The 288,358-nt window shown below is 33.3% G+C and overlaps 27 protein-coding genes and 2 long non-coding RNA genes across 38 annotated transcripts; 13 read left to right on the forward strand and 16 right to left on the reverse strand.

Moving 5' to 3' along the window:
- Positions 1-10,732: 10,732 nt before the first annotated feature.
- LOC122595940 (beta-galactosidase) lies at positions 10,733-16,423 on the forward strand. The gene is made up of 18 exons (XM_043768421.1): positions 10,733-11,113; positions 11,627-11,722; positions 11,822-11,934; positions 12,158-12,224; positions 12,316-12,408; positions 12,487-12,630; positions 12,899-12,987; positions 13,077-13,182; positions 13,268-13,355; positions 13,452-13,570; positions 13,834-13,998; positions 14,099-14,271; positions 14,367-14,476; positions 14,925-15,034; positions 15,182-15,292; positions 15,418-15,528; positions 15,715-15,920; positions 16,065-16,423. Exons 1-18 carry the CDS (start codon positions 10,943-10,945, stop codon positions 16,171-16,173), a joined length of 2,181 nt encoding a protein of 726 aa, XP_043624356.1. The 5' UTR covers positions 10,733-10,942; the 3' UTR covers positions 16,174-16,423.
- Positions 16,424-16,528: 105 nt separating this feature from the next.
- LOC122598655 lies at positions 16,529-18,778 on the reverse strand. The gene is made up of 4 exons (XM_043771244.1): positions 18,560-18,778; positions 18,278-18,481; positions 17,891-18,178; positions 16,529-17,447 (listed from the first exon to the last, which is right to left on the reverse strand). The coding sequence occupies exons 1-4, from the start codon at positions 18,700-18,702 to the stop codon at positions 16,562-16,564; spliced, it is 1,521 nt and encodes a 506-aa protein (XP_043627179.1). The 5' UTR covers positions 18,703-18,778; the 3' UTR covers positions 16,529-16,561.
- A 4,737-nt stretch (positions 18,779-23,515) lies between these two features.
- Positions 23,516-25,627, forward strand: LOC122598275 (probable polyamine oxidase 5). Its single transcript, XM_043770872.1, has one exon. The coding sequence runs from the start codon at positions 23,923-23,925 to the stop codon at positions 25,561-25,563; it is 1,641 nt and encodes a 546-aa protein (XP_043626807.1). The 5' UTR covers positions 23,516-23,922; the 3' UTR covers positions 25,564-25,627.
- A 23,467-nt stretch (positions 25,628-49,094) lies between these two features.
- LOC122598589 (WAT1-related protein At1g25270-like) lies at positions 49,095-50,401 on the forward strand. Its single transcript, XM_043771182.1, has 4 exons — positions 49,095-49,393; positions 49,488-49,646; positions 49,758-49,909; positions 49,989-50,401. Exons 1-4 carry the CDS (start codon positions 49,106-49,108, stop codon positions 50,248-50,250), a joined length of 861 nt encoding a protein of 286 aa, XP_043627117.1. The 5' UTR covers positions 49,095-49,105; the 3' UTR covers positions 50,251-50,401.
- Positions 50,402-54,446: 4,045 nt separating this feature from the next.
- Positions 54,447-55,503, reverse strand: LOC122597712 (F-box protein At2g21930-like). Its single transcript, XM_043770279.1, has 2 exons — positions 55,274-55,503; positions 54,447-55,155 (listed from the first exon to the last, which is right to left on the reverse strand). Exons 1-2 carry the CDS (start codon positions 55,501-55,503, stop codon positions 54,447-54,449), a joined length of 939 nt encoding a protein of 312 aa, XP_043626214.1.
- Positions 55,504-59,762: 4,259 nt separating this feature from the next.
- LOC122598341 lies at positions 59,763-60,707 on the forward strand. The gene has a single exon (XM_043770932.1). The coding sequence runs from the start codon at positions 59,900-59,902 to the stop codon at positions 60,425-60,427; it is 528 nt and encodes a 175-aa protein (XP_043626867.1). The 5' UTR covers positions 59,763-59,899; the 3' UTR covers positions 60,428-60,707.
- Positions 60,708-67,159: 6,452 nt separating this feature from the next.
- On the forward strand, positions 67,160-76,575 carry LOC122596062 (protein transport protein Sec24-like At4g32640). 2 transcript variants are annotated; one of them, XM_043768571.1, is made up of 22 exons: positions 67,160-67,240; positions 67,481-68,456; positions 68,987-69,061; positions 69,147-69,357; positions 69,834-69,961; positions 70,055-70,174; positions 70,660-70,740; positions 70,839-70,916; positions 71,034-71,126; positions 71,634-71,688; positions 71,800-71,876; positions 72,047-72,118; positions 72,239-72,322; positions 72,428-72,547; positions 73,138-73,206; positions 73,308-73,524; positions 74,015-74,179; positions 74,340-74,485; positions 74,575-74,754; positions 75,039-75,127; positions 75,221-75,252; positions 76,093-76,575. In XM_043768571.1, exons 2-22 carry the CDS (start codon positions 67,506-67,508, stop codon positions 76,197-76,199), a joined length of 3,150 nt encoding a protein of 1,049 aa, XP_043624506.1. In that variant the 5' UTR covers positions 67,160-67,240; positions 67,481-67,505; the 3' UTR covers positions 76,200-76,575. The 2 variants fall into 2 exon arrangements, with proteins under 2 accessions (XP_043624506.1, XP_043624505.1); XM_043768570.1 differs by having other exon boundaries at positions 67,162-67,240; positions 74,569-74,754.
- Positions 76,576-78,395: 1,820 nt separating this feature from the next.
- On the reverse strand, positions 78,396-89,168 carry LOC122595101 (receptor-like serine/threonine-protein kinase ALE2). 4 transcript variants are annotated; one of them, XM_043767411.1, is made up of 21 exons: positions 88,960-89,168; positions 88,327-88,413; positions 87,907-88,047; positions 87,646-87,798; positions 87,471-87,557; positions 87,275-87,391; positions 87,068-87,187; positions 86,824-86,943; positions 86,657-86,731; positions 85,784-85,870; positions 85,378-85,464; positions 84,831-84,917; positions 84,406-84,507; positions 84,080-84,298; positions 83,492-83,569; positions 83,272-83,364; positions 82,238-82,609; positions 81,598-81,885; positions 80,375-80,761; positions 79,635-79,878; positions 78,396-79,259 (listed from the first exon to the last, which is right to left on the reverse strand). In XM_043767411.1, exons 1-21 carry the CDS (start codon positions 89,039-89,041, stop codon positions 78,602-78,604), a joined length of 3,684 nt encoding a protein of 1,227 aa, XP_043623346.1. In that variant the 5' UTR covers positions 89,042-89,168; the 3' UTR covers positions 78,396-78,601. The 4 variants fall into 4 exon arrangements, with proteins under 4 accessions (XP_043623346.1, XP_043623347.1, XP_043623348.1 ...); XM_043767412.1 differs by having other exon boundaries at positions 83,272-83,358; positions 88,960-89,167; XM_043767413.1 differs by lacking the exon at positions 85,784-85,870 and having other exon boundaries at positions 88,960-89,167.
- Positions 89,169-102,094: 12,926 nt separating this feature from the next.
- On the forward strand, positions 102,095-107,374 carry LOC122595905 (translation machinery-associated protein 22). Its single transcript, XM_043768384.1, has 7 exons — positions 102,095-102,395; positions 102,484-102,561; positions 104,061-104,128; positions 104,880-104,961; positions 106,242-106,309; positions 106,388-106,471; positions 107,070-107,374. Exons 1-7 carry the CDS (start codon positions 102,248-102,250, stop codon positions 107,124-107,126), a joined length of 585 nt encoding a protein of 194 aa, XP_043624319.1. The 5' UTR covers positions 102,095-102,247; the 3' UTR covers positions 107,127-107,374.
- Positions 107,375-115,708: 8,334 nt separating this feature from the next.
- On the forward strand, positions 115,709-118,203 carry LOC122596726 (cytokinin dehydrogenase 2-like). The gene is made up of 5 exons (XM_043769351.1): positions 115,709-116,361; positions 116,523-116,650; positions 116,828-117,076; positions 117,175-117,443; positions 117,556-118,203. The coding sequence occupies exons 1-5, from the start codon at positions 115,731-115,733 to the stop codon at positions 117,860-117,862; spliced, it is 1,584 nt and encodes a 527-aa protein (XP_043625286.1). The 5' UTR covers positions 115,709-115,730; the 3' UTR covers positions 117,863-118,203.
- A 1,655-nt stretch (positions 118,204-119,858) lies between these two features.
- Positions 119,859-120,400, reverse strand: LOC122596745. Its single transcript, XR_006323371.1, has 2 exons — positions 120,276-120,400; positions 119,859-120,145 (listed from the first exon to the last, which is right to left on the reverse strand). It is a non-coding gene; the product is annotated as an uncharacterized LOC122596745 (long non-coding RNA).
- Positions 120,401-121,468: 1,068 nt separating this feature from the next.
- Positions 121,469-125,833, reverse strand: LOC122596744. The gene is made up of 6 exons (XM_043769372.1): positions 125,619-125,833; positions 124,751-124,869; positions 123,546-123,628; positions 122,953-123,074; positions 122,395-122,559; positions 121,469-121,968 (listed from the first exon to the last, which is right to left on the reverse strand). The coding sequence occupies exons 1-6, from the start codon at positions 125,824-125,826 to the stop codon at positions 121,688-121,690; spliced, it is 978 nt and encodes a 325-aa protein (XP_043625307.1). The 5' UTR covers positions 125,827-125,833; the 3' UTR covers positions 121,469-121,687.
- Positions 125,834-126,542: 709 nt separating this feature from the next.
- On the reverse strand, positions 126,543-129,772 carry LOC122595325. Its single transcript, XM_043767669.1, has 7 exons — positions 129,505-129,772; positions 129,303-129,424; positions 128,918-129,000; positions 128,105-128,226; positions 127,614-127,778; positions 126,982-127,075; positions 126,543-126,814 (listed from the first exon to the last, which is right to left on the reverse strand). Exons 1-7 carry the CDS (start codon positions 129,719-129,721, stop codon positions 126,613-126,615), a joined length of 1,005 nt encoding a protein of 334 aa, XP_043623604.1. The 5' UTR covers positions 129,722-129,772; the 3' UTR covers positions 126,543-126,612.
- A 677-nt stretch (positions 129,773-130,449) lies between these two features.
- LOC122595327 lies at positions 130,450-131,225 on the reverse strand. Of its 2 annotated transcripts, XR_006323213.1 has the most exons (4): positions 131,198-131,222; positions 131,056-131,109; positions 130,861-130,963; positions 130,450-130,790 (listed from the first exon to the last, which is right to left on the reverse strand). It is a non-coding gene; the product is annotated as an uncharacterized LOC122595327 (long non-coding RNA). The 2 variants fall into 2 exon arrangements; XR_006323212.1 differs by having other exon boundaries at positions 131,056-131,225.
- Positions 131,226-132,820: 1,595 nt separating this feature from the next.
- Positions 132,821-137,986, reverse strand: LOC122595323 (probable pre-mRNA-splicing factor ATP-dependent RNA helicase DEAH5). The gene is made up of 2 exons (XM_043767668.1): positions 134,617-137,986; positions 132,821-133,345 (listed from the first exon to the last, which is right to left on the reverse strand). The coding sequence occupies exons 1-2, from the start codon at positions 137,718-137,720 to the stop codon at positions 132,952-132,954; spliced, it is 3,498 nt and encodes a 1,165-aa protein (XP_043623603.1). The 5' UTR covers positions 137,721-137,986; the 3' UTR covers positions 132,821-132,951.
- An 868-nt stretch (positions 137,987-138,854) lies between these two features.
- On the reverse strand, positions 138,855-141,611 carry LOC122595326 (30S ribosomal protein S16-2, chloroplastic/mitochondrial). The gene is made up of 3 exons (XM_043767670.1): positions 141,325-141,611; positions 140,059-140,104; positions 138,855-139,289 (listed from the first exon to the last, which is right to left on the reverse strand). Exons 1-3 carry the CDS (start codon positions 141,455-141,457, stop codon positions 139,082-139,084), a joined length of 387 nt encoding a protein of 128 aa, XP_043623605.1. The 5' UTR covers positions 141,458-141,611; the 3' UTR covers positions 138,855-139,081.
- A 4,059-nt stretch (positions 141,612-145,670) lies between these two features.
- On the forward strand, positions 145,671-148,341 carry LOC122598469 (heat shock factor protein HSF30-like). Its single transcript, XM_043771063.1, has 2 exons — positions 145,671-146,205; positions 147,319-148,341. The coding sequence occupies exons 1-2, from the start codon at positions 145,738-145,740 to the stop codon at positions 148,099-148,101; spliced, it is 1,251 nt and encodes a 416-aa protein (XP_043626998.1). The 5' UTR covers positions 145,671-145,737; the 3' UTR covers positions 148,102-148,341.
- A 3,680-nt stretch (positions 148,342-152,021) lies between these two features.
- On the reverse strand, positions 152,022-157,067 carry LOC122598347 (BTB/POZ domain and ankyrin repeat-containing protein NPR1). The gene is made up of 4 exons (XM_043770937.1): positions 156,243-157,067; positions 154,623-155,370; positions 153,920-154,120; positions 152,022-152,527 (listed from the first exon to the last, which is right to left on the reverse strand). The coding sequence occupies exons 1-4, from the start codon at positions 156,744-156,746 to the stop codon at positions 152,277-152,279; spliced, it is 1,704 nt and encodes a 567-aa protein (XP_043626872.1). The 5' UTR covers positions 156,747-157,067; the 3' UTR covers positions 152,022-152,276.
- Positions 157,068-169,751: 12,684 nt separating this feature from the next.
- On the forward strand, positions 169,752-172,042 carry LOC122595670 (IQ domain-containing protein IQM1-like). Its single transcript, XM_043768088.1, has 7 exons — positions 169,752-170,039; positions 170,191-170,371; positions 170,525-170,613; positions 170,746-170,833; positions 170,949-171,179; positions 171,270-171,371; positions 171,498-172,042. Exons 1-7 carry the CDS (start codon positions 169,801-169,803, stop codon positions 171,933-171,935), a joined length of 1,368 nt encoding a protein of 455 aa, XP_043624023.1. The 5' UTR covers positions 169,752-169,800; the 3' UTR covers positions 171,936-172,042.
- A 3,307-nt stretch (positions 172,043-175,349) lies between these two features.
- On the reverse strand, positions 175,350-183,613 carry LOC122595669 (diacylglycerol O-acyltransferase 1). Its single transcript, XM_043768087.1, has 16 exons — positions 183,058-183,613; positions 182,244-182,324; positions 181,866-181,939; positions 181,642-181,717; positions 181,474-181,541; positions 181,176-181,299; positions 180,676-180,774; positions 178,423-178,524; positions 178,215-178,351; positions 177,237-177,318; positions 177,103-177,123; positions 176,559-176,621; positions 176,386-176,433; positions 176,221-176,283; positions 175,788-175,841; positions 175,350-175,699 (listed from the first exon to the last, which is right to left on the reverse strand). The coding sequence occupies exons 1-16, from the start codon at positions 183,334-183,336 to the stop codon at positions 175,595-175,597; spliced, it is 1,476 nt and encodes a 491-aa protein (XP_043624022.1). The 5' UTR covers positions 183,337-183,613; the 3' UTR covers positions 175,350-175,594.
- Positions 183,614-186,348: 2,735 nt separating this feature from the next.
- Positions 186,349-189,226, reverse strand: LOC122595176 (eukaryotic initiation factor 4A-8). The gene is made up of 5 exons (XM_043767505.1): positions 189,079-189,226; positions 188,406-188,474; positions 188,167-188,273; positions 187,651-188,081; positions 186,349-187,163 (listed from the first exon to the last, which is right to left on the reverse strand). The coding sequence occupies exons 2-5, from the start codon at positions 188,471-188,473 to the stop codon at positions 186,528-186,530; spliced, it is 1,242 nt and encodes a 413-aa protein (XP_043623440.1). The 5' UTR covers position 188,474; positions 189,079-189,226; the 3' UTR covers positions 186,349-186,527.
- Positions 189,227-194,742: 5,516 nt separating this feature from the next.
- On the reverse strand, positions 194,743-197,288 carry LOC122595815 (telomere repeat-binding factor 4-like). The gene is made up of 6 exons (XM_043768264.1): positions 197,042-197,288; positions 196,156-196,361; positions 195,981-196,065; positions 195,737-195,820; positions 195,262-195,538; positions 194,743-194,995 (listed from the first exon to the last, which is right to left on the reverse strand). Exons 1-6 carry the CDS (start codon positions 197,189-197,191, stop codon positions 194,964-194,966), a joined length of 834 nt encoding a protein of 277 aa, XP_043624199.1. The 5' UTR covers positions 197,192-197,288; the 3' UTR covers positions 194,743-194,963.
- Positions 197,289-202,003: 4,715 nt separating this feature from the next.
- LOC122595201 (U-box domain-containing protein 34-like) lies at positions 202,004-207,295 on the forward strand. Its single transcript, XM_043767533.1, has 9 exons — positions 202,004-202,257; positions 202,713-202,837; positions 203,012-203,127; positions 203,219-203,319; positions 203,667-203,926; positions 204,879-204,980; positions 205,135-205,563; positions 206,046-206,795; positions 206,881-207,295. Exons 1-9 carry the CDS (start codon positions 202,059-202,061, stop codon positions 207,070-207,072), a joined length of 2,274 nt encoding a protein of 757 aa, XP_043623468.1. The 5' UTR covers positions 202,004-202,058; the 3' UTR covers positions 207,073-207,295.
- LOC122595202 lies at positions 207,296-208,715 on the reverse strand. Its single transcript, XM_043767535.1, has 5 exons — positions 208,593-208,715; positions 208,221-208,401; positions 207,916-207,999; positions 207,644-207,847; positions 207,296-207,555 (listed from the first exon to the last, which is right to left on the reverse strand). Exons 1-5 carry the CDS (start codon positions 208,641-208,643, stop codon positions 207,464-207,466), a joined length of 612 nt encoding a protein of 203 aa, XP_043623470.1. The 5' UTR covers positions 208,644-208,715; the 3' UTR covers positions 207,296-207,463.
- Positions 208,716-218,968: 10,253 nt separating this feature from the next.
- LOC122596547 (protein ALP1-like) lies at positions 218,969-220,676 on the forward strand. The gene has a single exon (XM_043769149.1). It carries the CDS (start codon positions 219,119-219,121, stop codon positions 220,544-220,546), a length of 1,428 nt encoding a protein of 475 aa, XP_043625084.1. The 5' UTR covers positions 218,969-219,118; the 3' UTR covers positions 220,547-220,676.
- Positions 220,677-228,894: 8,218 nt separating this feature from the next.
- Positions 228,895-236,185, forward strand: LOC122596657. Of its 4 annotated transcripts, none has more exons than XM_043769272.1 (12): positions 228,895-229,187; positions 229,592-229,881; positions 230,695-230,838; positions 230,922-231,578; positions 231,661-231,764; positions 232,682-232,722; positions 233,350-233,820; positions 234,097-234,171; positions 234,263-234,333; positions 234,401-234,458; positions 234,759-235,008; positions 235,439-236,185. In XM_043769272.1, the coding sequence occupies exons 4-12, from the start codon at positions 231,271-231,273 to the stop codon at positions 235,741-235,743; spliced, it is 1,683 nt and encodes a 560-aa protein (XP_043625207.1). In that variant the 5' UTR covers positions 228,895-229,187; positions 229,592-229,881; positions 230,695-230,838; positions 230,922-231,270; the 3' UTR covers positions 235,744-236,185. The 4 variants fall into 4 exon arrangements, with proteins under 4 accessions (XP_043625207.1, XP_043625210.1, XP_043625209.1 ...); XM_043769275.1 differs by having other exon boundaries at positions 234,263-234,300; XM_043769274.1 differs by having other exon boundaries at positions 231,670-231,764.
- A 4,515-nt stretch (positions 236,186-240,700) lies between these two features.
- On the reverse strand, positions 240,701-242,643 carry LOC122596150 (berberine bridge enzyme-like 15). The gene has a single exon (XM_043768680.1). The coding sequence runs from the start codon at positions 242,628-242,630 to the stop codon at positions 240,957-240,959; it is 1,674 nt and encodes a 557-aa protein (XP_043624615.1). The 5' UTR covers positions 242,631-242,643; the 3' UTR covers positions 240,701-240,956.
- Positions 242,644-263,669: 21,026 nt separating this feature from the next.
- LOC122598193 lies at positions 263,670-266,746 on the forward strand. Of its 2 annotated transcripts, XM_043770795.1 has the most exons (6): positions 263,671-263,873; positions 264,088-264,169; positions 265,079-265,195; positions 265,638-265,764; positions 265,868-265,985; positions 266,342-266,746. In XM_043770795.1, exons 2-6 carry the CDS (start codon positions 264,160-264,162, stop codon positions 266,393-266,395), a joined length of 426 nt encoding a protein of 141 aa, XP_043626730.1. In that variant the 5' UTR covers positions 263,671-263,873; positions 264,088-264,159; the 3' UTR covers positions 266,396-266,746. The 2 variants fall into 2 exon arrangements, with proteins under 2 accessions (XP_043626731.1, XP_043626730.1); XM_043770796.1 differs by lacking the exon at positions 264,088-264,169 and having other exon boundaries at positions 263,670-263,873.
- A 929-nt stretch (positions 266,747-267,675) lies between these two features.
- LOC122596370 (UBP1-associated proteins 1C) lies at positions 267,676-270,692 on the reverse strand. Its single transcript, XM_043768936.1, has 6 exons — positions 270,530-270,692; positions 270,353-270,427; positions 269,118-269,248; positions 268,554-268,953; positions 268,027-268,140; positions 267,676-267,943 (listed from the first exon to the last, which is right to left on the reverse strand). The coding sequence occupies exons 1-6, from the start codon at positions 270,614-270,616 to the stop codon at positions 267,881-267,883; spliced, it is 870 nt and encodes a 289-aa protein (XP_043624871.1). The 5' UTR covers positions 270,617-270,692; the 3' UTR covers positions 267,676-267,880.
- Positions 270,693-288,358: the final 17,666 nt, after the last annotated feature.

A 288,358-nucleotide genomic window follows, 5' to 3' on the forward strand; every position in this document is an offset into this window, starting at 1 on the left:
ATGCTATTAGATGAATTCAGCATGCATCTTTTCACGTATATAGCATTTGAGTCCGGTAATACCGGCCGGTATTACCGGTATTACCGGTATCGGAGACTACATTGGTATTTTAAGTCCGGTATTTTTCTGGTATTTTCACTATTCAATATCGGCCGGTATTTCTGGTATTCCCGGTATTTTCCGGTATTACCATACCGGTATTTTCAAAAAATAAATTTTGATTTTTTTAAAAAAGGTATTTTTATGATACTTTAATGTTATTTTTTGTTACTTGTAAACTTTAAAACCTATATTTTGTTATGAAATACAAATTTGGTATTATTTTTGAGTAAATTATAATTGCATTTTGACTATTTTTGTTAAATTGTAACAAGTTTTGTAGGATTTTTACACAAAAAATATAATAAATTAAAAATAGTCGTACCGGCCGGTATTTCCGATATTACCGATAATACCGGTAATACCGGAAATTTTTTTTCACACCGGTATAACTAAAATACCGGTTTTTAAAACATTGACAATGTATACATGATAATGAATGATGTACCATACATCAATGCCCCACAACTTTCAACTTACAACTTTCATTTTCATCTCTTTTCTTAATCTCAAACACTCATTTTTTTTCTCTCTCCTTCATAAATCATTTTATTCCTCTAATTCATTCAAATTTTTTAATCTCAAAAAACGTACATCTATAAATTATAAAAATTATATGAGTGTTCTTATAATTTCATCCTTTTTCATTAAATATGTCATTCGATATACTTTTGACGGAGCCCGTACGGCTAAGGCATTTTGTTATCACACTCTATGACCTATCACCTTTTATGACCTATCACACTCTATGACCTGTCACATCTTATGAACTATCACACTCTATGACCTATCATCCCCACCATCTCACCGCCGCAACGTGCGGATACTTTCTCTCATATCTTATAAAAAAAGAACATCTGTTACTTTTATGTAGTTAATATAAATGTGAATTTTGGAATTTTTATATTTAGATTTATAACATCGCTAAATTTATCCAAGGGTTATATTTAATATATTTGAAACTCATCTAAATGTTCTAGCTTAACCAAAAAGATTTTTAAGATTCGTTTTTATCTATACTTCTATACTTTTTTATTTAAAAAAAGCCCAATGTTGAAAGTTATATAAAGGAAAATGTCTAAAATACCTTTTATGATTATATTACACTATTAGTCATTTATCTGTTAAAATATTCCCATTAACTCTTCACATCAATTACTTTTACATTAATTTTCTACACCACTCAGCCCCGCCTTAACCACCAACAGTCTTCCTCTACCATCACAACGTCACCGCCATAAACACCGTCTCATTGCACGAGTATCTTGCTAGTATATATTGATAGAGATTAGATCTAAGTTACATAAATATACATGAAAAATATAAATTATAAACTTAAGATATTTTTAAACATTATATATTTATTTTTATAAAAAAAAAAGTTCTAAAGTATTTATTTTATGATATAAATTAGATTAAATTAAACAAAGGTAAAAAAAAAAGAAAAAGAAAAAAAGTAGTCACATTATCCTTTTGGTTTACTTTTCTGACATGTCACATCAATGTCAAAAGGGGCAAATTTCGTCCCTTTTGCCCTCACAAAATTCGCCCCTTCTGAGGGGTGTCAATAGATTAAAATGGTGTCAATAACATGCCCCTTATGAATTGACATGAGCGTTTTTTTAAGGAGTGAATCATTTGTGATTATCGAGAGGCTTAACATACATTGTCTTAACTGTGACGCGTTAGAGAGTTTTATCGACAAGCAAATGCAAATCACCGTTAAATCCTTGAGAAAACTGTTATCGGACCACTTGTTATTAAAATAAGTTTTTTTACAACACATACAATCACATATATTATCAGCTTCGATGAAGGGTTGTACGGAAAGATAGTAATGTTTAGATACCCCTACAAAAATTTTTATTTATCTTTTTATAATGAACTTTTATTTTGAGTACAATATCTTCCAAATTTCTAAACATATTTAACATAGAAATCTAAAGCTGTATTAAGTGAAAAATATCACTAACCAATTTGTTGGTCTGTCATTCGGGTGGTATGGTATTATTATAATTTAGTTATCTAACTGATAACTACGTTTGAAAGGATAACAATTAAGAAGGGCATCTATGAAATGATATTGACAGTCACTAACCACAGATATCTACATTCCTAAGGATAAGTGGGAATTTTATTTTGGGGGAAGAATGAGTGTAAAAGAAATGTATATATACTTCTTTTACAAAGAGAAAACTAAAGATTCAATTTGTATATTACTTTTTGAATATAAATAAATTACAACGCTTATGTTTCTTTGAACATTTTGATAATTATTTGGTTTTCTATCATCAAGTATATTTACCTCAGAAAATGTAGCTGTTATTGCTTGATGAAAATAAACCTTGATTATTTGTTATGTAAAATACAAGAAGAAATTAATGAAAATTGACACAAGGAATGTTGGAGGTTGAAGCAAAGCAGCAACTACTTTGTGACTTTGTGTGCATCATACATAGCTGATAGCATGGGTTTGTAACCAAATAAATGGGCCTAACCACATGACAAGACGTCCCCGACCCAACCAACTAACCAACCTAAATGCGTAGGTGTCTTATTTGGTTTGTTGTATGGTTCAACCAATATCTTCTTCACCATAACTAATTTCCTTTTACCAACAAACAAATTGGAAGCAACTGTTATTTGATGATAAATCCAAAATAAAAAATATGATTAAATAGAACAAAACGACTAATTTGGTTTATATATACGAGCATAATACCCGCGCATTGCGGCGGAATTTTATTTTAAGAATGAGATAGATTCGGGGGTAGTCTAGTCCAACTGTAGAGGTGGGTATAGAAAGGTAAGGGGCATTTTAGACTTATCAGGTTCTTAATGACTTAAAGCTAATTTGCTTTATAAGGGAGTATAGATAACTCAACTGTTTCTAAAATTGTCGAAATTGTTTTGTTTTATATATTTTTTACACTATATAACCTTTTTAGGGGTAATAGGTTGTCAAACTATTTTCTAATATTCCAAAATTTGTCATTTTTTTTGTACATATAAAATAAAGAAAAGAGATTTGACTCGTAGCTGATTAACGGTTGTGTGAACAGCTTAACACATAGATACGAGTTGCTACATCTCTATGCTTTGTTCGATCATGCATTGCTAGATCGCGAGTCTTTAAATTATTGTTACAAGGATAATTAAATAACAAAAGTTATACATCTACTACTTCGAAAGCACTTGTTAGTTTAGCATTACGTTTGTTGAAACCTTACTCAAGTAGTTGAAACTACTACAAATTAAGATAGGTCACAAGTCAAATAGTTATCACTTAAAGTTGTTATATTATAAGTTTTAGGATCATGTTATTAAAGTTAGATTGCGTGTTGCCGTGTTATATCTAGAAGTAATTAAGAAACGTATTATCTCAATTTGAAAAAAAGCCTAAAAGAATTACTATATTAGACCGTCAAATATAATTTTGTATCAAAATATTTTCGAACTACACTTTTACATATCCGAATCTTACAAAACAAGATAATTTCAGTATCAAAAGTAGTCTTTGTTGTGAGTGATAAATTGATAAGCTTCCTTTAAAGTTTAAATGAGTAAACACGTCTAAGTTTCGTTTCTTTAGCATAAATATATGATAATGAAATACACGCAAAGTTGACTTAATTTCCTTTTAATATAATTCCAAAAAAAAAAAAAAACTGATAACAAAATTTTATGATTTTGATTACGATATAGTTTGACTTGTAGTCTGTAAACGTTTGATAACATTGATAATGTCATGTTGCTTCCTAACTCAATTTATAAAACTTATTGTTAGAATATAAGCACAGTTATCATATCACAAATAACGAGTGCGCAACGGAAAAAAAAACGTTTATGTAATCATATTAATTAACAAAGTAATGAATAGAAAATGTGTACCTTTGTGCAAAGTTTCCAATAATATTATCAATAATTATTATTATTGTTGTAAGGTCTAAACTAAAACCCCTCTACGATCGAACACTTGACACCCCTATATCGTATGCTAGAACCCGATCACGAACTCACAAACCCGTTGTGTTTTTCCCCTTGATGTCGAACCCCAAAACCCTTTGGGTTTTTGCCTTCGGTCGAGAGAGAGAGAGAGAGAGAGAGAGAGAGAGAGAGAGAGAGAGAGAGAGAGAGAGAGAGAGAGAGAGAGAGAGAGAGAGAGAAGAGAGAGAAAGAGAGATTTGTTTAGGGTTTTCAAAACTAATTGTCTTGGATGAATAAAAACCCTTAACCCTTAATCTCTATTTAAAGAGATTAATTAGAAGTGTTTTTCAACTTGGTGGACAAGTTAGAGTGGGATTAGGAAACCCCTTATGGATTTCGATCCCCCCCCTATCTTGTACAATTAGGAAACCTTTAATTTATAATTTAATCCTTTCTCTTTAATTAATTAAACACTATTAAATCTTTAACACAACACAATTTAATTAATTATTTAAATGATCATTTCAATTAATATATAATTTTAATATACTAATTAAATATATAGAGTTCACGTGTCATTTTGTGTAACTCCGTAGGCTTAAATGATTTCTGGACATGCATTTATTAAAACGTGATCATATTCCAACTCTTATATCAACGAAGCCTTTTTTTTTAACAACAATAAAATTTAATTAACAAAATTAAAGAATGCGAGCAAGAAAGTAGCCAATACAAGAAATAAACATTTTGATCCGAAGCACAAATCATGAATAGATCTCTAGAATAATATCAGCAAAGACTTTTATTTGCACAATTTTGTATATATGATGCACAACTTATGTTGGACAAAAAATCTAAAAGTTACACACTTACACAAGTTTGATCATATGACCAACAAGATGTTCTCTTACATAGTTACAGTTAGGGCTGTCAATGGGTTCGAGTTCGAGTTTGAGTTCGGGTTGACATGTTCGGGTTGGCGGGTTGGTGGGTTGAAAAACTCCGACCCTAACCCAACCCATTAAAAGTTTCAGGTCAGATATTTCAACCTTGACCCACAACCCGTTAACCTATGACCCAACCCATGTGACCCGAGAAGCAAATATATATAAATATAAAATGGAATAAATCAACCAATATAAAGCTTTATCATTGATGGTGTAAGCCGAAAACGAATGGTACAAAAAAGAAAGAAATACGAAGGTATTGTTAATACTTGGCACAAAGTTAACAAACTTACCGCCTCATCCTACATCACTTATCATCTCACATAATTTTGAATCCTCCTTTTATTTCATATTTGAAGTTACTTTAGGTTAGAAATATAAAAAATGAGAATATGACGTATGAATTAGTGTAATGTGGAGTATGAACTATTATATATAATTCAATTATTTTAAAGATATTGGGTTGACGGGTTGGCGGGTTGGTGGGTCGAAAATACTCAACCCTAACCTGATTTTTTTCGGGTTGGGTTCGGATTGGGTTTCGGGTTGAGTCGAAATTGACAGCCCTAGTTACAACACCTACATTATTCTTAAAGAATTCTAAATATCTTTAAGGAGTCCAACAAATTAAAGATATCTAATCAATAGAACCTTTTTCGATCTTGCTTGACAAAGTACATGAAATCTTGCACGATGAAAGAAAATGATCAAACAGTCTGTTTCCGGAAACAATTAGGGCGCGTTTGGTTCGCGGAATGTTTTTTAAAGGAATGGAATCTTTCAAAGGAATTGGAATCTGAAGGAATGGAATTTGACGGAATGTTTTTGATTTTTTGAAGATTCAAGTGAGGGACGGAATGAGATTTCTTCCCCCATGCTCAAGAAATGGAGATTCCATCAAATGAGGGAATGTTAACATTCCAACGGAATGTGATTCCTCCATCTTTAACGAACCAAACACACTAAGAAATGAAATTCAATTCCAATTCCATCAGATTCCATCAAATTCTGTGATCTTAAGTTCAAGTTGCAAAACACTTATTTAATGCTTGAAAACAAACACATTGAAGGCCAAAGAGATGTGACCACTAAAATAGTATAATTTGTCGTAACGGCCAATATCAAAGCCAGCCCATTTTCCAGTGTATCTCCACATAATAATAATACTCGGAAATTATAAATTGACTTTGTTTCATTTGTTAAAACTTTTATAATACATACATCAACGATAGCCTAACTCAGTGGTGGAGATGGCAACGGAGGTGATGACAGCGGTTGACGACGATGACAGGGTGTGATGTAGTTATTAATGTAAAAAAAAAGTAAAATAAAATATTTATTTTAGGTTAGAGAGTCTATGTTGTAAATATATTAGATAGAGATATTTAATGGAATGAATTAAGTTGGGACATATTAGTCCAAAATCACTGTTTGGATTAATTAAAGGTTTTTTTTTTAGAAATGCGAGAAAAGTTGTCCATATAGTATCTCGGGTTCCTATTAACTTCTTGTAAATCCTATTAACTTCTAATGAAAGTGATGATTTTATATAAAAATAAAAATGAAATGATAATAATAATAATAATATGAAAATGATAATAACAACTTTAAGGGTTGTTTAACAACTTATTACATTATACATTATAAAATAAAAATCACTCCATATATTTCCGAGCAACAAAATACAATTAAATTCTAATGCATCAAATTAATTTTAACCTCCAGCTTTAACAAAATTCATAATAATAGTAATAATTGTCACAATAAGTGTTAGTTATTTATCCGTTTTTTCTTTTAAAGAAAAACATGCATATCTACAAGGTCATCTATAATTTTATACTATATTATAATGAAAATAACTCCCTTGTTGAAAGATGGAGGAAATTGTCTAAAATGCCCTTAATAATTAAATTACACTATGAATCATTCATATCTTTAAAATATCTTCATTAACTCTTTACATCAATTATTTTTACATCAATTATTTACACCTCTCGACGCCGCCTCTAGCATCAACGGTTGTCCCCACCGCCACACCGTCGCCGCCATAATCACTGTCGCATTGTGCGAGTGTCGTGCTAGTTTAAAAAAATAAAAATAATAGGGGAGCATTTATATACAATTGTTCATATGCTAATGAGTAACTTTTTTCCATTTAGCCAATGGCCGGACACTTCCACTTTTGTCCTTCATTCTGCCTTAAAAAGAAAAAAGGTTTTTTATTTAATGACATAAGAAAACTTTACTGTTACATACTCATACATTATTTATAAGGTTTAGACACACAACAAAATTTGTACGATTTCCTAAATGCTGCTCATATTTTTGTTGAACTTTTGACTCCCCTGCAGTCTAGATTTAATAAATAATAACTTGGCTAAATGATACTAAAACTTTTGAATAAAGTAGGGACATATGTTTATTTTATCCATGTGGCTTTCTCATCCAAAATTTAAGGATAATGATTGAATAAAAATTGGATATAATCCTACGTTGCATGAAAGCAATTTCAAGATCATCACTTTTGAGTTCAGACCATACATGTATTCTTTATTTACATTTTCCTGTACATAATTATTATTTTTATTTAAAAAGCCTATAATAGTTGTATTTTGATCCTGCTAATGCCAACCTTATCTTAGACGTCTTATATATTTATTTGTTCTTTTTAAAGCAAAGAAACATACGCTATCATTATTATAAATTGCAAATAATTTTGCCTAGAAGACATAATAATACAGTACGCACCCTTAAATAATATATGCTTTAAAAATGCTTTAAATAGTTTGTCTATCCAACTGCAAAGCATGTCCTTTGTTTTACTTAAAAAAATAGCATGTGTGCTATAGCCTATAGCAGTATCAAACTTCTTCATGTGTGCGCTATCATTATAAATTGCAAATAATTTTGCCTGACATAATAATAATACTATACCGGCCATTAATTAAGTTTAGTTTTAGTGCTTAATCAAACTTCTTCATATGCTCATATTGTTTCAAGTAGGGGTGTTCGTGGTCTGGTTTTGACTAAATCTCAAACCAAACCGGTATTCCCGGTTTCAACATATATTAAACCAAATCAGACCAAGTATGTTGTTTAACCAGACCAAACCAAACCATGTAAACCGGTCCGGTTTACCCGGTTCCACGGTTTCAAGATATTTTTTTTTATCTCCAAATAACCTATGCATTTTTCTTATTAATAATTTTTTTCATTTTTTTTTATCACATATATAGAAATCAGTAACTCTATAATCTTAATAATAATAGAAACATTGATTAAATTACAAATACCTTGTGTTTTATACTTACAAAATATGAAATATTAAAGGTGATGGAGGGACTCAAGGCTTAATATTTTGATCTTTGAGTGAAAACATAATGAAAATGAAGCTGAAAAGATAAAAGGATAAAGTGAAAATAAGAAAGTGTGAAAGTAAAAGTAAGTTTATATAACTAAATTAGTGTGTATATATATACATATATATTTTTGGTCCGGTCCGGTTTTTGACGGTTAACTCTTTGCTCAAACCGTAACTGGACCAAGGAACCCGGTTTTTCAAAACTTAAACCGTCGTACCAGACTTTAACAACTCAATCCGACCAAACCAATCCAAATAACCCGGTTTGGTCCAGTTTTCACGGTTTGACAGTTTGATGAACATCCCTAGTTTCAAGTAGTGTCGATCACTTGTTCATACTAATCCAGTTTGAAAGAAAATCCTTTTATTAATTTTTATATTTTATTGTATTTGTATTATACATTTGTACTACGGTACCTATAGCGCGCCAACCTAACTAACCAAAAGATTTGAAGAATGTCGTAATCAGATACATACTAATCTCATGATTGATTATATATCCAGAATATATAACATGTAAATATGTAATTAAGTGAAAAGAAATTAAAGACATATCATGTTTCCATTATCCAGCTAGCTGCTTTAATTACGCAGCCATAGAATTTCGTGATGAAATATTACAAGTGAAAGTAAAGAAGAACTTCCAAGCCAAAGTTTATATATGATAGAAACACAACACCTATTCTTTTGTGTAACATCAATTGATTTGTTGTAAACCCAATTAAGAACCAATAAAAACAGGGTTAGATGTGATTGTATAATGCTTGTCTCAAACTTTGGAAATAGCACACGAAAAAAAAAAAAAAAAAAAACCTTGGTTGGATTGGAAAAAAGTCAAGAAATTGGGGTCGCATTTTAACTCAATTTAAAACAAATTAATTAAATGCTTTATGAAAACAATGTCTACTACTGTTTGTATGATTGATATAGATTGACATTGAACTTTTATATTTACGAAAAAAATACCATGTGGTTCTTATATAATGATACAAATGTAATAAAAAAAATGAATAGGCTAATTTAAAACAGAAAATTCCTCTATAATATTAAAAAAAGATTAAATTCATATCATGTAAATATATAGTTACTTCAATTCTCAAGTTTAAAATAGAAAAAAATGTCTCGTTATTTACGAGCCAAGGTATTTTTTGTAATCTTTTTGGAACTATCTTGTATGAATTATCGAATAATGCTATATGATATTTGGTAAATAAATTATAAGAGGTTACTTAGAGCTTGGGAAAGTACAAATTTGGAATTACTTTTGCCTTTAAAGCTAGTAATTACTTTGTCCTTTAATATATTGTGACTTATACTTTTAGATTTAACAATAGGCAAGAATTAACTTAAATAAGGTTATATATATAATAACAAATAAATAAACATGAAGTTTATCAAAATTACGTTCATTGAATGACATGTCTCTAATTCTAAAAGAATAATAAACTTACAAGTAATCATAGACTTGCACTAATGAACTATTAATGAAAGTTCAAACAAACGTTAACATATGAAGCCATTTGATGATATTTGGTATTCAATACATTATAGAAGATAGGTATATCCTAATTGTTTTAAAATTTACATTGACATTTTGCTATATGTATTTTCAACATCTAATAGATAAAAGTCCTTTGATTTGGTTAACTTTTAATTTATTGTGAAAATGAGATTGTTGAATGAAATGATGTAATGGGTCTTAATGAACTCTTTCTAAATGCGGAGACATCTTTATAACATATCAAAATGTAAGGGTCCAAACAGAAAGAAGGAAATAGAAGTAGTACTACTAATTTCGTTTGAAGAAGTATACTTCTTCCATTAAATGCAAAATGGACAAAGTTACTTCAACTTAGGACAAAGACAATACTCCAACTTTTCACATCAATATAACTTTTTCTTATCGTATGTATCTAAAAGAAAACGTTATAAGTTATTTCATACCAACAAATTTTTAATTAACCATGTGTTAACAAAAGATCACATAAGTACGAATTGTTGATAAACATGTATTTTTACCTTCATAACTTTCTCTAATATGATAAATATCGGTAGCATGAGTTTATTAAGAAAACAAAATAAGGGAAAAAACATAACATCAGCATCAACACTTCTAGGTAAAACAGTTTTCATTGAAGAAGAAAAACTTTGCATTGTTTAGATAGCGCAAAAGGAAAAAAGAAAGTTTATATCTGATAAATAAAATAAAGAACTTTCTTTTTTTCAAAAAGTTTAAAAATAATGTTTAAGAAATTTTTTATTGGAGAATACAAAATTTTATGTTGGTTATGGTGGAGCCACTTCTACAAACTTAAACTAAAAGAGAAAAATATGGGACCCATTTGAATCTTTAAAAGAAGTTGCTCAACTTCTTGAATTCAACACATTGCAACATATCTCTCTACCACCCCCAGCCCCCTCTCTAGAAAAAAAGAAAATATATACAAGTCTCATTTACATTTATATATACATATATACTTCAACATCAAAAGCATCAAAAACAAACGCATGAATAAAACAAAGTTTCTTTCTTTGAAACTTTATTTTTTGTAAACAAGAAAACAAAGGGAGGGAAAGTGTGGAGAACTAGAAGTGATATTCTTCGAGAATGTGGAGAATGTCAAGGATGAAAATACCATTATTATTATTTGTTGTATTTTCTTGTGTTTGTTCTTCAATTAATGCAGCTGTATCTTATGACGATAAAGCAATTATCATCAATGGCAGAAGAAGAATCCTTATGTCTGGTTCCATTCATTATCCAAGAAGCACACCTGAGGTATTTCACTCTTTCTTTCTTTCTTTTCTTTTATACCACCAAGTATTCTTCATACATTATTACATGAAAACATAAAACTGAAGTAACTTTATTTAAAAATAAACCCCAAAAGAAAAGGCAAAAAAAATAATCCAAACCAAACTCAAATCCAAAATAAAAATTAAAATTGTGGCAGTATCATATTTGGATTTTCTTGATTCTTCAATGACCACTTTAAAGGCTGATACTTTTTTCATGTTTTGATCAATGCAAGTCTATGTGAGTGAAAAGATTATGTTTTTCTTTCGTCCAGTCTCTCTGTTTTTCATTATTTGGTGGATTCTTGGTGTTTCTGTGCTTAAAAAGTTTTAAATTTTTTAATTTGGTGTTTTCCTGTTTTTCAATTTCTTAGGTGGAGTTGTCTTTAGATCTTCAATGCTCCTAAAAGTTGTTTTAAAACATTTATGATGTTTTGGTACTAAATTTTAAACATTTTCCATATTCTTCCCTGAAATTTGTTCTCTGTTTGTGCAGATGTGGCCTGACCTTATAAAAAAGGCCAAAGATGGAGGCTTAGATGTAATACAAACTTATGTATTTTGGAATGGACATGAACCATCACCTGGCAAGGTATGAAATTTCTTGCAAAACTACCTGGAATTATGTATGATGATACAAACTTGTATGTAGTTCAATCATTCATTTGATGAATGCTTATACATATTTCAGTACAATTTTGAGGGGAGGTATGATTTGGTCAAATTCATAAAGTTGATACAACAAGCAGGCCTCTATGTCAATCTACGAATAGGCCCTTATGTTTGTGCTGAATGGAATTTCGGGTAAACGCCAAATCTTTCATGTTTGGATCATAATATGCACTTTTAAAGTATCGGTTTTCCGCATCTTATACGTACACCGAACTTGAAAGAGACAAGCAATATAAAACCCGTGGTCCATAGTCGTCTAAAGTCTAATCATCTAAAATGAAAAGAAAAAAAACCTGTCATTTTTATCATTTGGAAATGCATATATCTAAGCAATCTCTGTTACTTCTGGACTCAGAGGATTTCCTGTTTGGCTTAAATATGTACCTGGAATGTCTTTCAGAACAGACAATGGACCTTTCAAGGTTAGCATTTGAAATTGTTATAAGTATATAAATAAATTAATACAGGAATCTAATTTGTTTAACTCGTTGACTGTTTTTATTATTCCTAAAGATTGCAATGCAAAGGTTCACAGAAAAAATAGTCAGCATGATGAAGTCAGAGCAACTATTTGAACCTCAAGGAGGTCCAATTATTATGTCTCAGGTTTTGACCTTACTTTATTGACAAAAGTCTTTTAACTCCGTTTTAGAATCATCTGAATCTTGGTGGTTGTGTCTACAGATAGAAAATGAGTACGGGCCGGTTGAATGGGAGATTGGTGCCCCAGGAAAAGCTTACTCTAAATGGGCAGCCAAAATGGCGGACGGTCTAAAAACCGGTGTCCCATGGATCATGTGCAAACAAGAAACTGCCCCTGATCCAATGGTAAGAAATTTCTTGAAGCTTTCTAGCATGCATATGCATAAACTTTAAAGTATTTAGAACAAGATTTTATAGGTTTAAAATTTTCAAAAAGAAATTGTTATTTTGGGCATTCCCTTAGAAAGGTTTTGTTATGGTAGTGTGTACCCTAGTCAAGATTGTAGCACTGTTAAAACCCATGAAACTTGTAGCACTGTTGTTTAGTTGTCCATACAACTTGGCCTTTAGTCCTAACTCTCAATATCTCTCTAACATGTTAATTACATGACAGATCGACACATGTAATGGTTTCTACTGTGAAAAATTCACTCCTAACAAGCCATACAAACCTAAAATGTTTACAGAGCTATGGACTGGCTGGTAAGTCATGTAAATGTTGTAACAATTATTTGTAAATATTCAAAACTACTTAAATAACTTGGAAGTTGTTCACCTTTTTGATACTGAAGGTTCACGGAATTTGGTGGTCCGATTCCTACCAGACCTGTAGAAGATATAGCATATGCAGTTGCAAGATTCATACAGAATAACGGTTCTTTTGTCAATTATTATATGGTAAATTACAAATTATTTAAAAGGTTATGCTTTTATTTTTGTAATAGTTGTATAAAATTATAGAATTATTTATATGTTGGTTCAGTACCATGGAGGAACAAATTTCGGCCGCACAGCAGGGGGTCTCTTCATCACAACAAGTTATGACTATGACGCTCCTATAGATGAGTATGGTATGTAATCAGATTCTATATATAAATGTTTATGTTTGTAGTGTAGATGGTACAATTATGACCTATTAATGATGGTTTGTTGATATAATCTTTCAGGATTACTAAATGAACCGAAATATGGGCATTTAAGAGATTTACACACAGCCATAAAACTAATTGAGCCAGCTCTAGTTTCAGCTTATCCTACTGTTACCTATCCTGGAAAGAATCAAGAGGTTAGTGTAGGAAAAATCTCAAGATGTCACATTCTACAATGACGATCTTAATTTTGAAATTAAACAATTTAGGAGGTTTTATGCTTTTTTTTTTTAATACATATTAAATGACTTCCAACCCATTTGATGAGAAAGACCAGTTCGACTCTCTATTTAAACTTTCTTCACCCACTTGATCTGTTAAGAGGCCAAGATAACCCAAGTCAACCTCTAATTACCTTCATTATCCCTAGCTTATATTTTTGTGTGTTATTTAACCACAGATACATGTATTTCAACCAAAATCTGGGGGTTGTGCTGCATTTCTCTCAAACTTTGACCCACAATTTTCAGCAAAAATGACCTTCGGAAAATCCCAATATGATCTCCCTCCTTGGTCCATTAGCATTCTCCATGACTGCAAAGATGAAGTTTTCAATACTGCAAAGGTAAGACATTACTCTAGTACCCCCTCCATATGTATTCCAACCACAGCTATTAACTGTTCAAAAAGAGAAAAAATAACAATATGGGCCGACTAATTTGCAGGTTAAGGCTCCAACCACACAAAAAAAGATGACCACTGTTGGGACCTTTCATTGGCAATCATATAATGAAGAAGCTCCATCTTCTGATGGCGGTGATACTCTTGCAATGGAGGGGTTGTACGAGCAGCTAAATGTTACCAGAGATGCCTCTGACTACTTGTGGTATCTTCAAGAGTGAGTTATTTTCCCAATTTCTTGAAATTGTTCCAAACGCTATAAATAAATATGATTAGACACAATATTGAAGTGAGCCTTTATATAAATTTCAGCGTGAATATATCGCCGAATGAGCAGTTTTTAAAAACAGGGCAGTTCCCTGTGCTCACAGTTATGTCAGCAGGTCATGCTTTGCACGTTTTTGTCAACAACCAACTTGCAGGTATGTCTCACATATCCTGAGCATCAAATGCAAATAACTTAAAGTGTTGCAAGATTGGTCGGTTGGGTAATGGTTCAAATTTCAAAAAGATAAGTTTTAGTATGGGTCAGGTATGTCCCAGATGAGATTTTGTCCTAGCTTTTTTATTTGTTCATTTAGAAATTAATAGGTATGTTAAAAATCATTAGAAATATGATGATAAAATCTCAATGACTATCTAGTCGATCTTTTTAATTTATGATCTAGGAGTTTTACACATCATAAACACACTTTGAGTGACTGTTGACCCATTTGACCTGTTTCCTTTTAAGCTAAATCTCTACTTTGTCCTGTTTAGCCCCTTAGACATAAAGCAAAACCAAAATCAACCCATTCATAGTAAATGGGTCAAAACTCTCACCTCTACAAACAACATATGCTTACTCTTATTTGCTCGTTCTTGTTATAGGAACCGTATGGGGATCCCTAAAAAATCCAAAGTTAACTTTCAGCCAAAATGTGAAGTTGAGAGCCGGTGTTAACAAGATCTCTTTGCTTAGTGTTTCTGTGGGCCTATCGGTTAGTTCTTAAATCATGTGATTCATTTTGAGTACCTCTTCTTACCCGATAACATATAAAAAGTATTTTTTTTAACACGGATTATAATCTATTTAAATAACAATAGTATTTCACCTCGGAATAATTATTGTAATCGTTTACCATTAGAATGTTGGCACACACTTTGAGACATACAACGTGGGGATTCTAGGACCAATCACCTTGAAAGGTCTAAATGAGGGTACCAGAGACTTGACAAAGCAAAAATGGTCTTACAAGGTTAGCTCATTGACTTTTATTTTTATGAATTTACATTTATATGATATAATTTGTGCTGCATAGTCATGGGGTGTTATAACTCATAACTAATGTACTAAATTAAAAAAAAATTGTGTTTATGTTAGGTTGGTTTAAAGGGTGAAACTTTGAGTCTCAATACACTTGATGGAAGTTCCTCTGTTGAGTGGCTACAAGGATCTGCTGTGGCTCAAAAGCAGCCTCTTACTTGGTACAAGGTAACTTTGTTATTCAACATTCTACTAGTTGCAAACATTCATAAGATTACCAACTAAAATGTTGTTACTTGAAAAGATTCACAACATTAACTAGAAGTTGCAACTTCAACCAATTAACTTATTATGAATGTTCAGAGAGAAACAAAGTTGCATGTATTCATAACTATGTTCAACATTTACTTCTAGGCTACCTTCAACGCTCCAGAGGGCAACGAACCACTAGCTTTAGATATGAATGGCATGGGAAAAGGTCAAATATGGCTCAACGGAGAGGCAGTTGGGAGACACTGGCCTGGCAACAAAGCTCATGGGAACTGTAATAAATGCAGTTACACTGGTATTTATAATGAGAACAAATGCAACCAATACTGTGGAGATCCATCTCAAAGATGGTGAGAAATTAATCTTTTCCTATCTTTATTATGTTACTTGTTTATTTTTAATTTGTTTTTGAGCTTATGTTATTATGTTAGCATTCATTTCTTCCATGAATCAGAGCGTCTTCCACATTCTAAAAAGGTTTCTGATTGTTTCAGGTATCACGTTCCCCGTTCTTGGTTAAGGCCGACGGGTAACTTCCTGGTTATTTTTGAGGAATGGGGAGGCAACCCAGATTGGATCTCTTTGGTCAAAAGAACAACTTAAATGCTATTTGGTTAAACCTTTCAGTGGATTTCATAGGTTTAGTAAATATACATAAAGATGATAAAAGAAGTAAAAAATAACTATTGGTTACTATCGGCAGTGGAAATGTATAGGAGTACCTCTTGCCATATTGGCCAGCTTAAGAGAAGTATAGTTGTATTTGTTTGCATGAACACAAGTTCAGTATTGTAAGAAGTGTATTTTGTATATTATATGATCCAACAGTGTATTTCTATTTTTAAAGACTGAATTATAATGTTGTTATCCCCTTATGCTAAGCCTTAACCATGTCACTTCTGAGTTCTGACACACTTGCAGTGATAGTAAAAGAAAAATGTTATACTATAAAAGAACACATAAAATGTACAATGTACAATAAGAATATATTTTAAGATAACTTACTAGCAATCACAGCAATAGCATCATTGAAGTCGTTGTAACCATGAAAAACATCATTTCCTTGATGTCTCCACCGCAACATTCTTCTGTGTAGATCCTTAATTGAGATAACAAATTTTTGATCGAATTCAAACTCGAGCAGCCTTTTGACACACTTAAGCAGATATTTAACGACCTTTTGTTTGATCTGGCAAATTAAATCAACTGCAATCTCTCGAGTCTCGAAAATTGAATCTGACATCCCTTCTGTGATATCGGTCAAATTGAACACAATACAAGCACCTGCAACAACCTCCTTTCGATTTGACTTATCAATCCCTTCAGTATTCCATCTTTTTTGCTTTAATCCAGTATGCTGATTTCCTTTTGAGTGAAGAATTTTACCAGTTGCAGCATAATGAAGAAGCAGTTCACATTCATCTTCATTTATGGAAGCAAAACATCCAATTAAAAAGCCTAATGTAATCTTTCTAAACATCACACTGTTCTTTGTAACAACTGTTTCAAACCCTTCAAGCCAAATTCGAATAGTTTGACCCGTATATTTATCATATATATGGTCTGGCTTGTCATTTGGTTTAGATTTCTTAGATTTTATCGCATAGGAACCAGTTGTTTTTCTAGGTTCATATGAGCTCGAATGCTTATTAATCAAAGTTGTTGATAACTTTTCCAACTTTTTAGCCAATAGCCCAGAGGTTGATTCGTCAATGGGATCTAGAATCCATGCAATATACCACGCTGCAGCAGCTGAACATGATGTCTGTAGTTGATTATCCTTGTTTAAGTGGCCAAAAAAGCTGTCACTGCGACTCTTTCCAGACAGTAGCAATGCAGCAAAATAAAACCAATTTGGGAAGTACATTGCCATGGCCCTGTTCAGTAAGAGAGTTAATGAATACTGATAGGCCAAAAATCCCAGAATTAGCATAAAAACTCAAAATTCATAATCGTGTTCGGTAAAGGTGGCAAAATCAACCCATGTACTTTTTAACAGACAGATTCAAGTAAATTTATATTCTCAGCAGGCCGAATGGGTGCAACAAAAAAAGAAAGCCAGTAAGTGAACAGGTCAAATGGACCATCCAACGTGTACATCATGCCTACAATACTAAATTGTTTTATTTAAGAGAAATCAGATTAAATTATGTAATCATATTAACAAGCAACAAAACCAAGTAATCAGAAATACTGAAAACAGGTACTCGTGCCAGTCTGAGCTGACCTGCATAAGTTTCACCGGGTTCCAGATGCTACCCATTTTGACCCAAACCGCCCATTTTGCCCCTTCTACCTTTCAGCATCTAGTCAAAAGTACCATGTAGATTTGTGATCCACCATGGAGCTTGTTGTTGCAAAATGTTTAAGCTTCCCCTTCGTAAGAGAAACAGACTTTTTTATTTTTTGAACCAACTCCAGAAATCCACCAAATGACAATGGTCCAGACAGTGTTCTGATTAACTGGTGCTTGAAGAGAAAGTAAGCATATGAAAATGGCAGCTGTGATCCTACTTCTGCAGTTAAACCCCACCTCATTGGCCTTGAGAGCAGATCTAGTACCATAGAAACTAGTTCAACTTGAAGCTCTAAAACAGAAGCTAGGCCCCTGTTATGAATAGTCAACCCTAAAAAGATGTGACCCACAAGTTTAACTAGGGTTAACTGAAGCAGGAACTATATATAGGGTTAAAACTGGATAACTTACGTCAATAGAAACCAGCGATGCAGTAAAGCTCGGGTTTCAGTAAACATTAGTGGAGAAAGGGCCAAGCAAATTATAATAGATCGCCATTCCATGTTTTCATATAGTTCTTCACTCAGACAAATGAAGGATCTCCCAATAGCATCCTGCAATACTTGTGACACATCTTTTACAAGATTTTGAGGGTCAAGATACCATAATAACGACCTGCAAAATGATTCAAAAGTAGAAGTAAATTATGTAAAGAAGAAAGTAAAATTTTGGTAGTATTTGAGTCATACACACCTCAACTGTAATTCTTGGATATCAAGAGAGATTCTTTTGGGGACATAATGCATCAACTTTAACACCGCATCACTTCTCCCTTCAGTTGATTGAACATCAAGAGGTGGAGCGAGTTCCACTGTATATTGGTATTGAGTTGTCATTGCTGCCCATCTTACAGCAGCATACAGTAATGTACGAGAATCAGTTCCTTCAAAATTTCATATATCCCAATCAGCTTGAAACTTACACAAGTCTTTAACTAAATATATTTGAAGCTCAAAAAACGTATTCCCAATAACGTGTTGTAATTCTTTTTTACTAACTTGAAACATGCAAGACAATAATATTTTCTATTACCTCTAGGTTTCTAGCTACTCACATGGATCATATAAACGTAAGCAATTACATTACCATAATCTCTTTTCTGTTTTTCTCAACATCCACTTCAGAATATTCCACCTCTATCATAAATCTTAGACTTCATAGGTGAACATAAGTAAAAATCAACGATGTTCCCACCATTTAAAAGATGATATTTCACCTATTAAAGTCAGAAATGATATCACCTATTAAAGTCAGAAATGATATCTATGATAATGATTCTAGCCAAGATCTAAGAAATTGCTAGTACCAATATTAACATTAGCATTAATAACCTACATTATGTCTCTCACAAGTATTAATACACGGAAGAAAATCGGGAGCATCAAGTACCAAGTGCGAAGGACTTTTTGACTTGCCGAGGAAGATAGCTGATCAGGCCTATAGGTTTGGGTACTGAACTTATTTTAGCAATACAACTTTTTATTCCATCAAAAACTGCTTTTTATTTTTTCTTCACATTTTCGGTTACCCAACATTCGATATCTTTTTATTGCCTTAAATTGAACAGAAAATTCTCCATCTTCCGACCCAAAAGAAAAGAAATTAAATACCTTTATGTGCGATTTGAAAGTAAAACTTGATCAAATTATTAAGAATATATCCTACCTTGATATTCATTTAACTTCCCCAAAATATCGCCACAACATTCCATCACTCTGACACAATCCTCACCGGAAACCGGCCCACCAACGCTCAAAACCTCCGCTTTACCAAACCGTAAAACCTTACATTCTATTGAAGACGTTAAAACCGATACTATCGTATTCACCGAACAATCAATTACCGAATCAAACACCTACAATAAGATAAAAATAAAAATTGAAAATCAACAAATACAATATAATCACGAATTATATTATTTATTTATATTGGCAAAATGATTATGAAATGATTAACCTGAGGGGCAGTGAAGCACATTAATGATAAGGCAGTATCCAAAACCCTAACCCTAGCTACTTCACTCAAATTCAATGATTTATTTAATGACATCACTAAAACTTCGTCGTTGATATTTCCGGCATTTTCGGTTTTGATTTGTAATGCGATTTTCGCAAATAGATCGGTGAGTTCCGACGAATTTGACATCGGCGCGACGGAAGAATAAGTGAACGGCGCCGATTTTTGATCATTTGGCGCCAAAACTGCTTATATACTCGTATATTTTTGTTAGATTAGATAGACCGTAGATAGTTTTGGGCTGAAGATCAGCCCAAGTTTCATATTCAATAGGCCCAAATTTGGCGACAAGGTGATGTTCTCGACGACATGTATAAATATTTTACCTTTTTACGCCTTTTACACCTTCTTGGCCGAAGCCGTCTCTCTACCCAAAGGTAGAGGTAAGACTAAGACTGTCTACAGCTCACCTCTTTCATACCCCACTCAGGGATTTGATACAGTTGTTGTTAATGTTAGAACAAATCAATTAAACGATATTAAATTTTAGTAAATAAAATTTTCAATGGCTTTTGACTTACTTTCCAAAACTATTTTCGGGCATTAAAAAAAAATGAACACGACAAAAATCATTCTCACAACATACTCGAGAAACCATACTTTAGAATGTTTTTAAATAGATACAGAAAAAAGAAATGAAATGTATGTTTTTCAAAAAGTTGAATTTTGTACAATTAGCTAGGATGGTCCAAATTATTAGTTGCCTAGCTAGGTGATTATTCAAATTTCAAATACCTATATATAATTGATCAAACCATGACCATTTGTACAAGTGATGTGTTTGTCTATGTTTGGTTGAAGCGAAAAGATGTGATTGACAACTATATACGTGAAAGACATTTTTTGTTGTCTAAAACTTAATTCAAAGACCATATATATATATGCTCAATCATAGAGCATTCATGGGTACAAATTTATTTACAATCAACCGCGTACATTGTTGTCGGTTGTTTCCATGTAAAGAATTTCATTACTATCACACATACATACATTTATGAAAAAGTAAAGATTTGTGTGCGTGTATCTACTACTATAAATCCAAGTTTAACTCATATATTTGTTATCATTGGTTTTATAAGCTTCAATTAAATTAATAACTAGTTGTGAAAAGGTGAAGGAGATAGATTTTAAAAAGTTACCCTATATAGAAATGTGTGTTATTTTTGGATGATAACGGGTTGTAAAAAAAAACGATAATAAAGACCATTGATAGTGGTGGACCATATGTCATTGGATTCACATGTGAGAGTTTGGTAGGCATCATCATCCTATTATTGACCCCAATATATACTACTATGATCATGTAACAACAACAATAGCTAACCCAACCCCCTTAATTATGATGGTTAAAGGATAACTTTTAGAGTCCAAAATTCATGTTACATTATGTTTACAATAAGATTGAGATAATTTTGAAAACTTATCCTAGTGACTTTTTATAGATATTGGATCAAAATTTAGAATTAGATTCATTTTGCGTAGTGGGTAACGACGACTATGGTGTATTATCAACTACATTATGCCTACGATTTGCACAAGTGGGAATCGAATAGTGTTATAAAGTGATTAAATAGGAATAAGTGTCATTTTGTGGCGTCTTGCCATCTTGGTTTACAATAATAAGTAGTAATTAACTAATTACTAATATATACTATTTATTAAAGAAAATACCCCCCATGTTGAAAGTTACATGGGGAAATGTCTAAAATGTCTTTCCATGTAATATTTTCATCTATCACCCTTAAAATATGTAATATTTTTACTTAGCACTAAAATATTTTTACTTATACTATACCTTAACATTAATGATTAAGTTATACTATCAATCATTTATTTTTTAAAATATTCTCATTAATAATCTACATCAATCGACGTCTCATCTACCACAAATAGTCGCATCTACCACCACATCGTCGCCGCCACGACTACCGCCGTATTGCGCGAATAACGTGCTAGTTACATACAATCAAGACCGGCCTAACTATTGTATGGAGTTAAGTAGATGTTTAGGGCCACCATACATACAAGACCCCATTTCTTTTTGTAAATTTTGCATTTCTGTATAAATAAAATATAAACAGCTAAAAACATATCCTTTCTTTTTATTTGTTATTTACTTGTTGACCAGATTCCAAAGCACAATGAAAGGTAATCAACGCCTCACATTATTAAGGCACATAACTATCCTATATATTTTTTTTATATGCTAATGAAACTAGCCTTCTAAATTAATTTTCACTTAAGGAGGCATATAATAGTGATTACCATTGACCAAATTAAATTATACGGAGTATTATAGTAAACTTCAAATTTGAATATGCATGTGCACAATAAGTAAGAAATGCTACATAATCATAGTATCAATTGAAACGCTATATATTTGTCCTATCAATTGAAACGCTATATATTTGTCCAATACAAACTCCATGTCATCAACAAATGTGTACATCTCCGACTCTAATTTGGCACCACCGTTATATTTTATATTTATTTTTTAACGATCTAACAAAATTTCAGATTACGAAAACTTAAACTCCATCGTAGATGACCCACAACTAATATTCCTGAACAAGTCAGAGGCCCAAACCTAATAGTCTAGTTGCACCGTTTTAAAAGAAACCCATAAGAATTTAGCCGAGGTTTGAAACTTGAACCCCAATCTCATGGATATTTAAGAAAAAAATGAAAGAGGCAAAACCATTCCATGATTAAAACGACTTAAAAAAGAAAACATGTTTAAGGCTATCTCCAATGGTAAGGACGCCCTTAAGCGTCTTTGAGCTGTCACATCATATCCTTACAAATCCTTATACATTCTTACAAATCCTTATATATCTTTATAAATCCTTCAAATTTTGTAATTTTATCTCCAACCATACAAACATCCTTACATATCCTTTTACCTCCACTAAAAACAAAAATATATTAAGTATGGACAAGTAAGGCATGCCCTTAGGTAAGGGCATCCTTAAAAAAATTATTAGTTTTGGACAAGCTTCAACGGCAAAGGATATCCAAAAGCAACTAAAGGCACCCCATTGGAGATAGCCTAAAACTACTTATGAGTTAAAAAGTACAGATATAATTATACTCGTAAGAAGGAAGGAATTAAGGAAGGAAGAAAAACAAAGTTTGCATCAAACCAAAGTTGATACAGTCATGCATTCCCTACATTTGTTGTATGCATATGTCAGGATCATACTGTAAATGTTGGGTGTCAATTTGGCTACACATGCTAATTTATACATTCAAACAAAAAAAATATCATTTGATTTCCATAAACAACTGATATTTAATTTTTATCACAATAAATTAGTTCTTTTTAATTTGTTCTTCTTGAATGTGGTGTCGATCTTTATATATATCTAAAAGACACTAGATTTAGATTTGATGATTGTTATCGATAATTATTAATTTTATCATATTATATAAAATAATTACAAATAATATAAAACAACGAAAGCAACAGGGTGCGTCCAAAATTTATAAGTCCATAAAGAGGCTTTACACAAAAGTATATCTTCTCCTACCTTACTTAAAACGACTCCCTCCCTCCCTCTCACTCCAAACATTTAAAAAAAATAAAAACTTCAACTTCTCATCTAATTAAGCTCAAACCAACCATAATTCTATTTCAAGCCTAGCTGCTTATTGCATTCTTAATTACTACCATCAGAAAAAAAGAAAAAAAAAATCTTTTTGAAGTAGCCTAGTGTTCTAAGCTCAAACCTTAATTTGTAGTACCAAAAAATCTTTCTTTCTTGTAAACCCATAACTTTAATTAATAATTTTGATTATTATTGTACGTGTTCTAACTTAATTCTAAGCTTATTCAATTCCAATCTATCCTGCAAAAAAAAAAAAAAATAAAAATCTTTATTTGTTGCAAGCCCATAACTATGTTTATAGTGTTCTAAGATCAAAGCAACAATCTTTTTTGAAGCCTTGCAATCTTTAGCTAGGGCGGAAAAATCGATCAAAACTTTAACAAGCTAAGAAAACTTAAAGTTGTAGTAGCAGCTAGCTTGTAGGAAAAGAAAATGGTTACAAAGAAACCAAGAATAGTGATAATAGGGGCAGGAATGGCAGGATTAACGGCTGCAAACAAGCTCTACAAATCTGGAGTGAAAAAAGGGGCTTTCGAGCTATGTATTGTAGAAGGTGGGAACAGAATTGGTGGCAGGATAAAGAGTTGTGAGTTTGGTGGAGACAGAATAGAGATGGGAGCCACTTGGATCCATGGAATTGGAGGAAGCCCGGTTTACAAGATTGCCCAAGAAATAAATTCTTTGGAATCAGAACAACCATGGGAATGCATGGATGGATTCCTTGATGATCCAATCACCATTGCTGAGAATGGGTATGTCTTGAATCCATCTCTTGTTGATCCAATTTCCAATCTTTTTAACAATCTCATGGACTTTGCTCAAGGTAAAAACAAATCGATAGTAGATGATAGTATCATTAAGAATGGGAAAGAAATATTAAGTGTTGGATCTTTCCTTAAGAAAGGGCTTGAATCTTATTGGAGTTCAAGTACTCATAATAATGAGGAGGAGAGTGGGGAATGGAAGAGGAAGTCATTAGAAGAATCAATATTTGCAATGCATGAAAATATACAGAGGACTTATACAGCTGCTAATGATTTGCATAACCTTGATTACCTGGCAGAAAGTGAGTATGTTATGTTTCCTGGTGAAGAAATCACTATAGCTAGAGGTTACTCAAGTATTATAGAATCATTAGCATCTGTGTTACCATTAGGCCTAATTCAATTAGGCAAGAAAGTGACTAGTATTGAGTGGCAGCCAGCAGCTGAATCATGTGTAATGGGGAATAAGCAATATGGTGGTGGTGGTGGTGGTTCCTGCAGACCGGTAAAGATTCATTTTCTAGATGGCACAAGTATTTCAGCAGATCATGTTATTGTCACGGTTTCATTAGGAGTTCTCAAGGCAGGGATTTCTAGTAATAATATTAATGATTCGGGCGTGTTCAAGTTTAGTCCACCACTTCCTAATTACAAGATTGAAGCGATTTCAAGACTAGGCTATGGTGTTGTAAACAAGCTTTTCATGAAACTAAGTCCTGATTTTGATCTTGAACGATTTCCGTTCTTACAAATGGTGTTTCATAAATCTGATGATCAGGCTAAGAACCCGAAAATCCCATGGTGGATCAGGAAGACGGCTTTTGTGTCACCAGTTTATGAAAGGTCGCGCGTGTTGTTGTCTTGGTTTGCAGGTGAGGAGGCACTTGAGCTAGAGGCACTTGCGGACGAAGTGATTCTTGATAAGGTTTCCTCAACAATTTCTAGCTTTTTGTCACATAAAAAACAGAATGGAGAAATAAATAAGATGAAAAATGCATCGTCGGTGAAATTTGAAAAGGTTTTGAAAAGTGGGTGGGCGAGTGATCCCCTGTTTAGGGGATCATATAGCTATATAGCGGTGGGATCAAGTATCGGGGACATAGATTCACTGTCCGAGCCATTACCAAACACAAAAGTAGTTGTCGACACAACAGCAATTGGTGGTTCACAACAACCACTACTTCTACAGATTCTTTTTGCAGGAGAAGCCACACATAGGTCTCATTACTCCACAACTCATGGGGCTTATTTCAGTGGTCTTAGAGAAGCCAACAGGCTTCTTCAACACTATCATTGGATTGATGTATGAGCTAGATATGATCGAGGTGGTATATTATATATATTATGCATGCTTAATTGCTTGTTTGGCCGGATAATATTATGATTAGATAATGAATGATCGATCACTAGCTAGTTTTTTTTTTTTTTTTTTTATCTTTTTGGAACACCCTTTTTTCTAATAATAATCTACCATAATACTCAAGATTTGGAAAATGAAAGAGATCAAGAGAGATGTGTGGGGAACATTTTCAAGAAGCTTCTTTTGATCCAGTTTTCTATATATATATTGCTGTTTGATGATCAACTCCTTGGGTTTTTTTTAATTATGTTTGAGATTGTCTTTGTCATATGACTATAATTTTTATTGATTTGCTTATGTAATTAAATGAAAGCTTTGGATTCAATATAAGTTATATTCATTTCTTTTTGTGACCCTCTTCATGACTAATTTATATATGGACGGGAAAAAAGTGTCAGTACAACTTACGCTAAATTAAATGGCAGTACTCGATCAGTAGACGTACAGTTCCTTTTAATTACCCATAACTTAATCCCATAACAAGGAGTAGATATGATTAGTAGATGATCGATAAATATATATATACTGGAAAAAATTAATGGTCTATACAAATTACACTAAAAAGTGAAATTTAAAGAACTGTTATTAATTGTTGAGACACGGTGATGTGGTGGACTGGATTACCGAATAAAGAGTGTTAGTTAGTTACTAACCTGCCGGGTGCATCAGCACAAAACCATAGCTAGCTAGCTCAAGGCCGGGTTCAAACCTAGCTAGTCAAGGCAAAAGTGTATGTGAGTTTGCAAAATCAATAAAACTGGCAAAATAAATGTCCCAAGTAATGAGACAAGTAGCTAGCCAGAGAGATTCGATAGATTCTCATGGTGATTTGATTACGTAGCTAGATAGATCTTTTTAGTGTAACTAAGAGTAGTTATTGGGTAGTAGTGTAGGACCATTTGGCGTTGATAGGTCCAATTTCATGCACATGCAGACATAACATATTGGGACATCTAGTCCTGTACAACAGAGCCATTGACATTTGGCCGGGTACGTACACACACTATACAAGTCTAGATACCTCTAAACAATGCAAAACGCAAATCCCCTCCCTTTCAATTGCCCTTTATGTATGACAGGCCATGCTTGTGCTTAAGTAGCAATGCTAGCAATAACATATACATACATATATATTATGGGAAAAAGTAAGTGTGGGTTGTCCCACACATAAGTTGGTTAAAAAACCTCTCAAATATTAATATTTTAATATTAATGAATAAATGATGGCTCCTTTGATTTTTATGGAATAAAAAATCAAGATGTTAGGGGTTTTTCACTCAAGTTGGGTGGTGTTGTCCCACACATTCACTTCCCCCATATATATATTATCTATCTATACACATTATAAAACAGTAGTTATCTTGGCCTTTTAAAGACTAGATACCTCAACTTAAAACTATTTTTAAACATTGACACGTAGGATTTTTCATACATGACATCACCATAATTTTTGTCCCACAATATGTTTATAAAATAAAATAAAATAAAATAAAATAATATAAAATCCAGTATAAATCTTACATCGAAATTAAGAATATATTCAAATCTAACAATTGATACGACAACCCACAAGTATGGATTGAAATTGTCTGCCTTAATTATATTGAATACAATAACCAAACAACTCCATCATAATCCTAAACCTAATTATATATATCTTTTGTTTTTCCCATTTAGCCTCATCCATTCAAGCCACCAAAACAAAGTTTATATTCACTGTATACGTGTTTATGTAAAGTATATTTTTCTAACTATGTTTGTATGTCCCTTTTAATTTTGTTTTATATCCCTTTGTTAAAAACATGACACCGTCTTCTCAAAGAATGGTAATTTTCACTTTCTAATTTAAAATATTTTCTTTTTTTATATGTTATTGTATTATCTAGCTATGTCATATATTCATAATCTTGAATGTTTTAACTTTTTTTTAATGATTTTTATGTGTTTAATTTGCATGTGATTTGTGCTTTTTAACAATCTTGCAATATGATGGTGATTTTTTCTCTAATACATAGTATTTTCTATGTTATTATTTTTCTATATATTATTATCGATCTTGAATGTTATAAAATCTTACAATAGTGTCACCATAGTTATAATATGTGCTTTCGCATGAGATCATCGCTTTTAAAAGTTCTTGCAAAGCGATTTTGTTTATTTTTTACAGAAAAATTTCACCTGTAATTTTAATTTGGTTTCTAATAATATTTAAAACTTCTTAAATTTTACAAATTTTGTTGTTAGATGATGTACTTTTTACTAGTATATTTTATTTGAATGAATTTGCTTAAATTCTTACTCTTCATGGAAAATAACCTGAGATGATAAACCCCATACTCGAACCTAAGACCTAAGGGAAAAACTCACCCATAGAGCTTACATAATGGATTTAAAACATAACTCTGGCTACTGGCCGGGCTATTACCCGATAATTCATTCACATTATTTGTTATTTGAAAGGTAAAATCTATTGGATATTTAATTAGATAAAAATCTTTATGTTTGAAATTTATTAAATAAAAAAAAATAAATCAAATGTCGAATATAATAAACTAGTTATTTAATCATTGTCATTTTAAATCCTAGACTAAATAATGCTTCATTTCCAACTCGACATGTCTTTGGGTTTTCACCGTGTCAATCAAAAGAGGAATGATAAGCCTCAAATTGTACATGTTTCCCTACACCGAATTGGACGTTTTGTACTAGTTTTATAGCCGTTTATACATGTTTTGTGGTGCGTTATGGTATTTGCTAGTGGTTTCAGGCCTACAGTAGATATATTGCTCCCAAATGGTAGAAAATAGCTCAGAAGTGGTCCATATGCAATAACGGAAGAAGAACGAAGCTGAAACGACAACTCCAGGCAAGAACTAGCGGCGCGAAGTAGGGTGGTCGCGGCGCGAGTGGAGGAAATTTAAGTCAGAACTTCAGCCTGAAGTAGATAGCGGCGCTATCTGGTGATCTAGCGGCGCGAGCCAGGGTAATTCAACCCAGTAGCGGCGCGAGAATGGGAGGTCGCGGCGCGGTTTCCCTGTTTTTCGGACAGAAATGCTCAAGAACACCTCTAGCGGCGCGACCCGAGTTCCTAGCGGCGCGAGATCTATCTGACATCACCATTTTTCTCTCTCCTGGGGTATAAATACCATCCACCACTCCACCCAAACCCTAGTCTTGGACACTTTAGCTCACATACTCATACTCCAGCCGATTTTCAAGGGTCTTTAAGAGTTTTTCACTACTCCAACATCATTTGAAGACTTGAAGATTAATTTTAGCTATTGTTACTCATTGTAGCTCGATTGTAACTTCGATTTGGATTCGTTCTCTATATTGGGTACATTATGTCTTCCTTTCTATTTCAATCTTTAGCTTTTAACAATATGAGTAGCTAAATCTTTATACATCTATGAAGATGAAGTGAAACAATTAGTTATGGTTGCATAGTATTTTGAATTCAAGTTAGTTTTACTTAACATTTTGTCAATATCTTAATGAAATGATTTCTTCTACTTAAATTTGTGTTCTTGGTGATATTTGTGTTCTTAAATAGTGGTACTAGTTGAATGCAAGTATTATTCTAGTTGTTTGTCTATGAACAACTTTTGCTAGGTCATGGTATGATAGTAAAGAATATAAGTTTAATAGAAATTACTTTGTTAAGTGAATTTAACGGTTGGTGGTACCACGTTTCTTTCACAAAGATAAAATTGTTATTTAGATAATCAAACGAACTAGTTAGTTCAAGGAATTGTAATAGGGTTAGTGGTACCACTTGTTGCAAGGAATTGGGTTGATTAGGTGATTGAGTAAATTTTACAAACGTTGTGCACCTGTTTGTGTTTTTGACTTGTCACGATTATTGTCACCAACATTATTGAATTTTGAGCTTAAACCATATGCAACCTAAACTTCTTGTGTAGCGGATTCGACATAGATGGCTTTTTAATTATTTGTTACAACTCAAACTATTTTCGCATACTCTCAATTGACACCGGTTGAGTATTTCATTTATTTTACTTGTCGATTAATTAGCTTTCTGAAACGCAAAGTGACAACTCGGTCACAAACCAAACTTTCTCTTGATTTACATTTTTACAACCTTAAGTACAACATTCAGTCCTTGTGTTCGATCCTGGTCTTACCAATTAACTATATTACATACGAACGGGTACACTGCCCGTAAGTGTGTGGTAGTCAGTAAGCGGTAGATCTTGTTATAAATTATTAAACTCGATTTCACACATCAAGGAAGCTATCGAAAACAACCATGTTGACGTTTGTTTTTGGCTTTTACCGTGTCAATCAAAAACATTGAAACGACCATTGATTTATATGTTTATCATGAACTAATAGTTAATCTTTATAAATTGGGTTGTTTAACTAAAATTAAGAACTATGTAACGTAGCATGTCCTTAATAAATATTTTGTATCACTAAATGTTAATTATACAATTAGTGTTTTATTTTTTATTCATGTTTCTTTAGAAAAATAAACAACATAAAGTATGCTAACTATACAAAATTTAATTGTTTACTACCAATGTTAATATTAAAAACTTAAAAAAAAATTAAATCAACAACCTCACATCATGCGGGTAAAAAACCTTGTATTTATATATATATATATAAGGAGGTTGGGGGTACACTTGGCATCCCTCTCCTTTAGCCTAACACTCTCTCCTTATTAATCCTCTATTTTTTTTAATATTTATTTAAATAAAAAAATGGTCGAACTTTAATAAAATCAATCTTACAAGCCAACACATGTTGTGCATGTATGGACTGTTTCGGAGTGGAACAACCCGAAGAAAATCAAAACGTTCGAGATGGTTTTTGTTGATGAATTGGTATGTATTTTTCAAATTATATATTGTACACTTTTTGTTTCTCTTTTTATTTAACTAAAGTTGGAAGGAAAAAAAAAAGGTAAACTAAAATCAATATTTATATGGACTTAATTTTCATATGTTTCTTGTTTAGCTATCGTATTGATTAAGTTGTGATATTGGTCATACACTTTTTATTTCTCTTTTTATTTAATTTAAGTTGAAAAAAAGGGGTAAACTGGAATCAATATTTATATGAAGTTAATTTTTATATGTTTCTTCTTTAGTTTTCGTATTCATTAAATTGTGATATTGGTCATACACTTTTTGTTTCACAATTATTATAAGATTTATATATCTTGAGACTACCCGTCTAATAGACGGGTCTGAGCACTAGTATGTATATATATGGAGGAAGGGGATATGGGGTTGTTAGGCATCTAACTTGGTGAAAAACCTCTCACATCCTAATTTTAATACATAAAATACACGGGGGCCCCAATCATTTATTCAAATAATTAAAAATTATCATGTGAGAGGTTTTCACCCAAGTTAGATACCTAACAACCTCATATTCTTTTCTCTCTCTCTCTCTCGCTATATATATATATATATATGGGATCCTTATTTTGTTCATTCACATGTGAAACGTTTTAAAATTATATATTGCCGAAGAGATTTTTTTTCAAAACCATAAATTACACCAACGTTCTCAAATATTTATTTACGAAATATAAATTCATACAAGTTTAACAAATAATAATTATATAAGTCAACGGGTCAAAAATCATAAGTCAAACTAGTCAAACATTATGAATGTTACACGTTTCTAATCAAATTATAAACCGTCTTACATCACACAATCGACCATCAAGTCTCGTCTAGCCTTTAACACGTTATTGAATCGTCAAACAAATAATAAATTATTTTGACTGACTAAATTAGTTAGTCACCAGCACGAACAAGTCAACGAGGCAAAGTAGATAAAATTTCAATAAATCGTGAAATTTAAACTGCATTTAATCACGTTTAAGCACATCAAGTTACAAGTCAATCGAGCCAAATTACGCAAATGTTACAATATTATGGTAAGGTTTATGTGAGAACTATTCACATATGAACATTGGTAATTTCAGGTATAATTTCATTTGTTCATATATTAGCAATTTTTATCATATATGTCATTCACATATAAACCTAAGTTATAATTTAAAGATTCTCATTGTTTATCCCATTTAAATGGTTCTTACATCATTTTCACACTGCCACATCATTGTTATATGATACACATCAACACATATATATACATATATATAAGACATACACACATAAAGCAAGTGGCCCCACGAAATCAGAAATTTTCACGTCTTCATGGAAATGTCATCCCCAGGACGTGTGGTTGTGACATTAGGGGTATGTTCTTGAGTTTTGTTTTGAAAGGAAAAGAAAAGATTGTGAAAGATTTTAAAAAAATTTGGGTTCTTGAGTTTTATTTAAGAGAAGAAGAGAAAAGAAGGGAAAGGATTTGGAAGGGGAATTCTATAGAATTTGTATAAGATATTTTCTTTCCATTTTTGGGATGATTTGGAAGGAAGGAAAATGCACTCATTCTCTTCCATTCATCTCTCTTCTCTTCTTTCCCCTTCCTTTACATATAAACTCGAGAACACAGGCTAGGTGTTCTCAGAATGTGGCCAGAACACGATGGTAAGACATCTCCTTATAAGAACCCACTTCTTCACCACTTCTTTCACTATTCATCAGTTTTTCTCTCTCCTAGACACCCCAAGAACACCCCCTCCTTATAACCCCCACTTCTTCCAATATTTTCTCATTTTACTTATCTTTTACAAAAAATTTAATAAAATACTTTTATTAACATAACATTACATTCATTATAAATAAAACATTAAAATAAAAACTAAAACATTATAGGGGTTAAATTGAAACATTTTAAAACTTGTAAAATGATTTTAAAAATATGTTAATACTTGAGGGGCTAAACTGTAAATAAATTATTTATATATTATAGTTTTTTTGGCCCCACTTTGTCTTCTTCAAAGTTCTTCCCCCTGTAAATATATATATATATAGATATAACATGTATATATATATGATAAACTCTTTTTTTTTTTAATTTTGCAATGATCTCAAAACGATTTGGGACCCACAAAAACCATCCGCCGCTCGTCTAAGTTTGGAACAAACCCCTCGGACGCGGGCCTTGGACGCAACAGTGCTACTAGCTTCTTTTTTTGACGGGACGTCAGACGCAGGAGGACGCTCCTATAAGGAGAGGCCTAACAATAAGGAAGCCCAAAACGCAATAATTTGCGTCCAAAACGCCTCTATTGGCTTAGGCCTAATTGCCATAAAGGAAAAACTTAGGCCTCTCCTTATATGAGTCACTTCTTCCCTACTTCTTACCCACTTCTTCCACTATTCATCAGTTTTCTCTCTCCAAGAACAGCCCAAGAACACCTCCCTCCTTATACTACCATTTCTTCCACTATTCATTCACTATTTTATTATATCATTTTTTTTACACAAAATTAAAAACAAAACACATTTTATTAGTAATTAAACACACATTACATTACTTAAAATAAAAGACAATATTGGGGGGGAAAAATAAAATACATAATAATGATACGATTACTCTTCATCGTCATCATCTTTGATTGACATTTTACCTAATCCAAGGTAAGCCGTTTCATCGGCTCACCACTTGTCGTGTTCTGAGCATTTCACTTTCCACGTTGATTTGTCTTCTCCGCAGTTGTCGTGGTACGATTCTGCCCAAATGCATTGGTCGGTCAACGTGTGACCGGCCTTAAAAACATTGTCGATCACCCTCTTCACTCTTTTGCTCTCATCCTGCAAAAAATAAGAATATGTCTCTTCGTGTTTCGAGACCCTGCGGCCTGGTGCTTCTATTTCCTGAACGTGTTGGTCGCATTGGTGTCTCTTCTTCCGTAGGAAACCCAGAACCCCAGAGAGTTCATTTTGAAGGAGGGTGTCCTCATTGATATCAGCCATGATTCGTGTTTTCATCTCATCTTCGGTGAGACAAGGTCGGTCAACGTTCTTCTTTGATGATGATGAAGCCATTTGGAATATTGAGTGAGTTAGCAGATAAAAGAAGTTTTTTGAATGGTGATGAAACTGGTAAATGCTTTGGGTTGGTATTTATAGAGTAGCATTGTAGAAGGCCGTTAAGGGACTGTAAATGTAATTTTTTTTGAAATTTTGGTTGTTTGAGGGACTGTAATTGTAAATATTTTGAATTTTGAACGTTGGAGGAGCGTTTTTGACTTCAGCTATAAATATTGTCTCCTTACCAGATATTTCATTTCAAAACTCAAACTTTTATATATCTGCAATGGCTTCTTCATCAAATGCCCCTTACCGAAAACGTCCAATGACTGTCGATCAAGTGAATGACAGTATCATGCCTGATATCCTCGACCACACCTACCCGTAATAGGGTCCGGTCTCCTCGTCACCCAACATCTCGACAAACAAAGATCTTCTGCTTTAGTCCACACACTTCTAGACATTGTGAATGGAATAGTTTATGAAAAATGGTTTATGGAATGGTTTGAGAAAGATAAAATGGTTTGGAAGTAATAGAAATAGATGGTTGTTATTTGAAATGGTAGTGTGGACGTGGTATTAATAGAAAAAGAAAATAAAAAAGATAAAAAAGGCTACTAGCCGTTAATTTTGATAAAAATATGTTTGAAAAATCTTTTTTTTTATTTGGTTCAAACGGCCACATTGGTCCCCACAAGCACTCAAGTCGCGCGTCCAAAAGTGGAGGAAACCAAACAGACGTCGGGGAAGACGAAGTCGTGCTAATAGCGGCACCGGGAGGCCGTGCGTCGGACACCGGAGGAAGTAAGTATAAGGACGGCCCTTAAAGGATAGCATCTCGGTCTTTGTCCTATTATTTTTCTTTAAGAGACAACACAAATGGATATATACGTAATGTCATGACTTTTCAATGATTTGATGCCAAACTATAGATAAAAAACCCATCAAACTAATTGTTTATGAACTTGATTTAAGTGATGCTATAAACCAAGATATATTGAAGTATGTAATGTATCGGCCACTCTTTTTTGTAGAGTTTAAAAATCCATAGAAATTATCTATGACAACAAGAATATGTCGGTCAAGGAGATTATTAAATGTTGAACATAACACAAAGTACTTAAAGTTTTGACATATATATGAGATGAAAGAAGTTTATTGACATAATGACATGTTATCTATAAATTAGCTAGTTTTTAGACCCGATGTATTCTTCATATATTTCTTTAATTACATTGGATTTTGGGTGTAGGGGGCAGAAAATGGTTAAAAGTTATATAAAAAATGTGCATCAAAAATAGCTTTTATATTATTGTAATTATTTGTGCATAAAAAGCACTTCTTTGTTGTCATCCTTCCATTGGCTAAAGTATCTTTAGAAATTCCAATTTAATGGCTAGAACTATAATACAATGTTTATGCAAAGCAAAGATGACCCACATGACCACATCACCTATCAGAGACATCATCAATATCACTTTCATCACCAATAATTGTTTTTTGCTTTAGTTTTGTATCATCATTTCACTATCTGTATATTTAAAATATTGACTTTTATAGATGATTGCATATTTGCATATACCTTTTCTTTTATGTGAAAAACCATATGCTATAACTTTTTCCTTTCACCATATTTTACCTTTTCAATGTAATGTTAGCTATTTTGACCGATAATCTTTGAATTATTGTACTCTTTTCAAATCGAATATGATGTTGTTATGCATTTAATTTGGTGAAAAACAACTCACATAATAACTTTTTAATATTTTAAATAAATGTTTGGATCCCCATATTTTTTATGGTTTTAAAAATGGCATGTGTGGAACACTCACATACTAAACAGCCTCATATACAGGGATTATTACCTGTGAATGTAGCTAACTATGATAAAATATTTATATTATGTAACGATCTTGTAAAATGTCTATGTAATGTAATGAACTTTCAAATTATGGTTATTAAATGTAACCAGGTATATGTGACAACCATATAAGCTAACACGTGTAACTTTTTTATTGGTCAGATACATCCAATAATTGAGATTTGAAAGTTGATTACATAACATAAACATTTTACAAGACTTTTACATAACATAGACATTTTGTCATAGTTAGTTACATTCACAGGTAATAATCCATATATACATATATATATGATGGTTATATAAGACTATTAGGTACCTAAGCTTAGGTGTGGAATACTCACATACTAATTTTTTAATCCATAAAATTTATGGGGACCCAAACATTTATTCACTAAACGAGCATGATACCCGCACAATGCGGCGGTGATGACGTTAGTTGTGATGTGGTGGCGTCGACGGATGGTGATGTCATCGGTGTAGGTATTTGATTCAAAAATATTTGATTTTTAGGTATATTGAATATCTTTTAAAAGATTATATAATGATTATGTAAATTAATTAATTAAGGGTAAAATGGTAATTTTGCATGTCCCAAAATTGTAAACTTTGCAACATTGGGGTATAATTTTTATATAGTAGTATAAATAAGATATATTAAAAAATTGGTATATGTGAATGGTATATGTGAAAATGTTCGTTCACATATGAACTATAAGTTATACTTAGGGTTAAGTCACTGGATGAACAATGTACTTTCCCTTATTTACATGGTTGCCCATTGAACTGAATTATTGATGTGTATCACCCATATACTTTTCAATTTTTTACATGGTTGACCAATTGCTGACCTGATGACCTACTATAATAGGTCAATCTCTATTTACATGGTTGCCCATTGAACTGGATGACTAATGTACTTCCCTCATTTACATGTTTGCCCATTGAACTGAATTATTAATATACATCACCCACATACTTTTTTTAATTTTTACATGGTTGACCAAATGTTCACATTATGACCTACATTAACTGGTTAATCTTTATTTTTTCAAAAATTTATTAATTTCTTTTTCATCCTCTTCATCAATTTTTCATAAAAAATACAATATAAAAGCAACAATTGGAATCCATTATGACCCGTACTGTAGGATTTCACTTTTTCTTTTGATCAATAATATCCCGTCTGAATATATTTTAAAGTCTAGTATCACCCAAATATGTGAACTGATGACCCAGTTTATGGACGTTTGGATCAATTTGAAACGAAAGAACATGTTACCATAAAATCCATTATTTATTTAATATATGAAAAAACTATTAAGTATTAAGCATTCAAAAAACGAAAAGTATGTAATAAAAAGTCAAATTACGTTAATATCAATTAGATAAATACTAGCACGGTACCCGCGTAATACGGCAGTGATCGTGACGGTGTGGTGGTGGGTGCGAGTGTTAGTAGTGGAGGTTGCATCGAATGGTGTAGGTAATTAATGTGAATGTAAATGATGTAAAGATTTAATGTAGATACTTCAAAAGATAAATGATTGATAATGTAATTTAATCATCAATGTTAAGAGGGTAGTGTATGTGAAATTATTTTAAAGGCGCGCTGCTAAGTGAAAATATTACATTTTTTTAAACACTTCCAAAAATAAAATGTTATTTTTTTATAATATATTATAGATGGATAGAAAAGTCGGTAGCTAAATCCATGCCTCTTAGCTTTGAAAAATGTATTTAATATCTACATCTTTTAAGAGATTATTTTGAAAAAACTAAAGATATAACTAATAAATTAGTGTACACCTCGGATGAGCATATGACCGAAAATTCGCGACTCGGCTATTGGCTAAGTACTACCGGACCCGGGACAAACCGACTTGCCCGATAGGGTAACGGGCCTGGTCACGGGTTTGATTGTGTTGCTCCGTCGGGGTTTGGTCGGGCCGGGTCGGTTTATGACAAATGAAGAGCAAAAGTCCCTTAAACTCGTGAACTGAACCGAGCCCGACTGAATCCTATCCGATCGACCTGTCCGACGGGTAAAGAGCCGGGTCACGGGTTCAATTTTGTTGCTTTGTCGGGTCACGGTCTGCACAAATCGTGCCGTCTTTTGACCCGTGCACATGCTAAATGTGCACAACAAATAAGCTTCCCCATAAATGAAGTAAATCTATACGTGATCTTTGATCGGGTTACATACAGTAGATATTATATATATATATATATATATATATATATTTAAAAGTACCTAAAACATGTTTAACTTTATATATGACATATAATATATAATGAATTAACAAAAGTGATACTACCTTATGTTTGAGTTTGAAATGTTTATGTTACGTCTTACTAATAAACGTTAGATATTTGCACTTTAATTAATTCGGTGTATCTTTATATATAGAGGTGAACATGTTTCGAGTATATATATATATATATATATATTATTGGTAACCCGATCTAGTTTAATTAAGGGATGATGTTGATTTAATTCATTAAAAGTATTTTGGTCAATTCGCATATTCCATTCTTGTAAACTTTCATTGACTTATAATTTTTATACAGTAGTATAGATATAAGGAATGTAAATATGGCCCCTTTTCTGATATGCAAATCTTGGATTGCCCTCACCACACATACACGAGGGACCATGCTATAGTTTTTCTACATTAACACACAAGTGAACAAAAGAATAACACAGTCAGGATTGTTCCAGAGATTGAATCAAGTTGAGACTAGCTTATAAATCGACCATGGGATCACTAGTTAAGATTCAATAATGATATTTTAATTCTTTTCCTATACAAGTTTAACCATGTTTTGTAAATTAACTCGATCAAAACGTTTCAACCAGAAATAATTTGCTTTTCTTGGATTCCAAGCTCACCTGAATTCTTAAGTTATGATCAATAGATCTCTAAAATGAATGACTTTTTTCAACTATTAAATTTTTTAAAAGCTTATTGTCAATAAGTATATGTCTTATTTTATTATTATAATTATTGAAAAGACTAATACTTTATTAAAAATAAGTAGGGTAATGGAAGGAATCTTAGCCCCGATATCATAATTGGATACCCATTGACCCACCACATATTAAAAAGAATAATCATGTGCTAATCTATGTAGCACCTAAACGGGTACGGGAACGATACGGGAACGGGGAACGGCAAAACTGAAAAATCAAGGATATGGTACGGCAATAAAAATATATACAAATATAAATTATATCATTTTTTTATAAAGAAATACTTGATACTTGAGAGATTATGTATAATTGTATATGTATAATTGTATAATATATGTTTGATCAGTGATCACTCATTGAATTTTAGTGTTTAATAATTGGTTTTGGAATAGAAAAAATTTAATGTTGATCAAATTGTATATAATATAACCTGTCTGGGTTTGGGGAATAGAAAAAGTCCATTAAAACCTTGAGATTAATTAGAAACCGTATGAAAACTTCAAAGAAACGTTTCAGTATATCTAGAAAAGTCAAGGGAACGTTTCATATGTGTTTCGTACGCGAAAACGTTTCCATCAAGTTTCGGAAACGGATACGGCTACCTGTTTGGAGTTTCGGTGCATCATAGGTGCTAATCAAGTGGAAATATGTTATTATGGAAGCTAATGCCATAATTGAGCCTATAGTGGATAGATTAAGAACTTTTAGGAGCTTAAATGTCGAATTAGCAAATTCAAGGCTAAAAATTTGACCCTAATCATTTATTAGCCTCCTAATTCTCAAAACACCAGCAGCCGTAATGATCCATAACCTCCTTTTCGAACTAAATATTTTCGGTGATTCTTCTTTCTTACGTTTGTTTTAGGGGTCTCAATTATGTAGGTAGCTGTGGTGAATAATTCCAATGGTTGGTGTAGTGATTTGTGTACCAAAAATTAACGTTTTGGATTCGATTGATGCACCGTCCATGTTGCAAACGCTACAATTGAGTAATGGTTGGTTTGTATCTTTAAGAACACACATTTTTTCCATCCGCGCTGCATAGACTTCTAGATAATACATAATATATTTATATATTGTGGGTTACGTTCCACCCCACTTCCAATCGAGTTTTATAGATTTCGATAGAGTTACCACTGCATTGACATATAATGTTGAAAGGAAAATAAATGGTTAAAGATGTAAGTTTTGCTATTGACACTGTATCCTATAAGTTAAGTTATGTATTAGTTCTTCTCATACTGTGTACTTTAAAAAATTTCGAGTGAGAACTCTAAAATTATGATTTAAATAACATATAATGACTCTATTCAAATGTGTAAACATACTAAAGGTCCATTTGAGTACATAAAATTTGTTAACAACACGTAAAAAAAATTATATCTTCATGTGATGTTCATATGTAAACGAATTTGTTCACACGTATCATTCATAAATAGACGTATCAAGTTATCAAGTTAAAACTTAAATGTTCTCATGGTTTTTTCAATTCAAATGGTTCTCATATGAACATTTTCTTATATATATATATATATATATATATATATATATATATATATATATAGGTTTTAGGTAAAATAAAACACGTATTAAAGTAAAACGAATAAAACAATAGGTTTCCCTTCACTGAAAATCATTGTGCATCAATTGCTTATATATATATATATAAGAGATCAAATGAGAAGGTATCTTAAGGAGAGAAGAGAAAGAAGGTCCTATGAACCAATCAGAACGTGACATGTGGCTTTTAAAAAAAATCCGGTGGCATTTTTGTAAATAAATCAAAGTTTTGTCAAGCTTGGTCAGCCTGGGTTCTGATCAGCTTGGGTCTGGGTCAGCTTGGGGTCTGATCAGCTTGGTTGGGTCAGCTTGGTCAGCCTGGGTTCTGGGTCAGCTGGGTTCTGATCAGCTTGGTCAGTTGGTTGGGTTGGTCAACCTGGGTTCTGGTTAGCTTGGTTGGTCAGCGTAGGTTATGGGTCAGCTTGGGATCTACATTTGTGTAGATTAATCTGCATTTTTGTAGATTATGTGTAGATTGTGTCAAGCTGACCCAACCCAAGCTAACCAAGTTGACCTAGACCCCAAGCTGACCCAACCCAACCCCAAGCTGACCGAAAATCCATAATCTACATTTGTGTAGATTAATCTACATTTGTGCAACAGATTGTGTCAAGCTGACCCAACCTAACCTATATCCCAAGCTGACCCAACCCCAAGCTGACCCAAAACCCATAATCTACGTTTGTGTAGATTGTGTCAAGCTGACCCAACACAAGCTAACCAAGCTGACCCAACCTGACCTAGACCCCAAGCTGACCTTACCTGGCCCTAAGTTGACCCAACCTGACCCCAAGCTAACCCAACCTAACCACAAGCTGACCCAATCTGACCAGACCCCAAGCTGACCAATTTGATCATGCTGACCAACCAAGCTGATCAGAACCCAAGCTGACCCTGAACCCAAGTTAACCAAGCTGACCCAACCAAGTTGACCAATCTGATCAAAACCCAAGCTAATTTGAACTCAGGCTGACCAGCCTTCAAAAAAGTTTGATTTATTTACCAAAATGCCACCGCACATTTTTTTCCATTTTGACACATGTAGCGTTCTGATTGGCCTATAGGATATTCTCTCTCTTCTCTACTTAAAACACCTTCTTTCAGGATCTCTACCCTATATATATATATATATATATATATAGAGAGAGAGAGAGAGAGAGAGACAGAGCAGTCCAATTAACACTTAAATTTATGTATATAACCTTCATCTCTCTATATAACTAAGAGGGGATAGAAAAAATCCTATGTGACATTTTTAATTAAATGACATTTAAGACTTTTGCTTAGTTGTAATTATTTTAAATATTTGGTATTTTTTTATAGAGATTTATCTCTTTTTTATATGGTGTGTTATCCTTAAATTTCTCTTAAAAAATTAAATGCATTTTAAATGCAAATTTAGTTTAAATTCGGATGAATAATGCTAATATTTAGGAAAGTTATTTTGAAATTTAAAATATATTTTATTTGCGTAGTTCAATTCATTTTTTCCTTTAATTATGCATTATAACTCATTAGTCAAATTGTTTTTTTCTTATCCAAACGTACTTCTCAAAAATAATTGTATGTATAGTTTGGGACAATATTAGCAGAAGGATTTAAGTGGCATATTTTGAATTTATATATCATATAACTAGTTAATTAACCCGGATTCAATCCGGGTAGTTAAAATATGTTTTCATTATAAATATAAGATAAAAATATTTGTAAAAGGTAATCCTCGATCTTAACATTATTATGCGCAAATACGAGTCAAAATACTCAAGTTACACAAAATGTAAATCCAAATTAATCAAAAATGATAAACTTATGGATATATATAAGTCATTATGATTGATAACAACACATAACTGTAAGTAAATAAAAAAAAAGAGATAAAAACGAAATAATGAAAACAATACGATCTCAAACAATTGTTAAAACTTAAATATTGATGCTTTAATAGTATATACTTTACAGCCCAACACATAACTGTAATGTATATTCTGCTATTCATATCTTTTAAACTCATAAAAAATACTGAAAAATATTGATTTATAAGAGAAATAAGTGAATTATGTCTCTAAATTTTTTCCAATGACTAACCAAGAAAAATATATACTCACTTGCTCATTTTATTGAAAAAATTGTATGTCACACAAATAGAATCTAACAAAATGACACGATTCTTAGATTTGGGTAATTGAAAATATATAAAAGAATATAATATAGTCTAAAGTTGAATAAGGAAAGAAAGGAAATTAAAAAGCAAACATATTTTAGTAATATGAATATATGATGTCATATTTTTTAAAAATATTTAGGGATTAATCACGGGAAGACCAACGTACTTTCTCATTTGTACACGGTTGCCCATTATATTTTTTTATTGATGAAGTTTACCCACATACTTTTTTTTGTACACGGTTGACCAATATTACTTACTATCACAGGTAAACCGGTCAACTTTGGGTCAACCATGTACAAAAAAAAAATTATGATGGGCAACCGTGCACAACTGGAAAACTACACTGGTCTTTTCGTGATTAATCAAAAAAAAAGTAATAAGTAGTGATGTATGGCTAAAAAAATATCTTATGGATGATCCCGCATACTTAATACATGCGAATCTTTCTTACTAAAAAGGACTAACAACCAAATATTTCATACGAAACCCAAAATATAAAATATTTGAACATTTTGACTTGTGGATGTTGCATATCATTGCAACCCAATAATAATGAATGTTGGTGACCGACCTCAAAACTTGTTTTTTCTTTGTAACGAGGTTTTAAGACCCGTGCGTTGTACGTCCGGAATGAATTATATTATTTTCATTTTTAACGTGTGGTTTAAAAATGATCTATATTAGAAAGATGTTGAGTTGTGTGTAAGAGTATAGTTATAATATGGACATAATTATGAAGATAGAATGTAAGGAAACAATTGACAATATAATATATAGTTGTGTTGATTAAAAAGTACATGTTTACGAACGTTGATTAAATTTGGATTAATCACGAGAAGACCAACGTACTTTCCCATTTGTACACGGTTGCCCATTATACTTTTTTATTGATAAGGTTTACCCACATACTTTTTTTTTGTACACGGTTGACCCAAAGTTGACCGGTTTACCTGTGATAGTTGGTAATATTGGTCAACCGTGTACAAAAAAAAAAGTATGTGGGTAAACCTCATCAATAAAAAAGTATAATGGGCAACCGTGTACAAATGGGAAAGTACGTTAGTCTTCCCGTGATTAATCCCTTATGTGTAGAATATTTTTAACTTGCCACATTAGTTTTTTTCTAAAAATAACTTTTGTAAATAATCCTCTTTTATTTATAATAGAGATAGAGATAGAAATTTGTAATGGAATGACTTATTACTTTAAAAATCTTATTCCTTTATAAGCATTTGCATTTCAATATTCATGTGGATGACTATTATTTTTCCATTCCATCTTATGGGGTAATCATGGATTCATGGGCTCAAGTCGCTCAACCCGTCTCATTTTGACATATTTACATATGTTGTGAGGTCCACATACAATCAGAAAATAGTTGAAAGCATAAAAAAATTTAATCGTTTACGGTTTAATTATAACAATTAAATCCACAAAACAAATAATTTTAATACTACATTGTAAAATATTTGTTACACTAGCTAAGTATCCCGGGTTTATACCGGGAATAGTAATAAAAGTTTTGTAATTAAAAACATATATTTGATACTTAAGTTCTCATAATCTCGTAATATTATATCTTATGTTTCAAATAAATTTAATTAGTTTATTAACCTGTATGATATACCAAAAGTTTAAAATTATGTTATTATAAAATTACTTATATGATGAAAATATAAAAGTCCCATGTATAAAATATTAGAGTTTTTAAAAGAAAATAAAAAAAAAACCATCAAAAATAACAAAAAAAAAATGAAATAAACTTTAATTAGGAAGGTGTTTTTGACAACATAAATAAATTAAATAAAAAAGAAATAGTTTTAAGAAAAAATTTAGAGGTGACAAATTAGTTATTTTTGTAAAATGTGATGTCATAACAATTTTATTTTATTTAATATAAAGATAAGTTATTAGCAATTATAGTAATTATGTATTTCGTATTCCACTCTTTTTCCTTAAGATTTTGTACATAATTGATAACTGATTAGTGAACACTCCTGACTCCTCTCATTTTGATTTACAAAACACCGTACCTTTTGATTATTGATTTTTGGTATTTGCTTTTGCTCTTCATTCGGTTATCGACTTACGAGTTGCGTACCCGCATAATGTGGCGTCGGTGGCGGCAACGGGTGACGCTAGTGGCGGTGGTGGTAACGATGTGGTTATTAATCTAAAAGTAATTGACGTAAATGGTAGTGTAGTTATTTTATGGTTAAGAGATGTATTTGTAAATAACTTTATTAAGAATATATCATACATATATTAGATTAAAATATTTAAATTAATTAATAAATGAGATGGATACTTTGGATAAATATGAGTGTAAAATATTTTAGGGATATATTGAGAAGATTAAGTGTAAGAGTTAGGAATGTATTGAAAAGTAAGGATATTTTGGGTATTTTAAAGGTCTTTAGTTAAAAAGGGGATGATAGTTTGTTTATTAATATTCTAGTTATATAGATAGATAGATTGGAATGGTTCTCTTTTATCTTAAACTTTTTCGATTTACATAGATTTATTGTAGGTGTTGGCATGTTGTTTACTTGAATACTTCACCAATTATGTTAAGTAAAACTAATGGTCAATGGTTCATGTTAAATCTTGGTTATGTTGTATTTCATTTTATTTTAGTTTCTTTATATAATTAAGAGATCGAGGATATGGTTTTTTATGTGACGTTTTTAGTTTTTCATAATTATTTTGTAACATCTCATTTGTTCACGCTAATTTTTTTGTTACCGTGGACAAATGAGGTGTTACAAAATAATTTTGAAAGTCCACACTAAAAAGTGTATACTTTTAGTTTTACACACTTTTAAGTGTGGAGAAGTTTTTACACACTTTTAATTCTATATATTTTTACACATCAAAAAACGTGACAAAATTTTTAATTTGTTCACATTCATTAAAAGTGTGAACAAATGTAATATTGTTTGTAGTGTGAGGTTGTACACTTAAATTTTGGTGTTACTTAGAGTTTATAATATTAAATTAAAATATGAATTTAAGCAAACGTGCATGTCCCTTTCGATATCAAATATGATTAAATTAAGCATTAAATATGTTATCCAAGCATAAGGTGATACAAAACCTTACTTTAAGGGGCCCTTTATGACCAAAACATATTACTTTAACTCGATACCCCAATAAGAAGTCAAGAGAAAGAAAGAAGAATCTATTAGGTCTTATCTTAGGGGCCAACATTTTACATTTTTATGTCTTATTACTCAAATTTAATTACTACTATTTTAATACAAAAATTCTTTTAAAAGACATATATGCAATTTATATATTTATAAAAGTTTATAATATTTTGTTTGTAATATTATTCATATTTTCAATATTTGAATAGTGAAAGTTATACTATAACTCCAAACGTTTTAACACTTAATAAAGACTTTTCTTAAACATGCAAGTTTTAATGTCCAAAATGTAGAATGAAATGTAATTAAATAATACATAGATCTATTGAATAAACAAACAATGATTTTAGGTAATTAACCTTAAGGTTTGATACAAGTCATGCAACTAACATTTTGGGCAAACTATATAAACTCTTCAATTTTGGCATACGTGGCACTACCCTAATCGATAAGCTTATCCACATTAAATTAAAAAAGAGATATAAATACTGGTTATAATGTGAATCATATATATCCAACCAATATATTAAATAAAAGTTAAACAAATGAGATATAAAGAGCAGTGTTGAGGTTGTACCAAAACATTGATTTTTTAATAGTAAAAAAACTTGGATATTAGTGAGTGATTATAGCTTAGATAAAGTAAAACATCATTATGTTAGCAATAATTAGATGGGATTAAGGTGAGACATCATTATCGAGCCAATAGGTCAAAATCTCGAGTCCCTCCTAATTGACTATTAAGGCCCCACCTCACTTTACGTGACCAGCCAATGTTGGTTAGAGTTTAATATACGAAGATAGATACATATATCTTTTCAGGGATATATATATATATATTTTCATAAAAACGTTATATAATATGAAGAGAATGACGATGAACGTCATTTCTAGCATTACATCATTTTATTTATTTTTTACCATAGACGCTATAGTGAAATCGTGTTAATACTCATCCTTTTCATTTAAAGACAAACTATCTTAATTATTTTTAATACTCCGGTTACTTAAGATTAAACCTAGCTAGAAGGCTGGAACTTCTAAACATATATCCAATTGCAACCTAGCTCTCCGGCCACCTCCAACGTCATAAACATGAACACTACTGAGTCTCGAACTTGAGATGCTTATCCTATATATACTAATTAAAACTTTATCAATAGATCACCAACTCTATTGGCGTGTTATTATCTATCTAAATTCTGAACAAACTCAAACAACCAGTTTAATTGTACAGGTGCATAACACACATCAAATATTTGTTTTTGATTTTCTCACTTTTTATAAATTAATACACTTTGAATTATTATGAATCAGTCAATATATAAAGCCCAAAAGATGTTTGTTTTTTTTTTAGTCAAGATATAAAATAAGTAAATTTTTGAAAATGATTAAAATATATGGTATTGAAAGTTGGTGTGACGTTGGTTTTAACATCGAATTTGGTATAAGATACACAAAAAAATTGAAATCATGGTTGAAAATAATATTTTTAGATCAAAACACCAAACAAAATATAATATATATAGTGTATGCATTAGATATGGTCAAATACAATATAACTGTGCCAAAAAGTCCAAAAGAGCAGAAACTTATACCAACTCGATCGCTTCTAAAATTTGGTTTAGATTAATGCATGTATAAAACGGGCTTCATGGGCTTAGGCCAACATTTTACAATTCAAACGGGGGTGATCCATGAGCTAGGCCCATCTTTTAATATATATTGTCACCCACTGAATTACTAGAATTAATATATGAGAATTAATGAGATGATACTTTTGTGAACGTACATTTAAACAGGTTTATTAGCCCCTTTAAAGATAGTATATTGAAAATAAGAGTTTATCGGTTCAAATGGATGGATCTCTATATATTGTGTCAGAACATCGGTCACACATGTACTAAATTAATATTAATCAATTCAAGATGGAGCATGCAAGTTACATCTCACATTTCAAACTTATTACACCTTGAAACATATGTACGTACGTAGGAATAGACGTACTACATTTGGGGAACTTATATTACGTACGCGTTTCAACCTTAATTTAGCTAGTGACTGTGATGATGTCATGGCAAACGTCATTATTCATAAAGAGTGCTAGAGTTATTGCAAATTTTAATTTACTACAAAAGTTAATAATGAACGTACGTGATTTCAAAATTAAGTTTTGTAATCTGGTCTTGATAGCTGTAATTCTACTGGCACGATTAAAAGGGATAATTATTAACAAACTCTAGCTCTATAAAGGAGGATAATCAATTAAGCTGTAGCAGCAATTCAACAAATTTTTTACATATAATATATATATAGGCATGCAGTACGCCGTGTGATCGATAATATATACTCGTATTAATCAATATATAGATATAGAAGATAGATAGATGATCGATGATGAACAACGTGGCAAAGATATGCAATATGATACACGAGTTGAAGCCGGTGTTGATGATGGTAATGGTTCAGACGGTTCTTGCAGGAGTTAATGTGTTTTATAAGTTGGCGGCTAACGATGGGATGGTTCTTCCGATCCTTATTGCCTATCGGCTTCTCTTCTCTAGTGCATTCATTGTTCCTCTAGCGCTTCTCATGGAAAGGTTAACTACTAATTGAATTGGTTTCTATATATCGTTATATAAATGATCACTTGATTTTTTTTTTTACAACTGTACGTACACATATATACGTACGTTTTGTGGTGGTGTTGTTTTTCCACAGGGGGCAAAGGCCAAAGATGACATGGATGACCCTTTTGCAAGCCTTCTTATGTGGCTTATTTGGGTATATATGTTTTACTATACCAGCTAGCTATATATTTTTCAAAAAATTTTCTTCTTGGAATTAATATATTCAAGTACCAGCTAGCTAGCTATATGTCTTGTTTTGCGATACAAAAAATTTTAATCTTGCAGAGGTTCGTTGGCACAAAATTTATATATAAAGGCATTAGTGCTTACATCAACAACATTTGTTGCGGCTAACACCAATCTAATCCCGGCAATTACCTTCATTCTAGCAATTTGTTTCAGGCCAGTATATATATATCGCTCTGTCGTAATTATACATTGTACTCAAAAATCTCTGCTGTTTACATTATAGTAAGTATTTTTTGTTGTTAGCCAATAATTAGCGTCACGATACAATTGGAGTGTATATCTCAAATATTGTAGATTGATTTGCTAGCTAGCTAGGATTGATTGGTATTTCCATGTATAGCTCCTAATTATTCTCAAGTATATTATTGTATCTCCCTTGAATGAGAAATCAAGGGACTTAATTACCCCAGGAGCATTGATTATTATACATTTAATAAACTCAAGTTTTCTTAAAATATATGAAAAATATACATTAATTTTCCATATAAAAATAAGTTAGGAAAATGTAGCCTTTAAGCTGCTTTTTTTTTTAAAGTGAATTTCGCTTTAAACTTCGTGTCGCGATTCAACAGCAGAAGGTATATCATACGTTGTCTTAACCGGATCCGCGCTAGAGAGCTCACTCGAAGTAGAAATGCCTATTTCTTTAAACTGCATTTAACGTGCATAAAAAATGTATACCCTCCATATCAAAAGCCCACTCCTTAATACATTAACTATAGTTCTTAGGGTTGCGTTTAGCATAACCCAAAAAGTAATTGTTAGATTGAATCAATGATCACTAAATGTTTTTTGATTAATTAGGAAAGATTGAGGTAACCATGTTTTGCATTCAATTAATCTAGTTATGTGACTAGTGTTTTACCTATTATCAATAATTCACACTTTGTGCATCAATGATGTACAAAGTGAGAATACTCTAATATATAAATCTATTAATTGACTAAAGGCGTATATATCTTTCTAGTGTATATATATGCAATTTTTGAGAATGGTGAATGTTTCTTTTAGGATGGAAACGTTGGGATGGAAGACAAGTTCTGGTGCATCAAAGATAATGGGGACTGTATTAGGAGTTGGCGGGGCGATGTTGTTGACCTTTTACAAGGGAATTGAGCTTCACCCATGGAAAACTAATGTTGACCTTTTGGATAGTCAACATCATGCTGCATCAAATGGCCAACATTCAAGCAAGAGTACTGTTGCTGGTTCTATATTGGCCATCAGTAGTAGCATAAGTTGTTCAGTGTGGTTAATCATTCAGGTTAATCAATTAAAACATTAATTGGTTAAGTTTGACTATATGTAATATGAAAATGTTGAAAATTTGGGTATGGATGATATTGTTTCATAAACAGGCAAACATGGTGAAACGATACCCATGTCCATATTCAGTCACGGCTCTCACGTCCCTAATGGGTGCGATTCAAGCAATTGTGTTTGGCTTATGTACTGAGAGACATTGGAATGACTGGAACTTGGGTTGGAATATTAAACTTGCAGCGGCTGCTTATTCGGTATATACTAAAAACATTGTCCTTGCACAAAAAAAATTTATATGATTTGCTATACAAGTTGCAACAATTTTGTGGATCATATAACTACGCCTCGCATTTTATTTTTGTTAGGGCATCTTGGCATCAGGATTGATGTTTACGTGTATCACATTGTGTGTGCAAATGAGAGGTCCATTATTCGTATCAGCTTTCAATCCTCTTATGCTTATTATCGTGGCTGTTGTTGGATCCTTGTGCTTTAATGAAAGCCTACATTTGGGAAGGTAAATTTGGTTTACATAATTGAAAATTTTTTTAACTTCATTTTACAAAAGCTTCAACAGGCTGGGGTTACTCTTGTAGTGTGCTAGGTGCGATATTAATAATTATCGGACTCTATGCTGTATTATGGGCCAAAGGAAAAGAGGGAAAGAAGGTGGCACAATTGTGTCCAGTTAGAGAATCAAGCGGCATAAGAGCCGCCGGAGTTGATACTATTATTGATGGTGAATCTTCAGTGCATGAAGTTATTGGTGATAGTGATTCAAAAAGCTCAAGTGTGCGAAGTAGCAATGGTGGCGAATCTCGACACATTATTGATGTTATTGTGACTCCTTACATATAACAAAGTTTATATATATAATATATGGTGTTGAAAAGCTGCAAAAGAAAGTACGGGTCTAAGAGATTTCATTCAAGATATGATTTATTTTCTTTGATTAGAATTGACGTATTCTAGGAACATATATAAATTCTGAGACATTAATGGTTAGATGAGTAGGATCTTTTTCTTTTTACAAAGATTTTGATTAGATACTTAACGAGTTATTAGTGATAGTGATTCAAAAGCTCAAGTGTGCGAAGTAGCAATGATGGTGAATCTCGACCATTGTTGATGTTATTGTGACTCCATATATATGACAAAGTTTATATGTATGGTGTTGAAAGAGCACTACTTTGAATGGAAGCCCAAGTAAACAAACGGAGGAGGCAGTAACTCTAACTATGCTTAGGTAGCGACCTAAACGAATGGTGAAATAAAGTCTGGGTCTGGGAGATTGCAAGATATGATTGTGGATTAATGTTGACCAAGTCTTAAGGTTAAACGTGGATTAAAAGACCAGTTTTATCCGATAGCTAGCATGTAACCCTGTACGTTGTCGCGGGTTATTACATCTATCACGATATGCTTATACTTTTCGTGTTACGAGAGTAAGTACCCGCGCGTTACGGCGGTAAGATGGTGGGGTGATATGTCATAAAGTGTGAGAGCTAAATGCCTTAACCGTACGGGTTCTGCCCTTGGATTTAAAAATTCGTAGAAAGTATATCGGATGACATCTCTAATAAAAGAGCATGAAATTTTAAGAACACCCATATATTTTTTTTAATTTATCGATGTACGGTTTGTGAAATAAAAGATTTTGAATGAATTGGAGGAATAAATGATTTCTGGAGGAGAAAGAGAAAAGATGATTGGTTGAGATTCGAGGAGAGAGAAAGGATGTTTGGTAATATAGAATTGATAGAAAGAGGCATTTTGGAAAGTAAATATTGAAAGTTAAAATGTTATTAGACAGAGAGAATCTGCTTTATAATATAGTATAGATACCAGTTGTATTCACATATCCGTTCATTAATTGCAATAGAAACCTTGTTGACACTGTACATCACTGAAAGATGTTATGTGATGACATGAATATATAAAGAAGCAGCAAGGTTGGATCAAGTGGTTAACACCCTTGCCTCTGGAGACAGAGGTCATGGGTTCTATCCTCATCCCTTGCAAGGCTGGAGGTCCTTTTCTATCTTTTAATAGAACTTGGAAGCAGCATCTCTACACTGTCGTGACTATGTGAGGGATCAACAGGAAAAGGCAAATAAACAGCAACACCTTTACAACAATAAGTAAAGTGGTAAATTTAGTGACCCACATTTGACCCGCTGTGCAAACCACAAAAGGCTACTACAATATTCACATATGTATTCAGGATCTCCATTATCGAAGTAATCAGATGTAGCTTAAGTTCATGGGAAACAGAATTTATTAGTAGCGACAATCTACGAAAACCACGACTACGAAAAGTTTTGCCAAAGTCCATTGCCATCTATCCTTCTGCTCCTTCATAGCAACCGACTGTAAAAATGAAATCAAAGGTTCCAGCTCCTGTTATAGACTGTAACCGTGCATCTATTTTCAAACCTACCTGAATAGCAGACCATCAGGTCCAAGTTGCACCCTTTCGGTTACAGTACAAAGTTTATTACTACTTTCTAAAGCAAACGGAAATGGAAAACGAGTACATAAAGCATCAGCCCCTAGCCAACTGTCCATTCAAAACCAAAGATTCCTTCCACCGCCTAACACATAACCGAATGTTATTGCAAAACCATAATGACCCGAGGAATGCAACACTAGTGTAATGACATGAGGTAGCCACACTTCAGCTTACGAGACAAGGCCGTTTTTATTACCATACAAACATTCCAAAGCAAGGAGATTACCAGAAGATCCAAAGTTTTTATGCTTGTGAGAAGTTCCTTATATATTTCTATTTCTCTTTTTTATTCAATTTCATTTTTCACTTTTTTTTTTCTTTCTACATAGTTTATGATGGAAAACTCATCATCACTTTACCATCTTATAACTAAAATTATTGTAAAAATAATCCAGTGTGCTTCTACCAATTAAATATCATCTCATGACAAATTTTAATGTAAGACCACAAGTGTTTCACAGAAACTGTATTATACCTGTTACATTAGATTCATCTTAATACTTTTATGCACTTCAATATTCATACTTGGAAGCCTAACAATAAGCCATGATTTAGTACCACATGTAAATAGAAGAAGTTGATCGATTAGAGGAGATCATAAAGTATATAATTAGGACTACGCCAGTTCATAAAAAAAAAGATTGTCAAATTTATTTTTACTAAACTTCATCTCATTAAATTTTGAAGTACAACAAAATTAAAGAACACCAAAGTGGTGGATTCGAATTTAAGGGTGCTGGGTGTTGGTTCTCTTCAAGTGATCGATAGCTCTGTGCTCTCGATTTCACCAGGGACTAATCCACAGGCTACTGTTTTGATGCTTAGGCGGTTAGTTTGTGTTTGATTCAAGTGTTTAGTGAGTCTGAGCTCTGATTGACCGACTGATCACTGAATGTTTGTAAATTTTTCAGGCACATGTGTTTGAAGATTTTGAGAGATAAAATGCACAAATCAAGCACCTAATTTCATTATGCTTTTAGTGTTATACCACTTGTTGTATTCATATATTCATTCATTAATACTTGTTTCAATTCAAAAATTAAATAAATAAAAAGCAGTAATACTTGTTTACATGGCTCGGAATGAAAATTTTGGCCCGAAATTAATAAAAAATTTAAAAATTTATATGCAATTGTGCATGGTGTATGTTGTCGGATATGTAAGACGGCGGTTACTCAAAAGGTTAATTGGAAATAAACTGCTTGTTAGTGCTAATGATCTGTTTGACTTGGCTATATCCTGATGAGATGCGCATATAAGGTTTAAAAAGAACTTTGGCATGCAGGTTTTTGAAATATAATGTTATGTCAGAGGTAGAAATGAAAGAGACTTGGAGGTGAAGTTTATACAGTTACGGTTAATGCAAACCTGTCCCTGCTCAGGTAAATTATGTTTATGGATAGACTATCCACTTTAACTGAGGTATAGCTTATTTCTTACATATGCTGTGTAAAACCCTCTTTTGAAAATTATACTAGGAGCTGTAAGAAAATTTACAACTCGCTATTAGACCCTGCAGCATTTGTGTTTGAGGAAGCTATCATACTTAATGCATAGACATGACCTGTGTAAAGTTGGTTGCTGAGAATCTTGGAAGACTTGCTGTTCAGTTGAATGGAGGAGGGAGGGGAATCAGGTCTGTAAACTGTACAGGTTGTTTACAACTCAGTGGATCACTTGGACTAGAGGTGGCAAAATGGATGGGTTGGGTAACACGTTTCCTGTATACATGCTTGACCCACTAGGTAAATCCCTTTTTACTGTCCTGTTTGTATCTGTTCTAATCTCAACATCAGTTTTAGCATGATCATTTAGACTTGTTCTCTACCAAGCTATTAGGTAATTCAACCTGCATAACAATTTCCATTTACCCAAACTAACCCAATATCCATACTTGGAGTCAAGTTTCACAGGTTTGGTACAAACAGTGGAAGACTACGGATCACTATGATCATAGAAGTATAGAACCAATATCAGCTTGACAGTTTCCATTGTTAACCTGGTTAATGGCTGTTTACATGGCTCGTTTGCTGCTTATCTTGTCATCTAGATGTAGGAGTGTGCAGGCAACTTAAAAAAAAAATCTACAAGTGAAACATCCATGGAAACCTGATATATGGTAAGACCTGTGATGCAGGAAGCACGGCACAATGCAAACTGGTGTTACGGGACTCAGGGAGCTAGTAAAAAAAAAACATCATGACGAGGGTGTTTTCTGTTTACTGTAACTTACAGAGCAATTTTGGGATAGGAGTGACACTTGCATAAAACATCCACAAAGAATTAAAAGAGTAAAACTACTTACCTAAAAAAGATTGTCAATTTATTTCTAACAAACTTCATCTCATTATGTTTTCCAAGTACAACAAAATTAAAGGTACGACTAAAGTGCGACAATAAGTACATGTGATAAACAAACATATCAGTGGTCAAGCAACAACAGTGTTTCCATGTATGAACCAGCAAGGTGACTATACATTCTTTCTCCAGGTTTCAAAATATATGAGAAGCTTTCAAGGTCAGGTTCATAAAAAAGAAGTTTTCATTCCCTGGGAAAGTATAGCATTAGCAATATAAGTTGGCCATATTTTGTGAATCCAAGTACTGGATTCCAGTTGACCGAATATAGTGAAAAGTTGGGTGTAATTTTAGTGTCTGGCAGCTTGACAGTGAATTTCTTTGCGAATAAGTTTTGAACACCAACATCTGGCTCCAGCATCCGTACACCGAGTTCATGTTTCTTTTTATGGTGTTTAAGCACAACAAGAGACTCCCTATGTTGTGATAACTTCAAATAAGTATCTCGTTCTGGTATTGCTAAAGTAGGGGGGAGGCATAATTCCGTAAAACGTTCACTAGTGATATCAAATGACAAAATCATATGGTTTGCTGAACAATTAAAAAATTTACTAGGCCTAGCAATCCAATAAATAAACCTATCCGTTACTTTCCGTTGTTGGATGTGAAGTGATTCACGAGGAAGAGTGCTAGAAACAGTCTTCCAAGCCCCGGCTGTTGGTGTATAGATCTGTAACCGCATGGGTTTATAATCGTCGCTAATCTTGAAAATCGTAGGCTCGGTAGCATTACAAACCACCGTGAAACAAAAATCATCATCGTCATAAGTTGGAAAGCGATGGTCAGGAGGGAAGGGTATAAAAACGGATTTGCGAATGAATGGATTCCAAATTACTAATCTATCCTTTATATTATTGAGAAATCCAAACAACCCTTGCGAGTAACCTATCAATCTACAGGAGCTTTTGAAGTCCCGAAAATCATCTGACGTGGGAAGACTAAGGTGTCGTTGAAAACCAATACAATCACCGGATGTTTTGTTTGGTTGTTTTTTTTTTAACGACTGCAAACCTTCGGCGATTACAGCATACAAAAAAGGGATCATAAGAAGAAGGCGGCAGCTGCTGAACGTATCTGTTGTGATCGGAGACGAATGTGGAGGATTTGATGATGGATTTCCATTGCTTTGAAACGGACATGAATTTAATCAATGATTTTATTGGAAGCCTTTTCAATATTTCAATTATTATATCCAATGCGAATGGCAACTCCTCATATCCCTCTTCTCCTCCTCCCGACATCATCGTATTTGATGATTTGCGTTCCAAGGCAGGCAAAAGGGATTTTCCAACTTTTTATCAGGGTTTTTGATGATGATACAAGTCATAGAACGGAAGGTGTTTAAACTTTAAATAAACAAACCTTGATGTAGTTAATACTTAATACACACTCGAGGCCCAATGGGCTCCGGTTTCACTTTTAGCCTTTTAGGCTTTTAGCCTTAATTGGTTCATCCAACAATTAATCCGTCCAACAATTATATCACACTAGTGTCCCGGCTGTAATTATTATGTCATGGCACACGTCATTATTAATCATAAAAAGATGAAAGATGATAAATGTACCATTAATTTTGATCAATTTATCATATTGTACAACTGTTACAGCAACCCGTATAAGTAAACTATGCATAAATGTGGTAGATTAATCAAAATATATGGTACTATTATCATCTCCCTTAAAAGATAGTAATTGCATACAATACTTGATTTACTACGGTAAAAATAAATAAATCATGTCATTCTAATGATTTTGTAATGAGGTCAATCTTAAACGCTTTAATCCTTCTGACACAGTTTAAAACTTAAAAGGGATAACTCTACCTAATACAAGTTGCAAGTACTTACGTAATCCTAGGAGAATTCAAGTTGTCGCAGCAAACAAATACTAATAAATAGTGTGATATAATAACAGTATTAGCACGGTACGCGCGTCATGCGACAGTGGTCATGACAACGACGATGTAGAGGTAGGTAGCCGTGTAAACGAGCCGAGTCAAGCCGATACAGTGTCAGGCTCGAGCTCGACTCGACTCAGGAACTCGAAGCTCAAAATGAAGTTTTCGGGAGATGACGATTTTTCTTTTTTTTCCTACTATGTAGGCGATATTCTAAAAATGTAGTTTTTTGTTGTATATACTATATAATAAATTAATAATGTGCTTGAATTGTTGTGATCGGTTATGATGCACCGAAACTCCAAATAGGTAGGCATATCCGTTTCGAAAACTCGTATGAAACTGCTACAAAACGTTTCCTTGAAATTTTCGTATATACCGAAACGTTTATGTGAAGTTTCCGTATATACAAAAAAGCTTTATGAAAAGTCTTTTTTAAAATAAGTCTTTGAAAGAAGGTTTTAAAAAACAATCATTGTGAATGCTCTAATAACTTGACCATTGATGATGTTCTAAGATCATGATATTCGTTTAAATCAAAAATTAAAATTAAGAGTGAGTATTAATAGGTTATACTTATCATATATTTATAACTTAAAACAAATTATTATACGGATTTTTAGAATAATTTATCTTTTTTTTTTTCATTGTGGATTCTAATAAAACACTTTTGGGTGATATGATGTGCAACCACACACATTACGCCATATGATCCACACCCTATTGTTGTCCATGTGTCATATTTTTAATGTCAGTATGTCTTTTTCTTGTTTTTCTCATTTCTTTTTCAAGTTTTGTCATCTTCTCTTTTGGATAATCCATATCAAGTTATCAACACAGTAAAACACTAAAACGTACACATTTTTCATATATATTTCTCTCTCTAATACATATTTGTTTCCATTTAAATTTCTTTTGTCCACCTAAAACAAGTTGGATGACACTGACAGTAGATAAATGGTTTAACTTTAATGTAAAACGCTTATAATTTTTTCTTGTTTCAAGTGTGAAAATATATTGTATATGCACATCTTGCTATAAGTTTTTGTATTTTTGATGGAATAACAAAAAATATCATATAACATACTAATTGAGTTATGAACAACAAATTAGAAACTATATGAAAAAAAGTTAAAAATTAAACTTTGTATGACAAAATGAACAAAACAAATATGGGAGAGGCGAAGGCCCGTTGTACTGCTAATCAAATTTAAGTTTGAAAGCAAACTAAAAAACGTATTTTAAAGTTTGGTATGAAATTTGATACTTACAAATGTCTACGCAATGTAGCGGAATGGTGGAGGTGACGAGCGGTGGTGACGGCGGTGATGATGGTGGAGGTGGTAGTGGCTGTTGTAATGTGATTATTAATGTAAAAGTGATTGATATTAAAGAATTCGTATCAACATTTTAAGAGTTGAGGAAAAGAGATGTAGGTTATAAATAATTTCATTAAGAATATTATAGATATATTAGGTGAAGATATTTTAATTGATAAATAAATGAGAAGAGTATTTTGGTTTATCAACTATTTAAAGTTGAAAAAACTGAAGAAAATACGCTATAATGTACTACAGATATGCAAGTTTTTTTTTTCAATAACCCCTCACAATTCAATCACTATAGAATTTGGTAAATTATGAAAAAAATGTCTAAACATTCAAAATAGTTCAACCGGTGCATATTAATAAATAGTAAAAATGAACCTTTTGCCATTGAAGTTACGATGAAATGGATTGAGCTTATTCCAAAATATCTATTTGATAAAAAAGCTCAAATATATAAATCAATTACAAAAATATAATACGGAGTATATTATTTAATACTTTAAACATGAAGATTAACAAATCCTATAAAATAACTTTTCTCCATAACGGGAAAAAAATTACATTCGCACACACTTTTTAAAAAAAATGGGTTGTCTAATTTATGTCATAAAGATATGTATATTAATTATCTTTTACAAAAAGTCGAAAATACATATCTAAGAAAAATGTAATACTTTTTCGTTTTATATAAAGTTTTTTTTTAAGGTATACCTAAAATTTCTAAAAAATGAAATTTTTTATAGTAAAATGTTAAATTTCATACTTTTTTAATACATATTAAACATTACTATTTGTTATTTATATAATTTTTTAATCCATTTTAATATTTTTTAAATATAGATACACGTTAGAAAATTCTTTTACACAGTACTCCCTCCGTCTCATTAAAATTGTCTTATTTTAAATATTCAAAGTCAATGTTTATAAACTTTGACCTTAAATATATTTTTTTGTGCTATATAAAACTTGATGAAAGTTATAACAGTGAAAACCCCTCTCAAACCACAATCAATTCATATAACTTTCATCAAACATTATCTAACACAAAGAAAATTATTTAAGATGAACGTTAGAAATATTAGACTTTGAAAATTCAAAACATGACACTTTTAATAGGTTGGAGGGAGTAATACACAATACTTTTATAAAAAGTTTATCATGATTTTTTCCTGACTTTTAGAGTTCAAATAACTTTGCTAACAAAATTAGGAAATACTTTAATCATTGAATAAAAATCAAAATTCAAATGTCATGATTTAAATATGACTTGTTATTTTTGACCACTAATTTTCTTTTTATTTAACTGTCAAAATCTCTACTTCATTATTCTTTCGCATTCTAGGGGTGGGGAGTGAGTGAGAGAGATGAGAGGGAGCTCGTGAGCTTGGAGTGATCTCGGCTGCCCTGCAGCGAATTAGAGCAAGCTGAAGGGAGGGCGAGTTGGAAGCTCGCTGAAGATTTGGGAGGGAGATGGGGGAAGAAAGACGGGAGCTGTAACATTTTCAAACAGTCATGTGACCATTACAGAAACTGAAGGTGTAAAGTTTCAAGCGTCAGGAGTTGAAGTTGTCAATCGGTTGAACCATTTTTTTTATAATTCAAACACAAACAATAACTTGTTTATAACCACGACGCAGTGGATGAGATACAAAATGAAAAGGCCCATCATCGTCTTTGATATGAGCTTACAGATCATGTTGGGAGACAAAATTTAAAAATTTAGCAATCTCGACAACTCGACAACTCAAGCAACACCGGTTGCAGATTTATCTATGTGGTTTTTATGTTATTTTATAATTTGTATTTTTAATTTTAATCGCTAATAAAAAGTATGTTTTATTTATATAATTGTGAAATTTTTAAAATAATTGAAAAGATATCTATATAAAGTTTATAAAGTTAAGGACAAATTATTAAAATACGAAGAAAATGTTTAAAGTTATTTGCCACTAAAATAGATAAAAAAAAAAAAAAGATTGAATGGTTAAAAGTGAAATGGAGTAATTTGATGAGAAGCCGGTGAATAATGAGTTGGTGTTTCAATGTAAATGTACTTTGTTGGTTCTAGCTTCCCGCTAGGCCTGTGAATATAAATATTTTCGTTGGCCGTTTAAAAAAAAATAAAAAATTGATGACTCTCTCTCCTGAACAATTTCTCTCCCGAGTCCCCACTCCCCATGAGACCCCACCTATACAAACATTACTCTACATATAACTGTACCTATATATATACCCAGAAAGAATAAGTATAAACATATCAATTCTACATTGTCTTTCTAAAAACTTTTTTTTTCTATCTTCACCTCTCCGTACAAAAATGATATGTCTCTATATATAATGTAGTTTGTGTTATATATATAAATAAAACACTTTACTAACTAGTAAAACAAAAAAAAACTTACCGGAGAAGAAATGGCGGATAACAACGGCGAGATATCGACGGTCACCAGCGGATACGGCGGCGACGCTGAACTTCCGACGGAGTACGAGAGCATGCTGACGTGGCTTTTCTCAACTGAAAACGACGGTGAAGACGGAGGAGCGATTGACATATCGAAGCTTCTAGAAGCTTCGCCGGAGAAGCCGCTTCCGAGGAAAGTGAAGATAATTAACGATCTGACGTGGCATCCATCGGTACATCAAACGGCGTCGTCGTCTTACATTACGATTAACGGTAACGAGGAGCTTTGTGGATCGTCGTTTTCTGATTCGGATGCTACACATATGGTGGGGATAGCTGGTTTTTATGGTTGTGGTGGTGGACTGGTGGTTGACGACGGCGCGTGGGATTCAGCGGCGGAAGAGGCGCGTGGGTGGTTTGACATGGAAATGGATGGAGATCAAATGGTGGATTGTTTGGTGAATGGGGAGGATGGTGAGTATCTTGACGATCAAATGCTGGCAAATTTTTTAGGTGAGGATTTCGATCAGTCGTGGTGATAGGGAGAGTGTAGGTCACGCGCCGGGGGATATTAGTTGTTAGGGTTCTTTTGGATATGGCAAATTATTTTTGGGGTAAGGAAATCGTACAAATTTTGATTTATATATAGGTTTTAAGAAAAAAGGAAAAGAAATGGAAATGTGAAAAGGGAAGGAGTAGTAGAATCCAAAATACTGACTGAAAAATATTAGAAATAGTACACTGCTAGCCTGCTCCATTACTTGCTTGTTTTTGGCTACATGTGAATTTTGAATTGAATCTTACGACTTTTTAATTCAATTTTACTACGTTTTGGTTGGTATATGAATATGAATATTTGGTGACTTATTAATAGGTTGTGGTCATTTTATATTTTACAAAACAAATGTGCTAGATTACTAGGCATGGTCTCCAGAAGCTACAACATTTAGTTGGTGTCTGTGAATTTGAGACCTCATGGCTCATATGACTTCTATATTTTAGGGGATAAAGTTTATAAATTATTTTCCTATTCCTGACTACGAGTATTAAATATCAAGGTTTCCTATAAAATTACGAGTATTACATATCAAGTCTTATAATGTTCAAAAAAAAAAAACAAAAAAACAAAAACATATCAAGTCTTATCGACTATTCAAGTGAGTAAAGTTTGTTTTTTATAAATTTTAGTTATCAAAGTCTAACTTAACTTTTAAACTGTCTCGATTCGTGAAAAAAAAATTGAGGGACTAGTGATGATAGTTTTTTTCTTAAAAAATGTTTTGACAACAAATATTTGTTCAAAGAATTTGCATTAAAAAACATGAAAGTGGCACTTCTGAGTTTAATAATGTTATGTTTTTGACACACAACTTTTATGTTAGCCTTTAACTTAATAGCCTCATTTAACAACTAAAACTTGTTTGTACATGGCCTTGAAATTCTTAGATACGACCATGTTAACTAGTATAAGTTTGGTGATATATAACTTAAACAAGCAGTGATATAAATTAATTTTTTTTCAAAGGTCGAATAAATAAAGCCATGGTTCGGTCATGGGATGTACCCTATCGCGTCTCATGTTCCTAGTTTAACCGTTTCCCAAACCAATGTGGTCGTGCCAATGGTTCACTTAGCTGACACCCTCGTTGAATCAACCATTGGCTCTAGGTTTAAAATTACAAAACAATAAATAATATAATAATGATGTTCATGATATCATCTTGTAATTTGTTCTGTATTTCTTAATGTTATATATAATATCTATTTACTATATCTATTAAATGACATGATTCAAAATTTAGAGTTGGTGCAATAAGCATTGTATTTTTTGATTCATTTTTTAAAAGTTTTTATAGTCTAATAGTAATTCTTGACTCTTAAGGTCCAAAACGTTATATTTAGTGAAATCGGGTTTGCTATTTAAAAGAAGGCAACGGTGTAACTTGCTACCCGACTACCTGTCATTGTAGTGTAATGACTTTCTGTGAGTAATTATATAAAATTTTATTAGTCGTTTCTTTTTAACTATGAAATGAATGATGTTTTTATATGTACAAATCATAGGTTGTTAAACATGTTTGAAGTTAATTGACGATGTACATATTTGGTCATTTCTTTTCCTCTTAATTTTCATTTTTGATATATCATTTTTTTAGACATATTTACAAGTTCAATAGACATCTAAAAAGCAATGCTAACAGGAATACTACAAAGGCTAAAAACTAAATGAGGTCGTGTTTATAAACACGAGATGGGTACGCGCGCAATGCGGCGGTAGTACCGGCAACGGGTGACGCTGGTAGGGGTGATGGTAACGATGTTGTTATTAATTTAAAAGTGATTGATGTAAATGGTAGTTTAGTTATTTTATGGTTAGGAGATATATCTTTTGTAAATAACTTTATTAAAAGTATTATAGAGATATTAAACAAAAATATCTAAATTGATGAATAAAGAAGATAGATAGTTTAGATAAATATGAGTGGAAAATATTTTAGGGATATATTAGATAGATTTAGGGTGTGAGAAATGTATTGAAAATTAAGGGTATTTTGAGTATTTTAAAAGTAGAGAGTTAAAAAGAGAGAATGGTAGTTTGTTTATTAACTAGTTAATCAACTCGGGTTTAACCCGGGCATGTTAATTAAAATTGTAAAACTATAAAATAAGTTAAAAGAAATTATGTAATATTTGTTTTTAAAACATTATAACTTGATATAAATCTAATAATTCAACTAAAACAATAATTATATAGTTAATAAATCAACTAAATAAAAAAAACATTTTATTTGTGATATTATATAAAAGAGATTTTTTATTCTTTAAACAAATGATTGATATTTTTAGGTTAATTCTATATTATTAATATATATGACATCATAATTAAATAAAAAGAATTTTTAAGTGAAATATGATTTTGCTATATCAACAACTTTCTAATAATATTTATAAAAAACAATCTTGTTTATTATATATAGAGATAGAGATATGATTGACTTTTTAGCAACAATTTAATTTGGAGTAAAAAAGAAAAAGTCGTATGTTGGAGTCTTGGAGAGAGCCATTTGCCAAAAATAAAACCGAAAAGTTTCAAGTGGGCTAATACAATCAGAGTATTATTCTTCATATTTGGTTGAATCAACAAATGCGGGTCCTCTCAAGCTTCTCTTCTTTTATGAAATGTCAAGAATTTTTAGTTAAAGAAGCATGGCAAAGTTTGTTGTGTGCGTACAAAATGCGTAAAATCAAAATTTATGTGACTATTAAACTTCTTATACACTCGAAAGTCGAACTATAAACAATTTTAGAATATTTCACCCAATATACCAACTATAGTAATAGTAGTGTATCTAATTTATAGAGGTATTTTCCATGTGTTTATCTTTGTACAAATTCTAAACTAGTCCGCATTAGACATGTATACGATATAAACTCGTCTTTAATTCGTTTTGTGGTCAAAGTTCCATTGATCTATGTGGTTTTTTTTAACAGCAGTGGTGATTGGACTCAGCGCATGCCTCTTCATCGTCTAGTAGAGATCGACCACGTCACTAGCACAGTCAATCCGAGGGCATGACTGACGGTGGAAGTCTCACTACCGTTCTGGAGAAAGCTAGTTAAATGCCAGAGAAAGCCCCAACGCCTCACCTCATTGGCAAGGACTTCCCAATATGCCTTTCAAATGTTTTGAACCCGTGACCAACATTTGATTGAAAGACATAAAGGGCATTAAAAGTCCAGTTGGGTTAAATCCCAAAGACCCATTGATCCATGTGTTAGTTTAGGGCTTTGTATAAGTTGCATCAAAAGTAGTCATGATCTTCACATGGCTCTTCTATGGATCTTTGCCGATGTTGCACACATTATATAGTTTGTTTATTACTGTTTTAAGGACCTAAAAAGAAAGTCATGTCACAAAGATCAACAAATCAACATCGTGTGAGTTGTGACACGACTTTCACTTCATAAGGCTTTTTAAGTTCTTAAAGTATTGTGCCTTTATGGATGTTGATTTGTTGTTTCGTAACCCGGTCCAAGAACTTAAAGAACTTAGTGGATTAAACATGGCTCCCTAGTTTGGATCTTGAAAGTGGTCTGGTCATCATATGCCATCATGCTTCTTCTAGTTACGAATTTGATGTTGATGGTGTCATACTATTAGAGTTTTACATAACATTTTTTTTATTATTTTATTTTACATTTTTTGACAGGTGCGAATCGAACATCACAACAAGGGGTATAGAGTATGTTGTCTTAATTAGGTTCACGCTAACTTTGCACTTAACATACAACTTTAAAAAGTTAAATACAAACTCCTAACATATCGCTATTTATCACCGTTAAAATAAGTAATCTTTCAAGTTCAAGTTAATAGATAAAATACACGAGTTTACGGGTTAACACGTTAAATAATATATCTTAGGTCAAATAAGTTATTTTTGAGTTGATGTATCAACTGAGTTGGTTTTTAACTAAATAATTATTTTGGGTAAGGTGGATTGGGGTTGGCATGTCAAATATTCAGTTTTGAGTCAAATGGGTTGGTTCCAGACTTTCAGGGCATGCAGATTGGTAGGAGGTTATTTTGTGTTAATTGGATCAATAATCGTGTATTAACCTATATGACTATATCTATACTATTGAAATAAAACTATCCTTTTAAACTTTGTTTATTAAACTAAGCAATTAACGTATACGAGAATTTCAACCACCACGCACATTCACTATTTTACTTTAATGAACATGTGTGAAAATGTACAACAAAATTATATACTTATGTTGGTTTAACCAAACCAACGACTGAGTATTAATTTTATTAATCAATGTATTTGAACACATGTGATGAAACAAGTTAGAAAGACTTTTAAAAAAATACTTTGGAAATTATTACATTGATTATGAATATTTGTAAATGGTGCTCATGTGTTTTTTTATATCTTTTTATGTATTTATAAAAGAAAAGGAGATATAAGTTAACATATTATTAGCTAAAATATAATCAAATTACAATTAAATATGAAAAATAGGTATCTACAAATGAAAATTGAAACTTTTAATCTAAAATATATCAACTTAATTATAAATAACTTTTAAAGTTTTAAGTGTATATAAATGATAATATAATAATTATAAATAAGATTATTTTAATAAAATAGTTAGCAATTTCAATATCAAAGGATAATATATAATATAATAATGTTAAGTATAATAACCATATAATAATATGATCTTAATTATATTAGGTATATCGCTTAGTAATTAAATAATAATGTTAATTATACATGATATTTAGAAAATAAGTCATAGTACTATAGACTAAAAGGTCGCTTTAATTCTAGGTCACGTATTATAATTCTGTTTTATTATATCGATAAATATTGTATTGTTAACAATTTGCAGTAGTTTACTAAATAAATTGTTCAGAAGTTTTTTTTAAGACATCAATTATGCTAGACATAATATGATCAAGGAAATGATAATAACAACAATGAGAGTTGTTATTAATGGTTTAATACTTACATAAAATTTAGTATTTTATACATAAAAATAATAGTATTTAAATTTTTGTTTAATAAAGTTTAAATTTTAATGCACCCGAAAAGTTTATAATGACAACTTTAAGAATTGCCAATAACAAATCTTATTTTTCACTGAAAAAAGGATTTTATAAATACTTGTGAGATGACTCAATGTAGATTTGCATGCATACGTCAATAAAAAAATTTATTGTAACCTAAGAAAAAAGAATGTATATAGTTATGAATGACCAACTAAATACTTTATAGCATCAACTCTGTTTGTTTTAACACGATAGTTAAAAGCTATCATCATCTGATCCAATCTAGTCGAAAAAAGCCAAAACCCGTTAATCTCAAATAGAAAAGATTCATCAACCCATACGACCTATGTTTGCTAAGACTTAGACCTAAGTTTGTCTAAAGCAAAACATTCATCGCAAAACTCCCATGCCAATTAGGGGTGAGCAAAAACCGATCCGAAAAACCAAAAAAACCACAAAAATCAAAAAATCCGAACCGAAAAAACCCGAAAACCATTGGTTTTTGTTCTAAAACCGAAAGTTATGGTTCGGTTTTGGTTTCCAATGAAAAACCGAACCGAACCAAAGATATATGTTGTTTACTTTTTTTTAATATATTTATATCATTTTATTATTAGTTTTTGGTAAATATGTTATTAGGTGTATATCATAATATCATTTATATGTTTAAGTGAAAATACACAACAAAATTAATTTGCTTTAATAAATGTATAATTAAACAACGCGTAAAAGATATAAATAGTTATATATAAATTTCGTTTGAAGTTTGTACAACTTACTTTTATGTATTTGTTGTAGTGTTATTGCTGCTAATATTGTTTTGAAAACTTGTTGAAATTAATTATGGTGTAATTAAGGGCATAAACTTATAAAATTTTCAAGCTAAATTTGACCCAAACCACAAGTGGTTAAAAACCGACTAAAACCGAAAAACAAAACCGAATAAACTCAAACCGAAAAAACCGAAACCGAAAACCAATGGTTTTAATTTTTAAAAACCAAATTATAACGGTTCGATTTCGGTTTTAGTCAAAAACCGACCCAAACCGAACCGTACACACTCTTAATTACCGATCTTTAAGGGTTAAAGAAAACGCTATATCGTGTATAGTTTTTCCTTTTATTAAATTTTAAATATATAAAATTAAATTTTGAGACACATGGTAAAACAGTTTTACCATAAACCCAACTAAGCAATTACACATTAAGAGTGCATTCTTGAGTTTTATTTTGAAGAGATAAGAAAAGAAAGGATAAAAAACTTTTAGTTTTTGTATTCTTGAGTTTTTGTTTTAAAAGAAAGGGTAGGGAAAGAAAAGGAAAAATAGGATGTTTTGATCCCAAAACTTTCTTGTCACTTTTGGCAAGATTTAGAAGGAAAAGTGGTCAAATTATTATAATACCCCTCAAACTTATATGAAGGTTTTAACTACTACAAAGTTATAAATGTAAAATTGTATCTTTTTATCCAATCTTTTCCTTCCTTTCTAACTCAAGAATACATTTAACTATCAACTTTCTTTTCTTTTCTTTCAACTCGAGAATGCCTTTTTTTATGTAATTTTCTATCCTTCCTTCCCCTATCTAATCTTCTTTTTTTTTTTTTTTAATAAAAACTCGAGAATACATGTTAGATACTTTTCACCCAATACAACAAAGCCAACTAAGCAATGACACATTAATATCATTAACTTATGTTTTCTCCTTATATATCGGCTTTTCTCTGTTGTTCGATCAACTGTTTTGATTTTAGGCGTTTTTCCCACTTCACTGACTGCAAATTCAACTCCAGGTTTATATCTATCAGTTTTCTTCTTTAAATTTCTTTCTTTTTTGTCACTTATTTTCATCTAATATTTAACGATCTTTTATAGTTTGTGTTCAAAAATTTTAACAAAGTGATGATTAACTGACATTATAATGAATTTGTGATCATGGGTTTTTGTTATTATGTAATCTTGATATGTAAAAGTTGAATCTTTTTCTATGTTTTTGTTGTGTGAATTTTGATTACGATACATTCTACATACAGTGTTTTATAGGGATTAATTGTTTGAATGGCTACTTCCGGTGGACCTAGACCAGGCAATCTCCCACCCAATTATAACCCGAATTCCATATCCGATAATATGCAGAATTTGCAAATTAATCGCCAGAATCAGCCACCCAACATTGCTAATGGACCTAGAGGCCCACCTTCCCTTTTTGGGCAACTACCACAATCACAACCTTTTTCTTCGCCGTTTACTGGGCCTAATCGTCCGGGGCCTCCACCGCCAGGTGTTGTTCCTAGAGCTGTAGTGCCTTCGTCTAGTGGACCTCCACATGGTGCATTGCCTCCTTTTATGGCGGCCAACCGTGGAGGGCCTCCTGGCGGTAATACACCTCCTGCTTCGAGCCCTATGCCACCGGGACCTTCACCTGTTTCTTCGTCAGGTCCACCTATGGGTCCTCCTGGTACTCGTCCTGGTTCTGGCCCGGTTGCTTCAACTCCTTTTACACCCGGTGCACCATCACTACGTGATGGTCTGTTGAGTAACGGGCCACCGAATTTTGGACCACCACGTGGCGTGCTAGGTGGCCCTCAATATACTTCAACCGTTGTTGGACCAAGACCGTCAACTGGACCACCACCTCCTACACAAACCATGTCGTCGTTTCTTGGAGGTCCTTCTGACAATCTACAAAGAGGGCCACCACAAGTAGCTTCACCTGCCTTTTCAGCACCAGGTGGCATGCGACCACCTACAGGATTACCACCATTTTCAGCTCATGGGCAAGGTTTACCTCAGCCATCAAGGTCTCTTTTTGGGCCTCAACCGCGGCAAATGCAAGCACCTCTTTCTAATCAACAATCTATGGCTACAATATCACCTGCCATGGGTCCTGGCGGGAACGCAGCTTCAGGACCATCAAAGATTGATCCTAACCAAATTCCACGTCCCGTTCCAAGTTCCTCAGTTCTTCAGCATGAAACTCGTCAGGATAACCAAGCCAATGCTCCACCGGTATCTGACTGAACTTTTCTTTATTGGTTTTTATTCATAGTTTCCTCGGTGTGTTTGTACTAATGGTGGCGATAATGACCAACTCACTTTTGAATGGGTTTTCAGGTCTGCTATATCTCTAATGGGCCAAACAAGCAAGTGACTAGCTTAAATGGAAATACTTATGGGTCACAAGTCTAATGGCTTGGACGTTGCCCAAAGTGTTCATTTGATTTAGAAAACTTCCTAAACACTTTCATTAAGAAGATTAATTTATAGCTGAAATAATTTTTTTTCTCATGATGATATTTTACACACTAGTTATTCAATAATATATATTTTTTTTCGACAGATAGTCTCTAGGCCACTCAAACCTGACTTTACCAAAATAAATTTAAAAAAAATAGTTTGACCCGTTACTCGATCCATTTATTTTGGCTCTCTAGTTTGTACTGTCAGTAATTCTGTGTTCTCTTATACGAGTATCCTTTTTAACATCTGTTATAGTATTTCCACCTATCTTATATCTGTTTATATGTTCTATATTGAAGCCTGCTACAAGCGAATATATAGTGAGGGATACTGGAAACTGCAGTCCTCGGTACATGAGGAGCACCATCAATATGGTAATACAAGCTCCTTATATGAGTATAGTTTTTTGTGAAATGTTGTTGCTTAACTAAAAGTTGGATTGCTCTGTTTTTCCTTCAGATTCCTTGCACTTCTGATCTTTTGAACACGTCTGGCATGCAATTGGCTCTATTAGTCCAGCCATTGGCACTTCCTCATCCATCGGAAGAGCCTATTCAGATAGTGGATTTTGGGGAAGGTGGCCCTGTTCGTTGTAAACGTTGCAAAGGCTACATCAATCCGTTCATGAAGTTTGTTGATCAGGGAAAACATTTTATTTGTAACTTCTGTGGTGAGTACTGACATCAATTATTTTCTACCCTTTTCTCAACAATTAACTAGAAATATATATATATATATATATATATATATATATATATATATGCTATAGTTAAATTTTGCTTTCGATACTAACTTTTCTATCAGTATGTTATCCTTTCGAGTCGTTTGATATTTGAAAAGCGGATTTTTGGATAACATCTCATTCTTAGAATTATAATGGTATTAAGGAACTTACAGATATTTACTTACTGATAAACTTAGAGGTTTTTGGAAAAAGTGTCATATAGGAAATCTCACTATATACATAACATAAAACCCAGGTAATTTTTGGCCTAAAAATACAGAATGATACAAGTTTTTAGCCTATAAAAAATATCTCAATGTAGATAAACGACCTGTTATGCAACCTGTCTGACCAGATCATGTTGCCACTTTGGTTTTGAACATATTGGTTGTCCTTGTTGCTTACAGTATACTGTTTTTCAGGGTTCACGGATGAAACTCCACATGACTATCAGTGCAATCTAGGTCCAGATGGCAAGCGCAGAGATGTTCATGAACGGCCCGAGTTATGTAGAGGAACAGTTGAATTTGTTGCAACAGGGGAATTTTTGGTTCGTGTGAATATAACTTTCGATTTACTATTCTCCATTGTTGTACCACCAGCTTATTATTACTCTACATTGCTGTGTTATATTATTTTCCAGGTACGTGAGCCAATGCTTGCTGTATTCTTTTTTCTCATTGATGTATCAATGAACGCCTTGCAAACTGGTGCAACCGCAGGAGCTTGTAATGCTATCAGCCGGGTTATTGCCGATCTTCCAGTAAGTTTATGTTAACTGTGCTTGATGTGGTAGTAGGATGAGTGGGTTGGGTTACTGGTCAAGACACTTCCAGGTTTGTAAAGAGTAATTACTTGATATGTTAATTATGATACCTAAACACAACCCAACTGGACCTTTTCTATACTAGTTATAAAACATTTATCTTGTCCGCCATCCATATTTCAAAACAATGAGAATTAGGGCGTGAATCCCATGCCTTGGATCGTTTCTTGAAGCAAACACACAATTACACATAGACATAAACAAACCAAACCTCTCTTATTTCTCTATATCGGCTACCGGCACTGCAATGCATGCGTACAAGGTTAGTTCTTGAGTAAATGAATAAACAATGCCACCTCTAATGTGGTAAATGGGTCCCCATAAAAGTTGGACCTTGTTAAGATCTTGATTTATGACAAGAGTTCCAAAGTTCATATGAAATTAATCGTCTATTTTCTATTTTCTCAATAACTCCATTGCAGGAGGGCCCTCGAACAATGGTGGGAATTGCTACATTTGACTCAACCATCCATTTTTACAATCTGAAGCGTGCATTACAACAGGTGACTACGATGGCAGTTAAATTTTATGATTTAACTCTTAAAGAGTTCCAAAAACATGTTCCTGTTTGTGTTCAACCTTGTACATTCTGTTTCTGTAGCCGTTGATGCTCATAGTTCCCGATGTTAAAGATGTTTACACTCCTCTCCAAACTGATGTCATTGTTCAACTTTCCGAGGTAATCATCATGCAAGATGTTCTAACCGTTATGGAGTCCCCTTCTTTCCAGATTGTGATAAATTATCACATATTTTAGGTTATCGTAATTATTGGTAACATCATCGTGACATTGCAGTGTCGTCAACATCTAGATTTGTTGCTTGAAAGCATCCCAACTATGTTCCAGAATAATAAAACAGCCGATTCAGCTTTCGGTGCAGGGATGAAGGTACTAAATTTTATGTTTGGTTGATAATAAAAGCGACAGTTTTAACCCATTTACCTATTGTTGAGTCATTTTGGATCTGTCTAATGTATCTAATGGGTTAGAATAAAAATATTAACAGAAATTTGAAAATGAGAATGGGTCATACGACTGAATGTCTGCAACGGGTTAAATTTTGCCTAAATTCTATATTAATTGCATATCACTGCGTAAACCATTTTTGTTAAACATTCAGAGTATCATTATTATTATTATATCAATAATATTGTTTTTGTAATCATAATTAACGCATTAGTTGTCTATAGATATTTTTTAACAATTGACAAGATGATTAAAGTTGACCCTTTTTTACCCCAAAACCCGTTTCGAGCTGTTACCCAACCTGCCCATCTTGCTACTAGACTCTTCTTACTCGTGTAAAATCATTGGGTTTGTTTCCATAGCAGTTCGGTTTAATGGTATGCTTTAGCAGTTCATGTGACTTTTTTTAATTGCTTTTGTATCAATCAGGCTGCTTTTCTGGCAATGAAGAGTACTGGAGGCAAACTTTTGGTATTTCAATCAGGCAAGTTAATTAGTGTTCTTAATATATCTACATATTCGAAAATTTTGGAAGAAACATAGTATCATGAGGCTGAAGGAAGAACTAACATCTGACCATTCTATATTGTTTCAGTCTTGCCTTCTGTTGGTATTGCGGCTCTTTCGGCTAGAGAGGCTGAAGGAAGAACTAACATCTCTGCCGGAGAGAAGGTATTATATTAACAAATGACTTGTTAAGATCATATAAAGGGGATCCACATGTTAAACACTAAATTTCTCTATATGAAAATTCGATATAACCTTTTAAAGGTCAAACCTAGTAAAGTTGTTGAAAATTGAGATTCGTTTCCAAATGCTTCGTTTTTGCTCTTATCTGGCAGGAACCTCATAAATTACTTCAACCAGCAGACAAGAATATGAAGGACTTGGCTACTGAATTTGCGGAGTACCAGGTAAAACTCTTTATAATTTCCAACTTTCGTAAACACTTCACTGCCTGCTAGGTCGAATTAAATCATTATAATGTCATTGTGTTCAAATTACATACATAACATCAATATTGATACTTTCAGGTCTCTGTTGATGTATTTATTACTACCCAAAGCTACATCGACATTGCTTCAATCTCTGTAATCCCCAAGACGACAGGAGGACAGGTAGTTATTATTAACTTATTATAAGTGTATCTGGGTTTATTTTGACACTTTTGGGAAACAGTAGGATTGGTTTCTTGATCTTTATGTTTTCTCCCTTTTTTCCAGGTGTACTATTATCACCCCTTCTCTGCACTTTCGGACCCTGCAAAACTCTACAATGATCTTCGATGGAATGTCACAAGGCCACAAGGTTTTGAAGCAGTGCTGCGTGTTAGGTGCAGCCAGGTGTGTGTATAGTGTTACGGTTTCTCAAACTGTCCTTGCATTTAAATTTGCCTTGTTTAGACTTTCATGCTATACTCTAGGGGTGTTCAATATCTGTTTTGTGAATAATCCAAAATTGTTATTGGTTTGCTGTTTAGAAGGATGTCAAACCGAATAACCTTGTTGCCATTCAAATTGTCACTTTTGAATCCATTTTGGTCTGTTTTGGTTTGGTTCTGCAACAATCTCAAACTGAGGAACCCGAACTGGCATAATTGAAAATGGAACCAATGAACACAGTTAGCAAAATGGATGGGCCTGATGTGTTCGGGTCATATTGGTACTTCATTGTGTGGATTTACCATTAACACGTTTTCTTTGAATTGCTTATAAGAAATTAAAGTGTATAATTACATAATACATAGTTTTAAAAAGTAATAGAATATTTATAAAATAGTTTAGGGATTTTTATGTACAAGTACACTCTAATTAGAAATATAATATTACCTGATTGATCCATTCACAAGTAAATAGGTCGAAATTGCCACCTCTGTAAATCTCAAAAAGTTGTATCAACCTCATTCTTTTGCATCTTCTTGTCGATTCAATAGGGTCTTCAAGTACAAGAATACTCTGGAAACTTCTGTAAACGCATTCCCACAGATGTTGATCTACCCGCGGTTCATACTAAACTCGACTCTATATTCCTGTTAAATTTATTAGACTGTAGCTCTTAACCTATAAGCTTATTCTTTGTTTAATTAAAACTGATATTTTACAGGTTGATTGTGACAAATCAATAATGGTAACTCTAAAACATGATGATAAATTACCTGATGGCACAGACTGTTCTTTCCAGTGTGCTCTTCTTTATACTACAGTATATGGGCAAAGAAGAATACGTGTCTCTACTTTGTCAGTACCATGCACAACCATGCTGAGCAATCTTTTCCAGTCACCTGATTTAGATACCCAATTTTCATGTCTCTTGAAACAAGGTAATTTGATTGGTTTCTCTTCTTGAGGGTATTTGCTTTGGACTTGTATTTGCATTTTGAAACTGATTATCTGGTTGCTCCACCTGGAAATCGAATTAGTCACATTAGAGTGATTATATAGGGGTTTAGTAATCAGTTTCATTCTGAATGCAACAAAAGTATTTGTATGTAGATAAAACAAATTTGAGAAATATTATTCTGATTTTACAATACTTCTCTCACTTACTCTTTTTCTCAGAAGATAGAACATGTCAAAAACTCAACTTGTGATATGTAATTACTACAAACTTCAAACAACAGAAACACATCCAAACACTACCTTCTATACAGTTTATTATACCTGATTATTTGATATTTCAATATCACATAATCGCTTTCAAAATGCACATCTTAACGTTCCGAAATGTCACTTTTACTTGACTAAACGTTCCTATATGTATATATTGGTATTATTTACTCTAAAGGCTCATCTGTCTTCTGTAAGTTGCAGCGGCCAATGAAATTCCTACATCTCCATTGATGCAAGTGAGGGATCGTGTGACAGAACTTTGCATTAACATTCTTCATTCTTATCGAAAGTTTTGTGCAACTGTGTCATCATCTGGACAGCTTATTCTTCCAGAGGCACTCAAATTGTTGCCTTTATACACTCTTGGTATGTTTTTTTCATCAAACAAATCAAATTGAATCATGAGTTACCATTTTCTTTTCAGTTGTTTAAGGATGGAAGTTATTGACCAGCAAACTACTTATCGAAGCGCAAGGTATTGTATGATATTGATAGGTACTTAACCTCATTTGTTTATCAATTTCAGCTTTGATTAAAAGTATTGGACTGAGAACCGATGGGCGTATAGATGAGCGATCATATTGGATCAGTTATGTGACCCCAATCTCTGTGCAGTTGGCAGTCCCACTTGTGTATCCCAGGATGATAAGTGTTCATGATCTTGACCCGAAGGTATACTACAATTTAAGTTTCACTCAGTATTTTAATCTTTTATGCCTATATCTTACACAAGATTTGGTCCGTTTATTCTGAAGCTACAGGAAGCAGAAGGATCTATTATTCCTCCTCCTATACCCCTCTCTGGTGAACACGTGAACGAAGATGGAATCTATCTTCTTGAAAACGGCGAAGATTGTTTAATTTATATTGGAAACTCTGTAGATCCTGATATAACACAAAAACTGTTTGGCATCTCATCTGTTGCTGAAATCCCTAGTCAGGTATATTTGATTTTTTATTTTTCAACATGTTTAAGGAACTTGCATGCATTAGGTCTACACGTCAACCAACTTTCAGCCTATTTTATTCGTTATCTTTTTTAGCGAAGTTTTTTATTTGAGCCCTTTAAAGATAAACATAACCCAAATCGACTGATGGACTTATTCATAGTAAGTAAGACAAATAAGTACTGTAAAGTGGACTAATTATTTTTGCGGAAAGACTGAAGACTGTAAACAAGGTTACACATGTGTCCTCTATGTATAACTTGTACTTTTCCATCCAGTTTGTATTGCAGCAATATGATAACCCGTTGTCCAAGAAACTAAATGAAGTTGTAAATGAGATACGAAGCAAAAGATGTAACTACCTACGGTATGTGATGTTTATCGTATATGAACTTATCATTCAGGTTCCGTTGTAATTAATTATTGGATCTAATAGAAAAGTTCATTATGTTTCTTGCAGGTTAAAATTATGCAAGAAAGGAGACCCATCAGGTCAGTTTCACTATTCTTGTAGAGTTGTAGTTCTCCCTGTGTATAAAAATCTCGATAATTGATTCCATTATTTGTAAATATGCAATATGCCCTTTAATAAGTACGAGCATGATACCCGCGCGTTGCAGCGGATATCATTGAAAGAGTTTCGATTGTTGTAATCTTAAAGTCTTTTAATATCGTTAATTACGACCTCCTCTTGATCTTTAAATCTTCGGATCTCGTTAATTACGACTTTTGCTTCATCAGGATCCATATGAATAGACGTTGTACCGTCATAATTGCCGACTCCATATGAATGTGTTGTGTGTATTTTAGGGTATAGAGAAGACAGATATTAATGTGTAATGACTTAATGTGTCTGCTTTTGATGAAGGGTATTTTTATTTATTGGGAGAGGGAAGACTAAAGGGGTGAGGAAGGGCAAAAACGTAAAATCACATGTCCCAAATTTTGTAAACATTCAACATGGGTGGATAATTTTTAATAGGGAGTATAGATTAGATAAAGAAAATCGTGTGACCCCGCAATCCATATATAGGCAAAGAAATGATATATCCTTGTAAAAATGAGAAAGACTGGACTTACAAACACATCTGCCACCCATGTGGGGTGTGATAATGAAGAGTGAGAAAAATGTAAAATAAATAACATACCTGGTCAATCTTGCGTAAATTGTTGGTAACTGGTAAGTGCAACATATCTCTGTAAAAATCATATTACTAGGTAAATACTTAAAAAAGAAAATTTTTGCAAGTCATTCTATAGATAACTTGGAGACATTACAATAAAGTTAAATGTTGCAATTTAAATTCTAACTAATATTAATTTTTATTTCAGGAATGACATTCTTCTCGTATATGGTGGAAGACAAGTCTCCTAGTGGTTTGTCATATGTCGAGTTCTTAGTACATGTCCATAGACAAATTCAAAATAAAATGACTTGATGTTCTTGTCAGAAAATTACTTCAGTTTTGGTTACGTTATTGGGTTAGTACTTATACTTGAGGGGTTTGAGCCAAAAGAAGCGAAGTTCGAAAAGTTGGACTAGTTTTCATGGTTTCATCCATTTCTGGTGAAAAATAGTGAGGGAACAAATTTGATGGTAATTTCTCTCTAAGTGTAGCTTAAAATTATAAAATATACAGCTTTGGTCCGGTTTATAGTCATTACCATCAAAGATGGTTTGAGATATTAGTTTGTATATGTATTGTTCTTTTATAGTGTGAATTTGACTTATTTTAGCGTAACAAGTTTCTTTTAGTTATATCCTTGGGATTAATTGTTTAGAAGTGCAGGATTAATGTAATTATTTGCTGATCAGTGAGTTATGAATTTTATTAATTAGAATAATTATCTTTGTATTAATTTTCATCTTCTTGACTTGACATATACAAAGATGAAATTATCAAATTAAACAACTTGATGGATATTATATATATATATAAAAGGGAAGAAGAAAAAGAACCTGACCTGGTATCACATTCCTGTCTTCTAACACATGGGCCTATGGTCCGGCCCAATGTTAATACTAGTACTCTACTACTCTAGTATTAAAGATGTGTAATCATGAATCATGATGTGAAAGTGAAACATACGGTGTACTCTCTGCTATGCCGTTCGAAAATACGGTGTACTCTCCAGGCATATAGGCATGTTAGGTTACATTCGAGTAACGAGACCCAAAAGTTTGTTTAAATCACCACGATTAAACCTAGCTCACATACTCAATCACAGGAAATCTGGACCATCTTCGAACTATAGATACGACTAATAGAGTAATATATGAGGAAAGTGAATGTGCGCCTCTATCAAAACTTAAGTATATTACTCTCCACATTAATTTTTTATTTATTTAATGTATAATGAATAAATGATTTGGTCTATATGTTTTATATAAATTAAAATATTAACATATGAAAGGTTTTATGACTCTATTTTTTTTTTACTTAATAAACTTAATAGTTAATAACTTAATCATTAAGTTAAATTTGATGTTTCCTTTTTGACTTAATAAATAAACAAAAATAACCGTCAATTACATATATTTTACTTAATACAGACAAACATTCTTTATGTATTCAACCATTTAATACACTCAGCACTTAATGACTAAAAAAAAACAAGCCCCCTCATTACTTATATTATATATGCAAACAATTTAACCAGCCAAAAATCAGCTTCAATTCCCTTTCAAAAAATAGTAACACCACCACCTACCGATAAGTGTCCATCTAACATCAACGATACCATCCGTTTAAGCTTACGAATATAAATATATACGGCCTCATCGGGCTATTCCCGTAACCGTTCCGGCCACCCCAAGATGTTCACTTTGGGCGGTTTGAAATCTAAGAACTCTTCCAAGGAAAAAACATTATGGTCACCTTAGTGGTGGTTACGAAAACCTTGATTTAGCATGTAAATATTAGAAAGAATGTTGACATGAAAATGCTTTTTAATGAATCAGTATGAAAACATTATCCATGCATAACTCATAAGTAGATGTTACTATGACCATATTTTTAAGTATATAAAAAGAATAATGTATTGTAATAATGTACTTTCAAAATATCTTAATTAATTTGTCCTGAACCTATTTTCTTAAAATAACATGTTTACATTTTTGTTTTTTTCCTGTCCATACATTTAATATTTTTCAACAGAATATAATCACATCATCATATTGACATTTCGGGATCATTTAAAAGTTGTGTTCAAACAGCCTCTAATGTGTTTTAAATGCAATTGAAAGTATATCGTTTCAACAGAATTTCTAAGATTCAAGTGTTATTTTAGAAACTTTTGTTTTTGAAAATAGAGGTTTAATCACCATTCCTTCCAAATTCCAAAATGGCGAGAGATCTTTTGGTATCAACCTCTGCACCTTTTAAGTGAAGATAAACAAAAGTCCACATCTTACTTGCTCAATATCTCGTAGAGTACGAGATTGTATCTGTTAGATTTCATTTTAGAATTTTTTTTCTGACCTGGGAAAAAAAATTTTTTTTGTTATTTTAGATAATAATATATCAAGATAAATTTATGGCTACTCCTAGAATTTTGTTTATTCTCATTGGAGTCATTTATATGATGGTGAACCAGAAAATGCGGAAAGAACATGTACACACATGATGCTAGTATTACTTCAAAAACATCTCCAACCTCTTTAAATGCTGCTTTGTGTATTTACAACTATACCTGGGAAATACATTCCCAAAACAAATGCAACATTTTTTCTGTACATTTCATGCAGCAATTTCAATTTGCCAACGTTTTAATTTTGTTGACAGGAGTGAGTCAGTGAGACGAGCATTGTCAAAGGAAACAAAAATGAACTAAAAAAAAGTCAACGTGATCGTGCCAGTAACCTCAGTACTTCTCCGTAATCACTCATGCTACCACTTGAAAACCTTTTCATCCTTTCCCATATCTGCAAACTTCTCCTTGGCCTCAAAGGACCCGAACTAGAAGTAAGCCTAAACGAATCTACATCTAGCCCATGACCCGGGAAGCCACTTTCCACATCTAACGGAGACTCGTATGTTGGATAAGTGGATCGGGATGCACCTGGGGGTGGGCCTGAGTTTGTACTGTCCCGAGGATCAAAGTCCATGGATGCTAGATCCTCTTGGCTACAGGTTCTTGAGCCCAAATCTCGTGTTTCTTCACACTCATTGCATACCAATTTCAATGCCTGAACGACCTCACCCATGAAAGGTCTGTGTGACACCTCGGGCTGCACACACATTGAAGCTATTGCTGCTACTTTAGCTATACTGTCAAATGGAACTTCGGGGCTCAGTGATGGATCAATAAGCAAGTTTAAACCTTCTGGTGTTGGCAGGAGGGGCCGGGCCCATGCCACTAAGTTTTCTTGGCCGGGTGGCATCGACATGTCAACAGGTTTCCTTCCTGATAGAAGCTCAAGGAGTACCACTCCATAACTATAAACATCACTCTTCACAAGAAGATGGCCGGTCATTGCATACTCAGGAGCCACGTATCTGATTTCACATGACAAAAAGATCAAGAAAATAAACAAACATACAAAGCCGAAACAGATTCTATTAAAAAATAAAATTGGATAGGGCCGGTTAGGTATCGGATCAAACATGAAATCTTTGGCATGGGTATGGCAGACCTGAAACACTTATTGTCCAAAAATCTATACTTTTGTTAATAATTAGCATACCAAATATGAGTTCAGAAAACAATAACAATCCTAGTTTTTTTGATAAAATTAAGCAAGTTTTATTGATAAAAAAGTATGCATTAGGCGACTTTCGACCAAATCCTTTTAAATTATTCTTCAATGACATAAAACAGAACCCAAATCTATCATTTCGTAAAGCACAAGGTTTGAAGGAAGACAATTGTACCCGAAAGTACCCATGACACGTGTCGAGATGTGTTGGTTTTCTTCATCTAAAGCAGATCGAGCCAAACCAAAATCAGAAACTTTGGGAGTGAAGTCATGTTCCAAAAGAATGTTGCTGGACTTGAAGTCTCTATGGATGACTCTTGGGCTTGAATCTTCATGCAAGTAAGCTAGCCCACGAGCCGCACCCAAAGCTATCTTCAAGCGAGCCCCCCAATCCAGTGGTGCAATCTCCTTGTCTATCCCTGAGCAACCAAGTTTCCATGCAAACATAAACCTTCTTTATAAACAAAAGTTAGAGGCCGCACTAAGAGCCACTGGTTTAACGGTTAAAACGGGTAATTTTCATATGGAGCAAACAGGTTGAACTGGGTTTGACTCTAAAACACATATTATCCAATATAAATTTGACTCTTGTAATTCAGTGAGCCTGTCAATTATGATCACAAAATTATATTATATCAGTATTTATCTAACTTTCTGAATAGAATGATGTAGTTCAAGCATTATAGATACACTTTGGGCATCTTTCGGACCGTTTGGTGCATTTTCTTCCAAGCGATATGACATAACTTGAATTGACCCATTCATGAGTAAATGGGTTCACTTTGCCACCTCTATGAAGGATATAGTACGGAAAAAAAAACAAAACAAAAAACCAACAAAAAAGGAAGGTCGAACAAACTATTCTTCGGTATAAAAGGAATTCATTGCTAGTTTAAAACACATTCTAGCACATACCATGAAGATGAGATTCAACGCTTCCATTTGGAATGAGCTCATAAACCAAGCACCGGTTTCTTTCCTCTGTGCATATACCAAGCAACCGGACCAGGTTTCTATGGTGTAGGCGGCTAAGCATCTCAACTTCAGCCAAGAATTCCCGACCCCCTTGTTGATCGTCGCGTTTAAGTACTTTGACGGCAACTTTTGTCCCATCTTCAAGTAAACCACCATAAACACGCCCAAATCCACCTTCACCAAGAACCCCCAACTCGTTGAAGTTATCCGTCGCCTTCTCCATATCACTTAAACTAAATGTCTTCGCGGATCCATTGTAAGCTATAGTAGAGCGGAATGATAATGAAGCCGACTCGGGCCCACTTCCGGTCATTGATCCACCAATCCCTGCCATAATACACATTCTTTAACCACGAAAAACTACATACTTGTAACCATATGAAATAAATTTTTAAATCGAATATACTACAAATTCTTAAGGGTTAATCGCAGAAAATGAAGCATACATTATGCCTAATTCTATTTTAAATGTGTTTGTGGGACTATGTTACTAAACTATCCAGCAACTAAATGTTATAACTTATTAGATGCAAAAAAAGACACCACACTTCCTAATGTCTCTATGTGAAGCAACATGTGTCATTATTAACCACAAATAAAACACTACACTTGTCAGTCATTTCCAGTTATAGGTAACATGAATACATGACACCTTTAACAAATCGGACCAGAAATAAATTATGATCCTTTGGAGGTTTTGACGCAAAAACAACTAAATTTAGCAGTGGCAATTTCATTTTTTACCCAGTTATTGATGAATTGGCCGATTTTGGTTATGTTCGTCTCAAATGGGTCAGATAATGATTTAGCTACAAAATGGGGAAAATGCATTGACATGGTGAAAATTACATAGAGTTTTTTTCAAAATATACAGCCTCGTAAAAGTTTTAATCAACAGTTTTAACATTAAACTTTTTGTAATTGCATGTAAAAAGTTAGTAGTTAAAAAAAATCGCCGAGAAAATTGTTAGCACGTCAACCGGACCCCCACACATTGTAATTAGAAGTTTCAACCAGAACCCATATGCACCCATTAGCAACACACCCATCTTCCCATCTCTATTAAATTCTGTATCCAGTTTTGAGTTTTGGAGATCAATACTTGGTGCATATCTGTGTTGGTTACTATTTGTAGTCTCTCAAGAAGTCACATTCATGATTACCTGACGATTTGGTGACTGAAGGTAAAGTAGTTGTTGGGGTCTGTCCTGGCCGAGATCTGTCCCTATTTTTAACCAGCAGAACCCAAACAGCAACAGACACTAGAATCACTGCTACAACTGCTGACAGAATTATTATCGAAATGACACCTCCACTTAACCTATTGCTATGCTTCTGCTTACCCACATCAACACCAAGAGGCTTTATGTCCCTTCCATTGTTGCCATGACCATACGGTTCACCATTCATACCGTTTCTAGAAGATGGCATAGGCGGTGATGGAGGAAGACCTATCAACAACCAAAAAGTTTCAATTCCAAAAAAACTGAAATTTGCCTTGACTTTACCTATATATGGGGTGGGTCTTATATCAAATGGGTAAAAGATAAGCTTTAGTAAAAGGGGGAAGATGTCAAATGGGTCGAATGGACACAAGCCGCCTAATGTCACATTGTAATACATGCATCTCCCAAGTCATTTTACTAAAAAATTTAGATTATATTGTAATTGTAATTAAAAATACTTATTTATTTATATTTTTCTCAAAGAAATGGACAAAAAGTTTTTGCTGGTTAATATTACTAGACCCTTAGTGTTCCAAAGAACAAAACATTGAGAATTGCCATCTCTTAGTATAGGTACCTGGATATTTCACGTACAAAACTTCATAATCGCCAAAAAGAGAGGACTTAATAGGCACTTGCTTCTGCCATAGTTTTTGAGCTGTTATGTACGCGGTATAGTTGTCAAACTTTTCACCGAGGGGTACTAGGTCAATGATAACAATCGTTTTTTCAGAGTCTTGGTTGTCTTCATTTGCCCCCATGATTCGAACTTGACTTGATCTCATGAAGAGCCCGGTAGCCATTTCTGTAGCCAGCTCTGATACCAAAGGAAAAAAGGTATAGAGTGAGACGCCAAGGCCAAGCTCAACTTGCATAGGCAAAACACATTTGCAGGGTGTTCCAGGAGGAGTTGTGGTCAACGGCTCCACGCATGTCATGGACAAACAATCTGCATATTAAATATTAGTTAAGTGTCGGCATTGCTAAAAGTAAATCTTTATATATATGCACATCAGCACATGATTAAAACAACGTTTGGATGTGCCCTCACTAAGCCACTTCAAGCCGCGATAATCCATTTTAGGAGGTTCTTGGATGTGCATTTTGTAGATAGTGTTTGGATATGCTTCTGTTATTTGAAGTTGTAATTATCACATAATCTGACGGTTTTAAAGTGTTTGCCTGTTTGGAAAATTCTGATTAATTAAGAGCTTAATGTATAGCATGACCAGAAGAGACAAATTTGTCAGAAAGGCAGAGGTAAAAGTGAAATAACATAAGTCTCAAATTAGGTTGAAAGAAGGCGTAATAAAATAGATTTATTTTATCCTGGTGTAATTAGTTTTTGGCAATCTATATGAAACTATAGATGGTAAGAAGCAGATCAAAATTTTGAACATCTCAAAGATGATTATTATAGCTTCAACAAATCTTGTACACAACTTTCAATTTCTGATATTCAGTATCATATAGTCATCAAAACACACATCCACATAAAGTCATAAACCCCCAAGTAGAACAGAATACGCACACATGTTTAACAAGACTAACAATAAGCAATGAAGCATAAATAAATAAATCTTCATGAGAAAATTTGGCGAGTTTATGTACCTTCATTTGGAGGTGGAGGTGGTAATGCTTGAAGGGGCCTTGGAAACCTTGGTGAGGAACGGGTAGGAGAAACTTTAGGCGGAAGAACTGGCACTTAAAATATAAAGATGATAAATAGTACGCTTTAGGAAGAAACTAACAACACAAAGACAAGTCCCAACTATCACTTAAATTTGTAAAAATATATTAAAAGGAAAGAAGCACATGAGGATTTCCTTACCTATAGTCTGTATAGATGGTGATGTTCTAGGTGGAGAGACTGAAGGCGAAACAGAGTTTTCAATTCGAGGTGCTTTTCCTGCCAATAAATCAATAGCATAGGAGATAAGAACCTTCCCTCTAGCTCAGAGTGCATAAAAGACTTATTAACATCAAAGACGAAACCTTTATAGTGAACAACGATAACATCGACTTTCACTCGAATTAATTTGATTAGAAAGACTTTAGCAATGTGTACTAAAACTAGAGTACTTTTAGAAATCAACTACTTTAGATAACTTGGATGAGAAAATGTGTCGTACTGTTGGTTTAAACTGCCATATTCCACTTTTTCTAGTGCATACCAAAGTGTATTTTGGGTCATTTTAAGCAGGAAGCCTCTAAAATTACTTTGGGGTCACGATTTTCAATATCCACAAACCAAATTAGAAATAAAGTAAATATGTCGTTATATATTGCAGATTTCCCTTCTTGTAATGTGAAATGAAATTGAAAATATGCAAAACTGGTGCATACACAAATGATCTTTCGTAATTGAAGAGCATACCGAAATTAAAACACCTAAGTTTGTATCCGAGTATTTGGATACCTGGACTTGGTGGTGAAGCAAGATGCCTTGGCTTACTCACTGGACCAGATGGTGGTGGAGAGTAATGGTGGGCTGGCTTGTTCTTCAGGCCTGCTGGTGGTGGAGGATATAATGGTGGAAATGATGGCGGAGTATGAGATATTATAGCCGGAGATTTAGAACTTGAATATGGTGGAGGGGCATGGTCATTAGAGCTTGGACCTTTATGGACAACTGGATCTACATGAAAGGAAGGACAGACTATAAATTAGTACCATAATTAACTTAAGATTAAACTCCATACATTTACCAATAATAAAAGAAAAAAGAAAAGAAAAGACAGAAACCTTTCACTTGAGACCGTTGACTTGGAGCGATATCATTGGTTTGATTTTTAGGTGAAGGAGGAATAGGTGTTGATATAGGACTAATAGGAGATACATGAGGTTCTGCAAAACCAAGGTGCATTGTTATAAAAGCATTGTTCGATAATAAGTCAAAATAATCAGTTTAGCGTGTGTGGATAGTGGAGATATTTTAAAAGATAAGGGATAGGTGAGCGGTGTAGGTATTAAGGGTAGTGGAGATATTAAGGGTAGAATGGTCATTTTGCATCTAACTCTTTCCAAAAGGAGTTTCATTAAGTGTACTTTGGTCAATTTGCAACTAACCTTTTTATAACTCTTTCCAAAAATAGGTGGTTTAGATTTTTTTATCTAGTAATATATTATAGTAATATAGATATATTGTATAGGTCAAATCTTTAGGCTACCTGGTCGATCAGATGGCGGTGTCGCAAATGTAGAGTTGGGCGGCGGTGTGTTTTTTTGGGATATCTGAGGGGGGGATGCAACAGGCCCTGTGATAGCAAATTAAACAATATAAATAAATAATAAAATGTATCATGTTGATTACAGTTGCAGCAAACAGAAAAATGACATAATAATTACGAATTTCGAAATAGATGTTTCGACATGGTGAGGTAATGGGTCAAAACATGCAGTACTTAAATGAGTTCAATCGGGACGGTTTGGACCAACCTGTCAGCAATTTTTGTCCATTTTCTAATTTTATCAAAGTTCAATGTTTTTTACAGAACTATAAAATCTATATTATAATCCAATAAAGTGATATAAGTGGTTTAAGCATTTCGACCGCGTCAAACCAGTTTAGCACTTCAGCTAAGGCTGTAAATTTAACCAGTTTGACTCGTTGGAGGTGAAAATGTAACTCAAGACGATTGATTCATAAGTAAATGGGTTGAAACTCCTCCTTCAATAATGATGAAATGAACAAGAATACAAAAAACTCTACATTACCTGGTAAATGTGGTGGAGGCATAGTCACAGTAGGGGGGCTCGGAGGTGGATCTCTTGGAAATGTGCTTGAGGGTGACGGCACAAGTACTGATCAGAAAAAAAATAAACATTGGGGAAAATCAATTTGCTATTGCGAATCTTATGGACCATACAAATCTGAAGAGTGTCTGAGAGGAAAATGCATGCCCCTAGTGTATCAATTTGCCTTGTATAGTATTCAAACTTTGCCACACGCTCAGTGCCATCTTAGGTAACTATTACAACCACTTTACTACAAACTTTACTGGTTGCAATGATTCAAGATACTTGATCACATTAAAAGCACACATCCAAACACCACCTTATTTTAGAAAAGTTTTAAATCAAAAGAACAAAGAATATAATGGTAAAGCAAGCGAAAACCCACCTGGCAAATTTGGCGGAGGGACGGACAAAGTAGATGGACTTGGAGGTGGATTTGCTGGTAATGTGCTTGGAGGTGATGCCACAGGGGCTGTTTAGCATATATTATGGAAATATCAATATAAGTAATAGAAAGTTATTTTCTAATCAATTTGCAACGTTGACTTGATTCGTAGAGTTGTAAAATAACAGATTAAAAAAAAAGGTTACGCGAGTAATTTGACACATCTTGTGCTAGCCAAAGTCTTCCCTAAATTCCTAATATACTCTCTCGGTCTCTCCAGCCTTGATTCAGTGCAGAATTTGACTCGACATATCTGGTAGTTAAAATATCTAAAATACCTCTCAACAATGGACCTATGAAAACTAATGGCAAAGAGATCATTTGCAACTGAAACTAGGCCAAAAGGAAACCGGCAGTTTTTATGCAGGGATGCCCAAAAGATGAACTGTTACTTTGATGTTAGCGGTGGAAAAAACTAAAAAGGGTGGGTAGGACAATTTGGGTAATGGAACAAACATGTACTAAATAGGTGAAAATAGTTCAGGTCAGTCGAAACCACTTGTCAGATTCCTTTACGTTTTTTTTAATGAAAAATAGGTGTTAAATATGATTACAAAAAAAATACTCGTATATTATCAAGAATAATATAACAGTTGCAAAAAGCAATTTTGACAGGTTGTTTATGCAATAAAAATACATTTTGGGCACCTTCCGGATAAAGGCCCCATTTTATGCAATAACCTTTAGCTATAGCCCAAATCCACCCACTAAAGATTAAACATAACCCGGATAAAGGGGCCAACAGTACCACCTCAAATTTATCGATTATGTCGAGACAGAGAGAGTGACATATAAAAGTGATGTGAAAGTCACCTGACAGGTTGGAAGGAGGTACAGGGGTCATAGGTGGTGAACTTGGAAATGTGCTTGGTGGTAATTCAACAGGAACTGAAGAAACAATAACATGACAAAACAAATTATAACAGAAAACACATTTGCAGTTGATGAAATACTCGTAAAAAATATATATATTTCTTTACATGGCAAGTTAGGAGGTGGTACGGGCAATGCAGGGGATGTTGGTGGTGGTGGCATTGGCAAATTGAGTGGTGGCATAGGTGGTGAACTTGGTAATGTGCTTGGTGGTAATTCAGCAGGAGCTGCATGTACAAGAAAATGGCAAACATTTTAAAAAACATAAAAAAACTAACTGATCAAAAGTAGTAAAAAAGCATGGGTAAGTTTTTGACTAAATGAAACAAAAGGCAATAGATATTTCATTACCTGGCAAGTTAGGGGGTGATAAGGGCAAGACTGGGGATGTTGGTGGTGGTGCCATTGGCAAATTGGTTGGTGGCATTGGTGGTGAACTTGGTAAAGTGGTTGGTGGTATGTCAGCAGGTACTACATAAGCAAAGAAAAAGGCAACCATGTTAAAACATGGAAAATTTTGTAATAAAAGGCAACAAGAAGCAATAAATATTTCATTACGTGGCAAGTTAGGTGGTGATACGGGCAATATGGGAGATGTTGGTGGTGGTGCCATTGGCATATTGGTTGATGGCACAGGTGGTGCGCTTGGTAATGTGCTTGGCGGTACAGCAGGCACTACATAAGCAGAAAAAAGGCATACATATTAAAACACAAAAATTTTTTGAAAAAAGAGAATAAAAGGCAGCATCATTACGTGGTAAGTTAAAAGTTGGTACTGGCACTGTAGGGGAGGATGGTGGTGATGCCATTGGCAAATTGGTTGGAGGTGATGCAACAGGCTCTGCACATCATATGTAAAGTTATCAGTATTTTAAGTAATTACTTGATTGGATTAAATAATGGTTCATAATTATATACAGTAAGTTCACCAGGCAATATAGATGGCGGTGATTGGGGCATGGATGGTGGCACTTGAGACAAGGATGGTGATGCTGCTTGAGTCACTGGTGGTGGATTTTGAGGCTCTTCTTTTGAAGGTGGTGGACTTTGAGGCTCTTCTTTTGGTGTCGGTGCTATTTGTACTGCATTAGGCCATTCAAGACAAAATGTGTTTAATGAAATCATAATTTAATTTTCTTTTTCTACTGCAACCTCCGAATATTTGAGATTACGATCAGTTTGTAAACTACCCGGGACTGTTTGCGGACTGAGAGGAAGCTCAATGGTAGGTCCCTTCTCCGGTAGAGGAATTGGTGGCATCGATACAGGGACAGTTGGCGGGATGACTGGTGGGCTTGGTGCTGACCTTTCTGGAGTTGACATAATCGGTGCTGCAAATTGGCAAAATGCCACACATCAACAACATATACTCTATATAGAGAGTCACAACTGAAGAACATCATTTTGGAAATAAATTCCACTAGATTAATTCATCGCTAAAGTTGTTACGCAACATTATACTGCATTCCCTGAATATAATTGGTTATGGATATACCCTGCATGGAAATTCTGGATCCCCATTGCCTAAACTACTAAAAGGTTCAAAAAGCATCTTCTGGTCAAACTATGAATTTGAAAGTATCACACTTGACTTCAAAAGGCAAATTTACCTGCACCATTTGGAAGAGTCTTTGGAGATGAGGGTTCAAGAGGTGTATTCCCTAGGGGTCCTGATGCAGGCTCAAGATTGGTAGAAGCTGAAAGAAAAATATTCAATAATCTTTAAGCTGCATAAATTATTAAATATTAATAAACTTTAAAACATGACACTTTGTTTAGGCACTATAAAAATTAGTAATCATCCAGATCTTTATCAGTCTGCTGTTTCAAATTTCTCAAAAGGTGATCAAGTTTGTGAATTTTTGTTTTTGACCTCCAAATCAAAACATAAAATACATACGTATAACATTGACCCATTTAACACTCTATATGCATGTTTCCACTATTAGTAATCACAATACAATAACAAAAACAACTTCCAAAATCAAGAGTTATCAATAATGTAGCTCAAACACAAACACAAATATCAAAAATCAGGAAACTACAGGATCCAAAGAAACTTCCCAAATGGGCTATAAAAAAAAATTACTCCCTCCCAAATGGGTAGAAGCAAGCAAATAGTGGCTACATCCCACATACCCGCCCATGTCAGAATCGGATACTGTTGTTGTTGGTTATCAAGAAAATGGCTAGATTTAGCATATAACATGGTAAAAATCCAAACTTTTTTACATGGGTATTACCTGAAAATCCTTGAAGAACAGCAGAACTAGCAATGGCATAAACTTGCAACACCAACAACATATATTTCACCATTAAATTCATCCCATGAATTAATTCTCCAAAACTCAACTTGGCCCAAAAAGTATCAACCAAATATACTAATATAACAAAATATAACTCATATTATATATTAAATATAATAAATACAATATATACACACTGAACATGTAAAATCTTGAAGCAACAATAAAAGAAGAGAGAGAATGAGTTGGATCAAAGAAGACCCACAAACAAACAGTAAGCAACAAGCAATGAAGAGAAAGAAAGGCAGTTCCTTTAAACACCATAGAGAGGTTTCATTTTTTATAATATAAAATAATTATTAACTGATTAATATCAATTATTATTCTTAATATTAAATTAAAAGAGTGTAACAAAATGCTCTGTTATTTGCAGCTGATTCTTAAGGATTAGTAGTAGCATGTTATTGTTACAGTTACAAAACAACTGTAGTCTTTTGAAAATGAGTGTGTAATATTATATTAGTAGTTGTATTTTGTATTATTATACAGAAAATTAAAAAATAAGAATATATGCTTGTAGTATATTACCAAGATAAAAAGAATAAGAAAAACAACACTTGAGACAATCAAGATTGATTCTTTTATATATTTGTATTAAATAATTGACCTTTTTTTTTTTTACTAAATTTAACAAATTTCAAGAATCAATAAAGAGTTGGTGGGAAGGAATGGTTGTCTATATATTTTTTTACATAGGAATTTTCTTGAGATTAGGAAAATAACAAAATACTATAGTAAAAGAATAACTATACAGACTAAAAAAATGGTTGAATAGTAGAAAAGTTTAATGAAAAGATAAGAAAAGTGTAAGATTAAAAAGTATTGGCCAAAAGATAAGAAAAGTGTAAGATCAAAAAGTATTGGCCGTTTGACTAATAGCTACAAATCATGGTTTTTAAGTTGATGATGTTGGGCTATGGGAAAGAAATAAAGAGGTGGCATGTGTCAATTTGCATTTGACAACTCACCTTCTTTTGCGTCCATCCATTTCATGACAAACCATTTTTGTGTAATTTTTAGTAGTATCTGTACTTTTATTTCATCACTTCTATTTTACATTACGTGTGTGACACAATCAACATACATTTGAATAAAAGAAGATTAAATTGGAAGTAATAATAGTTGACAAAAGATATGGTTTTAATATAAATAAAACTAAATTACTAGTTTGATTAAATTGTAAGTAATAATAGTTTGACAAAAGATATGGTTATTTTTTTCCAGACATTCAGTCAGTATGCGATATCAAGAAAAGTACACGGTATAATGGTGAAGTCTTATACGTACTCTAGACAACGAGATTCAAGTTCGAATTCGAGTCACCATGTAGTTGTCCGAATATATATTAGTAGCATATAATTAACAACTTTTATTTTACAGTTTATAATAGTAATCTATGAAGTTATATGTAAAAAACTTCTAACTTAAACATAATTATTTTCAAATATTAACATAATATTTCAACGTTTAAACTCAATTGTATAAATAACATATAAAGTTCAACAAATTTAAGATTTCATTAAAAAGGAAAAAAAATGTTTGACCCGAGTTTTGACCCAATTCGACCAATTTTTAATCGAGTCGGTCGATTTTAGACCGACTCAAACAAATTTGACCAAAGTTAACCTAATTCTTGACTCATTGATTGATTTTTAGTTCCCGTTGAATCGAATCCTCATGCCTTAGTTCCATATTAATTTGTCGATCTGGTTTATTTTTACAAACTTGGTTACAACCAAGTTGGTTGTTACTATCAAGATCCTCAAATTAAATACAAACTTTCCATAAATAAAAGCTAATAAAAACTAGCACGGTATCCACGCAATGCAACGATGGTTATAGTGTCGACGGTGTGATGGTGGGGGTGATTGTTCATGGTAAAGACGACATTGGATAGTGTAAATAATAGATTAAATAATAATTGATGTAAAGAGTTAATGAATATTTTTTAAAATAAAAAGGATTAACACTGCAATTTAAAGGATTAACATTGCAATTTAATCGCTAAAATCATTTTAAACAATTCTGTCTATGTAACTTTCAACAAGAAAAATTATCTTTTTACAATATAATATAGATAAATGATATATATATATATATATGATAGAGATCAAATGAGAGTGTACCGTAATGAAAGAAGGGTGAGAAGGTTCATTTTTGATTTTTTTTAACTTGTTTTTTAAACTTTTTTCCTTTTTTTCATTATCTCTTTAATTAAATTATTACATATAAAAATTTAAAAAAAGTTTTAAAAATATATTTTTTTTCAAATGGCGTAGTCCGTAAGCTATAGGCGAAGCCTTTCGGCTTATGGCGGAGCCATAATAGCTAAGGGCGAAGCTCGTTAGGTAGATCACCCCATCATCGAGCACCACCTATGACCTATCACCCTCTATTACCTATCACTCTTACCAGCTACCCTTATTAATATTCTTAAGAACGAAACCCGTACCGTACCCTTACATGTATAACAATCTAACTCGGGTTAGAAATTTTTATTTTTTTAAAATTTTTTTTTTATGTATTGAATTAATTAAAAAAAAGAATAAAAAAAGTGAAAAAAAAATAAAACTAAAAAAAAACAAACTAAAAAAAATAAAAAAAACGAACCTTCTCTCTCTTTAACAATCTTTTCTCTCGATTTCTACCCTATATATATATATACCCTATATATATATATATCAAAACTCTTGACCCCATATATCCAAAAGTTTTAATCCACTCTAATAGATCAATACATATAATTAAGATAAATATGTTTTAATATATGATTAAATTATTCGGTAAATAAAATATATTATTAATAATTTTACCTTTTAAGTTGAGTATTTTGTTTTATCATATCTCATACCATATGTTTTTATCTCAATTTTAAACATAGTTTTAGACCTATATTCTAAGTATATTTATCATTTAAGACAAAAAAAATGAAATAAAATTCATTCAATACAAAAAATACAATTAGGATTGGGACATATCATTTTTGTATAATCTTCAATAATCAATAGTAATATTATTGATACCGAGACTCATACAAAACAGTACAATCCCACATTTATCCTTAGTTTTATCATCTCTGTGAAGTTCCAAGCTACAACATTTTGACCAAAAGGTATCTCTATACCGAATCGATATAAATGTGTGAATGTCAGTTGTTTGTCCAGTGGCAACTATTATTTATTTATTTTTTATTTTATTATCGGAAGTAATCGATTTTTAAGTTATAAAGTAAAAGTGTTAACCTAAACGAATAAAAAGACAGGTGGTTTTGATCCACTCATATTAGTATGATGATGATATTGTGGTCATAAATTCAAAATTTTATTACACATTATCTATAATAGTTAATTTACTAAATTATAGAGCTGTGTCCAACACTGGACACGGGACTTACAACATTATTAATATTAGATATTACTACATGTAACTCATAAAAGCTTATAAGTTCAAAGTTGAAGATTTAAGTAGATACTAAGTATTCAATTCAAATGTCAATAATGTTAAACTAATATAAAGAAAACTAATAATAAAATAACATTGGAAACATATACCCTCCTTCATCATTTGAAAAAATTCTATCATAGACGAAATTTGTTGTAGTATTTTTTGTCTTCTCATCTTTATAACATATTAACACCTTAAAGCCCGTTCTCGACTTAACTCGAGATACTGCAATGTACAATTGTTCGTGTGTGAAACCGGGTTTTGTAGATAGAAACCAATTTTAAAAACATTGTAAAAATAATTATTTTAGTTATTTGTTTTGTATTAATTACATAAAATTATGTAAAAAACTAAACGATGATATCAACGAGAGCCAACTTGATAAAATCGAGCGATATGATTGGTTAATAAGTCATTAGTTCAACTGTCTTTTAGTATATATTAAAATTAAAATTAAAATTAAAATAGTACAATTACTATTAAAATCTTAATATATTTACATTAAATTTAATTTATTCTTAATTAATTAATTATATATAAGATAAAACATATTATTGGATATATATTAGCTATTATTATGTATTTATTATATTAAATTTATCGGGGTAAAAAGTGTAAATTTGTGATTAGAAATTAAAAAAAGTGTAAAGTAAAGTCAAAATTGAAAACAATAGTCAACATTATGAAATCAATAGCTATGATTGGTCGATAAGTTATTAGAGCAATTATGTTTTAGTATAATAAAAGATTCGATTACCAGTAGTATATGATCTAAAGAAAAAATGAAAGTGAATGTTGTCGCCTTTCACGTGTCAAAAACCACAACATGAAAGTTACACAAGAGATTAGATTCCCTTTTTGTGAGGTAGCTTCTTAAACATGTGATACGTACACCCAATATTTGGTGGGCTCATTTGATTATTCATCAGTCATCACTACACTTCAAAAAACGAAGGTATTACAGTATTTGTTTTGCATTAAGATCAGTTTTTAGTTAATTATTTTATGAGACATACGAAACATAATACTGTATCGTGTCAAGCTTAATTTTTTTTATAAAAAAAGAAAAAAAGAAAAAGTGGATGACCTATACGAATGTAACAGAACAAAATTTTGCGAAGACTTCTTGTAATTGTTTGACTGCAAATTCTTTATCTAATAAACAAACGAACATATAATTATTTATTAAATTGTTCGCTAAATCTTATTTGTCCATTTATAGTATGATATACGAGTACATATTTACACACATACATTAATTAATTAAGTATTCCTACACAACTCTAATAATTAACAAGTTGGGCAATCATGCATGGTGCGTATCTAAGTGGCTGCATGTTTTACCCCGAATGACATTTAATGTTGTAGATATCGTACTGTTTGGTGATTTATCCGGAGGTTTTCTCTGTGAACTACCACGATGATATCCTACCCGGTGGATTAGAGCCCGCATATAGGCTCTGACCGAACGAAAACATAAACAAAAAAGAACAATATATATCTAAAACATTATATGTTTATGTTTGTGTTACCGTGTTCATTTATTTGTTTCAAAATGACCGAAAGAAGAAGATTATTCTAATAATACATAAGTATGCATTTAATTAATGTTAGTGTTATCTTAGCTTAAATTTAAACCAGCAAACAAGAATACAAAAATTATGTTCGTTTAAATGTTTGTATTATTTGTTCGTCTAAACTTAAACGAACTCTGTTTGTATTTGTATGTTTTGTTTATAGGCCTAACTATAGGAGTAGTTTTAGTTACTCATAGAAGTATAATTTATGTCCGTCTTGGTATTAATCGAGAGTTAAAACTAAAAAGTTGCACACCTTGATAAATAATATTGTGTTGTAACATTAATTTGTAAATGCATGATATATTCTTTTATGCTTAACATTATCTTTTCACATAGACACATACTCACATATATAGCCAATCAAAGTATATCTGTCAATTCTAGTGAAATTAAATGCGCATTCAAAAACCAAATATGAAAAGCTTATGTGATGACTAGGTAGGATATGAAATGGGACAAGAGGAAGATTGATATTTGAGACCACATGAAATCTAAGGACAAAACAAATAATGTCTTCCTTCCTTGAAACTATAGTACGTTGTGTAATAAAAGTTTAACTCTTAACAAAAACGAAGACAAGAAACTATATGCAGTGTTCATCAAAAGATATATACAAAATAAACTACAAAAGTGAATATCAGATTTTCTTATATTTAAGTTTAGGTATGTAATTTTTCGTATATTAATACTACATTTTTGAGTTTTTTTTACCAAAGAAAATAAAGGGAATGATAAGAAATGTATTGCTTTTGCATTCTTGAATTTCTTTTTACATAGGAAAAGAATAGAATGGATAGGATAATTTAAGTGTTTTGGAGCCCAATTTTTTCCGGCCATATATGGTCTGATTTGGATGGAAATATTACTATTCTGTTGTTAATTACAAATCTACCCCTTAACAAACCCTTTCTTCTCTACTGTTGGCGGCAATCCTTTCTGGGTTGTTTTCTATTGTATAATGGTTTAGAATAATGAGGGGTTTTCATTCTAGAACAAGTGTACAAAATTTGATTCAATCGAAGAGAAAAACATTAGCAAGAAAGAAATATCAATGATAATTGAGGAAAGCATTATCTTTTAACCCATTTTTGAGATACTCCATGTGCCGCCTCAATATTTGGAATAGGAGAGTTTCAGATTTTTAGCTAACCTCTAAATTGAATTTGGTATTTTTTTTATACTGTTTTATAATATTTCGGTGTTCAGATCCAGTTCTGAGATTAAAGCTTTTAAGATTATATATAGAATGTACATAATTGTAAATTTGGATTTTAATTTTCATTTCTTTTATTTATTTTCTTCTCCTTTTTTTTCAACTCAAGAATGCATATTACATAACACAATTTCTAATCATTTCTTATAATTTCTATCCTTTCCCTATCTTTTCTTTCCACTTTAAACTCGAGAATGTAGTGTAAGAGTAATATTTTAATTGGACATATTACATATGTAAATGGTTTGGGTCTCATGTTATAATGGATTAAAATATTATCATGTGAGAAATTTCATACATGAATTTATATATGAGACAACCTTATAATATTCTCATCCCAGAATAAACAACGTACACATCAGAGTCGGCCCTGATGCTGGGCCAGCTGGGCTCAAACACTGAGCAACACTTTAAAAAGGGGCAGCAGTGTAGAAGTTCAGTTCATCCATTACTAGGTTCATTTAGTTGAAATTTAAAGCCCATGATAGGTATGGATTTAGTAATTACTAATTAGATTAATGAAACGGTTAATAACAAAAAAAAACTTACTTGGATAACCAAACTACTCTTAAGAATCATATGCTTCGAGTCATACTCCAAATTAATAAAAAGAACCTTTCAAATATACCGTTATGAATTAAAAAAAAAAAGCGATACATTGTTGATGATATTATACAAATATACTGGCCGCATAAATAGACAATAATAGCGGATATATATATTGATGATATTGCTGTGGATGCTTGGATCATAATGCCGCTGAAAAGGTAAAAAGAAGCGTCGCCATTGGAGTTACAGAGAAACGAGATGTAAAAGACTAGAAGATTAAGCCTTTGTGTAGCTTTGAATTTTGGATATATTATTCAACAAGATATCTCACCCGGGTGTTGCCTCGGAAGACAATACATTTGTTACGATTTAATAGAAAAAATTATTTAAATCTATTAAAATAAATATTTGATTGAAATAACAAAATGTATAGAAATAAGTATATTAGTTACGACATTTTGATACGCGTTCATATATCGAGGTTAACATACCACAAACTTTTTGAAGAAAACATGAATTATTTAAATGATTAAGAATAAAACAAAAATTGACATTTGTCAGTTAAAAAATTAACAGTAAAACTTTTGTGTGAAAGTGAAAGTAGTTCGCATAAAAGCTTAGTGCTAAAAGGGTTAGAGGCTAAAATGTTGTGGTGAAAATAAAGAAAAATCAAAAAGTATAAAAGTTTAGTGTTAAAAGTGCAAAGGGTTAAAATGTTATGGTAAAAATAAAAAAAGTAAAAAGGTTATTATTCTTTGTATGCGACTATTAAAAAACGAACAGTAAACTTTTTGTGAGAAAATGAAAATAGTTCGCATAATAGTTTAGTGCTAAAAGTGTAAGAGACTGAAATGTTGTGGTGAAATAAAAGAAAACCAAAAAGTATAAAACTTAGTGATAAAAGTGAAAAGAGTTAAAGTGGTGAAAATAAAAAGAATAAAAAGTTTGTGGTAAAAATATAATAAAATCAAAAATTATAAAAGTTTAGTGTTAAAAGTGTGAAGAGTTAAACTATTGTGGTGAAAATAAAATGAAAAGAAAGTCTATGGTGAAAATAAAAGAAAATAAAAAGGTAGAAAAGTTAAGTGGTAAAAGTGTAAACATGTAAAGTACTGTGGTAAAAATAAAAAGAAAGAAAATTAAAAAGTATGAAGTTTAGTGCTAAAAAGTGAAAAAAGCTAAAGCATTGTGGCGAAAACAAAAAGAATAAAAAATTTGTGGTGAAAATAAAAGAAAATCGAAAAATATTAGAAGTTTAGTGCTAAAAGTGTAAATAGTTAAAATATTGTGGTGAAACTAAAAAGAATAGAAAATTTGTTGTGAAAATAAAAGAAAATAAAAAGGTATAAAAGTTTAGTGTTAAAAGTGTAAAGTGTTAAAGTATTGTGGTGAAAATAAAAAGAAAATAAAGTTCACTATTCTTTACACGAAAATCCGTACTTTTCTTTTTAATATATATATTAATATTAATTTGTGTGGTTGTAGTCGATTGAATGAAAAAAAAAATCAATAATAAGAGTATAAGGAATTATAGTTTATAAAAGACTAAAGTCAAAGGGATATATACTCATATAATCAGGTAATGTTTTTCCAATATTATTCTTTTTATTGTTGTATTATTATTATTATTTTGCCCTAAAAACATATTTAATCATCTATATTATGTTTTTTTGTGTATAACCATCCTGTGCTCAAAATAAAAGATAAAAAGAGAAAAACAACAAGAATAACTTGCTCAACTTTTATAAAGATCTTTAACTTTGAAAGTAGTCTTATTTATGAAATACCATGACTCAAGAACGGTTAAATGGTTAAGCAATTTTAAGTATTGAAAGTAGTTTTTTTTAGCTAATGTTGATTATACTAATTGAAGTTCTACACGTATCAGTTTAGGTGATTCGTATGTTGAAATTTCAATTTAAAGTGTACCTCCTCAAATTCTAAACTTGCAATTATTTATTTATTTAATAAAATCAGCGTAGGGATGAGCCGCCTAACGTGACTAGGTTTCAAACTCTTAAACTTTTTGTGTTGTATTATTTAGAATTTTTAACATGGGGCAAATTTTCAACTATCAAGCCCTGAACATCAAAATCTTTAGGACTGGCGCTGGTACACATATACTTAAATTAAAAAGTTGCAAAGAAGATGACGGGATTAATGTACGAGTTTTGAACATGATAACAATGCAAAATACACACAGGATACGGTCTCCCCGCTTACATACATTATTTACCACACACATACCTAAATTAGTCACACATATATAATTGTATTGTATGTAAACACCCACAACATTACATGTACGGGGTATCTTAGCAGATCGAGTGTTGTGTTTCAAATAACCAGGTTGGCATGTCTTAATAACTTGTAGGTAATACTTGTTACATGTTACTAATTACTTTTAACTAGGTCAAATTCTCTAACATTGCGGATAATGCATGAATATGTCATGATGATGCATAGTGTATTAATTAATGTGTGAACATAATATAGTCTTTCAATATATATTTGGTTGGGGTGAGAAAAAACCGAACCGAAAAATCGAAAACTAGAAAAAAACCGAGAAAACCGAAAATTGAACCAAACGGATTGGTTTGGTTTTTGTTTTCTAAAACCGGACGGATCGGTTTGGTTTTCAGTTTCATATGAAAAAACCGATAACAAAAACCGAACCGAAAACATATACGAGTACTTATTATACTTTATCTTCACATCTAACTATATTTATATTTACTACTAGTTACTTTATTTGGCATTAGCGATGCTTCAGTTTTATACATTATGTATTTCGTAGGACTATGAACAAGGTGGCCGGTGTGCAAGTAATATAGTTTTGCTTCAGTAGTTTTTTTTATATATTGTGTGATATAATTTTATATATTATAGACTTGAAAATGTGATCATTGCATTACAATGTTAATTATACATAATTTAGAATTTAGCTTTGTCGACTAGATATACACATTTTAGTAGGGATCATTCCATTTTAGCAGGAATAATAGCTCTAATGTGTTTTTTTTTTACGTTTCAGACACACACATATATATATATATATATATTATGTAGGATGACCATCTAACGAGAACAATATAAAAATAAGAACATGTAATAACAATATATATATATATAACCATAAACTTTTTATTATCTTACAAGTTAATTTTGTTATTTGCAGTCTTGCAAGATGAATCTAAAACATAAAATTAGTCCTAACTATTAATGTGTAAATATTCTTTCCTCATACAAGAAACAATGACACTTTTATTTCAATAACCAATAACTTATTTTCATATTCCAGTTAGTAGTTGCCATTTGACTCTAAATAACCAAAGCCAAAAAGAAAAGAAAAAAAGATAAAAAAAACGAAACCGAACAAGACGAAAACTGACTCTAACGGTTTTTAGTTTTCAAAAACCGAATTGTTCGGTTTGGGTTTCGGTTTTGGGCCAAAACCGACGCAATCTCACCCCTAATATTTGGTTACTCATTGTTTTTTTTTTCTATAAAAAATGCAAATTACTTGCGAATATCAGAATGTCTAGCATATGTTGTCTTAATTGGGTCCATGTTAATTAGATAGACCTCAATACTCAATTTAAACCAGTCGATGAAAAACTGGCCCCTATCATACAAGATTTTTTTAAAAAAAAATTAATTAAGACCTATCCTATCATAAACAAAAATAAATAGACATGGGTATTTACTTTATAACGTAGCTAGTTTAAGCAACTACGAGATTTTTTTTTGAAAGGTGAATTTCGCTTGAGAACTTCGTGTCCCGATTCGACAGCGGGAAGTCTAACATACGTTGTCTTAACCGGGTCTGCGTTAAAGAGCTCTCTCGAAGTAGAAATGTCTATTTCAAATACCCGATTGGGGAAAAAACCCCTACTAACCTGCCTGAAGGCACGATGATCAATAGGGGTAAACCCTGCCTACCCAGACTTGAACCTGGGTATACCCAAGTCAAGCCTTCATAGAAAGACTTCATATGTACTTCCCAAGTCTTAAACCCAAGACCTTTTGTTTGTAAGACAAGTGCTTAACCACTTAAACTAACTAGGAAGTACTAAGCAACTACTAGATATAGATATAGAATCATTTGTATAAATTAAAATGATGTGTATTCAATATACATACATTTAAATCCAACTTTACAATGGTGCATGCATATACAATTACTAATGAAATGACCCAATTAGCATATCATTCACAATGCAGAAGTTAAATGTGATATTGTATTATAAAGGTGAAAACAAAAAAGAGAACATGTTCTCTGATACATTATTCTCCACATGGGGTTGGTTGGCTTCTTCAATTCCAAACCTGGCCTTGAAGAAAACTTTCTCATGTGATATATATTAAAGACATTGCAGATTCTGTACTCGCTAGTATCTATATATTAAGTACAACACCACCCACCACCACCATTAATTAATGCAAAGCTTAATTTAATTAATATGGTACACCGATCATTTGTAAACGAAGTTTCACCTGCTCTTATGACATGAAGTCCATTACATAAATCACTTGATATCAATATTATACTTATATATAAAACTAATTATTATGTCGAATTGTTTTTAATGTTCATGCATACAAATTGCACCTATCAAAAGTTCAAAACTAGTGGAGTAGACTGCAATATATGTTGGGCGAAAAGTTCGTTAACTACTTGGCCAAAAGTTTGTTTATGTTCATTTGTTTTGTTTTTTTGATTAGTAAAGGAAATAAAAAAATATAAAAAAAGATTTTAAGAAAAAGTCATGGGGGAATCTTAGTCCCAATGTTATAATTGGGTACCAATTGATTCACCCCCTATAAACCATATGATGCTGGTACAACACCTTCATCCTAATTACCACATGACCTGATCACCTCGAAGGATTGAACCCATGTTTTATAGCTTCACATGTGCACCTAGACTTCATTCATAAGATCTCTCACAATAACACACCTCTTCCACACTGCCATATCAACTTTTCTCTCCCCTCATCCACCTCTTTCAAACTCACTCACAATAACACTTCTTTTACCACTTTTATTTACTTTTTTTTACCTAAAAATAAATAAACTATTATTTTTAAACAAAAATATTATATAAATTATAAACATTATATTAATTTATATTAAGTTAACATAATATAGCTATATTAAAAACTTTAAACTGAATTAAAAATAGAGTAATATTTAAGGGACTTAACTGAACTTTCTTTAAATATAGAGGGACTAAAAGTGGTTAGTTTAAAAAATGCTACTTCTTATTCTTCTTTGTTTAACACATGCACACACACATATACACCATACACATATATACACACACTATATATAAACATAAAATAAACCAAAAAACAAAATTTAAAAAAATGAAAAGCTTGACCCACCTCTCCCTCTCGTCAACCTCCTTTGACCCATCGAAGCCAATCGACGACAAACCCCATCGACAGGGTGCTCACAATAGGTTCCTCATTGACGACCCCATCGATGGGGTGTTGATGAGCTTATTGTGAGAGGCCTAATGAGCATCTTAGAAGAAATTATTTTTTGTGCCTAGCAGAAATTAAATTTGGGACCTTAGAATCAAAAAGCCAACTTTTTGCTTGTACATAAAAAAGATTTTTTGGTGTTTGGTTAAACGAATTAATGAAAAAACATAAATAAGACTATTCTTTCTCTTAACAAAGAAAAACCAACTGGGTTGGATCAGTGGTTGGAGCTCATGCCTCTAGAAACAGAGGTCATGGATTCGATCCTCATGCCCAGCAAAACTGGAGGTCCTTTTTTACCTATGGTAGAACCTGGAAGCAACCTCTCTATCTTTGGTAGGGATAAGGCTGTCTACATATCAACCTCCCCCATACACCATAGAAAACCGCATTGGGAGTTACTTTACTTTACTTTTTTTCTCTTAACAAAGAAGCATTCCTTTGGTTATGTTCACTTATTAAAAAACCTAACGGAACAAATACTAACACCAAAAACCTTTTGTTTAATTGGTTAAATTACTTAAATGAAGTGACATAAAACCCCTCAATTTTACTCGTTCACTTCACATATCACCCTAATAAAAGTACTTACGAATTTCAACATTGGATTTAAATTAGAGGAGATTTAAATTAGGCTAAACCGCTAAACTAATCAAAATCATACAAGAAGACATCATCAGGGTATTTGGGCCAAGTAAGGATATCATATCAGCTGGGTTTGTAATTGGGCTAAATCGTCTAGACTGGTGTACCCTGCAGCCCTGCTCTATTTTTGTTTTTTATCCCCCAATCCCAGAATTGAACCAAAAACAAAAAGAAACACTTGTGTATGATTCCTTCATCTTTTCCACTTTCCATTTTTACATCACAAAAACCCTCTTTAAATCACAAATCCCCAACACAGATTATTTCCGAGTTAGCATAACTAATTTTGTTTTAATAATAATTAAATGGCAGAAAAACCCCAAGCAGTTGAGGTATTATATTGTGGTGTTTGCGGGTTACCCGCTGAGTATTGTGAATTCGGACCCGATTTTGAAAAATGCAAACCTTGGTTGATCCAATTTGCTCCCCAGATTTATCCTGATCTTATTAAAGGTAAAAAAAAGGAAAAAGTTTGTGTTTTTCTGACACCCTTTTTGCTGAATTCGAAAACCCTTTTGATTTTTGTTATGAAATGATTTAGATTCCAATGAAAAGGAAGTTGATGGAGTTTCCGCTCAGCTTCAGTCGTCTTCGATATCGGATGTGACTTCCGCTTCTGGTAATGTTGGTTTTGTAGGCATTGTGAATTGTTATTGTTAGTTCATAGCAATATAGCATGCTTGTATAAGTTTTTTGATAAATATTGCCATGTCGTTGACACCCATCCCATTTTCAAATATGATCTTTAGCAAGTTCAAGATATGTGGCCAAAAATAAGACGATCTTAAAGAAAAGTAAAGAAATGTAATGTGTGTTCGTTCGAAAAAACTTTGTTAAAAGATTTTTCTAATTATTATAATAATAGCAAAATTTTGAACTTTTGACCCCCACAAGACTACCGTACCTGATAAAAACCATTACTTTTGCCCCCTTTTGACAAATTTTCCAGCTCCACTCCTGAACATAAGTACTACACGGCTCATGCTTGTAAGTTGTATCTGTTACAATATATATATATATATATATATATACATGCTATGCTTAGTACATATGCTAGTATTCTATATTTTATGCATAGCTTCTAGGTATATAACTGGCCTAGGAATCCAGGATTAGCTAAGGGTGTGTTTAGTTGTTGAAAAACAAGATTTTTTTTATGAAAGAATTTCAAGGAGACCTGTTATATAAAAAGCAAGTTCGAATTTCAACCAAAAAATTCCATAAAATAGAGAAAAATCACTTTTCGGGTTTATAATAATGTTTTTGAAGCCCGCCTATATAGTTATCAACTATTTTCCTTTACTTAATACAAAAAAACTCGTTATGCTTTCCATAGTATCAAAACTTTAAAATGAAGGTGAATAAACGTGTTTACTGAAGTATTAGTGGTTTTCTAGAGATGAAAAGCACCTTTGTAAAATTTTATATTTTGTGTCTTTCACAAAAAGCTTCGTATCTTGGAAGAATGATTAGATATCATACTTATGGCTCCCCAAAAAATTGGCAGAAAGAGAGCATTGATGGAAGTGTCTATATTGTAATATTAAATGAAAATGATAGGGCGTCATGGTTTTGAATTAGAAGAGGGATGGAATACAAAATTGCAGATGTGCCATAAGCCCGTGACACACCTGTTGCAATCCAATAGGTATATGATCAGAACTTAGGACATCTAGGCTACTTTGAGTATGTTCAAACTGCCATCTCTATTTAGTTTTGTGTTTATACATGTGCATATGTAATGTTGTGTTCATACTTATGCTCACCGTATCCCTGCACTTGTATCCTTGCTCATGTTCAGCTGTAACATTTTATCTTTGTCCAAGATTACTATAGAGGATAATTTACGGTGCAAGTTTTCTTTGTTTCCTCTGTTTGACTGATCAAACCCTTAGGGTATGTTTAGATACAAAAAGTTTATCTTTATAGTTTTCCATAATCATGTTTGGAGAAAATGGAAGTTTTTCATGCAATTTTTTCTGGAGAACACACTTAGTTCTCTACTACTAAAGATGTTTTTTAGCTTTTGAATGTTCTATGCAGTTTATGGTATGTAAATAGTGCATTTCTGAAATTAGGCTTTGAGGCTCTCACATCTTTATGTTATTGAATTTGTAGCTGCAGGCTCTTCAGCACCAAAACAAGAACCAGTAAAGAGACTTCCAGGGGGCAAGGTTAAAAAGAAGGTCTGAACAGCAAGTTTTCAATATAGTTTATATACATGCATGACATATATGCAGCGCATCCCCTATATCTATTTTTTGTGCTATATTTCACCATTTCGCCACGAAAGATTGACAATTATAAAACTTGAAGAATTGCTGGTGTATGTTATAGTGGTAATTTTGTTATGGTAGTGCATAACCTGATAGGAATTCATGGATCTGCCATTGTTTGAGGCACCAACTTGCAACCTTGAGTGGCAAAACAAGAGATGTTATTAAGATACTATCATCTTATTTAGGGTTTATGGACAATTCATAGCAGCGTTTTATCTATACCTACTGTTATTTCACTAAGGAGTTGCCTGTTCTTGTTCATGCTTATAGTGCCTGACATGCTAACAATAGATATTAAGGAATCAATGTAGTATAGGTCATTAACCTAAACAGAGAAATTTATGGGTAAACTAAATTACCGTGGACAATATTTTTTCAACTTATATTGCAAGGACAATAGAGGCCTAAATTGGACGATAATGGGTTTTCATGGCGATTGGTAATTGGTATCATCTCTATATATTCTGCAGTTAATTCTATATGAACAATGAAGCTAAATTATAGCGAGTGCCATTTTTATATTGTATACTTTACCTAGTACTCTAGTAGAGAATGATAACCATCTACGAGACTATAACTGTCTGGATCTCCAGGTTGTTGCATATGTAGTTCCTGAAGTTTGTTAACAATGTGAATCGAACTTGGATGTTTTTTTTAGGAGAAACAAGAAGTAATAATTGAGAAGGTAACCCGCAACAAGCGAAAGTCTATCACCACCTTGAAAGGCCTTGATCTTTTTGGTAAGGATAACACCATTTCATCATTGTTATTATATACCAAAATTTTTGTAATTGATAATTAATCATAGAGGTGCCAAGGTGGCAATTTCCATGCATTTATCTAGGAATGGGCTAGTTTGGGTTGCTTTTGATCACAAACAGGTTAAATAAATTTGTACTTATAGGGTAATGGTCAAATAGGTCGAAAGCCTTACTACCTCTAATTTACTCCCTCTTTCTAAATTTTCATTTTCTTGGTTTCCTACACACTTGACCAAACTAGTCCCTTTGAAACTAATGGACGTCACCCCTTCCACATGAACGATACAAAGCTTAGGCATGCTGGTCCTTGGCCCTGAGGAGTTAGGGCTGGTTCTACATGCAAATCAGGTGTGTCCTTGGACCTGATTTAGAAATTATTTAGAAAGCCTATAATGTTTTCCATATTCACATGTTATGTTTATACACGGACACATGTTGTGGTGTATGGATAGATTGAAGTCCTCAATATCAATTTCTTATTGGATTCAGAATGTACTAAATCACAAAGCACTAAATGATGATATTGAATCTGAAACCACTAGATAACAAAATCAACATAAAGATTTTAATAGTTCTCAAAATTCTTGTTTAGTGATACTCCATATTCTCAAAAGTCAAAATTCTAAATTCTGATGGATGAAACAAGTTGTCACAGCCAATTTAATTTTAAAAATGACATGTACAAATATCAAACTTGATGTTATTATTTTACAATTTTATTAATTTACAAATAGACTATTTCATGAATAGAAAAACAAGTTTTTTGCTGACAAATTAATTTCATAGGAGTGTTTTGATAGCTTAATTATTAGTAAAAACTACAGTTTTTTATCCCGTTTATCTAATCATAATATTTGAGTGTTTCATGGATGATTATAAGAAGTCTGATATCCGATATATGGTAAAAGAGTTTGTACAACTCGTAGTCTCATATTACTCATTCATTTTGTCGGCTCTACCAACTCGGACACATGTGGTTTCGTGTCCTAGATCCGTCACTGCTGAGTAGTTCATAGTAACTGTTCAATTGAACCGTTCAGTGTTATGGGGGTGTTTGGGATTGCATATCTTAGAAGTGTTTTAAAAGTCAGTTGAAAATTAGCAGCCCAAAATTAAGAACTTATATTTTTTATGCAAACGTTCAGAAAGTGCTTATTGCATTTTGAAAGTGTAATAAGCTATAAGCACTTAAATATGCAATCTCAAGAACCAAGTCTTTCATTTTTGTATTTTTCTTTAATTTTCATAATGTATTGTAGGTGTCAAACTGAGTGATGCTTCAAAGAAGCTTGGAAAGAAGTTTGCAACTGGTGCTTCTGTTGTTAAGGTACATTTTCAGTGTCAGCACACCTCATAAAATATTGATAATAGAAACTCATGTGGATTATTGGAATTTCATGAACAGGGGCCAACAGAGAAAGATCAAATTGATGTACAAGGAGACATAGCATACGACATTGTGGAGTTCATCACACATACATGGCCTGATGTAATGAACCTCCTATTTTTTTTTTATACCTGAGCTTGATAATTACTTGAGCTGGAACATGGGTTGGTCGGGTAGTGAGTTAAAACGGGTACTTTTTGGTAAACATAATAGACTGCGTCAAGTTGGGTTGGCCCAAAATATCTATTGCTCTTTTTTATAAAAATTTTTTAGTTAGTATTTATGTGATTACAAAGAGTAAATTATTAGATTAGGAATCTAATTTTCCTTCTATAATCTCGTTTTCTGCGCAACTACCTTTTTAATTGAGTTGGTGCTTTTGATCCATTAGAGATAAAAATAAAAGTAACCCAGTTATACCCCCTTCATTTTTCTTGAATGGCAAACCTACACACCCGATACCTACTTTACTTCTTTGTTCCATCTGGATTTAAACCCTCAACCACTTGGCTGAGGGGAACCTTTAGGCTGAAGGCGTGTTGGTAAGTCTACCCATTTATAGGTAAATGAGCTAAAAATTGCTATGTAATTTTAGGTTGAACAAGGGTTTCATAGAGAACTACTTGTAGAAGTGGACGTGCTCCCATCTTTTTAATGGAAATGGAAACTAATATTGTCAAGCTTGTATGCAATATTGTAGGTTCCCGAAACGGCAATTTTCTTTATTGAAGATGGGAAAAAGGTCCCGGCTGTATGATTTTTCGAGTTCGTGTGTGGTATTTTCATTCGGCTATCGGATGTTAAAAGCTCAGATTGTATTCATGATAGAAACTGCTGTTTTTGTTGTTCATAAACCAATGGCTGAATACCCCTTCGAGAATTTTTCAAAGTGAAATCATCAACAGATGTGACAACGAATGCATATGATTTTCTGATTGAGTTGTGATTTATGTATACGATGGTGACTTTTATTTTACCAGAGTCAGGATCATATGATTTTCTAAATACCCCTGTTTGGATGCTCACTTTTAAACTGTTTATTGTGACTTAAATCATCAGATCATATGATTAGTTAGATTAATGTTGTGATAAGTAGATAATTGTATATTCATCTCAGAATAAGGTCTATACAACATTTTCTTGATTCTTTTTCACGTTGATTATTTTTAACGCATATATGCCCAGAGGCTTGAACTAATTCTTGCTATTTCTGGTTACTGTAATGAATTAAAACTCATATTGAAATCCCTTTTTTCAAATGATTGTAGAAATTTTATGCAAATGAAATCTTATTTACTGGATCATAATGTGGTCAATTTGGATACGCACTGCATAGCAAATCGACGACCATATCTACCCTTAGGTAATTATAGATCTTCCGGAGAGCAACAATTGAAGAGGTTGACTTGCATATGGTCAAGTCATGTGGGCTCATAACTTAGAACAATATAATTGTGCTTGTGGAACACGATGTAATAAACATGAATTGAAACACATTTGTATCTTTTTTTAGGACCACAATGTAGAGTGTAGACATATAACATCAAGGGAGACAAAAGAGAGAAAGCGAGTATAATGGTGATTAATATGACATATATCTTCTTCATGGTTCAATCTATTGTATCTTTGACTTTGACCCAAGTATCTGTCTTTTTAGTGCAAGTTGAAGAAAATCTTGGAATTTAATTTTCATAGATATGGTTAGATTTCATGTTACAACTATGATCTAACCAACTAGATTTTGTTTGAATGGCTTCGTTTAATTTGAATTTTGACAATCTGACTGACTATGGTTGAGGCTCTATTTATATACGAGTATAACGTTTTAAAACATGATTTTTGTATCAATGACTGCCTTAAACCTTAAAACGTAGCCCATAACTTAAAGACACGCTTGAGTGGTTGTTAATAAATTTTTTATCAATCACCTTACGTTGTTACATTTGATTATTTGAAGTACAAATACTACTGCATATTTATTATATAATGACACACACACACACATTATAACATTACACATATGATTAGTTTATAAAAAAATAATTTTTTAAAAGTAAAAGCTAATATTAAGCACTCAATAGTCAATATGTCCATATTGGAAATCATGATACTCTATATCATTATTTTTCATTCTTACATCATTTCAAGATGAATTTCATAAATAAAAGTTAAAAAAAATAAAATCAAATGAACATTAAATAGTATCAACAATGAATATTTAATGGTAAACAATAATGAATAACTATGGGTCTTTAAATTGATTTATATTATAAACAAGCAAAGTTTTGTAACTATACAATATACAAAACCTTTAGATATATTATTATGAAGATCTCATAAACGTCTTGCATCTTGATATTGCAAATATATATTGCAAGTGAAGAAAGTTAAAATGTAAAGTCAATCTATTTATTTCCTCGAGGTACAATAAAATAGACATATATTAGCACTGAAAATTAAAGTCTATGCATAATTATGTAATCCAAATCTTCCAAAGACGATCTGATGATGCTAGTAAACCAAGTCATGCCTTTTCTTTTTTATTACGGCGAGTCATGCCATTTTTAGTTTTTAATATTTCTTAACGGCACATCATGCCTTTAATTTAAGATGCCACCGTTTACAAAATAAGGTCGAGTTTTGAAAGTTTAGTAATATAATTAAGTGTTATCGAGCAAAATATTACTCGTATATATTAATTTGATCTAAATGTTGTTACACGAATTAATAATGTTTTCGATGAAATATGGCATCCTTTCCACAACATCTTAATTCTTCTTTTATACGAGTATAATGTATTAGTTATATAGAAACATTGAATCTTGTACTAAGGTATTGTCATTTTCACTTGTTCAACTAGAATTAGATAAATTCGCATTCATATATATATGAGATCCGATCGATCTTTTTGAACCATTAATAGTGACAAGAAATAGTCTTTTATAAAGGAACTTGTTGGATTGCTTGTACATGGAATTCAATGAGAATAAGTAAGCCAAATCTTTCATGATGATTCGTTGGCATCGACACATTGCTAAGTTTAATGTGTGTCATTGTCGCTTTCTTTTATATGATGATATATAAGTATTGTGGAAGATTTCATATTGACGTTTGGAAATATCATACTCATACAGACATATACAATCTATAAAAAAAATCTTGACTGTTTGGATTATTATATCAAACTTAATTAAATGGGCCACTCTTTACCCAACACTCCATAACTATGGGCATAAAAGGAGAAAGACACTTTGCTTAATTGTTCCCCTTTTATATGTATTTATATAGTGAAGTACAATTAAATGAAGATTTCCTCGAGTTATAGATCAATTATATAAGTTGTAAATTTTGTGAGTACAAATATATGTGAGGTTTTTTTTTTTATACCGCGAGTCTGGTTTTAAATACACATTTTCTAAGGGATGCGAGGTTTAGTATTAGCTGGTGATTAAGAGTACAAGGGTTCTTTTGGTTATTCGGTTTTGGCTTTCTTATAAGTCGTTTAACAATCAAGACTTTGTAAGGATATCCTAGTCAGCTAGAAGATCGACTTAATTAAACTTTTATTAACTCTTATAATAATTCTACATTGTTAAATTTGTAAAATATTTGATATATAATTTTTTTTTTTTAACTTGGACTCAGCGGCAAGCCTCCTTATATACCCAACTCCAATTGCAACAAAAACCCATGATGAAAAAACTCATGTCTCCATTCCCGTAAGCATTTTTACTCATACAAGGATTTGAATCTAAGACCTATCCATATTAAGCTTCAATATATATATATATATATATCAATCAATAACCTATTTGATTTATTTGTTTATGCCAATGATGACTTGTCCAACTGGTCAGAGGCATCTCAGGTTTTACCCAAGGTCTTGAGTTCGATTCTTAAGGATGACAAGTCTTGGGGTTTTTTCCTCCGAATATTTGTAACGGTCCATGGTCAACATCTCGTTGTCTAGGATACGTGCAAGGCTTCACCATTTATAAGGTGAGGTTTCCCCTGATGTCGTATACCGACTGAATGTTTGAAAAAAAAAAAAGATTTATTTGTTTCCTTTTTTAATGAACATGAATTTATGTCTTTTTTTTATAACTTAAGTTTTTGTATAGGTATGAATTTATAAAAAAACTATTTTATAGAAAACAAACACCGAAATTTTAGTCATTCTAATATATTATTGGAAAAACAAGTGATATATTACCAATTCGTCGGCTTTTTTATACGAGCACCACTAATATCTCAAATATATATTTTAATTATGATGATGTATAAATTGTTTGTTTTGTATGCAGATACTATATCATATCAAAAAAAAAAAAAAAAAAAATTTTTTTTAAGTTATTCATCTAATAATACTATGTAATCAAGTCAATGCCCAACAAAACTTTAGTAATTTTAATCACATTAAGGTGATAATCATAACAATGATATATCTGAACTTTCAAATCTTAGATTTAGTCAAGGCAAAGATCAATAAAATATTTAAAATACCAAAAAATAAATTAAATAAAAAAGAAGAAAAGAAATAGACTGACCTAGTTGATTATTGATTTTGATGTGAAACATCAACTACTTAGCATTTTTCTTTTTCTGTTAAGATACCATTGTATGTTAAGGTCATGTTTTATCGTTTCATTATCATATCGTTTTTAAGGTCAAGAATATTAAACAATAATTGTGAAAGTAAAATTAAAAATATTCATAGTTGTCAAAAGATTGGTGGAATTGGTAAAGTCTTAGATTTTGAAAAAATTTATAAGGGTTCGAATCTCACTTCCTACATTTATATAAATGGATTATTAGGGATTTTTCGAGACGCATGAGTTTCATCTGCATACTGCTGAATTAGATGTAAATGTGGTGTCTCCAATGCATGCTAACTATTAACTAGTAATTTCCATATCTATGGTGATGAGTTTATGATCGTTTCTATATCTAATAATTTCCTAAGCAATATCTGTTTAACCCATCCGTATCGTATACTTGATGATAAAAAAAAGATCATATATTATACGTTATCATTAAAAAAAATGTGATAAAAGTGACTAATTTGTTAAGGAAAATGATCAATCAACCTAACTCATATGCCTAAAAATCAATTTAAAACCTTAAGAACGTAACATGTGGATTCTACTAATTCTCTTTCCTAATCTTGCCCCCTGATTTTTTCACATGTCAACATTCTATAATTAGGTCGATTATTAGGCCTACAATTTAGGTCGATTTATCAATATTAGTTTGTTAAAGCTAATTAAGCACAAAGTTGATATATAACAAATTAAGAAACTCGCGGAATCCATGTGTCAGTATTAATTATCAGGTATTTACTTAGGTATAGAAAAATAGACGCATATTCTTATAAATATATCGATATTTTCAAATTATATTTATGACATATTTTCAAATTATATTTATGACGGGTTAATAGTCTGGTGGTAGTTTGAATTTGAAAAGACTTATGTTCGAATTTACGTGAGTAAGGTTTTTTCTTAATATGTTATCGTGCATTTGGATAACCAATTAGGGGTTTTTCTTCTTACTGATTGGTAAAATAGATTGGAAAAAGTGGTGTAAATTCGATGTAAATTAATAGTTTCCTTTTATTGTTTTTAACCCGCATGTTTATTAGGGGGGGGGGGGGGTGTGAATAAAAATTACCTTTTAAAATAAAAGATATTGGTTAAGGAGCTTTTCTAGTATTGACCCGTTTAAGACAACATAGTTTAGACCATCTGTTGTGATGTTCGAACTGCACTAATAAAAAAATAATACAACATGGCTTGCTATTGATTACTATTTACTAGAGGGGTACTCACTCAATGCGACAGAGATGACCGAAGCAGCCGGTGTTGACGGCGGCTTTGACAGTATTAGTAGTGTGGTTACAAATGTAAAAGTATGTGATGTAAAATGGGATAGTGTAATTACTTTAAAAGTAATGAATTATAATGTATTTTGTAAATAATTTCATTAAAAATATCTTGCAATAAAATAAAACAGGATTGCAGCTTTCGATGATCGACATGTGGCGCTATATTAAAATGACAAATGTCTTTTAGTCCTAAGAAACAATTTTATTATGAGAAAACGATCAATCAAATAAGGTTATAATGTGTTTTGTATCTATAAGCCAATAGTTAGAGTTTAATCTAATAAAATAAATAAATTAAATGAACACTTGTTGATGAAAATTACGCCACTTCTTGTTTCAAGAACATCTAAATCCCGTTTTAGTTTATTGGTGAATAATTAAATATATTAAAATTAATTATAAACATGATGTATAAGTAATCTCATGTTACGTACTGCTATTAGATAATTAATTTATTATTTTATCAATAAGAAAAATAAGTAAATAAATATGTAGGATTTAATTAAATGTAGTATTTATAATAAATCAAAATCTACTACAAACTTCCGTTTTCTAAGCCCTAAGGTTCCAAATTCTATTTTGTTTAAAATACCGAATATAATAATTAAAACTAGATATTATGCTTCTAATTTCCTACTTCTGATACAACTCGTCATGTTATAATTAGTTCCTATTCAAGTACATGTACCTCCAACCGTATATACACGTCTTTGTTACATCAATGGTTTAATTGATGATCCCATAAATGTTTTATTTTTAGTGTAGTTTATTCTACTCGTGGATGATCGGAATAATGCATGCTCATAAACAAAAAGGTATGTGAATTTATTCTCAAGTTTACGTTTATAATTTAGATTTTTCAAAAACATAACCATAGATATATAAGTATATAAGCCCTGTTCATTACCATCATTATTAATACAGACACGTTAATATTCTTCATATTGTTTTTTTATGTGTAGTGATATTTTAATTAGACATTTACATTTATATGAATTGTTAACTTTTCACTTCTAATTGATATGATACTTGAGAGAGATATAATTTTTTTTTTTAAAGTTATCTTCAATTTTGCTTTTATAGAAATTAATCTCACAATTTATAAATCTTTTTAGGAAGTTAAACTTTAAATAAACTGAGCCTAATAAAATTTAAAATTTTGTAGACTTTTAAGATAAAAAAAAGATTACTTTTAGGGAGATCATTTGTTAATTGAAAAAGTAAAGCCACAAATTCGTTAATTAAGTTTGAAGAGAACTATCTTTTATTAACATTATTAAGGTTTACATTTCCTTAATTAATCTATATGGTTTTTCCTTTTAAAATCTATCACTATTGGAGGGACCAGATGACACTATAATAGAGTTTGTTTAAGTTTTACACTAAATACAATTGTATCATATGTATAATCCATCCGTACTTCGTACGGGTATTGAGACTAGTTATAGGTATATATTAGGTGAAAATATTAAAATTATTGAATTAGTTTGGATACATAGATAGTGTTTGGAAAAATTTAGGGGTATTTCGGGCAAATTTAGTGTATGTGTGGGTTGTGAAATAATTGAAAGTTAACGCCATTTTGAGTTTTTTAAAGATATAAAATTTAAAAGAGAAGGAGGTAGTTTATTATATAAATGAATAATGATGATAAAGATAGCATCTAAAGAATATAAAACAAAATATATAAATGTATTGAGACTCATCATATTAATAATTCTTTTGAGTGTTTGTGTAATCATCCGTTCTGATTAAGTTACTATGAGGATTATTAAAGTTGATTTTTAAAAAAAATATATCATTCCCTATAAATGAATATAGTTATTTTCAAAACTAATAAGAATAGCACTCACATAGGCGCTTATGTAATTACACCTTATTTAAATTATTTTCGCGTGAACAGTAAAGCATCTAGGCAGATAGTTGGTTCAGCAGCCTGCCTGCCAGCTCAGATTTTTTTTTTCCGTTTTTTATTAGCGTGTTGTGTAGATATCAACTTGCTTTCTTGAGTTTTATATTATTATTTTTAGGATGATAACGTTTTAGTGTCTCACACTTTAACTACTAAATATTTTCAAACTTTTATTTTTACCATTAAAGTTTTATGTTTGATAATTCATGGTATTTCGCTTTGGTCTTTTTTGTTTGCACAATGAACGTTTTAAGCTTCTAATTTTATCTTTCAAGATACTTTATAACTTTTTACTTCGCCATCAAAGTCTTGTATTTAAAGATTTACGTATTGTTTAAGGATGTGTTTTTTTTTAATGGTAACAATTGACATGTTAAAATTAGTGGCCCGCATTTAAGTCTGTGTTCAATCGTTGTCCCCGGCCAACGGCCGGGTATAACCCTAGTTTCTATTAAATGTGTGAATTACTCGCACGAGTTTTAAAACGGCCACTGAAGGTCAGTCCAACTGGTTAAAGGTACTCCCGGTTTTACCCAAGGTCTTGAGTTCGATTCTTAGGGATGACAAAACCTTGGGTTTTTTCCCTCTAAATACTTTTAATGGCTCATGGTCAACATCTCGTTGTCTAAGGTACATACAAGAGAATTCACTATTATACGGTGAGGTTTTTCTGATGTCGATTGTATGCCGACTGAATGTTCGAAAGGGTTAATGGTGAGGAGAGAATGAAACAGGAAAGTATTTAATTAATAGTGATTATTGTAGGAGATCCAATAGAGTGAAAAGTCAATTGCTTTGTCTTTAGAATTGCATAAGATGCTGCACCGTCCTTCTGTTACATACGTTGACATTGACTAAATAAAATTAAGAATTTTCCAAATAATCTGAGACTAATCAAGTATGTAACATATATACGACTAGATATTAAACATGTTTAGATATATTCAAGGGTCAGGGAATCATATTTATGTTCTTAATTAATACATAGTATAATATTGAATTGAATGACACTCCCATGTATATATTTTAGAACATGTGATGAAATTAACGATACGATGATAAGTAGTAGTTTGTATATATATAAATTTTTAGTCAAATGACAAAATCATATCTAAAAGCTTGACCCGGCTGTTTGTGCCTAATTAATATTATGCGCTTGTGTGTGTGATTAAGAATTGAAACATACTCGATCTTGAAATTAATATGATATGATGCAGTAGTAATTTGCTAAAGAATTATTCTAAAAAGTACTACCGTAAATTCAAAATATATAAATATAGTTAACATATACATACACAAAAAGGTGTAAGTGTTATATTTGTTTTTACTCAAAGGTATGTCGATGTTTTTTTACATTGAAGTTACATTTAGACTTTTTCCCGTCCATGCAACTCCCTTCCATTTCTTCGATCTTCTATATCTATATATATATATATACCTTTCCACCTTAGTTATAACTACTACTAGTACTACTTTCCATCATATATATATATATCCAAAGGTTTTATTGAAAGTTCATCGATCTATTCAATCAAGTTTCAAATTATAACTTTTAAATTAAATATATGGCACACACTACTGATCATATTTATCATGCAAACTTTTATATAATTTTCATAATAATAAGCAGCAGTTTGGTTATTGAAATACCTGCAGTGTCATCAATTAGACCATTATTGGCAAACAGTTCTTATGAAGAGTATAATAATAATACTCTATGTACAAATGCGGGTTGCATCGCCACGGCGTCTTCTGATTATGGTAAAATGGTTCAAGAACTCCCTTTCGGGGTTCTCCAGCCTTCATCTGTTTCCGAGATTGCCCACCTTGTAAAATACTCGTACAACTCATCTTCGCCTTTCACTATTGGCACTCGTGGAAATGGGCATTCGATCAGGGGACAGGCTATGGCCAAAGATGGAGTGGTGGTCGATATGGCAGCTTTGAGACGTGCCAATAATGGGATTAAGGTTTTGGGGAATTCTTCTTCGGGATTGTTTTATACAGATGTTGGAGGGGAGCAGCTGTGGATCGATGTGCTGCGAGCCACGCTTGAGCATGGACTTGCACCGGTATCGTGGACGGATTACTTGTACCTAACAGTTGGGGGGACACTCTCTAATGCAGGAATCAGTGGACAATCAGCTTTCCATGGTCCTCAAATCAGCAATGTTCTTGAAATGGATGTCATTACTGGTATATATATATATCTTAATTAATTAGCTAGCTACCTATATATCATTTCTGTGTAAATTAATGTGCATGTATATGAATAATGATGGCTGGCCTTATGGATTTACTAATTAATAAAGCCAGCTAGCTAGCTTATTTTGGTTTGATTTAATAAATATATATAGGAAAAGGGGAGTTGATGACTTGCTCCAAGAGCATGAACCCGGATCTCTTTTATGGTGTGCTTGGAGGTCTTGGCCAGTTTGGGATCATAACCAGGGCAAGAATTGTTTTGAACAAGGCGCCTACTCGAGTATGATCATCGTTTTGAATATGTCATTTTGGACCCAAAACATTTAAACACATGTTTAACCGGCTGTGATAAAATGAAATGCATTAATTTGAATGTGGATTGATATATAGTACTCGTAACATGTTTCATGTATTAATTTGATTGCTAATGTATATTTTCTTTGTATATGGAGTGTAGGTGAAATGGTATCAAATAATTTACGACGATTTTTCCAAATTCACAAAGGATCAAGAACGTTTGATCTCAACCCAAGGGATTGATTACGTGGAAGGCTTTTTGATCACGGCGAGTACTCCTGCAAGCAGCTTTTTCTCACCGTCTGTGAATTCCTTGATAACTTCTTTAGCATCCAAAAATGGGGTGTTATACAGCTTAGAAGTAGTCAAATATATATATGATGATCAAATCATAAACACCGTTGAGGAGGTTGGTCCTAGCTAGCTTATTTATGAAATTAATATTGAAGATGTTTTATTCCTTTAGCTAGTTTAATTCATATATAGAAGTTCTTTTTTTGTTTGTAGGTACTTCAAGTGATATTAAAGGGATTGAGCTTTAGTTCTGGATTGATATTCAATAAAGACGCACCCATTATCGATTTTCTGGATCGTGTCAGAGGCGAAGAACTACTCCTTACATCATTAGGGTTGTGGGATGTCCCTCACCCATGGCTAAGTCTCTTCGTGCCAAGATCTCGGATTGTGGATTTTAATAAAGGTGTCCTTGTCGATATTATTCAGAAACAAAGCTTGAGTACAGGACCATTTATCGTCTATCCATTCAATCGAAACAAGTAATTATCAGGCCATTTTAACTTTATACTAAGCTAGCTAGCTAGCTAGCTATATAAGTTTCTAACACGTACATAAATATAATTTCTCATCGATAATCAATAATTCGATCAGGTGGGATGATGAGATGTCAGTAGTGATACCGGAAGATGAAGATGACATGTTTTACGTGGTAGACTTGTTAAACGCGGCGGGTGGCACCATTGCTCCGGCAACGATTGACAAGCAAAATGCGGAGATATTAGAGTATTGTTCAAAGAACGGGATCAAGATCAAACAATACTTACCACATTATACCAAGAAAGAAGAATGGATGAAACATTTTGGCAAGAAATGGAGTCTCTTTAAGCAGCGGAAAAATCAGTTCGATCCAAAGATGATATTGTCTCCTGGACAAAGAATTTTCACTAATTCCGACTAAAGTACTTAAATTTTTTTTTTTTTTAAATACATATACCTAGCTAGATATATGTTATCTCATGTAAAATAGTAATAAATCGCCTAAGTTGGATATATGTACAGTATATATACAAAAGCATGTTACTTTTGATATATTACCTAGCTAGCTTGTTGTTCATCACCGTCACACCACCAGATTGCGCGAGCACATGTCTAGTTCATTTTTATATCTTTACTCCTATATTACTTATATAAGCATTTGTTCCTTTTGGGTGCTCAGACCTCATCAAGGTTACAATGGGCTTGTATTCATTTTACTTGGGCTTGGCAGCCGGGCTAACTTTATAAATAAGTTTAAGTTGACATGTTCGTTCTCTAGACCACTAATCTTCTTATCTATTTCATTATTTTCCCTAGTAATTTTCAATTCCTTTTTCATTTCTTCACTCCTCATATCTCTCATCCATCTAGCAAGAAACATCATACATTCACACAAAGTCCGGATTCTATAACAAACTATTATTGACGTTGTCGTTATATGCAGTTAACATGTTAGTTATAGTTACTCTAGAATCAATGGTGGACCCAATACTAAATGTTGCCAACTACACAATTTCTGAATACTCATCGATCAAGAGGACAAATTATAAAAGAATTGAATTGAATGGCGTACGTCAAGGTTAGAAAAATACTAAATCTACTCGGTTACGTGAAATTAAAACGACTCGTCTTACTCGAGTAACTTTAAACCACTACTTATATGCATGTTTACCCGGCCAGCTGTACGTACTTTTAGTTGTTTATCTCAAATAATAATGATCAAAATGTACGCAATGTATCAGTTCTAATTCCGAATTCTTTTTGACGTCTTCTAGAAGGTTACGGTATGGACTAATATCTAGCTAGCTCGCTAGATTGCGACGTGACTTTATTAATTTGACCTTCCGGCCATTCAAAGTAAAAATAATACGTACGTAAACAGTTATAGCTGTACAATTAGATGATCGAAGAGGTTAATTAAACCGTCGTATCTGCATATGTTTTTGATTGGTCTAAAGGTAAAAGACATACTTGATACTCCATCTACCTCATTAAAAGTGTCCTATTTAAACATTCAAAGTCTTTATCTTTAAACTTCGACTTTAAATATAATTTGTTGTAATATATAAAACTTGATAAAAGTTACATCATTAAAAAAAATACATCTAAATACACAATTAATCCATATTAACTCTTATTATGTATAATCTAACACAAATAAATATATTTAAGGTCAAAGTTGCAAATGTTAGACTTTAAAAATTAGAAACATGACACTTCTAGTTAGACGGAGGGAACCAATTAATTAATCATGCAAGCGTATAAGTTCAATTTAAATGTAGAAAGTTAATGGTCAACCAAGGAGTCGATTAACTATATATTCAATCAATTAACTACAAAACCAGATTTATGTTTCAAGAGGCAAGGTTTACCCCCATTAATCGTCGTATATTCGGGTGGATTAATTAGTAGGGGGTTTTCCCCATTAGATATTTGAAATAGACACTTCTACTTCGAATGAGCTCTCTAGTGCGGATCTAATAAAGACAACGTATACTAAATCTCTCGTTGTCGAATCGTGACACGAAATTCACCTTTAAAAAAAAATTACTATACATTCTTTTTGAAAAATATATAACATCATTATGTGGTTTGGTGTACGACACAAATCAAAGCTCAATGCACAATGCATAAATGACATACGCACATAGGAGAGGTGAATTAATATACGGTTGTTTTTTTGTTTTGTTTAATTTAAGTTTAGATGAAAATCTATTACATCTTGATTTTTTTATCAATAAAATTCATGAAGCTCAAAGTATTTCTTAGATAGGGGACAACGTACCCTACATTTACTTTTGTCATACATATATAAGAAAAACTTGTGAATATATGTATATTATATAAATACATTTTTGTGTAAATATGATATTACAAAGGAAAATAAAGAAAACCAAAATATTCTTTGAGTGTGTGTGTGAATCCAAATGCATAGATAACTAAGTATATATCATATCAAAAAAAAAAATATACTTGATAATATCTATTATAGATATGTGGATTGATCGACTTATTTCATTACGTATTCAACTACCGTTTCTATATATATAATCACACCCCTAGCTAGCTTACCATGCATCCAGCTAGCTTATTTACTTCCCTAATTAATCACATCCAACCTCACAAAACCTGCTTCATATATACATGTTCGTGTTGATCATCCATTCCATCAGACTTTCTTCAGTCACACGATCCATATATCTTCCTGCATAAGGATGAAAGTAGCTGTAATTGTACTTATGGGTCAGCCTTGGTGTAACACAATAGTAAAATTTTGTAGTTGTACTTATGGGTCACCCAAACCCGCCCATAATGTAGGGGGATGTTTGACTCACTCAATGGTTGTGGCTATGCGGCTGTCTAGGCTTGAACCAGAGATCTTGCACTATCTGTGAAGATTCCCCCAGCCCTTACCAACAAAGCTACACGCCATTGGCCATAATGGTGTCGATAGACCCAGCTCGTTCTAAATAGTCTTTTCCAATCGCTCCTCCATGACACCATCCATATTATAACGACCAGACACGTTGACTACCGTCGGGATGTTGGGATATAAAGACACGTATAGGACCACCACGGTCCCACCTAAAGAACAAACATAGATTTCTGTGTTTTAGTCAAAAACATAAAGTTTGACCGACCTCAAGAAGTCAAATCATGCAGATTAAAGTTCAGGACCAGCAAGTGGCATACTTTTACTATGTGCAAGAATAGCACTGATATGATGCAGTGAAGTGCTGGATCACTGCATGTAATTAAGTCATCGATTTCCTAAGAATAGTTAGCAAATTGGAAGGCGCCTTCAGTGTCCCTAGAACATTAACAAACAATTGCTTATTAGCATATCTAAATAATATTTTTGACTAATTATGAGTTTTAAATATACATATATATATATATTACAACTCGATCAAAATGCTTTACTCCGTATAGTGTTTGGATACAAGTTGTAGCAGAGCAGCAAAACCAAATCATAAACTATATAAAATTAAATAACATCCACAAAAACCAAACCAAAAACTCAGCCTGATTACATGGTTCTTCATTACAAAGACCAACGATATCTAGGGGTATAAATGAGACGAGCTTTTAACAACCTACTCGAGTTTAAGCATACTAGTTTTGTGAATTCGAGTTGAACTTGAACACAAACTTATGACCAAATTGGTTTCACGAATCGAGCTTAATAAATTAATAATTGCCTCCCTTGTTACGAAAGTTTGTCTAGTTATCCTAGCTAAACAACCTATTCGAGCTCACACAAGCCTAGTGAGCTTACTTAAAGTGACCTCAATGAATTTTCAAGCTATAAGATTAGTTTTTTTTTTATTTATTATTGAGGAATACTCGAGCTCAACTTCAGGTAATTAGACGAGCTTATTGACTTCGAGACCTTAAGATATAGTCAACAAAATGCTATATAATCTAGTATAAAGTTTGAATAATAACAAAAAGAGCTTAAAATTTAAGAATAGTTGTAGTAGGTCAAACAATCCACTGTAGGAAATATGTCTAGCGGAAACTTTAGTAACACTGTAAATGTTTCATGCAAAGATTTATTGATGTTGGTCTTTAACATCATCGTCTTAAGCCAAATTACCTATAATTTGTCGCTCACACTCACACATGTAGCATCTGTATAGTATTCGATTGTCACTACTGTAGTCAAATATATTAATCATACATCAATAGAGATATTTGGCTGCAAATCTTGTTTGGTTATCAGAAAAACAATGTCTCCTACTGATCAAACTTTAGGCAGGTTGTCCTTTATGAAAGCCAAAACTGTGGAAACCAACTCATCTCGGTGTTTGTCGTAACCATGGTTAGCCCCTTCGATGATTCGTAAGTCATGGTTTGGTATGATCTTGGCAAACTCCAAGGCATCTTCAACAGGAATGACTTCATCTGCTGATCCATGAACGGTCAACACCCTGCAATCTTTGTTAATTCTTAGTCCTGCTTCATGCATGTTCGTGTTCAAGCGTTCCATTATACTTTCAACTGTGGCACGAAACAACACTTTTCCTGGTGTAGGAAGTAAGTTAGTTGTAGTTCTACACGTAGGTCATTAGAGGTTGCAAATTCAACCAATTTGCTGGTCTGATTGTGTTTAATTCGAACACCTAAGATGAGTACAAATGTACAATCAAAATAGTTGGCTAAAGGGCTAAACGGGTCTAACGTCGCACAAAATGTCTTCATAATGCATAAAACTTTAAATATCATTTGATTCAAAATTTAAATTATTATTTAACTAATATAGCTTCGTTGGCATATTTGACACACTAATAAATTATTTAAATTTAAGATGTTTAGAGGAAAAGTCTTCCGGCCCAACCCAATCCAGCATAGCCTCAGCTTATGCCTGACAAAGTGTTATTCAACTTGCTCATTATTCTACCTCTACAGATCACCAGCAGTGTATGATATTGATGACTGCATTTGGCTAACCTGTTTTGGACTTTATGTCGATAAAGCCATCTTTTTTTGCTCTTTCCAGATAGTCTTTTCCCAATCGCTCCCCAATACCTCTATCCATCTTATAACGACCAGACACGTTCACAACTGTCAGGATATCATGATGTAAAGATGCATATAAAACCACCACATTTCCACCTGCAAAAAGATTTAATTTTTTCGGTCAAGCTTATCAGCCCTCAAACTCAACCATTTCATGAAACGGAAAGGTTTTCCCTGTTCGGGTTACTTGGAGATGACAAATCCTTTTGATTCAGATGTACAGAACATGAATGGGGTATCCCCGTGACCGTTCCCAACCATTTCTCTAGTCACACCAGATGTTTTATCTAGGGAGGTTTCGAACCTGAGACCTATTTGAAGAAACAGGACGCCTAACCACTAGGCCACCTTGGTGGTGGTTCAAACTCAACCATTTGCTAGTCAAAAAAATTTACAGCAAATTTTAAAGTTAAAAACTTGTTGCTTGTTTGACCTCAGGAAGTCAATTCATGTAGATTAAACTTCCGGAAATACTGAAAAAAAGCATACCTTTACTATGTCCAAGAATCGCATTTACAACACGACCAGATGCAGTAAAGTATTGGGTTACTGCTCGTAAGTCATCGACCTCCTTACGATAGTTACCGAATTCGAATGTGCCTTCACTTTCCCTGAAAGACAGCAATTACTTATTAGTTACCAGTCAACTGGGAAGCGGACCATGAAAAGAATTTATAACAAAGTGTTTCGATTTATAGCATGTTTACTAAGTTAGTCTGATTAGTCAACTGTCTTGAACCTCACCTTGGAGGATTCATACAAGCTTTTATGTTATTTAATCTATTTGGCCCTCAAATTCAAAGCATATCAATATTCATTTGTTAAAGTGAGCAAGTAAAAGATGACCAAACTCAACATGCATTGTGTAACCCTATGGACTTGGAGTCGGGACCAAGGAGCATACGAGTAAGTTATTTCAATATGCAAGTGCATGTCCTGAAATGTTAGTTATTTATCTTTATTTATACATTGTAGTGTCAAAACTAAAACTGGAATTTGTCACGCATACTGAATGCCCAAATATGATAGTCGTACTGCATATCCAATTTTGCAAACTTGGGTTTGCCGCTGTATGGACCTACCCATTTCCTGAAAAATCAAAGCGAAAGGCACTGATCCCCTGAATCTCCAATGCAACTGCAAGTTCCACTTTCATACTATATTCCTAGAGACAAATTACACACTAACAATAAATTATCTCAAGAATGGATCTTTATGTTTTCAACCCAAATTTTAATACAAGGGACCAATTTGTTGTCTATTGTTCAGGGCAAGAAGTTCATTGTTTCGGGTTGAAAAATAAAACAAAAATACAATATATATATATATATATATGGGGGAAGTGAAGGTGGTGCTGTTAGGCACCTAAGTTGGGGTGAAATCCTCCTCACATGCTAATTTTTTAATCCATGAAAAGCATGGGGGCCCCTCATTTATTCATTATATATTTATAGATTAAATAATTAACATGTGAGAGGGATTTCACCCAAGTTGGGTGGTGTTGTCTCACACCTTCACTTTTCCCTATATATATATATATATGGGGGAAGTGAAGGTGGTGCTGTTAGGCACCTAAGTTAGGTGAAATCCCTCTCACATGCTAATTTTTTAATATGGGAAAAATCATGGGGGCCATTATTTATGCATGATATATTTATAGATTAAAAAACTAACATGTGAGAGGGATTTCACCCAAGTTGGGTGATGTTGTCTCACACCTTCACTTTTCCCATATATATATATCGTAAAAAATACAGCATATTTTATGGTGGTATAGTGCATGATCAGATAAAAGATCCCGGGGTCCTCCGTAAGGGCTTTACTTTTAACCTATGCTCCTTGAGTCCTTTTAGTTATAATTGTCATCATATATACCTAAATAATAGAAAACTGAGATGTTGGAGGGCCGGTCATTCACCGTTGGAGCATGGCTGTTGGTGGAGGAGGAGGGTGGTTGGTCGAATGTGAAAGGAAAGGGAAGGAGGTAGGTTGTAGAGGAACAAGAAAAGAAGCTTAGTGTGCTCCTAAAATCCTGGAGAGAGGAAGGGAAGGAAGGTTGGTCCGATTTTGAATTTGGCCAGAGGATCTATTTACTTTCAGATACCATATTAGAGTTTATCCTCGAGTCTTTCATTAGGATTAGCAACCAATAAATAGATACAAATCGTGTGCATGGCTGGGTCTACAATGAGGTCAATGGGTCGGACTCTAGTCTAGTACTCTAGTCTACATACATACACACTAACAATAAGAACAAGGGAAGCAATCAGGAGTAAAAAACCTGTACCTTTGTCCCAGTGAAGCCATGGCACAGGATTACAACCTCTTTGGACCCTGTATCGTGTAACAAACCCACAAGTTTCTCACCGCTATTATTTTGTATAACAACCTTCACCGGTTCAATCCCTGAAACAATTTAAGAGAGACAATTACAATCATCTTGGATACAAAATCTTAATCTGATCTTATAGTATAAAATATAAACTAAATAGCCCCAAAAGTGGTAGCGAAGGCTTGGGAATATCTGATTGAAACACGAGTTAAATCCCCACATACAAGGCTACAACTTTGCGAAAATGCACACGTTTTCCAGTTTGGTCGACATTTCTAAGGAGAGCGTGGAGTCGGCCAGAGCACTACCTTCCACATATTGTCCTTGGAAGGGGTGTGTAGACCGGTCAGTGATGCCAGTCCTCAACCTTTTGCGAACATTTATAATAAATAATTTCACCTTTACAAAACAAGTAGGTTCCATTCCTAATAACTCTAATTTTAGTGCATCCAGTTCTTTTATTAACATGACTTTTTACAGCAAAGATTGATAATTGTATAAAGTATATATAGCTTTATAACATAATAATGTAACTAATACTAAGTTTGAAATCAATTACTAAAAAAATGAAGTAATTCTTTATAGCTGTTAACAGTTTCTCAAACCAACATCTACACCTTTTGAGACGACATCTACAACTAAAGTAAAAGATTATAGATGTCTTTATATATATATATAGAATATTGTTGCATAGGATAACTATGAGAGAGATGGGTATTCATAAAAACTAAAAAAGCAAGTGAATTTAATATTAAATCGGAGGTCCTTATAACAAGACTATCTAGCTATATTCATAAAGATCGACTGGAAAGGGAAAACTGACCTGGGCTTTGGTCGAGGTTAGCGGTGGTGGCGGCCATAAAATGTTTGTTGGTGTGAGTGGTGGTCAGAGTGTGTGAGTTACTGGTTGCTGGTAAGTAGTGTGAGTGAAAGTGACAAACAAAGGGTTTCTTCTTCTCTGGTATTTGAAAGAGATTATTAGTATTATTACTAATTAAACAATGTTTATAGATGATGATTAGTGCCCCCATGTTTATTTTATTTTAAAAATACTGTATGTATGTATGGCTAGCTGGGTGCAATCATATATTCACCACCACTGTTTATTTTCAGAATATTACATATTTGTTGTATTTGTGTTAGGTTTATAATAATAAAAAAAAATCGTTGTACATTAATTCAAATAGTTATTCGATAACTTTGTAATGAAAATTAAAAGAGACAATATGGATAAGATATAATATCAATCACAGTGAACAACCTTACAAAGTTACAATATATTTTCTTTGTTATAGATGATAATAATTTATCAAGTTTGTTAAAGTTGGAAAATGTAGATAAACGTTTTGGTTTGGCAAATTTATACCTTTTTTGAAAATCTTTTGTCCAAACCAAATCCTGCAGTTACAACCAGTGCTAGTATTAGTTGATAATTATCAATCTGGGGCAGTGAATGCAAAAGAATATTACTATCATACTTGATATTGTCCAAACTGTAGTGCTTCTTTAGCACTCTTAACAAAATGGTGTTTTTTATTTTCTTTGCAAGGAAATCAAAAGTACCGTAGTACCTTACTACAAGGATAGTTTAACGATTTCTGGTTCAGTTAATCCAAATAAGGTCATTTCAATCTAACCGAATGATAATAAGTATTCATGTTTAAGATAGTCTATACCTGGACATAGATAAAAGTAAAAATGTATAGACGAACATGAAGCACAAGTGCTAATACATATGCACTTGAAGTTAAACACAAGTACCAATATAGATTAATTATAAGAATATAGAAAACAATCCAGCAAACAATCAGCTACCTTTATGCCTTGTTAGATTGGTTATCATTCAAAGGTTCTTTTATGAAAGATAAAACAATGGAAGTTAATTCTTCTCGATGCTCTGAGAATCTATGGTTGGCACCTTCAATGATATGTAGTTTGTGGTTCGGTATGACCTTTGCAAACCCCAACGCCTCATCCACATGGACAACTGGATCATTGGATCCATGAACTGTCAGCACCCTGCATAATAGAACACACAAAATTCTATTCAGATTGAACACCATCAGAGACAAAGAAGCATCTTTTTCGATGTGTAGAATATATATATACTACATTCAACTATAAAAAATATGACAAGAAGTTTTGACTCTCAGCAATATAAGATGGAAGTAGTTTGTTCGTCTTACTTGCAATCTTTGTCAATTTGCAGGCATGCTTCATGCATATTTGTATCCAAACGATCCATCAAGCTTTCCTCAGTCACACGATATAATATTTCACCTACACATAAAGAAAGCTTTTTCACGATCGAATAAAGTGGTGTTTGGATTTGCATTCTGGAACAGCTGCAACAGTAAAACTGATTATCTGAAGGATGATAGACTTTGACAATCATGACGAACTTACTTGAACATGGTATGTTCTACAGGCTCATACCTTTGTATTCTGGATTCCTACCAAGACTTTGACCATCATTACAATCATATATTATACACAAAAATGTCTATCAAGTCTTTGATTAACTAAATCTGCCAGATACTCATTCTATAGGTGTGGCTTTGTATTCTGGATTCCTATCAAGACTTTGACCATAATTACACAAGCATTATGTCATATTAGTATACGCAAAAATGACTATCAAGTATTTAAATAATCAAATTTGCCAGATACCGAAAGCATCTGATTATCTGATTACTACAGTTTCAAACATCATCAGCACATCCAAGAAGCACTTTCAAACACCCTGAATCCCTAGCATTTGTATATTTATTCGACGATAGGTATCACACATTTGTAACAGCAGTTTCAAGAATCATACCTGTATCAGCTTTAACATCTATAAAACCATCTTCCTTGACTCTCTGCAAAAACCCTTTTCCCAAACGCTCTTCCACACCTCCCTCAGTTTTATAACGTCCAGACACGTTGATGACACGATTTACATCATGATACTTAGATCCATATAAGAGGACCACATTCCCGCCTGCAAAATTCTTCGATTAGATGTTGCAAGATCAGAAATGGGTCAAAATGGGTAATACGTACTTCCTATCAAAATGGGTTTGGTCCGACCCGCAAAACTCTTTTTATCCTCTTTTTTCAAATTTGTAGATAACAACATACTAAATAAGGTTACAAAAGAGATACTGTCAAAACTATAATAATATATGTTAATGAAGTGGCTAAAACGTTTTAAGCACTTCCATACACTTTTTATGACTTTCCACCCATTTTAACATTGGCTATAAAAATATTACCCAGATTAAGCAATTTATAAGTAAATGGGTCAATATATCTATGCTATTATACCTTTACTATGTCCAAGGATTGTACTTGTTACACGATTAGCTTCATCAAAGTGCTGGATTACTGAACGCAAGTCATCAGCCTCTCTATGATAATTACCATACTGAAACGACCCTTCACTTTCCCTGAAATCCAATACATGCCAACTTAAAGGGAAAAGTAGTTATCCTCCCTCAGTTTCATAAATAGAGGGTGATTAGATATGCATCTTTCAAATTATTGTGGTGACTTAAAACCAAATCAGATAAAAGTGTTATCCATGAAAGTTTCAAGTTATGACATCATTCATATCTATACGCCATATCCTTGTATGAAGATGCAAAGGCAATTTCTCAAGAAATCTTTAATTTCCATTGACTGCGTGTTCTCATACTTACATATAATCACCTTTTTTTGGGCAAGGCAAGTTAACCACAAATTTACATTAAACCCACACAAAAAGTCCACCATCGGACTCTAACCGGCAACCTTTTGGTCTTTGGGTTGCAAACTAATCACTTTCTCCCCCCTCTTCAGGTCCTTTGCCAGTTTGTCATGTTATAAGAGTTTGTATATATAGGAAGGTTGTTCAAGAACTCATTTTCTTAGGAACACGAGAACCAATCCTTGCCCTTAATCTTGAAATTTCTTCACTTTTATCTCAAGAACTGCACATCAATAAATTATACTTACACTATCACGTTCATCGTTTTCTTTCATTTGAGAGGTCACTCGATATACTTTTGATGAAATTGAGGTTGTATATATATGTGTGTGTGTCTAGACATAAAAACTTCAAGTCTATTAAAGTAAACTAATCTTGGAGGCCTAATTTACCCGTTGCCGGCAAAATCAAAACGAAATGCACTTATCCCTTCTTTCTCTAGTGCAAAAGCAAGGCTCTTTATGGTACTGCTTTCCTACATACATATATTATACAAAAATCAAGATTTATGAATTAAGTAGACAAATATTAGAATGATTATTCTAAACTTTCAGCATCATTTATTTTAACTAAAACTACTTAAAAAGTTTTTTCCATTTTGGGTGGATTTGATATACACAACAATGTCATCAAAAGTATACCACTGCCCTTTACCGAACAAAATGATAAAACTAGGACTAGAAACTAACAACCTATTTATATACCATATACGTACTAGGTTTTGATAAAAGTTAACAACAACAACAAGAATCAGCAGGAGCAAGTGAAGTGACAAACCTTTGAAGATTGAAAGCCATGGCACAAAACGACAATATCTTTGGAACCACTTTCATGTAATACACCCACAAGTTTCTCTCCATGCTTATTTCTTATCACTACTATTTCCTTATCACCCATTCCTGCAGTATTCAAAAAATCCGGCCAATAGAAAACAAAAATGGAAAATTTATTCATTACTAAAGATCACCGGTAAACTGACCTGGGTTTTGCTCAGGATATCCGGAAACGTATTCGCCGGCGCCGGCCATCTTTATCGGTCTTCTTTTGCTATAGCTTATTTGGTTGTTTTTAAAGTGTAGCACTTGTTTGAGATGAAAATAATGCCATGGTAATAAACTTTGTGTCTTTGTTGTTGTAGAAACAAAGTTGGAGGGGGTTAATCGATAATTGTAGATTGTTAGTAGAAGAGTTGCCATTCCTTTGTTAATAACTAGACGTAGAACCGTGTGAAAACACGGGATATAGTTGGAAAAATATGATTAACAATTAATAAAGAAAAGTTCTTATTTATTAATTAAGTTTCGTTATTTTATAGATGTATTATTAAAATCACAAAAGGGAAAGAGGTAGAGACTTCACAGGAAGGATATAAAAAAATAAACCAAATCCAAAGAAACTTCTTTGAAAGTGTTTAAGTCATGTGTTTAATAATGCACATTCCTCCTCGAACACTTTATCACTTTGAATCTCCAACTTAATACAATCGAGTTCGAATTTAGAGGAAACAAAAATGAAAGCATCGTGAAACATAGCTTGTTTATACACAGATAAACATCTATACAAATCCGCTAAACAATAATGGCAATTAAACATTTGATCACGGATTACTACATTATAAACATTGTCTAACAAATATGCCACAATGATCAGCTAATAACGGAAAGCCTGATTCGATATCAATCCCGTGCAAAACATTTAGTAATTATGATTGTCATAGTCTAGTTGTACACTTGCAACAGTGTAATAATCAATAATTCAGTTACTTGTTCCAACTTCTTATCTACAGACTTAAGCAACAGATTATGCACGTCTTCTTGTTCTTTTAAGGCCATATGCAGTTCCTCATATGCCATGACCTGCAAGTCTTTATCCTCTTTAGGTTCCTCAACTATCGATTTGGACATTTGAATATCTTGTTGCTCTATTAACATGCTAAATATCTGTTCACTCTAATTTTGAGCTTCTTGTTCATTTTATTTAACGAAATTTCCACTAATAAACTTTTGCACTATTTGACAACATCAGTACTTATACAAAGGAATGAAATTTTGTAACAAAGTTCAAGTACCATTACAAGTACCATATTTAGGCTCAAAGCCGACATATTTTAGATATTTGATGAGGTTTCAGTACCATTTTTACAGCCGAATATTTTCCATTGTGAAGGAGCAATCACATCAGATGTCATAGCATCAACATTCATGGGATGCAGATGAGGTCCAATCCACAGAACGTTTACGAGCACCACTCTTAGAGTCATTCAGTCTGTCAACAAATTGATTCTGTTCAAGTCTACACATTCATTATAAATTCTTATACACCATAACATGAGTACCTAAATGGCTGCCATCTTCTCTTTGAATTTGTTCCCGGTTCCATTCAACATCTTGTAAAGAATGTATCCACCTTGCAGCTTCTTCTGGATTGCTTGCTCCCAACTGTAACATCAAAACCGAAACCAAATTCTTCATCTAAAATGACCTTCAATATACAAAAAAACACGAAGTTCTTCACAAGAATACTTGCATACCTTTAGACAATCACTGTGATTCGAAGTATTATAAAGGGTGAAAATGAAGAACACCTGTTAACCACAATTTGATATCAAAAACAAAATGAAACACAATTGTTTGACATTAAAAAAACCTGCATTTTTTTGTTTAAACACATACTTTTCTACTGAAGCTTTCTCTTCCATAATCAGCCTTAGATCATATAAACTTCTAATAAACTACCTATTTTATATTGTCGAAAGCTAAAGATTGTCATACAAGGACTTGTCGTAGCTCATAATTACAAACACTAACTGTAAAAAGGAACACACATTATGATGTACAAATTAAGACAACATTTTATTACAAGACTTAATAGAAGGGATTAACCATAGTAATCTTCATTAATGCTCATAGAGTCATTCATAGACTTGAAAATGAAGAACAAAGTCACAAAGGCTCAGATATGGTCAATTAAGAGTTTGATTCAACATGGCTGCATCAAAAAAGGTTGTCATGAGATAGCAAGGTCACATACACACCTCAAGTGCCAAGCCAAGGAACACATAATCTCAACTTTTTTTTCATGTAAACAACATGTAATATCATCATAGCCAATCATATTAGCAGGAACAACCATCCATTATATTAACCTATTCAATGGTCGTATAAAACATATCACCATAGCTAATGAATATATCCAATGATTATATTGGATCGTATAATTCATCATATACTCATTCGGCTCAGACATGATCAAGTATGAGCAATGGTTCAACATGGCTGCATCAAATGCCACGCCAAGGAACACATAAATTCAACTTTCTTTGAATTGTCCACACATCATCATAGTCAATAAAATGGGACATTTATAATAAATTATCATCAAATAGCAAGTAATCAAGGATCAAGAAAACACAATCGGATCCATACGAAGAGTAAACCGAATCACTAATGATACCCAACCCAGAAACCAGATCAAAGGGCTTCTGTCTGAGCCTGAAAATATACAAAGAAAATATATACTCATTATTTATTATTATTATTATTATATTATTTTGAAACGCTAATTTAAAAAATCTAAATTCATAAAAACAGCTTATTTAACATGAAATCCCAATTTCAAAAACCCTAAATCATAAAACCAAAATTCGTCTCAAAAGTAGATAAATCAAACAATGAATTCACACCAAAAGAAAGAAAGAACGAACCTTTTATCGATTATGAATAAAGAGAATAAAAATTCTTTGAGAAGCTAAGTTAAGGCTTCTCATTTGAATATATATAAAAGGCCCACCAAAATGTATGTATACTTTATATTTATACCAAAAACACATACATGACATAATCAATTATGTGTATTTTCTGATGTGTCCAGTCTTAGAAGCTGACACATCAAGCTTAAGTGAGATCATCAATTAAGCTCTTTTAGTAGGAAAGAGAGATTTGGTTTCAGCTTTGATTTCATGATTATATTTTTTTGTGTTGTAAAAAGTTGCATGCCTACTTGTACATTCTGTATCTATGGCTGTGCTTCGTCATCCACTTCTTTTACTTCTCACTTCTATATATAAATAACTGTTGTAGTTAAAATTAGGGTTGTGTTTTATGTATAAAACTTGAATGGGTTAGTATACGAACAAGTTTTTTGAACCCTTTAAATCTAAGATATGATACTGTAAACGACACCGACGTTAAGCCCTTTTAAATAAACATTAACGACACCGATGTTTGCAACTTGTTGCTAAATCTGAACAGGCAAACCCCTATGATTCTGCAATCATACATCCGGAGCAAATGCAATTTGCTAAAGCAACATTATATCTATCAATAAATAACAAGAAAAGCCTGCGATTTACAAAGTTGCGTGTCTATTTGGTACAAGAAACAAAACTGTTACACATTACAACGTAGAATCCATGATAAACCACTGATCAAGCCCGTCGCTTGCTCAAACGCCACGAATTGGGTTCATTATACCTATCATATAGAGGCTCGATCCGTTCTTGTCGTTTTCGTTTGGACATCTTCGTGGGATCAGACACCTTGAAGAACCTTGGTGCCAATTCAACTAGCCATTTTGGATCCACAACACAGGCCTCACGCATGTATTCTTTTGTTGTCATCACAAGCTCATGGTAGATGACCCAATCTGGTTGTCTTTGGAAAAGAGCGCTGCTCGGGTGTATGTAAACTGGCTGGTTCTCAACTATGGTACGGTATCCCTCTTGAGGGTCTTTCCGGGCAGCATGGAAGAAAAATCCGGCTGTAATTGCCTTCCGTATCTTGGTGAAGTTCTTTCCGGCACTCACAACATCCAATTTGTATCTGATCATATTACAGAAGAGTCAGCAATATGAAACAGAAACACACCATTCATTGTAATAGAAGAATTCACATAAACAGATTTCCAGAGCTATCTGCTATAGGTTCAAGTGTACTGGGCCACTCACTTTTTGTCAATACTCTTAGTAGTCAGTTAAAGAAACTATACCCTTAGTCAGTCAAAAATAACTAATTTTTATTAGAATATATAGACTTAGTTGGTTTCAATAATCACATTGACCAGGATTTACAGTCCTTTGTAGTAAACTAGTCTATATTAGCTATTTTTTTGCATAGAATTGCAAAGGGGAAAAGGAGTATATAACAATATGTTTCCATACGTGTTATATACTTGTATTTTAGGTAAAAGGGCAACTGTTAATCTTGCCCATGTGGTTCATACTTCATACAAACCCAAATATCCAGAAAAATTGTGCATAACTGCCCAGTTTTATACAAATAGGTTAGCATTGCCGGTTCTAATTAAAATAATATAAAAAAGCATCTTAATTTTGAAACCATTGAGTAACTAGAATACTTATATGTTAATTCAGAGATCAATACCTCCTTAAAGGTTAGCCTCATGTACTGTAACTTTATCTCTCATTAACAATTCTAAAACTTCGTGGCAACTACATAACATACTAGAATGTTATTTCCACTGATCTAATAAAAATGTGGCACAAGATACAGGGAAAAAGAGTCAAAGAGACCAATTAACATATCTGATTAACTCTGCAAGAGAAAGTAAAGGTGGCATAGGTGTTTAAGCTATAGATGGAGTGGGATCTCTTTTTATTGGAAAGCTATGCATGTATACTGATCACTCTGAAAATTATATAGGACGCTAGTCTCAAATAATAGGACGACCAAAAAAATCTAACAAGAGCAATGTTAAACCAAAAAAACTCGGTTTTACCGGTTTAATGGGTCTAGGACCAACCCGGTTCGAGGAGTAAATTTTCACAAATATAAGACTCATGAAACGGCGGGTGTATTCTTGATTTGAATCGGTTTCGGGCTATTTTCGCACCACTTTACTGGGTTTCTCGGGCTGGCTCTTATTCTGATCACCCCTAGACCCTAGTTACCGGACCCATTAGCCATAACCTGAATTGGCTTGTCTACCCATAAATTGGTCAATAAAGTCGCATGTATAGGGAACTAGCTAAACCTACTAGGGCAAGATTTACATCATTGCTTATCCCTTTTAAACATAGAATCAGTAAACAGATACGATATTAATAAATGTAAACAAAGCAAAGAGAACATACTTGTCCATAATGGATAACAGCTGCTTCCTGACATCTTGGGCCCTCCTAAGCGATCTTGACTGGACAAAATTCTCGAAACACCATGGTCCCGAAAAGTTCTTGGCTTTCCAAGCCTCATAAACAGCAAGTAAAGTAAGATGGTCACCCTCGGGTTGGAAAAACTTGGCTTTCTTTTGATCAGCTTGGGCTTGTTTTTCCCTAGGTCTGTAAAAAACGTTTCCAGTTGTAATCATGGCAATGATGGTCAATATTTCATCACTGCAACCCAAATCAACACTAGCAAGGAGCATTTTAGATAACGGAGGTTCAAGGGGGAACTCCGCCATCTTTCTACCCAGTTTGGTTAGAAGCCCTTCTTCATCAAGAGCTCCAAGAGTATATAGCTGTTCCAGTGCAGAAATCAGAGCTTGAGGGGAAGGTGGGTCCATGAAATCAAAAGACAATAGATCATTTATCCCCATTGCTTTCAAATTTAATGTAATCAATCCAAGATTTATTCTTTGAATTTCTGGAATTGATGTAGGCGACATTTCATTGTTAAATGCGCTCTCGGTGTATAATCTGTAGCACTTTCCTGGTCCTGTACGTCCTGCACGCCCAGCCCGTTGCTTAGCTGATGCCTGGGATATCGGAGTGATGACGAGTGATTCAAAACCCTGTTTCGGATTGTACACATTCTGCTTGGCAAAACCAGGGTCAATGACATAGAAGATCCCATCAATGGTCAAAGATGCTTCAGCAATATTAGTGGCAACCACCACCTTTCTCTTCCCTGGCGGTGCAGGTTCAAAAATCCTGGATTGCATTTCACTTGGAAGGGCACTATAAACCGGTAATATGATCAATTCCGGCACATTTTTACCCAAACCTTTCATCCTCTCATATAAACACTGGCAAGCATGATCGATCTCCTCCTGCCCGGTCAAAAAGACAAGTATATCGCCCTCGGGTTCGGTCAAGTGGATCTGCATTACAGTAATCAAAGCTGCATCAACGTAATCACTTTCAGGCTGTTTAGTGTAAAGTATCTCCACCGGAAATGTTCTTCCCGGAATTGTGAAAATATTGCAGTTGAAGAAATAGGCAGAAAACTTCTCAGCATCTAATGTGGCGGAAGTGACTATTAATCGGAGGTCGGGTCTTCTATTCACGAGACCTTTCAATAACCCAAAGAGGACATCGGTATGCATTGTTCTCTCATGAGCTTCATCAAGCATTACCACTGAATACTGAGACAGGTTTTCATCGACCAGAATTTCCCTCAGCAACATACCATCAGTCATGTACTTAATCACGGTTTCCGGGCAGGTACAGTCCTCAAAACGAATGGAGTATCCTACTTCCTCACCTAAACGACAGCCAAACTCTTCAGCCACCCTCTTGGCCACAGACATTGCAGCCACCCTTCGGGGTTGGGTACATCCTATTTTACCTTTGGTGGTGTAACCTGCCTCAGCTAGATATTGGGTCACCTGAGTTGTCTTCCCTGACCCCGTTTCACCAATAACAACCAAAACTTGGTTATCATTCACAGCCTGAACCAATTCCTTCTTCAGTTTGTATATAGGCAAGCTCTGCCTCTGTTCTTGAAGAGAAAGCTTTGATCTTTGACCAAATGTTAATGCTTTAGCATAAGAATCTTTCTTCCATTCGGGCATGTCATATGCTGACAACCCAACTCCCCTCAACTCCTGTGCTAAATGCCTTTCCCCTGACTCAGGCATAGGATCTTCCCACGGTCGATTCAGATCTTTCGGGATAGAATCGAGCATCGTTCTCTGCTGCTGGTCCCTCACTTCTCTCCTTTCCTTTATCAAAGCAGTCTGTAAAGCTGCTGCGCGACTCAATGAACCCTCAGGGTTTTTAAAGATCTTCACTGGGGACATATCCATTGAATAATGACTCTGTCCTTGCAGAAACGCAGGCTCGTCTTCATTTAGCTCCACCTCAAGCTCTTCATCCCCACCTTCATCCTGATAAACCATTCCATCATTAGTTTCTTCGTCAAACATCGGATATTCTTTCACACTCAAAACACCAGAAGCAATGAGCTGGTTCGCCTCCCACCTCTCTGGGGAACTCATTTTCTTCAATGGTCTCCTTGAAGGAACCCCAACATCCTCTTCAGTAATCGTTATCCCAGATAACCCCGTCCTAGACATTGAACCACCACCAGTACCCAATCCCCTAGACGGGTTCCCTCTCGACAAATCATCATCCTCACCACCACCACTCTTCTTCAACGGCAACAGGTCCCTCCCAGAAGTCTGATCAACATCCCTCATGGACAAGGACAACTTGTGGCCCGAAACTGAAATGACTTTAACATAAACCTCCTGATCACGCTTAACCACATCTTTGGCATTTGCTATTCGTCTAGTGGCCATCTGTGACACGTGAACCAAACCCTCTTTTCCCCGGACATCAAGAATCTGCACAAAACAGCCGCTGTCCATAACCCGAGTCACCCTCCCTTTATAGACCTGATAGAGCTCAATGTCGTCCGATTTCCCTCCATAAATCTTCTTCTCACCCCTGTCCCTGTCCCTGTCCCTGTCCCTATCTCGAGCGCCTCTGTCATCTCTATCATACCTGTCGCCATTGCGACCACTTCTGTAATCCCGATCTCTATCCCTGTCCCTGTCGCCATCACGGTTTCTCCTACCATCTCTATCTCTATCCCGACTCCTACCATCTCTACTAATCTCATCCCGTGGATACTCGTGGTTCCGTTTCTTCTCCTTGGCTTCCATCTCAATCTCCTTCTCCAACTCCTTGACACGGTCCTTGGTATCGGCAATATTAAGAGCTTTCCAGCCGTCCTTATCCTTATCCTTAGCAGTAGTATCTTTGGTTTTGGGGGGCAAGATGGCGTGGATGATGGTGAGTAGGGTTCGGACAAAGTAATCGGGCATCTCGGCGCCGTTTTCTTTGAGCTTAAGGTCAAACTCATCAACAGAATGGCATTTTCGACCTATCGATGTAATGAATTCGGCTAAGGTTTTGTCGGTGAAACCCAGGTGGGATTCGAGTTCCGTACAGACTTTGGATACCAGTGAATAGTACTCCAGTTTCTTTAAACTTGGCTCTTTTTTTGTTGCCATAATAATAATAATCTATCTATATCTATAATTATGATCAGAAGAAGAAGAAAAGATACCTGGGAATTTTAGGGTTTACCTCAGATTAGGGCAAAAGTTGTTTTTCGTTAAAGAGAATTGGATTGGATGGATGCATGTATTTATTTATTTATTTATTAGATAGATTACAAGGGAAAATAATATGGCTTCCTTAACTTCTTCTCGCCACAAGCCGAGATTCGACGCGATTTCGGCTTCTTGGATTGCCAGGTGATTTCCTTTTAGGTTTCCATGTGTCGTCTTAGATAAAAAATTTGCCCTTCCCATAAAAAAACAACTTCTATATATTTATACCATACCATACGATTCTATATTTCACTTAAAATCGATCCTTAGTAATAACAAATTTTAGAGTTTTTCATTTTTAATACTTGTAATAACATCTCGTTGTCTAGATACTTCATCATTATTCGGTGAAACTTTCTCGGTTAAATATTCGAAAAAAAATTATTATCATGTATGATATATTTGGTGTTCCTTTCTGTTCGTTGCATCCATTGAAAAGCAACTTTAAATCAACTTTAAAATGATCTAAATTAGTTCAAAACTTACTGGAAAATGAAAAGCAACTTTCTAAACTAAAAGATTAGATGGTTCATATACGTTCTGATTGGGTGGAAGACATAACAATTCATAGTCTTTGTCATCCATTAAATCTCAAAATCATTTTAAGATTTGTGTTTGAATGTTCCTATCAAGTTTGTATGCGAAGGCATACATGTATTTGATGATATATTTTAGACCATAATCAATTAGATAGTTAAATCAAAGTAGACATGCATGGTTATTTATGTTTCAAGTAAATGTGTCAGTCATGGTGTTCTGATTTCTGAAGGAATTGGAGCATCACATGCCCCCTATTCTCTTATAACATAAATAAATAACAAGATCTTTCTTTCGCTACTTATTGATATCTGCAGCAAGACTACATACACACTTCATGTAACCATTGCCGCATGTCTTGATAACGTATACAACTTAGCTAGAGAATGCTCAGTGTGCATAAACGTGCCTACAACTTGCAGCACGATATATCAATGGTTTGATGGATACCAAATAATTGTTTTCACAGAAATACTAAATGGTATTCAACCCATGTTCAGAAAACAACTTTCTTTTACACGCCATAAATTTATCATGCCAATCTATAGCATCAAAGATGCACCAAGTCATTACAGAAACTTGCTACATTAATAGCAGAAACAGCCAATGAGATTATAGTAACGTAGATTCTCATTATCACTGGGAAATTATGCCTAGTTCTAAACTTTACCTAAAAAGACCAGCCCCAGCACTGCAGATTCCCAAGACCAATGTTTAGTCATTCATGGTTGTTCATCTACAGATTCCTTACTAGCTTTAGTAGGTTGTTCAGGCGTCATGACTCGTCCAGTCAAGGGATCCACTGGACGTGTGTCACGAGGCCCACCTTTCCGTCCCATTGCAACCATGGGTGGTGGTGGTAGCAACCCTGCCCTGAATAGAAGACGCTGCACTGGATCCGAAGGTTGTGCACCAACTGATAGCCAATATCTGCATAATAAAATACGTTAAATGTAAGCAGTAAAAAATAACAACTCCTATCACTTCTAAAATTTGTAATCCATGTATTTTGCCACCCTATTATTACCAAATTTCTTTGTTTCTCTTAGAAATCATCTTATGCTAGTCGAATAATAAAGAGAAAATTTTACCCGTTTACCTCAAGAGTTAACCTAATAACCTGTACATGAAAGTATATTATTTTATTTTTCATCTGAAGGGCAATAACAATAAAGTAGAATATCAACTTGATTAACTGGTCATTTGCTAAGACTAAACTGTCTTACATTTTTGATCAACTATCATCCCACATTGGAGCTAGAAGCACCACTTTTGGTCTTATTAAGAAACGAAAGATAGGATCTGAAACTAGAAAATCTACAATCGTTTACTAACCAAGAAAGCATATTTGTTCGATATTACCTATATAATCTAAGGAAAGTAACACTCTCAGAAAAAAACATGATGTCGACATATGTACCACAAAAGAAGTCTATGTTCCCATTTTATGTGTGTAGTTTTTATTTTTGTTTATTTGCTAATTTCACATAGAGTTCCATCAAACAAGTATCAGCAAGCCATCCATTGAAGTTACTGTTTCATCACAAGGAAGCCATTTGTAGTGTTTTACCGAAAATGTGCTTCTGCAACTATAGTGCACAAACGAAACACTTCAAACATCTTGAATGTAGATGGTGTCAATTATAATCCAGCAAATGATAAACAAACTGCATTGGAAAACTATAAACAAAATACTTACTTCACACGATCGAAATTAAGACCCATTCGTTTGCCGCCATCTTGAGCTGCATTAACCAGTCAGTCAACCAGCAATTAGAAAGCCATGTATCAGTGACTTAATTAACAAACATAACAGGAGTAAAAGTCAGCTAGTTCCTAAGGGGGGAGTTTGGGATTTAACTATGAATGTCTATCTTTTCTTCTTCTTCTTCTTTTTTTTTTTGAATAGCTAGCTGTGTATTTGCACAAGTTACCCTGGACCTACCCACTATCCCGAGTTCTCAAGTTACAATAATCAGTTCCCAGTCAGCATCACCAAATCTAGGAGTCCTATTGTTATTTTTTATCTATCATTATCTAAAGAACCAGAATTGGTCATACATTTCAAACAACCCAAAGAGGCTATAACATAAGCACCAAACACACATCTAGACACCATCACCTAGACGATGTTTTATTATGGAATTGATATCACGCCTGCAAAACAACGTTTTCATAAGGCATGTCTCAGACTAGTTGTTCAAAAGTGTGTTCCCTTTCTACAAAAAATGAAAATAATCACTTTTTCAGATGGTTTGTGAAACACTATTTTCGGACTATTTGTGGCTTGCAAACACCATAATCAGATAACCTACCCATTGACACAATCCTAAACACCCTCTTAGTAGTAAAAAATTTCTAGCTTATAAATCATTAATAAAAAAGATAGCTTGCAAGTCGCAATAAATAATCATTTTTTTCACTCATCACCGAAAGTCAAAACCTCATCAATCATACTGGAACTATACTTATTCTCTCTTTGGCGGTCAACAAAGCATAAAACTAAAGCATGTAGCTACCAGAAAACTCATAAGATTAAGCTCAATGACCATAATACAAACAGAAATGAATGTAAAAGATCCGCATCTTTGTTATTCGCATTCTAGACAGTCACTCATGTCATCATTTCATATCCCTACACCTTTAAGCTGAGTTAATACACAAGTGGACTACGCTTTTTTTTTTCTATCAAAACATCATACCCCTATCCTATCTCACAAACGAACAGGGTAGGGCAGTGCAATACGGGATGTAGACCATTAATTAAAAATAACATATAGAACCCCAAATTTTGTAGTCCCGAAAAGCTTGAAAATTCCTCATTACAAAACATAAATTACAAACAAATTGTAAACTGAAGTCTCCAAACAGCCAGGTTTTGTAGATCTTGACATTTTGATACATAAAAAATTAATCTTGAATAAAAATAGATATATATATATATATAACAAAATAATACGAGTACCTGGTAAAGGATTATAATAACCCAAAACTTCAATATGTTTACCGTCTCTGGGGGATCTGCTATCTGCTGCCATTACTCTGTAAAAGGGTCTGTTTCGGCATCCTAACCGCGCCAATCTTAGCCTAACCACCATCTTCTCTGCTTAATTCACTCTCTATCTGTGTGCTAGGGAAGAAAAGAAGTCAAGAAATAAAGGGTTTTTGGGTTTTCTAGGATTTTGTTGATTTCAGAAAAAACTTGTGGGTTTGGACTTTTGGGTCGGACGGTTTTGTTTATTTGTTAGGAAAATTTTTTTTTTTTTTTTTAACATCCATCTTTATTAATAAAGGAAAACCAGCAAGATGCTAGTAAATACAAGGTTTGGGATTACAAAGCAAGTTACAACTAAAAATTAAAGCTATTCCATTTTTGCCATTCAATTCGGTTCGATTTCGATCTATTTGATAACCAATGGTAGCTTATCGACTTGAATTCCCTGGTGGCATAGTGGATTGAGGGAGTTTTGTTATTGAAAGCTTTTCATTTCGAATTCTCCAAATCGTCCAGATGAAAGTTTGGATGATCAGATTGAAAATCTTGGATCTTTTGGGGCCGATTATTGGTTCCTTGTGTATTTCAAGTAAAGTTCTGATCTTGGATGGTTTCATCAGCGGAATTTTGCAACAGGATAGGAGGAATTTCCATAGTTCATCTGCAAAAGGGCATTTGAGGAATAAGTGGTGTGTTGATTCTTCACTAGCATTGCACAATGGGCATTCGGGGTTCTGAATGGGTATGTTCTTTTTGATCAGCAAATCTTTCGTTGGAAGTCGATTCCTTTCCAGTTTCCAGCCGAGAATATTGGTCTTCAATGGGGCAAGTCTGTTCCATGGGAAGCACCATGGTTTCGGTCCATACTTTGCTTGGTTAAGGCAGTTTTTCATTCATTTGACAGTGAATGGTTCTGAAGGATTATAGCTCCATGTCCACGAGTCGTCTATGTCTGTCAGATGGATATCTTGGATTCTTGATAGCAACTCGATGAATAGATGGGTTTCTTCTGTTGTTGTTGGCGGTCTGACCCAATTCCATTCCCATTGTGAGAAGTGTCCATTTCCAGTGAGACGATCTTTGATAACACATCCTTTCCTTTTTTCAAGTTTGAAGAGATCGGGGAATGTGTTGCTTAAAGGCTCGTTACCTTGCCACGAGTCTATCCAGAATCGTATTGATCTACCATTTCCTACAACACCTGAAAACAATCTTTGCAAAGAAACATTAAAAGGATCGAGGTGGGAGCTTAGTTTGGCAATGTTGTACCATGCTCCCACCAAACCGGTCTTGTGAGGGATGAATGAGCAATTCTTTTGTGAAAAGTGGATGGAGGTGATAGTACGTCCCCGTAAGGAGTTTGGTTCCATACGGAAGCGCCACCACCATTTAGCAAGAAGAGACAGGTTTTTAGAAAGAAGACAACCCAACCCTAACCCACCCGAATCCAAAGGGGCAGTGACAATTTCCCAAGAGACCCAAGGTATTTTTTTTGATGTGGACGTGCCCCCCCCCCCCCCCCCCCCCCCCCAAAGAAACTTTTACGAATTTTCTCAAGTTTAGCAAGAACACTAACCGGTGCCTTATAAAGCGAAAGATAGTACGTAGGAAGGCTGTCAAGCACAGAGCGGATGAGGGTGATTCTTCCACCAATCGAGAGGGTGGCGGCTTTCCAATTTGACAATCGGTTTTCAAAGGTTTGGATAACAGTTGTCCAATTGCTTTTACGGTTCATATTAGCTCCGACAATGAGTCCAAGATGTGTAATTGGGAAGTAACCAGGTTTGCATTTGAGTATATTGTGGAGGCTTCAGTTTGTGCTTGTGAAAGTCCGATGCCATAAAAGCAAGATTTGTGAAAATTGATCTTTAGGCCGGACACGAGGTGGAAACACCGCATGATTCTGGTAATATTGGCTAAATGGGTGGTGGACCAAGAACCCAGTATGATCGCATCATCTGCATATAAGAGATGAGAGATATTTGGCCCATAGTTTGGAAGCTGAATACCTGAAATAAGACCAATTCTCACAGCCCGGTGAAGAGAAGTGGAGAATGCTTCCATAGCAATTATGAAGATGAAAGGTGAAAGAGGGTCGCCTTGTGGTACACCGCGTTCACAATTAAATTCAGCTGTGGGGCAACCATTGACAAGAACCGTTGATCGGGTAGAGAGCAGAATACCTCTTATCCAATTGAGCCATCGAGTGGGGAATTGAGTTGGACACCAAGGTCACGTTTAGTGGGTTTTAAATCAAGCCCGGTGTTAAACAAGTTCGGACGGCTCAATTGAGTTGGACACCAAGGTCACATTTTTTTTTATTTCTTAGTGTGTTTAAAGAAAAAGTAATCTCATTCTGTAAGAATGTAAACATTTCATTCTTTGATGGAATCTCTATTCTTTATGGATAGAGAAAGGAATTCATTCCTTTAGACACTTGAATTTACAAAAAATCAAAAACATTCCGTCAAATTCCATTCCTTTACATTCTAATTCTGTTGATAGATTTCATTCCTTCCAAAAACATTATATGAACCAAACTCGCCCTTACTGTTTATGGGCACCAAATTTTTAAATGACGCCTATATATTTGCTGTCAATACTAATGTGTAGTGCAAAGTCCAATAAGAATAAATTTATGCAAAATGATTGATCTTTTTAACATTAGCTTAAAAATCCTCTTAAAAGCTTAAGAATTAACAAATAGATTTAACTTTTTTTTTTTAATTTTCCCATTGAATTTCCACATATCATCATCCAATTAATAAGAATGATTATTAGACTAATGAATTAAGAGATTAATCATTCCCCTAAATTCATATAATTGCCTTATTAGAGTAGTCGACTTAACTTCTACGAGTATATTATTATTGCTATTTACTAAATTATTACTCGTATTATATTAATCATCTCATATTCCCATCTCGATAATAATAGTACGAGTATAAGTTTTTCATTTACGGAACAAGCCATGTAGAAATGATAAACCACTAAACTGGTGATGTATCCTATTGCTACAATTGTTTTCATATTTTTATAAATATTTACTTGTTTTCATATTTTTATAAATATTTACTATCTTTCAATTAGCTAATAAAATATGTTGGTGTTATGCAGGCACCATTTTATGTTATCGAGTCGGACACTTGAAATCCATGAGACGACTCTGGCTTTTATTTACAAAAAAATGCATCCAAGGTTGAGATGGCTATTGTGTTCACATATTATTTCCGTTTATCATTATTGACACAAAAAGACTTGATGTTAGAGGTTTATACATCGGATTATTTATTTTTAATGTTGCGTTTGGCAATAGGCTTGAACCATTCTCAAGAAAAAAAAAAATTTTATTCTACTCTTATTTTTAGATATTGAAAAGTTATAGACCAGTATATCATTAATGTATTAATTATTATTATTTTATTTAATACATCTTCATTAATCGTGACATCAATTTTCTTTAAATAATTCAATTATACTATTCGCTCTTGCCACCGTTAATCACTACAATGACACCGTCATTATTGTTGTCGGATCACGCGGGTATCTAGTTATATAAAAATAATTGTTGTTAAAAAGAAAGTTTATAAAAATAATCCTTCATTATGTATTTTTTTAATACACTAAGGTCGTGTTTGTTTCATAGAATTTGATGGAATTTGATTGAATTAGAATTGAATTACATTTTTAGTGCGTTTATTTGTTCAAAGAAAAGAAAAATCTCCATTCTTTGGGAATGAAGGAAGGTTCTGTCACTTACAGTTTTTAAAAAATCAAAAACATTCCGTTAAATTATATTCTTTCATATTCCAATTCCTTATAAAGATTATATTTTTTCTAAAAATATGATGTGAACCAACGCGAGGGGTCCAAAGTGCATGTTTTGAAAAAAAAAGAAAAAGTGATAGAGACGTTGATTAAGCAGGTCCACGTAGTAGACACACATGTCTCAAATATGGACTATACATATGGCGACATCTCCACAAGCCTTTCGACACCTCGTTATGTCTCTCTCATACACTTTTTTTCAAACCACCGCTATTTAGTTAAAGTCTATCTATCTTTTAACCATTTTCATTTTACCATTTTAAGTTTTATGAAAAATATGTTTTTTCTATTATTTTTAAAGGAAGTTTCATTTTCAAACCATATATATTTCATATCCCAACAATGTTTTTCACAAACTTATAAAAACATTTTTGATTTAATCTAGTTAAAAGTTCATAAGAATAAAAAATATTGGAAATAAATAATTATTGGTTCTTTCAAAAGTTTTTTTGATATAAAATAATGGATTGAAGTGATAAATCTAATTTAAAAAGAGTTTGAAAGAAGAATAACACTTAGCTAGCTAGCGGCACCAAAACACACACACAAATATATATGGCAGTAGTAAAAGAACCCACTCCAATTAAGCTTGACTACTACTACGGTGGCAATAATAATGATGGTGCCGATCAAGATTTGTTGTTGACAATCAAAGAAGAAGAAGACGAAGACGACATGATGATGATGATGGGTTGTGGTTTTGATCATAATATTAAAGAAGAACCCATATTGATTTTTGATGATCATGATCATGATGATGATTTTCTTGGGGGCGGCCGCGGCGGCTTGTCGTCGAAATGGGCACCTAAGCCGATAGAAGGGCTGAGAGACGGCGGACCTCCACCGTTTCTGAAGAAAACATTCGACATGGTGGATGACCCGAAAACAGATTCCATCATATCATGGAGTGATTCGAAGAAAAGTTTCATTCTTTGGGATCCCCATAAGTTTTCTACCCACCTTTTGCCACAAAGATTTAAGCATAATAACTTCTCTAGCTTTGTTCGTCAACTCAATACTTATGTAAGCCTAGCTACTATACTAATAATAATCTTGAATAATTGTCTTCAGTTTTTTTCTTTAAATTAGAAAATATATTTTATTATTATCAATTTGATTACTCCTCCGTTCCAATTTAAATGTCATGGTTTGACATTTTGGGTCTTTTGTGCTTAACCTTAACTTTGACCGTCAATATTTTTGCTCATGTTATATAATATTTGATATAATATATATATGATTGGATAGGGTTTTAAATGTATTTATCAAATACTATATAACACAAATAAAATTATTTACGGTCAAAGTTATGAACGAAAGACTTGACAAGTCAAAATAAGACATTTAAATTGGGATAGAGGAAGCCCTGTTAATTTGTATAAACATTTTGTGTTTGGTTCAATAAAATAAAAGGAAACTTGCATATATCTTCAAAATACAAGTTTTATAAACATAAAATCAATACCCTTAAATCCTTAAATTAAGCATGCTTTAGGATATATGGAATTATATATATATATATCTAAGTTTAATTAGGTGAGAATATATATCTATGTAAATCAAAACCAATTTAATTTATAAAATAGTTTAATGAATTTCACTTGATATGTATATATACACATTTAGGGATTGGATGTATCTATATTTATGTTATGAAAAGATCTTGTATAATGTTAGTTCATAGTGAACTTTCAAATCTTGGTTATTGGATGTGCCCAACCAATTAAAACTTACTTGTGACAACTTATATGGTTGTCATGTATACCCAGATAATTCATGTATACCCAGATAATTCAAGTTCATAGTGAACTTTCAAATCTTGGTTATTGAATGTACCCAACCAATTAAAACTTACTTGTGACAACTTATATGGTTGTCATGTATACCCGGATAATTCAAATCTGGGGAATTTGAAATTTCATTATATATACACACAACATTAGCATACATGCACTAAACATCTTAATAAATTTTTAAGCATTAATTGTTGCGTACAAATTTTAATCTGCCATACTAATTGTGTGATGGTTTTCGAGTGTGAATGTGGAATATTATTAGTGCGTTGATCATAGGTTAATTATGATAAAATAGATAAACTTTTATTGACTTGAAATATTGTTGATCATATATATGTAGAGGTTCAAGAAAATCGATCCGGATAGATGGGAATTTGCAAACGAGTTGTTTCAAAAGGGGAAGAAGCATTTGTTGAGAGACATCAAGAGGAGGACAAACCAGACACATCAATTAGTAATGCAAAAACAAGCGGAATTTAAACAATCATCAGCTAGTTGTGCTCATCATCGTCATCAAACAAACCCTACTATGGCAACCGAGCTCCAAGTACTAAAAAAAGACAGAAATGCGCTTAAACAAGAGATCTTGACAATGAAACAGCAACAAGAGAACACCGATAAGCATCTGGAAAACGTCCAGGAACGCATGCTACGAATGGAATTCAAGCAACAACAGTTGTTACTATTCATGTCTAAAGCCTTCAGAAATCCGGTTTTTGTTCAGCTTTTGCAGCATCTAGCGCAAAAACAAGAAAGGGGCAGGGTACAAATGGGCAAAAAACGTAAAACGGAGCAAATGCTGAACGAGGTTATTAATGCTGATGACGAACTCAACCATAATGTCCAACAGATTTGGAATATGGTTGAACCGGATACCACCATGTTTTCTTCTGATGAATCGGCTGTAAGCCCACTTGATCACGAGCAAATGTCTAGTGATCAGAAATCTGGATTATTGAACAGCAGCAGTCCAGATAATTATAATTCCGAAAGCTTCATCTTGTGGGAGAAACTAATGGCAGATGAACTGATAGTCGGCGGAGACAGTACTGATGAAGAAACGGGCAAGGATCAATCAGAAACCTTTCTCCAAGAATGGGAAGAACTGATTCCGAAAGTGTAGGAAGCTTATATATGATCCATTCTAATTTCATATATACAATCTTTGCCAATACATAGATGGATCTTTACGTGCCGTTGATCGAACTAACACCATTCTGTTCGGTTATCCACATCTTTTGGCATTCAGGCCGGTGTCGATAGGATGGTGACTATATGTAGTACAGTATGCAAAACATAGAAGTAGACTAATGCTGTACATATATATATATATATATATATGCTTGTACTTGTTAAGTTTGTTTTATGGTTCATCTTGTGGTAGTAGAATGATGATCTTTTTCTAGTTTCTTAATTAGGTACTCTCATCTATAGTTTATTCTATACTCTATATATATAGGAGCAACAGTAATATGATTATATGAAAATGTAGCCCTTTACGGATTTGAGCTCTGCTGTATTTGTAATCTTTATAGGTTATTGAATTAAGTTAGGAACTAAACGGATGCTCGTGCGATGTAGCAACGGTGGCACTAATAAATGAGTGGTGACAACAGCTGTGAGTAGTATAAGTTATTGATGTAAAAGAGAGTAATGTAGAAGTCAAAGTGTAAAAGTGAGGGGTTCGTTCATTATTTGAGAAAGGATTATGTTTAATTTATAGTCATATGGCCGTCAAGCGGTGGTGTAGTAGCAATGAGTAATGTAAGCGCACGGCGGTGACGGTAATTGGTGGTGGCGATGACTGTGGGTGTATCTTATTGATATAGAAAGTTTGTAAATATTGAGGATATCTATATCTATATCTATACTCCCATATAAAGCATTTGAAGTTTTATTTATGGTATGTCTTAAAAAATTAAGCATACTTTTTTTTTCTTCCAAAAAACCTCTTTCACTACATATATGGTTCTCAAAATGGTCTTCCGTACATTACAACACTGAATTACCGTATCTACCCTTATAACAAATTGTCACTACAAAAACAAAATTTCGCCGCAACGTGCGGGTATTATGCTCGTTATAACTTATAAGTATTTCAAACAATTAAGCTTAAAAATACTAATGTAATTATCTTAATAATTGAAGGTAGAATTTGTAAATATTGAGGATATTATAACTTATAAGTATTTGAAACAATAAGCTTAAAAATACTGTAATAAATAAGCTTATGCTTTTTGATAAGCCTATGGTTTGTATCTTTTATAAGTTTATTGTTATTTAAAGTTGCATTAATATAAGCTTAGAAGTAATAAATAAGCCACAAAAATAGACTTCTTTATAATCTTATATAGCAAAGTGGATTTTAAAAATTAAGCATTTTTTGACTTAATTTGTATTTTCAAACACTTTTCACATTTTCCTCTTTTCTTTAACTGTGAATCCATGTCCGTGAAGTTATGCTTAGGGAACAATGTTGTTTTTTTTTCACTAATGTAAAATTTGCGATATAACTATCGTTTTATTGAATGTCTCAAAAACTTGCAAACCAATTTTTTCATTTGTTAAAAGTTTCACTGATGTAAAATTTGCAATCCTACTTTTCTGTCGAAATTTTGCAATCCAACTTTTCCATTTGTTAATTGCTATGTTTATAGAAGTCAAAAGAATATCCTTGGTTGAAATGATATAGAACGAAACCATATATGCAAATCGTTATCATTCCTAACATGAATGTGAATACTTATCATTCCTTACACAAATAGAAAAAAAATACAATGTATCGCTAAAACACGCGGGTACTCTTTCGGTCTAAGAAAAACCAAACTCAAATTAGCTAGTACGTTTTCAAATAAGCTAAGCCAAGCAATCAAGTATTTTTTAAAATATATATCACAATTAACACTTTACATTAATTATTTTTACATCAATCATTTACACCACTGGATGTTGCCTTCACCACCACACCATCGCCGTCACAATCACCGTCGCATTGCGCCGGCACAATGCTGGTAGTTTTCAACGTACCATACTAAGTTATCATGTAACCAATGATCTACAAAACACGTAGAAAACGTCTGGTGTTACATTCAATTTATGAGAATTTAGGTTTTATACATTTTCTTTTGTGATTTTTTCTTTCTTTTCTTGTTGAGAGGAGCAAAATTCATGTGTCTTTTGTGATATGATAATATCTAACATCACAACGTAACATATTTCTCAAAGAAACACTACCCGTCATTCAGTTTTATGGTCCACAGGTTTTGTATGAATCATCATCAAGGAGTAACTAACAAAAGCCATCTCTTTAAATCATCCCTCTCGCGAGAAAATAATAGCTCTTTTTCACTAAAGACGTTAAAAAACTACTCAATATGATTTTATCTCCAAAAATATATGATTTCTGTTATTTTTTCACAAGAAAATGATTCATGCAAAAGTTGTAGACCAGGTTGACGCAATTTGTAGTTTTATTCTTCAAATATATATATATATATATATATATATATATATATATATAGCTTAGACCTATTAGAGCGATACCAAAAAAAGGACAGAAACCAATCTCTTTAAAGACAGAAAGACCGGTAACCAAGCAAGATAGAAAGAATATATATATATATATATGTCGAACTATTTAATTAAGATCGGATTATCTTACATTATTATTATATTAAAATTAATAATTAAAATTCAAATATAACTATTTAATTTTAGATCTTTGAATTTTATTCAAAGGGCTAAAATTGCTCTAATTTTACTTATATAATTGAAACAACTTTAAAAAAATATATGTACTTCCAAAACATCTTGAAAATTAGTCAAACATAAACAGTTATATCTTATTTATAATAATATTAAAGAAATTAAATATTAAATATATTTTTAAACAAGGATGTAAAAAATAAAGAAACTTCAGGAGGATTGGAGAGAAGTGAAAGACGTGGAAAATTTGGATCCATAATCTTTGTGCGGTTTGATTGGATGATTAAGATAATTAAGTCATATTATATACTTACTTTGGGTCACTTTTAAGATGCTAAACTCCATTATAGATACATCTAGATCTTGTCTCCAAATACAAAACAAAAGCACAAAACTCTCATCAATAATTATCATGCTCATTGGAACTACTAATATGGTGATATGATATATGTTTATGTAGGACCCAAACTAAAAAGAAATTGTGAAACAATGGTACGTGCATAAAATAATAGAGTTGTATTATGCTACTTATAGTAAATCGTATAACTATAAGGAGCCGGGATTTTGAGTCTAGAACTAACAAAGACATGAAATTTTAGTACATATTTTATGGGTTTGTCAATTACCTTTAAACTCAGTAAATAAATAAAAATTAATACTAAAAATCACGAGTTTTATAGATACTGTGAGGTTATCATGGTCATTTTTGACCGCCACATAACTTTGCGACTGTAATTATATGATTTTCTTGTATATTTTCAAATTTAAGGTTACTTGAAAAATGAATTTGTTGCTCACTTCTATTAAACATTATATAGTTTTAATAGTCTTAATGGACGTTCGCTCTCATCAACATTATTTGTAAAAAGAAAAAACTTCTCCCATTTCATGAGATAGAGAGACATTCACCCAAAAATTGAATTATTGCTACATGGTTAATTTATCTTCCAAATTTAAAACTGGTCATAAAATATTGCAATGCACACATCCATCCATCCATATATTACAAGAGTCCATCAATTGTCAGTGTCGACAATATGTTCAATCCTTACTGGAAAAGGTATAAAGAGAAGAGAATATTATAGACCGTTTTATTTTGTAATGATAGACGACGGGTATAGCTAGCTAGGTATAAAAAAAAGTCGCTCAAAAATTGTAAACTAGCAATAGCAATGGCTTAGGTAGTTAATGGGCCATGCCTTTAACTTTTTATATCTGGAAAGAAGTTCTAATTGGGAGAAAGTAGCATGCTATAGTATACAAGTATTTGCTACCAACTAAATGATGCTTTAAGGGTGTACCAGTAGCTCAGCTCATCAACATGGAAGATGGGGTTAATGAATCTATAATAAAATATATATATTTCTCATATTTATATAAACAAGCCCGCAACACGGCCACAAGAATAAACGAAAAAAGGTGCAGTTTGTGACAATCACAAACTATAATTTCCTATGTTATAAAGCTATCAAAAGAAGTCGATCATTTGTGATTACATTATACAATATTACAGTTGTAATGCAAAAGAAGGGTTACTATTTTTGTGGGTAAAAAGGTTGTCACCCCTGTTCATGAGGGGAAAAAAGGGGATCACTATTTTTGAAAAGTAAACTGAGGGACTTGCGGATTGACCACACCAGATGTGGATGAAGATGATGATGAGATCGCATAGCACTTGTCGAATTCTTCTTTGTCTTCGTTGAAAGCTTTGTCTAGAGCTTCTTGATACTTTTGCTTCTTTGATTCCCGCTCTTCTGGTGTGTTTTTCCATGAATATGCTTCTGGGTCAACTATTTTATTTAGCACCTCTGAACACCGAGGAAAAAAACGTTTCCCTAGTTCCACTGTTCATGTAACCAACAAATGATGAGTTAGAAATATTCGTTAACATTGGGATTAGATATACTATTAAACAGATATGCGTGATGTTCCATAATTCCTATTAATCTATAGTTATGTCAAAAAGAACATATGTCGGCTGTTAGGTGAAGAGTGTCTGATCCAGGGCTTTCGATGACTACCATAGCAAAATGAAAGGCGAATCGCGCAATAAGGTCTAAATGTAGCAACAAGATTCGTATGAGAACGACTAGACCCGTGAGAAGTTTAGTTGACGGAATATACATACATATTCCAGGCTAATCAATAATAGCGAAGGTGGAGATGTAAAACTTTTCAAGCGGGGTCAAAAAAGATATATTACTCGTCTACTTGTGTACCACTTTAGACAAATCAAAATCAACAGGCTTACAGAAAAAGCATACTCCATCTGTTCCAAAATTATTGTTCACTAGACAAAAACACATACTTCAGAAAAATGATAACTATTGCAGCCCACTTTTCCTGAAATAAATAAGTTAACCTTTTTATTCTCGATATACCCATTAAATGCTTCATTTGAGCCTTGTCATAATAATAATAATAATCATATCTAGGGGTATCATGGGAAACTTGACCAAAATTATCTAGCCATTATTAGAAGTGAACAATAAATTTGACACATTAATATAGTAAGGTCGACAATGGTTTTGGGACGGAGGAAGATCTAAAAATATACACGTAAAGAAATTCTCGGTGAACTGAACTAAATTCAATGTGGATCCGCACTTTAATATCATTCAATCAGTTTATCATGACAGCCTTACACAATAGATACCCAGAAGAAACAACTTCATAAGCCCAAGCAAGGCCCAGGAAATATGGATAAGAGAGCCCATCCTTGAAGGCACAAATGAAGTAGCGATACAAATTTAAAAGAAAGAATAGTCTTGTGTAAAATTCAAGATTTCTGAGCAGTATATAAGATGTCATAATAAGTTAGCATTTTTTAGTTAACCATGCACTGCCCTGCTTGTAACTACAACTGTCACATATCCATAAAGAGGACCTATAGAGATCTTGAGAATGTAGCCGGATCCAACTTGTAAACATTATATCCTAAAATTTAGGACCTAACTTGTTAAATCTCATATTACCAGGGTCAGGTGGCCCAAACCTTCCATATTCATTATCTTAATGCATAGTCAATGATCAGAAATGGGAGTTAGGGCTACATGTATAGCATTATAAGTCAGTGATAACTCACACAGGGATGTCAGACTAAGCACAAAGGTCTGCATACGGGTTCATTTCTTTCATAAAAACGTAAAGGTGTTTCAGAATTTTGTGTAAACTCAGTTAGCAGAAAAACACACCATTAAAATTCCAAGCCAAAGCTAAATGAGGTACATGTTTACCTGTTTTTGATAGTGCTCTTAACCTATCCAGATGCTCCTCTCTGATCAAGAAAGGCGCATCATTCAAATCCATTGTTTTCTGTGCGTTAGCCAAATTTTGAGAGTATACATTTTCTAATGTAAATTCAGAAGTGCCATCAACATGAGCAATCTCCATCGCAACCTTAGCTTCCATGGGAAACAGAAGGCTCGCCAGTGCAACTGAAATTCGTAAAATATGTATCAGCAGTCGTATCTGTGTGGTTAATAGACATGTTTAAAAAGCTTTAGTTTTGTTCTGTGGTGGCAATTTCAACCCATTTGATTATGGCCGGGTCGAGTCAGGTTACATTCTCTAAACGGTCAGATGAGTAAAAAGAGAGTCAAAAGAAACTTGGTGAAAATTATCTAAAGTATACTATTACTTCATAAAACCTCCCAAATCCTAAATCATTCTATTTGTCGAATCAGGTTTACAAATAATATTAAACTTATTTACTATAATTATAACCGAGACTAAATACTTGTACATATATATGAACCACAAGTGTTTTGGGCCAACCCATCCCGCTTTGACCAGTAGCAAAAGTTACTCATTTGACCTGCTACCCAACCCACCCATTCTGCTACCTCCAACTATCTGTTATGCATATATTAGGAATTAGGATGACAAACCCACAAGTTTACTGTTAGTACTCAAGTAGGCCACTTCTCAGTTCAATACCTCTATTTTCAAGATACAACAACTTTACACGTAAATCATCTCCCGCCATCGCAAGAGAGGCAGAAGCCTCTCCTAACAATGGGTTTCTCCTTTCAGCTTGTTCCAATATCTCAATACACAAACGACCTTTAGAACATTCTTTACTTTCCTCAGTTGATTTGTAATAGTCAACCGCTCTAGTGAGTCTCTTTGAAATCTGAAGAGCTTTTCTGCCATCCGGGGTAAGATCAGCAGGACGGGCCCCCTTTGTGAGAAGAGATACTATAATATTAGGTTCTTTTCTAATTGCAGCAACATGGAGCACAGAAAAACCCCTTGAGTTTTTATGATTCACATCAGCAAGTGCCAAATCAAGCAATTCGGTGGTTGTTTTAGCATCAGCATATGCAACAGCATAGTGAAGAGCACAAGAACCATCCAAAGTTGTATGGCCCTCTCTAAGTAACATTGTGACTAATTCAACATCGTCTGAATCGAGAGCTCTGTGGACCCGTTTTATATGCTTGTCAGGAAAACTACTGCTTCCAGGCTTGTCCAAACCAAGGTTAAAACGGGAATCCATAATTTGTTTTACTATATGTTCTGGTAAAGCTTTATCCAGAGTTACAAAGTCAACACTAGATCTGACCAAAATATCGATACATTTGGAAAGAAGTTCTTCACATGATTTCCCACAAGTGTTTGCAACTGATAGAATCACTAGAATGTCATCCGCTGAAGCCTTATCAAGAATGTCTAGTAGGCGCCTCTATATATCATCAATGAGGGAGATAGTAACCATTATTAGTAAATATAACACTGAACTTACTTTTTTTGAACAGCTAAAATAACATTGAACCTTCTAATTATAAATTATTGGGAAAACTGAGATTCACAATACTACAAAAGGGTTGGTGTCCATGTGCCATTGTGCCCTATGAAAATAATTTATTACGGGATTACAAGGATGCTTGTATGTGCTTATCGAAAGCAAGTTATCTCTATATTATGATATGAAGTCGCAATGACCAATTTAGTAACTTACTATTGCTTATCATAATCTGACTATGAATTGGTTGTATCTATAGAAATTACTACAGCTAACATAATCTGTGACTACGCTTGAGTAAAATTCTTATATCCTCATTTAATGAAGTTGTATTTATCACAACTACAGCTAACATAAGCACATTTAAATATGATCTCAACCACATACTAATCGTTGATAAACAAAATTATAGAGTAAATTTTGTATACACTTACATTACCAAAGGGCATTCGGTCAAGCAGCATTCTAGGCATCTAGGTGACCCAACAACCAGGAGGTTATGAATTCTAGTCCCATTTAGTACAAAATTTGTATGTGCCTCTGATAGAAAACCTCCTATAAGTACCTAAGGTTTCGCTTATTACAACTATAAGCAGCATGGGCACATCCAAACTCTATCTCCTTGCACTACGTTTATTATCTGATTTTGATTATTCAATATTATACATCTAAAAAATGAATCTTGAAACTAGGCACTAAAAAAAATTAACAATAAAATCGACATAGAGATTCTTAAAACAAGGTTCTAGTTTAACCAAAAATCGGATAACGCAAGTACAAAATTTACAATATGAAAGTAGTGGTTAAGCTACCTGCCAGAGATCAACCATTTCAGGAATCTGAAAAACATGAAAGGCATACATAACCTCCACCACAAAATCGATGGCAGGCCGGCAAGCTTCATGCGAACATTCTTCATCAACACAAACACAGATATCTTTAGGCAAACCTTTAATCTTACCACTATATATATACTTTAAAACACTAAACAATGACTCGAATCCAATTTCATAATCACAAGCTAACTCCTTCAATTTCAACTTCACATTATTATCACCAAACTTGCTCTTGAAAAAGGGGCTCCGACTCGATAGGATACACCGGTGGACCACGATTTCCCGGCCACTGGAAAGTATAATCTTGGCATCTGAATATGAATTAGTAGGTTCTAACAAGAGAGATTCTAGGGTTTCTGACAACTTATTCAAAGAACCAATATCAGGGGATGATTCAATAGTAGTTGTACCTAAATATGATATGCCACTACTTCCACTTATAATATCAGCTGAATCAGAAACGCCAGTTCTATTATCCATCAAGATTCAAGCCTTATGAGTCAAGATTGAAGCTTTATGATTCAAGATTCGATCTTTTGATTAAGAAAGAGTAAATGGCTTGTGGGTGTTAAATATAAGATTCACCCAGAACAGATTATGTATCAAGATTAAAGCTTTTGATCAAACTAGTGTAAAATGGTATTATCAATTATGTGGGTATAAACATGCAAGATTGTGAAAGAAAAAAAAAAGGGGCAAGATTTTTGGGGGAAAAAGGCTGATGGGTCAACTGGGGTTTGTTTGAATTTGGATACATGTGAATGAAAGAGAAGAAGAAAGATAGATAGATACATCAATATATATATGTATATAAAATAATGTACGTATATAAAATAATAATAATGATGTGGGGTGGTGATGAAGTCAGAAGGGTGAGATAGGGAGGTGATGACGAAGCTATAAAAACAGAGCAAATAAAAAAATTTCTTACATGGAAAAAACAACCTGAGTGTTGCTCTGTGCGTGTGTATCAAATTATTGTGTAATGATTTTCCCCATTGTTTGAGGAGTGCGCAAAGGTGGGTCCTTGTTTAAGAGGTCCAATTTTAAGGGCAAGTAGGGCTGGAAATGAACCGAACAGTTCATGAACCGTTCGGCGTAAAGTTCGTTCGTATTCGTTCGTTTATAAACAAACGAACATGAACACAGTTCCCGTTCATTCACTTATGCTCGTGAACGTTCGATAATATGTTCGTGAACAATGTTAGTGAACGATGTTCGTGAACATCCATTCATTTATGTTCATGAACATCCATTTGTTTATGTTCGTAAACATTGTATTTTCTATATATACTAGTATTAATATTAACATTAATATCTAATAATTTATATACTTAAAAAGAAAATTGAATACAAATTATAAAGATAAATACTTATATAATATCAGATACTTTAACTTTCTAAAGTAGGAAAGTTTTGTAAAATTTTTAGCCGCTCAATAATTTGTAACCTTGAATATGAAGTCTAATATTTCTAATTATATGTTTGTAAATATATTTAGTTATATGTTTGTTCTTTGGTGTTTGTTTGTGTTCGTTCATTAGTGTTCGTTCATTTGTGTTCGTGAACATTCGTTCATGAACACAAATGAACGAACATGAACAAACCATTATGTTCGTTTATCCGTTCGTGAACCGTTCGTTAAGCTAAACGAACGAACATGAACAAGCTCTCGTTCATGTTCGTTCGGTTCGTTTACAGCCCTAAGAGCAAGTGCAAGGTTGTAAAACTCACTAGACGAATAGTTAGAAATAAACATTTCGATTCCTCATCTTATCAAGTTCCGTTCGAGTCATGATCTGATAGGATTAAAATGATGGTCAAGCATGAATTTATTACTCATATTATGTCTTTTAAGCTTTAAAGTATTAAGTTATTGTTTTTATATAATTTAGTTTGAAGTTTCTTATATACTTCTTCCGTCTCATTTTAGTTGTCATGTTGACTAACTTTGACCGTAAATAACTTTGTTTGTACTATATGTTAATTGATGAAACTTATATGGACGAAAAGTACATTAAAAACTCAATCCATTCATATATTTTATATCAAGTGTTACATGATACAAACAAAGTTATTTACGGTCAAAGTTGGTCAACATGATAACTAGAATGAGACGGGAGAGTATTTTTTAAAAATAAATTACATGGATAGTCATATATGAATGTATATGTCCAACTTTGGGCACTTACAAAAATATTTATTCACTTTGGTCATAAATTTCTTGCTAACGTAATAGTAAGAAATAATAATATTCAATCAAAACATAACAAATGTTTTGGACTTTATCTTCTATTATTCTTTCTCATATACATTTTACTTCCAAATTAGCTTTACCTCAAAACTTCAAATCTCACCACCACCAACTTTCAACTTGTTCAGAGGCCACAATGCCCCAACCTCCATTTCCTTTAAGTTGTAATCTGTTTTTTAACAACTATGGTTATCGTTGTTATCATCTCTCTACCATCTTGGTTAATATAAATTGTTAAGATCTATTATTTGGGGTCTTCTCCTTAAAATTTTGAATTAAATTTGTGTTTTTGTGATTTTCTTTTTAATATGTAGATGTTGTAAGATGTCGATGTCTTGTTTATCTGATAGGAATTTAATTTTCCTTTCTTAAGCAAGTTGCTTCTTATTCCATTTTATTTTATTGATAAATATTTTATTTATTACAACAGTGTATCAATATTTTGGATGTGAATTGTTTCTTTTAGTTGAAACTAGTTTTTTTACCCGGGCTTTATCATGGGAGACATAACGTTGCTTATTTAAATGTTCGCCAGAAAATGTATTGTGGTGTATCAACGTAATATATAGTAATCACTTACATGATCAATGTTATGAATAGTTGATGAAATAAAAAAATACGAATGTTAATTATGTAACAACTAAAAAAAGTGAAAACACATTAAAATTATACTATAATATGTAAAATACAAAAAGAAATGGAAAGTACCATCTAGATTAATGTAGAAAATAGTAAAAACAAATGAACGCGGATATCATGCTAATTTTGTACAATAAAGTATATAAACCAAAACAACTTAAATTACGACAATATTAGGTAAAAATATTAGGCAAAATTTTTTTTTTTTTAAACTGAGAGACCGATAAACAATACTTATTTCACACAAAAACTACACTTGAACACTTGTCAAAAAAATGGATCTGATTTGTAGCAGCTTTTGTAATTCTCGTAAGACACTAAAATAGCGTCTAACGATCATTTCTACCCGTTAGAGAAAAATACCTAATTCTCTGTTAGAAAAAGGACTTGATTTGCAGTCGTTATTGTTATTTTCGTTAAACACCCAAATAAAATGTAACGGCCGTTAGCTCTTGTTGGAGTTTCTTAATGACTTTTTAACAGTAAGGACTATTGTCGCAACACATTCAATGACAGGGACTAATATTGCTTAGAAAGCATGTGGTAGGGAGTTAAATGCTAAAAAAGTTAAAAGTTACATGTATGTATACTTGTATGTTATGCTTAAGAAGTTGTAAAAAAAGTACTTGGGTTTTAGTATACGAGCATAATATCCGCACGTTGCGGCGGAATTTTGTTTTAGGAGTGACAATTTGTTATAAGGGTAGATACGGTAATTCAATGTTGTAGTGTACGGAGGACCATTTTGAGAACCATATATAGTGAAAGGAGTTTTTTGAAAGAAAAAAAAAGGTATGCTTAATTTTTTAATACATACCATAAATAAAACTTCAAAATGCTTTACAAGGAAGTATAGACAGGTATAATAGGATTATATCTAAAGCCATTGCGTTGGAAAGCTGATCATTTTAGGAAGAAAAAAATAAGATGTCCCCAATTTTTTTTTACTTAGTATTTAAAGCAGTTAAGCCCATCAAAAGACATTTGTCATATTTTTTACTGTATTGACTATTTTTATTTCTTACTAACAATATTAAGAGGTAAGGAACTTATGACCAAATGGGTAAATTTGATGGGCTAATTGCATAGAAAGTACGTCAACTTTGACACTTTTGTTTTTATAGGGCTCCAACAAAAAAAAGTTCTATTTGAGGGCATGAAACCGAATAAAATTATTATAATGGGGCTCCATACAAGTAGCCAGTCAAAAGCGTATTTGTAAATCATTTTTGTTTATTTTTAATCCTTATATTTCTTACATGGATTTTTTATGTCATTTATTTCAATAAATATATGATTTCTAATGTCACATAAGTTACCAACTAAAATACCATGTACATAGTTATCATATATTGAAAGCAACAAATCTTTCAAACACCATTTAAGCAATACGATTAGGAAAACAGATATAGATACAAACATATACATCTGAAAATGTGAGGTTGAAACACCATCACCAACCATCACAAAAACTAATTGCATATCCAACAAATATAGATACGAACATACACTTACATATATGTTATAAGTATATACAAGATACAAAATACAATATATGCATAAGTATAGATATTTCTATAGATATGAACATATAGATCTGAAAACGGGATTCGGTTCAGCACCATTACCAACCATCACCGCCTCCAAATTCGGATTCAAGTCAACATCAAAGGCTCCGATGTCACTCCTCCGCCATCACCACCTAGATCCGGCCACCTGACTACTGGTCAACCACAATCCAAACGCCCTCAACATGTTGCTTTACACCCGTCGCCGCCTAATTCTAACCAATTCTGCCATCACCGTAAGCCTGAAAGCCGCTACGTTATCATTGTCGTTAAACCCACCATCGTTGTCACCATAAAAACGAACAGGTTGTTCATTTTTGTGATTTGTTTATTAAAATAGGTTTTTCTTCTCCATTTAGATTTGTTTTCTTCATAAAATGGGCAATCTGTGTCTTTGATTTCTTCAGATACGAAAAGATGGTAATCTAAAATGAGACTTTATATGTGATGAAAGTATATCCATACATGAACTTTGTATACCAGAGATGCCAATTGATGTTTAAATATATTGGATTAAATTTACATATACTGATTAAGCTTTAGATTTATCTTTGTGATTGTGTATATATGTTGTATATATATATATATATATGTGTGTGTGTTGATGTTACTGGTCACTTTGTATCTATATATTATATTAGATGATTTGTAAAGAAAAACTGAAAGAAAAATCTACAACCGGTAAAAAAAAAAGGTTCACATCAGGTCATAATCCCACTATAGTAATTTTCTTCGGTTTCATGCCTTTAAATACAACTTTTTTTTGTTTGAGCACCACAAAGAAAAGTGTCAAAGTTGTAGTACTTTTCAAAGAATTAGCCCAAATTTATTTGTAGTTATCTAAAATTGTATATACATACTTAAATATGACCATATAAGTAATATTACTTTTTTTAAATTCTATTACATATAAATTTATAAGTAATTTTGTTTATATATAAAATCTAATCCACTCTCCGGGTCTAGTCCAAGTTTTTAAAAACTCGTGACTCCCCGATTTGAGTCCAAGTCGTGACAAATATATTGAAAATCAAAGAAGAAACAAACTTTGAAGGTTAAAATAAAACATTTTATACTAAAAACCAACTTAGGATAGTAGGAAGATAATTTTGTAAACCGTATTTTAAGTCCTTTAGGGCTTCAATTAACATGCATAAAAAGATTGTACATTTCTATATTAAAAGTTCATTCCTAATTTTATAGTAAATATACAACTATTTAATGTACCTTAATGAAAGCCCTTAAAACTTTGTTTAGAAAAAAAAAAATTTTTATTAATCGTGATACTCGTAACACTTTACAAAAAGAGTTTTGTTGACAACTTGATTCATTTAATATGAAAGCTATATGTCAATTTCTTTCGCTTACTACTCCTTATGCATTTCAATATTTGCATTTTCACTTGATCCATTTAAATTTATCATTTGGCTATTGTTACAATAATTATGAAAATTGTCGTAGTAAATATGTGTTGATTGGGCAATATTGATCCTATAATTGATTATTAGTCATGACTCATGATCATATCGACTCACACACAAATCTAACATCACTTTTTTCGACTTATAAGAAACAAACAAGGCAACAATACGAAAACTTACATATATATATATATATTGAAAAGTTATTTTGAGAAACTTTTTTTTGCGAGAACCTTTTAAACTTTTCAAATCAAGTTCAACCAATTCTTTACATGAAAATTGTTTTTTGATTGTTTTCTAGAATAACTTATGTGTAATTTTAAATTTTATAATTGTGTGGAGGCATGGATTATCATCCGTTATATAATTATGTGGAGATTTAAATTCTTGATCACATGTGCACGAATATTGCTATGATTACATGCGATCGACTTGCATACATGTGATCATATCAATATTCGTGCACATGTGATCAAGAATCCAAATCTCCACATAAATGTATAACGGATGATAATCCATGCTCCACACAATTATAAACTTCAAAATGACACATAAGTTATTCAGAAAGCCATCAAAAAATAATTTTCATGTAAAGAACAATCATCGGTTGGGATTGATTTGAAAAGTTCTCAAAAGTTCTCGCATAAAAAAGGTTCTCAAAATAATTTTACCTTATATATATATATATATATATATATTAAAAAGATAAAATGAAAACTAATTATTTGTTGAGAACTGTGATAACCAATTATCATTAATTATATTTAGGGGCAGTTTTGTACTTTATCATAGGCTATTTAAATTAATAACCACTCCGATTGTAAAGCGGGTATTAATATTGTGGGTTTATGTATTTCATTTAGAAGACCCGACGTATCTCCGATTGTAGAGCGGGTATTAATATTGTAGCTATAAGAGCTTTTATGAGAAATTGAAAACAAATTCCATATCTTTCTCACTTTCTCTTATACGGTTACAAAGCCACTTCTATTTCCTAAACAAATTTTGATTTGTACGTATTTATCTAGTAGTAATTATTTGCCTCGTCTTGAACTTTCACAAATTTTAAAATAATTTGATTATGGTTTGTCTAATCTAAATATACTAATATATATAAACAAAGAAATAAAAGTTTTTTTTTTATTTGTTATCTTTCATCAACAAATATTTATTGCATTGTGTAATCATATTCCCTTCAACTTGTGGATCTTGTCATGAACGATACACATATGAACATAGTTGATTACATGTATGCATATTTTGAATTCTAAATATGTATTTATAAAAGTAAATGTTTACGTGTGTACGTACAATCGGTACACATATTTGTAGTTCATGCAAATATAAACATCTCAAAAATATAATATGAAATCGTATTTGTCTATATGTGCACACAATTGAAATGCATGGTATGTGAAAAAAAAAGCAAATGCATGGTATGTGGAAAAAAAGCAAATGAAAGCGTCAAAGCGTATGTAGCCCAGTTTTCGTATGACTTTGAGGAAAATATTGCATTTACTGTTTTATGCAACATGTCGCACTTTTAAGGCAGGTTTTACAATTAACTAGATTTTTATACCGCGGAAAACCACGAGTAAGTTTAACAAAATCGTTTTTAATAAATTAGATAAGAATTAAGTAAGATCATTAAAGGTAAATATATAGTTAAAATTTATGCTTAACGGTCAAATCAAGGAAATGTTCCACCGAATCATATAAAATCAATTTTATTACATTTCAAATGACATATTACAATATTTTTATAAAATGACATTAAAATCCAAAGATTATAACAACTAACTTGAAAAACAAATCTCCTTAAAACATGAAAATGTCCAACAAAAAGGTACAACCCAAATGTTTGAGCCCAACTCATATATTTAAACTCTTCACACTATCAATTCCAAGCTTTTCTTTATAGCAATTTTTCAAACATATAACTCCATCTACTTGCCACACTAATGTTTTGTTATAGAATATTTATAATGAACTCTGTTGGTGCATACATGGTTTAATAAAGTTATAACATTTATAAGGCACTCCTTAGTTTTGATGATGATTAAGAACATACCACATGAAGGTTATAGAATATTTATAATGAACTCTGTTGGTGCATACATGGTTTAATAAAGTTATAACATTTATAAGGCACTCCTTAGTTTTGATGATGATTAAGAACATACCACATGAAGGTAAGTGTTAAATATAATTGATCATACGTATATTCTTACATGCTTCAACATCCTTCTAAAAAACGTTTTATAAAGACGCAAAGTAGCACTATCTATAGCGTCGATCAATGTGTGGTGTGCCATAACAATTTATAGAATGTGTAAGATGGTATTAATAAAGATTTGGGCATACATACGCTAATTCGGAACCAAAAATGATGAAAACGTCAAGTTTGAGTTAAATGTAGCAAGTTGTCGAAAAACCCAGGCACGGCCTCAGTTCAGAGCACGGCTCCAGAGGACGGCCTCATGTCCTGTAAAGGCCGTGCTCCTTCTGTCCAATTCACTAGTTTTTCACCCGGCCATCGTTACACATTTCCGTGAACCAAAACTTGCTCCATAAGCTTATATTGATATTCTAAGATGTTTGGAATTGGCAAATCTCAAAAATAACAACTTTTGTTTTTCGTCAAATTTGGTGTTGAAAATTTGTCTAAGTATAAGAGAGCACGGCTCTTGTTCAAAGCACGGCTCTTGTTGAAACAAAGGTCGTGCTCCCTCTAACCAAATCAATGAGATTTACCGAGCACTCGTTACATAAGTTCATGACCCGATACTTGTTCCTAAGTCATATATTACCATTCTAAGATCTTTGAATTTGTTAAAACTCAAATTGAAACACTTTGATTTTTCACCAAAATTTAGAGGCCAAAATTTTACTAATTATGAAAGTCAAAATTGGTCAAGATTTAGTCTAAGTCAAAATTGGGCTTATGGGTTGTGGTCAACATCTGAATATTTGGATATATATTTGAAAGATAGTGGGTGATAATTTCATTTCCATATTATATCTTGTGACTTCACCCTCTCCCTAAATATCCATTCTTGGTAAGCATCTTCCTCTCTTTCCTCTATTATCTTTTATGTAAATCTTGCAATGGGAAAGTTATTGTTGTAGTGGAGGATTCATTGGAGATATACAAGGCTTTTTGTGATGTTCCAAGTAGAGAACGGCTCTTGTTTGAAGCACGGCTCTTGTGCCATGGAGGACGGCCTCAGTTAAGAGCCGTCCGGGTCAAACGGTAATAAAGCTTGTTTTGACTATAAATTGAAGACTTGGGCATATTTGGACCTCACCTCTTGCATCTACAACTCCTGGAAACATACCTTCTTATCATACAAATCTTATATCATTGATTATTAGCAAGAGTGTCAAATTTGTAGTGAGAAGATTATTTGGTGAAATAATTGAGAGCCTACAAATTGTTTATTCAATTGCACTAGTGAGTGTGATTGTTGTGTATTCTCTTGAAGTGTCAAGAGCTTGTGTTTTCCTAGTGGTTAGGAAACTTTGTATCTTGAAGTGTCAAGATCATTTGGGTGTAATATAAACTCTAGTGGTTAGAGTTAGACAAATTCTTGAAGTGTCAAGAATTGAAGATTTCCTAGTGGTTAGGAATCATTGGTGTGTCTTGAAGTATCAAGACTTGGTTAATTCCTAGTGGTTAGGAATTGTTCAATAACGGAAAAACTAACTTATGCCTTTTAACCAAACTTTTTGAGTCATTTTGAAGAGTTACCCAACCCATTCTTTTAATCGAAAGGATTAAATCCACCGCCACCACTAAAAGGGTTAAGCCCCACTACGAAAAAACTGTTAATAGTTATCACGAAACTGAATTTCCATAGTACCTCATAAAACCAAAAAAATAAACCGAAAGTACCTGATTTTTGGGAGTGCATTAGATTCTTTTAATAACGTCTTATTATCTCCAATACCCCAAGTTCGTCATTTTGAACAAAAAACACTAACAAATGGGTAAATCAACAATCAAGATTCCAAGCTCCCCTCTGCACTCAAACATGGAAAGCTTTTAAATTAGAAGCTGAAGATGAAACAACAGTTGAGATATTACATTCAAGAGCTTCAATAGCAAGCAGTTTATTACATTCAAGATGAATAGTAACATACTTTCTTTAACAGAGAATACATTCAACTAATTAGCTAAATACTTATTAGGCTGAATCTAAAATTGAAATAAATATGAATATCCTAAAATTGAAAAAACCATATACAACTATCAATAAAGACACTAAACAAACCCACACACCCTTCACCATCACATCTATGCAAAACTTGAGCTCGATCACATAATGAAAAATACTATAACATAGGGAGAAACTTTGAAAAGAACCTGCAAACTTCAAATCTTCAACAATACAAGTCGTTTGTGCCTCTAAAATCGTCATCAACATCATCATCAGAAGCTTTGACTGGATATATATCTCTACATATATCATCATCATGATGAATCTGTTGGTTTTAATCCAATAGATATATATATATATATACATATATGAATAAAAATCAAACAAACCTTTCAAAACCACATAAACGATATGAATAAAAATCAGATTTGGGTTTGGTCTTCAACAAATTAGCTTTGAGTTTGGTCTTCAAGAAATCAGATTTGATTAATCTTGTAGAAAAAGAATGAAACAACAAGAAAGAGATGAAAAAAAGTGGTGTAATTGAAATTTTTTTGATCTGATAACAATAAAACCTTATTTAGTCTCTATCCATTATCCATTTACTACCCTTTTTCTACTTTCAAAATTTAAAAGACCCGCCCATTTATTTACACACAGCCTATACAAACACATATGCTACGGTTTCCCATACATCCCGCCCAAAACCTTTATTTGAAAAAGAAGTCACCTCCACACCCAAATACTCCCCCACACAGACTAAATACACCATAAATACCTACTACTTGACATCATACTTCCTATGTGGAAGGGGTGTTTGCTTGACAACACAGATTTATGATGTCACTCGATATCTCTCCTTTAGTATGAAAGGGGGGATTTAACTTTCTTGACTAATGATGACCAGTCTAACTGGTTAGAGACACTCTCAGGTTTTACATAAGGTCTTGAGTTCGATCCTTAGGGATGGCAAGTCATGGAGTTTTAACGGCCTATAGTCAGCATCTTGTTGTCTAAGGTACGTGCAAGGCTTCACCATTATACGGTGAGGTTTCCGTGATGTCGTGTACCGACTGAATGTTTGAATTTTTTTTTGACTTTCCTATATATATATATATATATATGGGGGAAGTGAGTATGGGGTTGTCCCCATCTAAGCTTAGATGGGGATTAGATGGAGAACCCCTCACATTTGGTTTTTATAATCATGGGGTGCCATGTATTTGTTTTAAATTCAAACAAATAATAAAATATTTGTATGTGACCCTATATATATATATATATGGGTATATATATATAGGGGTGAGTTAGTGTTAGAGCACATAAAGTGCACAATTTGTTGTCCGATGCAATAATTTTAAAAGGCTGAGAAATTCTTACAATTATGCTTACGAAGTTTAAGTTCGTAAGAACTATTAACTTCGTACATATATGCCTTACGAAGATTAAGTTCGTAAGAACTATTATGTTAGTAAGGCCCAGCCCGTTTGTACGAATTTGACAGCCCAGTCTGTTTGTACAACCTATAAATATAAGTCTTAGGTCACGAATTTAGGTTGATGATTTAGTTGCTACATAGAGTCATTCACTAGGTTCTGGAGGTAGAGATCTATACCTCGAGATACCGCCCAAACTATCACGATTCGTCTCAATGATTGTAATCCGTAATCATTGTAGATGTTTTTCATACGGATTCACCTTGTAATCATATGATTAATGATAGTATTTTCGTGTTTATCTCCTGTTCTTATTATCTTCGTGTGTGTTTATCATGATAATCATTAATTAACCCTAAAACCGATCATAGACGGATTCCGCACATCTATGATTGTTAGATCTCGTGTTAATCGATCCGGGAACGTGCTGAAACACGTTCTCACAGTTAGATTAGGAACTCCTTATTTTAGTGACTGTTAGGGACTCGATCTAGACCGTCCATTTTCATCAGATCTAATCACAACTAATCATCTCCGGCCATATTCATCTCCAGCGAGACTTACAGATGTGTAACTACAACTTACACATATGTAAGTTTAATAAAAAACTTGATTCGGAGCGGGCTTCGCCCTTAAGGATATTCATAAACCAAAGCTGGTGGGGGTGATAGGTCATTGAGGGTGATGGGTCAAAGTGTGATAGGTCATAGAGGATGATAGGTCATAGGGGTGACCGGTGATGGGTGATCTACCTAAAAAAAATTGTACTTAAAACATGTGTAAGTTACTTACACATGTGTAGGTCTCGCCGGAGGATCATGGTGGTGGTCGGAGATGATCATGGTGGTGGTGGTGGTGGTCAGAGATGATGGTGGTGGTGGTGGTGGTCAGAGATGGTGGTGGTGGTGGCCGGAGAAGGAGATAGAAAAAGTCCTTAACAGTCTCTAAACTAAGGAGTCCCTAATTTAACTTTTGCATTTATATATATATATATAAATTTCATAGATATGCGGGACATGCATTATGTATACTGTGACTTATCTTGAAGCAATCTATATTTCTTTATTATTATAATAATAGCCCACCCACCTACTTTCTTCCTTTGACCATTCTCATTCTCTCTGTCTCTAATTGTAATTCTATATGTAAACATATATACTTGGATCTCTTATGCATACAATAAACAGCACATTATTATTAGTCACAAATTAAGGTAGAAACTTTTGTGCAATAACGTATCAAAACTTTATATATATATATATAAGCGTATTCCACATTCTCAAGCTTTGAACTTATCAAAACGACTAACGTGCTTTGGGGGCTTCTTCATCTGTTCACATAACTCAAATTAATCTCAATTATTAAAAAATCAAACCTGAATTTCGAAAACTTTAATTATCTTGTGGCTAGTCAAGCATTTACACAGACGAAAACAAGTTCAAATTTTTTTTCTTTATTTTATGTTCCACAATACGTGTTAAAAAAAGTACTCACTGAATTTTCTGCTTAGACTTTGACATTATACTCGATCGTACGTAGTATATATTTTTCAAAAGGGATGGGTTGTATATATATATAGGTGAAGATTGGTAGGTCATAATCATATTCAAAATAAGTAACATACATACATAACATACATTCAAGTCTTGCATATATTGTACGTATAGCCCATGTATAATCAAATTAAGCAAGTTAACTCATCAAATACGTATATATAGTAAAAGCTATTGTCTTAATTGAAGGTTTTGAGTTTTTTCTAATCATTTTCAGTGTCAATTTTGTATGTATTTCTACTTTTTAGTGATCATGAATCATGTACTAATTAAGGTTTATGTTTGAATATGTTTTCCGGGTTTAAACAAATTCTTGGTGTATGTATAAACAAATTCGGGTTTAAACAAATTCGCGCAGTTATCGATCGTCTGAATGTTGGATTAACATCTAGCTAGCTAATCACTTGAAGAAATCTGAACCACAAAGTTATATCCAAAGAGCACCGGCCAAGATTCATTTGTTGATTCAAGTAGAAGAAATTCAGTCAATTTGAACAACTGTGATGCTTGACACTACTACTAGCCTTTCTTTCAAGAATCTTTTACAACAACTTAAAACACCAGAGCCCAGAGGTTCGGATATTAAAACGGGGGGTTTGACATCTCCTGGGTCAACAGTCTTTTTTTCGCCTCGACCCGTTAGTGAAGTCAATGCTGCTGCTACTAGAGTTCAGAAAGTATACAAAAGTTATCGAACACGAAGGAATCTAGCCGATTGTGCTGTTGTTATTGAGGAGCTCTGGTAAGTTTCAGTGTAACATTTAATCCACCATGGTATGTCGGCACAAATAAAATCGAGTCATGGGTTGACTCAAAAATGTCAAAACTATGACTCGATTTGTTGAATATATAAGCTAGCTAGTCTTAAGTTTGAATTGGATCGTGCGTTGTAGGTGGAAGGCTTTGGATTTTGCAGCCTTGGACCACAGTTCGGTTTCATTTTTCAATGTTGAAAAACCAGAAACCGCGACTTCACGGTGGGCCAGGGCTCGGACTAGAGCGGCTAAAGTGGGAAAGGGTCTATCCAAGAACGAAAAAGCTCAGAAATTGGCCTTGCAACATTGGCTTGAAGCTGTGAGTATATTCTATCTATGATTTAATTATTAGTTTCATATCATGGTACTTTGAAGACTTGTTAACATGTGTTCCTATATATATATGGCGCAATTATCAATATCTGCTAAACTATATATCTTTAAAACTCAATGTCCTTGATGCCACTTGCAGATTGACCCCCGCCATCGTTATGGCCATAATCTGAACATATACTATGATCTCTGGTTTGGAAGTGAAAGCAGTCAACCTTTCTTCTATTGGTACGTTCTGTCAACCTACAATCATAATCGAGCCAAATTTTTGGGCATGTTTATAGCTAGGCCGGTAAGCTACAAATTAATGCTGAGTTCAAATATCATAATAATAGTACTGTTGTTTACACATGAAGCTAGGTTGGATGTTGGAGATGGGAAAGAAATAAATCTTGAAAAGTGTTCGAGGGCCCGTCTACAACAACAGTGCATCAAATATTTAGGCCCCGTAAGCTTCTTTCTTGCTACCTTCTTACTTTTCATATATAATTGCGCTTCAGCTAGCTACTTTCAATCAGTGTATATTAAATGACACCCTTTCACATCAACATCTAATGAAACAGAACGAACGGGAATCATACAAAGTGATAGTTGAAAATGGGAAGCTTATTTATAGACAAAGTGGTTTGCTTTTGGAAACTCTTGAGGGTTCTAAATGGATCTTTGTTCTAGACACATCGAAAAATTTATACGTTGGCCAAAAAAAGAAAGGTTTGTTTCAACATTCAAGTTTTCTAGCCGGTGGTGCCACCACTGCTGCTGGAAGATTGGTGGCCCATGGTGGCATTCTTGAGGTAAAATTCAACAATGTATAGTATACACACTTCATCCTTTTTGTCATTAATAGATATGTTTTCTTTAACCATTTCTCATTATTTTTTCAGGCTATCTGGCCTTACAGTGGTCACTACCTCCCAACTGAAGAAAACTTTAGGGACTTCATCTACTTCTTGGAGGAAAACAATGTTGATCTCACGAATGTTAAGGTACGATAATATTTTGCAATCCAAGCATTGTTAGGTCATACACCTATGCATCATCTACTTCTTGGAGTCATATTGTAATTACCTGTGATTTTTTGTTTCCTAATAATTTGCCACTGGTTAATGCAGAGATGCTCGGTTGATGACGATGACATGGGCTTTTCATTTAAGGTCACCCAACCCGAAACGAGGCCTAAACCATTAGTCATTCCACGTACAAGACCACAAGACATTTTACGTTCGCCTACCAATGCAAAATGTGCAATCACACCCACCTTTATTCAAGGAATAAACGCAGCTCCCATTTCAGCCCGTTTCCAAGAACCTAACCACTATTCTAGCAAATGGACCTCAGGAACTGGTCCACGTATTGGCATTGTTCGGGATTACCCAACTGAGCTCCAATTCCGTGCGCTTGAACAAGTTAACTTATCTCCTCGTATTGCCCAAGGGAGCTTCGGGCCAATCCCATCACCCAGACCGTGCCCGAACGTTAGGCTCTCTCCGAGGATTTCATACATGGGTCTGCCTAGTCCCAGGACCCCAATCACTGCTAAACTAATTTAAACTTTTTTAGTTAAGTTTTGACTTTTGACTCTTTTTTATAGAGTAGGAGACTTTTACTTTACAAAGTAAAAGGCCAAACTGCATATATCAAGTTGGAGTATAAAGGAATGGACCCCTCATGTCTGTTTAAATTCACTTTATTTAGTAATATCTTATTCATTCATTTCTTTAGAAGATAATATTCTAATTGGTGTTAAATGGCAATGGTTTTGCGGTAGTTTTGATCACTGCTCGTTTTAGGACAGTTGAGTTTGTGCGTTTACCTTGTTTATTGATTATTTCATCTCATTGTAAATAAAATATATATATGTATCTTTCTCTAATGCAAGCAAACATTGATTATTTTCTTCTACTCATGTAATGCGGGTGCAACAAAAGATTCATGAGGTACATGTATTTATCTAGCGAAGTTTGTCTCATACTTCCATTCATTCCGGACGAGCATTATCTAAAAATTCGCTTTTAATAAGTAAATGGGTTGCATTTATGTTCCTTTCATTTCGCTCGTAGCTAACACGGTAATCAACCCACTTTTTCCTCATCATCATCGTCCTATTCTGTGTAATATCAACCTAGCTTCATTGGCAATAAAAATTATCAGACACAATTGTGGTACAACTGGTCTCTTTTTTGTTTAATCCGAGTTTCAGCTTTACTCATTTTTAGTTCAAGTTCACGATATCTAGGCTATATTCGATCGGTAAACATAATGTCACGCCAAAAACTCAATTCGTATTAATATGGTCAGTTTGTCAATGGTCAAATTTGTTTTCTATGTTCAAACAAGACATAACGTCCCATTAAAATTTCCTTTTCAAAGACTTCAAATGTTAACCACACCCGTCATTACCGCCGTCGTTGCATTGCGCGGACACCAATTTAGTAGATATAAAAGTATGTCAACATCTGATTAAGTTTCAAAAAATCACATCTATAAACATCCAAACACCTCAATCACACAACAAATATTATGGATCCATATCAAAAACACCATAAACACCAATAAATTAAAAAGTACGTACTCGTATTATTTATAATCCCATCTTGACACTGACTCAACAATTAAATCAAATTTGCTTTTAACCAATGATAATGTGCAAAAATCAAACTTATTAAAGATAGTCAAAGAACATGCATGGTCTTGACGACAAAACCACCAAGAATGGGTAACCTTTGTTCAAACGAGTCGAACAGGCGGGGTCATGATTTAAAACCATAAAAAACTTTAGTATAACTGTCTTTGATCCACCTAAAGCTTTTCTTGAAAGACCCTTTAACTTTTTCTTCAGCGGCATAAGCTTTATAGTTAGCAACCCTTTTTTTCCTTCGCATTTCTGGATCAGTGACACTCCACATTCTTGAAATTGACTTGCTGCTGTTGACTTTCTTGAACTCCACAACAGTTGGGCTGTTGTTGTCATTTGTACTGTAGCATCTGAAGTCTTGATAAGGCTCGATTTGCATATTGTGATCATTATAGGACTTGGATCTCATTTCTTCCATATGTACGTACGTATTTGTGTGTTTTTCTTGAATAAAGTTTGTACCTTTATATCGTGATCAAAAGTATAAAGTATATGAACATAATAAAAGTGAAAATTAGAGATGGCCCTCGTACGTATGTGTGTGGTCTGAGTTGGCGTGGCGATCTTCATATATAGGATCTATTCATGGTAAATGTATATAATATTGTTGTACATAAAATCTCTTCCAAATTAGGTATTACTTTGTATCAATTTAAATGTCTTATTTTGACTTTTGATGTCTTTTTTTTACAACTTTGACCGTAAATTAATTTAGTTATACGTTAATTTATGTAAAATATATAAATAGATTGAGTTTTAAATGTATTTTTTTTATTGATATAACTTTAATTAGGTATCATATTATACAACCAAAAATATTTACGGTCAAAGTTTGAAAAGAAAGACTTAGCAAGTCAAATTTGGACATTTAAATTAGGACGGAGGAAGTAAAAAACAAGAGATAAAATGTTATTTATGTTTTTGATCCCAATTACTATCTCATTTCTTAAATAGATTTTTGAGAATATGTATTGTGAAAATTGGTACTGATGTAATATGAGAGGTAATTCCTACATAATGAGTTTTTGTCTATACATAAGTTAGTTATACTTTACGATTATATAATGCATATATTGTTGTATGGTAAAACAATATTATGTAAGGATCAATACCCATATAATATGGGTAATGATCTGTACACCACCAACTTTTAACTGTACACCACTAAACATGCATTAAGGTGTTATACAATACAATAATGTGAAACATGTTTGGTGGTGTACGGTAAAAAATAATGGTGTCAAAACATACACGTCAAAGTTTGCATTGTTACTTTGTTGTTTCTTCTCCTTTTTTTTTAAGTAGTAATCCATTTATTTGACAACAAATAATGGTCACTCGTCCACCAAACATTTGGGGTAATAGGCGGTAGGTAGCTACGTTCTTGGCAACGAATACATTTGGACTAAGTCTGTAGAATATATATGATTTCTATGGAAATAAACTATTCTTTTGTGGATCAATTGATAAAATGCTACTAGTGTGACTGTAACGAGTCTTGTCCGATACTGCTATCAATTTTTTAACTCCAAATTATCGTTTCTACGATGTGATTGCAAGTAAGGTGGTTTTATTAATAATAGCTTGGAACATTGATGAGGCGAGTGTTGACAACTCAATGTTTGAGACGCATCTTATAAACTAGAACGGTCCTTTCAGGCTTCCGGTTGTTAATGGATAGAAGGGGCAGTTTATGTGCAATAAACAATTTACTTGCATACTAATTTATGATCACTTTTCAAACTTTCAATTGTCATTTCCCTGTTGTATTGTATGACGTGATTATAAAAAACGAAATCATTTCCCACCATACCTCCATTACCGCAGTCATTTGTAATAGCTGTCAACTGAAAAGGCTTGCAAGCATACATGAGTTTACAACAGGACAGTAAATTGTTTCTAGAAGCGAGTATGATTTTGATGCGAGAATATCAACACACATATTGCAGCTCCTCTTTTGCTTAGCTTTTTATGTAGTGAAAGCACGTTTATGTTCAGCAATCCTCATGGGCTCTTTTCAATATTTTTAGTCAATTATATTGTTTAAATCACAATGAGCAAATAATTGACAGATTGAGTAAACAAAACATGTACAACTTAACTGCAACAAGTCAAAATCTTGGATGTAATAAGCTCAAAATGTTGAATATGCCAGTCCCTGAATATGCTAAAAACTCATTTATTTACAATAATGAACCAATTAATTTGTGCAATTAATAGAGCTATATAAATACTTTCAACTCCAGGTCCAAGCAAATCCAGCACTAGAATAGTGCACACAGAAAATAATTGCATTTCGATGTTAATTGCCAATGGGAGAAGGGAGATGTGATCATGTGAAGCCAATACAAAGGGGAATTACTATTAACATGTTTGGGAAATACAAGACCTGATGAGTGATGACAGTTGATTGTTATAGCTAATATCTAATTGTTGGATATTAACACCATGAGCGTCAAAAAAACACCGAACATGATCGATGATATGCTTTTACATCATCAAACTTCCTACAAAACTGCCAATTACGCCCTAAAATCTGTTAGAACTTAAAAATGGTCTTTTCTGTGGGGGAGTTTATCTGTTATTGACCTTTTGATTCATGACATCATGGTAATAGAGTAATACACACATGGGTTGACCAAGAATGCTAAAGAAGCACCAGAAGATGATATTTCCCACCTGATTGGACCATTTATAACAAGTTAACCAACAATAAAAGCAAATTGATTTAAAAAGAATAAGATGAGTTTTAGAAATTATAGAATACCATTGAGTTTTGGAACTTGTTCTGCAAGTAACTGGTGAGTAAGACCAATGGAACCTGATCAACAGATAGGTACATATAATTTAGATGTGGCAATTTCGACTCATTATAAAACAGGTGAAATGAGTAAAATAAAATCCTGGTTAAATAGGGAATGAGTCAAAAGTCTGCGATACAACTCCTAAATCGGCTTATTAGATTTACGGTCCCAGTAACACAGTTTTCTTTTATCATAGTTCATGCAATAATTAGTTCAGAAAAATGGACGAATAAGTGTTTTATGTCAACCCAATCCAACCCAACCTGTTAGGAGTTATGACCCAAACTCATTTACCTAAATCACCCATCCATACCCATCTTCAGTAACTGGTGTAAGATGTGAAAAGCAAAAAATTAAAAAATTATAAAAAAAAAAAGAGGGAAGGAAGAACGTTACCTGAAACATGATCCCTATGAAGGCCCAAAACTTGAAGATACGACAGGGAACAGCAATGCAAAGCTTTACGTAAAGAGGACCGGAACCAAAAAAGCCAGTGTAAGTAAATCATTTGAAACTAGATGCTTTGCAAGTTGCAACTAAAGATAAGGATTAGACATATACCTCATGGAACACAGCAGACATGAAAAATGCAACCAAAATGGCAGCACCCTGAATTCAATAGTGGCAAAATCCATTATATCCCATCCACAATGAGCGCACGCGCACACGCACACACACACATATCCCAAAATCTTTTCTTTAAAAACACTACAACAGAATAGCAGCTGATTTACCTTGGGTATCCCATTACGCAAGCATGGAAAATAGAGATGCCTTACAATCCATTTATGAACCGGCTACAAAATAATATAAAAGAAATAAATTACAATCCAACGTGCAAACTAACAAAAGAGGTAGGCAACCATTGTACAGAAAAGTTTTTCTAGTTATCCAACCAATATAGTATACATCTGCAATGAGCAAGATGTCTTTGCAGCAAGAAGAAAAACAAGAGGTAGCGAACAGTGAGTGCATTGGGTAAATGGATCAAAACGGACTTGGGTCAAAAAGAGATTTCTTTTGTGTGCCAATTCAGGTTGACCAATCAGTTTTTGTCTATCGTTTGTATTGTGTAAGTAGTTGATGTTTAAGTTAATTATGATTGAAACTATATAACCAAAGTACGATAAAACTTGTATACAGAAAATGATTCAGAACATCCTAATTCCTAAGCATTTAGATAAAATTTAGAGGCTTTTTGGCCCACATTTGGTGTGCTCTGTTAAAGGTTAAAATTGTCAAAGAAAAACATATCAAGTAGAATAGCTAGAGGCTTACCATATTCCAAAGTCTCCAATACTAGAACAGCACCCATTGAGAAAATAAGCATAAGCAAAATCAGCAACCAATGTAGCAATGCAACAAAAAACAATACTAGAACAAAAAAGATAGTGATAGCAAATACATCACACCTCTTCAACGGTTTGGGCATTCCACCAATCTTTATAAAACTCGCGATCCCCGAATCGAAGAAGCTCCGCAAGTATATTTAACCTACATGGCAGTAAATGTTATATGAAAGATGTTGCTGCACAAAAACTATCTCTAAAGTCATTTATCAATTATTTCTAAAGAAGCTAAGAATATCATAATTCATGTGTCTATAAATGTTATTAATTATATATTATTTTTTTCTTATGAAAATTTGAATTATAATTTAAATTTAGAATAAAAGATAAAAAATATATTACTATAAATAGAACAACATGACAACAGTTAATTTTATACATTGATATATTTAAACGAATAATGTTTTCTTCCTGATTTGAATTCATCAATTGTTTTCCATAACTAGACTTTTGGAGTAACACTACAAAGATTTGCCCATATTGACCTGGACCCATTTTGACCGGTCCGTCTTGATCCGTTTTCAAAATTACTTGTACTGAATCTAACCCGTTTTGACACGTCACCCAACCCGATCCCCACCCATACATCTTGCCGCCTCTACTCACAAGCATTGTACAGGTTTACTAGTGGCAATATGGGTGGATCGGGGAACGGGTCACCACAGGTTCAGGTTGAAACAGATCAGTTTTTTATAACAGGTCAAATTAGGCTGGATGAGATTCCCATGTATTGTTTTTCTAGAATTTATTAGCAACAACTAAGGTCTTGATTAACATTACAAACCAATTTTGAACAGAACTTAGGAAGCCGTATGTATTAAAAGCAGATTTTATCGAACTTTCAACCTGTTTGTTGAGCCACACCTGTGTTGGCAATTTTTTTAAAATTGGACTTGTTGGGGATGCAACATACCCCAAATATAAGCATTCTTAAGTAAATTGCTCTAAACCCACCTCAAGTAACCCACCTCTAGTTTTAGCTTTTAAAAGAAAAAGTGAAAAGTATAAAATTTTGTTAAATATTAAAAACAGAAGACTTACCAAAGGTGAAAAAAGCAGTAGAACATACAGAGCCAAACGTATAGATTTGGAACTGAAAGCTTTAACACCCGCTCAATAGCATATAGAATGTCTCCTTTTAATGGATGTCTAGAGTTTTTGACAATTGGATTGATATACTGTAGAAAGACATGGCAAGATTCAGATACGGAAGCAATAGAGATGAGTTCAGAAAACTGAGACGACTTACCTGTTCAATGATGAATCCCATAAACCCTGTAAATATTACTAGCTTGATCAGTTGACGTAACACCCAACCCTTTCGAATAAATGCAGTGCGAGGATAGCTTATCTACAAGTAAAAATGCACTCAATATCATGACGCAGAATAAACTATTGATATTCATTTATCATGGAAGGATGAAATAACTAAAACAAGAATAGAAGTGTTCAAATGCAGAATTAAATTACAGTCATATGGTAACATAGACCCTTTTCTTCTGTTTCTTAACATGCAAATAAAACTACAATCCGATTTTAATTAGATAACAACTAATCATGATTTTGTCTGCTGACGGATATGTAAAATATTTTCAATCAACCTTGATTGATTTTCAATAGAGATGGATGGTACCAGGGCTCCAAGAAGCAAAATGCATAAAAATGGTCAATCATAGTTTTTTTCGCATTAGATTTATAACATTAGTATGTGAGCCATCACAAAATTTCAAATTTTATGTATATATATTTACCAAGTAGTATCCAATTCCCACAATGAGATGACAACAAATGATACTTAATTTTGCCTCCAGCTGGCTTTAAACACATTTTCAATCAACCTAACTTATTTTTCCGTAGACAATGTTGTAAAACTCGTCCGACTCAGCCGGGTACACAAATTTGACTCATAACTCGGCAGTAATGGGTTGATTCAGGCCGACTCGGACTAAACTCAGCCAAACGGGATCAGACTCTGGTCAATACAGGTCAAGCTCAGCCGTCTCGGCTCAAAACTTTGATCAAAGTGATACAATCAAGATTATTAAATAATATTAGTTTTATAATTATTATTATTAGGTAAGTGACCAAGTGTTATATATATATTCTATAAAATATTATTATTTATTATTATTTAGTTAGCTTGTTAACCAAGCTATAGGATTAGCATAAACGGAAGGACTATTAGTACCACAAATATCAAAGCATCTACAAAAAATGTGCTATACTGGATTGTACACTGTGCAGGAAAAGATGTTCTTAGTGGTAAATTAATCAAAAACATTGGCACAACTATCACTTCCCTAGTATAAATAGAACATTAGGGTTGTAACTCTATCATGTGTGGTATATTATTCAAATTTTTATTGTTCTTCTTTGTCAAATTTGGGAGTTCAATGGTTCTCGAATACCAGCCTCTCAATCTATTCATTCTTATCATACCATACAAGCATTTGGTTCATATCACAAATGTGGTCAAAACAAAATTAAATACATTTTTAATAAAACCCTAAACTGGTTTAAGCTTATGTTCCTAAACATCTAAGTTAGAACTTTGAAATATTATGTAAATGTTTCCAAACAATCATGTATGAACTTGAAGTTTTTATTCAATTCCTGTATTCTAAATTTCTATTGCAAACTGACATATACATAGAATCCCAAACTAGGTACCACGAGTTGAGTACAAGTTTTAATAACTTGCGACTCCCCGGTCCCCTCTCGCCGAGTCAAGTCCGGGTGACCAGGTCACAAGTTTTACAACCTTGTTCACAGAGCTGGATGGCACCATGCTCCAAGCAGAGTTATAAGCAGGGTTGTAAAATTCGATCGCCGACTCGTGACTCGGTGGGTAAATGGGTCAAGTCAGGCGGACTCGGGCTACAACTTCAGTCAATGGCGGTCAACGGCGGTAAACGGTCAAAACTGCTCGGATCCGTCTCAAAGTGAGTCTCAAAGTCAGATGTTACAGCCAGAGATAAGAAAAACAAGCCATAAAGAAATCTGGCCTTAATGGAGAAGTAGAGATAAGATGGAGATGTAAAAGAGGAAGGTTTTTTTGGACTAAGAGAAAGCGGATTTTGTTGAATGATGTAAAAGATGCTTTTCGTTTATTGGCTATAGTTTCATGGTTATATCAATTTTTAGTTTTTATATATATTTTTAAATACTCGGGTATATAACTTTTTCTATTTTTTGTTAAAAGATTATATAAAATCACAAAATCAAGTATTTTTATATAGTTTATTAATATAAATATAAATCCAAAAAACTTTATTTTATATATGAGAATCCCAACCAATGTACCCTCCGCGCCGAGTCTGACTTCCCAAAAATTCATAACTCCCCCATAACTCCAACCTTGCCCAAAGGTTTTTCGGATTGAATATGCAACATTAAACATGTATAGAACACCACAAAATTTCAAAATTATCTGTATACACTTTATGTCAGAATACGAAGTATTGAGCAATATAGATTAGGGAAGGGTTTTAGTGTTTTGTACCTGGTAACACAATGTAGGAGCAAGAATGAAATAAACCAAGCTTTTGAAGTTGACGTCACTAAAATACTCCATATCTGAAGATTTGGAATCCACGTCCCCCTAAGAACATATGCTTGGAAGTAAGCACATGTAAAAGATTCCCATATGATACGATGTTTTACAAGTGTTCAATGTGGTGTGTGGTCTGGACTTTTGAGTCAAGAATCATTACGAGTATGGATTTAATAACAGGGTGAAATGGAAATGGGTAATGATTGCTAGACACGATCCATTGGATGGAGAATTCTCAACTTTATGGGTATCAATGACACCATATCCCTGACCCAAACATACCCAAACACTATCAAACCCTTGGCATTTGAGGAGGTTATGATATCAGGGTTGGCCGGTTGGGGAATATTTAATGGGAGGCCTCAAATAGATTATAAACCTAAACAAGGTTTAAAAAACCTAGATTTGCTTTGCAGTAAAGAAAAAAAAAACACTGGCTCTTCCTTTACCTTATCATTTGAGTTTACAAGCGACCGCATATCGTAATTTGTGTGCACAAAGGATACCAACTTTAACCAATTAATGCAAGCACACAGCATCAATGACACACCTGATAAGACCGCTGAATCAAACCTACAAAACATTGAACAACCACATGAGAATAGTTATCATAAAGTGGTAGGACAAGGCACAGACCAGTTTCTTATTTGTTATTTTCAAATGACTATTAAATAATAATAATAATAATAATACTAATAATAATAAGAACAAACTTGTACAAGGATATACGGGAATAAACAAACTGACCTCAGAATCATGAAAACTGGATATAGTATTGCAGTTAAAGTCGTTATAACATGGAGAGTGATTACAACCTACAAGAATAAATCGCTTACACATCTTTAAAGCCTCAATGTCAAATAGTTCTAATATTTGATATTGTTTCAACTATGTAAGATAGAACAATTAACTTACAGGATTCGATATCCGTTTTTGCCATGCCAATTTTTCAACAATATAAGCAGCAAGAGGGAATAGAATAAGAGAAAGGCTGCATGAGAAATCAGATATCATCATAATCATGTCAACTAGTAAGCGACTTTTTAATCCACAACAGAAGTCAGAAACACAGACTATCTTTACACTGAAATTAGTAAGTATTACTGAATTGCCGATAAGGAAACTCAAAAGAAGATTACCAGCACATCAAAAGTGGCCAATCTCTCAAGGATCTTGAACTGAACCAAAAATTGGAATTGATCAATAACCCATACTGCAAAGTAATTTGGATTATGTTAGAAACAATATGTAAAAGTATAAACTGATACAAAAATTCACAGCTACGCGATACAGCGTCATAAATAAAGAATTTTGTATTTCTGACTCAACACTGTTATACAAATCTGAAGGACTATTGGACTAATACAAGTATTGGGGTGACCCATCAACTTGGAGGTTGTGGGTTCAAGTGTCACTTGAGAAAATTGGTGTGAAGATCAAGTGGTTTTAGCTATTTAACTCTTTGTCTTTCAAATTAAAAAAAAATGACTAAGATTCCAGATCAAAATACCGCTTACCTTCATCAGATTCTCAATGATGAGCCTACTATTTACTGCAACAAGCACCACTATGCAAAGGTTGAAGAGACCTGCATGACTCTGCCAGAAGTTTCCAGTTAGCCATTCACTTAAATCACAAAAATGTAACAATAACAAGATAATATTAATGAAAAGAAAAAGACCCAACAATCAAACAATTATATGAAAACTAATCGATTGTTTCATTTTTTGTTTTTTCTTTCCCAGTATGTTTTTTTAGTAAAAATTTAATTGATAAAAAAAATGAGTTCAAAAGTCAATTTGTAGATTTGTTAGTTTCATTTTTTATTTTACTTAAAGTATCCATTTATCTTAGGGCTTTTTACGTAGTTTATGCGATTCTAAAATCGAACTCTTGTAGCTATAGCCATACAACCCATATCCAAAAATGTATATTTTGCTTGACAGATGCCTCAAAAAGGATAATCAATCCGTATCATGTCCTTTCTTCCTAAACTGATACAAGCATAAGTCAGGTATGATGGAATATACTGAATCCCCTCAGATGGGTCGCATAAAAATGAAGTATGAAAGATTAACATGGAGAATATAGGCTACATTGAGTGACTAGCATTAATAGCGTCAAGTCTGATCTGAAATAATAGTATTATGGTACACATGCCAAATGAGTCACACATGCTTAACAAGTAAGGAGTCTCGTTTTTGGACATGTAAATGATATGCAACTTTACAAAGGCTTCCAGAATATCTACTATTGGCAGAGGAATTAAAATGACACAAATAGTAAATTGAGTTATAGATGACTACGGGGCGATTGGTACAGAAAAACCACCTGTTTGAAGATAGCGTCAGAGCTAAGAGGAGACTCTCTAATTTTACGGTGAGCAGGTGTACACGCACGATAAGCATAATGCACCGCCGCCTTCTTCTTATTACCACTACTACTATTATTATTCAGAATCTCACCATCCGAATTCGATTTCGAGGACGACGACGACGTATCATACAATTCCATTCCGGCTCCACTTGCATCGGAATTGACGATCGTTCGCCGTCGTATTTCGCCGCGTGCCGTGGTTTCTCCGATCTCCGGCGTGTCTATCAACGCCATTTATTATTTATCAATTTAAGGACAATAATAATGAATTATTAAATGAAGAGCAAGATGAAAGCTATATATATATAGTATAAGAAGAAGAAGATGAAATTGTAAGTGAAGTGAGAGGGATGGAGGGAGAGAGAGAGAGATGAATCCCTTTTAGTTTAGAATGAATATATATATATAAGATATATATGATGATGATGGAGGTCAGCTGCAATCGCAGACAGACAATGAGAGAGAATGGAAAGGATTGGGGGAGAGATTAGGCGGAAATTCCTCTCTCTTCTCTCTCTGTAATACTATATATATATATATATTGAGTTTTAATGGGGAACTTGATTCTTCTGTGTGTGTGTGTGTGTGTGTGTTTTCAAGATAGAGACAGAGAGATGAGAGCGCGTCCGTTAAAAAATAGTCCCCCAAAATATATATACTTCAAATAGTTCAATGTTACAAAAATTTGTATGATGACTTTATTAAAAGAAAATTGCTATATAAAATAAATTATATTTTGAATTTTTTTTATTGATCACAAAAATTAAATGAGTAGATAAGATTGTAAACATTAGTTAATTGTTTTTCTATAAATCTTCCTCTTATATATATTTAATTTAAAATACACTCCATTTTTTTCTTTCCTTGTAAAACATAACTCAGAAATAAAACAATATTTCGTTTCGTAATTAGATCCTGATCAATTACTCTACCATGTATCATATCCCCCAGCAATATGACAAGTTTAGTTATTATGAGATCGACTCATGTTGGTCAAGGTTTATATTAAACGAGATAGGTATCCGTGCAATATGGCGACGGTGGCAGCAACGGGTGGTGGTAACGATGTGCTTATTGATTTAAAGATAATTGATGTAAATGGTAGTATAGTTATTTTATGGTTAAGGAATGCATCTTTTATAAATAACTTTATTAAGAATATTATAGAGATATTATGTGAAAATATTTAAATTACTGAATAAAGTAGATAGATAGTTTTGAAAAGTATGGGTGCAAAATATTTTAGGGATATATTGGGTAGATTTAGTGTGTAAGTTAGGAATGTATTGAAAGTTAAGGGTATTTTGGGTATTTTAAAGGTGGAGAGTTGAAAAGATGGGAGGGTAATTTATTTATTAATAGATGTATAGATATTATGTTTTACGAATTGTTTTAATTTGTGAATTGTTGTACACATCCTCTTTTCATGAGGTTGACTTTTATTTAATTTTAATTAATAACGAGAAAGAGTAATGTATCGGCTGATTTTCCTTAGAAGGTGTATTATATAAAGTCGGTTGGAATGACATCGCTATCCAAATTTTAGTGGTTGAATAACATGTACTAATATAAAGCGAGTTATTTGTTGGAAAAAGAAATTCATTTGTATAAATGCCTAAAATAGTACATAGAATCTATTTTACTTCAAATGTTATGTTAAGATTACTTTGTCATCTCTAAGGACATATATCTCTATCAAATGAAATAATCCCACAATGATAATAATTCTTCAAAAAGAAAGGGACTCACCTGAATTACCCCTCAATTTATACATTAATTTAACCATTTTCACTTAATATACTTATAATAATTTATGTGAAATAATTGTAGAATATAAATCTCTCAATATATAAATTAATTACACTATTTGTTTTCACATCAATTACTTTTATAATAACTAAACAAATGCTCACACGATGCAACGGTGTGGCGATGGTGACGGGCGACCGTGATGATGACAGCGATGAGTGGTGGTGGCGGTGGAAGTGACAGATAACGGTGTGATTATCAATGTAAAAGTAATTGATACCCCGTATAAAAAAGATAGTGTAAACATTTTGATAGTTGGGGGAAAGATATTTAAATTAGGTGGAGATATATGATGTGAATAGATTTATTTTACAACAGATATATGTTATAAATAATATTATTAAGAGTATTATAAATATATTAGGTGAAAATATTTAAATTATGAATATATAACAAAAGATATTTTAAAATTATCAACTACTCGAAATTGAAAAGGTTAGAAAGATATAAATGATTTATAATTTAATACGAAAAACCACACCATTATTAACACATCTAGTTTATTGGAGAGTAGAAAAACATGAGCGCCCATAACAACATGTGACATGTCTTGTTGCATAAAATGTTGAATTTGGAAAGTAAAAGAAGAGACATGTTGTAGTCTATAAATGAGTCCTTTGTGGGACATTCTTCTAGATGTTATATGCAGCATGATTGGGTTAAATGGCTGATTCTTGACAAAACACCTAAACAATTATACAAAGAAAATGAACATAAGTTTTATTTTTTTAAAATAGATTGGAGAACAAGATCGGATCATCGAGTTTCATAATTCCAGGGCTTCTGGTATTTAATGTTTGGAAAAAAGAGTGACTGAAGAACTCGAGAACCGACTGAAGAACACTTAGCGTTGAACTAGTTGGGTTATGTGATCGGTAAAATCCAGCATCATTTCAAGTGAACTCCCAATACAAGATGAGAGTCAAGCGATGCACTTGTAATGTAATATTGTGTTAAAGTATTGCCAGTTGATTTGGTAACATCTAGCTGATGAAAGTCAACCAGTGCACTCATAACGTCTTAGGAGAGAGTCGTGCAAAAAGAGCTGATGGATACCTTCATTTTGATATAAAATTGTTTAAAACTATTACCAGTTAATTTGGTAACTATTGTGATTGTTTCAGCCAAAAAACTGACATCGATACACCAAAAAATGTCCCAAAAACGGCTGGGAAAATACTTCAAACAAAAAGAAAGATATATTCTATATATCTAGTATGAAATTTGTTCAGTTTGGTACAACCAAGTGGTTAATAAAACGTCTGGAGAAGCTAACTATTATAAATTTGAATATAAATTCGATTTGAAAACAGAGTAACAGACCCGTAGAACCCATCAACTGGTTGTCATCGAACCGAATAGTCTACGAAGTTCAACCACAGACTAACAAGTATCAGCAGAAAATAACTTACCCACAAATGCATTACCAAAAGAGAATAAATAAACAAATCCATACACTTCTGGGGTAAAATAAACTTTAGGGTACAAACATGAGTTGCAAATATCTTATAGCACCAAGTCTTTCATAATAATAACTTCGACAAACAAAAACAATAAGTTTCAAAAAAACAGGTTCTAACCTTTCTTACTGAACAAACCCACATGCCAAAATCTTTCTAAATAAGATCAGCAACATTTGATGGCAGTTCCTCGACAACCACATTGTAAAATTTCTGGATATCTGCAAGCATCCGTTCATCTTCCACTGTTACAAAGTTAATTGCAACACCCTTTCTCCCAAATCGTCCACTTCGTCCAATACGATGCAGATAGTTTTCAGGCTGGGTAGGAAGATCGTAGTTGATAACAAGGGACACTTGTTGCACATCAATACCACGAGCCAAAAGATCAGTTGTGATGAGAACACGTGATGACCCTGAACGGAACTCACGCATGATTATGTCACGTGTGTTTTGATCCATGTCACCATGGGTGGCCGAAACTGTGTGGTCACGGCTTCTCATCTTGTCAGTCAACCAGTCAACCTTACGCCGGGTGTTCACAAAGATCACACTCTGGGTGATAGCAAGAGTCTCATAGAGATCACAGAGTGTCTCAAGCTTCCACTCTTCTTTTTCGACATTAACATAAAATTGCTTGATACCTTCTAGAGTGAGCTCATCACGCTTGACGAGAATCCTCACAGGTTTGTTCATGAACTTCCTGGTTATCTCAAGAGCCTCGGGAGGCATTGTTGCAGAAAACACTCCCACCTGAACCTTTGAAGGCAACAGCTGGAAGATGTCGTAGATCTGAATAAAAGAATGCACAGCGTTAAGAGCATTAATTATTTTATACAACCATCTAACCCCAACATTAACATATTCAAAAACATGTAATACTTCATGTAATAAAAATCATATTATGGTAACTGGATGTGCCTTTGTAAACAGTTGTAACAAATTGACTTTTAGATACTAGTAACTAATTTGCTTCTGATATAACAATATATTGTCAATTTGAGTCTTTCAAAATTCTAAAGAGCAGTGTATTCAAACTTTAAAGATACGTAACTTTGGTTTTCATAATTTCATCAAATACAGATCATCTAAAGAATAGCAGATCGATGTATAACTTGCAATAATCAGGCAATCAATTTAGAAAGCTGGCACCCAATAACTCCTAAAACACGTAATCTAAACAGGAATCCTCATGTAACGGTGCACAAAAATATGATAGCTAATTTCATAAAACTTATATTATATGCATGGCAAATAAACTGAAACGTAAAATAAGCACCTGGTCCTTGAAACCTCTTGAAAGCATTTCATCGGCTTCATCCAACACAAACATCTTAATGTAATCAGCACGTAATGACTTCCTCCTAAGCATGTCAAACACACGACCAGGTGTACCAACGACAACATGGACACCAGCAGAGAGGATACGTTGGTCCTCACGAACACTTGTTCCACCAACACAAGCATGGACCTTGACACCAAGATAGTCACCAAGTGCTCGCATAACTTTTTCAATTTGCTGGGCAAGCTCACGAGTAGGAGCAAGAACCAAAGCCTGACATTCCACCGTGTTATAGTCGAGTTGTTGAAGGATACCGGAGCAAAAAGTTGCAGTCTTTCCGGTTCCTGACTGAGCCTGTTGGATCACATCAAGACCCTTAGTAAAGGGAACAATCCCCCTTTGCTGAATTGCTGACGGCTTCTCAAAACCTATAAAGGAACAAAGTCAACACATTTGAACAGCATCAAAATAACTCACATGACTATCACAGAGTACAAAGCAATATGTACGAACCATATGCATAGATGCCTCTTAAAAGATTTTCTTGCAGACCCATTGCATCAAAACTATCATAAACCTCGTCATACGAAGTAAAAAAGTCCTGCCCATCAGTAGAAAGCCTGTTGCGGTAATAAAATCATGTCATCAGCACGTTAAAGCCCAAAAAAAATATTTCCTTTTGACTACTTGACCATCTACTTGTTCAAAAAAAGTTAATAAATTGACAAGAAAAACGAATATAGAAAACTTACAACTCATTCATCTTGGAATCAAACTGCTTGCCATCAAACTGAGAGCCATCTGGAGCATTGCCTGCCATACTATAAATAAAAAAAAATCTTATCACAACAAACTTTTTTACTTTTTAATAAACAGCTCTTGAAAATCAAAAACCAAAACTAATCAAAATATACAGTAAATCATACTTTCCCAACAACAAATAAGAACCAAACAATTAAAAGAAAGTTACACACAAAAGACTACTCTCAGTAGTAAACTTTACATAAAGAAAACACATACAAACATGTATGTTTAAAACAAAACACATATATATATAGAAACATATATACAGTCATACTCCATAAGAGCTAATATAGCCTATACCAAATCAAGTACTCACAGACACATAAATACACATCTTTTAGAGTTCATAATAAATCCATACTGTAAATTTAAATCTGGATTCAAGCTTAGCGTACAAATACAATTCTCATCTCAAAAGTACCACTAATCCATATATAAATACGAAAATAAACACCGATCTGATTAAAACATAACACACAGATCTCAAAAAATTGAATACTACAGATAGAGATACAAATTAATAAAATTTATTGATAAAACAAACAGATCGAGAATTTAATAGTAAAAAGAACACCAACAATAATAATAATAATAAGTAATAAAGAGTAGTAAGTTAGGTACCTGAAATTGAAGATTTGATTTTTAAAAGATTAAACAAAAAGTTGTTGTTTCGATTTTTAGGGTTTTTAACTCCTCGGATTGGATATGTTGGCCGCGGAGTTTAGAGCGAGAATTTTATAAAGAGAATTTTTATGTTGTTGTTGTATATGTTTTCAGATTTGTAGTATTTGTATTGATTGATGAAACCCAGCCCTCAAAGGCCGAAACTTTACCCTACTTTTTGCCTTTTTCGGCTAAATTGACTACTATACCCAGTGTTTTTTTTCTTGTTGACGGTTTTACCCTTACTTGATAAACGTGGAGACTACGCAGAGGCCACTCATTCCTTTTTGGTTTTTTCTTCCTTTTTTGCTTTTCTTTCTTTCTTTATGTGACATATAAAATGTAAATATGTTTTTTTTTTTTTAAAGTGAGTTTTATTAACACTATACCTTCAAATTAGGCCGGTGAAAAACTAATACAAGTATTTTTACAACAATTTAAATTTACGTCAATCCTCCCATGATATTAATCGCTTTCTATTTCTATTTCTTACTAAAGATAGCCTAACCCTTTCACACTTTGCACTATCGAGTCTTTGCAAGCATTCTTTTTTGAGAATCTTTCGTCATTCCTCGTTTTCCATATGGCCCAATATGTAACCATTACAATGCCTTTCAATACGTTTTTCTCCTCTTTAATCAACCCGATGTAATCATGAATGTCAATAAAGTCCTTAACTTCGGAAATAAACAATTTGGTTACTTTGACCCACTTACTTATTTCATCTCATACCCTCGCTCCCAACTAACAGTGGTAAAGTAAATGATCAATTGTCTCATCTCCAATATTGCAAAAAACACACCTGAGGGTGCCAAACTCACAATTTCTCACATTAAGGGCTGTAAGCGTAGGTATACGATCTAAAACCGCACGCCACATGAATATGTTACACTTTTCGGTACCCATTTTGCCCATTTGAGGACAACACAATTACTGATCTCAAGATTTTTAATCAAAGCTTCCTTGACAAACTTGACTGTCAACTCCTTGTTTACTCCTCCCATCCAAGGCCATCGATCTTCTTTATTAGTTAAACTTGCATTTCTAACAGTTTTATCAACTCCAACAATTCCGTCAATTCCCCGTCCTCAAATGAACTTTTGCTCCAATTCCAGCGTCCAATGAAACCTTGGTCTCTAATATTGTACCTTTCACTTACACTACATCTTTTGTCCAACTCCAATTTAAATAAAAGCGGGAATCTTTCCTTTAGAAATATATCAGCAACCCATATGTCCAGCCAAAAAATCTGGTTACCCTTCCCAACCTCCCTTTGTAAGTGTTTGGCACAACCCCTTATCCATGACTTTGACCTTTTCAATAGTTTTGACAATCGAAGACCAAACACCCGAAACATGCCTGTTGCAACCCCAACTTCTTTTTGTTTCATGTATCGCCTTAACGACCTTCCTCCAAATGCTATTAGTTTCATTCTTATACCGCAACAACCATTTCGCGAGCAAAACTATATTAGAGTTTTTCAACTTGCTTAAACCCAGGCCCCCCATTTTAACAGGAAGTGTGATTTTATCCCAAGCCACCCAAATGATCTTTTTAACCGTGTCCGAACCACCCCACAGAAACCGTCTAGTTATTGACTCCAACCAGTCTATGACTTTACCAAGAGCTTTGAAGAGCAAAAAATAATACGTTGGGAAACTCTCCAATACAGACTTTATCAATATAAGTCGATCCCCGATTGAAAGATGATAAGTCATAATTAGGGTTTAGGGGATCAACTTGACTTATATAGACCTACTTTAATAAATGTTTCGTGAATTCCAGGTTTGAACTAAAAAGATAAAAGATGGTTTAAAATGTTGATTAAGTCAAGTTATGATATTAGTGAGCCGTGAGGAGTAGACAAAAAGAAAATCAAATGGACTTTTATGTTGTTGTTTGGGCCGTACAACACTCCAGCAGCCCAGCACCTTAACCTCTTCTTAATTTGGGAATGTACATCACAAGAAGAAAAAGCCCATCTCAAATGGTTTTTGGATGTCGGTTAGGAGAAGGAACTCAAGTGGGCAAACAAGGAAACTAAAGCTATTTATATATTTATTGTTGCTGTGTTTGAGGGGGATATCAAAAAATTATATCCGAGAGTTACTTTTTTCGTAGGGGATTAATTTCGAGAGTGGATCACATAATATATTGTGAGCAATTAATTCGAGGGAATTGGTCGACAATTAATATCATTCGACTCATTAAATTTGGCTGCGGACGAATTAGGAGAGCTGACGAACAGAGAGCAGACAAGTTCGAACATATGGAGCAAGTCTTTTCCACATCAAATATAATGTCCGGCTAAGGTTTTTACAATCTCTCCCGATGAACAATTCTTAGTTAATTTTATTTAATGAACTTTATTTCCAGTCGCGTAAACATTGTTCTTTTTAGATTATAATTCATATGACTGATTGAGGATTTATCCATTATTATTTGATTTGGATTTTCGTAAGACAACTTATTGCGAGTTAATGATTTGTGCCGAGTCCACCTAGTTTAGGGATTAAGACAGGTCATATAATTAACATAGGTGGTGCCCAAAATTGTTCTTGTCAAATAATATTAAAATTATGTCTATGTAATTTAGAATAAATACTCGGTAAAGTTTATTAAGTAAATTAACGCGACTTTTGGGATTCGGGAGGGATGCACTTTTTATTGTTTACAACTTCTCTTTTTAATTTTGTCTTGTTTTATTAATTTAAGTCTAGCTATTTAGTTAATTAAAATTAGTTTTTCTTATTATTTTTAAAACCAAGTCGAAAATTGTTAAAACTTGACTATAACCACAGACGCTCCTCGTGGGAACGATATCCACTTACCCTATCTAGTATAAGGTATTTAGATTTATTTTTTATTGATACTTCGACGTCGATCAAAAGACAATTACTTTTCCATTTAGATAATCTAGATTCAAAAATATCGAAAATGAAATTCCAACTCGCCACTCGATTCATATTTGATCCCACCCGAATATCCAAATGTACAAAAAAAAGTTCTTAAGATTAAAAGACAACAATATTTTTTACACACATTTTAAGGAGTTTGACAATTATAAAAAGCATTTGGGAAATTTTAACCACTTCACAACCTTAATTGCTTAGAAGAGTTTCTCGTAAAAATGATAATTAAAGTTATCATCTACTTCATATTTTTTAAAACTTGTTACACATAAAAAAAAATACAACAATTTTAATTATTTGTATATTTTACGAGCCGAATAATAAGCCCTCGGCTTCCTCTCTATTTTATGCAATGTTTTAATTACCGGTAAATACCGGACGGTATTACCGGTACCCGAGACCACGCCGGTATTTTAAGTCCGGTAATTTTCCGGTATTTTCACTATTCAATACCGGCCGATATTTCCGGTATCCCCGGTATTTTCCGATATTACCATACCGGTATTTTCACTATGATACTTTAATGTTATTTTTTGTTACTTGTGAACCTTAAAACCTATATTTTGTTATAAAATACATATTTGATATTGTTTTTGAGTAAATTACAATTGCATTTTGACTATTTTTGTTAAATTGTAATAAGTTTTGTAAGATTTTTACACAAAAAAATATAATAAATTAAAAATAGTCGTATCGGCCGGTATTTCCGGTATTACCGGAAAATTTTTCCACGCCGGTATAACTAAAATACCGGTTTTTAAAACATTGATTTTATGTACTTCTACCACCATATATATTTTGTTCGTTGTATGTGTATTACAGTATTAGTGTGCATGCTTATGATACACTATATTATTTGATATTACTTAAGTTAAAATATACGGGGGAATATTGGTACACAGTTTGACATTATTATTGAAAGTAGTTTCATGATTTAGTATTGTTTTGATTAATCATCGCATGTATTTATCACGGTTGTAGTATGTGTTTATGGAGTATTGGTTGAACATATGGCTAATATATAATCAAGTTAACTGATTCGTAACCGAATTGAAAAGCGAAATTGAACCTTGAATAAGTTTAAATAATTGGTTAGCCGATGGTTTCATTTGTAAACTTTCATTAAGGAAAATATTTTGTTCGATTACGACTTTGTATCTTATGTTAATCGAATTATCTAAACGCAGAAACTGAAATCAGCACAGACAATCAGCGATTGTTGACAAATCACCCATTGATATGTCATGTCTCATTTAGTGTACATGTCATTGAATTAACATAACAATCAGCGATGTTGATATTTTATTTACAGACCCCTAACAACCTCTGACAACATTAGGCGATAAATTTTGAAATAGAACATTGGTGAAAATAAAACTTATGCAAGACTACGCATGAATGAGACCATAAAGTGAAACAAAAAGAGTTTGAACAATTGTCTCAAATTATGTGTAATAATCTTTTTTGGTCCAAATTGTTACATATACAAATGAAACATTGAAACTTTTTTACCACTTTTCATGATAAGCGACATGTAGAATCCACTCTTAACTATAAAAGAAAATGTTTGAGTCTTAATGAAGAATCTCTAACATTTGGATAGCTTGATTCCTTTTCAATTTTACTACAAGTCAAGAAACTAATGGACTATGTAAAAAGGGAAATAATATATCATCCTAATAAATAGTCTAATCTTTTTAAAATCCTTAAATGATGACAAGTGTAATTCATGCATTCTATTTCCTAATCTCAAACCTTTGATTATATCAAGTATCATGATCATATCGTTAGAAAGGATTATTTAGGATGAGTTTGAATCCTTAAAAATGTGATCAATCAGACAACCACAACAATGAGCAAGCTGACCAATCTAAAGTTCAAAGCAGAGCGGTTTGTGCTTAAAATGCTTATCAAAGACCTTTTAAGACATGCTCTTTCAAATAAAGGAACCATCTAAATTTGTCTAAAAATGTGATAAAAACGTATGAGATGTAAATGTGAATAGGCACATCTAGGATTATCAATGTATTCTATAATGTTGATGTGTGTATTTATGATGGGAAAATGTTATATACTGCAAACATCAGCCCTCTGCCCTCACATTAATTTTCTCAGGTGATGAAATAAAAACTCAGGCTCCTCCCTGAATGTGAGGTGAAACAGCAGATAATCATTTGTTGTTAACAGCATATTAGACAACCCCATTTATGATATGTGTTGTAAGAAGTAAAATGAAACCTTTTTATAATGATTTAAATGGACAAAAGTATATGAAATTATGTGTTATCTTACTTAGCTAATTTATTAGCTAACACTTTTTCTTAAAACGTTGTGTCTTCGGGATAAGAAGGTTTAAGCGCAGCATTGATGGACACTCGCTCCCCAACTTATTTTTAAACTTTCGAAGTTATACCAGTCATCAAAAGCTTATTATCAGGACTCCATTGAACAGTACATTTTCAATCTACATTTGATACTATATCGAACTAGGCTTTTAGGTAAAGCAGTATCTTATTTTCACTAAAAACGACTATATCTACTACCCAAGATACTCGCACCCAATGTAGCAAACAAGGCTACAAAACCCCCAAAAAAAAGCAGGAAGAAACTTTTGTGCACGGGTTTGTAGTCATCTCAGCTTCATTGGGTTTAAAGTTACCATGTCCTCTTTATAAATACCTATGTGAAAAAACATACAAGATACGAGGCGTTTTATAACAGATTTCAAGCGCTAGAAAAAAACAATAGCTACAAACTACAAAGAACATTCACAATTTTCATGGAAGATGTTTTTAAGTTTGGGCCATTTACTAAGCATCAAGAAGACATCAGAAAGCAAACTTAAACATTACATGAACCTACCACCTTCATGCTATGTTATAGGCTGGCTAACAGTTAACCCCTTCATCAAAGCTTACGAAAACATAAAAGTCATTGTATCATCACCACTTCGCCATGCGAACCTGCAAAAAAAAAATTAAAAAATAAAATACACTACTAGGGGATCAGACCAAAACCAGAAGAATAAGTATAACTAACTGAAAACCAGACCAATCCAAACCAGGTCGGTAAAAAACTAGGTTGTAAAAATGATTTTTGATGATATCCTGAACCTAGAGGTCGAGAATCAAATAAATTATATATTCTGGTACCAGTTTGGTTAGGTCTGGTTTGGTCAGTTATACAGTTTTGTGGGTTCAAAAGAAAATTTGCAAGGTATGTGTATTACATCTCTCATAAATCTCTTTGGCTAACTGTAAGAAGGCTTCAGCTTCTTCGGCCATTCTGGAGACTCTTTCGGCTTCTTTGACGGCTTCTGCCGCTACAAACGACTTGTTTTCTGCTTCAGCAACTTTATAAGCAGCAGCAACTGCAGCCTCTTCTAACGTTTCACCAAGATGACTGTTAATAGGGGAAGACCTAGGCCGGTTCTCTTTGGGTTTCGGGATTGGGCCCTTGGTTCCTCCATTTAATGCCTCCTTTTGAATTCGAAAGCAGTTCTGGACCTAATCACTCACAAAAGCTGTTCCTTGTCAAATTATCTGACTACAATACACATATTTTCCATACCCAAAGATAAAATGAGCATTCAACTTTTTTAAGGTAATAAAATGGGAGATGGTGGGCAACAGAAATACATGATGGAATGGACTGGGTTGACCTGGAACACTTGAGAGATTAACACGCAAATAAATCAAAATCACCTTTTCAAGTTTTGCTTGAGTAACGAGCCTTCTTAACCTTGAACTTAATAACCTCCTAAAATTCTGGGGCACCTCATATTTTTTCTGCAATATATCACCAAAGATTACAATGCCATCAATTACGATAGTTGTAAACCAACAAGGCTATCCAAAAAGACGTTTTAAGAATCATTTGTTAAATATCATTAGTTATGAGCTATCAAAGGGCAGTAAAAAAAATACAACTTATACAGCTGAAAATGACCTCAATGTAATTACAAATTGCACTTGTATCTGATCCATTTGGTTCCTTCAGGGTGAGCAATGCTTCAAAAATATATGAAGTATACCTACACCATGATACAAATAACCCTATATAACATCCATAAACTTTAAAAAGAAAAACAAAACTAATTACACAATATCAAGTTACCACATACTTTGAACTCCCATCTAATAAACATCTTGAACCATCGTCCATATGAGCATCATTAGATGCCGGATCAGCAGCTACAATGATAGCAGCCAAAGAACCTGGTGTTGGAGTAACTGGAGCAGGAGAATCCGCGCTCCTTGCTCTCGGTGTTTTTGCTTTCTCCCTTGGACCTTGTCCATTAGCACTCACACTCATATTCCGCCATTTGTCCTACAAGGCGAAACATTGTCACACCCCAGCTAATATACAACAACAATCACACTATCTAGTCAGCAATACATTCTTGTGTTTCCAAATTCAAAGATTTATTATAAATGCTACAAGAACATAAACAATACATATACTGAAGTGCTTCAAAAATAAATCAAATCTCGATTGTGCATCATAAAAAACAGTTTTCGCTTAAAAAAAATCGGTTTGTATTAAAACGAATTCTGTTTTCACATCAAACAAGATGCTTTTTTCATCAGAAATTCTATACAAAACATATTGCGTGAATGTGATGCGCTGTGGGCAAACTTATAATATTTTTGTAAATCACTAAACGAATTCTTTTTTGTCAGAAATCGGGTCCTTTTAATTTGATCATTCCCCTACCTACGGATGTGTAGCTGTGTGTGTGTATATATATAATCATTTTTTCACACAATTCATATTATGTATGTGTATATGATTAGAGTAATCAAAAGAAAATCAGAGCTCTGTGTAAACAGACACTTAAGGGATACCCAATTCTGCAATTAGCAATGTGCGGGGTATATAATAGATACAGATACAGGGCATAAGATATACTGTAACTAAAACAAAGTAAACGTATATAATACATAATGATAATAATAATAGATATAGAGAAAATATTATACATATATATATATATAGAGGGGGAGGACCTTGAGATCAATATTGGAACGAGAATAAAGATGGGGATTAAACTCAGGATCTTTCTGTATGTTTTTCCATTTACCGGTGCCGTGTTTTGCGACACCGGCACGCAGGGCTTCTTCTTCTTCGGCAGTCCACTTTTGCTTTGGATTTCCCATTTACACCACACCGACTGTAATATACCACGGGTGTTTGTTTCTTTCTTTGTTGAAACCCTAAAAATAAATGGAGGAGGGGATAGATAACACTGTCTGAGCGATATTCAAAACAAACCCTAAAAAGGGTATAATTGAGCTAACATTTTGCATCTTACATTAAGGGTAAACATGACAATTTACACTTTAAAATTGGTGAGCAAAACCTGAAATAATAATTAATTTAAAAAAAATACATAGACTCATTTTGATTTTCTAAAAGTCAAACACATATGTAACTAAATTAAACTCGTACATATACGGGGCAAAAGACGTAATCAAATGATAATAAACATCTTCGTGTTCATTGTAATGTACAAATGATACATAAAGAATTAAAATAGTTATATATTAAACAACACAATGAGTCTATATGATGCAAAATAGTTTACAAAAAAGGGTTATTTCATATCATAGTAATTATATGAGACATTGAAAGATGACTTTATTTAATAAAATAGTCGTACAATTAATATACACATACATGTCAACCAGCTATTTAAGATGGTTGTAATGGACAAAATAACCTATAGTCTTTATAAACTAAACTATAATGTATTAGAACAAATATTATACCATTTGATACTTTAGTTTAAGAAACTGAAAACTTTATTGGAAAATGAGAAAAAGAAAAATATACTTATACACCTACTCAAGTTTTTTATGATCAAAGCTTAATTCAAATTAAGCTAGTGCAAGATAGAAGTGTGGATCTAAAGTTGTTTTCGAAAATAAAGGAAATCATAAAATTGAATTAAGAAAGTCATTATAGATATCGCCGAAGTAGAATTAAGTTATGTGAAAACAGTTTTGCACCTTCAAAACAACTTTGCGTATATTTGTGTTTTTTTTCTTTAGCTAAGTGTTTTATATTACTCAAATTATGGATAAGATATATTTTTTTAAGATAACAAAAAACTTTAGAAAATAAATAATTATCAATGAACTGTAAAATAAACTAATTTCAAGTTATGCCATTTTATTGATGAGTATTTTTTTTTTTTAAATAATTAGTTATAAATAATGATAATAATATGATATAAGCTCTTACCATTATCTAGTTACATGATGTTACAAATCTTTTGTAACTCGTGAGGTTTGTATGATTATGAATGGGTTGAAGATGTCATATCACCGTCATTAATCTCTCTCTATATATATATATAACAAGCTTTTTTTACCCGCACGTCGTGCGAATATTAAATTTACTTTTTAAAAGTTTTAATATTGACATTGAAATCAATAATATATATAAGGTTCAACATTTAAATACCAAAAAAAAAAAACTTAATTGAACATATTTAGAAACATAATGGTGTTGTGCTACTTGGATAGTGAAAATTAATTTAAATGAGATTGACAGTATCAGTATCTTGTGGCTGCATATTTGCTCTAAATATCGTATTTGATCAGGAATAATTGTAATTACAACCCATGTTTTTATTAAAACAATTGCTACCCGTGAAAGAAATAAACCCGCATAACCCGTAACTTCAATGAATCGAATTGTGATATCATTATCTAGTTAGAACTATTTAAATTCCTATAATGAAACGATTTTGATAATATTCGATTTGATTAAATGAATCCAAGATCAAAAAAGTTAGATAAAGAATATTGTCTTTACAGGGAAAAAAAAAGATATATAGAAAATTTAAACTCATATTTAAGTTTATATGGTTTTAGTTTTCTTTTTTGCATATGGGATTTGTTTCTTAGATATAAGGGATTTGGTTTCTTAAGTTTGTATATAAATATCTTTTTTATTTAAAATTTAATGGATAAATATTGTCAAAAAATGTGATAATGACACATAGGATAAAAACCTATGTGGCAAATTTTAAAAATAGCTTTATTTTGAGGAGGACTTTAAAAGATTATAATTCCTATCTATATAATTATTAAAACAGTAGTTAATCGAACGATTCCAAAGCATCTACAACTCAAAACAAGCTTATAACATTGCCACATAGGATTTAATCTTATATGACATCTCCATACTATTTTACAATATTTATCCTATATTGAAATAATAATATAAATATTAAATATTAAATATACGACCAAAGTTCAAAAGATCATGGATATTATTTGATCTGCTAACCATTTAAAGCATACTTCGTATCTTTTGATTTTGAGTTTTTATTCTTTTGATTTGAATATTTTTAATTAATTTATAGAGATACAAAATAACTACATATGTTAAAATCCAAATTTCATGAATAACGAATCTAAAGGAAATAAATATAGATTTAGTTACCGGATGTTTAAATCATTTGTGCTAATGTGGGGATTTTATTTTATTTAGTTGATTATTTTACTTTGTAGATTGTAATAGTTAGTATCTACTCTTTCTGTCCCATTTTAGTTGTCCGCTATTGATTTTCAAAGTTTTTGTCTCGACTTTGACCACAAATATTTTTTTTGTATTATATAATACTTGATGAAAGTTATATTATTGAAAAGTTCGTTTAAAATGAAAATTATTTATATATTTTATATCAATTGTTTTAAAATATACTAGCTTATTACCCGCGTAATACGCGGGATTTGTACATTATTTTTTAAATTAAAAAAAATTGAAAATATAAAAACAATTAGCATCTAGATAAATAACTAAGAATCTTTACCAAACAAAAAATAATGCAGTTTCATGTATATAGTATTAATAAACGAATAAGCGTATAGTAATTTATCAAATTTTAAATACCATATTCAACGTATCAACCAATTCTAAATGAAAATATATCAATTGTTTTAAAATATATTTTATATGGTTACAAAAATAAATAACACATCAAAATTATGATGACTGAATCACATTTTATTGATTATCAATATCAATATTAAAAAATTTAAAGAAACCTATCAATATCAATATTAAAAGATTTGAAAAATCGATTCAACATTCATGCATGGCGTGGGTAAAAAACCTAGTTGTTTTAATAAATATATAGATTCTCTATCTCAATTTGATGACGTAGCATATCTCATAGCTCGCCACATCATTTTTTTCCTACGTGGCGATATCACGTCGTTAGTCTTTTAAACCACATACTTGACAAATCATCATCCAGTCAACAAACCACATAGCTTTTATTAATTATAAATAACTAACATATTAAAAAAGTCATAAGCATGATTAGAACCCACAACCTCAAGTTTTTTATGTGAAACATAAACCACTTGATCTAATGAGATTTTTGTTTATATTTTGAAAAACATGATAGATATTCGGTCTAAAATCCCATGAAAATTATTTAAAATATTATTTATATAATTAAATGACACTTAACATATATATAAAAGAGATATATGGTAATAGTTTCTTACCTAAAATATATATTAATGACATATTCCAAGTTTATAAAAGTTTCCATATTTTAAAGATCTTTTTAATTCTTATTAAAAAGTAATAATGATTCTTAATTTTTTAAAATTTAATATCTTTTGAGATATAAATTTTTTTTATTTTTCAACATAAATATATTGCAAAAATATAAACTTTAGATTACTTGGAACATAAAAAAAGTTGTCTTAATTTAAGTTGAATTTATGTTTTTATATAATCTATGTTTAATTCTTTAAGGGTAGACGTAATACGTAAGGTGGCAAGGTGGTGATCGACCGGTGACCAGTTGGAACACCACCCGTCTGTAGGTACCAAAGGGGTGGGTAGCAAAGTGGTGATGGTGGTGTAAATCTCACCCTCTCACCTTTTTAATTTTATCTTTTTCTTTGTTTTTTATCACTCTCAACCTCACCCGGTATGTATATTATGTATGTTAATATGAAAAGAGAGTATAAATACGTACAAAAATATAGAAAACAAAGATGAAACTTACTTCTCATTCAATGACAGAATAAGCCTTAAATAGGCAAAACTACATCTCATGTGATTCTAAAAATAAGCAAATAAACTACCAACTCTACTTAAGGAATTGGTCATGGGTATGACACACAACGTCTATATTCTCAATTGCATATAATTCGGTCAACCCCATGATTTTATACCATTTATTTGAAGCAACACTAAAACCAACTCAAACTAGATAATATGACCGAGTCAAGATTAATTCCTACATAAACGGTGAGAGAATGGTGAAATATTCATTGCTTGTGGAAGGGATGAGGGAAGATGGAAAAAAGTGAAAATTTATCTTGAGGTTTATAATTTTCCTTCTAATAATGTTTATTACTTTGTCATTTGACATTTTACTTCATTACATAATAAAGTATCTTCGTTCTTTGATAACAGTTTTTTTTTTATATTGAATATTCATTGAATTATTTGATAGAAATTTATGTTATCTCGTGTTGTATATGTATATATATACATGGGAGAATAAGAGTATTAAAAAAAAGGATTTCCCAAAGATTTAAAACCGCAATCCCTTTTGGGGGCTAAATACCTCCGATTTCTACCGTAGGTGTCAAAGAAGAATGAAAAAAAAACCAAAAAAAAATATAACATTCGAAACGATAAACGGAATACCCATATCAAAGTCCTAATTGTATGTGGATAATGTATACTTTCGTTGAAATTGAGGAGCTTAACTATTTATTTATTTATGTATACAAATGAGTTTGTAGTTGAATGACCCGATTTTATATAAATATCAACTCTTCCAAAATAAAATACGGTCGGAGTTTGTGAAAAAATAAAACAACAAAAAACGGACATATCAAAAAAGAAAAAGGGAGTAAAGTGTAAATAATGTTTCCTTAAAAAAGGGTCGTTGGAAGTCATCCGAAGAATACTAAACGAAAGTCAAATCATAATATTCCGATCATCAAAATATATAAAAAAAAATTATGTGGTAATATAAACATGAAGTCAACGACGACAAGTATGAAAGAAGTCGACCGTGGTCAAGCGGCGGTGGCGGTGGCCGTAAAAGGCGGTGGAATTGGCGGGAAAGGAAGTAAAAGAGCAGTAAAATGGGCTGTTGAGAATCTGTTACAGAAATCAGATCGTCGGGCTGTTTTGATCCATGTCATTCCAAGGATTACTTCCGTACCCACTCCCTGTATGTCATCATCATCTTTTTTGTATTAATATTCTACCTCTACCTCTACCTCTATCTATATGTATTTATCTTTCTCTCCTTGACAAAGATTTATTGGATTTTGCTACTGGTAGTCCTAAGAATGCCTTGTACTTAAAATTTAAATAGTTCTTAAAGTCAAAAAATTCTTCTTCTTCTTATTATTTTATGTGCCCCAAAGTTATATGATAACACTAACCAGACATATAATTAGGTTATGTCTAACTTGAACATGAAAGTCTATGGCTTGTGTAAAAAGGAACTTGTTTGACTATATATATTGTACCTTACGTATTTATTTTTTAATCCAATAATAATAAAATGAATGATACCAGTTGTGCCCAATCCGAGAGGTATGGAGAGAGTGCTTATAGAAAAACAAAGTTTTTATGAAGTTAGGCATTTGAAAGAATTTACGGGTATTTAACATTTGGCAGCAGGAAAACAAGTCCCCATTGTGGAGCTGGATGCTAGTGTGGTCGCCATGTATGTGAAAGACACAATATCCCAAATTGAAGAACAAGTGTTTCCACCATACATGCACCTTTGCAAAGGCAAATTGGTGTGTTTTTAGTTCTTTGTGATCAGTTTGAGCTAGAGTCTGTTAGTTTGAACTTACTCTCGGTTACTGTCTAGTTTAGTTTTTTATTTTTTTTTAAAAAAAAAACTGGACAGTATCATAGAGTAAGTTAAGGGTTAATCTTTATCATCTCGTACTAAAGTTTATATAATGCAGATAGAAACTTTGGTGGTGGAAGGGGCTGACATAGCATCAGGGATTGTAAGTTATGTATCTGAGTTAGGGGTCAATAGTTTGGTTCTTGGTTCATGCTCCTCTAACTGGCTCATGAGGTATGCTGCCAATATTATAATTTTCTTCTAATACATGCTGCCTATCATAATATTGAAAGTTCTATCTTCTAAGTTCTACGTTTCGTTTTAGGAAGTTATATGGAGCCGAGGTACCCTTGGTTGTTCTAAAACATGCTCCAAGAACCTGCAATGTATATGTGGTGGGTAGAGACGGGCTCATCCCCAAATCAGGTGATCACGATTGACATAACTTAGGACATGATAATTTAGGGCTAGCCACATAAAAAGATAATTAGTTTTTTTCCAAATTACCACAGTGTTTGGATAACTCAATCCATCAAGTCTAAGAGTTTTTATTTTGCGTAACATATTTTCTAGAAGTTTGGCTGCGTGTCAAAACTCAAAACCAATTAACTTACAGTAATAGATTTTGTGTAACATTGATGGTTTTTATTGGGTAAAAAAGTTGGTACCTGAAGTAAATATATGACCACAGGTTTACTTTCTGTATGCAATTTGCCTGATAAGTTGTGATCATGATTTCATCTCAATTCTCCCTCTGATGGATATAATTACAGATAGCAGTTCTAGTCACCAATTCTCTTGTGGCTTGAGTAACATATGGTGTAGGCTTGGTTCTGTAAAAGAGTTCAAAGTTCCAGAATCACCTGTGACAGATATTACTCGATTGAATTCTCAATCATCGAACCACGAAAAAGATTCCAACAAATCTAGTACTGTCGAGAAGAGCAGCGACTCCAGAAGAGCCTTGAGTGATGCCATCTTACAATACCGAGTGCCAACTAAAAGTTCTGTGTCTTCTACATGTTCAGATCAGGTACTTTATAAATTTGTCACTACTTCAAGGCATGTTTGCCTCTGGCTTGTTTTGTTTTCAGTCAATTTGCTGCACTGCATATGCAAGTTTAGTTGTACTTTTTTCTTTGGGTAAAACGCTTTTATCCCGGTAAGTATATTACGCCAAAAAAACATTGAAGTACATAGGATGTGAGTGAATCCCACAGCTTAGCCCGTTGCATAGGCAATACAGCATATATAACCGACACAACCACCAACTACTTCAAAACGTAGACAACTAACTAAACTAGATTATAGATGACATCAAAACAAGTCTATATTCTAGTTTGACCCTTTAAAGTGACGTTCATGAATTTCATTCTCATCTACACCATAGACATCATCCTCATCTTCATCACTGTAATCACATTGCTTGAATTGGGAGTATAAACTTGAACCTCCACCATTTGTAACGTTAACATGTAGAGGTTACAAATTCAGGCCATTACTCGTAAATGGTTGATCAATCTATGTTTCAAATCAAACACTAGGGTGGTGGTCCATTGGTTACGCATGTGTCTCCAAAAGGGTGAAACTCCCTGTAGGTCACAGGTTCAATCCCTAGTTCCTTTAAAAATAAAAGCTACCCTAGTGGCCACAGAGGCTCACCTGCTCTTACTTTGGGCTCGCAAAATAGAATGTTTGCACGAGTAGGACACCCATGATTACCGGGAAGAAAAAAGAAACTAACGGTTCGAAACCAAATTGTATTTTTAGTACGTAAGCCCCGTTAGATCATTTTACTCAAAGAGTTATAGTGTCTTCAAGATAATATATTATTTAAGTCGTAAGTGGCACAGTTTATTTGTAAATATTATAAAGATTTCTGGACAAAAAATCTTTCTGGTCAATCTAACCTGCTGTGACCATTATCCAACCTGCCTGACCTGCCCAGTTTATCAGATGTACTAATGTGTATGTGTCTTGCGCAGTCAAATGTGCATGGTGAAGTAGAAAAACTAAGACTCGAGTTACGAAATGCTGTCAATATGTACAATCAGGCATGTGACGAGCTAGTGCATACACAAAACAAGGTTAGGTATTCTTTTTTCTTTTTTTGTAGTTTCAAAAACCATAACTTGAACCACTGAAATCTATTGAAGTTCCGGCGAATGTAGCTGCAATGGATCTTAAAGAAGTTTATGGAAATATAATTTGGAAATATTATAAAGATGTTATGATCTACAGGTCCAAATGCTTTCTTCTGATAGTGCGGAAGACGCCAAAAGAATTAGTTCTGCAATAGAACGTGAAGAGAAATTCCGAAAAATTGCTGTTGAGGAGAAAGAGAAGCATTTGGAAGCAGTCAAAGAAGCTGAAATTGCTAGAGATCTGCTTGCAAAAGAGGCTTATGAAAGGGAAATATCAGAACAAAAGGCCATGAAGGTAACCTTGGAGAAACAACAGATTGTTGAGGCGCTATTAATTAGCGACAAACGTTACAGAAGATACACAATTAATGAGATAGGGATCGCAACAGATTCCTTCTCTAAAGCTAAAGTTGTTGGTGAAGGAGCATATGGTAAAGTCTATAAATGTAATCTTGATCATACCCCAGTAGCCATCAAAGTTCTTTGGTCCGATACATCTGAAAAGAAACGGGAGTTTCTACGAGAGGTTTCTTCTTTACTTTCCCTTTTTGTTTTGGAAATAGGTCAATTTTGGCTGTGTTCTATCTCAAACGGGTCAAATAAAATTTTTATCTAGAAACTGAATTTCCGGGAATCTTTTTTTTTTCTAAATGGGGAACTGGTCAAATGGATCAAACATGTTAAAGGGGTTGAGAGTCCTAACATCTATCTTTATAATAAACAACCTCCTAAACTGTTTTCTTCAATTGAATTATTACCGTTGCAATGACATTTATGTGATCATAATCGATACATTTACCAGCTAAAAGAGGGGGCGAAATGTGTTTGCCGACCCATCCAATTTCAATATATGAAGTTATGAACACATTGACATATTACACAACCTGACATCTTGCCACCTCTAGAATTAAACTCTGCATCTGCTCCGAGTTAACATAAAATGGAATTGACCAACTTGTAGTTTGTTAGCAGACTCGATCTTACATCAATCTGTTGTAATTTACACAGGTAGAGGTTCTCAGTCAACTAAGCCATCCGCACATGGTGCAACTTCTTGGAGCCTGTCCTGAGAGGGGTTGTCTGATATACGAATACATGGAAAATGGAAGCCTGGAGGACTTCATCTCCAAAAAGAACAGTAAATATTATCTTTCTTGGCATACCCGTTTTCGAATAGTTTTTGAAGTGGCTTGTGCACTAGCATTCTTACATAACTCAAAACCCGACCCTATAGTTCACCGTGATCTAAAACCCGGAAATATCTTACTTGACCGAAATTTTGTGAGTAAAATTGGAGATGTGGGAATGGCAAAGCTTATTACAAATGTGGTGCCTGATAATGTAACAGAGTACAAAGACTCTGTTCTTGCTGGTACCATGTACTATATTGATCCTGAGTACCACAGAACTGGCACTGTTCGACCAAAGTCGGATTTATATGCTTTGGGGATTATAATCTTGCAGTTGCTAACATTACTTCAACCAAAGGCGGTTATATCAGAAGTTGAATCGGCTATTTCTTGTGGTACTCTATCCGACATACTAGATGACAAGATAGCTGATTGGCCATTAGCTGAAGCAGAGGAGCTGGCTAAATTAGGACTTGAATGTTGTAGTCTTAGATGCAGGGATAGACCAGATCTTGATACAGAGGTGCTCCCTGTCTTGAAGAAACTCCATGAATTTGGCGACACAAGTCGGAAGGCTGGCAAATATAGTAGTGGTGCCCCTAGTCACTTCTATTGTCCGATCGTTCAGGTATAATCCTACGTGGCTAGTCCTTATGTTGGTGGCATATAATCTCACTATGATTTTCTTAACTTTAGTAATATTGTCAACCCAGGAAATCATGGATGATCCTCATATAGCGGCTGATGGTTTTACATATGAACATAGAGCTATGCAGATATGGCTTGAAAGACAAGATACATCACCAGTGACAAAGCGCCGGCTACAACACAAAATATTAACTCCCAACCACACGTTGCGGTCAGCCATACAAGACTGGAGATTACGTTCGACATCCTCAAATTGACCTTCTTCCCCGTATAAGAGTCTCTTGAACCAGATTGTTTGTATATAGCATTATATTTGAGCATCTCTGAAGTTTACATTAATTGCGCACTCTATATCCTAGTATAAGCATTCTGTAATTAAATTCAGATCTAATTATGATGGCTATCACATGTACCTACAGAAGTACGAATTACCATTGATTTCTAATAGTTAAGTACGAATTACCATTGATTTTCTATCAATTACTAGATAGAACTGATCGGTCTATATTCTTTATTACGAATGCATCTGTTTGTACAAATCATGTTCCTTATAGAGATGTTATTAACATAATATGCTCATGAATTTCTGGTGTGTAACATCTTCAGAAAACTGCATAAACATTTCTTAACTACATACAATACGATTCATCAATCAACCTGTGTGAATTCCAGTGCATTTGTATCTGGGTCTCTTGTAAAGATTGCTGGTCTCCCAGAGCGACTAAGGGTGTAAGGAATACCTGAAATGAAACTCTTGATGATGTTAGAGTGCTTCAAGCAAACACCTGCTAGCAATCCGCATGTAGAGAAGGGAGATGGAAAAATTACCAGCTTTGTCGAGAATGGCTTTTAGCTTAGACACATCACGAATGGCAATGCAGGTGTGACGATCTCGGCCACCATGCTCGGGCCGACCTGTGTATGGGTCAGGATTTGGAAGTTCCATCAAGTGAATCATCTCAGAACCAACCCAGAGCCAGGCACCCCTGTAAGGGAGCTTATCATGAGGTCTTGCCTCATTTATCTTGAGACCTGAACGATGATTTTAAAAGTTAGAAGTTGTCTTTTCCAGCAAGGAATTGAAACTGGGGGCAACATACCCAAAAGATTCTGGTAAAAATCAAGTGATCGCTCAAGGTTTTCGCACAATATCCCGACATGGTGAAGATTTACAATTCCAAAATCTGCACAGATCCAACTGTTGTGAATAGACTGACAATCAAAAGAAGAGAAGCAGTATGTGCTGCTAAAATTCATATGACATATAATCTAATAAAAGATCCAAACCATAAGAATATAGTCGTGGTTAAATGGATATAAAAAAAAAAGGAATTGAAACAGATACGCCCTTAACATTCATAAGCTGGTAAGTAACATGTCCACACATTAGCAGGGATGAATTTACCAGTCTCTTCATCAATAGCCGAATTATCTTGCGCGCGTAAGAAATCTGCCTCTAACGACGTTTTAGCTTTTGCCATCACTACCTTAACCTTATACTTGAGAGTGTCTCCGTTTCCAGAAACTTTTCTCATAACATTTGTCTTCCTTGCTACATCACTGGGGCTTATGCTAACATAGTTTAACTGAATCAGGCAAACACAATATTCATTCATTATTAGCAAACTACGTATATGATTAACATTACCCAAAGCACAACATAAGACCATAAACAAGAATTTTCTCATCTATAAACCAATCACATAGGTTTGACTTTTAATTAGTATCCTCCTCCTCCTATAAACAATCCCATATTATAGAGAGAGAGAGAGAGGACCTTGTTGCTGTGAGGGAGAAGAGTTGAAGATGAAGGAAGGAGAACAGACATGGCTGCTGAGGACAAACACAAAAATTTGTGAGGTGTGTGTGTTTGTTGTGTTTCAGTTCAGTAAATTCTTCAGCACCACTAATTTGTACTGGGGAAAATCTGTTATTTTGTTCCATGTTGAGGGGCACCCTTGAGATGTTTTGAAACAATATGGCTTGTTTTTGACATGTTGCAAAGTCTGTGGTTTGTTCATTTGCTATTTGTGCCCAACAAAGAGGAGGAAATGACCCCATTAGTAATAACAAACTTGATATTTTTTTGAAAATAAATGTTGGAAACTTGATTTTTCTGAAACACCACAAGAACGATTCATGTTGATAACTTATCTTACATAGAATCATATTTTCACGACAAATATGGGTAGACTAATCCAACCATATTTATCGATTAGGAATTTGCTACATTCTTCTAAAGATATTCAATATAAACCAGCTGGGTTGAATAAGTAGTTAGAGCTCTTGCTTCTGGAAACAGAAGTCATGGGTTTGATCCTTATACCCAACAAGGCTGGAGGTCCTTTTCTACCTTGGTAGAACCTGGAAGCAGCCTCTCTACCTTTGGTAGGGGTAAGGCTGTCTACATATCAACCTCCCCCATACACCGTCGAAGACAGTATTGAGACCCAAAACCCGTAGAAGACGGCATTGGGAGTTACTTACTTATGTATTTTTAACATTAAATTCATATCATATTTATATGTATTTTAACATCAATATTTACATTTATAAACTTCTCGGTTGCAGTACAACTTTTTTTCAAACATTAATGTTCGGAAAGAGGCTTATTGCACCGCATTTGTATATCATTGCAAGTTTGTTTGTAATGACAATTAGATTTAATTGAATTTATTTGGTGGGAAACATGAGTTAACACTAAAAGTTCCTAACGTCCGGCTTTGCTAATGTTTAATGACCCGCAGCGAAGCGTGGGGAAAAAAACTAGTATGGTATCTAAAATGTAAGGTTTATTGATACAAAATAAAAGAAAAATGTCAATAAATATTTTGTTACACAACAATCAAGGATGTTTCACTCTTTTTTTTTAAAAAAAAACTCAATCATACAACAACATATATAATATCAATTCATTCATCCAAGACCATGAATTGAATTTCAATTTCATATAGTTTCGGGCATTTATCACTTTAGACACGTGCGGGTCATGTTAGGGTACTCTTGATCTACAAGGGTGCTTTCGGGTTCCGACCTTAGCATGTTGTCCGCTTGAATATCACTGTTATGGGTCAAACCACTAAACAACTAACACTTAGTTTTTTTTAAAAAAAAACTTGTTTTGTCTATATAATGAGAAAATGATTAATCTTTCTAAACATTAACTTAATGGGAGGAAACCTAATAAAATCTAATAAACAATAATGTAAGACTTTTCTTTGTATCCATCTAGCAGGTCAACTTGACTTTCACGTTACAATACGATATTACCTTCTTTTTTTTAGGTGAATTTCGTTTGAAATTTCGTGTCGCAATTTTACAACGAAAGGTATAACATACTTTGTCTTAACCGATTTCGCGCCGCTCTTTCAAAATATAAATGCCTATTATAAATGCCTAAAGGAGAAAAACCTACGTTGCTCAATTAGGCACTCAATCCACTTTCCCATGTGATCTTTAAACTAGTATTATTTTATTATTAGACAGATAATTAACATGTGGTCAATTTAATTAAGTTGATTATTAATAAGACAATCACACTAATGGATAAACTAATCATCAAACACATATCATTATATACGTAGGTTGTTGGGCACTCAATTTTTAGGAATCACAACTTTTACGAAAAAAGAATACTATATCTTTTTAATATGCAATAACTTCTTCCTATTATAAATCTCTGCTGATTGGTTATCGTTACTTTGTTAATTGTTTTGTAAATGTACTATACTAGTAACCTATAATATGATATTGATCATCATTTTAATATAACTATACTAGTATAGTCCTTACGCAATGCAGTGATGTCAGTAACAACGGTTACCTGGTGGTGAGCGGCTAAAGGTGTCGATGTTAACAAAGTCGAGTGGTGTAGGTTGGATTATTTTTAAAAGATAAATACTTATAGTATAAATTAGTAAGATAAGTGCCCAAATTGTAAATTTACTCATGAAAGTCAAATTGAGTAGTCTTTAATAATTTTTTACATTAGAGGCAATTTGATATTTCTAATGTAACTTTTGTAACTATTTCTAAAAGATGGTAGAACTATTTTTTTTAATAAAAGAGTAAAGAAAATATATAATATAGAGCATGGATGAAAGTACAAAGTACAAACCTTCACCAACTGCAAAATAGTTTAAGTCATTTTGTGCATAGTACACACTTTACAATAAAATAAAATAAAAACGAAGGTTAATGAACGTAAAATCTTTTATTCATGGACCAACGTTATAAAATATCCATCAAAATTGCAAACCGATAATCACAAATTATGACTTGCATACGTATCTGCAAGTATGTTGAAGTGGAAAAGTAACTTAACTAGAATTTTATTCAAAACATAAAAGAAGAGCAAAACTAGATTTTATGTTTTTCATGTTTTCAAACACCATAATTTCAAAGTTTTTCAATTTGCTCTTCCAAATTCTCTAACTGGATTAAACAAATGCTCAAACTAATTGGTATGTTTTTTCGTGATTATTTTTAATCTATAAGTAATTAGTTTTTTATATATGTATGGATAAGAAAAGGAAATCCTAAAAACTAGTCATGGTTTGTGATTTTGTAAGGGTATTTTGTGAGAACTTGAAAAAGGTTAGGTAGTATTATATATATATATATATATATATATATATATATATATATATATTTTGGTTATTTCGGTTATTTTCTTTACATATAATAGAGGGAAAAATCCATAAAAAAAGTAACCTATTTATCCAAAATTCTTAATGTAGGGAACCTATTTAATTTTAGTCTGTTTAAAGGATTTCTTTTTTAAAAAATTCTCAATAAAGGTAATATCGTTTATTTTTAACGCCAGACTTCCGTTAACGTCTAACATGGTATGGTCACGTCATAAAAAAGTCCACGTTAACTATATGCCTCATCATCATCATTCAACCCTTTCCCAGAAAGAAAAAAGAAAAAGAAAACTATTTACAAATCTGAAATCAAAAACTCATTTACATTTTTACATCCAAACAACCAAAATTGAAAATCTCGAACTTATAGATATGAATATATTCATCTTGCCAAAACCGGTTATATTCAAACAACCAAAAAATATGGAACAATAAACACAAATCAAAACTTAATAGAAACCGTATCTAACAAGAAAAAAAAATATAAAAAAAAAAGAAAGAAAAACGAAAAAATAAAATAAAGAAAACGAAAAAGTAAAAAAAATAAAGATAAAACCCTAGATCTAGCAAGGTCGTGGTGCTGATGACGCCAGAAGTAGTGGTTGGTGCCAACGGTCCTGGTAGTGGCGGCGGAGGTTAAGAAAAAAAAAAAACTCATTGCCCCATTTTCCATCTGCTTTTTGTTTTTGTTCTTGTTCGATATTTTATTCCTTTTGTCCATTGATTTTGATCTTGTTATTCGATTTCAGGTCTAAAACTTGCAATCTTGGATGTACAATTTAATAATTTAGTAATTGGGCAATTTTTCCATTTTCGATTCCCAATTACTACAAAAGGTAGATGTACAATTTAATAATTTGGCAATTGGCGGTGAAGCAGCGACGTTGGCTCGATGTATATATATGAGTATATGTGTAATATTCATTTTTTAATAAGAAAATGATAATCATTGACATGAAAGTCAAATATTGAAGAGCCATGTACTGTACCTAAATTAGAAACTTAAAATTGATGAAGATGGTGATGATGTGCACAGCCTGGTCATTAGTGACGGCTTAAGAGTTTTGGAGGCCTTAAACGAGGTCAGTTTTGAAGGCCTAGTTAATTAGTATATAAATTAAAGTAAACAAAAAAAAAGGTAGTTCGGCTTATGTTATTGAGCTACTACTAATGAAAAGATGCAGATGTTGATGCAAAAACTAGTAAGAGTGTTACTACAATGCAAATTATATGATGATACTTCATCCAAAATCCAAACATTTAGTCTAGTATACAAAATATTGAGGCCTCTATATTTTTGAAGGCCTATAGCGATCGTCTAGTTCTATAGTACTGTTGAGCCACTTATGCAGGTCAGTAGTATATGTGAACATTTTTAGTGATTTGGCAGACTGACATGGAAGATAACGGAAGTCTGATGTTAAAAATTAACGATATTACCTTTTATTGAGAACTTTTTATAAATGAAATCCTTTAAATATACGAAAATTAAATATGTTTCTTCTATTATAAATTTTGAGTAAATAGGTTACTTTTTTATGGATTTTTCCCTATAATATATTATAATTTGAATTTTATACAATTTAATATGATATATTTCTAAAACAAGTGTTCATACTATCATGTTTATTTCAAAATCAGTGTTTATTTTAAACAATAATCACTCAAAACATCTGTAAATACTAATATGATATCTTATTGGTTAACAATACATTAATTTTTCACCAAGTATTATTCTATACTTTCAGGAAAAAAAGGAACTAAAAATATATGTATCTAAGTTTAGTGTACACTTACATATGTATATGTTTCAATAAGATGGTCAAAGCGTGTAATGGACCTGAACTAAACTAGAATCCATGACCCAATTTTAATTTTTAACATTTATGTACAAGAATGCGTGCCAGGGACCAGTAGAGTAGACCACTGTTGCTTTTTTGTTTTATTTATTATTTTAGTATTAATTTATCCTTGTTGGGTCACTTTTTTTTTGTAATTTAAGTTTAATGAAGGTTCCAGGAGACGGTCTCTAAAGAAAACCAACGTGCTCCCAACCGCGTAGACGCTATCTTGCTGGTTGTTTACTTATTGGTATTATAGAATCAGAAAAAATAATTTTCACCCTCCACCTATTATGTAATAACGTATCAACCCTCTACGTCTTATACGTTCTATAGTCCTTGTAACGTATGTCTAGTGAACCTAACTATAGTTAACTAAATTAAATAGTTAGAAAAATTTATTTTGATTATATGTGACAAATGAGGGAGGCTATTAGCCTTGACGATTTCCTGTTGAATTGCCTTGCAGGGACGCACCCCAAAACCATATTTTGCAAAAAAATTGTATTTATAATCAGACACGGCTCCAACATGGGGGCAATTGCCCCCACCTTAATTTTTTTTACAATGTATTTTTTATTTATTTAAAAGTATATTTGGAAATTTGTTCATACTAACAAAATAAAAAAAAATAAAATACATATACAATCAGTGACATACAATTTTAATCCCAACTTTCAAATCTCTATTTTTAAATGATAGTAGCTATAAGTAGATTATTTTCATTTTGTTTCTCCATACATCTTTTCTTTTTCAATAGGTAATACTTTCATTTATTGATCTAAATAAAATTATCCATATATATTTCTCTAACTATTAAGGTTTCTTATTTTCTTTTGGCTTGAATTGAAAGATTAAAGTGTGATGATAGATTGGAAGGGCCGAATGGGGGTTTTGTTTTGGGGAATCTCACACATAACACACTAGACAACATATTATTTGTTATCTTGTGTTGATTTAATATGAAGATGAATAGATATAATATAACATTATATGGGTCGTTAAGTTTAGTGAATAGTTCGTGTTTTTGGTTATACGATGAAGTTGTAGTTGGTTTGTTATGTCGTCTTTTGGGTTTGCATTTTGGTTGTAGTTGGATAGTTATTATTTTTCCGGTATATGAATTTAGCGGAATTTGATCGTTATATTGAAAAAATAAATTTACCTATATAATGTTTTAAATTGCCTCCTTACGATAAAATTTCTGGCTCCGTCCCTGTTTAATATTGTAATATATTTATTATTATTTCATAATACATAGTATAATACAATGTTATTAAGTTAGGAAATGATAAATCTTCCTAGTTATACGTGACATATGAAGGTAAATTTGGGATGATTTTTTTTTACCGATTCCTATTAAATTTATAAAGGTAAAAATTTTGATAAGAAAGTTGGTTTCAAAACACCTCCAAGCTCAAGACCAATATTGAAAGTGAATCCTTGTTAGGAACAGTTCATTTTTGGTTTTTCTAATATCATGTACATCTTAGCTAAAATAAATGATGATTGTGATTGAGTGATAAAATTTAAAAGAAGTACAATATCTTTTTTTTAAACAAAAAATTTAGATCATTATGGTACTGATAGTACAGTCAATCATATTTATACATCAAGTCATTAATTTAAAGAAAAATTCTTCTAGAATGTTAGTTAACCTAAATCAAACCGGCTCAAGATAAGTACTTGAAAAAATGTCTTAAACAATACGAGTTATAAAGTAGCCAATAACTTTCGGTCCAGATGGTGAAATGGTTGAGGTGAGATCATGGAAAGTAGATATGATCGGATGAGTTAGTAACCCGTCAATAATAAAAGTGAAAAAAAAACAAGTATTGTATAAAAGAAGAAGTTTAAGGAGTAAAACTGCCAATGGTGTCAACCATTTCCTTTTATCAACTTTCTAACCAATTTAGATTTAAGTTATAACAAAACCCATCCCCAAATTTCAGGAAAAAAAACTATGTATTTCCTTCTTCCATCGTTATAAAACCACCACGAATTCTATAAATTTCGGAAATGCAACCACCAAGTCATGCTGATGTATACGGTCACCACTGTCTCCTGGAGTATTTTTCTTTTTACCCAACAACCCCAAATCCTAACCCTTATCATCACGAACCACAATTACAATAATTGGCTGATCTAACACCGTCGGGAGTCGATTCTTATTCGATTATTCATGGTACTCTATAGTTTTGTTCATTTTTCATACTTGGAGCTTTAAAAGTTTATTTATTGTTTTTAAGGTTTTTATTAATACATGTTTTATGAAATAGATGGGAGGTTAATGATATTTAATATTGTACCATTCAAAATTCTAAAATTCTAAAAATTTACCTATAAATACATAGTCTAAAATTTTTGTAAAAAGTTGACTATGAACACAAATAATAGACTTTGTAAGGCTAAAAGTTGAAGAAAATTTTTTAAAATTTAACTCTTATATAGAGGTGAAAAAATCTAATAATTCTAATTGAAAATTTGATATACATTTAAAACCTTCGTGGCAAGTTAGTCCGAGTCATTTAAATATATGATGTAGTCTTTATAGTTTTCGGTGTCTTGCCAAAATATTAATTTTATATAATTTAGCCGTTCCAAATAAATTACCTTCTAAAAAAAGTGATATTTATCTGTTAAAAAAAGATAGTATTTATAAGCTCGCTTGAGCAGTAATCAAATATTAAATGTTTTGATATTGCTATAATGTTTTGATATTTTAGATAAGATTATTTTTTATTCTGTTAATTTTTCTTTACGTGTGTATATATATACGCATTAAACTACATGAAAGATTGTAAAATGACTAATATAGTTACAAGACTTAAAAATAAGTCAAATCTATATTCGGTTTTTAATTATATTCTGCTAAACAAATTTGGTTATCTTGAATTTTAAACTATCACTTGATACATTAATTTTAAGTTTTACTTATTGAAATTTTATGTTTTCTTTTCAATGTATAGATACATATCTCAACTTTGATTGTAAATGCAATAGTGTATAATGAAACTTTGTTTATTTATAAATTAAATCATTTTTGCATCATATTATTAATTAGTCCATTTCAAAATCTTTTATCTATGTTTATCAATTTACGATAGTATGAAACGATAACATGTCATTAATTAAATATGATCTCTCGCGTATTACGCGGGATAATAATCTAGTTTATAACTAAAGTTTGGTAAACAGTTAAAATATTTTAATATACGTGACATGAAATATGGTCTCAAATGTATGAATTTGACACACTAACAATTCACATTATAAATTTGTTTTGTTTAGATGAAGTTGTAGGATAACGAATTAAACATTAATACAACTTCAGGTCACTATTATATATATATATATATATATATATATATATATATTGTTGGTACAGCTAAGAGAAAAAAATAGTTTAAACTTTTAATCTAAGCCATTAAAAATAAATAGCAAACTAATCCTAGCCATTCAAATAAAAAGTCAAACCATACATGTTATAAACTTGGTAAATCTTCAAATATATTAAAAATACTACAACTTGTGAAATTCAAATTCAAATCAATAATAAAAAAAACTGTCAAAAAAATTATAATCTCTTCACGTTTTTGATGTATGCATGGCATTATGGCAAGTTGTTAAAACTATAAATTGTTATACATCTTAAGTCCAAATTTTATTTCCATTATTAACACTAAGTTACTCTAATTAACAGTTAAGTTACTCTTATTAGTTTTTCTAAAAAAACGTTAAGGGTATATGGAAATATGAGGTTCTATTGTTATATTCTTATTATTTAAAATTAGATGTATGCTCGCGCAATGCGACGACGATGGTGGTAGCGATGACGACAATAGTGGTGGCGGCGACGGTGGTGGCTCGGAATGTAAAATGAATTTATGTAAGAATTGTTCGTGTGGTTTATTTATGAGTTGGATGATATATGTTGTAAATTATTTCATTAAGAGTATTATAGGTATATTAGACGAAGACGTATAAATCAATACATAAAAAAGAAAAAAAAGTAGTTTGTTTTATATATTTATATACTTTTATATTTATAAAGAAAAAAGATAAATGGGTAAAAATTGAACCCTCTGGTTCCATATACCATCTTGGTACTCAGAGCGCACATCTGATAATCATCTTCACACATGAAGCACAAAATATATTTTTTTCACTTACATTTGATAATGTTTCAACACTTTAATGCATGAATAGATATACTTTATATAAAACAATAACTAAAATAAATATAACTATAACTATAATATAAATATAATGGGTTCGAGTTAGCAGGTTACAAATATCCAACCCAATCCTGACGTGTTATCAAAATCGAGTTGGAAATCATAACCCAAAGCTGTCTACACGTCAACCTATATTCAACCACCAACCCAAACAAAATCGGGTTGGTGAGCTGATTTCAAGTTATATGGATAGGTCATGGTTAGTCGGTTGATTTTGGTCACATGAGTTGCTGGTTTCATGTGTTAAATGGGTTGGTGAGTTGATCTCAAGTCATATGGGTTGATTTCAAGTCAAATGGGTTGTGGGTTCTCAGATCAAATGAGGTGAGGAGTTGACCTATTAACAAACACGAGAGTAAGTACCCGCGCGTTGCGGCGGTGAGATGGTAGAGGTGATAGCTAGATCATAAAGTGTGATATGTCATAGAGTATGATAGTCAAATGCCTTAGCCGTACGGGCTCCACCCTCAGATTTAAAAATTCGTCGAAAGTATATTGAATGACATCTCTAATGAAAGAGCATGAAATTTTAAGAACACCCATATAATTTTTATAATTTCTTGATGTACGGTTTTTGAGATAAAAGATTTTGAATGAATTGAAGGAAAAAATGATTTATGCAGGATAGAGAAAAGAAATGATTGGTTGGGATTTGATGAGAGAAAAAGGGTATTATAGTTATTTTAGGTAAATATAGAATAGATAGAGGGACATTTTGGGAAAGTAAATGTTGAAACTTAAAATTTAGACATGGACTTTTTGCTTTATAATATAGTATAGATTATATTACTTTAAATATAAATATTTTTGGGTTGGAGGGTTGACTTATTAACCTAAAAGCAACTCGAACCCGACCCAAAAAAATCAAGTTGGCGGGTTACTAGATCGAGATTCTACAACCCTAATCCAATTTTCCAGGTCGGATCCAAGCAGAATTTCGAGTAAGATCGAGTATTGGCAATCTTAAAATATATCAAACCGACTCTAAATATGTTACATCAAAAATTGTACAAAATGTAAGAGTTTATTTTAACAATTTCATAAAAAAACTTATTTTTAGGTAAACGGATCCTAAATTACTTGGTGACCGGGTATTAATCTAGTTTTGCTTGATACAACGCCAAAAGAAAGTATAAGGGACTGAAATATAACTAAATACTTCTTCAAGGACATTTCTTCAAGGTCATTTTTTGTATAGTTTTCACTGCCAAAATAAATACCAAAAAGAAAGAAACCACTCGCCAATAATGAATCTTCCTGTCATCTCCCCTTCCACGCGTTCAGACAAGGATACGTCGTCGTTTTGGTCCTCTGAATCCTCACACGTTTCTTTACCCTCTGACTTTCTATATCTATAATTCCGTACCTGTTGTTGTAGAGGTCTATATCTATATATAAATAACTAACTTCAACTCCCCTTCACTTCACTTCCTTCCAATCCCATATCTTTAAAACTTTTTTTTCACATTTCCAATAATTTTCAGGTTCTCTGTTTCCTTTTTCACACTCTCGATTCACACCCCCCAACACACCTCGTAATATCTTTAATTTGTCTTATATATCTAGCAATCAAATCAAATGGAAATAAGTTCAATTCCATTTCTAAACCAAGAAGAATTCTCATACTTCTACAGTTTCTTTCAAGATTTTGACAACAACAACAACAACAACCACCTCCTAATTGACAACAACATGAACACCAACAACAAACGTCGAAAACTCGAAGAGGAAAACAACCCGCTTCAAGAAATTCTTGATACCATTTCTTTTGTAGGCGATGAATACTCACCCACCAACATCAATACTACTAATAATAATAATAATCTGTTTGACTTTGAATTTCAAATACCATCTTCAAGTTTTGCATCCGAAATGACGGATTTTGATAGAACAAGGAAGACCCCGCCTCCGAAATTCGACGCGGTTGAGGATGCGAGCTCTAGTCATGGAGGGGCAGGGGGGCAAAGGAGGTTATGGGTCAAGGAAAGGTCCAAAGGATGGTGGGAGTATTACAATAGTGATGAATGCCCTGATGATGAGTTCAAAAAGGCTTTTCGAATGAGTAAATCCACTTTCAATATGATTTGTGACGAATTGGATTCGGCGGTTACTAAAAAGGACACGATGCTTCGTCAGGCCATCCCGGTTCGTCAGCGGGTCGCCGTTTGCTTGTACCGTTTAGCAACCGGCGACCCGCTGAGAGCCGTGTCAGGCAAATTCGGGCTAGGCATTTCCACTTGTCATAAGCTGGTTCTAGAAGTTTGCGCCGCCATTAAGACCGTCTTAATGCCTAAATACCTCCAATGGCCCAACAAGGAACGTCTCGGCCAAATCAAATCTGAATACGGGTCAATTTCGGGCATACCAAATGTATCTGGGTCAATGTACACTACACACGTCTCCATAATTGCCCCAAAAGTCAGCCCGGCTGCTTACTATAACAAGAAACACACTGAACGCAACCAGAAACCATCATATTCCACCACCGTCCAAGGTGTGGTCGACCCGCGAGGCGTTTTCACCGATATCAGCATCGGGCACCCCGGGTCGTTGTCTGACGACAAAATCTTGGAAAGATCGGCTCTTTCGCAAAGATTCAACAAGGGTTACACCAAAGATACATTGGTAGTGGGTAACTCGGGTTACCCACTACTCGACTGGCTTTTGGTGCCGTATTCGCACCAAAACCTTACATGGAGTCAGCATTCATATAATGAGAAACTCTGTGATGTGCAAAACATAGCAAAAGATGCTTTTATGAGGTTAAAAGGGAGATGGGTATGTTTACAGAAAAGGACAGAAGTCAAGCTTCAAGATTTGCCGGTTGTTTTGGGGGCATGTTGTGTTTTGCACAACATTTGTGAGATGAACAATGAGACAATGGATGACAGTTTAAAGTTTGATTTGTTTGATGATGAGATTCCATTAGAAAATGGTGGCAAATCAGTAAAGGCGGCCCAACTTAGAGATAGTATAGCACATCATTTGTTGCATCATAGTCATTGATAGATTGTGGTTTTTAGATGATTAATCCTGCATATGGATATGATTGTCTACTTTTTTTCCTCTACGGATTTTATTTGGTGGTTGTTACTAAAAACAATAAATAGTATAGCACATACATAATTATATGTTGCATCTAGTCAATTGAGGTACTGGTTATTAGATAATCATGCATATGGATATGATTGTGTACCATTTTTTTCCTATATGGATTTCATTTGGGTGTTAGAAAGAATAAATGTAATCTTTATTGAAAATTACATTTTTGTTTGTCATACTTATTTAGAAAATTCAATTTTGATATCTTATTATTTCGAGGTTTTATGCCAATGAAAGATCAAACTTGTTACCTTGATATAAATTTTTGCCGATGAATCACCTTCCTAGTGGTTAAGATAGCTTTATATTTTGCTTAAAATTTTCGATGTTATTTCATATATATACGGTCATCTATTAATTAGGGAGATACTCGAATTTGATTTAATAAAAACTCGAACAGAGTCAACGTTAAGCTTGAACTTAATTTGAGGGTTCAATAAACGATATTTGAGCTCAAGCTTCGCACGTCGAACTTGAGTAAACTAAGTTATATATATTAGTTCTTATTACGAGTATATGGTATATATATATATTGTTTATAATCAATATAACTATAGTCTCTCTATATAGTATTATAACTATTTTATTTTTTTTGATAAACAAGTCAAGTTTGTGTTAAGTCTAAGCCTTTGAAAATACTTATGAATTGAGCTCAAGTCGGATGGATAAGGTGAAAAGCTTGAATGGTTATAATATGGTTACGATGTGGCACGAATGCTTTGCTATGGGAGCGTTACTACTTACTAGTACTAATACTGTGATCCGAACTTCATACATAAACAGAGCCAATCTATATTTAATAAAAACAATAAAATGCTAGCTAATAATAAAAATATGTTTTTCTATATCATTCTCGAAAGAGTTTATTCTAGTTCCTTTACAAAAGTTGGTATTTGTTTAATATTAGTTGACCATGTTTTCTGAATATTTTTCACGTGTGAATTCAAGATTGACAGAATGACACATATAGGTTAAAAGCTTTAAGTGTGACTTTCCACATAACAACATATAAAATGCTGACATCAACAAGATGATATACAATGACGTGTCATAGGATGGAGACTCCTTTTAATGCCATCAAAATAATATCCTGTCGCAAAAGTGAAACTTTAGCACATTCTTGTTTGGATTTCTTCCTAATCTAGCAGTTAAAAATATATCATTCTTAGGCCTCCTTTTTACAGGGTGTCTTTCCCCGCGTCCAATGCTGTCCGACGCTAAAGAGGGGGAAGACTCTATTAGCACGGGTTGCGTCTTCGGTGACGTCTAGGGGTTTCTTCTAACTTTAGATACACGTCTGAAGTGTTTGTGAGGGGAAGAATAGGGGGTTATAAGGAAAGGGTATTCTTGGGGTGTTCTAGAAGGGAAAAAAGATAATGAATAGTGGAAGAATAATGGAAGAAGCTTAATCCTATAAGGAGAGGCCTTACCCAGCCACCACCGACGACGCCGTCATTGTTGCTATCGTTATCGCCGACACCACCACTTGCTGTCTGTAACATCCTAAATTTTATTTGTTTTAACAATATTAAATAGAGTACAATTACATGTTGTTTAAGTGTAAGTATAATAAGATTATGAGTTAAATTAATGTTGTTTTAGGGATTTTGAGGTACAATACATAGTATGGAATTTGTTGTATAGAATAACATGTGAGCTGTTACAAACAAATGAAGTGTGAATGCAAGAATCAGAGGCAAAAGGGATTTGAAGCTGCATCACGTGAAGTTACTCGGGTTGTGGGCTTGGTGCATCGGCTATGAAATCAATATGGGCTCAAAGTAGACGGTTCAGTAACTTATTAGGCTGGGCTCATCTCCAATTTAATATTATTAAATAAATATGTTATCCTCCGGGGTATTGGAAAATGACCTAATCACGTAGGGTATATATATATTTATAAAACTAAAAAGTAAATCCGCAAGGGGAGCTGCAGCAAATAAACAAAAACGTACAGGAAGGCGAAGCGAACATTAGATTATAAGACTTGTCGTCAATATATATTAGAGTATTTTTTCGAATTCAATAGAGTTTGCAGTAGGAGTACGTTCTAGATGCTAACTGGTGGATACTAGTCGTGAGCCGATTGCGAGATTTGAGGTAAGATAACTACTTTTTGTCACATGAGGTACACAACAAAATATTGTTTTCGTAACTATATCCCGTACGTATGTTGGGCTATGGGGACAACGGAGGGGTTAATTGGGATATATTTATGTATGCTTATGTTGTTGATTATAATGATTGAAATATGTGATCTTTGATTGATGTTTGATTGTTGGATGAACTGTAGATGTAGTACACCAAACTCTAGTAAGATTGTTATGTCACGTTGCACGTTAAGGGCCTAATGTTGAAATAATGTAGATGTTGATACTCGAGTATAATTGACGTTGAAAGTGTTAAAGCTTAACCCATGCTAGCCTTGGCTAGTGTGTAGATGTTGTTGTCGTTTAGGAATAATCTAGATATTTCTCTCTCGACTAAGTCACGTTGATAGAGTTTGCCGGGTGGTTTGGACTGGCCACTGCAGTTTGAGAAACGGCTTACTCGTGGATTCGTTGTGCCTATCCGAACGATGCCGATGGATCCCGAAAGGATTACCCATCATGTCGGGTGTGAGGTACCCTATAGGTCTTACGACCGCCTTCACACAACCCCTTGTTTCGCTATGACAAGTGACGTAAGTTGCTTAGCTATTGTCAAGGCATAACCTAATGTTGTAAGTAGATGTTGATGTTTTGACGTGAATATGTGATGTTGAGGTTGCTAGGCACATGTAGGAATATGATACACCTATTGTTTGACGATGTTAATGTTGATGTTGATGTTTAGGTTGATGTTGATGTTTATGTTGATGTTAAAGTTGTTGATTGCTTGACATACGTATGATTGTTTGAAAAGATGTTTTAACTAGCAAATGTTTTATAACTCGTGGTTATCTTACTCGGCTTTTAAAGCTGACACTTGTTTCTTTTAAAAACGTTGTGTTTCCTCAGGTCGGACATTCAAGTTTGCTTAAGAGTGAGGCTAGGTAGACGTTTGCTATAGATGATGACATTATAGTCTTATGCTCATTTAATACCTTTTATTGACTGTATTTAAGACGTCTATAGATGTTCTTGAATTATTGTTTTGATGCTATGAAGTAACAACAAGCATATGATGACCATTTTCTTAGGTAATGGTTAAGTTTTTATTGGGACGTTTCCGCATTTTAAGTTATTTATTTAAATTTTTTTGAAAATTCATATTTTTAAACGACGGGTGTTAGACTGTCGCCACCACCAGATACTGCTGACACCACTACATCGCCGCTTCATGCGAACATATGTCTAGAATTATATAATCATTACATATTTATATTTGAACATCATATCATAAGCTGCATAAGCATACATACAAACATTCATCCTACATTATATATCTTCTTAGTTACAAAGTAACATTCTCGTCTCGTGTCTAGTTTAAGTTATTAAGTGGATTTCGGATGTTTTAAAGAGATATAAGTTTATGGTGGAAACTATCTGTTTTACATGGTGGTGGTTACTATGGAAGCATAGGAACGATGTTATCTTTAACTGGAGTTCTATCTCAAGTTTTGATGTATTTAATTCAATAGTTTATGTCTTTTTTTGGATTATTTGTCCTAACATGAAAGAAACGTTAGATTAGTAATTATGACAATTTAGTGTATGACGTAAATTTGATTTTTCTTTCTACACCTTGCCAAACAAACTTATATTAATACAATACCGGTTTTTCTGAAAAAACGCAAATGTCTACCATCGTTAGCTAAAAAAAATTAAAAATAAAAACATCAAGCTACCCAATTTGTCCTCAAATTTTTTCTACGTTCTTAACAACTATGGATTACCTGTGATGCCCAGGGTCTTTTCGGTTGTTCGTTCGAGAGATGGTTATAGGTAAAATAAAATGGTTATACGTAAAATAAAATAAGTATTAAAGTAAAACAAATAAAACAATATGTTTCTCTTCACTAAAAACCACCATGCATCATTAAAATTATCGTACATCATTTGCTTCGTGAATCTCCGTACATCAATTTAACCATGATCTAAAGGTCAAGATCTTGTTTTATTTGTTTTCCTTTAATATTTGTTTTACAATACTCAACCCCTACATGTGGTACATTTAATAAATTATATTACATCTACTAATTTATAAAACGAGGGCTTAAAACCCGTCCGTTGGACGGCGGAGATGAAGAGAAATTGTTTTCATGATTGAATTGATTGGTTTTCTTGAAAAATTAAATTATATCGAGCAGATGTTTAGTTTGTCTACTACAAAATTATAAAAAATGGTAAAAGGGAAGACAAAAATTGGTCATGTATATCTTCTTAGATGATTGTAGATAATGTTTACATATCTCCAATGGCTCGTGTATATGTTTTGTTGTTTAGATTAAATGAGCAAAGTTTGTCTTTGAGAATACTACTTTAACTTAGGATAAGTTTGCTCGGTGAAAATTATCTTTAAAAAGCTTACCTTCAAGGCATATCTAACAGCATTATATCCTCTAAAAGATCGCCAACCAAAATAATATTGTCTTCTCCTTCTACCCATAAGTGACTTGATCTCCCAAATATTGATTTTGTTGTCTCATCTAAAAAAAGGACTTGGACCTTCATATTTGAAGTCAATCATTTATACTTTTATATACTCAAAAATTACAAAGGTATAAATTTTCTTTAATTACATACCATATTATCATGTCTTATGTAAACATCCTCCCTAAAAAAAAAGGGACTTGGACCTTCATATTTGAAGTCAATCATTTATACTTTTATATACTCAAAGATAACAAATGTATAAATTTTGTTTAAGAGTTAATTTCAAAAATCTTCCTTGTGGTTTTACCAAAAAATCATGTTTCATCCTTTAAACTTCAAAATGACACTGGTAGTCCTTTATACGCGGATAATGGTCATGTTTCGTCCTTTAATCGACCGTATAAAGGACGAAACGTGACCATCATCCGATAGATTAAAGGACGAAACGTGACCATCATACATTAGATTAAAGGACGAAACGTGACCATTATCCGCGTATAAAGGACTACTAGTGTCATTTTGAAGTTTAAAGGATGAAACGTGATTTTTTGGTAAAACCACAAGGACGATTTGTGAAATTAACTCTTTTGTTTAATTACATACCATGTCTTGTGTAAACATCTTCTCCAAAAACATTTGTAATGTTCCTTTTGTATTTACAACGAATTTTTAGTTTCTTGCACAAAAAATCAAACTAAATCAAATTTATGGAGTAAAGTAGTAAGTTTTTGATTAATAGAAATAATAATAAAATGTAAGGGATTACTGCAAAGAAGGAATATTTAGTATATATAATTATATAAAAAGAAAGAAAAAATGAAATATGTGAAAATATAAGTATCAATCTGTAATAATATCATCGTATATTCATTGTTGCGTGGAGCACCATTTGTATCACTATGAATTTGTATCATGATTATTGAGTGACCATTTCATCAATGAAGAACTTTTCCACTTCCACTCCTTATTAACAAATTAAGCCAAACATAATTAATTTTTTACTTCCAATTTCATGATAGTCCATCATATACAATTAGTGTCACAAAAGAATCATTAAAAAGAGTGATTAAGAAGAGAGATGGTATAGATTTAAAATTGAATGCAAAACTCAACTTTTATATTATATATAGATATAGATATATAGATAACTAAACTACTCATTTTATGTTAATAATATACATTACTCGCCGACGACACTACACCGTCCCTTGAACACCGCCCTACAGCCAACATCAATACCATCATCGACACTGTATCACACGGACAATAACTATAACGACGTAACAACATTGATATTGGTAATTTACATCCATTATTATATATACTAAAAAGCATGAATCGGTTTGCGTGCGCCATACATTTTCAACACTTTTACTTCCTGTCGTTAAATTTGTTGCAGCAATGGTCCTCATCAGCTAACGGCTGTTAATTTTTTCCTGCAATTATAGTCCCTGTTGTTAAATTTGTTACAACAATGGTCCCTATCAGCTAACTCTAACCTTTTAACTTTAGGTTTCTTAATATTTGCCATATAACTTTAACCTTTTAACTTTTGTCACATAACTTTAATTTCTTTTACTTTTAGCACAAAAGTTTGCTTTTATTTAGTTTTTAAACATATGTTTTTCTAAATTTTGCTACGAAAGTTTCATTTTTTTTACTTTTTATGACGGAAACTTTTAACTTTATTTCACTTAAATTTAATTTCTTTTATTTTTGGCACGAAAACTTTGTTTTATTTAGTTTTTAAACTTTTATTTTTCTAATTTCTTTCACGAAAATTCATTTTTTTTACTTTTTATCACAGATGCTTTTAAACTTTTACTTTTTGTCACATAACTTTTATTTCTTTTATTTCTTGCACGAAAATTTTGTGTTATTTACTTTTTATACATTTGTTTTTCTAACTTTTGTCACGAAAGTTTCATTCTCTTTACTTTTTATCACATAAATTTATGAAGTTTTCGTCATTTTACTTTTTGCCACATCACTTTAATTTTTTCTACTTTTCACACAAAGTTTTGTTCTATTTACTTTTTATACTTTTATTTTTTCAACTTCAGCCACCAACATTTCATTTTTCTTTACTTTTCATAACTTTTTACTTTTTAACTTTTACCATGAAAATTTCATTTTATATAATTTTTCACATGTTTACATGTCACGTAATGTCTCTCGGAACGACGCCTGGGTATGAAAAACTAGTTTCATATCTAAAAAGGGAAATAAAGGAAAATACATGACACTTAACTTATACAATAACATGTATTCATTTTAATTAGACTCTTTGACGCCAAAATATTTAAAAATGCTCCCAAAAAATTAAAAAAAGAAAAAATCCAATTCATCTTCGTTGGAATTAAACCCAATAAACTGATTTTACGCGCGATTATTGGTTGTACAACTTAAGGTATCTATACATAAACATATGAACGCAGTCGTATTCGTATTATTACTATAATATTGATTTTTTATCTATTTGTTTTATTTAGACTAATATTGTGATGAATCAATTTATCAGCTTGTATAATTAATTTGAATTTTAGTTGTATAATAAGAGTTTCAGAGTTGGCTGATTTTATCAAATTTAGGATCATCCTGTATATAATGTAGTCCAATTGACATCCAGAGCTATATTACAATACACACTTGCCAGCAGAAAAAAAGAAACTGAATAGATACAACATAATAGCAACAATTGCAAGTATGATATGTGCAAGGCCAAGTTCGAAATTCAGGACTCATACAATAGCAAAAAGTGACAAGTTTGATACAGCTTTATGCACTTGACCCCTTTCAATATTATGCTTATTTATATGGTTTCAGCATCTAATTAATTTGTATCTTTATTTATCGGTTTAGTCTTGTAATGGAAATGTGAGGCTTATGCTTATTTCACATTTTTAGGTTGCTTCTACAGTCTTGTTATGCACAACTGTGTTGACAGGGTTTGTAACACAGAAAGTGTTAATAAATTGATGCAATGGCATCATGTAGTAAAGTTGAACGTCCAGCAGTTAGACCAGATAGACATAGACCATCATACCCTTCTGGCTCCTATATAGCTGGCTCTGTCGACAAATCAGCCATGGAAAATCCTATCTTATCATCACTCCCTAGCATGTCAAGAACTGATTCAACCGTAACTCAAGAAGACGTGACTGATTTTCTACAATGCTTGCGGTTTGATCCCAAGTCAATGGCTATTGAATATAAGTTTAACCGGCAAGCAGCTCGCAAGTGCTGTACTTGGTGTGCAGAATGGTTCGTTGAAAGGTGAACCACCTCCTTTCTTGCCTGAAGGCATTAAACGACTAAGGGCAGGTCTGCGTGAATCCACCATCAAGGCCAGGTAAGTTTGTGATAGCTCTTTAGTGTGTAGGTAGCAATATTACGCTTTGTACCATCTACTTATGAGTTATGTTGAATGGTTTGATTATGGCAATATTTTTTTCTGTAAGGGTCAAACAGGATAAAAGGGTCCACATCTGCACAAAGGGTAATTCTCATGCACAAAACCTTCTAAATCATTTTATTCAAAGTCATATTATTTGTGAATCAGTAAAACTTTCTTTGTCATAAATAAAATACTAACTAATCATAAGCAAATATAATATATGGACATAATGTGTTTAACCCAACCGCCATGAAATATTTAGATCTTTGCCTAAATTATCTGTTTTGACCCTTTACCCAACCCACCCAAGAGTGTCATTTTGTGAACTCTACTTTTGTGGAAATGTATTCAGCTTACAAATTTCTAAGTTTTATCAGGGAACGGGTGAAGATCTTCAGCGAGATCTTGCCGGTTGCAAACAAGTGTTTTCCAAGTATTCCTTGAAGAAAAAGATTGCGCCCAAACGGTTTATCTGGCAAGTGTTTCTGATTTTGAACAGCAGAAACTTGAAGAAAGAGGGAAAGATAATGTTCCAAATAAACGAACCAGAACTTCTATGGTGGATTAAAGGGTTTGTCTCTTCCCAGAACTTCTGTGTTTGAGAATCAATTATGTGATATATTTCACTTGAAGTGGCACTAATTAGTTTTTACGTCAGAAAATTTCCACTAATTTAAGAGACAAAGATGTATCTTTAGTTAATATAGTCTATTGATTTCTTAAATAGTCAAGATTTGTTAAATGCTCAAACTTTTGATTATCCGATCAATGCTTCTTCAACAATTCAAGCATTATCTTTTGAACACGTTTAATGGCAACTCATTATCTGATTCTTATTATATCCATAAGCACTCTCAGAACACCCATCCAAACATATCAACAGTAAATACTGTTTCTTTCTTGTGATTTTACCTCTTTTATTCTTTTCTTTGGGCTTAGGAGTTCAGTCTGATTGTAGATTTTTAACTCATTCAGGTGGTTGTGCATCCTGTTACTCCTGCTAGATCAGCTGACACGGTAGAAAGGGATAAAGAAGTGTTAAGAAAGGGTCTTCAGGGTGAGGATCGATTATTTCCCATTGTCCGTGATGGTTGGGAAAAGCCAAAAATGAAGAAGAAACGTTCTGTGATAAAGGCTGACACTGCTTCAAGTCCAAGCTCGGGGTCAACAAAACCTAGTGATGGATACCGGAAATCCAAGGAAGGTATACATCTCGGGCATATTCCTGATGCTAGGTCAAGGGTAACTGATTCCTATGTTTCCAGGTACCAACTCCAGTACCTATAAGTTATAGATGGCGAAATGGGTATGTGTTGAGTAACTCATAACAGATCAAACACATGTGAATTTTTTCTTTCTGCGAGCCAAACAGGCTAGGTTACCTGAAGCCCTTTTTGTCTAAGTTATTAAGTTTTTTACCTTAATCAGTGAGTCAAATACGATTAGAATAATAATATTTCAATAAGGATCAAGTTTTTTTAAAAAAAAATGGTTTAGGAGGCATTGTGCAGTAAAATAGGGCTGCAAAAAGTCAAACCGGAATCTACAAGATCAGTGTTTACCTTCATGAGCTTCCTTATGCAAACTTGAGCTTGGCTTGAGGAAGATTCGAGATTGATTTGAGAGCATGAACAGCTCAAATATATAAATAATAAATCCTGCTCAATGAAGCCAACTGGCTTCAAGTGCTTGATACAACTTGGCTGCAGCGAGCTCGAATGACTTGCTAAAATCTCGACCTCTTTGCTCTACACATATAATATACACAGTGATTGACCGCTTACCTATTATATGTTACATTCTAATTTTTTTTGTATTTAACCTCAATCTTGAGCTTCATAAAATCTCAATTCACACAAGCTTGAATAACTTAATATAAACTCAACTTCTTTGCATGTCTTTACACACGTTCTGCTAGTGTCAACCCATTGGAACTGTCTAGGCATATAATATATCCCCAATTGACCCATATAAGTAAATGGGCTGAAGTTGCCAGCTCTAGGATCCAGGTATCTTCTAATGGATGAAGCAAGAAAGATGAATGGTGTTAAACGTTCTAAGCACAATATTTGATGCAGGCCTGGACCTGCTAATGGAGCAGGAAAAGCTGATGGAAAACTTTCATTCATCTCAAAGACCGATCATGAGAATACACTCAATGATAAAAGAGAGAGAAGTAATACTACAGAGAAAGGAAGAAAAAAGATCAAAGCTGTCAATAAGTGCGAAACTCATTTATATCTGTTGATTTCTATTTTATTATAAGCTTCTATGTTTATTTCATGACGTTTGATTGTATTATTAGGGAGCGTGCTCGAGAAAAAATTATTCTTGGTAGCACCACTAGCACAAAACTGCATGAAAATACTCGAGGTCTAAGATCAGGTGCAGGATCAGGTGTTGTATTGCCTAAGTTATCCCCAGTAGTACAACGGGAAACTGCTTCTAATGATCTGGGTTTGCTTCACGGAACAAGCAACAACACTGCCAATCGTAAACGTACACTATCAATACGTTCTTCATCTCCGCCAGTTGCACAGTGAGCCGATCGAAGGACCCAAAAGATATCCTGTACCGCAAGGAGAAGCAATCTCGTAACTAATGATGAAATTCCTTTAGATTCTCATTGGCAGTCAGAATCAAAAGTTGACCATATGCTGTTATCTGCATTATCGGAGGGCGAAGAGTCTGGTGCTTTTAAAGTTACAGAGAAGGGGAAGAAGTGTGATAAATTTAAAGATAAATCTGGAAAAAATGTTTACACGATGTCAATAGCCCCCCCAACAAGAAAGAGCAAGTTGGAGAAGGGAGAAGGTCATGCTGATGGAGTTTCCAGAGGCCGAAGTGGGCAGGGTTTTGGTTCTTCACGGTTTACTGCACCAATGAAAGGTGAAAAGCTTGGATGCACAGGAACTGCAAAGCAACTTAGAACTGCTATACTTCCTTTTGACAAATCTGAAAGGTTTTACTTTTTTTTTTATGTCAGATATATATATTATCCATTATCTTACTTATCTGACTGATTTACTTGTATTTCATGAAAGTATCTACAGCAAATTAGGTCAGCTTTCCACCAGGGAACTCTCGGATCACAGGGCTAGTAAACGTCAAAAACATACTGCAGCCAGTACTACATCAGATTTTCTTGGTATAGTTGACTTTTTAATTTAATTTCTTGAGGTGGTAAAATGGTGGCTTAAATAAGTTGGATAACGAGTTGAAACTGGTTCATGTCAAAACGAGTTGCTTTTGTTTTGTGTTGACCTGCTTTTTTTATCCAAAACTTTTAGTTTTTCTCTAAGCAATTAATGTGTGAAATATGATTATATACTTTAAAATAATCTAAAGTTTAATTTGCTGATTAAATGATTCATTGATAAACTGATTTAGGAGGACTCTATAGCTTTTATCAGATATACACATTGGGTGACTTTTGACTTGTTTTACCTTTTTGAATGACCTGTTTCGGTTTAAGCATGCTTTTTTCCGATCGATGAGACTGACCTGCTAGATATAAACCATAACCCAAATCAACCCTTTTAAATGGCTTGAAATTGCACCTGTTCTTAGATAATTTCTAGTCTCTCTCTCTCTCTATATATATATATATATATATAGGGGCAGCTTATTTTGAGTCCATATAACTTACACATGTGTAGGTTAACTTACATATGTGTAAGTTGTAAGGGAAAAAAGAAAATGAACCGCGCTGGTCGTTTCTCGGAATCATTTTTAACTTACAGATGTGTAAGTTGTAAAACTTACACATGTGTAAGTCGTGGTGGCGGTGGTCGCCGTCGCCGGAAAATCATGGTGGTGGTCGGAGATGATGGTGGTGGTGGTAGGAGGTGGTTGGAATTTGAGGAGATGGAAGAAAATCAATGGACTCAAATTGGACTTAAAATAACTTTTCTATCTCTCTCTCTCTCTATATATATATACCATGAACACTTCCCTAGTTTGGTTTTCATTGTAGTACATGCTTATTGGCTATGAATCTATGATCTGAATATGTACTTAGGAAAGTGTCAGTAGTAGCTCTATTTGTTGAACTTGTGTATGCAGGTCAAGCATTATCTAGCCCTTTCTGGAGGCAAGTCGACCAGGTGGAACCAAAACTCTATTGTTTTCATAAACTGTTATTTGTTTTTTTATAAATGACTAGTGTGTAATTTTTATTTTATTTTTATTGTTTCAATAGTTAATTTTGTAATTATGCAAAATTATTTTTTCATGCAATTTATTTACTTAGTTCTAGTCAATATTTCATCTTGTTTTGTGACCAGAGGTTGAACCAGAGGTGGCAAAATGAGTTGGTTGGACAATGGTAAAATGGGTCGGGTCAGGTTGACCTGAAACGAATTTTGTCCAATATTCCATAAAGAGTAATGATATATCAACCTAAAGGCTTTTATCATATTATGGGTCTTTAATAAAATAATTTAGGGAGTTATAAGCAATAAGAGTAAATTTTGGGTGACTTTTGACCCATTTGACTATTTGGTTTGTTATGTTTGTAATGAAAATAATTATATGACTTGTAAGGGCATTTGGTTTGTTATGTTTGCTGTAAAACATACCAGTATCTAACCCATATATAAGTAAAAGGGTCAAAGTTGTCACTTCTAAGGATTATTCAATATTTTGTTGCATGAAATGCTAATGTATTCAACAAAATTCCTAATATTTATGACTGCCAAGTTATATGACGTTCAAGTTTCAACGCTTAACAGGATATCATTTCATCCACTGTCACTACCCCAAAAACAGTAGCATCAGACATTGATAACTCCAGTATGCTTTCTAACGGAATGGATGCAAGAAATGTTGAGCTGGACTCCGATCCTTTAGCACCAAGAACACCAAGTCCTGTGGAGATTCCTCTCTGTCAGAGACTTCTTTCTGCTTTAATATCAGAAGATGAAAACGCCGAGCCAACTAGCTGTGTAAATGATGGCCTAAAGTGTTACATTTATGATACCAAATTCGAGGTTGAAACAGAGGTAGAATCCAATATATTCAGTGAGCGGTCGTTTCAAAACATGGAACTTAGCGGACATGATGCTTTTAGTGGTTATGGAATAAAATCTACCCGGAGATCCTGTAGTGAGCTCAAACACAACCTTTCGGACAATCAAATAATTTCCATGAATGAAAGACTACTTCTAGAGATTCAGAGTATCGGACTCTACCCTCAATTAGTGGTTTGTGCTCTCTTTACCCATTCATATTCTCTCTCCTTCTCTTTTATGTAGGCGGCAATGGGTGGGTGTGGTAAGGGGTTAATATGGGTCAGGGCGGCTTGGATTGACCAAGAACTCATTTTGTCAAAAATTATCAAACTTTCTATTTTTAATTTGTGACAAATAGGATAACATTTATCACATCATTCCGACATCAATCAAATTCTTTGAAGAAAACCAATGAAATGATTTTGGAGGCTTTATATATTTTTTGGATTGATAACGTTGCTTTTCCAGCCTGATTTAGCACACACTGGGGAAGAAGATATTAGTAAGGATATTGGTAACCTGGAAATAAAGCACCAAGAAAAGGTATCAGCTCTATTTCAATATGTAATCTTTTTTTTTTTTAATCTTGAAAAAAGGCTTTAATTCAATAGCTTTTTTTACTATGAATCAATAGGTTTTCAGGATGGAAAACCAGCTTGGCAAGCTGTTAAGGTCTGCTACTGAAATAAGACAGCTTCAGGAGAAGTAAATTTCTTAATTCTCGTTAAATTTTTATTCAAAATTCTAATTGTGACCACTTTTATGTTTGCAGGGAATTTGAACAACATTCTCTTGACAAAGTTACAAAACTGGCTTACCAGAAGTACATGGTAACGTTTTTTTTATTCACTTTACAAACTCCTGCTAAACTAAGTTGATACAAAATTCTATAAAATCCTATTGTTAGTAATGATATTTGTTTGGGTAAAAGAGGCTTACCCCTTGGTTAATTTTATGAATATTGAAACAAGTTTACAAGTTACAATATGTGGTGGGGCTTCCATGCATAATAAGATAGCTGCAACTGAACATGACATGCCATATCAGTTATCAGTTACAATTTTCATAACCTTAAATGACCAGATCCTTTGTGATGTTAATCATGATTTATGTTTAAATTAATGTTGTAGAGTTGTCGGGGACCTAATGCACCTGGAGGAAAGAGTGCTAAACTTGCCAAGCAAGATGCTTTGGCTTTAGTAAAACAGACATTAGACCAATGCCAAAAGTTTGAAACAACAGGCAATATCTGCTTGGATGAGCCCTTATTTAGGGAAATGTTCGTCTCTGCATCATCACCCTTTATTGATAGCCAGTTATCTTCTGAGACCAAAATTGATGCTAGTCAACTTTATGGGAATTCCATGGAAAGAGCTCCAGGTACTACATGGAAGTCCTTGACTTTAGAGGTGGAAAAATGGGCATGTTGGATGGATGGGTAACAGGTCAAAATGTCTTCAGGTTAAAACATGTGCTAGTAATATTTGGCATGGATGGGTTGACGGAACACTTCCTGTTTTCAAAATATTATATTAGCAATCAATGTATTAAAAATTTGAGTACAAAACTATAATATTAAAAAAAATGAATATGAAGATGCACTCTGGACATTTTTTGAGTTGTTTGTTCCGTGTACAAAACTGTATTATCTCTTCTTTTTTGGCTAATCTTGTTAAGGTTTATTTTGCCCATTAGAGATGAAACATAATGACAATTTACACTGTTATAAGTAAATGGGTCTTAGTCATAAGCTAATTTTTGGATTTGTAAATTCATGTATTATATTTCTTCCATTTTGCAATTACATTAGGTACACAAAAAAGTCTTCATAACATTTATATCGGTGCAAAAGGGAAAATAAGTAAGAGGGACAAAGAGTGGACGGGAAGTAATGGATTTAAAGTAGGACAGCCTGCATTAAATAACACAGAGGGTGAAAGACAGACAAAAACAAAGCTCCAGCAGAATGCAGCTCGATTATCCAATTCCAATAATGGTCCTCAATTCAAGATTTCAGATCATCATAAACCAACGGATGAGATCAAATTTAACAATGTTAAAGAAAACGTTGAATATGATGAGCCACTTGTTTTTTGCCCACCTGCAAATTCCTGAAACGGATGCTTTCGGAGATGATTTTGGTGAACATGGGCAGGACATAGGTTCATGGCTAAACATTGATGATGAAGGTTTTCAAGATGATGATTATATGGGTCTCGAGATTCCAATGGATGATTTAACTGATCTAAATATGATGGTTTAATGATGGTTATCATATCACACATAGACATGCCAACCACTTACAGATGACGGTCAAGTGATTTTCCCTTCGGTAATTAGGCTACAGGTTCTTTACAAAACCCCTAAAGAAGTTAATATCAGGAGAACCGTTAAGTGTTTCAGTTTTTGTGCTATTTTAGCTGCTTAGACTGTAAAAATCTGTCCGTTTCATGATATCTTAGAAAACACTGTATTCTGGTTACATTTACAGATTGGGGCACAATACCCCGTGTACAGATAACTTATTTTTTTTAATATGATAGGCTTATTCATAATACAATTGATTCAATAATCGCATATTTTTAATGTCTTTTATGCTCCTTTCCATGCAGTGGCGATTGGAGTAAAAGGTCTCCACTTTTTGAAGATTCATATCTGTAGGTTTGCGATCTTTTTATATCTTGTATGCCGTATTTATGAACTTTTAATTTTGTATACGTCACAGGACATTTAGAAAAAGAAGTGAAGAGTAAAAGGATGTGAAGTCGCACATGTTCTTTCCATTTCTGGGTTTAGATCATGAAGGTATGTATATTTCATTTTTTATTATTTAAACCTGGAAAAAGCATGCTTGAAATATAGGAATTAAAAGCATATGACATGGTCGTTTAAGTGTTATATATCAATAGTTACATCATGAGTTCAGCGTTTAACCATATGTGCCTTATGTTGTGGTGGTGAGAGTGATATTTATAGATGCACCACTATATATGGATGGCACTATATTCTCAACATCTATCTATTTTTTGTTGGTCACTCCATATTGTGATGTCTATTTTACACTTATTGCTTTAGTAACCGTGAAACCTTCCGAATACATATGCAGTTAACTAGTCAACATTTATGAGGCTATTGTTTTAGTAACAAAATATAAGCGAACTTACCCAATACATGTCCTATTTATCCATGTTAGTTTTTTGGTGTTCTCTTTCACTTTTCTTATTCTCTATGCTGAAAAATGATTAAACCATTATTTCGCCTCGACCAGTCTCCGTTTTGGAGAGCTTTACGTTTTACTATTTCTATGTTCTGTGGTGGTGGACTGGAGCCTTGTGGATTTGTCAGCCACAGACCGGACACCACGAGAACCAATTTTTGTATTATTAAATTGTCATTTTTCACTCTTACTCTTGCCATAGAGACATAGAGAGCAATTACCTTTCTATTACATTCACATTCTTTATACACTTTTGGTGGGTAATGAAAGATACTATTCTTTCTAGTATAGTAGTATATATTGGTAAAATCGATATTATTTTGGTTTAGTACTTGTACTACGTGCAGTGAAAGTTGTACACTGCTGTGGCTTTGGCTGATTATACAGAAAGTGTTGATATTGATGAAAACTATATCTTTTTAGTATTTTGAGTCTTGTGTGTGTGTGTGTATGCTGCGAGTGGAAACATGCAGTTAAAAAGGATTGTGGGGTTGGTATCAGTCATTTTCTGGGTTTATCTTTTTCTTCATGCTTGTTGTTTTTCTTCAAATCATATGCGACTTAGATTCAATTTATGTTACTGTTTCTTGGTGTTTTGACTTTTCATGCACATTGATTGTTGACTTCACATTCACAACTAGTAAAATATAACAACCCGGTCTTCAAGTCTGGTTGAAATCACACTCGCCATAATGGAAACACACTAGGAAATTGTACATATTTGAACTATGGTGGAGCTTCTGCTGCCATTCATTGACTTGGTATTTGTATGCAAATGTGCAATACACAGCCATATTCAGACCTGGGTGGGTCCTATTTGTTTATATAAATAAGTTGTTACATTATTGGATTATGAATTTTTGCTAAAGTTTCATTGGTGGTGGTTCCTAAGATATAGGAGTTGCACAATGGACATCCAAGGGGGTTATTTTACTGGTCAAAAGGGTAATTTTATGAGTACAAATAAGGTTTACGGACCAAAGTTTTTTGTCCGCTTTATCATTTAAAATCAGTAAGGTTGTATATGCTATCATTAAGATTTGGATGACATATAACCTATTTGACTCATTACTCATTAGAGATAAAACAATATCTAAAAGAAAAATGATTATTATGCTTAAAATGTAGACTTAAAGGTATGCCTAATTAAGAAAGGTTACGCATGATAAAATCAATGATAAAGATTAAAAAAAAGAAAAGAAAAAATATAGAATCCATGTGTCAAAAATCAATTGAATTAAACATATTTTTAGACATATTTTTTAGGCATATCTATTGTTAAAATTATCCAATTTGTAAGTAAATGAGACTAAAGTGACATATGTACTAAGAATATGAGGTTGTTGACATACTTTAGGTTCCAATTGCTTTGACTTACGTTGACGCAGTAAGAATTCTAGTGTGGTTTTGTAATGGAGACATGTATGCCACACATTAAAACTTGTATGTAATATTGGATTAGGCTTCAAACTTGTGCACTGATTGGCTTAAATTTACGGATATAGATGAAGTATTAAATTGGATAACATTAATCTGTGAATGTTACTTTTATGTAAAGAAACATAAAGGAACTGAAAATGGTGTTTTTGGTATGGAAGGAACTGCATGCGAAAACCTTGATATGTCATTTCTGGACACCAAATGATGCTGAAAGAGACTTGAGATAATGACCAAAAAACCGTCTATTCATCACTTAACCATCGGATGTTGACACGCAAATTTACTGTTTTTCTAAACACGATATGCTTAAATGGAATATCAAAAAGCATATCCCTGACCCTGAGCGGGCGTCCAGGATTGAGAAATTAATTCATCTATGATCGTGACTTTTAACTGTCTGAAGAAACCATATATCTATAGATGTATATCGATTTATCGGCACATTTGTCATTAAGCTAACTAGTTGATTTTTCTAAAAAATTATAATAACTATGTGATTAGGATAGTAGATAATTTTATTTTATGAAAGATTAACCATGTTGGTACAATAAAACACGTTGCCTCATCAAACTCTTTACACATATCGAAAACCTCAATTAGTGAATACTTTTTTTTGTTGTAAATCATCTAGCTGTTTCTTTATTAATCATTGTTAGAATCCAATAATTGAGAGTCGAGTCAAAGATTTTGAATTTATCATAAATGAGTCAATGACATTCAACAACTTTGGTGACATTTGGTCGAGACGATAAGTATGTAATTGTACCACATCGTGAGCTGTATCGTTCGACAAATTTGTTATAAACATGTCAACATTTTTCTTTTTGGCCTGGCGATATGTATATATATCTAAAGAGTTCAACGACCAAAAGTTTGAGGATCCGAGTCTCTATTATTAGAAAAAAGTCAGTCAGTCAGTGATGAAACCATTAAAGTTTTAACCTTGACAATTTCATATACATATAACAATATATGCTATAAGAATTATAGCATATATTAAATTTCACCAACACCCTATATAGCTAGAAATGAAGCCAATAATATGCGTTGACAAGTCAATAGAAGTAATTTAGTTTGTTTTATGGTACCTTACCTCCAGATTCCTCTTAATTATTTATGATTGATTGAGTACTTTATAATTTAGTATCGCAAAACAATTTAATATATACTACGATAGATAACGGGATGCTTATCCACAATAACAAGCCAGGCTCATTCGTATGTCACAATTATGTAATATTTCACCTATTTAAAAGTTAATTAACTTGGATCATCATATAAATCTTGTGATTCTTGTCAAAATGACAATATGTCAAAGACAATGTTACCCTTATATATTCTAAATAAATAAATATAAATAAATCAGCTCGATCATTGAATCTTATATTAAACAGATTGTCCATCCATCCATGATCCATCTATCCATTTATGATTTCATGTTTAATGGAATGTTAGCCATTTACCCATTTAAAAAAAAAAAAAAAATGGTGAATCATATATATTGTATGTTGTCTGTCTCTAGATTTCCACTATATGGAACAAGTTTCTTTAAACAGTACTTTATCAAATCATTACGTTTTGCTTTTTATCTAGATTTTTGTTTCTTAAAGTAACTAAATTTATCACATGAGTCACGAAAAGAAAAAAACGGGTTCACATGATTTTAGATTATTATTTATTTTATCACTATTAATCATATTATAGTCATTACTAAATAATGATTATAGCTATATTAATATCGTATACAAATAAGGGTATGTTTACTTTTTTGGCTGCAGACACAATTGATTGCTAAATCTATTTTTGTAACCTTTAACTTAGGTGTTAGGCGTTATCCTCTCCAGGGAATTAGTAATTCCCTTAAATTTGGTGTTTATAGCAACTTATCATAAACTTTATTGCTTCTTAATAATGTTAATTAAGCTTTATTCATTTATCTTGTCGTTCTGTTGCAGATAGCAATTGTTAAGGTCTTAAGGAGAAACCTTTATGGTTTCGGTCATTGACTAATCGATTTGTATGCACCCGAAACTGCATCAAAATGTTTACCAAGCGACATTAGTCATCATGATTTCTTGGGCCTATTGATAATAGAATAATAGATTGTATAAACTTCTGAATCACAAGTTACAACGACACATGTGTATGATTACTTGGTTAGTAATAGTAATCAAGGAACCATTCGGTATGAGTGTTACAATAAATGTATACAAGAACCGAGATCTGTGACTTGCAAGTACAAACATAACATATGATCCTTTATATATACGTAATAGAGTAATTATTAAACAAAAATATAAAAATCTTACAATATGTTGTTACAATAACCGTCGACAATGGTGATCACATGTATACTTGCATTCTTTTAATTTCTGCCCATGCTTATATCAAGTGTGATCAACTAATTATGCAATCTTGAATTAAACCAATACTGAATTCACCACCATTAACCAATAACAGTCTTACACATCACTCAAAGTCTTATCCTAAGATATAAAATTAGCACAAACACACTGATCACTCATGAACGTGACAACATATTCTCCATATTTAATAACTTATTCTAATATACTGACTCCATGCTTCTTTTGTCACATACCCACAAAAGAAAAAACAACCATAAAGAAAAACAAAATAAAGGAACCACCTTTAAATAATGGAAATATAGCAACTAATGGTGAATTTTCTTTTTACCTTTCTTGCCACTCTTAAAGTGTCTGAATCTTTTAGTTTGACTTTTCAAAGGTAAAACAGGGATGCTCTGTTCATGCTTGAAGAAGTTATCAGGATCAAACTGGGTCTTGATCTTAACCAACCGATTGAAGTTGTCTTTGAAGTACCTTGTTCCCCAGGTGCTTGCTTTCACAAAACTTGTATCATCTCCATTTTTGTCATTCATCCCAAGATCAAGATCTCTGTAGTTGACATAAGCTTGCCTTGGAAACATGGACGCGTATTGGGCCATGTAGTTGTATAGCTTCCTTATCCAATCAACATGCTTGTTCATGGCCTCTTTTTCAGGGCTCATCCAGCTGTTCACATACTGAATCTTGTAAAGGACCCCATTCCTATGAGGAAACGGGATGGATGATTCTGAAATCCTGCCCATCATTCCCCCGTATGGGTTCCATATCATCAACGGGCTTTCTTCCTCCAACATTCTTTGCCAGATTCCTTCCAGACCCTTCTCTGGAATGGGGGTTGTCACGAAATCTGATTTAGCTTTGAAGTAGTTCAAGAAAGCTGGTTTTCCGGCTAGCAGGACGTTGGTTGGAACGGTCCTTGGGTACCCTGCTATGAACAGGACAGATTCTAACCAGCTCATTTCTGAGCAATGCTGTTTTGTTAGTCCTAATTCAGGGAAACTTTCTTGCATAATTTCTTGCAGCCTTTCTTGATCTCCAAGAAAGAGTGCATTGTAAACAGTGGTGATGGTTCTTTGTGTTGTGTTTGGTATATTTGAAGGTTGGATAATGACCCTTATGAAAAGATCATCATCAAGTTTTGGAGCTATTTGTTGCCACTTGTAAAGGATGTTGGTGGCACCTTGTTCTAATGTCTTGACGACATTAAAAGTCGTGACGGTTTCAGGGACGGGCACGAGTTTTAGTTTCCAAGAAACTATAACTCCGTAACTGCCCCCACCGCCGCCACGAATGGCCCAAAACACATCCTCTCCCATGGATTTCCGGTCCAATATACGACCATTTGCATCAATGATCTTTGCATCAAGTGCATTATCGGCCGCAAGCCCATATTTCCTCATCATGGAGCCATATGCACCCCCCGTGATATGCCCGCCAACACCTAGGCTCGTGCATAGCCCAGCTGGAACCCCGTGAGTCTTGCTTTTCTCGGCTACTCGATAGTAAAGCTCTCCGACGGTTGCACCGGCTTCAACCCAAACCGAATTATCTTCAATGTTAACGTCAATGCCACGTAGTTTGGCCAAGTCGATAACCACATAAGGAGGGTCCATAACGGACGTATAGGATAGCCCTTCGTAATCATGGCCTCCACTTCTAAACCGGAGCTGAATTCCAAGCTTTCTGGCACAAATAACCGCGGTTTGGATATGGGTTTCGTGCAAGGGAGTGAAAATAAGCTCGGGTTTTGCCGCATAGGAGGCAATACAACGAAGGTTTTGGGCAGTGGAGTTCAAAAGGGGAGTGAAGGAAATGTTGTTTGGGGTGAAAAAGATGTTTGGAAGTTGGGCAAATGATTCTGTGCCCATAGAAAGGCATTGATGGAAGCTATCTTGAATTGGATTTGAAGAACATAATGAAGAAAGTGATGCTAATATAACTACTAGTGTAGTTAGAGGTGTAGAAAGATAGTAACTCATGATTTTTATTGAGTTGTGTGATTAATTTGTGAAGTTTATTGAAAGAGAGAGGGGTCACATTTATATGGACTTCGAGTTGGTCTTTGATGACTAAATTCATGAGCTATTGCAAATGTCATAATCTATACATACATTCGAAGAAACATTTCTTGGATTGGAATATAATTTGCATTTTAATGATAGTTTATTAGTGGTAATAGAAATATAACTTATATGCTTTCAAGTTGAACCATTCCAAGTTTTTTGGTCATATTTGACTACTTAAAGCTTCTGTTTTTTTCCCTGTACGCGCCCAACTTACAAGTTATGGGAAAAGGTTTGGTGAGCTTTAAATTCTGTCAAATGCCCATATTTGTTTCTCTTTTTCTAAAAAATAAGTTGACTATTATTCACCTTCGTCCATCTTATACGCACAAGATTAGATTAGATTAGATTAAAGTCATCTCAAGTAATAGTAACATGTTTTTCTATATATACCCTATATATGGTAAATTTCAAGACTTTTCGACGACGTTGGCTATTCCCCCCCCCCCCCCCCCCCCCCCCCCCCATAACACCTATATATAATTACTAGCCTTGTACCCGTGCGATGCGACGGGGCATAAGAATAAAACACCGGTTAAGTAGCTATACCATATCATTACATGAATATATGATTCAACTCAAGTGTTTCTTAGTCCGGTAGAAAGTGCAAGCCGCCGTTGTTGTTTTAGGGTGAGCGTAATTATTTTGATCGATTATTAAATTCAGTAACGCATGTGTGTTCTTTTGGTATACTATGTGAGTAACTTCAAGGAAGGGAATGGACAAGCGTAAGGTTATTTTAAGGGTATTTTGGAATTTCAGGGATAAAGTTTTGATGGTAGTATAGATTAAAAGGGTAAATTAGATATTTTAAAGGTAGAGTGTTAAATTTTAGAGGGATAGTTTGTTTATATAGATAGTATAGATATAGATATATGGTCTGTGTTACAAATAGTTAAAATACAATGCATGGTATTTGAGGTACGTAGTTGTATTCCCACACCTTAACAAAACGAAACGCGTAACACGACTAAGCCATAAAGGGTATCCCCACCACCCACTATTAGCGGCGACGTCGCCGCAAATAGTGGGTCCCACTGACAAACTGCAGCCATTCAACACGACCATTTCACGTGTCATGGACCCCACTATTTGTTGCGACGTCGCCGCTAATAGTGGACCCCACTGAAACTATATAGATTTAAACGCGCAGATCTCCTTTCATTTATCTCTTCCTTTCTTCTTCACACCTCCTCCGGCCATCTCTTCCTTCCTTTCATCTATTTTTGAGGCAATATATCCTTTTTATTTGCATAATCCGGCCATCATCATTATCAACAATCCTATTTGTTTGTCCCACGTTTTCCGGCTTCCCGGGCTCCATTTTCAGACGCGGTATTAGCGGCGACTGTTTTCCGACAAATACGTTATTCGGCGAACCAGTTTTCGGGGACGAATTTTCTGGTGAACCAGTTTTCGAGTTTTCCGGCGATATCCAGCGAACCAGTTTTCCGGCGAACGAATTTTTTCCGGCGACCCAGTTTTTCCAGTTTTCCAACTACTCATTTTTCCAGTGAACCAGTTTTCAGACGAGGTAACACTCATTTACCTTTTAAATTGTTTTTTTTATTTTAATATATAAAAATGTTACAAAATATATATTTGTTATAGAAATTATTAGTTATAGAAAATAAATGTTAGAAAATATATGTTTGTTAGAAAATATATGTTGAAAAAAAATGTTAGAAAATATGTGTTAGAAAATATTAGTTATAGAAATGTTATAGTTTAATGTTATAAAATATATGTTTGTTATAGAAAATATTATATGTTAGAATATAAGTGTTAGAAAATATTAGTTATAGAAATGTTATAGTATTATAGTTAGGAAATATATGTTTGTTAGTTTGATTGTAAAAACTTTGTAGAATATGATTGTTAGAAAGATTATGTTATAATAGTTAGAAATGATATGATTCTTAGAAATTAATTGATTTTTAGGAATTATTGGTAGTTAGAATTATTGTTTAAAATGTTATACTATTATAGTTAAAAATTATATGATTGTTAGGAAATTTATGGTTATTGTTAATATGATTGTTAGTATTATGTTAGAAAATACTTGTTAGTATAATTGTAATTGTTAATATAGTTATTAGGTTAATATTAATGTTAGAAAAGAAGGTTTGAAAAATAAGTTGCAAAAATGTGGTCATTTTAGGTATAATAAGTTTGAAAAACAATTTTGTGTCCAAAATATGTTAATTTAATTTGCGCCTTTTTTTGACGTTTATGATTGTTTTTATTATTTTATAAGTTGTGTATAACTTATGTAGATTAAAATGGCTGCCCTTCACGGCGGAGATGGTGGCAATGACCCTCCAAATTGGCGGTGGAATCCCGAATGGGGCTGTAGGCGTACGGGTGGTAAGTATATATTGATGTATTAAGCATATAAATATATTATATATGTATATATATTTGTTATTTTATTTTGTTTTGCAGGTATTAGCACAGGGAGAGCTGCCGCTGTTAACAATTATCTGGAGCGGTAGTTTCAGAATTCCGGACGTCGTATATCTCTTATGCTTAATAACGATCTTAGTAGGTGGCAGGCCATCGGGGACCACGCCAAATGGTACAAGAGCTATTTGGGGACCTATGTCGCTACCGTCCCACATAATTACGAGTCATGGGATCAGATGCCCCAGCCCATCAAGGATGGACTTACTGAATGCTTCTGGTATAAAACATTATTTTTTACAATTTAAATACGTCATTAAAAAAATAGAGTAGATGCTAACTATTACTACAAAATTGCAGAGACGGTTCTACTTGGAACCCTATCTAGATCACCCAGAAACTCACCCCTTACGAGAGGTTGTAACTAAGATGATTCGTCAGGATGGGTATCAACTTTACAACAAAATTATGATCCGATGCACCTTATAAAAATACGATGGGTATCAACTGTTAGAACTAAAAATGGTGTTAAAATGTAAATGTTTTAGAGGTGGAAGGGGCATTAGTGAAACTTAAATTTATGATATAAATAGCCCCCTTCCACACATTAATTGTAAGCCTTTTTCCCCATTTACACATTAATCATTCAATTTCACTCTAATTATTCTCTCTCCATCTCCATCTTCAACCTCCATACACACACAAACACCTTTTCACACACTAACCTTAATTTCTCCATTATTGCACAAATCGAGCTCAAATTTCTATATTACATTTGGTATCAGAGCAAAACAACAATCTGTTGATGATCCAGAACAAATTTCATACAGATTTGTGCTAATTTTGTTCAAATTTGAGAATTCGTGTTCATAACCATAACCGCACCTGTTTCTTCATTTTTCATCGCTCAAATCACATAAAATCATAGATTTTTGTTCACCAATAGATTCCTGATAGTCTAAAACATAATCTCGTCAAGTTTCAAGTTCCAATTCAATCTATAACTCGAGATTGAATTTTTTAGTTTTTGGCGCTAAAATTTGGGATTTGATTCTGTTGTGGTTTTTGCTGAATTTTGTTTAAGGATTTGTTGCGGAGGTGAAAACAAGCAGTTTGCAAGTGATTTCAAGTTCTAACTCCCAGTAATTTAAAAGATATTGAAGCTTTTGTTAAGTCATCAATGAAGTTCTCTGTTGAAACTGTGATGTTGATGTTGAAGATGACTCAAGGACGATCTTGAGCTAGGACGATCTTCACAAGACCGTCTTAGTCTTCATACCTTCAATTTACATTTCAGTGTTTTGTGGCTTGTAGGACGATCCTCACAAGATCGTTCTGACAAGTGGTTGTGAATTGAGAAGTGTTTGTTGTGACTAATTAATCCTTTTGGATTGGTTTGGTCAATTCAAATACTTGAAAAGTATTTGATACTTGAAAATTTTGTGACAGAAAGCTAGGACGATCTCCTCAAGATCGTCTCAGCTCACTGATTCTAGGACGATCCTGACAAGATCGTCCCAGTTTCTTTGAAAAGTTGTTGTGGTTTGGTTGATCATTTGAAGTCGTTGTGATTGGGAATCAGACACTTCCTGTGTAACTAATCTCATTGATTGGTTTTGCTCAAACTTCTTTCAATCCATTTCATACTGAAACTCTGCCCAAATTTTTCAAAATTTCCATACTTAGAAATTTTTCTACACAAGATTCCAGGACGATCTCCTCAAAATCGTCTCACTCTCAAACATTTTACTTAGCCAAATTTTCAAACGTTTCTAGGACGATCTCACCAAGATCGTCTCACCCCCTGAGCTTAAATTTCAAAACGATCTCACCAAGATCGTTTCATTTTCAAACTTTTTTACTTCAAATTTTTCATCACGTTTTCTAGGACGATCTCCTCAAGATCGTCCCAGTTCCAAAATCTCCGAATTTCATTTTTAATTTCTTCATTTCAATTTCAAACATAATACTTTTTCATTTCAAACCTTCCTTTGAACAACAAAATGTCAAACATCTCAAATACTCTTTCACCCATGAATGATGAGGATCAAAAGTCTTATGAATCTATAATCGCCGATACAAAAGCTTTTTGTAAAAGGTATTCTCATCAAAATTCAAATCCTCCAAAGGTTCATGTCAAAAAGACAAAGACTCAAAATGTGAAGATCAATCTTGAAATTCAACAACTCAAGTCTGAAAATGAACAACTCAAATCTGAAAATGAGGAGCTCAAAACTGAAAATGTTCATTTGAAGATCAAAGTTTCTAACTTAACAGATGAGCTGTCAAAATGTCTCACTGAGCTTGTGAACAATGATTTTACTCTACAAAAGAAGACCAATGAGATGCAATCTACAATTTCTAAATTGACAAATGAGTTGCAAAGTTCACTTCAAATGCTTGATGAACACATTTTGGAAAGTCAAATGAAAGAAGTTGTCTTGTAACAAACAATTTCAAATCTTCAACATGAGTTGCAAGATAAGACAACTGTTTTATTAAGCAAGGAGAGAAAAGTCTTCAAAGACTTCAACAAAGTTGAGAAGGATGATACTGATAGTGATGATGGATCAGTTTATCATGATGCAAGTCCAATACTTCCAACTGAACTTGATTTTTCAAAGAAAGTTTCCACTGAGTCCATCCCAAAGAGCTCCAATGTCAATGTTTCATCAACCCCTGCCCGAAAGATGTCTCAGTTTACCAATTACTCATTGAAAAAGAGTAAGAAGTATTCAACATCATCTACAGTTGATGGATCAGTATCTTCAGTCTCATTCCTATCTTTTGAAGACAATACAGCTTTCATCTTACAAGCCAAAGCTCAGTTGCCTAAGCTCACATGGAAATCAGTTTACTAACAAAAGTCAACTGAGAAAAAGACAATCAAATACTCATTTTGGCAACTCTTCAATCTTGCACCTAAAACAATTCATATGCCAAAAGTGAATGTCTTATCCTCTCCACTGCGTCCACGAAAACTCAACTTTTCAACGACTTCGAGTTTTCACCCTCCATGGACTTCAGACTCAATTCGCCGGATTGATGATACTTACATTTGGAATGTGAAGACAAAAACCATTGGGCCTCAGCAAAAATGGGTCCCAAAGGTTGTTTGTAAGTGATTCGATGAAAATGGCTTATACACATGTCAGTGTATAACCCGGGCTAAAGATGTTGTTTATTGGACTACTACTTCATAATGGTTGATTCCCCAGTTTCGACTTCAAAGAGACATGATGAACATGTGGCCACACATTCATCATGAGGGGAAGAAAGAGAACAATGAAGTCGAACAAGTGTGTGTGCTTTCTTGAATTTTGATGGGGAGAAAGAAGAATTCATCAGTTGAGGGAAAGAAAGATAAATTGTTGACTAAAGTGATCCCCAAATTGTTCTTTGAAGATAGTTATCGCCAACGTGGTGGGTACACCCTATACATAAGCGTTGGTGGTATGCAAATACGATTGTTTGATCGAGGGGAAGTTTGTGATGAAAATGATGTTTGTCCAAATGCTTCAAGAGAAAGATTCATTAATTAAGGGGAAGTGTGACAAAGTCAAGATTGTCAAGAAAAGGCTTTCATGTTCAAACCTAAAGAGCCAAGGTCAAGTTTCCGCAATACTTATACTCTGAGAAGATTCAAGACTTAAAGATACATCTTTAAGGTAAGTGTGAAGATTAAAGACGTAAAGCCAAGTTTGATGGAAGATCTTGAAGACAATGAGAAAGCTTCGAAGACCTTCATCAACAACTTAGTATTTAAAAATGATGTCATGCATGTATTACATTTCAACACCAAGGGGAAGAATGTTAGAACTAAAAATGGTGTTAAAATGTAAATGTTTTAGAGGTTGAAGGGTCATTAGTGAAACTTAGATTTATGATATAAATAGCCCCCTTCCTCACATTAATTGTAAGCCTTTTCCCCATTTACACATTAATCATTCAATTTCACTCTAATTATTCTCTCTCCATCTCCATCTCCATCTCCATCTTCAACCTCCATACACACACAAACACCTTTTCACACACTAACCTTAATTTCTCCATTATTGCACAAATCGAGCTCAAATTTCTATATTACATCAACTTTACAACAAAATTAATGATTGTAAACTTGTTTTGGAACAACGAAAAATCGAACATAAAAATATGTAAAATAAAAAATACACAAACATACAACCTATATACAACATTGAACGAATTTAATCATTTATTACAATAGGAGGCCCAGGTGGTACTCTTGGTATGTTTGCATACATCCAATTTTGATACGCTTGTTCTTGATTTGCGTACATTGATGCTAGTCGACGTGCAGGACCGGTTGCGTGGAAATCCCACTTTGGATTCTTGTAAGCCATTGGGTACTGGCCTGCTAATTGCACTGCAACAAAATGGTTTTCGCCATTTATGAGAGCAATACTTATTGGTTGCTCGAATAATAGTTCATCCAAGCCGTGATGCATGGGGAATACTGTGCGGGGGTCACGTAGGCTTATGCAGTTGATTATTATACCCAGCTTATTGGTCAGGAGGATATGGAACCACACTTTACTCATCCAATGATCTCTGGGTCGGCTTCTTCCATAATAAGATGTTCGCAGCGCCGACAACATGCGGGTGCCCTCAGTTTGCCCAAACATTCGCATATACCCATCGAGGTCAGATTCATACTCCGCGAGCATCTGCGTACGAACCCACTCTGCACCCATCTCCTCATCTAGCCCCAAAGCAACAACGGTAGCTCGAAATCCACAATTACCATCTCCTTTGACATTCTGTGCGCCGACAACGTATAGGCGTATGTACGATGGTAGCTCATCTAGTACCCAATCGTAATTTTTGGACAAACTGGCGTTATACAGTTCCGCAACATACCCAACCCAACTGGCCGAGGACTGTGCCTCTGACTCTGGATCTGACACCTGCTCTTGTGTTGTTTCATATATAGGTGCATAGTTAGGTTGTGTCGGTGGTGCCCGGAACAAGTCATCTACAAATTCAGAATATGGTTGCTCAAAGTTGACCCCATAGGACGGGTCCCCGAAGCCATATAATTTTTCGAAAATGTAGGACGTTTCCCCGACGCTATATACTTTTTCGACCCCGTAGGATTGGGTTGGGTCCCCGAATGTATATATATCATCAAGACCTGGATATGGGTGTAGGTTTCTGAAAAAATCAGGATTATCTTTGATCCACTCTTCCTCGGAGTGGGACTGCTCCCCGAACAAGTTTCGTTTCTCTGGATAACGACAGGATTGGGACGGCTCGTACATACTGTGTCGCGCACCCTTTAGGTCATCAAAATAATCATGTGTGTTTTCGAACCGTGATGTGGTGGGGGCGTACTCACTTTGTCTGGCGGGCTGCACAGGTGGGGGTTTGTTCAGATCGAGCACCTCGTCTTCCCTCGGTCGACTGGACTTGGATTTTCGAAGCCCAGGTAGGTTTTTGTTGAGATCCGACACCTACACCATTAGTAAGAATCAATTACCTAAACTGAGGTAGTTATATATGATGTATTTCTTTAATCAGCTTGAAAAATTTATGATGTATTTTGTATACCTTTGGCGGCTTTTGTTTCAACCCGACTGGTCTTCCACGTGTGCTCTTTTGAACAAGAGGATCTTTCACTAGTGTCTTACCGGGCTTAAACATGTCCTTAATCTTTGACAACCAATGTTTCTGTTGGGCCTTGGGTTGCTCAACCAAGAAATTCGTAAGACCATCGACGACTTTATGGACATCGTCTTCATCGTCTTCATCTTCTACGCATGTCCACGGTGTTAAGTCAAGCTTTCTCCAAAACGGATCTATCACATGAGGCTAAATACGAGTCCCTACATTTTTTTGATATCAATAAGTATACGATATTATGTCCTTATGATGGAAAATAAATGTAATAAAACATACTAACCGCGCTGCATGTACTCGGCAATCTTGCAGGCACATGGTAGCCCGCAACTAGACTGAACCTTGCACCCGCATTTTTTTACGTGTCTTTTAAGGACTTTGTCTAAGCGTACGATTTCACCAGCCATTATGTCCAAAGCTTTATGTGAAACCTTTCCCAACAGGTCCTTCATACAGTTGTAGTTATGACTCCCCTTCTGGGTCCCATTGCTATACCCCAGTTGGCCCTTATTTCTGTCTCTTGACCAATCAGGACAGAATCAACACATTGCAGGATTCTAGTAAATGTGCATTTGCCCCTCAACTCTTCCTTCAGTAGGTGGTGCTCGGCCTCGACTCTGTTTGTGGTGTGGTTTTGGTAGTTGAGGTGTTCATCGACCCAACATGACACAAACTGCTCTCGGTACGGGGACAACCAATTATCAGTCAGGTACTTGTAAACGCCTGGGAAAGCTGCAAGTTTATTCTTTAACTCCTTCTCGTATGACTTAAACTCGTCAAAAGTCCGAGATTGATAGACTTTTTCCCATCAGACGTTAAGTCTGTCAATGTTAACATCTTTCTTCATCCGCAATGTCGGTTCGCAGTGTTTGATTATGTTTTGCCATATGTGGTACCTACACAGCAGGTGTTTCGCTTCTGGCATAACAACCTTCAAATCTCTCATCAGGGCCAGCTCCCTGTCAGTAAGAACGACACGAACGGCAAAGCTTTCAACAAGGGTGGACTTGAGACATCGTAACACCCATTGATAATTCGCCTCCTGCTCGTTTACGATAAACGCATACGCTAAACTGAAGGTCTTGCCCGTTGAAGTCACGCCGACGATCTCAACTAGCGGCATGTTGTAGATGTTGGTTTTGTACGTTGAGTCTATTTCAATAACCCAGGGAAATGTGCGCCATAGGGTCATTGATGTTGGATGCATGAAAAACAGGTTCTCCAAATGTCCATTTTTGATATTTGTGGTGAACTGGTAAAAGTAGCTTTTCTTCTGCAACAGTGAGAACATAACCTGCGAAAAGTGAACAAGATATAGTAAATAAGTCACTTCCAACAACGTAGTACATAATCACTAATTTGATGTTTGTACTTGCATTGGAGTACGCCCTGCTTGGCCCGACCTCCGTCTCGATTTCAGGAAGTTGGTAATGTCTCCTCTCCGAGTCAGGTTTCCCAGAAATTCAAGTTTGAGGTTTACCAGGATCTGACTTGGGTACAAACCGTGATCCGATTGGTTCCCCACATATTCCTTTTCTTCATCCGTCATCCATCTCGCGTACGCATTCCCTTGCAGATCGGTAGTTGGATCATGATTGTGTCTCCAGTCCTTGACAGTTACCCTCCAACCACCATCACGCCCAGGGCGGCCTATTAAAGTGAAGGGACAACCTATCTTGGTGGACCGTTTGGGTGGCCCAATTAACCTTGCATCGCGCGCTCCACCGTGGTGACATATAAATGTCACTTTATTGACCACCTCTTTTGAGTTTTTGTTCGTCCGCCGTATGACAAGAACATAACCCAAATCCATTGCTGTTCTTTGAGCCCACTCCATCAATTCTTCAACAGAACCGAACACCTCATCGGTTTCTAAGTCCCCAGCTTCGCATTCAAATTCACCGTCTGCATCAGGTTGCTCAAACACATTATCCGGCACTTCAATACGTACGTTTTCTGGGTCTGCCCAAATATCCTCCAAACTATCCATCTGAAACAATTCAAGTAAACATCTAGTTCATTAACTATTGATGGTGTCCATACTATATATATATATATATATATATATAATTTACACATATGTATAATATCTATATCTATATTCATTATATATATATAAACATACGTCAATATACCAGCAGCTATGAAAACGAAAAAGTTATGTCTGAAAACGAAAGATACAATATGCTTGAAAAGGAAAGATACAATTTGCATGCGTTCTGAAACCGAAAGATACATTATATACTGTTTGAAAAAGATGGGCTGACATCCAATCAAATTTTGTGGTTGCCATACTCTTCACAGTGCTCGATACTCTTGATAGAATAAAATGATGGTGAATAACCATTCCTGAGACTTTCTTAAAAGTGGTTTGTCAGTCTGGTGGGATGGCCCCACTATTCGCGGCAACATCGCCGCTAATAGTGTTGACGCGACATCTCGTAAACGTGGTTTGTCAGTCATTGTCGGGGGTCCAACTATTAGCGGCGACGTCGCCGCTAATACTCTGATGGAATTGACCGTTGACCTGGTGGTGTTATCCTGTGCCTAACAAAATAACAACACATCATTTCATTTATTAAAAATGCTTTAAACCTTTTTCTTGCCAACACTCTTCCTCTGGTCATAAATATACATATATTCAAATGAACAGTACTTATTTCGTTTGCTGTATATAATCCTTACATGTTGATTTGCCAAGTGCACAGGGGATATTTTGGATTTTCTAACCAACCAAGCAATTAAGAAATTAAATAAGAAAAGGCACTACCAAAGACATGCTAAGGTTTATTTTGTTAATTAATATAAAATTTTTACCTGATTTAACAGCTTGAATTTAAGAAAAAGTACAAGTAAATGAATGATTTTATATTTGTACAAATTTTCTGGGTTCTTAAAGAGTTAAAGAAATTTTGTTTAAAAAAATATATGACCAAATTTAAAAATAAAAAAAAATGATATGTACACTATATATTTGTCCATTCACCTCCCATTTATATTTCACCCCTGTCACATGGTATGATTTCTTAAAACATAAATTTGATGTGAAAAACAATAGTACGTATACAATAATTATGCAACAACATGATATATCTTAACTTTTTAAAATAAAAAGTTATTTTTGTTAGAATGTATAAAGCATATACCTTTGGTAATTAGAAATCGTTCATAACATAATACTTTAATCCGTCTGTTATAAATGATGAGCAATGTATTCTATTATGCATCCAAAATGACAAGCATTTGTAATCAAAGACGCTAACAAACATGACATTTTTCATCGTCTTTTTATAAAGTTAATTTAAGTGGATCAACTAATGTTGTTTTTTAGTTTTCAGAAGTGTTACGTTAATGAAAGCTACACTATTATTTTTATATTTAAATTGTTTTTAACTAACACAATGGGAAAGTAAGGATGTATATATCTAATAATATATTTGTCTGATTTAAACATAATTTTTATTTAGTTTTTTCCCTTTTAATAGTTTTCTTTTAGTATTCTGAAAAGTTAATTTATTTATCCACATAATCTTTTCTTTTGTTTTTTGCAAATAATATATAGTTAAAAATTAAGTAAATATTTATATTAATTATATGATGTTAAATTTAAGTTATGTATAGTATGTCGTTATATATATGGTTTTTTTAAAGCGGCCGACTTATCAATCGTTTTAAGAAAAGAAAGGTTTGACATCGAGCCAGTCACATAAGGATTGACGATCGAGCCCCCCTCAATCTCGATTCCTGGCTCCATTTCTGTGTACGTTAATGGAGAAAGATAAAGGTCGAAGTTTTTTTTTTTTTTTTTTAACGGCTAAACGTTAATAGCGTTAGTATTATGTTATTAATTATTGTAAGCAAACTTTACTGATGGGATTCGAACTCCACACCTACGCAAAGAAGGGACAAACCCTCCACCGCTGGGCTATTACCCAAGTGGCAGCAAGGTCGAAGCTTTTACTTTCTCTTTGAAGCAACCACCATCTTCGGGGAGATTTTTGGCATCTAGGAATTATTACAAAAGCAGCGTTTTCTCTTTAGAGGTTTACTTTGAAACTTGTGGATGCTCCTTTATTTGCGACCCTTTTGGGTTTTGACTTCCCCGTCTTATCATATATACAATCTTAATTTGCTCATTTCTTCTACTTTTTAATGATGTTAATTTAAATCAAACTCTATTATTTATAATATTAATAATATTTATGAATTATAATCAATTGTAGAAAGCACATATTTTGTATATATGTTTAAAGGTGCGTATTAGCGTATATATGTTACACTAATTAATTATAAGCTATGTACGTAAGAAGATAAACTAGATGATAAGTCTACAGTATGAAATCTATATATGCGTGTATATAATGGATTTATGTTAACAATTGTGAAGCTTAAATTTGTTTAAAACAATACAGATTTATAAAAATGTGTTTGTTATTAATTGATGAAATATTTAAAAACAATAATGGTTATGTACGTAGAATAAATATATATATATATAAATAAATAAATGATATAAACATAAAACAGTAAGTTGGGTTAGATAGAAAGGGTGGTTACTTTATATGCACCTAGGATAGATTGAAATTTCTTTTAGTAAATTTATTGAAATAATATATGGTTGGACATTATGATTTTGAACCTAAGATTGGCATCTATTAAATTAGTGATTTTGTTTTATATAAAAAAATCCATATATAACAATGAGTGAATTTATCATTGAAGTTAATATATATATTTTTTATTCCTTGTAATAAATAAATAAATAGTGACCAATTCATCGAGTTGGCTTTTATGCTATTTCACATCGCATAATTCTTAAAAAAAAATAGACGATGCAAAGAAAAACCAACTGTTTTAATATTATTTTTAACGACCAAACCATTTTAGTGTATAAAATATGAATAAAATATATAAATTTATATTTATGTAAGTAAAGTAATATAGTCAGGGGTCAAATCGATACAATATTTTAATAATAGTATAAAAGTCGTACAGTATGTTTCGGCTTTATGACAAACGAAAGTCATGGTCGATAGAAAACTATCTCCATTGGTAAATTTTAATGATTTAAATATTTTAAGAGGACGAATATTTGAGATTAATTGTTGAGGGAAATATCTGGATCAATGACCTACAAATCAAGATACTAGAGGGAGTAATATACATGCGAACCGCCTTCAATTCAGCGTAAGAATAAAAGTGGGTTTAATATATATGGATAATGTATCGTTCCATTCTAGCTAATAAGATCTACCATCTACACATCATATCAGTACGTGATTTATCAAGTGTTTGGATTATTTGGTTCATTGGTTGGTCCCTTCATATTTTGGTCCGTTTATCAATCTATTGGTCCACATCATATTTATTTGTGTTATTATGAAATACGTATATCTCCCGTCATTAATTCGATTATATGCTTTAAAGTATGTCTAGAAACTAAATAAAATAATGTAGTCTTCTACTATTAAACAAGGTAAAAAAGTTGGAAAAGTTTTGGGTAGTCGGTTAATTCAACCCGTTTTCGATTATTTTTTTTAATTATCTTTTACTTTTAGGAGTACATACATAGTTCCTTCAAGCTAGTTAGTTTTCTCGATCCAGATTTGAATTATAAACCTTTCCGGTTGCAACTTGAGTGACTTCGCATCCCGCCAACGTACATATATGCATCATAAAACAACGTAATAATAAGTAAATATAAGAATTAGTTGGAATATGCATAATCCCAAATCATTATCATCATATGTAGTAACATTTTGATAAATATTATTGCACACTCGCCCGCCATTAAATGAAGAATATATCTATCTATCTATCAATATATAAATCTATCATGTTTTAAATTATAAGAAGAATATATTTCATCAAATTATGCCCTCTTTTCATATGGCCCAATTGCCAAGAGCCAATGTATTATCGGCTTATTAATTTGCAAAGTAAACAGGCAGGAGGGTGCTACTTGGAAAGATACATATTCAAGAATGGGAACCCGTATAAATATCCTGATTTAGTTGATGAGGATTAGTTTTTAAATTCTTGGCGTCTGATGAAATTTTATTGATGGGGATTTAATTAGTTGTAGCCCTTTGCCCCTTTTAGTTAGATGTGTAAAATGGATCGAACCTAAGATTGGAAGGCTTGGCTCGAAAATTTTCCTACTAAATCCGCGTTGATAGTCGTGGTATTATTCTAACTAGCACGCAGTTGCAATTCAGGCTAGAATTTGAAATCCCGGGTCATGTTATTTTTTCGTGTATGGACCTCGTGTGTTTGGTGGAATATTTGGGCTTGGCTTCACATTCCCTACCTTGGGCCTATTTCTACTGTGAAAGGACTTTGGGAGTCTATCAATATATATATAACAAGATTCTAAATTCATTTCTAAATAAATAATAATCCTTAGATGAATTCCAACTTTGATTTAGTACCATTAGATCAAATTTAATTATTTCATCTTTATAAAATGACGATATTAATACTTATACTTTACATGATTAGTCAAAATTTATCCCTTTTATTTATTTAATTTTTCTTTAAGTAAATCTCCAAAATTAAGATTCATTCTTAATGCATGCGTAGCATGTTTATTTTTTATATGATTCATATTCACTTTTATAAATAAATAAATATATGATATAATCTTTAGTAACCATATGTTAATGCCAACGTGATTCACAAATATACGCATGTAATTTACTATTTTATTTTAATTTTAGAAATAATAACACATAAAATCATATTTCACATTATCTACCAATATATATATAACAAGGTGATAAATTCATTCCTAAACAAACAAGAACCTTTTGATGGATTTCATCTTTGATTTAGAGCCATTAGATTAAAATTAATTATTTTATCTTTCTTAAATGACAATATTAATACTTATACTTTTATGATTATACAAAAAGTACCGCTTTAAATTTAATTTACACTTTTTGATTTTCCATCACAAATTTACACTTTTTACCCAATAATTTTAATCAAGAAATCAAAAATAATAGTTAACATATATAGTTAACATATATATATATATACCCCTTTAAATTTAATTTATACTTTTTTGTTTTCCATCACAAATTTACACTTTTTACCTAATAATTTTAATCAAGAAATCAAAAATAGTAGCTAATATTTATATATCTAATAGAATAATTGTTAATATTATTTTTTAATATATTATTATATTATATATAATTAATGACATTTTAAATTTTTATAATATCATAAGTTGACAAATTTTAACCAGGTAAGAATTAAATCACTAGAAAACATGAAGTTACATTAGTCGTCGATTAGATTCCTCTTTACAGTGACCAGACACTTTTGTAACAAACCTTAGTCATTGTTTCTCATATATATTTATGTGTTATTTAACCACACTTTTGAAAAAGGGATACATCATCTATCAGAGGTCTCGCTAAGTAAAATTTTTGTTTTTTTTTGATAACTTATATTCATCCGGATATGTCTGCATTGTCACTGCACTTGTGTTTTAACGTTTTGCTCGAATAGTTTAGTTATACACTAAAATTTCTAAGCAATTTAATTGTCAATCTATATATTCCAATAAAATAATAGTCAACATATTTTAATTGAAATATTTGAGATATGTTCCTTTTAAAATATATAAATCAACTTTCTATAAAAATAGTAAGCTACTCTCCCCGTCCCATCAAAAGTGTCCACTTTTGAATTTTTAAAGTCTTTGTCTCGCAACTTTGACCTTAAATATTTTTATTTATAATGTATAATATTTGATGAAAGTTATATGAGTTGATAGAGGTTTCGATATGTTTTCATTGAGTATAACTTATCAAATATTATATAATGCAATAAAAAATATTTGTAGTCAAAGATACAAAAGAAAGACTTTGACAAAATAAAAGTGGACACTTTTAATGGGATGGAGGGAGTATATTTTAAACCATGAAAAGGTAAAATTGAATATTAATAATGTTGTAACACCATGTATCTACAATATTATATTATACATATATATATATAATGTCTGGTTTAGTCAAATTATCAACGGCAGTGTTTAGAAGGCCGATTTTAGCTTAGGTGTGTGACAACTTTAAGAACATCAACTTTTAACATTGATCTGCAATTTTGGAGCATGTGGTGACAGAGAAGTTGCATTCTATTAAACAAAATAAAATAAATTATCAAAATTAATGATATATAATTTAGCTTGTAAATATGTGTGACTATTGTGATTAATATTATAAAAGAATTTGAAAAAAAATATAACGTTTTTATATACAACTATATAACTTTTCTATATATGTGACTATCGAAATATAACTTTTCTATATATATATATATATATGGGTGAGATATTTTGAGACCACCTCTTATTTTAGGACCAACTAGGACCATTGATTTTTGTACACCATCATTATCTACTACGATATACAAGACTTTTTTGTAAAAACACTAAGACTTTCCGGCGTCGGGCCTACCAGAAAATCATGTGTAAGTTAACTTACACATGATTTTTCTGTAGGCCTGTCGCCGGAAAGTCTTAGTGTTTTTACAAAAAATTCTTGTATATCGTATTAGATGATGATGGTGGTGTGTAAGTTACAAAAATCAATGGTCCTTTTTTGGACTTTTTTTAGTTGGTCTCAAATTATTTTTCCCATATATATATATATATATATATATATATACAAGTATGATATTGTGGAAGCTGGAACTAGAAATTCATTAACAAATCGACCTTCGTCATGTAGACAGTTCGTGATATTAAGCAATAAGGAAGAATTTTTTCTAGCACTATGAATAATATATATATATATATATATAAAGGTTTTGATTAACTTACCATGTTTAAACTGAGACAATTCGATGGATTTCACTATGAATATGAATAATATTACGATGTATTATTTTTTTTTTAAAAAGTTCATCATTTTTTTGAATATGTATTGGGACTTCCAACAACTAACCCCATTTTTCTCTATATTATTGAATATGAACATAGTGTCCGCACATTGAGGCGACTATAAGGTAAGTACAATATGAAAAGGAGCGGTAGTGGAGATCGAGGGAGGCGGTAGAGAAGGAGGGCGGTGGCAGAGGGTGATAAAAAGTCGATGAGAGTATGTAATGATTAAAGAAAATGAAGAAAGTATTAGCAGACCATATCAATTTACATTAATTGTATTTATTTTGTATATATCTCCAGGAATTATGAGATCTTGTTTCCATGTTTATATCCTTGTAAATGTTACACTATACACATTTACAAGGATATAAACATGGAAACAAGATCTCCTAATTTTTGAAGATATATACAAAATAAATACAATTAATGTAATTGATATGGTCTTCTAATAGAAAGGAGGGTATATATAATGATTTTATGTTAAATAGGGGCATTTTTGGAGAAAAAAATGCTTAATTTGTTAATCTTTATTTTCTTTATAAAAGATTATAAATAGATATAGATATAGATAGTCTGACGGTTAAAAATAAATGATATCCGAACTCGTGATCACTTTATTTACATTATGCTATTTTATCGATCCAAGTTACAACAACATAGTAATTACACATACTCATGTGTTGTGTTATATGTATTCTTAATATATCCGTGCATTTTCTTAAAATATATAAATTTCACTAAAGAAGATTTGCCATCTATAAACTAGCTGAGCCAAAAAACATACGAAATACAATATACTTTGTTGTATGCTTAATTCCATTATCCTTTATTAATGAAAGAGGATGTGAACGGTAGCAAAATTTAATTAAGATATATATTAGATTCAGCAAATTTTAAATAAAAATGAGATTTTACATGAAGGATGAGGTTTTGGGTTCAATTCCCAGCTCACCTCCCCATATTTATATTTTTTTATTTCTAAATTTTATACTTCGCTAGTTCGTTCCTTGGAATATTTATATTAAAAGGGTGTATTTAACGTGCATAAAAAATTTGTACCTTTCATATTAAAAGCCCGCTTCCTAATTTTTATGGTAAATGTACAAACAATTTATGCACCTTAAACACAACCCTAAGGATTGTATTTAGCAAACCCTTTCGAAATATGAGGTCTTGGAAATTTTATATCCTTTATTAATGAAAGAGGATGTGAACAGTAGCAAAATTCAATTAAGATATACATTAGATACAACAAATCTTAAATAAAAATGAGATTTTACATGAGCCTTATAAGAATAAAGTCTTGGTTCAATTCCCAGCCCACCTCCTTATTACCCTATATTTATATTTTTTATTTCCAGATTTTATATTTAACCCCTTGATATATATTTTTTTTTATTTCCAAATTCCTGGCCCTCACTTGTTTTTTCCATATATACCTACAAGGCCACAATCAAGGTTGGAAAACTCTCCCGAGTTGGTTGAGTACTCAAAATAAACTTGTGACTCTTCATCTCGCCGAGTCGAGTCCGGGTCACGAGTTATCCAACTTTGATACGGACAAAATGATGATGAAACGTGAATCTATCAACTAATCTAACGTTTAATCTTCAAGTTTGAACCATTATGTTAATATTTTTAAACAATTATGTTTATATTTGAAGTTTGGAATATGTTTTTAAATTCTATTAAATACAATTTCAAAAATACTTATGTTTGCATATAAAATTCCAATCTGAGTTCTCCTCGAGTCGAGTCAGAGTTTCCAAAAACTCTTGAGTCGCCACTCGCCGAGTTGAGTCTGAGTCACGAGTTCCCCAACGTTGCCAACGATGCACATGGTTAATCATTAAATGAACTAAAAATTCCTACAAATAAAAGAAAATACTTTTAATACTCATTAATAAAGTATGTGATTTATCATTTTATGAATAAGATCTTCGTATTATAAAAAAAATTCATTTTATTTAATGTTTTTAAACATGTGTCGTACAAATTAGTACTCCCCCGTCCCATTTTAGTTGTCTATTGTTAACTTTCAAAGTGTTTTTGCTTCAACTTTGATCGTATATATTTTTGTTTGTATTATATGATACTTGATGAAAGTTATATCATTGAAAAGTTCGTTTAAAATTAAATTTATTTATATATTTTATATCAAGTGCTATAAAAATATAAATAAAAGTATTTATGGTTAAAGTTGAAGCAAAAAAACTTTGAAAGTCAACAATGAACAACTAAAATAGGACGGGGGGTATCAAGTTTTTGTGAAAATGTTATAATTATAAGGATAGGATAATAATAATTTACAACACAATTCTGTGTCATTTTAAATTTCTTATTTAAAATAGAAAACTGAATTTATTTATATAATACGAGATATAGTGTCTGTGCGTTACGGCGGTGACATGGTGGGGGTGATAGGTCAAGTCATAGAGTATGATAGCCAAATGCCTTAGCCGTACAACCCTCAGATTTAAAAATTCGTCGATAGTATATCGAATGACATCTCTAGTGAAAAGGCATGAAATTTTAAGAATATTCATACAATTTTTATAATTTATAGATTGGAGGTTTTTAAGATAAAAGATTTTGAATTAAATAGAGTAATAAAATGATTTATAGATGAGAGAGAAAAAAATGAGTGGTTGAGATTTAAGGTTATTATAGGTATATTAGATAGAGATGTTTAAATTAGTGAATAAAGTATTTAGAATAGTTCAAATCAACTTTTCTTTAAAAAAAAAGGGACAAAATGCTTTATAAGTTAAATATTAGATACTGTATTATATATTAGATAAAAAAAAATTAGAGTTTTGTTGGGTTGTCAGTATTAATTAATTTGATTCATTAAAATTTGTACTTTGTCTTGTAAAAATTTAGGGGGACGGTTATGTAATAAGCTGTTAATGACAACCCTTAGGCTGTCATTAATAAATAACTACATTTTAGACCTGTGTCCAACATTGGACACGAGACTTACCACATTATTAATATTAGATATTAATACATGTAACTCATAAAAGCTTATAAAGTGAAAGTTGAAGATATTAGTCGATACTGAGTGTTCAATTCAAATGCTAAGAATGTTAAACTAATAAAAAGAAAACTAATGTAATAAAAGAATATTAGAAGCATATACTCTCCTTTATCATTTGAAAGACTTCTTTATAAACGAAATTTGTTGTAGTGTTTTTTGTCTTCTTATCTTTGTCACATATTAACACCTTAAAGCCCTTTGTCGACTTAACTCGAGATACTGCAATGTACAATTGTTCTTGTGTGAAAGCCGGACTTTGTAGATAGTCCAGTTTTAATAACATTCTAAAAATAATTATTTTAGTTATTTGTTTTTTATTAATTAAATACAAATATGTAAAAAATTAAATGATGATATCAGCGATAGTCAATTTCATAAAAAATCGAGAGATATGATTGGTTAATAAGTCATTAGTTCAACTAAAATCTTAATATATTTATAATAAATTTAATATTTTTTATAATAAATTTTATATATATGATAGAACATATTATTGGATATATAAAATTAAAATATTATTATTTATTTATTATATTAAAATTATTAGGTAAAAAGTGTAAATTTGTGATGGAAAACAAAAAAGTGTAAATTAAAATCAAAATTGAAAACAAAAGTCAACATTAAGAATCGTAATTTTATATATATGATAGAACATATTATTGGATATATATTAGTTGTTATTTTATTGGATAAATATTATCTATTATTCTATTGGATATATAAAAACTATTATTATTTATTTATTATATTTAAGTTATTGGGTAAAAAGTATAAATATGTGATGAAAAATAAAAAAGTGTAAATTAAAGTTAAAATTGAAAACAAAAGTCAACATTAAGATGAAGAGGTATTATTGATCTATTATAATAAAAGATTTAGACTATACTATTTTAACGGAATAAAAAGTCGTCACATTCAAGTTTATTAACTTGAGTTGTAAAAATGTATTTGGCGTAACCGACAAAATATATACATGAGAATGAGAATGTATGAGAGAGGGAGAGTCAAAATAGAGCTCTTCTTCTTCTTCTTCTTTGTTGTGTGTTGATTAATTCTCACTCACCATTTTTTCATTCTCCCGTTTTGTTATCTTTCACAATTTCTCTTCTCTTATAATAACAATAACAAACCATCAATTCTTTCTATAATTCCTGATCCGGAATCCGTGCCAGCCAGCCAGGTATGTTACTCTATTTTATTTTATATTTTTTTAGTTATTTATGTCACCTTCTAATATATATTGTAGAATAAGCATACTGGATTTTGTTTGAGGCGGATTTGTTGTTAAAACACAGTTTATGCTCCAAAATTTATCACACACATATTATATTTTCTTTGTCTTTGATTTTTATTTGATGGGAGTTGATAATGATACTCAACTGAATATGATGTAGACTATCCTCCAACACAACATATTAACTGAATAGGAGGAGAGGAGGTACTTGACAGCAGCCAGCCCACTCGAAATGGATCAGAGTACTCTTCCTTCATTTATCGATATTGATCCGTATAGATTTGCCTGCCTATTCTGTTATAGCAATTGTATGTCCTCATCAATTGGAATGTGGATAAAATGACATGTATCACCTCCCCCTTAGTTTCATAATAAAACTAATAAATGTCATCTTATATACATGGTCAAATGCTCTGCTTTCGTTAATAACAACAGCAAACCCTGCCTAAAATAGGTTTTTTTTCGAAAGAGTTATCTATCCGCAACAGTATTTGCTTATAACTCTCTTCACTATTCCCCTCCATGTGACTTCTGGTTAAGACTATCTTTCTGACTGCTTGTTAGAGCAGGCTAGATTCCAAAATAAATAACCGAGAGCGAGACCTAGACTTTGCCAATATTCTTCTTCCTTCATCGACGAGAACTTACATGCTTTAAATAGCCAAAACATAAAGGGTGTGGGTTAGTTCAACGTAACATAAAAATAGGAGAATACATGTTTTTACTACTAACTGCCAGATACAAAGTCGACTTCATCTAAAATAGTTAAATTCATATGTAAAGCTATAGAACATGAGATTGCTTTGCTGACTGAGTCTTAAACCGATAGGGACGTATCACCGCTCTTCTCTATATTACTATCTAGCGCAGTCATATAACGGGGAAGAAAAAAAAAAAAGAGAAGGAACTGAAGGTTCACTGGAAATTTGTTATTTTCATAGGCTTTCAAATTCATTACTACCATTACTCATTAACATAGAGATTTTTGTACTTCAGGAAATGTGTAGACTTTAAGTCCTACTCTGTCAAAATACAAATCTGGTTTTTATAAAATAGATCATGGAAATATACACTTACAACCAACTGGTTTTTAGATGGGAACCCTAAATTTAATGCTAATAACTACGAATTGGGACTTTATGGTTTCACAGATGCTGCTATGGAGGAGGGGAAGGTTTTGAAAAATGGCCTTGAATTGGTGAAATCAGTTTCGGATAAGCATCTTGATCTTTTGAGGCCATCGTCTCGCTTATTTTCAATATTTAAAGGTAGATGTTCTGGGTGATGTAGTTGATCTTCTAAGAGTCATGTGTCTATGTCAAATATGTTATAGAAACAAATGAAGAAGAAGCTATTTCCCGGTAATGCAAACTATTATGATTTCTATTTTGCTTAGATCTCCATTATACGTGTTCATTACTGTAATTGGTCACGTAACGTATAAATTATGGTGGACTTTCTAATATGGTGCTTTTGTGGCATCTTCACTGCCAAGACATTAAATGTGCCATCCAGTTATGCCATTACCCTGCATTACAATTTTGCTTCTCCCTACTTAACAAGTGATAAGGCCTGGCAAACCTCTTGAATAGCCTAAATGTAAGGGCGGTCTGTCTTACTGATATCTTGTTTTCATTTGTGTGTATTAACTTGGATAAAAAGTTGTGGGAGTGGCTATACTTATGTAGGAGAGACACATGTTGATGGCAGGGCATACATCAAATAACAACGATCGTGAGAAAGGAAAGTATGCACTTATTAAGGACAGCGATGACTTCCAACAAGGACTTTATGACAAGCCCCTTCCTTGTTTCGGCTGTGGAATAGGATGGTTTTCGTAAGTATCGTATATTCTCACCTTCCATAGACTCCTTAACCGCCCATCCCCCTCCTTTGTCTGTATTCCGTAAATATCTTAGTTAACTCTATTTTTCTTTCAGCTTCTTAACAGGCTTTGCATGCCCTTTGATGTGGTACTATGCCACATTTCTCTATTTAGGCAATTATTATCGAAAAGATCCCAGGGAACGTGCAGGTCTTGCTGCTTCTGCAATTGCTGTAAGTCTCTGTGTGCGTATGCAATATACAAGTCGTAAAATGGGTGGTTTGGGCTGGTTATGTAATAGGTCGAAACAGGTTGGATTGACCGTCAACATATTTTTGTTCACTTCTTAGATTTCATAAATGAATAATAAATCAATAACATTAACTTTGATCCTTGAAAACTTCAACGAGTATAATGATCCGTTGTTTTCTTCTTACTTATGCATTTGGCTTGTTTTGTAACAAGATGGAACCCAATGCAATTTGGCTTGTTCGTAAAAAGATCAAACCTAATGTGACTGGTTGTCGTATAAATGGGTTTGGATTCTCCGCTCTGTATACATACTTAGCATGAATCATTGTGATTGCAGGCAATGGGGTGTTCTCTTATCTTGTTTATTGTAGCAATGATCCTACTCTTCTAGCTGATATACAACTATACAAGCAAGATGATCTTTTGACATTCACTGATTCACTTGATTGAAGTAGTACTACAGCAGCTTGTAGATACAAATACAAGTCTTGATGAACATGAAAATAGTATAAAATTGTGTTATCGACACATCATGTATACCGACTCAACTGTACAATATCTTGAGAAGTGTTTCCTACAAGTACTTTTGTACACAGGATTCTTACAAACGTTTCTGTCCCAGTGAACTAAAACCTTATGTTGGCCCTTAGCAATTTGGTACCAAATGCTTTAAGCGTTTGCTATTGGAGATGTACATTTGCTACTGGAATTTCTACACGTAAATTATCCAGATTTTAAGCAATCTAGTTATGGTGTCTGAAGTCCGAGAGTTGATTGATCGATGAGACCTCACTGGTTATTACTTAGCATGAAACAAATTGGGGAAATTTAAACACATTTTTCATCCAATTTTTAAAAGATCTTGACAAGCGGCGGCAGAGCGGCGACGACAGGTGATGGTGACATTAACAGTGTGGTTATTAATATAAAAATAGTTAACGTAAAAGGATAGCATAATTTTTAGGGTGTTTTATGTGTTAAAAACTTAAAATGTTAGGGGTAGAAAAAGTAATTTAAAGGCTGAATTATTTAAAGAAAAAAAAGGAATTTTCTTTTTATTAGATTGTACTGTATAGATTAGCGTTAAAAAATTGATTAATGTTATCATCTGCCGTACCAAGTTCGACAACAAGTGTCAAAACAATGAAAAGTTACACGTCCATCTTATCTTTTGTGATACATAAATGACTATTTCTTGGCAAGAAAAAGGTTACCCGAAATTAAATGTAGACCATGTTCCATGAAGTTGGGCTTTTCTTTACATTACGAATACAATGGTGCCAAAGACCTGAATCTTCAGATAAAAATGATTCTTGGACGGTATGTGCATCATTAGCAATTGGTGGCACTTAACAACTTGAAACTATTTACCTTATTCTACTGTCTAGGGCTGTTCTTTTAGCTTAAAAAAAGAATTCATATAACAAAATTAAGATAAAACACAACTCAGTTTGGTCATTATCTCTCCATATCAGACATTCGTAATCATTGAACAAAAAGCAAAATCCAAAGTCGTATTACTTGACAATGACAAAATTATTCCCAATTTCTCGCAATGAAATAATACCAGCAGTTTGTTAGCCTGTTATGCTGCCGTCCAAATTGGATATTATTTGGAGACTGTACAAAGCAAGTCTCATATTTGGCTTCCTAATTTATGGAAGTGAAAACTGACTTAAAACATAATCAGGTAAAAATAGCAGATACTCTTCATTTGTTTATATATTATGAGCGTTTTACAAAAATTTCATCTACACGAGCTTATAGCAAAAATACAAAATTCAATTACCCATTTAAGTTGGGGCATGGGACTCGCCTTCCACTGCCACTAATCTGTAATTCCCAATGCATTCAGATGCAAGCAAAAGACCTGCCATTAACTTTTGGCGACCAATTGTACATGCTTCCCATTAACCGCAAATTTGGAGCTTGAATTTATCTGTACCAAGGATTTTGTTATAATCATACAAAGACTAAAAAGTGGCATGGGTGAAAACTAAAAATGAATGTTACTAAACTGACCTTATGCTCAAGTGTATCAATGAGCTGGTTCTCATCTATAGTTGAACCAGATTCCCTAAGAGTTTTCAGAACTTGTGTTCGTAATTTTCTCATCTTCAAAGTACCATCAGGATTCTGTCATATAGAAAAATGCAGCCTTTAGAAGAAAAAATTCACATTGAGAATAGGTACTAGTAGCATCAAATTGAGTTTGGTCAAGAGATGGCAATATTAACCCATTAAGAAGACGCATGGTTGATTTGGTTATGTTTTACCTTCAACGGGTCAACTGATTAAGCTACAAATTATATTAATAATAGGGTCAAAAATATCGTTTTTTTAATCATACTTAACGCACTAACTATTTTTAAAAACATATACAGAACAAAATAGGTGCCACAGCTCAGAAGGACTCCACCCTTTTTCATATGCACAAAAAAAATCAGTTTTAACCCTGCCCATTTTGCCACCATTAGTGGATCGACATAGCATGAACACTTCAAATAGACATGAACAGGTTGTATTTGAAAGTAGTTTGGTACACATACAGATTTCAAGATTGTTGAGATTATCTTCTTCCACTTTATGCTCTTCTCTCCGTCTTCCTTGTGACCTTTGGCTTTCTTAGTTCTTTCTGATTCTGCATTCACATACTCAATCACTTCACCATTGCCCAATTCTCCAGCTGTATTGCCTCCACCATTCTTTTCAGATGCTTCAAGCTTTCTTTTCTTACTTTCAGATGTATACGATTCCTTAACATCTTTGTTCACTGGCAAATCACCCTTTTCTATGGTTTTTGATTTACTTTCGGTAATAGGTGTGGGTTCCTCTGACACCTTAGATGGTTGCTTTGACGCATGGAAAGCTCGTGCTTTCGCTCTGTGTTTCTTCCCATCAGCATGCTGAAGCAGGGTTTGCTGACTAGTAGCGCTTGTATTGCAAAGACTGCATGCCAATTAAAGAACGTTTAACAGGATTGGTACACATTATCCAGATATACAGAAAAATATTTGCCTATAAGAAATCCTTACAAAGTCATTTCATAAAACCCTTGACAGTCTTAACCATCAAGTGATCAATTAAAAAGAATAAAACTTCAAACTGCAAACCTGCAGAACCATGGAGGACGTTCTGATAATCCCACATGTATGTCAACCTCTGGTTTTGGCTTCGAGAAACTATTGGGTTTCCCGGGTGTCCCATTAGAAGGTTTAGCTTGGCCTTTTGGACCATACTTCTCCTGAAAAAATGGTATAATAAGTCCAATGCACAGTGCTATAAAATGAAATGAAGCCACGAGAATATCAGATTTCAGATCTTCCTTTGGGTGCAAAAGATAGATGGTGAACAAAATAAAATAGTAGCTGGTTCATGAAGTTGCTGTATGTAGCATCCAAAAACATAATTCCAATTAATATGTACCTTCTTGTTTCTCTTTCTATGCCTTGTCTAAATTTCCTAAGTTAACTAAAATCAAAGGCAATGTGAAAAACACTTATGTTGATACATATGTTTAATAAAATTTTAAAAAAATGATAATTTTCAATGAGAAGCAGAAGGGTAAGATTCATAGATTGATGGTGTCAAGGTCAACGCAACTAACACATTAAAATATAATGAGGTTGTTAAAGAGCACTTAACAAGCAATAAAATTTGAAAGTAAGATAGTGATTGAGGAATAACACGAATGGAGGTAGCAAAGCAGTTGGTGGCTTGGAAGGATCCAATGAAACTTGCAACTTTAAGGCCAGCCCACAGGTAAAATCTTGGATGGTTCCAAGGAGAAGGATTTTGTGAAAATGATCATGTTCCTCATTATTGTCAGACACAATACTTAGCGGGCGGGCACCAAGTCTGTCTAGAGCATAAGTTCAAAACAATCTTCCACATATTGTGCTTACGGCTGTTACCAGTTGGCAACATTTTGCAAATGACTTTCTCATAGTCATACGTAGGAACAAAATTGAAATAAAATTTTTATAACAATCAACATTATCAAGATATGTATATTTCAACTAGGATAGTGTATAAATATCATCATTTTAGGCTTAAAGTGTATCTAGGTCTCTAATTACCAGGGGTAAAACATCCTTAGTGGAATACATACATGCATCAGTGTATTTATATAGCAAGTCCATTAGTTATAATGCCAACTAAGTTTAAATAAGTGCCTAGACTTTATGTGTTAATTTGTAATATTATTATAACAATACTGGTAGTAGTTGAATGTATAGTATGCTAGTACTACACAGACACATGATATTATTTACTTGAGACAGATAGTTTCAATTATCAAAACACAGATAAAAATAAATAGACAATAGAATAGAGGTAGAAATGGCACCATTTCGGTGAGGCATTGGGTGTGTCCTTGAACAGTCTGTTGCCCAAACATTTGTCCACAATCAATACATGATAACTGCGACACAAACAACATATGTATATATATATATATATAGTCAACAGTGATTTTACTTACGATATAAATAATTAACAAAAAAAGAGAGAAAGAAAGGTTAACCTTGTTAGCAGAGCAAACTCTGAAATGATTAGAGAGCTTTGGTTTCTTAAGGTTGTCACCACAATCCTCGCACTGAAACCAAACCATCTCTTCTTCTTTTTCTTCTAAAAATCGTTGTTCCGGCAGCAGCGAAGAAGAAGAGGAGAGTCTGACTCCAAATCAATAAGGGGGGTTTAAGCGTGCGTGCGTGTCCTTGTGTTTTTAGGTTTCTTATATGGGCCACCTGACTTTAGCCCATACCCTTCTTCTTTCTTGCTCAAATTTTAGGCCCAAACCTCACAAATTACATATTTGGATTCTTTCTACCAATTATTAGCTTTTTTACCCACGCGATGCGGTGGCGGTTTGGTGGTGACGACAATTGGTGGCAACGACAGCGGTCGTTGTGGTGACGGACTGTTTGTTGTGGTCGGTATAAGTTATTGATTTAATGTAATTGATGTAAATGGGTAGTGAGATATTTTATAAAATAAGGGATTGATGATTGTAATTTGTATCTACCATTTTTTTTTTAAAAAAAGTGATAATTATTATAATATAATATAGATTATTATAAGCATAAAGTCGGTGAGAAAAAAAATATCAATGCTACGTTAAATTAATTATCTTATTATTATTAAATGAAACTACTAAGAAGTATCTTCAGATTACCATATTAAAAATAGCATTTAATCCATATAAATAAAATAACTATAAATATTAAAAGGTCTCTTTTATCAATGACCTCAATTTTAATTTATTTTTTTTCCATGAAATAGATTAGTGAGATTTTCATGTCAGGTTAGTAGATTTTTTCACAACTATGTTAGGTTTCCCTATATTGGCGTGGAGATGATTGTCCATTAGTGATCTAAATATCTTTATCTCTATCTCTATTACATTAAGGCGAGTGAATACTAGTCGGGTAAGAATTGGGTTCAATGAAACCAATCGGTAATACCGCCGCCACCATTCGGGAACGACTCTAGCAACCAAAATCGGGTAACATTTTGATTTGTGAAGTCGAACAACGGGTAACAATTTTCGACTGTTTGGCGTGTGGAAACCCCCCCCCCCCCCCCCCAAAAAAAAAAAAAGAAAAGAAAAGAAAAAACGGCTACATGCTTTAGTTTGAAAAAATAAAATCACCCTTTTATTTATAAACACAATCTCCACATCTGTTTGACACACAACTTATTCATTATTTTACACCACAACTTCCACACATCTTATTCAATATTTCATACACACTTTCATCCACTACAATGAACCTTCGGAGTTGTAAATTGGCGATCCAAGCCCACCTGAATAACGACTCCAGACACCGCTCTGAAGTAAACAACGTCATTCAGGGCGTTTCTGACAACAAAGCGGCTTGCCAAGCCGAAATCAACCGACTTGAAACTCTCAATCGGGTTCTTACCGCCGTTAAAAATGAGTATCTTGTATATCTTTGACAGAAGATTGATTGGCTGAATTAAGTTATTTTTCAGCTTACCGTCGCCTATACGATGTTGACAGCGACACTAGACCATGAGTTATTCTGACAAGGAAGTGTTAGTGGTGGTCAGTAGATTTTTATAGTGACCCGGAGGAAGAGTACGTATCTCCTTAACCCGGCGACATTGTCAGGTCTTCTGAGCCCTACAGCTACATTCACCACAGCGACGGTGACAGTACTGTGGACTCAGACTATTTCGAGTGTTAGTTATGTATTTTAGTATTTTTTGAAATGTTTGTATTATGTATTTTTTTAGTATTATTTATGTGTTTTACTATTTATTATGTATTGTGTTTTTATTATGTGTATTTTAGTATTATTTATGTATTGTGTTTTTTTAATATTAATGAAATTATGTTTTATGTTATATGTTTATATGGTTTTAATTATATGTATTAAGTTTAAATAATAAAAAAAGAAATTGGGTAAGTTTAATCAATTGGGTAAGAATTAGGTAGTTGTGAGTTAAAAGGTATTGATTGGAAGATGATTTGGATAACTTTAATTATCTGGACCATTCCCTATCCCTCCCCCCAAATAAACTATTTGTTCCCGCCAAATTCTTTCAACTTTTCAATTTTTCAACCATTCATTTTCATCGTCTCTCTCCTTAAATCTCAACCACTCATTTTTTTTAGCTATCCCTCATAAATCATTTTATTCCTCTAATTCATTCAAAATCTTTTATCTCAAAAATCGTACATCGATAAATTATACGAGTAAAAATTATATGGGTGTTCTTAAGATTTCATGCTCTTTCATTAGAGATGTCATTCGATATACTTTCGACGAATTTTTAAATCTGAGGCCGAAACCCGTACGGCTAAGGCATTTGACTATTACACTCTACGACATATTGCCTTCTATGACCTATATATCACCTCCACCATCTTACTGCCATAACGCATGGGTATTTTCTCTCGTATCTCTTAAAAAGAAAAAAAATTCAATCTTTCACTTAGATATAATAAGCAACATAAATGCATAATCAGAATATTAAACTGTTTTAACTCCCAAACTTATTTACCTAAAACAAAAATTTTAATCCAATGATGTTAAGGGCGCGTTTGGTTTACAAAAACACTCATTATTGTCTATTTTTATTTTTTTAAAAAATATGAAAAACAGAAAACGTGTTCTAATCAAACTTTTTTAAGTTTGTTTGCAAAAAAAAAATAAAAAATATAACAATGTTTTTCACTATTCAATAGAAAACTTAAAAACATGTTTTTCTTGTTTTCCATTTTCATTTTCCATTTACCTCCTTCCCCTCCCCCCACATATCAAACATGTTTTATAGTTTTTAATTAGAACGTGCTTTAATTTTTTTATTTGTTTTTAGAATGTATAAAAACCCCTTTCATTTTTTAGAAACTTGAACATGAAAAACTAGAATACAATTTACAACCAAAAGCCCCTAATTTTATGAAAACCTTAAGGGCTCATTTGGTTGTAGAAAATGTTTATAAGTTTTTTATTTCTAATTTCCTAAAAAATGAAAGGGGTTCTTATTTATAGAAAACAAATAAAAAAAATTTAAAAACGCGTTTTAACAAAAAGACTAGAAAACATGTTAGAGATGTGAGGGGAGGGGGAGGATTGAAATAGTTAATGAAAAATGAAAAACTAGAATAAAATGTTTTCAAGTTTTCTATAGAAAAATAAAAAACTATTATTTTTTATATTCTTGAAAAACATTCTTAAAAAAGTATTATTAAAACATCTTTTCTTATTTTCATGTTCTCTTGAAAACAAGAATAGAAAACAAATGGTATTTACGTAACCAAACGCCTCCTAAGACTCTCGATCAATATGTCACCTTAACAGTGATAATGATTACGTTATGAATTACTATCATAATATAGGTTTTAGGTAAAATAAAACAAGTATTAAAGTAAAACAAATAAACAATAAGTTTCATTTCACTGAAGATCACCTTAAATCATGAAAATCATCGTGCATCAATTGCTTCGTGAATCTTCCGGCAAATTTAACAATGATTTAAAAGTCAAGATCTTTCTTACTTGTTTTACCTTAATACTTGTTTTACAATACCTATAACCCCTCATAATATAACCTTTAGTTTATAAGTTTGTTTGTATTAATTAATCATGATGTTTTGACAAGATAAACAACGGGCGCCGGTAATTAATTAAAAGGATCGATCACACGAGCTATATGTTAAACCTCATAATCCTCCCTGAGTTCCTCGGCTTTTATTTCCTTCCTTTCTAAGTTATTCCATTATTTAATTACAGTCATGTTGTCATGTTGATATATAATGGAGTACGTGCAAATATTTTCCACAAATTAAGTTACCAATTAAAATAGGAGGAAAAGAGGGAAAAAATTCCCTACGTGCAACTGTGCAAGTCAAGTGCAAACCAACTGTAAGTCGGAATCAACTAGTTCATTCTATGAGATATTTCAGACAAAAAAAACTTTAACAATAAAGAATAGTAATAATATACCAAATTCTATTAGTCATAAATAAAATGATAAACATATTTTGTTGCTTGTACATACTTACCAATAATTTACTCTCTAGTATACGGAGGACAATCTATCACAAACATATATATAACTGTAGGACAAAGCAAGCCACGTACCCTTCATTTCATTGTCTGTATATATGGGCTGAAAATATGCTATACGATCTTTTGTTGGATCATTTTATAAATAATATAGAGAGCACGAAAAAGTGAATAAGGTGTTATACACTTAACTGAATCAATTTATTTAATGTATACAAAACATGAGGCACCCATCACCTATTTGTTATAAAAAATAATATTACTGTAATAGTTAATATCTGAGGAGTTTTTATCTAAACTGAATGACGAGAATATTCTACGTATGACCTTTATTTATAGACACCATTGAGCATTAGCTCAATGGTTGAAAGACCATCCCCATATATGAGATCTTGTGTTCAAGTTTTGGGGTGGACATAAGGAAATCTCTTTATGAGGGTTTGATTTGGGTTTACCCAAGTTCAAGTCTGAAGGGGCAGAGTTTATTTCTGTTAATCGTCGTGTCTTCGGACGGATTAGTAGAGGGTTTTTCCCCCATCGGGTACTTGAAATAGGCATTTCTACTTCGAGGGATCTCTCTAGCGCAGATCCGGCTAAGTCAACATATGCTAGACCTCTCGCTGTCGAATCGCGACACGAAGTTTTCAGCGAAATTCACCTTTTTAAAAAAAAAATACATGGAGCATACCTACAATTCAAGCAAACTTTTAATTTATTCTTTTTGTTGTATCGTAGTGGTGCTTGCAGGATAACAGAACCCACTTCAGTCGTCTTATTGTTATCGTACCACATATTATTCTATATTTTACTTTTGATAATATCTTTTGTGTATAAGATGAAGACAAAATATTCATTCAGTAATTCTCTATAAATATATATATATATATAAAGGAAAATGATAAATTCTATTAACCAAATAACCTAATAATCATCTTAAAACATTAAGAAGGTGACATGTGTCATCATCTCATAACTAGGAGGATTATTAGGCTATTTGATTAGGAGGATTAATCATTTCTGTTAGGTCCAGTTTTGGTTAAAACTGGAGTCTCTCCAGTTGCAACTGGAGACCAGAAGAATTGTCCGGAAATATTAGAAGTCCAGTTGCAATGTACAGTTACGCAACTGATGACTTCCTCCAGTTAAAGATCTAAAGAAGATCCTGAAGACATTCCAGTTGAAGTCGAAGACATCAAGTGGAAGAAAGAGAATGACAATAGCAGCGAAGCCCAATTGACATTTTATCAGATCAATGGAATGGAGACCATCAGTGTAAATGCGCTTACAAAGCTTTACACTGATTACGATGAGGACCTTTTACTTTACATCTTTTTACCCAGACAATAACCTTGTCTGTGAATAAAAGTACATAGATGTAAAGTGGTTGAATAAAGTAACACTTTGTCTTACTTTATTAAGTATACACAAGAATTAAATATAATTCTTTGTGTGTTGTCAACCATATTTGTACATCGAAGTTGGGATCCCAATGCCCAACTTTCGACTATAAATAGATGTCCTTGCACAACTAAGAACACATCTTTGCATATCTGACTTTGCAATATTCTTGGTGACTTGTACAATATTCTCTCAATCGCAAAAAAGGAACATTTTACAACTTTAAGTGTTTCGATTGTTAAGAGAATTTTCAAGTTTTAGATCAATTGTATTTCATAGGTTGTTAGGATATTTACACTTGTGTATTATCTTGGTTCCGCTACAACCTTGTATTTTATTTAAAGTTAATAAATAAAATACACTTGAAAAAAATACATATTGTCTCACCATTTTCTTACAAGTTATTTACATTATTGCATTGTTATTTACTTATTGTACCTTTGAAGCTCTGGGGTAATTATGTTGAACGAGGGTTAGGCTCCGTTATCGGTATAAGTAGTTTTACCTGTACGAAGGTGACTTTGTATTCTGCTTCTGCTTCGGATACGGAGCTAGAGCTCCGTATGGGTATATCATCAACCCCCCAGTTTGATGGGAGATTTTATCTGTAAAATATCGCATTAGACTTCAAAAAAAAGAAAATAATGTTAAAACCATACCTTCGAGGCTTCGATGAAGACTTCCAAATCTGTTGATGATGCGGTCATTTCTCCGAAGCGTCATTTTAAGGGTAAATACGTTATTTTACCCTGCTGCGTATATGTCCTTTTGATGGGTTAATATGAACGCGCGTATCCCAAGGAGAGACTTAATCGACGGTTAGGGTTATTTGTGCGCCATTTTTTCAAACCATCAGCCTCGTCGCCTATCTATTCTTTTGACGGCTTCGAGGACTTTCTCAATCTCAATTGTTCCTTCTTTCTTTTCACTCTCCCCTTTTTACCAATCATATCCTTTCTAAATCGATTTTTGCCATCATCATGGATCGTAATCATTTTCGTATTATCAGTACTACTTATTCAGGTATGACGGAGGATGATGTTGCCTGGTTCCGCCACTGTTTCTGTCGTCCTAATGATTCGGAGATTAGGGTTCCGGGTCGGTCAGAATCCATTCTTGATGCGCCGCCTGGCTTCATAGGTATGTACACCGCTCCTTTTTCCGGTGGTAATCTTAGGTTTCCCCTATCCCCTTGGTTATTAGGGTTACTCAATTATCATGAATTGCATGTATCCATGGTACATCCATTAGCGATCACTGTAATGGTGTCTTTTATCATTGTTTGTCGGGCATTTGAAGTAGAGCCCCGGATAAGTTTGTTTGGATATTTTTTCAAGTTATGTGCTCGTGATGGGTGGGTTCTGGTGGAGGAGAGACCCGGTAGGTTGTTTTTTGATATAGGGGGTTCTGAAATGTTGAACTGGAGGCCAGGATTTTTATTTTTTAGTGAGGAGTATATTCACCCAATGTTCAGGGGTGTGTTAGATAGAAGTAGGTTGGTGTCGAGGGTATTGTTTGAGAATAGTGATCTGGCTTGGCGTTCTTTAGATAATGAGTTGATTCGCCAAGTGCTTGTCTCTCCTTTTTCTTTGATTGCTGATGTGCGTTTTATTTCTTGTCTTTAAATTTATGTTGTACAAGTAACTATCTAACATAAACACACTTAACGAGCAGAGAACCCGGTCAGTGTAGTATAGCCTAGTGGTAAGTTACAGGATCATACGCAGGGACGCGTTGCGTTACCTAATCTAGTAGTACGTGTAATTCTAGTTTGTTTGGGGGTTTGTCATTAACTCTTAATAAACTAATACTTTTAACAGTAAATTAAAATCTAACCACACGCTTTGCAGCGAGAGGCTAATCTGAAAATAGTTTTGAAAAAGCAAATAACAATAATTAAATTAAAATACTTGTTTGGCATCTCCGATCTCATGGTGCGACCAAATACTATCCTACTGGTTTGTTAGCCTGTTGGAAACTTGATCACGGTTCAGATTCTCGTTAGATTCACTTTGCCTAGTTAGTAGTGTTGTCGCTAGACTCACACTACCCTTTAAAACAAATTCTCACTAGATTCATTGTTTTAAGCATTATGACCTAAAGTTTATGTTACTAATTCATCTTTTAATTACTTGGCTCTTAACCCATGACCAGATATAATTCCCTCCGGTGACCACAGTGCTCATTTCCAAGTCAAAGGATCGCGTCTGACATTGTTAAGCTTCATGTTCAATTCATCCTAATTACTATGGTTCTGGATCCCTCGGTTACAAGTGAATCACTTTTTACTTCTAGTTAAAGACCGACTAGTCGTTTTCTGTCCTAGCGTATTAGTCCTAGTGTATGATCATAGAAAACCATCAGAATTAAACTAATACGTTCAGATGTAAAACCAATAGCAACATAAATTACTAATAAACATGGATCTACGATAAACAATAAAGCACACTCCAACAGAATCTAAACAAACACAGTAAAACAATAAGTGTCTACATGATCACATAGATCCAAACAAGTATTCAGCATACTAGCCTAGCATTATTAAAGGAATAACAAAGTCTGAAAAGATGAAAGACAATGTTCGATAATAAAGACTAAATAAAGATGAAAGATCTAGACCAAGAGTGAAGATCGGAAGGTGTTTAGATGCTCCAAAACCTCCTTGGAATCTGCAACTTCGATCTAGGGTTGTTGCTGGGCGGCTGAATCGACTCTCTCCTAGGGTTTTGAGGGTTAGTTCGACTAAAATAGGGATAAAAGTCAGTTACTGATCTGGGCCGACCAGCGGCGCTGGTGGGCTGACCAGCGGTGCTGGTCCTGGGCTTTCCTAGGCTAGCGGCGCTGGTGACTGGGGAGCGGCACTCGTGGATGGCCTGCGGCACTGACATGGTAACCAGCGGCGCTCGTGGCTGTTGTTCTTGTTCTTGCGTCTTCGTTTGGCTCCCGAATCACTTCTTTGTGTCTTGTAACTTCATAGGCTTCTTTCTTGAGTCAGTTGATGTCATTTACCTTTTCTCGCATCTTCCGGGAACCTGCATAAACACGTCATTTATTAAGTGTCAATAGTTCCAGAATAATAACTCATTTAAGCATAGAAGTGAAGCCTTTCCTTAGCGGTTTGTATCACAAAATGGACGCTCATCACAGTCGGAGGAAGCTTTTTTCATAGATTATGTCACGTCCACTTCCTGTATCCACTCGTGTGTTTTTCAGGCACACGCTACCTATGTTGACCCTTATCAGTACTGGGTCTGCCGAACCTTGTCCTTCCATATCACTGAAGTGGTAGTGTTTTGGTCCTTCCTTGATCAGGTTACTTGACAGTATCCTTCTTTGGTGTTCGTTTGGCTTCGTCTCATCGAAACTCGGCCTAGTTCTTTTTACCAGATGTGACAGCTTGTTTTCTCTTGCGGCGTCGTCTATTTGTCTCAATAATTCCCTGCAATAGGCTGTGCTATGGCCATATCCGTTATAGAAGCAACAAAATTTGTCGAGGTTTTTTGTTCCTCTCCCGGATAACGGTACCGGTCTTACGAACATTTTCGCTATCTCCTCTGTTGACAGAATTTCCGATGGATTTTTACGGAGGTTAGCAATCGTTCTTTAGTAGCTATTGATTCTGTAAACGGGAGATGGTTCCTCCACCGGTGCGTCCTTATCTGTCTCTATCTTTTTCCCATTCCTTTTTGTTGTGGTTTTCCATTTAGTCATAGCCTTTTCTGCTATTTCTTCTGCATTTTTCCAGTCATAAGACTTGTTGACCAAATCTAAATATCTGGTCGGTTTACTGAGACACAGATGTCGTATCGGTTCTCTCGATCGGAGCCCGTGTATAACTCCAGATATTCTCCCTTGTTCAGATAGATGCACTAGGTTTTGTGTAATATCTCTGTACCGCTTTAGAAAATCTTCTATTTCTTCATCCTCCCCCTGTTTTATTTCGTGCGCCCGAAGGTGGGAACCAAACTCTCCTATCAGTTTTGCTTTGAAGCTTTCAACATCATGTATACTTTCTTCTGGTAGGCCTTCCAGCCAATACTGACCTTTCCATAAAGGAGATAGAGGATAACATGACAGACTATCGAATCGCTCCATCCCTCGATTTGGGCTACACTATCAACTTCCTGGAGGAAGGTGTTGATCTCGGAGGTGCCGTCATACCAGGGAAGCTCTTGCGTGTCTAACAGCTTCACCGGGGGCACGTGCTGGCGCAGCTTCTTCGTGAACTGCACACATGATCCCTTGTATTTAGGCCCCGGTTTTTCCTTAGTGGCTTCGTCTTTTATGACTTTAACCATGGGATCCACCTGGGGGTATTGTGGTGCCGTAATCACATACGGGTAATACCATGATCCCTGTATTTGCACCGGGTAACCTCCGGCCAAAGGTAGCATCCTTGCGGGCTGAGCCTGCGGTGCTCCATTCGGGTATAAGCATCCTCCGTAATAGTATGACGGGTATGTTGGTTGATATTTCTGCGATGTACCAGCTGTCGTAATCCCTGTTGGAGTCCCTTGGTACATTGGGAAGGTTGGGTAGGTGAGGCAGGTCGGGTAGGTAACCCCCATACCTTTTGTTGTACCGAAGCTGCTGTCATGTTTATCCCCAAGTCTGCTTTTTTCGCCTGGGACTCTCTCGGGCGACCGTTGGCCGACTTGCTTCGTTTTTACTGGATTAATTCCTTGGCTTAGATCCCGGGTCCTGTTTTCTTTCGAAGGTCCTTGCGCCGGGGGCAAGGGGATGTCCTGATACATACACTTAGGAATCTGCGTGGTATCTCCTTCTGCTCCTGAAACCACGCTTCTCTCGCCGATGCCCCATCTTCTTGACGATTGATGTTGATTATTCTTTCTACTACTGCTTTCTGGCGCGTCGATTGGTCCGACCTCCGATTGGGAGAGAGTAGGGGGTCATCGCCTTCCTGCACGCGAAAGTTGGCGGTTTCGCCAAGAAAGGTTTTATCATTACCTTCGTCTTTTTCGTAAGTGGTCTTGGGTATATGATGTGTCATATTTTATACCATTTCCCACGTGACTTTAGAACTAATTATTCGTCATTTTGATAGTTTTATATCCAACTTTCGATGCTTTGAAGGTGTGTTGAGTGTTTTCAGGTTGGAAATTGATTAGACGAATGAATTGGTCGATTTTGATGAGTTAAGGAAGAAACGGGAGAAAGATTCGGGTGAAATCACGCGAAAGATGAAGAAAACGAAATCTGGAAGTTGTAACTGCCGTTAGCCCAGTAACGGCCGTTACATAGGTGGTTTGTGGTTTCTCCTGTAACTGGCAGTTAGAGAACTAACGGCCGTTAGAAATCAACTGAAGAGTAACGGCCGTTATCCCAGTAACTCCCGTTAGACCTCAAGTATAATACTAATGGCCGTTAGCCCACTAACGGCCGTTACACGCGTGTTTTGTACATAGGATTAGTTAGGGTTCTGCACTTTTTGGACGGGAGGATAACACAATTTTGATAGTTTTCTCATACTTAGGAATATTTGGGAGCAAACACGTGATTAGGGTTTCGCTTATTTTCAGCTTTGGATTGTAATCATCATTGCTACCGGATTATCATCATTCATTTGGTATGATATGATTTCCTCTCTATTTGTTTGTTCTTGCATTTCTAATATGAATAGCTAAATCTTTAGCACCCGCTTGGGTAGTAAGCATGTCATATGGTCGAATTGATGTTGCTTGCAAATGTTGAACAAGGTTTATATGTTTAATCGAAGATCCACATTTATTTGGATTTAAATATTGTTTTCAACTTTTATATTAATTGATTGATAATTGTAATTAGAAGTTCGGGAGAAATCTATGTCATTGTCAATTGATTTATGAAATGGTTAATCGGTCTGTAATTAACCTGAAATCGTTGGAGTTCGAGAGAAATCAACGATGAAGATTAAAAACAATTAAATTCATTTCGAATGTGTAAACGTCTATGATAGAGGGATCTGATTAGGCGAATAAGCAGTTCGGGAGAAAGCTTTCAAAAGATTAAATCATAAAATCAACTCAGGAATTTAATGCTTAACTGTTTAGAGGATAAATTAAGTGCGGGAGCAATAATTATCTATTTAGCAGTTAAAGTTTCAAGTATAACGGGAGTTCATCTTATCTACTTTTTGAGTCGTTCAACAAATGCAAGTAGTATTTAGACCCGATGATTGGCATGTGAGCTGATCCAAGTAGGTGTTCATTTTTAAATCTGTGTTAAGATTCAACCAATCAAATACTCTTTGCGATTAATCCTACGGGATTACTGACTTTCTTCACTAACTTTGCAACGTGACAATTCGGTCACAAAACCCCCCTTTTTTAATCTGAATCATTTTACTGTAACAATTGCTTATTAAGTCCTTGTGTTCGACCTCGGTTTACCAAGTCAATTATATTGCATACGAACGGGTTCACTGCCCGCAAGTGTGTAGTAGTCAGTAACTAGGTATTTCGTGTTCATAAATTTAAGACTAGAAAATACACATCAGTATATACTGCTCTGGTAGGGAATCTGAGTATGACATAATGCTTTTCTTTTGATCGTGGCTAGGTTCGGTTTGAGGGCAGAGTATCCCACTGATGGCGTCAATTTGTTTGATTAAATAATCACACTATGGCTCAACCGGAGCCGTGAGTATGGTTGGTAGTGTTTACCGGCGATTCCCTTACAGTCAGAGGGTCGGAGACTGCTTTACGCCTATTGTTTATTGACCCTAAGTCGTATGTTCGACTTGAGGTTTGAGGGTTTGTTTCAGGGTTTATTCGGAGAATGAATGAACTATGAATGTGGGTTTATGTGTGTAATGTGTCTGATGCTAATGATGTCGTATGGCTCTTCCTCTATTTATATAGAGGGTAGATAACTTGGAAAGAAGGGTAAGAGAATTAGGGTAAATCTCTTCATCCTTTGTGAATATCTTGTTTCCTTTTATAGGAGATTTGTGGTAATCTTGCTACCAAGTCGTGTCCGAGTATATCGGAGCTTTGATATATGTTTAATAAGATAATTATGGAAAAGATCTTAATCCGGTCTTTCTTGTATATCTCGTCGGAGCTAGGTAGATGTTACCTTTGGAGCCCCGGGGTAATCATGTTGAACGAGGGTTAGGCTCCGTTATGGGTATAAGTAGTTTTACCTGTACGAAGGTGACTTCGTATTCTGCTTCGGATACGGAGCTAGAGTTCCGTATGGGTATATCATCAAACCTAAATGATTGAAAAGACCTTCCAATCTTTGCAGAGGTTAGAGTATTTACCACTGACACAACCATGCTATTTTTTTACTTATATGTAGGATTTTTAAAAAATAATACTTTTACGTTTTTTTTTTAAACCATCAATCACCAAATCCAAAAGTGAACCAAACTTTTTGCCCTCTTTTGTATTTTCGAGCGTCGAATAAGAGAAAATAAAACAAAGGTTTTTGATTTCCTGTTAATTTTTTACTTAAAAGAAAATAATTTATAACAACCAACAACATCATGCTTGTAAAAATCCTAATATAATATATATTAGTTAATCATCCAGGGTTCAACCCGGGTACTTTTAGTTAAGTTTGTTTTAACCCAAAAAAATTTCACAGGAGAATAAAAACAGGGATGAAATTTTGAAATAGCTAAAAGAAGTACACATATAGTTTAGGTGGAAAAAATGAAAGCAATAAAAATAAAAATATAAAAAAATTATGATGTCACATTCTTTTAAAAGTTGTGCTAGCAAAGAAGCAAAACTTGCCACTTCATTTTCTTTCTAAAAATAGTTTTTGAAAACAATGTTGTTTTATTAATATAAGAGATTAGTTTTCAGTCTCGTTCGATAAATGGGTGGTGTCAATATATATATATATATATATCAAATGAGAATCAAAATGATAACATATATTAGATGATGATTAATATGTATTGGGTTAAAATCTTCAACATGAACCAACGTTTTTTTTTTTCATTTAACAAAAAATAACAAAATATATGTCAGATTCTAAATGAAAAAAATAGAGATGTAATAGCGAGCAAAATAAATTAATGAACAAAATTAATTTAAAATAATAAACCTTTTGTAGAATAAGAAGTCATGATCAACTTACAATTGACAACAAAATAAATTAAAAGAGTTACAAAAATAACAAAAACATAACAATTTAATATTAAATAATGAACAAACTATCAAAACTTAAATTAACGTGATATAAAAAAAAGTATGTTTCTTTTGTTGAGAAACTATATAACCATGATTTTTTTAAAGATAATATATATCTTTAAAATTTAAAAAGATTTGTTTTGATATTAAAAAATTTATAATAGATTTTAAATATATTATTATTTAATAAGGAAAAATAATCTAGAAAAAAAAAGAAGAAGAGAGAGCTAGATTAATAAGGATGGAGAATTAAGCCTAAAAAGAAGGATTAAAGATGTCAAGTATACCCCTAACCTGCTTATTTAGTTATCTATAAATATATATTAAAGAAAAACCTTAATTTCAAAATGGGGGAGTTTGCACTTTTGGATAAATTTCAACTTTTAATTAGAGTCGTTAGATCAAATGCTGATGTCATATACTTTTTTATAATCTAGTTTTAAAAATGATCATTAACTACGGAAAATAATTGTTTACATTTTATAAATATAAAAAATAATTAATTTAATGATATAAATATGAAAAATAATTCCTAAAATGACAACATCATCATTTTTATTATCTTTTATGTATGTTTGTTAAATTAATAAAATGTTTTAGTCCCAACTATCACTAGATGGGTGCTGAAGACACCTCTATGTCGATGGTGAGTGAACTTTGCAACACAATCGATTAATCTGGATGTGACCAGTTTAGTTTGATCGTGTACCAGGTTAACTGGAATTAAGTATTAAAGTGACAGAATATTAATACATGCAATAATATAACTGACGAGTATATAAACTGGTGAGACAATATGTAATTTTCAAGTGTATTTTATTTATTACTTGTTTAAATAAAATACAAGGTTGTTGCGGAACCAAGATAATACAAGAATGTAAATATCCTAACAACCCATGAATTACAATTGATCTAAACTTGGAAATTCTCCTAAACAATCGAAACACTTAGAGTTGTGAAATGTTTCTTTTTGCGATTGAGAGAATATTGCACAAGTTCACCAATATTGCAGAATATATGTATTTGCAAAGTTATTGAAACAGCTTGTGCAAGGACCTCTATTTATAGTCGAAGATTGAGCATGGGGATCTCAACTTCGATGTACAAATATGGTTGACAGCACACAAAAGTATTGTTTAAATAATCCTTTGTGTGTGTTAAATAAAGTAAGACAAAAGGTTACTTTATTCAACCACTCTACATCTTTGTATCTTTATCCAAAGACAATATCATTGTCCGGTTAAAAGGATGTAGAGTAAAAAGGTCCTCCTCGTAATCAGTGTAAAGCTTTGTAAGAGCATTTATACTGGAGGATTCTCCAGTTGATTGATCTGGTAGATTGTCAACTGGGCTTCGCTGCCATTGCCAATCTCTATCTTCCATTTGTTGTCTTTGACTTCAACTGGAAGGTCTTCAGATTCTAGTCGTCTGATCTCAACTGGAGGAAGTCATCAGTTGCTAAACCTGTACAATGCAACTGGACTTCTAATATTTCGGACAATTCCTCATGCTCTCCGATGTCACTGGAGAGCTCCAGTTTAGTTAAAACTGGACCTAACAAATTCCCCCTAATTGTCCTGAAATATTGTCAAGTATTTTCAAACTTGTTTCTATACAAGTTTAAGTTTGAAATACTTGAATTTGATAAAACCTATTATGTTTCCAAGACATTTTTATAGATCATCAAATGTCTTGGATTTTGTTTTAAGTGTTTGTAGATCTTATCAGATATCTTACTTGTAGGTTACAATCTGGCAACTTGTATATACATACAATTTCAAATAAATTACAAGAGAGTACACAAAATTACAAGCAGATAATAGTTAGAAGGAAAACTTAAACAGATGGCCCTTCGCCAGTTTTCCTTCTCTTTGAGACTGATGAAATCGGCTGAGTATCCTCAGGATCAAGGCCTAATCTTTCTTCAATGTTTTCCTTGAACTTGATGAGATTTTGCAATACATACTCCCAGCCTCTTTCAACTTTATTCTTCCTCTGCCTCCCCTCCAACAGCCTCAACATCTCAACATGCTCGGAATGACCATACTGATTGACATCCGGGTTCTCAGTAGTCCTTTTAGGTCCACCAAAGTATTGTACCTCAACAACAAAATGCTTGGCACCAGGCTTAATTGAAACCTTAACATCAGTAATCCTGCCTCTATTGTGCCTTCGACGCTGTACATCTGACAAATATGTGCGAGCTTCAGATTCATTTGTCAGTTTGATTTTGCTCGTGCTCAGCTTTTGTGTAGCAGCTCGAATATCATCTGTTGTGGGTTCAGATGGTTCTACCCAAGTCCTCAGATTTGCATCTCTTGGTAAGGCCTTTTGTTTTCTTCCTTTGGACTTGGGTGGATTCAACACTTTGGTGACCGCCTTCTTGACCTGCTCAGTTCTCTTGAGAATCCCTTCAGATCTGATCTCTCTGGCCTTTTCCACCGATACATTCAAACACTTTGCATCCAGTTCAGCCTCATCATCCTGGTAGTGTTTGTCCAGTTCCACTTCAAGCATCTCCTTCAGTGCATTGACTATTCTTGGATCTTCTTTGATCTTCTTGTATTCAACAAGTGTCAAGCCAAGGAGTTGAGCATCAGTGATATCAACAAGAGGGGTTGGAAGATTTTTTCTTGATTCAAACTGGTTTGCCTTCATTTGTTTCTTCCTTTCCTTGACCAGGTATCCCACTCTTGCTAATTTCTGGCTCTCGCTTTCAGTAACTGGAGGCAACAAATCGACATTGCCAGTTTCCAACATTGGTGCATCGGTGGCTGGTTCCAAAGATTCATCAGCAATGGCCTTTCCCTTGTCAACACTCCCTACCACCACATCATCAAACACCTCAAACCCTTGCTCACCAGCCTCAGTACTGGTAGCCATCACAATCTCCTTCCCTTTACTTGAAGTCTTCACAAGAGTGTGAGGGGCATGTACCGACCTTTCCCCCTTGGCAGCATCTAGTCCCTGCCTGATGGCTTCAAAATCAGCATGACTAGAGGGCAGGCGATCTAGAGGCTGCCATGATTGCATTGTCTTACACTCTTTGAAGACTCCACAAAGCATGCGAACTGTCCTCCAAAGATGATTTATCTCTTGAGACTGAGTCATTACATTTCCACTTGTCTGCTCTTGACTCTTTAAAATTTGTTTGAGAATGGAGAGATCATCTGAAGAGAGCCCAGTTGCAGGGACTTCCTGAGCACTGTCAGGCTCAACCGCCCTTCCTTTGCCAACTTCAGTGGTCAGATCAGATATGGCAGTTGAATGTTCAGACACTTTGCTAGCCAGCGTATCCAGACTGCACCTCAACCGATCAATCTCAGATGTAATTGGAGTGAGATCGACCTGGGGCACTGCAATCTTGGTGATCTCAGATATCACCTTTTCTATCAAGTTACTCTCACTGGCAGCCAAAGTTTCTTCGATCTTGAGACCCACTGAAGAGGCCAACCGACTCCCAAGCTCTGTCACATCTAGGCCAGGTTTGCTACACAGCTCTTGCACCTGCCTTTCCAGATTCTTAATATCAACCTCTGAAGATCTGACAGTATTGTTCAGCAGGTTGGATATTGAGGATGTGACTCCAGATTGAGTCAGTGCGAATGCCTCCCTTAAAGATATTGCCAATTGATTGGAGGATTCCACTAACTCGTTCAGCTTGCCAAACACCAAGTCCTCATTAGCAGAGAACTTGTTAATCCCCAGGTCAACCACTTTAATATTTTGCAGATGATCCTTGTGGTACCTGGAGAGGGACTTGGTGTTCTTCTCCAGTGTCTTTTGAATCTCTTCCACCCTCGCAAGAAGGTTCGAGAGATCGGTTTGAAAAGACACGAACTGGCTGTCCAATGACGGAGGAGAAGGTGTCACTGGACCAGCTGAAAAAGCTACAGGTGCAACTGGACGAGGTATGACAATATCTGGTTCTCCAGTTGCAGTAGCATCAGTAGATAGAAGAGGAGGGGTTGTAGAAATGAAAGGAAGAGATTCAATGTGTCGTTCATGCTGAGAATGCTCAGGTGTGAACGACGGCGACGGTGGGGTTAGGATGTGTCTATTTCTAGGCACACCCATAGAAGAAGGTGATTGGCGAGAGGTGAATATTGGAGGTATTTCTAAGCTTTGTACATGAGTTGGGGAAACTGAAACATGTGGTTCTTGGGGTTGACCAAGGAGAGAAGGGAGCTGATCAAGTATAGTCGCATCAGCCATCTCCTGGTCAGATTCTGTCTCAGATGAGTCCGAAGACTCAAGCTGAAACACACCCTCA

This window comes from Erigeron canadensis, chromosome 4 (assembly GCF_010389155.1).
Source record: "Erigeron canadensis isolate Cc75 chromosome 4, C_canadensis_v1, whole genome shotgun sequence".
Taxonomy (NCBI): domain Eukaryota; kingdom Viridiplantae; phylum Streptophyta; class Magnoliopsida; order Asterales; family Asteraceae; genus Erigeron; species Erigeron canadensis.

Excerpts from the sequence above, each read along its gene's own strand:
- LOC122595940 (XM_043768421.1), top strand. The coding sequence starts at position 10,943 with ATGTGGAGAATGTCAAGGATGAAAATACCATTATTATTATTTGTTGTA. Across the intron at positions 13,571-13,833 it reads ATCCTGGAAAGAATCAAGAG|ATACATGTATTTCAACCAAA; the intron begins GTTAGTGTAGGA and ends ATTTAACCACAG. Across the intron at positions 14,272-14,366 it reads TACTTGTGGTATCTTCAAGA|CGTGAATATATCGCCGAATG; the intron begins GTGAGTTATTTT and ends TATAAATTTCAG.
- LOC122598655 (XM_043771244.1), bottom strand. The coding sequence starts at position 18,702 with ATGACAACTCAATACCAATATACAGTGGAACTCGCTCCACCTCTTGAT. Across the intron at positions 18,482-18,559 it reads ATCCAAGAATTACAGTTGAG|GTCGTTATTATGGTATCTTG; the intron begins GTGTGTATGACT and ends ATCATTTTGCAG. Across the intron at positions 18,179-18,277 it reads CATCGCTGGTTTCTATTGAC|GGGCCTAGCTTCTGTTTTAG; the intron begins GTAAGTTATCCA and ends TATTCATAACAG.
- LOC122598275 (XM_043770872.1), top strand. The coding sequence starts at position 23,923 with ATGGTTACAAAGAAACCAAGAATAGTGATAATAGGGGCAGGAATGGCA.
- LOC122598589 (XM_043771182.1), top strand. The coding sequence starts at position 49,106 with ATGCAATTTTTGAGAATGGTGAATGTTTCTTTTAGGATGGAAACGTTG. Across the intron at positions 49,394-49,487 it reads CAGTGTGGTTAATCATTCAG|GCAAACATGGTGAAACGATA; the intron begins GTTAATCAATTA and ends TTTCATAAACAG. Across the intron at positions 49,910-49,988 it reads GAAAGCCTACATTTGGGAAG|TGTGCTAGGTGCGATATTAA; the intron begins GTAAATTTGGTT and ends TTACTCTTGTAG.
- LOC122597712 (XM_043770279.1), bottom strand. The coding sequence starts at position 55,503 with ATGTCGGGAGGAGGAGAAGAGGGATATGAGGAGTTGCCATTCGCATTG. Across the intron at positions 55,156-55,273 it reads GTATGCTGTAATCGCCGAAG|ATTGATAGGTTACTCGCAAG; the intron begins GTTTGCAGTCGT and ends AAGCTCCTGTAG.
- LOC122598341 (XM_043770932.1), top strand. The coding sequence starts at position 59,900 with ATGGCGGATAACAACGGCGAGATATCGACGGTCACCAGCGGATACGGC.
- LOC122596062 (XM_043768570.1), top strand. The coding sequence starts at position 67,506 with ATGGCTACTTCCGGTGGACCTAGACCAGGCAATCTCCCACCCAATTAT. Across the intron at positions 69,062-69,146 it reads TGAGGAGCACCATCAATATG|ATTCCTTGCACTTCTGATCT; the intron begins GTAATACAAGCT and ends TTTTTCCTTCAG. Across the intron at positions 75,128-75,220 it reads AAAAGATGTAACTACCTACG|GTTAAAATTATGCAAGAAAG; the intron begins GTATGTGATGTT and ends TGTTTCTTGCAG.
- LOC122595101 (XM_043767411.1), bottom strand. The coding sequence starts at position 89,041 with ATGAATTTAATGGTGAAATATATGTTGTTGGTGTTGCAAGTTTATGCC. Across the intron at positions 88,414-88,959 it reads TGTTCTTCAAGGATTTTCAG|CTTCTACCAATCTTGAGCCT; the intron begins GTAATACCCATG and ends TTTTTCTTTCAG. Across the intron at positions 82,610-83,271 it reads ACCTCCACCTCCAAATGAAG|ATTGTTTGTCCATGACATGC; the intron begins GTACATAAACTC and ends TTTAATATGCAG.
- LOC122595905 (XM_043768384.1), top strand. The coding sequence starts at position 102,248 with ATGGCAGAAAAACCCCAAGCAGTTGAGGTATTATATTGTGGTGTTTGC. Across the intron at positions 104,962-106,241 it reads GAAAGGCCTTGATCTTTTTG|GTGTCAAACTGAGTGATGCT; the intron begins GTAAGGATAACA and ends AATGTATTGTAG. Across the intron at positions 106,310-106,387 it reads CTGGTGCTTCTGTTGTTAAG|GGGCCAACAGAGAAAGATCA; the intron begins GTACATTTTCAG and ends TTTCATGAACAG.
- LOC122596726 (XM_043769351.1), top strand. The coding sequence starts at position 115,731 with ATGGCACACACTACTGATCATATTTATCATGCAAACTTTTATATAATT. Across the intron at positions 116,362-116,522 it reads TGAAATGGATGTCATTACTG|GAAAAGGGGAGTTGATGACT; the intron begins GTATATATATAT and ends AAATATATATAG. Across the intron at positions 117,077-117,174 it reads TCATAAACACCGTTGAGGAG|GTACTTCAAGTGATATTAAA; the intron begins GTTGGTCCTAGC and ends TTTTGTTTGTAG.
- LOC122596744 (XM_043769372.1), bottom strand. The coding sequence starts at position 125,826 with ATGGGGGCACTAATCATCATCTATAAACATTGTTTAATTAGTAATAAT. Across the intron at positions 123,075-123,545 it reads TTTGATTTTTCAGGAAATGG|GGAAAGTGAAGGCACATTCG; the intron begins GTAGGTCCATAC and ends GCTGTCTTTCAG. Across the intron at positions 121,969-122,394 it reads CGACATAAAGTCCAAAACAG|GAAAAGTGTTGTTTCGTGCC; the intron begins GTTAGCCAAATG and ends TTCCTACACCAG.
- LOC122595325 (XM_043767669.1), bottom strand. The coding sequence starts at position 129,721 with ATGGCAACTCTTCTACTAACAATCTACAATTATCGATTAACCCCCTCC. Across the intron at positions 127,076-127,613 it reads AGATGTTAAAGCTGATACAG|GTGAAATATTATATCGTGTG; the intron begins GTATGATTCTTG and ends CTTTATGTGTAG. Across the intron at positions 126,815-126,981 it reads CAAATTGACAAAGATTGCAA|GGTGCTGACAGTTCATGGAT; the intron begins GTAAGACGAACA and ends TCTATTATGCAG.
- LOC122595323 (XM_043767668.1), bottom strand. The coding sequence starts at position 137,720 with ATGGCAACAAAAAAAGAGCCAAGTTTAAAGAAACTGGAGTACTATTCA. Across the intron at positions 133,346-134,616 it reads CTGTTATCCATTATGGACAA|ATACAAATTGGATGTTGTGA; the intron begins GTATGTTCTCTT and ends TAATATGATCAG.
- LOC122595326 (XM_043767670.1), bottom strand. The coding sequence starts at position 141,457 with ATGGTGGTTAGGCTAAGATTGGCGCGGTTAGGATGCCGAAACAGACCC. Across the intron at positions 140,105-141,324 it reads TTATTATAATCCTTTACCAG|CTCAAGATGGCGGCAAACGA; the intron begins GTACTCGTATTA and ends TGGTTAATGCAG. Across the intron at positions 139,290-140,058 it reads CTTAATTTCGATCGTGTGAA|ATATTGGCTATCAGTTGGTG; the intron begins GTAAGTATTTTG and ends TTTATTATGCAG.
- LOC122598469 (XM_043771063.1), top strand. The coding sequence starts at position 145,738 with ATGGCAGTAGTAAAAGAACCCACTCCAATTAAGCTTGACTACTACTAC. Across the intron at positions 146,206-147,318 it reads TTCGTCAACTCAATACTTAT|AGGTTCAAGAAAATCGATCC; the intron begins GTAAGCCTAGCT and ends ATATATATGTAG.
- LOC122598347 (XM_043770937.1), bottom strand. The coding sequence starts at position 156,746 with ATGGATAATAGAACTGGCGTTTCTGATTCAGCTGATATTATAAGTGGA. Across the intron at positions 155,371-156,242 it reads AAATGGTTGATCTCTGGCAG|AGGCGCCTACTAGACATTCT; the intron begins GTAGCTTAACCA and ends GATGATATATAG. Across the intron at positions 154,121-154,622 it reads GTTGTATCTTGAAAATAGAG|TTGCACTGGCGAGCCTTCTG; the intron begins GTATTGAACTGA and ends TACGAATTTCAG.
- LOC122595670 (XM_043768088.1), top strand. The coding sequence starts at position 169,801 with ATGCTTGACACTACTACTAGCCTTTCTTTCAAGAATCTTTTACAACAA. Across the intron at positions 171,180-171,269 it reads CCCATGGTGGCATTCTTGAG|GCTATCTGGCCTTACAGTGG; the intron begins GTAAAATTCAAC and ends TTATTTTTTCAG. Across the intron at positions 171,372-171,497 it reads TTGATCTCACGAATGTTAAG|AGATGCTCGGTTGATGACGA; the intron begins GTACGATAATAT and ends TGGTTAATGCAG.
- LOC122595669 (XM_043768087.1), bottom strand. The coding sequence starts at position 183,336 with ATGGCGTTGATAGACACGCCGGAGATCGGAGAAACCACGGCACGCGGC. Across the intron at positions 181,940-182,243 it reads TCATTGAGAATCTGATGAAG|TATGGGTTATTGATCAATTC; the intron begins GTAAGCGGTATT and ends ATTACTTTGCAG. Across the intron at positions 177,124-177,236 it reads ATGCCCAAACCGTTGAAGAG|TATTGGAGACTTTGGAATAT; the intron begins GTGTGATGTATT and ends GTGCTGTTCTAG.
- LOC122595176 (XM_043767505.1), bottom strand. The coding sequence starts at position 188,473 with ATGGCAGGCAATGCTCCAGATGGCTCTCAGTTTGATGGCAAGCAGTTT. Across the intron at positions 188,082-188,166 it reads AAGAGGCATCTATGCATATG|GTTTTGAGAAGCCGTCAGCA; the intron begins GTTCGTACATAT and ends GTTCCTTTATAG. Across the intron at positions 187,164-187,650 it reads CAAGAGGTTTCAAGGACCAG|ATCTACGACATCTTCCAGCT; the intron begins GTGCTTATTTTA and ends TCTTTTATTCAG.
- LOC122595815 (XM_043768264.1), bottom strand. The coding sequence starts at position 197,191 with ATGGGAAATCCAAAGCAAAAGTGGACTGCCGAAGAAGAAGAAGCCCTG. Across the intron at positions 196,362-197,041 it reads GTTCCAATATTGATCTCAAG|GACAAATGGCGGAATATGAG; the intron begins GTCCTCCCCCTC and ends TTCGCCTTGTAG. Across the intron at positions 196,066-196,155 it reads TTATTAGATGGGAGTTCAAA|GTATACTTCATATATTTTTG; the intron begins GTATGTGGTAAC and ends ATCATGGTGTAG.
- LOC122595201 (XM_043767533.1), top strand. The coding sequence starts at position 202,059 with ATGAAGTCAACGACGACAAGTATGAAAGAAGTCGACCGTGGTCAAGCG. Across the intron at positions 205,564-206,045 it reads AACGGGAGTTTCTACGAGAG|GTAGAGGTTCTCAGTCAACT; the intron begins GTTTCTTCTTTA and ends TAATTTACACAG. Across the intron at positions 206,796-206,880 it reads TCTATTGTCCGATCGTTCAG|GAAATCATGGATGATCCTCA; the intron begins GTATAATCCTAC and ends TTGTCAACCCAG.
- LOC122595202 (XM_043767535.1), bottom strand. The coding sequence starts at position 208,643 with ATGTCTGTTCTCCTTCCTTCATCTTCAACTCTTCTCCCTCACAGCAAC. Across the intron at positions 208,402-208,592 it reads TTCTCCCTCACAGCAACAAG|TTAAACTATGTTAGCATAAG; the intron begins GTCCTCTCTCTC and ends TGCCTGATTCAG. Across the intron at positions 207,848-207,915 it reads TTTTTACCAGAATCTTTTGG|GTCTCAAGATAAATGAGGCA; the intron begins GTATGTTGCCCC and ends ATCATCGTTCAG.
- LOC122596547 (XM_043769149.1), top strand. The coding sequence starts at position 219,119 with ATGGAAATAAGTTCAATTCCATTTCTAAACCAAGAAGAATTCTCATAC.
- LOC122596657 (XM_043769272.1), top strand. The coding sequence starts at position 231,271 with ATGCTGTTATCTGCATTATCGGAGGGCGAAGAGTCTGGTGCTTTTAAA. Across the intron at positions 231,765-232,681 it reads TACTACATCAGATTTTCTTG|GTCAAGCATTATCTAGCCCT; the intron begins GTATAGTTGACT and ends TTGTGTATGCAG. Across the intron at positions 232,723-233,349 it reads TCTGGAGGCAAGTCGACCAG|GATATCATTTCATCCACTGT; the intron begins GTGGAACCAAAA and ends AACGCTTAACAG.
- LOC122596150 (XM_043768680.1), bottom strand. The coding sequence starts at position 242,630 with ATGAGTTACTATCTTTCTACACCTCTAACTACACTAGTAGTTATATTA.
- LOC122598193 (XM_043770795.1), top strand. Across the intron at positions 265,765-265,867 it reads TGTGGAATAGGATGGTTTTC|CTTCTTAACAGGCTTTGCAT; the intron begins GTAAGTATCGTA and ends TTTTTCTTTCAG. Across the intron at positions 265,986-266,341 it reads TTGCTGCTTCTGCAATTGCT|GCAATGGGGTGTTCTCTTAT; the intron begins GTAAGTCTCTGT and ends TTGTGATTGCAG.
- LOC122596370 (XM_043768936.1), bottom strand. The coding sequence starts at position 270,616 with ATGGTTTGGTTTCAGTGCGAGGATTGTGGTGACAACCTTAAGAAACCA. Across the intron at positions 270,428-270,529 it reads GAGTTTGCTCTGCTAACAAG|TTATCATGTATTGATTGTGG; the intron begins GTTAACCTTTCT and ends TTTGTGTCGCAG. Across the intron at positions 269,249-270,352 it reads CCCAATGCCTCACCGAAATG|GAGAAGTATGGTCCAAAAGG; the intron begins GTGCCATTTCTA and ends CCATTTTTTCAG.